Below are 288,358 nucleotides of genomic sequence, written 5' to 3' on the forward strand. Positions count from 1 at the left end.
CCAGTTTTTGTGTTAGTTTATTGAATTTTGTATTTAAAATTTTTTGTATGGATATTTCAGAGCATTCTTGTATATTTTGGAATAATGGATGCCGATTCCTTCCCCCTTCCCAAATATATAAAATCGGGCAAATATTTTTCGTGTCCGAAACTGTTGAGACGCACAGAGCCCCTTAGGTAAGGGCGGGAATGCCGTCAAACAGAATGGGCCCACCCAGGCACGGCTCGGGGTCCAAGAGAACAGGAGCCTCACAAAAATTAGATCTGGTTGAAACTTTCGATAATTAATGTCTAATAGGGCATCAGAAAAATCACTTGGCCTGAGGGCCCGGCAAAGATCTTAGCGCAGGCAGCGTTGGAGGATGTGTGGGGCCTCTTATACACTTAGATATTATGTCACCACCACCACCAAACCAGAACATGACTCCCACTCTGTCCCCAAAGGAGATATAAGCGGTTAAGAAGTCATGCTGGAAAAGCCTTTCAGCATCCAGGCCGGGTGAGCCACCACGCAGAGGTCGCAACAGCAGCAACCAACCCTCAGAGAAATCAGAAAAGCCAGCACAAAAAGCTTTAGCCCCGGAGAAGTGATGCCCTAGGCATCACAGATATTATGTCAGGGGTTCTCAAACTTTTCCCCCGCGGCACCTCTTTTCCTAATCAACGGTTATCCGCGGCTCCCCAGAGCAGTTTAACAGTCTCTTCGGAAAAACTTTGCAAGGTGCCGCGGCACACATTTCGAGAACCCCTGTATTATGTATTTGTACTTTCTGTTTTCAATGTAAGCTTCCGCAATATTCTGAAACATACTCAAATGACCAGCAACGTAACTGTGTGGTGATGTCAATTTAAATTATCGGAGAACTTGAAACGCGAATTCAACTAAATCATCAACAATCCACTCCAATCATTGATTAAAAACTGTAAAATACATACGATAGAACTATTCGATTTCAGAATACGCATTAGCATGGTTTTAAAAAATTGATAATCAAAACCATCATTGATTGATGATTAAACCCATTTTCCGCCACTTTATCGGTTTATAATAGAATTTCACAGTTTTATGTGAATATTATAAGGGGGGCGCAGGGCATCTGTTCCAGAGACATTTTGAATTCATTACCTTCAAAAACATTCTAAATTAACAGAAATTGCAAAATATAGCAGGTAAAGGTATTTTCTTTCAATATTTTAATTTATTCAAAAAAATAATTTTAATTTTTGATTGTCTTGGGCAGAGCAGTCTTTAGAGCATCATGGGCCCCAGGGCCAAGAGATTTTTCTGAGATCCCGTCTGGCAAATTCTCGAAAATTTTAACTGGTTCTCATTTTTGTGAGGCCCGCATTCTCTTGAGGCCCCCGGGCTGTGCCCAGGTGGGCCCATGCATTAAGATGGCACTGGTCTTGGGGCAGACACGGGGCCCCTATACCCCCTTCTGCATAGGTTTGTTACATTTTGCTGTAGTAAAAATCTTACCACTACTACAAAAGAACGGGTCATCGGTAAAATCAAATACTGTAGATTCGAAAAAAAACGGGACACTACATCAAAAAGGGACGCATGGTCAGACGAAATGCAAATATTATGGCCTGTACAGAGAAATGACTCACATATACTTTGAGCAACACCAATCATTTCTGACTTCCGGCGTCCCTGGCTTGGATGCCCGACCACTCCCATCAGCTTCACGTCATCTGCGACTTTGTTAACAATACCATCGATACCCTGATCGAGTTTATCGATAAAAAGTGAAAAAGTATGGGGCCAAAGACACTTCTTTGGGGAACTCCACTTTTGACACCTGTCCAATCAGAAAATTCCCCGTTCACCATAACCCATTGTGACCTATCTCTCAACCAAGATTCTATCCAATTCAACAAGTTGCCCTCAATCCCAAGTAAACCCTTGTAATTATGTTTCACAGTATAGAAAAACAATGGTGAAATATGATCCACATAACCTTATAAAAAAAACAAAAAAAAATTATTGGACGGTTTTATCGTCATATTTTTTCGATCAATTGTATTTTATAGAGTCAATTAATATATTTGAATACTACGAACATACCATAGTAATATAATAAGATTACTTACATCAAGTAAATATAACATGATTTCTTTTTTTTTTTTCTACTTTTTTTAAGAAGGTTTGAGGATGGCCGGGTGGGACAGGCGTTGCTGTGTTAGGATATAAATAGTCAAAACATTTTAATCTGAATAAGAGAAGCAGCTTATAATTAGATACACGTAAAGCTCGGTCATTGATCGATCTAGAAAATTCAATGACTTACCTCTTAATAAACGATCAAGAAGTTCTCTCTGGATTTATTGTCTATCAATTTATACCCTTGAATTACTTTGACGTATGTTTACCGTGGAATCATCTTTAAGCATAGTTTTGCTCACCAACGTGAGAAACTCACTCAGCCATGAGCAAATGAAACTTCCGCCAACATTAAAATGTTCGGGAATCTCTCTGTGAAAGACATATAATTCCCGTCTCAGAATAAAGGAATGTGATAACATTGAATTTGGCTCCATATTGAAGTGACTGGAAAATTTCTGAGACGACATCAAAAGCAGGCTTGAGGGCTGTGAGTCAGAAGTCCAACCTGCACAATACTGAGTCATGAGATAAGTATGCTACCTTCAACAACTGTTGGGTCAGTGTTCTATCCCAACCACCGATAGTCAATAGTCAATAGCTTACTAATTTTCTGACATGTTATTTATGTTCTTTGATGCAGTGTTAGCTGTGCTTTTCCAAACTTGTGACACACCCTGTTTTCTGATTATTCTCACCTCAGCGAGCGACACAATCCTACAACATTCCATGCATTTTTACACAAATGTACATTCACAAATTACATTTCTCTCTGCATTCGAAAAAAAAGAAAAGTTTGTTGTTTGTATACAGTATAAGAAGTGCCAGATTTACGTCACATCAAAGCACCTGTTCTGACACGATCTACTAATGGCTGAATATCACCTTTGTCAGCACGTAGAATACGGGTATTTAAATTTTCATATCGAACAAATTTCATCCCAGTGTGATCACACTTTTCGTTATAAATTAGACCCAGTAATCCAAAGTCATAGCCTGCTCATGAGCTTGTGTTAGCCCTTATGCTTTGAGATCTTGATAGCAGTTTTCATGATTAGATATTTTGTTTGGTTTTATACATACATACAAATATATATTTTTATACATACGTACAAACATATATTTTTATACACACGTACAAATATATATTTTTATACACACGTACAAATATATATTTTTATACACACGTACAAATATATATTTTTATACACACGTACAAATATATATTTTTATATACACTGCTGGCCACCCAAATTGCAACACCAAGAAAGGCAAGAGAAATTGCAACAATATTTATTTTGTAGATAACATGTTGACCAAGCATCAAATGATTAAATTTATAGACTTCTGTGAAGTGTGGTTCTTGCCAAAATCAGTAGACAGAATAGCCGCCATTGTTGGAGATCACCGCTGCCACACGCCTCGGCATTGATTCAAAGAGACTTTGGATGTGTTCTTGGGGTACAGCAGACCAAGCAGCTTCCACGCGTTGCCAAAGTTGATCCGGTGTGGCAGCTGGGGATGTAATCTGAGTCAATCGTTGAGCGACCATGGACCACATGTTTTCTATCGGCGAAAGATCCGGAGAGCGAGCTGGCCAGGGAAACAATTCAATCTGGCGATTGACGAAGAACCTTTGGACAATGCGTGCCACGTGTGGTCGCGCATTATCCTGTTGAAATATGGCTGTGGGCAAGCCTTGAAGGTAAGGAAGGACAACTGGCTCCAACACCTCGGAGATGTAGCGCTGGCTTTTTAAAGTACCGGCAATGCGTACTAGAGGAGTGCGAGAGTGATATCCAATACCGCCCCATACCATAATACCTGGTGCAGGACCAGTGTGGCGGTGCATAACGCAGCTGTTCAGCATCCTCTCTCCACGGTGTCTCCAGACTCGAATCCGACCATCGTGGTGTTGCAGACAGAAGCGTGACTCGTCAGTAAAGACGATTTCATTCCATTGTGCCGTCCACATCCTTCTTTCATCGCACCATTGGCGGCGGAGACGTCTGTGGTTCTGCGTCAAGGGTAGACGAAGCAATGGACGTCTTGCGGACAGACCACTCTGCTGTAAACGGCGTCGAATGGTACGCGCACACACTGGATGATGCGATACAGACTGAATGTGCTGTGCTATGGTTCGTGATGTGGCTGAGCGATCCGTCACTGCCATACGCACAATACGCCTGTCATCACGTGAAGTGGTGCACTGAGGTGGATGCGATCGAACACGTCGGTCCGTCGTACCCTCCTGCATCCAACGATCACATATCCGCATTACAGTTGTTTGGTTTCGTCCAACACGACTACCGATTTCCCTGAAAGATAATCCACAATCTCGGTAGGCCACTATCCTTCCTCTGTCGAACTCGGATACTTGATCAAAAGATGATCGCTGTTTTCTACGAGGCATAATTGATCGTTTTTTTGAGAAAACCACAAGAAAAACACAATTGCCGTACTTCAAATCGTCGAAATCTCCAAGCCTTAAATAGCGCTTTGAAGTGGCGCCACAGGCGCGCGTGATGTGCGTCTGCGCTGAAATTCTAATCATTTGCATATCTCACCTCCGCTAATGCATGTTGTAAATTTCATATTATTTGCATGCTTCCTTCAGGGTGTTGCATTTACGGTGGCCAGCAGTGTACATACATATATTACAAATATCCACTCAAGTACTCTATATAGAAACATCTCAATATAAACTTACATTCTCGATGGGTACTTGAAGTTTCATATTTGATACACAGATGACTTTGCACAACGGTTCCTCAGACTTCACGTTTTACGTCTATCACTCGTTTCATTTCCTTCTTGAAAAGAAATAAACAGCAAATATATGCAAAGAAACAAAATATTGCTCCATATTAAATAAAACCTGAACCGCGCAACAGCAAACCTGATGCGCCGTAATGCATTTTAGCTCACCCAGAATGCTAGAATTTTTGTTTTCCAAACTTTTGGAAAATTAAAGAGTAATTCGTAGACGTCAATAAAATTCCTAATTTTCACAATGCGTTGCCATTAGGGTTTCATATTTCAGGACCCTAAATTTCCAATAGCACATCTTAGTTTTGGCTTCCATTTTACATATATTGTATAAGTGTATGGATGAAGCATTCACTTCAAACAACTATTTTTTCAACTAGAAGTATTCTCAAAAGCTCCCGCGTCTAAATTAACGCTATTGTATTTATTTTCTCTTTCTCAACTTCAATATTTTCCTGAGAACTATAAATTTCTGTGAGAGCGTTTTCCCATAAATATTTTTTATTCCTTAAATGAATCATAGACTCAGGCATTTTTCTTTGCTCTCTCTCTCTCTTGCCGATCCAGGCCTGTCTCAACTTCTTTTTGTTTTAGCGAAAACCCTTTGATATCCTCTATATCGAACTGTTTTGTCTACAGTCGCAACAAATTGTTTCTCTTGACACCTAAACAAATTAGCCAATAGGCATCCCCGAATAGAAAACATCTTTAGGTGTGGTTCTTGATAACGTCACCTGTGGTGTGTCTTTCAAGTAAAAAGAGATGGGAAACTCATTAATCTCTCTTTCATTTTCTTTGTTTTGAAAATCAGCTTAAAATGTAAAATATAAAAAATATAAGCGTATATTCCGCCACAGAGGCCCTGGACAGAAGGTGGGTAAGTGGTAATGTTTTGAGTGGAAAATTACTGCTTTTTGTTTTATGTGAAAATTACTTTCACATTATTTTCATTTAAATTGTCTATTCGATTCATTATTTTGAGATAGATTAATTGCAGCGAATTTTTCAGTTATTTATTAAATGTTTATATTGTGGTACACAACGGTGTAGATGTTTTCAATGAGTATTGTTTATTTAATTTGAATATGTTCTTGACACGGCCCACGACAAAATAGTTGAAACTCGGATGCCTGAAACCTCTATGGTTTAATTATATTTAGTTAGTTCACTTCATATTATACATATAAACCATTCCTAAAATGTGCCCACAGAAATACACTACAGTAAGAACGGAGTTATTTCGAGCTCTAAAGAATTTAAAGCGTTAAAATTACAGATATTCTTTTGTTTCTTTTCACTTGACGATCAGTTTACGCAGGTTAAAACTGAGTTTTAATGGTGTATAAACAACTTATGTCGGTGCACAAGCCTAAAACATGAATCCCAAGGTTGCCACTGTAACTTTTTGGCTATATCTGTGAGCACTACAGTCTTATTTGTTTCTGTTGAAATTTAATGTTTTTCATTGAATTATTGAAAATAATTACGTCTTGTATGATAGTTTTTGACACAAACAACCCGAACTAAAACTAGATAGTTGATCAGGCGGAGAAAGAACACATTTTAGCGCGTCCGTCAAATATTAACAAAGTGGTTAAAGGTATAGTTTAGCGCCCTCCTACCCCATTAATCCGGGGCGACAGACTTGCTTGCTCCCTCTCCCCTAGTTGTGTTACTACGAACAGCAGCTGATTAAAAAAATTGAAACTTAAAATTTATTTAATAAAAAAAAAGGATCAACTGGAAACTGGATTTCAGCCTGTTCAACAAAATGATACGTTATATTTCGACTATGACCGATATTGTTATTACAAACGTGTATGCGTCCACATATGTATGTCAAGACATGTTAAAATAATAGCTTTAACTTGATCTTTACACAAAAGTTAGCAACATTTATTTGGAAAAAAATCTAGTGCGAAAAAGTTTTATAATTATTACTAGATATGTCAAACATATTTACAGTATGAAAAAAGACCTCAGAATTCAGTAACTATACGAATTTTAATTTTTCGAATTAACATATCTAGACTGTGGTTTCTTGATATATGCAAGGCAATTCACGAGAGTATAAAATAAATTCTATGAATGTAATCTGCTTTTGTCTAAAGGAAATGCTAAAAAAGCCATTTTCATTAAATCAAGACTTTCAAGTGGTCTGGTGACGATACATTCTTTCTTTAACGCTTTCTTCATGAATATTTTCTTCTTTTTTTTACTTTGAAAATCTTAGATAAAATAATTTGATAAAAGGCAATATTAATAAATCATCACAAAATATATTTCAGTAGTATAATTTAGAAAAAAAATATTTTTATGAAAAAGTGTAATTTTTATGATTGCAATATCATTTGAATACATAGAAAAAGTAAAATTAATAATTGTGAGGCACATCTAGCTTGGTTGGTTTTTGGATTTTTTACTGCTGTAGTCTTCTCAACGCACAGGATGATAACTTAATTCCCCTTGCCGCATTTTCCTGGCGAACCGTTGATCCTAGAAACATACTTCCAATTGGAAAAATTATCCAAATAAGGTGTAGAACTCAGATTCGTCATTCATGTTCCAAGGGGTTGTATAGGTACTAAAAAATAACTTTTTATACGGACACCCTGTCCTCAAAAACCAAATGAGAAAGTTATTGTCCTGTCTCGCCCGAGGCCAACAATAAAAATTTCACGTTTTTAAGTGCAATATTCACAGAGATATGAGAATTAAAAAATTAGTTTTTCTGTTCTTTCCAAACTTTCCTCCAATTTTTAAAATCAAATATCTCAGTGAATATTGCACTTTGAAACGTGGAAATTTCTTTGTTGGCCTCAGGAGAAACAGCACAACAACTTTCTAATCGGGTTTTTGAAGAGAAAGTGTCCGTATAAAAAGCTAATTTCTTTTATTTTAATAACCATACAACCTCTTGCAACATGAATGACATATATTTGAGTTCTACACGTTATTTGGATAATTTTTCCGATTGGAGGTATGCCTCTAGGATCAACGGTTCACCAATAAAATGCGGCGGGGGGAATTAAGTAATCACCCTGTATATGTGTATCATTATTATCGTGATATGGGATGAACAATCCTAATCCGGCTTCTAATGGAAACTTGCACACACATTTGACACCTCACTTATTTTATTAAATTACCAGATTTCACGGTGCAGTATTTGAAGAACCTCACGAGTCACTCACATAAAATTCAAACTTAAGTTGATAGTGGAATAGTTGTAAAAACATTTCTAGCAGTAAGTCCGAGATTACACTGTAAAAGTTCTTTTATAAAACTTGAAAAATGCAACCAATAAGATCTTCAGTTGCAATTTTTATAAAAGAGCTTTTGTAAAACTTTTATAGTGTAATCCCGGCTCTTAAGATGTAGTAAATAATGAAAGAAGACGCACATTGTCCATAGTAACCGATACTGAATAAAAGTGTGTAAAGTAACCCACAGCTAACTACAGTCGAACCTCGTTATAGTGAACCATCTGCGGACCCAATAAAAAGTTCACTATAACCCAAGGTTCACTACATTAAAATTAGTTGAAACGATATTTCTTAGCATTTGATGGTGGTTTTGTTGGTCATTGCGATAACACAGAATTTACTAATAAATTATTAATTACTCAAATAGGTATTTGATCAAATTGGGGGTCTTGTAGTGGGCCAGTGGATTCCTAGAAACGGCGGGGAGGACGAAAGAATGGGATTTGACACGGAAGTCAAGTAATGCTGTCTTTTGGAATCCTAAATGTGTAGGCGTCAAAAAACTGGAAAAAAAATCTGTGGAGGGGACATTTAATTTACTATAAGCGGACTTTAATTTTCTCAGCAGTTCACTATAAGCGTTTAAAATAACATTACTTAAATAGGTGTTCAGTTGGGACCACTGAAAAAGCACCACTTTACTCTTTTTTCCTTCATTCGAAAATAAGAGAAAACCGATTATCGGATTGAATGAAAAAAGTTCAAAAACATTCACCTTATGGTAACTAACAAGCAGAATATTCTTTTCAACTAGATAATTTGTGCGAGTCACACGCAACTCCTCCCATCAAGAAAGGGATTTACATGATCTGTACAAATTTTTATGTTCCAATATTTATTAGCCATGAGTATGAACAACCAAATCCTAAAATTCTAGATGTATTGTCTGTATTCCTTTCATTTCATTATTTTTACCCTGGCTCTTTTAATGTGCTTGCTTGCTCTTGCATTCTCTTTCTTTATATATTACTAAATTCTTAAAATAACAATTCACAACAGAGGTTTCGATCCCTTGTATTTGACACTTTCGAAACTCGAAAGAATCCAAATAGCTCTGAGCCAAAGTTCTAGTCGTCTAGAGTGCTACATTTTGAACAATATAGTGTAAAACCTATATATATAATATTTTACTGGAAAAGAAGAACCGTATAGAATAACAGAGGCTACAGAAAACAAAGAAGAGCATAGAAAATTCCAGTTAGTAGGAAAAGTACCAGCTGAAGTTGTCTGTCTGGGGAATTTTCTTTTCTATAGATATGAGCTACACATATTCCGCGTAGATCTGAACAAGTACTGTGGAAAATTTCAAAGGACCGTGAAGAGTAGAAACATGAAAGTAATGGGCAGTTGCAGACGTGCGGAGAGAAAGAAATGACATTATTTCCTCAGGAGAAATATCTTTTTTCCATGTGAGAATGTATGCAGAGGTTACGCGATCCTCACAAGTATTTTTTAACGCATAATAAATGAGTGTGTCTGTTGAAAAAGTTACATGAATACACACTGTGTGCATTCTGTTTTATCATGGCGCGTATATAGTTATCCATTCTTAATAACTTTTGCGTGGGTTTATATAGTCAAATAAAACAAACTTTGAAAGCATTCGATCTCTTCATAAAGATTGAAAAAAATCTTTTAGCACTTCATATATTATTAGAAGTAACTTGTCAGTTTTTATGTGATTTGCATTTATGAATGGAGTAAAACTCTGTGAAACTAGAATATATTCTTACTTGGAATAACTACATTCAATGTCAAGCTGACTGGGTATACTTTCGAGATCAAGCTCAGCGATCAAAAACTAGACTGGCATTTGTTTCCTCAAATGTGGTACAACCGTTTAATTAACCTGCTTTGTTGACAACAACATCCATCAAGTGCCCGAACGTACGTCGGAATTTTATCCCAATTCGTCTATTAACCTTGTCTGCTCCCCCTAGTTCAATAAAGTAAATCACTGCAGGTTATTACTTACCACTCTTGCGCTCGTTAAATTAAACATTTATCATTCTTTAATCAGATTTTAAATTTCTTTTGAAGTTTTTGATGAAAACGAGGGTCATTTTTTAATGGAATAGTTCGGTAATTATACATTGTGATCAACCTATTACATCTTTATACGCATCTCTACCATTGATAACAATCATTTTATTAGTTTTGACAACGGGAGGTTGATGTCTTAACACTCGGCTGCCGAGCAGCTTTAACTGTGGTAACTGGAAAAATGACACCAGGCATTAAATTAAAATTTACCTTAATTTCTAAGCAATTCAAGATGCTGCTGAAAGGAATGATATTGTTTCTTTTCTTTTGTTTTGAATATGTATGTATATATATACACACACATCAGAGTTCCCAAACTTTTTGTTGTACCGCCCCTTCTTCAGAAATTTTTTTGTCCTCATAACCCCCTTCCCCATCTAAGTCAACACATAGGATCTTATATTATACCCATGGCTTCTACCGCCCCCACCCCTCTGGAAAACTCAATTAACCTCCAGGGAACAATATTGTCCAATTTCGGAAACACTGGACTAACCATAAACAATTCATCCAGTCTGAACCTGTTGATTTAACTTAAGCACATCTGCTAAATTCATCTAGAACAGTGTTTCTCAACCTTTCTGAAAACAAGGACTAGTTGAATGTCGAGTGGTAAGATGCTCGTCTTCCACTACGAAGGTTACCGTCAATGTTCACGGGTTCGAATCCGGGCAAAGAACATCAGAAGCAAGTTACCTACCGAGCCTGGGTGACCACCAATATATATATATATATATAGATAGATAGATAGATGTCACCTTTATTTCCCACCCAACTTTACTGGTTAGAAATTGCCGTATGGTGATATATGACCGGAGTTGGTGTGCGGTATAATAGTTGAATGTCTGAACAGTTTAGAAAAAGTACGGAAAATTACTTCGTTAAGAGTAGAAAATTCCATCTGTGTATCCGAGGAAATAATATTCTGCCTAAAAGGTGAAGTATACAGAAAAAAAAAATTCTTCTTCTTTTTTCCAATTGAATGTGCATAGAAATGGTCATTGAAGCTTTATAGCGTGAATTCTAGTATGGATAAATTTACAAAAATGTTTTTATCTGCGACGACTGATTGCATTTCATGAAGGTATTGAAAATGTGCTCTACCAAACAAAGAAAAAAATCCCAAGAAACGAATAAATACTCCATCAGTACGCGTTGAAGCAAGTCTTGAATTTATCTATCGAGGAATTCCAACCTTTTACATGGTTTAAAAAAAATGTCCTGATTTTTTTTTAACCATTTTGTGTATCGCCATACGGTTATTTACCGGCGTATAGGATAGGTTAGAATAGATTATATATTCGTGTTTGGGATAACCAAATTCGTAATCTCGGATATGAGAACTCATGCTCATGCTTTCTTGGGAACAACTCACTTTCCTTTGGTTACAACAGATGTCGACACTATAATTACAACAATAGTTGTAATTATAGTGTTAATTATTGTTTACAACAATAGTTTTGTAACTAAAAAGCAGAACTGCTATTTCTTCTTTTTCGGCTTTGAACAAACAGATCTACGACATCCTAATTGCATTGTTGATATATTCATCTCTTATGCCTGAAAATTGTAAATCAATTTTCATGTTTTTCCAATTCATCGTTCATGAGAGAGTGAGGTGGTTTTCCGCAGCCTAATGCATCAAGGAAATAGACTTTTTCTGTTTCCTCTGGATATTATGACGAGGTGAACTCAGAAAAAAAAGTCGTCTGATCTCCTCTGGAATTGAACCTACGTCCTCTTGCAAACCTGGCAAGTGCGCTACCATATACATCAATGGAGCGACGACCTAGAGGTTTTGGGTTCGATTCACGGTGGCGACCAGATCATTTCAATTTCCGAGTTCACCTCAGGCCCTGGCCTCAGTGTCAAAGGTAGAGAAAACTGATCTAATGTATATGTGTGTATGTGTATATATGAACTGACATCATCATCATTATGCCTCCCCCCCACCTTTCAAGTCTATTACCGCCTATCAGTATATGCAGCTGTGGCTAAAATAATATCTGTCATGATTGGCGGCAATTTGCGTTCTAGTTTTTTGCGAATTTCGAAGGGGATTATGGTCAAAGCGTGTGGGCAAAAAAAAAATAAACACACACTGTTTATATGTTATGTATTTATGTACAGGGTGATTCAAAACTAAACATACAAACATTTAGGGGAGGTAGAAAACACAAAAACAAAACAGAATCACATAGGAACGTGTGACCAGAAACCCCAACCTGATCTGGAGGATAAACGAAGATGCAGAAATTACAAGCCAATAATGGGTGGAAAAACTCTTTAAAAGTTTCATTGCGTGCATAACTGTGGATGGTAGGAACTCTGAGTACTTGTTGTAAAACTTAGCGTGTACGCGTACTGTCCTCGTGTAAAGTATCGGTAAATAGAGTTTTTCCACCCATTATTGGCTTGTCATTTCTGCATCTTTGTTTATCCTCTAGCTGATCAGGTTGGGATTTCCGGTCATACATTCCTAAGTGATTCTGTTTTGTTTTTGTGTTTTCCATCTCCCCTAAAACTTTGTAAGTTCAGTTTTGAATCACCATTTATAAACATATAACTGTTTATATGTTTATAAAAAATACTGTATATGTTTCACAGTTCGACTTTTCTTCCCCTAGAAAAAAAATAATTCAGAAACCTGTAAATGAGGACAAAAAGGAGAAATATCAAAAGTATATAGAGACGCTTAAAATATGACATCAAAAGGAGGACATGTCCACATAGCTGAAGATTTCTGTTTACTAGTGGCGGTCTTAGAGCAGTGTGACCTGTGCGATTGCACAGGGCACCAAATAATAGGTGTGCCAAAACGAGTTGAAAAAATTAGATATACATTACTAGAAAAAATAATCTTTAAGCTATTTAAAAAAAATTACCGTACGAAATATACGGTGGAATCTCGTTTATATTTGACATTCAAAAGACCGAGTCTACCCCAACAGACATACAAAATATTATTATAAAATTTTTCATTGCAATGTTTGTTTGATTGCACCTTCAATTGTGTTATAAAAAATATTTCAATCATACTTGAGAGGAAAAAAATTAAATCGCATTTCAAATCACTTAAAGAAATAAAATTTAGCAGAACATCACGACAATGGACACGACAATGGGTAAAAAATTGCAACTAATTCAGAGAAAATTTTCCATTTTGAACTCTTTTTTTTTTTTTGGCAGTTGATGATTTGCAACCAGCAGCTTATTCTTTGATTTTGTTTCTCTGCTTTATATTCGTTTTCGAAGTTGACACAGGGATATTAAACTATTTCTCAAGATCAACTACTTCAACAAATTCTTGTTGAATTCTTCCAAAATTTCCAGTTCGTTTTTCTGACATTACGAACGGTGGATTTGACACAGACAGCGAGCAAAGTACAACAACGAAAAAAGTTCTTCTAGAAATGATTGAAATTACTTACAACTACTACTACTAAAACACACATGCGTCCACATTCTTCTGCGGAACTTCTAATGAATTGGTACATGCTGGAATGTGCGCGCACATGTTGTGAACCCAACGTGAAGTTTGTTTCTGTGTAACGCTTGTTATGTGCTGCCACCTGCCATCAATTTTTCTAACTACACTCATGTCCATAAATTAAGGATAATGCCAGCTCCGGCAAATAAAGGTTCAGAAACAAAACAAACGTTACTTATTCATAGGTACTTACTCATTCATTCACTTACTCATTCGGCGTTGTAACTCGGGGGCGACCTGTACTGTAACGTCTACTGACATTTCCGTTATCTTGGAATCGTTGCCAAAGCCTAGAGATGACACTTTGGGCAATTCCAAGTTCCTCGGATACTTCCATCTGAGTACGCCCACATTCCAGGCGGCCGATAATTCTACCACGTAAAAAATCATCCACATGCGTCCTCTGTGTCATAACTATTCGCTTATGGCACTGAGCGCCTTACAGAACTCTTGTGAACAATTTCACTTCTTTGCCACCATTCCTTATATACCCCCCTCTTACACTCTCGTCATTGTGACGTACTATCGGCATCATCTGGTGGCTTCCTGAAATTTTCATATTATTCTTGCATATGTGTGTACAGGTGATTCTACAGGTGAAATTTTTACTTTAGATTTCGATTTCCGTGTGATTTTGAATTATCCTTAATTTATGGACATGAGTGTATATGTGAAGTGTAATTATTCAATAATTCTTTTGTTGTGGGCCTGTTGCTCTCTGAGGGGAGACTTTTTAACCGTATATGTCTCTTATCGGCAGACCTGTACCCTCGAAATGCTGACAACTAACTTTCGTACCTTCTGAGGATAACGCTGAAAACACTGGGAGAAAAATTCTGAAAGGACATATGACCGTAAGAACAATTGAAACCAAATCTTGTTTCTTTGGGACTCGCCGCGTCCACGTATTCTCAGAAACAAGCAATGAACAAATCACGACGTAAGTGTCCACTCTAAATAGCCATCAGCCAGATCAATGACTATTTCCGTATACATCAGCAATCACCATAAAATTTATGGCTTTTGCGATGACAATACTGCATGCAAGAAAAACTGTTGCAGCAACGCGCATTTGATGGATATGAATGACGTTTTTTCAAAAGATTAGAAATTCGAGTCAAAATGAAAACGTCGAATAATTGAGGTTTTGCGTCGAATTATTTCAGCATTAAAATGTATAGGAACCAATTACGACCGAAGCCAAACGTCGCATAAATGTGAAAGTCGCATTACTAAGCGACGTATAAATGAGGTTCCACTGTACATGAAAAATGACCGAGATAGGAAAAAAAGTTGGAAGTTTGAGTACGTACGGTTTTTTAGGGAAAGAATCTACGAGGACTGCATCTGCATGTTAACAGTACGTATATACCGCTTCAGATAAAAATACACACACTTGAACTCTTTTCTTTTCGTTTACCACTCCAGGAGATATTGGACAGCTGGACAGCTCTCTTTTACATTTGTTGTTCTGTGAAAAATAAAAAGAATGGAGTAAATCTTTCTCCATCTCCCCAATATATACCAGTGTATCCCTGCGTTCCACGCAGGTCTGGCACCTCAGATTTCTGGTCCATTTCTGACCATTCCATCCCATACATAGGTTTTTAACATGGAGTTACGCTCATTGGCCAAGATCACTACTACGTCACTAAAATGTTTGGCGGAGCTAAAGAGACAAAGAGTTCAAAATTTTTTAATATATATATGTTAAAGTAAACATGATAAATATTGGTTATTATGCATAATCGCCAATCGTCTCCATAAGTTTGATAAATGTATCACTTTTATATACTGGTGATTATGCGTAATATTCACACAAGTATCGTTGGTGAATTTGATAAATACTTACATACTGTATTTATGACATATTTTTAATGGGGGAAGAGAATATTTGTGAAAGTACAGATCTACTGAATGAAGTTTAACAATTTTATTTTAAATGAGAAACTTATTTCCTAGATAAGAAACCAAGAATTCCATCTTTAAAAAAAAGCAAAACGCATTAGAAAACAATGATGCTCATTTTTTAAATTTTATTTACACTAAAGAGCAAGTAGAAAAAATTTACAAAATACATAAAATGAAAAAAAAGTAATCGATTTTAACAATTATATTATTGGAACTGTTGGGGAATTTTTCAATCTCTTTATTTGAATGCGAAGTGAGAATCCATATTTTAAGAACTTGCACACTATAATGCAGTAGTAGAATCAGGTTTAGTTGTGATCTTAGCCAAAGAACATAACCTAAAAAATCCTGTTAAAGTCCTGTGTATAGGGGATTGGATAGGACCCCCTCCCGGGGCTCGCCAGGCATTCCTAGTAATGCAACCAAACGCAGCTCGGTCACACTGGGCGCGCTCTAGAAGGGGCGTCAAATCTGAGTTCAAAGGGCGAAAAAAGAATCAGAAAAATGATTTCATTCTAGGAGGAGGGGGCAATTTCCGAGGTAAAAGGATAAAAAAAAATTGAAATGTGTTATGACATAAAATCTCGCAGTTCCTTTGAACGCACCAAAACAAAGCCGATTAAAACATACTTTTTTTGTTTCTTTTTAAATTGGAGGGAGGTTAAGAGCACCAAAAATAGGTCTCGCATGGGTGGAGATTTTGTGTCGAACACCCCCCCCCCACCTCCGCCGCCCCGAGTGCAACGTATTTGTGTGGACTGAAAAATTCAAACAAATCTCACGCACACAACTGAACACCTTTTCGACGTTTCATGTATCTACGCTTTAAATACCCACGCCCAAAGTGAAGTGGGTGCGTAAGGTCAAAGCCTCTAGATACTACCTAGGAGCCTCATAGACTATCTAGGAGGCTTTGGTGAGGTGCGACCGCGTAAGACCCCCCCCCCTTTTTTTCGTTTCAAGGTCCTCCTTTAAAGCTAACTTGGAAAAAGGGGCTAGGTAGGTGCCGCGGAACCAGAGCAGAAATGAGAACGACCGCACCCAAAAGAACGATAATGTAGAAGAATTTACATATTTGTCCCGTAAAGTACGGGACAGTAGTGACTAGCAATAAACAATGAATCGACCCCTCCATCACATCACCTTGGATCCACGCCTTGATGGGGCTCCGACCATGGGTGGAGATACGGGGGGCGTTGGGGGGCAATGCCCCCCCCCCCCAGCGTCAAAGGTGAAGTCGACTGATCTAATGTATATATGACCGTGTGTCCCCCCCCCCAGACTTCCAAGTCTATCTCCGCCTATGGCCCCGACTGCTGGTTTTGCACAGGGTCTAAGACCGGTCTCGTCTTGCTATAACCCTAGTCGTGTCAGAATTTTGGTAGTTGTAGCCTGAACCGTATAAATGTCTAGACGGGAGATATTATGTATGTTTAGCAGATGCTGCCATCTATTTTTCTAACATTTCACAGTGATAAAGCGATTTTTAAACGGAAATCCTACTCCCGTGTTTACAAAAAAACAACTTCAAAGTGGTGTTTTCCTAAAGAGTAGATTTTCGCGCCACGTGTAGTGTGAGGGTTATATTGATTAAAAAACTTGAATTTCAAGTATTTTCAACCAATCCCTCCCTCACGCTACACGCGGCACGAAAAATCTGCTCTTAGCTCTTAGGAAAAAACCGCTATAGCAAACGTAGTATTTAGAATCAGATTAGGGTTTTTGCACTCTCCTCCAGTGTTCTGGTCCAATTTTCTTGACCATTTAATTCCAATATTTGTCTCCTTGTGAATATGCTTTTGTCCGCATTTCAGTCTCGAGTAGAAATATTCGTTTGCCAGATTTTTTTCGATCTAGTTCTCATTTGATCATTTTGTGGCACCACGGTCATTTTCTGCACACGAGGGCTAATTAGACCGGGACCTACAATTTATTGCCGATTCCGAACGGCAGGCTAGTTTTTTATACTCGTCGAGGGGTTGGTGCGCTAACCCCTCGATGGAGTTCTCCTTGCGGTAGCAATTTTTCTTCCGGTCTGTGTCAGGAAAGTTTTCTGACAAGGACGAACTGGGTATCGTACTCGCGACACCTCTAAACGTCCTTTGGTACTTTAGGCGAGTATCTTATCGACCTGGCATACCGCGCCCCTTTTTCGATCTAGTCATTATGGGATTTGAAGCGATCCATATTCCCGAGATTCGGTTCTTTCAATCAAATGAACGATTTAACAACGATTAACTCCCGCCCCCACTCCTGCAAGTACACCTGTGTCTCTAACATAACATAACGTAATTTATTTGTCCCCCAGTCAATTATGATAAAACTATACAAATTAGAGTTTACAATTAAATTACATATTTTACAATATTTGAAAGAAAATGCAAAGAGAAAGAAAGAATTATATTTGAATGGACACAGTAGAACAGTTAATTTTTTTTTTAATAACAATGTGATCTTTACGTATTCCCAAGGGATCAGCATGATCCGTCCAGGGAATTTGTTAGTAGACATCCATGCCCGAACCGGGATTCGAACTCAGACCGGCACAGTGAGAAGCTAGTTCCCTAACCACTCGACTGCCAGACAGCCCCAGACATTCATAATATGATGAAGAAAGCTGGGACAGGGAAGAGAGCAGCAGCTAAAAGCTAGTAAAATGCTGACGACATCTCTGTACTTGGTGACTCACATATATGTTCTTATTTATTTTTGACCTGCAAGAAAGATAAAAAGAACGAAGCATATCGGCCCAATAGGTGTAAATATATTTATTCATTAAATTAAAAAGTGAATTATGGCAACCAAAAGGGAATATAATTTTTGCGCACGCCGATTTTTTTTCACGTTAATTCAATGACAAATTTTTAAATAATATAGAAGGGAGAGAAAAATCTAGACAAAAATAAAAATTAAAATAAATAGAATCTACACTTGATGTTAACTATCTACATAACCAAATTGAGTTATTGTTTCCATTTAAATTTACCTGTCGATTTATTTATTATTTGATATAGAAATTTGATATCAGGTTAAATTAATTTTTCATTTCATAATATTTGTTTAAATTTTATTTATTGTCTTCCCATTCATTAATTTGTTATTGTGACGTTGTTATTGCAGTACTTTACTAACTACAGTTAATGAAACAGAAGGAAAGTTGCTTTCACAATCAAAGGAGTTTCATCTGAGTTTCTGTGAAAGGTTCATAATTGGTTGTATCATTAGTTCAGAAGGACGAGTCAGTGAAAAGAATATTTTTCTACGGACCGAGTGAATCACTTCACAAGTGTTGATGTCGGGGAAGGAGTGTTGATGTGGGGGAAAGATAAAAAGGTATGGATCAAGTAGGGGTGCTGATAAGGACACACACACGAATGGAAGACTCCATGCCGATTAGAAAATCCGATATTGTCATATCAACAGTTTGGTTATGGAGAACAGGTGTTGAAAGAAACAGAATGTGAAGAGAGAAACATTTAAGGAAAAGATAGGATTTAAAGAAAATCGTTATTTTGGCGAGAGAGAGAGGGGGGGGGGATGAAGGAAAAGAAAACCTCTTATCAGTGATAACAAGTGCTTTTGTATACACAGTCGCTCTTTGGTCACTCCGATGCTCACGCACTCTCTAAATCACTCTTTAAGTCACTCACATGCATGTACACTGTTTTGGTCACTCACATTTATGCACACTGTTTTGGTCACTCACATTTATGCACACTGTTTTGGTCACTCACATTTATGCACACTGTTTTGGTCACTCACATTTATGCACACTGTTTTGGTCACTCACATTTATGCACACTGTTTTGGTCACTCACATTTATGCACACTGTTTTGGTCACTCACATTTATGCACACTGTTTTGGTCACTCACATTTATGCACACTGTTTTGGTCACTCACACGCAATGCGGGTAATACGGTTTTTCCGCATTTAACGCTGTTCTTTCCCAAATTTACATCGTTTTTCGAATTCGAATATCTCTGTGAATATTGCACTTAGAAACATTGAATTTTTTTTTTCTTTTTTTTGGCATCAGGAGAGACAACAACTTTCTAATTGGAAGTTAGAGGACAGAGAGACAAGGAAACTGTATAAAAATTTTGATTCTTTTTATGTAGTTATGCACTGTATTTTCACTCTTGAAACCAGTACAGGGTAATTAATGAAAGCCTGTTGAGCATTTTTTTTAATTGGAATCATACCTCTACGACGGACGGTTGATGAGATGCCGTGCTAGTACTTTAGAGGACACCCTGTATATATATATTAATAACTATAGTGATTGCATAATTATTAAAAATATAAAAACTAGTACACATAAAATTTATATATTAATTATTTAAAAATTTGTTCTCTTCCAACCGGAGGTTCCATCTAAATACTGGCCAAGAGGATCGGAAATAAAAAATGCTTGCGGATTGTTGCATCTTCGGGCATTTCATCCTAAAATAACTATAGTAATTGGTGTGGTAGTTATACTGAACTAATATATTATTGTTGCTGAATCAATGTATTATGTGTTTAATATACTGATTAGCTAAAAGTACCATCAAAAATTAAATTATTACAGAATGTAAATATGATAAAAATCACAAAAATGACTGCTAATTGCTACATTTTAGTAGTGATTCCCGAATAGTGTTCTGCGGCAACATGGGTTCAGGGGTGCCATGATATATGTATTTTAATTGTAAAATTATGGAAAATACAGGATCTCGTCCATTGTCCCAATTTTTAGGCTAGGAAAATTATCTTCATCCACGATTTCAATTAAAATTACGAATCCAAGTGAGCTTCTTTAAAAAAACGAGAAAAGATTTCACAGTTCGGGATCAAAACGGAAATATCAGGGTGACTGGTGACCATAATATCTATATTGTATGGGACATTTCTATATTTTTTCGTTATTCTAGCCTTTCCAACATTTTGGCGATATTGTATCTCGTTCTTTGATGCTCTATTTACCGGGTTTTTAGAATGAAATATGGACATGCGAAATGATAAAAAACTAGGGAAAACATAGGCTGGCCATATTCCTGTAGAAAAATACCAGGTAGTCAATCCTCAGTTTAAGAATGGCCCCTTTTCACGAACAACACAAAATGATTCGGTGAACGAACAAGTACTCAGGTTCCCGAATACACAAACCGGCGAAAAGCAAGCGTTGCAAATATGCAAAGCGGACGACAAAGCACACTTTAGATGTCTGGCGCTGCATGTCGATTTTTCTTTTTAATTTGACATAAAAGTTGGTTGAATAACTAAATATCATCAGCATAAAGCTCCCACGCCTAAATATGACTCCTGTTTTCCATCCCACGGATGAACAGGTCATTTTTAATTAAACTTTAAGAAGCTTTACCCCAAATAATTTTTTGAAAGATTTTTTGCAATAATATATGGTATAGAATTAACCGTTTACCGAGAGAGATTCTTGAAGGATACTTTCTTTCTTTCTTTCAAACCGAGCACAACTCAGGTCTATCACCATCTATGGGCGATTTACTACCTAGTAAGTTGTGCCGGAAGTGTACCTGTGTTTGTACCTAACAGTCTGAGTGCGTATGTGGTGTTGTGTTTGATTTTTCAGTGCTTTTTTTTTTCAAACCGAGCACAACTCAGGTCTATTGCCATAGGCAATTTACTACCTAGTGAGTTGTGCCGGAAGTGTAAGTGCGTGTACCTAACAGTCTGAGTGCATATCTAGTGTTGTGTATGATTTTTCAGTGCTGCCATCTATATATCAGAAGTGAAGTGAGTGATGTGTAGTGACTGAATATTTGTACTGTTTGTAGGACTGTTGCTCTCTGTGGCGAGACTTTTTAACGCGGAGATCGGCTCGCATTTGCGCCTCGAAGTTGGGGATTTTTCAGTGCTGCCATCTATATTTCAGAAGTGAAGCTTGTGATGTGTTATGATTGAATTACATTTGTACTGTTTGTAGGTCTGTTGCTCTCTGTGGCGAGACTTTTTAATGGGGAGATCGGCTCGCACTGGTGCCTTTAATTTGGGAACCACAAAAAATCAACTTCAGCTGACCACCACCGTGGCGACGCTGGGGTTCGAACCCGGGACCTCGAGACGTCTTGAAGGATACTGGGAGATCCCTGAAAATAGCCTTATTTTTGCTTTCTGAAATGAAACCGTCCAAACTTATGCTGCTTACCTAACTCCATCCTTTACTACCATCCAGTTCTTATATTTGTATTGTTATATGTATGTAAACAACAGCGAGCTTTATCTAGTAGTTTTTGAAATACAATTGATTGGCATCTACGCTTGCCTTTCTCGTTCCCTCCCCTGACAAAAGTTGTCAATCATCCCTCCCTGCCCTTTCACAATAATCTCTTATACATCCATACCCCCTATCTCGACCACCTCCGACCGTTTTTTCCGTTTCTTTGTAAATCCGTCTGTAGCTGTTATGGCCGGTAAAGAGTTAACTAACACTGAAAGAATCTGAAAACATTATTTTAATACCCTACATTGCACGGTTCTTATTGACAAAACTTGGCAGCAAATGTCTTGCTCATAGTGCTCATAGTGTCAAGTGGTCATTGCACGGATCTGGGTTCGAGCCCCACCGTCACCAAAGTGGTGGTCGGCTGAAGTTGGTTTTCTGTGTCTCCCAACTTCGAGGCACAAATGCGAGCTGAACTAGTTAAAAAGTCTCGCCACAGAGAGCAACAGGCCCACAAACGGTACAAATATTGAATCATTACACTTCACTTCTAAAATATAGATGGCAGCACTGAAAAAATCAGACATTAACCATATACGCACTCATACTTTTCGGTCTTACACACTTTTCGGATATACACACTTACACTACCGGCACAACTCACTAGTTAGTAAATTGCCCATGGTGATAGACCCGAGTTGTGCTTGGTTTGAAAGAAAGAAAACAAATGTCTCGCAAAACCATGAATTTGACTGGCAGAGATTTTGAGGGTGTCGTCACTAATATCATTCTGTAGATGACAGCGAACATGGCCCTGCAATAATTTTAATTTCATTTATTTTATATCTTTGGTAATTTTTGCAATGTTAGTTTAATGATTTTGATTCGTTTTAGCTTTATTGCCAGAATCTATAGTAGAAATTCACAGTAGAAATTTTCGGGCTCAAAAGAACGCATTTTACATTGAGAAAGTGTTTCGGTTTACGAACAATTCGGTTCGCGAACGGACTTCAGGAACGAATTAAGTTCGTAAACGAGGGTTGACTACATTCGGATTCCAAATACGGTAAAATACGGACATCGCTAATTATCGCCAAAAGTAATTAAAGTTGCCAGCTATCGCTAAAATCACCAATTCTGTTGAGGCCCGGGAGCCTCAACAGAATAGAGCCTCAGCAAAATAAGTTGTTGAATTTTTGGGTTCTGGGGCAGATTGGGCCTCAGAAAAATCACTTGGTCCGGGGGCCCGTGATGCTCTTAAGACGGCCCTACAATATCGGGAAATGAAGCACTACAGTAATCTGCAGTGAATTAAAATGAGTTCTACGAATAAAGCTTTTTTTTACATGATATGTAAATATATGTGAGGTAAATATTCTTATTTTTACACATAATTACCATGATATAATTTATGAGTTAGGAAGATAATTCTAATTCTTGATTTCAATGAAGAATAAAAACTCAAGTTGGCTTCGTTCACGTTCTATACGTGAAAAAAACTGAACATTTTTTTTAAACTAAACATCGCGAGGACCCGGGTGCGAACTTCACCGTGCACACAGTGGTGATCGGCTGAAGGTTTTCCGTGGTTCCCAACTTTGAGGCGTGAATGCGAACCGATCTTTATTTATTTATTGGACCAAACATCACAAAAACATACTAGACAGAAAGACAAAAAGAAAACTACAAAACAAACACTATTTGACTCAAAGAGATATAATTTTTCCATGAGTCATAAACAGTAACTGAAATGGGACAATTTTTCATTAAAAGGTCTCGCCACAGAGAGCAACAGACCTACAACGGTAGAATTATTCAATCATTACACTTCACTCATAATTTGAAAGATTGATGGCAAATGGCAGCACTATAACAAGCATTACACAAAAACAAACTTCACGTTAGGGGTCATTCAAGTATTACGTCAGTATCGAGAGGGAGGGGGGTTTCGGATTTGCTGACTTTTGATGACAAGGGGGGAGGAGGGTTTGAAGGTTGCTTACGTCATCAACTACCCCTTTTTGAAGATATGAAATATTCTAAGCTGCTGACAGTGGAGGAGGGGGGTCAGTGTTTTGCTGACTTTTGCTGATAGGGGGGGGGGTCAAAAATGGCTGAAAATCTACATACGTCATACTTGAATGGCCCCTTACGTCGCAACAAGTACACGCACATTTTCCAACCAGAGCCAAGTCTTCTTCGACCACCCAAATATATCTCTTCATTTAGAAAGAACGGCGCGCCATGATCAGGTTAGGAGGAGGAGATGGACATTATTAAAGAACAGTCGAGATGTCCAAAATCATGTAAAAATACAATAATATACCGTTTTCCTATAAAGACGTATGGTCACGTGAGAACGTTGACTCTTTCCGTAAACATGGTGAATATGGTCATCGATCTGTGTTTTCATTTTGCATCGTAACTTATCGTGATAATCGTAAGTGTTCTATTTCTCGTGAGTGAGCTCATTAAATATCCGATAATTTCGTACGATCGTCATCTTCACCGTAAAATCATAACATAGCGTGTGCGGTAAAAATGTGATGGGTTTTGTTTACAACTCACCGGGTGAATTGACGTCTCAAATTCGATATTTTTCATTTATTAGCATGTTTTGTGGAATCGAATAATTTTCACCATGTGGTACCTGTATACACTCAGCTGGATCTCTCTATTTGTTCAGATGAGCTTTTTTGTTTTAGCTATAGGTTTGTGTATTTACACCCATAAAATATTTTTTTCAGGTATCATGTACCAGTGCCAGCATATTCTATAATTTAACTTGGCACTGCCACATTTTAGAAAATATTTTATACCATTAATTCTGTAGCATCTTTGCGGAGATTTAAATGTTAAATATTATTGATGTGCATTTAAATACTAGATTGTATTTATATTTCATTAATGTAATAAGGCTTAACCTTGAAAAAATCACTAAGTTTTGTTGAGAAGAAAAAACTTACATGAAGTTTATTGCATGATAGTAATGAATCTTGTAATTTAATGGCCTCAGTGGTTGCTTTATATAGAGGCGAACAAAGCCCTGCCTTACCTCACAGATGTGATAATTTTTTTTAATTTCATTTTCCCCAATGTTAAGCCACACAAGAGATTTCTTCACTTGTGAGTGTCATAGTTGGAACTTTTGCTTTTATGATACAACATCTTTGTCACACAGCTTGAAACTTGCAGAAAAATCCAGGTGCCATAACTTTTTTATGAGCCAAGAAATACCCCGGAGAAAAACAAGTCCAAAAATGTTTCTTTTGACTTTTCCAGGACATAATGACCTTTCATGGGTAGATAAGCTGATAAAAATTCTTAAAATTTTGTGCTGTTCTCATATGCTAATTTACACATGAAACATTATAGGTGCCAATACCAATTTTTTTTATTTTAGTGGTGACCTGACGCTTTACCCAAGGCAGGTCAAGCCCTGCTTTATAGCAAAACACAAAGTTATTAGCTGAGCTCAGCTAATAACAGAAAGCTGAATGGTCTGTAGAAAGTACAGCAAGTTAAAAGTTGATAAGAAGAGTTCAAAACTTGATAGCCTACTGGTCAGTTATCAGGATGACCACCATAGATGATGAAAATATGGTCAAGCCTTATGTTTGACTGTTTTGATGGTTCAAAAAAATTTTCTCATTTCACGAGTGTGAGCTACTATCAAAATCTTCGCTCTAAATCTGATAAATTCTTTACACAAAAATGGTAATCCCAATAACTGACCAGTGCCGCAGGGGCGATGACATGAAGAAAACATTGGGGGGCTGGAAGTTGCTAGTCGTCGTGTATGTACAGGAACTCAAGTGCTTACGCAGGAGAGCGGGGTTGGGTTTTTTATATGAAACGGTTTGGACATGACAAGCGTTGAAAACTGGTGTTTAAACTATCAAATACCTAAATGAATTTGAATAATGCTTTTGAATAATGTTTCGAACGCAATAGGTATGTTACACAATAAACTTTTTTTGTATATTACATTTTATTTTGGAACAGCTTCGGTATACTACAGATAATATGTAATTTTATGGTCCATTTTATCGAAACTACTGATTACCCATGTTCAGGGCCGCAACCAGATTCTTGGTCACCCGGGGGGCAAGCACGCATTTTGACGCTCCCTTGTAATGTTGAAGGAGAGGTTTCAGAATGAAATTTGCACCCCTTCGGGTCTCGTGCCCCGGGGCACGAGACCCGCCAGCTTCCCCCTAGTTGCGGCCCTGTCCGTGTTCAATCTACTTAGCAGAATAGAGCTGTTTATTCTAAATATGTGCAATAGAGCATCAGGGTTTTTGACCAAAGAATATTAAACAGTAGTAAAAACAATCGAAAGCTCAGTATTACAATAGTCAAAACTTATTGCCAATGTTGTCAAGTAGTTTTTTTTAAACCTGATGGATATGTTAAATAACAAAACAGTTACTTTTATGTAGGTTAACATGTTTTTATATTTTGAATTGTAATTACTAAAAAAAATTACCAATTTTGATATTTTAAGTTTTCTGATCTGTCCAAAATTTCATAAATAAAATTTTTTTTGTGCAGTATCTGTTAATACACCAAACTCATTTATTCTCACCTAAAAATTTCATGGCATAGGCTGTATAAATCCAGATTTTTAAAGAGTATTTTAATCAAAGCCAGAGCTGGCAGGACTCTATACCCAAAGCATTGTTTTGCACGTTTAGATACAGCTTCAGTTGAAAAACCATTGCATTATGAATACTAGTAAATATACCGTACTATATCATAGTCAAACTTAGCCTTTCTTACTTTTGTACAGAAATGGTCACATTCCCAAAAAAAGTGTATGCATTTTTGATATGGAAAATTCGAAGTTGAATTTTCGAAATAAAATTGATCTGAAATTATAGCTAATGACTTGAAGTTTAATATTTCATAAATATTTTTCACTTTTATTTTGGAATAATATTTTATTTTTTGGGTTTTATGTATTTTGTCCACTCTTTTACGAAAACAAATATTGCTGTAAAAAAATAAATATTATTTCTGCTGTTTTTACCCCTTAAAATAATGAAATCAGCTTATTTCTTACACATAGGCTGAAAAAAAAGTAGTTAATTTTTTTGACTTTTTTTTCTGATGTTTTGATCGTTTTTCATTTTTTCGAAATAGCACATAGAAAAGTTTATTTTTTACATTTTTTTCAAAAAACTAAAAATTAATTTTTTTTATTTCTGGCAGACAATGGGTTGATAACTTAAAATTTAATTTCTTGGTTTGAAGTGCTTTTTAATTTTTTGCCTGTGAACTGCAAAAATGCTTCCCGTAACAGAGTGGACATCCCATTGTAACAGATGTTGTAACTTGTTAAACACAATCACAATTATTCTAAATACACTTTTATTTTTTCAGCAATTATTATAGACAATGTGAAAGGTATCCAAGAGACTCCTCTGTGACATCTGAAAAACATCCACGCTATGAGAAAATTCAAGAAACACGCCACCCCCCCCCCCCCCCCCCGGTTTGAATTTTGGCTCTGGCAAAATTTTTAAAATCTTTTCAAAGTGAATGTACGAGATATCTTTGTCATCAGCTCTGAACAGCTTCCTAGCATCATTCATAGTTTTGAGGCACATAACTTTGACCTCCCCATCATCTTCAATGTCATTTTGGGCTACAACAATGTATCTGCATGTAGATTTATATACACAACCAGATTCAAATTTCACGAGCATATGAACACTTGCTTTAATTAGACCAGTTGACATTTCTTCATTGCTGTTTTCTTTGAAGTTGATAGCATAGTTTTCACTATTTTCTTGAATGTCATTTTCCAGAGATTCGAACTCTGAAATCGGTTGTGGAACTTCCAGTTTTATACTTCTTTGGCAAGAGTAAGTTTTCTTTTCGTAGCATTCACAGAGATTAGCATTTCTTTCACAAAACCAAGAGGCATCTCTGTATTGCAGCAATCCATTGCCAGTTGTTACTATTTGGTGGACTGCCATAGTGCCTTTCAGCACAGGTATATCATTCGGGATAATTTTTTTTATATCTTTTAATTCTTCATTTTTGATTTCATACAATTTTACATTGGTGGCATCTTTGAGAATTGTGAAAAACTGAGTGGCATCTGATATGTCATTCCCACATGCAACCAATCTAACAACTGTCCTTTACAATACAGCACCAACACCATCAACTGTGCCTTTGCCATGGTTTGCTTCAAAAAAATTCGAAGCACACCACTTTATATTTTGCGAAATATTTTGCGACATGTTTGTCCAATAAGTAAAAATTTTTCTTTTGTTTGTACTGAGTACAAGGTCATCAAAAAAAGTGAACCACATTTATTTCATATTTTTTCATTACTTTCAAAATCGGTTCCAAATAGATGAAGGTCCATGCTCTAAATTCGGTGACACTGAGCAGAACAAAATTGGCTTCTCTCATTCCGCAACATACAGCGCACAGGTATGAAGACATACTTGATTTCTTGACTGAAATGATGACTTTGCACTTCTTCAGATAATTTGCAATTATTTTCACTGAAATCCATATGAAGAACAACTTCATGTTTTTGTATGTTTCTAATGCACATTTGGTAAGCTCTATATTGGTGTTGGACATTGAAAATGTGTTTCTTGAACAAATTTCTTTTTGAAAAACATTGATCAAGTCTGTTAGGTTCCACAAACTTTGCTCTTCTGTTATTTTTGTAACTTCTGTCATTTTGTCATTCTTTTCCACTTTTTCTTGTTTGCGCTGCCATTCTTCACACCGTACAGTGCTATTCTCATCCAGTGATTTAGAAGTTACATTCATAGATACCATCTTGTCAGGACAATTCAAAAATTTGTCATACATACAGGATTTAGACTCTGTCACACATGATATCATCAACTATGGTTTTAGGAGATGTTTGGATTAATCTTAGTTTATATGGTGCAATCAATTTATATTTCAAATTATTTATGAAAATGATGTAACAGAGTGGACATCCGATGAAGAAAAATCTGGTACTAAAGACATAATGGGGTGAAATGTGATAGGTGACCCAGAGACTCCTCTATAACCTTTGAAAAACGTCCACCCTATTAGCAAATTCTAAAAACACCTGCCCCCACCTCGTAATTCGAATTTTGGTCTGGTAAAATGGTTAAAATCTGGTCAGAGTGGACAGTGGTCTTGCTCAGCTGTATATTATACCAGGATGATTTTTCTTTTACTTCAAAATTTTTTGTTGAAATTGAGGTAATTTGATGTTAGTATAAATCTCACGTTTATGTCTCTCACATTAGTGATCCAGAGTATATCCAGTTGGACTTGGGGAGGGGGATAGAGCCAGGAAACAAAAATAATATAGGGAAATAATTGTTCTGTCCCATAAAATATACAGAATGTATTGTCATATAACAACCTTCATTCATATTAAAATGCCCCTTATGCCACATCTCCCTGGATCTGTGCCTGGCAGCGATTTTGACGATCTTTACAATTTAACTTTCGTATTTAACTGAAAAATAACATGATGAACTGAAAAATAACATAACATATAGAGAATGTGGTAAAGGGTTTAAATTGAATAGATAACTTATTAAAATTAACTTAAAACTTCAAAACCTCTTAACTAAGAAAACTTTAAATCATAGTTTCCATTCTGTTGCATTGGTTGAGTTTTTGGAAGACGTAACAAAGTGGACAAATTAGTTTAAATTATTATTTTTTTCATTATAAATTTAAATGATTTGTGTGAAAATTATTATATTTTGAAGCATATCTCCATGTGCTATCACTAGATGCTGATATAGATGAAAAAAATCTTAATTATTTATGATAATGGTCGTAACAGAGTGGACATCTGACAGAGAAAAGTCTGATACTAAAGACGTGAAATGAATATTAAGTCATTTTGCAAAAGTCAAATCCAAAATTGTTGACCAAGCATTAAAAGTAAACCTGCCAATGAGCTCAAAAGTGTTATCACATTTAATCTGGTATAAAAATATGTTTCCCAAATGACCGTAACAGAGTGGACATTTTAAAATGGGAAAAATTTTGGGACACAAACAAAAAGTGTTTTTCATAAGAAAAAAAATTTTCTCAAAATTTTGTTATCAGTTTTATTCATCTATGGCACATATATAAAATGTGATTCCAAGTTTTCTGAAAAAAAAATCCAGGTTTGCACCAAGTTTCTTTGTTTAACACTTTTTGAAGCTGGAACAGCCAGATTTTGACATTTTGCTACAAACAATGATTTAAAAAAAAATTAGATACCATCTGAAAGAAATTAAAAACACTATAACAGAGAATTAAATGAAGAACTAGAAAAAAATTAAAATTACCACCAAAGTGCTCTGAAATTTTGTAACAAAAATTACAAAGTCTTGGAAACAGTTTGTACACTTTTTTTGGGAATGACCCATATTTCTAAACACCTAGGCCTATCTGTTATAAAAAGTGTGTAGCAGATGTTTATATCTGCTGATATTTATATCTGCACATATATAAGCAGTTAAAAAAATTTTAGAAGGTCAAGAATCATCTTGAATTGAATATAAAATAATCATTGCATAATTTCTCCTTTAGCTTTTATGCTTTGCAAATTGTATATTTTGTAAAAAATAATATATATATATATACATTATATATATATTGCCTAAAATAATTCTGTAGTGAGTAGAAAATTATATTACAATCATATTTAGTATTTATTCTTTGTATAAATACTAAATACATAGTCACTTTAAACATTAAATGCAATTAATGTGTGTATTTCCAATGGGAATTTTTATATGGAAAAGAAATATTTGAGGTTTCTGACAGTTTTTGACGTGACAGTTTGAACCGTCAAAAACCTGCCAACCCTGCAACAGAGGGAAGGTGCATTACATTGTTTTTTTCAGAAATTATTGGCGGGTGCTCAGCGGGCGCCTATGAGCAGTGCCCAAATGTGCAACTAAAATTTTTGTCAATTATCATTTTTGGAACCTTGTTAAAACAAAAAAGTTGCCTGCAGCTATGCGTATTTAAGAGAATTGGCAAGAAATTGGATAAAAACTGTCACATATGCACACATGAATACATCTTGCAGGAATTTCAACATGTTGCATGAGCTTTACAGGTTAACACCTGGCATTTGAGTGCTACTTTTCTTTTAGAATCGCCTTAAACTCTAAGGATAGATCTGAGTAGATTTTTTTTTATGCCAAATGACTGCGTGTAACAAAACAAAAATGAAGGAATGAGCTTATGATTGCTTAGCAAAAGAATTGAGTTTAATACACCCTCAAAGATCAGTCTCAGTCATCAGTAATTTCAAGGAAAGAAGTACTTGATATCCTCATAATCTGGTGACCAATGATCAGGACTGTAAGTTGTTAAACATTTTTACTTGGACGCCCCAAAGCAGAATTTTTTGTGATGTTCTGCAACACGAGCCATCAGCTGACTGAAAATGTTCTGCGGTAAAAATTCGCATATAAAAAATAGCGTTTTTCTCTACACTTTTCTTAAAATTCTTCCAGATTGTTCTGCAACAGCACTGGTTGTTCTGCTATGTACGTCGCGCATTTCAGCATATTCTGCTTTGGGGCTTGGACGGATAAACTAAATTTTCCTACTTCCCCTCTCCCATATAATTCCATGGTTCTATAAGAAAATGCTTTTTGTATTCAGGGCCGGTTCTGGGCATTTTTCAAGTATGAGCAAATAAATGTTTTGATGATAAAAAATTGTCCCTTCCCTTCAGTTGGCAACCTAAAAAATTAGCCTCCTTCAGTTAACAAATTCTGTGGCAGTGTAGTTCACAGGATTCTAGATCCAGCCCTGTTTGTATTATGTTTTAAAGTAAGAATCATTTTACAGTTTCTACCTCTACCATTTGCAGCCCCTTCAAGAGCTGCTGTGGTGGCTGAGTAGTCAGAGTGACAGACTTGCATCGCAAGGATCCAGGTTCAAACCTTGCCACCACAGTGGTAGTCGGCTAAAGTTAGTTTCCTATGGTTCCCAGTTTCAAGGCGCGAAGTCGGGCCAATCTTCCCGTTAGAAAGACTCGCCACAGAGAGCAACAGACCTACAACAGTACAGATATTCAAACTTCACACAATACTATATACACACTCAGACTGTTAGGTACACACTGTTGACTGTTTATTCGCACTTCTGGCACAACTGAATCAGCAGTAAATTGCCCATGGCAATAGACCGGAGTTGTGATCTGTTTGATAGAAAGAAAGAAAACACTTTTAAAGATTGCTGTTGAACACAATAAAGTCAAAATAAAAATTAATTTTATTTTCTTCAGTAGACATTACAAAATACCAATGCCATTTTGGCTTTTAATTATTTAATTCAAGAAAATTTGCTGTGAAATTCATGAATTTTGATTATACTATTTAGCTGCTGGCTTATATTACATTGCGGACTTGATTGAAGAATATACTGTGCTTACTTGCAAGGTCATCAGGATACTCATCTTGGTGAGTTTATTATGAAAAATCTATTGATTCAATACTTTTAGCCCTCGTGTGCAGAAAATGACCATGGTATGTGACAAAAATTATAAAGGATTCAAAACTTTCTAACATGAAGTTCTTGAATTTAAGTGATTGATGTCAAAATCATCATAAAAAACTTATATTTGTATTCCAGATAAATCCATATTTCTAAGCTTATAGACCTACTGTATTAAAAATTAAAACACACAAAATAATATTTTGCATATTGTAAACTTAATTATCTGTCATTTTCATTAATGTAGAATTTATTTGGTCTACATTTAAAGAAAATATGATCACATCCTTCATACGAGAGGCAACAATAGGAGACAAACTTAATAGCATAGCACATTGTTATGCAGGAAGTGATTAGTGCACCGACCTCTTAGTAAAAGATATCGAAGGAAAACTTTTGTGTGAATCGACTATAAACTGCAGTTTTTTGCCTAATTAACCCTTAAAAGCATAAAACGACCATGATGCAATTGAAATGATCAAAAGATTGAAAATCGAAGTTTAAGTTGACTTCATAGCATCAAGAGTTAAAATCCAACCCTAATAAGATAGACTCATTTATACAAATTAAATAATATGATAATCACAGCTTGACAAATTGAACTTTACTTAACAGTTCATTGATTGAACCTATTCTAGAAATGAATTTATATCAAAGGCCTAAAAAATTTGAAAAGAAAGAAAACCCGACCATATGATATAACCTGAAGAATTTGCACTTTTTTTTTTTTAAATTTATGTACCTTTTTTTTCTTTTCAATTTTTTCAAGATAACCATTGCATTATATGGGGGATTGTTCCTTTTTGAAGAACTTCCAGCATCTATGATCATCTGTGGTATCATAAGCCAACTTCAACATCTTTTGGTGCTACGCACATTTCCATTCTTCTTCTTAACTTCCTTCCCATTTATTGGATCTGTTGGTGAGTAAATGATGAGAAATATATATAAATGACCAAAAATGACTAAAGCAATTGATTACATGAAGTAGAACTACATTTTCTTTAAGGTAAGCATCTGGCTCAAAAATATGAATGAAAACATTCATATTTCTGTATTCCAAGTTTATTCGATCTAATAGCACATTTGTAATTCAAACAAAAAATGTACAATGCAGTAGCATATGTGTTTTTGTTGTATTACGGTCAGACCTTGATGCAAACTCGTGTCTGGGGACCCTCCTATGTAATGACATCATGAGCATGGTGACTCAATATTGAGTTTGCCATATTTTCTGATTCTGCTGGCAGGGCCCTTTAAAAACCAACATTATTAGTGAGGTGACACTAAAAATGATGAATATTATACCAGGTCTGACTATACTAATTTTTTTATTTATGTAGTTGGTGCTTTTAAGCGGAAGTACCCTATATAAAACAAAGTGGTATATGTGTTATGGTAAAAGTGAATGATCCAGTAATTATGCATAACCGTCAGCTTATAGAAATTCTATGATATTTACCAAAATGAATTACATTTTGGAAATTATACAAAAATTGCTTCAAAAGTAATATATGCCGCGATGTTCATCAGGCTTACCAAATCATGGGAATTAAATATGATTATCAGTGAAAAACATTTTCTTATTCATTAAATTTACCGACTTCTTCTGAAAATTATGTAGTCACTGATGAAAGTGAGAAATTCAGTGAAATTTATTGAAATGAGTAGTGATTATGCATAATTTCATTTTTAATCACTTTTACTGTACTTTGTAAGCTTTTTATCAAAATCAAATGCAATAAATTATTTTGAGTAAAAACTCTTTTCAATCGTATAAGGTTCAAATCTGTTTTACAAAAACTAATTTGGTTACTTTATTTTTTCTCAAACTTTTACTCCCTCCCCTTAATCAGGGTTCCTACAGTCTCAGAAAATCCTTGGAAGAAAAGTTTATTTTCAAGTCTTTAAAAGTCCTTGAAAAATCATTGATTTTTTTTTTTTTTTTTCCAAGGATTGCATTTTTAAGTACTTATAAGTGCTTGGAAAAATTATTTGTGTGCATTTCTTCCATCAATTTTTGTTCCCCCCTCCCCAAAGAATGTTCCACTGGGACGAAAATGAGTAGAGCAACAATGATGAGTTACTGGCAGGGCCATCTTAAAAGCATCATGGGGGCCCCCCGGGCCTAGTAATTTTTCTGAGGCCCTATCTGGCCAATTGTCGAAAATTTCAACCAGTTCTCGTTTTTGTGAGGCCCCTCTTCTCTTGAGGCCCCCAGGCCATGCCCGGGTGGGCCCATGCGTTAAGACGGCACTGGTTACAAGACATGGTCATGCGTACTTGAGGTATTTCTGTGTTTAAGGTGTTGCCTAAAATCTGGCAGCCAAACACTGCTCTGAAGATATTGTTTCAAAATATTTTAAATTAATAAAAATTGATGAATTTAAGTTGCATATATGTAGGCCGACCATATTTACTCAATAAAAAATACAGGAAAATCGCCAATTGTCACCAAAAATGGGGGGGATGCCAAACATACACATGACAAATATGTGACATGAATTTGAAGACACGGTTATCATATAATAATATAAATAATTATATATATAATAATTGCATCATATTATTATTTATAGTGTTGGTAAAATAATTTTAATACTTAGTTTCAGTAAGAAATAATAAAAATTCAAATAGGCTTTGTTGAAAATGTGGGGAATAACGAGTCATTTCTGTGAAACTGTTGGGATGGCCAAATTTACATGAAAAACTGGAATGTCCCGGGAAAGACAGGTCATATATGGTCACCCTACATACATCTACATACTTTCTAACTTTTTTATTGCAGGCAAATTTCAATACTGTTCCAAGAATAAAATGATTTCTGTTCAATTTATTTTTTTTATAGAGAGACCGTTAGAGCTTAATATTGTCTACAAATTGAAATGACAGCTAGAATTGTTTTAAAAATTATATATCTTTAACATTATTATATATATTAACACTAGAAAGACAGATCGAGAGAGTATACCTAGAAAGACGGAATGGGGTCAAAATGAAACCCCCCTTCCCCATAGTTTTTTTTTTTGCAATTTTCGGTTATCTTAATGTTTCAAATCACGGTATATCATTTTTAATACATAAATAGAGTTATAACACAAAAAACAAAGGGTGAAACCACCGATCTGTTAATATATTTTGTTTTTATCTAGCACTCAAAGCATTCTGGGCAAATCACCTCTTGATGCACATTTGCCGCACACTGGTTTTTTTGCATTGCGTACAAGATTGAAGTGTTTTATTGAGTGTGCAGTTCCTTCTTATTTGGCATTTCTGTCGTTTTTGTCTCCATCAATAGGTGTTTTGCATATTATCACATTTTGAATTGTAGTTTTCAAGTTGAAATACTCAGCACAGAGTTACGGCAATATGTAAGTTCTCTGAGTGATTTTTTTTTCCTGCTTTGCACTTTTTTGTACAAAATCCAAGCATTTATCGCTGACGTATCCAAAATGTTAGAAAATGCATTGGCCAGCGACGACTTCCAGTCTTGGTCGTGTGTAATCGCACCATTTGATCCACGATGTCGACTTTATATTTAGTTTCGTTATTATAGGCAACCGTTTCTGGGGTCTTTTTTTCAACATGGTATCATTTCTCATGATTTTACGTATCTTATTTCTCAATGGCATTCTATTTTGCACCAACTGATGCACCATTGGAGAAATAATTTTATTTCGATTTAAATCTTCGTCATCAGAACCGCTACTTTCTTCTCCAAAGTTTGGCATAGGGTAGATCTCATGCTCTTCTGAACTTTCATCATCACTGCTTCTAGAGTTTCTCTCATCTAATTTTTGCAACTCCTGGAGTATTTCTTCTTCAGTAAATATACATTTTCTCACCATTTCTAAACTGTTTGAAATGATCACGTTCACTCAAATTTTCTACATCCCAGGACAAACAATTTATCAGATAATATGGAATCCTAAGACAAAAACCAAAAATTACACACCTGCTGACAGACACTTGCAGATAAGAATGGGAGGAAAAGAAAGGTCACACGGAAGGTCAAATGCAAAAAAGACTTCCAGAAGGATTATAACCTACTTAGAAATCAATTGTGATGATGACAGTAGTATTTACCGCATAATGTGCTAGGATATAAGGAAGGGCCACAATGACCCCCTTCCGTCTTTCTAGGTATTATCCTCTCGTATCTTTGTTGTTAAAAAAGATAACGAAAAAAACATTTGTATACAATAAGAACATGCTAATTCAGGAAAAGTCGAGAAATTTCAGGTGGTTCGGTTTATTCTTAGCAGAGATATCCAAGCTTAAATAGCGTGCAGGGTCTCCCATCCGTCTTTCTAGTGTTAAAGATATTTATATATATCCTCAATTTCAAACTCTATATTAAAAATGAGCAAATGTTGATTATAAATTTAAAAAATCCAATTTTGTACATTATTTTTTTTAAAAAATCATGATATTTTTTTTTTCCCAATCATCATATGAATGTCCTTGAATATTTTTATTTTAAAGAGTATGAGCCATGTTAATAATTTGCAATTCTGAGATGAGGTTATCAAGGGCAATCAATTGATGGTTTTTTCTTCTTGAGATGACTTTCTTTTTTGTGAGAATCTGTAATTGTTTCTATTAAGTTCAATTTCATGATATTTCAATTATTCTTAACCAGTCTTTCATTGCTTTAGAAAAATTATTTTCAAAAACTGTTTTATAACTTGATGCTTGAAATTGTTTTAAATCATTTCTTTTGTAGCAATGTGTTTCATAAATCATTACCTTGCATTAAAGTATTTTGCCTCAGAACCTTATCCATTTTCAGAGGTTTGTGCACTATTTTTTATTCAGCATTTTAAATTCAAGATCATTATTATTCATATTCAGTAATCTTGATTTCTAATGGTCATTGTTATCAAGTTCTTAGTTATTTCCATTTTTATGTAAATGCATTCCACCATTGATAGAACAAAAGTAGCACACACAAATCTTTCTATGAACACTTAAAACAGTGCAGTTTCAACACGCAATTAGATCATGTACGTATGAAAGGAAATCTTCCTTAACATTTTCAGGGGTTGTGCTTGTTGAAGACATTGACAACAATCATTGTCTTCCAAAGATTCTTAACTACATTTAAAACAAACAAGCCATTCACAAACTCAGATTTTCCCAGAAACATAGTTACCAAAAGCCTTTCACAATACAATAAAACCTTTAGCCTATTAACAGACACCCCTCCGATGCAGTCACCCCTCTTTTACGGCCAAATAATATTTTCCACTTGTATAATAAAATTATTTATATTTTAAAAATATTTCAAACCCCTGATTAACGGCAACCCCTCTTTTGTGGACAAATTTTTTGTCCCACCGGTGCCTGCAATAGAGACGTTTTACTGTATTTCAAGTTTTTCAGTCAAAATTTTATGTAAAACCTCACACAAGCTCTTTGCTTTAATTTTTGGTTTACTTTGAAAACCAGAGGGAAGGTAAACAACATATAAGGGGGAAAATACTGTTAATTTTTCCCCCCTTAACTAATTTTAATGAAATTCGGTTGCATGACTAGAATCAAGGTTATCTCTTTCAGACCAAAATAACACTAATGTAAGGGGGTTGTATTTTTTTGATATATATATATTTAAACCTCAGAAGTTCAGCTATGACTTCAACGTTTGTGGGTGTTTTATCATTGAAGTCAGGGCTGAACTACCTCACATTTAAAAAGAAATACAACGAAAAAAAGCAACCTTCCACGTTTGTTTGTATAGGCAAGCTTTCCCAGTTAAGAAAGGGTGTTTCCATAACCCTTCATTTTCTGTGGAAAGAGTTTGGGATCTTTTCAATTGCTCCTTACTCACTGTTCTATTTCATTTTCATATTTTAGAGACTTGCACCTGTCCTACATTTTCACAAAAGAAAAAAGAGTTAGCCTGACTTACGTCCCACAGCTCATATGAGATGGAAATTTAATGGAACATTTGCTGCAGTGTAATAGAATTATTCATGCGAGCGATATTCAAATGAGCTGTTTAAAAAGTTCAGTCAATTCAATCATTTGAATTAATATTCAAATGAGCTATATAAAGTTGAACCCCGATTTAATGTCACCATTTGTTTTGCAGAATTCTGGCACTATAATGAGTTTGGCATTATATCCAATCGCAAATTAATCAGTGTAATTTTTCTGTCCTATATATGGAAGATTTATTCACCAAAACTTCCTTGTGCTAAGTGCAGACCTGCCAACTCTCCGGATTTAGGCGGGAGACTGGATTTTTCATCCTTCCTTCTGCTCTCCGGATTTGTTAAAATTTCTCCGGATTTTATCAGAAAATTATATTTTACGCGAGCTTTCACGTTGTCGTGACGTCAATAATTGTCGTCATCGTTAGGAAAAACACCTATAGAGGACAGCCGTGGTCATTTCCATCGAGCAACCAGAAAAAAGTCTTGGTGACCGCATTTAAGCAACTGGCAAAAACGTGACTGTTTGCTTGGCGTTTATCAGCAATCATTTATCAGGGGTAAGCTCTTCGTTGCCGAAATTTCTGTATAATCGTTATTGTATTCCATTAACAGCCGTGCAGCAAACACAAGTTTTTTCGTCAGCAGCTTTGTATGTTGAAGTTTTTTAATTGTTTCCTCTGATTAAATGTCTTCAGAAAGAAAATATAAAACTTTAAGCTGTATAAAGCTAAATAATAAAGCTTTTAAGAGTTCATATACCCAAGATTATCAATCACTGATAGCATCCACGAAAGGAAATAATTGTTTTATGAACAGTATGTAGATGCGATTTCTCTATTCTGCATGGAAAAACTGACACATGGAATTATATTCTGCTCAGGGGCAATGCAGAACCTGCCTTGGGGGCGGATGGAACTTTTTCTTAATTGATTAAAAAAAATTTTTTTTTCAAAAATAAAAAATTTTGTCAACTTTTTTTGATCAAGTCTATAAGTGCCAGGGGGAGAATCTCTGGATTCCAAAAGTTGGCACGTCTGTAAGTGGGTTTATTACAACATAGGGACGCTATAAAAGGGTTCAACTGTAATTGATTTGCTTGTATATATCTTTTAGCTTAAATAGTATAAATTTCTTCATAGGTCCTGGCCTACTTTACATTGTGTCTCTGGATTGTGCCCCTTGCGCTTTTTGTGTCCCTTTCAGCTAATGAAAATGTATTGCCAACAGTTGCTGAAACACAACCATTGAGAACAACAGGTTTGATACAATCATCTATTGCTGTAACATTTCCAAATTTTACTTGATTTCATGATACATATTCAATGATATTGCTATTGTATGTTATAAAAAAAAATCAGATATTCAGATTAATTTTTTTTAATGGTAAAAATGTCGAAAAATAAATATAAGTCTTTTATCTAAGGTTACTTAGATTCTCCAAAAACAATTAGTGCTGTAAATGTGGATCTGAAATTTAGTCATCATTGTGAAAATCAATATAAAATTTTTCTATTGTTACACAGAATGTTTTAACTTTCTGGTAGTGTTTGATAACTGAGGTGTTTTTTTTTATTCCATACTGACAAGTTTTCCAAAAAGACTATACAGTAATACTCCTATTTACATCCTCTTGACTTGTGCATCCTGTGTTTACATCATCTTGTCCTTAAAATGATTTTTTTTTCAATTGGACCTAGCATTTTGAGGAAAGCTTGAAGGCTTTTCGCATCACACTCTTAGAGAGAAATGTTTTCGAAAAACAAGAGTCGCATATAAAAAAGGATAAAGAAAATCTTCAAATTTACCACTCATCACCTCCTGAGGAGGAAGGGAGTATTACCATTGGTATAGTTTACCTCAATGTACATCATTTTGGGAACAAATTACTAATGTAAGTTGAGGGTTTCACTTTATTATAACTTGTTAAGCTTGTTGATCTTTGAAAGCTGATTTTTCTGTTCCCAGCAAGTGATGCCAAATACTAAAGCAGTACCTTTTAGTTCATGATTTGGATAAAATCGTAGTTACTGACATGGTACTTCACATGTTAAATTTTGTATTGTTAATCAGTGGTAATCAACATGGTGCTCACCTCATCAATTTCCAGATTTAACTAGAAGGAAAATAATCATTATATTACAAGTTTAAATTCTGATTCAGTAGTATAACTTTTAAAGCTTAAAAAGAAACTTTTTTTGTTTGCATGATTACTTTAAATACACAAAACTGTTTTTACAGAAAATTTAATTGCTTATATAGTTTCTTTTTTCTAGATGCTGATGTTGTAACAAATTATTTCTCACGGCGCAGCAAGCGTTATGGTTTGTTATCATTTTTCAACTATGCCAGAGAGAGTATCCTTCCACAAAGGATGAAAAAGTCTTTCTAGTCACCTTGTCTCAATCAATGTCTTCTCATTTTTCCCTCATTAGTGATATTGCGATAGATCCATAAACGATTTTGTTATTTCAAAAGTAACATGTTAAATTTTCTGTGACTTCTGTGATACAGTGTTTTTCAAGTTTGCCAGTTTTTTTTTTTTTCAGTGGTGCTCCCTCACCTGAGCATGATAATTTATTTTTATGCCAATGTGACAGAATCTTAACTAATTTTATGGCCTACTCGGATTGATTTTTTTTTTTTCCATTTTAAAATATGTTTTTCAATGTAGAAATTTCAGGTTCTTATGCCAGAAGAGCCATGAGAGTGGTCCAGTAATAAGTTAATGTTTCTTTTGGTGAAAAAAAATCCTTGTGAAAATCAAAAGGTGTCATTGTATGAACAATATACTGAATTAGATGTTTATAGCTATATTATTTAGAGAGATAAATCCCTTTTATGCGATACTTTCATGATATTCATGAAAAATTTTCTCAAAAACTAAACATTAACTCTGTTATATTGTATGTGATCTATTAATTATGTTACCACGAACTCAAATTTTTAGTGGATCAGCCCATTCTCCCCCTTTTTTAATCCATATAGTTAAACACTTTTATGTGTTCCATGCCATGAGAAAATATGAAATTTATACTATGGAAATAATTAAATTAAAAAATAGATTGGTCAATATATTATGTATAGAAAGTTGTCTTTTAAGTTATACTAAACCATATGCACCTTGTAAATATTCCTCTTAGGCTAGGAATACACTATAAAAGTTTGACAAAAGTTCTTTTGTAAAACTTGAAAATACAACCAATAAGCATATTGGTTGCATTCGAGTGAATGTAACCAATAGGTTTATTGAGTTTTTCAAATTTTGTAAAAGATCTTTTATTAAACTTTTATAGTGTTTGGAACTTCTAATGAATTGGTACGTCTAAATGTGCTATGTATGTGTTGTGTACGTAATGTGGTGTTTGTTTCTGAGAAATGCTTGTGTATCCAAATTGTGCTACCACCAGTATTCCGAATTGGGAAGTAACTATGTGGCAGGTTATTTTGCCTGATTAATATTATGCCTGAGTTTTATGGTTTAGGCCTGATTGCTGTCTGTGGAGAGACTTTTTCCTAAATTATGCTTGTCTACATTTTTGCTTTGTTACCCAGTCATGGCTTATTACTTTGTGACTATAATAATGCCACACTAAGACAATATATATAGGTCTACACCAAATTGGAGCTGGACATTTGTGAAATATACTTGAAAAATGATTTAATGTTTTCTAAGTACATAAGCTTGCATTTCTGCAATAGAAAAGTTTATTTTATTTCTGTTGGCATCAATGAAAATATTGTATCAGGGAAATATTTTTTCAATTGTTCATATTTATAATAATCTTTTTACTTTTGTTGTAGAAAACAGCTTGATTTTTATTTTATTCATTACCGGTGACAAATGTAGTCTGTATAATGAAGATTGAATATGGATGTCACTCAGTAATTTGTGAAGAAGTTTACTTTTTGTCTATTTCTTCATTTTATGGTATGCAAGCTTACCTATGGTTGGACCATTTCATTCTTCTGGAATTTTTCTCCTATTTGTTGTATATTAATCTATAAATTATATGCTTATATATATCATGTTTCCTATTTAAAATATTAGGACAATATTTTGCTGTGGATGCCATAACCTGTCTGAATATAGTTGCTTTTTTTTACCAAATATAATTTATCATATGTTCCATCAATCTTAAGTTCCTTCAATCAACTTCCAGTTTTATGGCATAGGATTTTAATGTCATTCAAGAATATTTGTGGAATAGCATCTGTTAATTCTTGTGTGCATGAAATAACCATCTCATTATAAAAATAAATTTTTCTTATCCAAAAGTTTTCTATTTTACTTAACAAAAAGAACATACTTTTCAAAAATTTAATGAAATGATGGTTGAATAGTTCAGCTGGATTACATCCTAAAAGGTTAATTTATGTATCATTCAAAATTTTGACTTTTTACATAATTTCTCATCTTTAATTATATTTAAAAAGAAAAAAAAAACTTTGTCATTCTTGTGTTAATACTGGTATTATCTGTTATGTTTACAAGAAAATGAACTTTATCACTTGGATATACAATGAAAATTTTGATACAGTAATAGTGTGTAGACTAAGGAAAAATGTCATATTAGAGGGATTATTATCAACAAATTACCAATATGATGACCTTCATTAACATTACCGTAATCAAGCTACACCAAACTTTTGCTGCTGGCATCTCTTCCATTTTATGATTGTCAATTAATAAGAGCATTTATTTGTTCTACAAAGAAATTCATTGTGTAATAAAAATTATAAAGGATGACAATGAAATTTCTTGATGACAGTTGTGTACTGCCGTGGTACCTAAAATAAGAAATAGAAAGATACATTGCGTTGTAAATCAGAAGAAATGAAAAGAGGGGGGGGGAATAAATGTATCTCTATAAAATATAGATTTTCTATCTGTTGGGAAAATGCACCAATGTTTCTGTTTCGCCTTTGTGTAGAGGAAAATGAGATGTGTGATAAGTACGTGGTCTGATATATGATTGATGCATATACATGATGGTTTATCCATCAGCTTCTGGTCTGACTTCAAACCTTTGTAGGATATATTTGTGTGTGTGTGTTTTTTTCCCTTTAAACTGTAGATATAATTAACCCATCTAATTGTAAAAAATGACTATTGTATTTTGAAGGTAACGTGACACTAAACATGGTATTAATAATCCTTGTTTATTTAGACTCTATGTCAGCATATTTACAGTTTTATGGATTTTGAAAATGTGTGGTTGTATACTTCTTCATTGCTAGTATGATATTAATTTCACACATTTTTTAAATTGTGCTTAGTTTCAGTGTGCTCTCATGTAATGAGGTATAATATAGAATCATGTTTTTGGAACTGATATGAAATCATGAAACATGTTATTGCTAAATTTCACCATTCCTTGGTAGTCAAAATATAAAAATATTTTTTGAACTTGGAGCAAACATATGCAGCTTTTTTTTGCATTGTTTTAAAGGCTTTGCATATGTGAGTTGATTGTATTATTTGTATGTAATAAAATATAACCATAAAAGCTGAAGAAAAATTTTTATTGCTATTGATTGTATTTCAAGATCACAAGTGAACTGGCAATAGCACAAATGTCAGATTTTGAAAAATAAAAGGTCTTGGCAAACTGCTGTAATAGAGCTTTTTTTTTTTAAAAAAAACATTTTGGAACAGAACTACTTTAGTAGATCATGACCATATACAGCAGCCATGGGCAATCAGTTACAGCACCATTTCTTCTGAAAATCCATTATGAAACATGAATTGTGTGTTTATCTATACAGTTTTACTTGAGAGATTGGTTATAATCTTGTAAAAGACAACCAAACTTTCTTCAGCAGATTTTTCGTGATAACATGTCAGAGGTAAAGGGGGCTATATCCATTTTTGTCAATATCGGGATGACACTATTAATTTGCAGTATACTTTCCTTACACTAACTCCGTAATAAATAATGGAGATATTCACTTCATAAGACAAGCAAGCTCAATAGAAAGACATACTAAAAAATAAACAGCCCTCTTGTAAAATATTCTTGTGGTATGGTGTCCTCTCTCTCTTTACCTCCGGCATACAGATATAGGGAATGAAATAGAGACTCGTACATTGGTGTCGTCTTTGGTGAGAGAAAAGTCAAAATAGATTGCCAGGTACATCTGGTTGCTGACCCCTTGTATACAGATTATTGGCCATTAGATAATAGTATAAGAGTAGTCTTACAGGTAGCTTCCAATTACCTAAAAATGTTTCAGATGATGTCTTGTCATCCTGCAAGCCATTATTTAATGAAAGTTACGAGTTAATTTTTTTATACAAGCCGTGCGCCCTATAAGTCATATTCAGTAGAACATTATTTATACTATGACATGCATGACCTTTTCAACTAACAGTTTAGGAATTGATTGTTGGATAACACTAAGAGTGAACACCCTGTATGATAGTATAATTATTTCTGTATTACTTTTGAGATTTTCGCAAGAAAAATGCCATAGAAATTGATTCTTGAAAGGTCTCTGCAGGTCAAAAAAGTTTTATAACAGCAAATGAAACAATGGATATGAAGGACTTTTAAAAAAAATATGGCCATAATTTTTTTCAATGTTTAATTTGTTTATTATTAACAAGTAACAAATTGTGCACATCAGTAATAAACAAAGGTCTAACATTAACAGCAACAATCATGTGACATTGCTTGAAATAAGATATACAATATATACAAAATTATTTGGCACAATAGCATACTATTGTAAGCTTAAAGACTAGAAGTGAATACACAAAAGTATTTACAAGTAAATTGATTTTACAATTAAAAAAAAATATATTGAATTCTAACATTCTCTTTTACATGGTTTTTTCACTACAAAAGTTATGCAATTTAAAAATCAGAAGATATAACACAATACATAAATCACATGAACAGCACCTATTAGTTTCCTATATGAGAAAGCATGTATGAAAATTTGTTTGAAAGTACTACCATGCAACAACACTTCTAATTACTCCAGTACTTATGGTTTAAAGACAAAATTTAGATTGTTAATATAACAGATAATGTATTTGCAAACACTTTTTTCAAAAATGGTTTGCCACTAAATGAAAATTTTAACCGATTTGCATTACTTAATGAGCTGTGGTCAGATCTGGAATGTAATTAAATAAAAGCTCAGCTTGCAATGCTATACTGCTCCATAGTTATGCATTTAGTTCAATTCTTGCTGATATAGATGTTATTCATATTTCATAAGTAGAGCACCAGTATTGTATAGGCTATCTTCAGTAATATGCATGCAAAGTTTCAGAATCAAATCTTCATTGATTTATTTCATGATTTTTTTTCGTATAGTAAACCCCTCTTTAGTGGACACCGGTGGGACAAAAAAAAGCTGTCTAAAAAAAGGGTGACTGTGTGTCTGAGGGGTTTCACTATTATGTCTCCTGCCTTAATGTGTAGGAATTTAAATCCTTTCAGTCAAATAATGAGGTATTTTATTATGACACAAATGAGAAGTATTCAATGAAAGTAAAAATTACATGGAGCATAATTTTTTTTACAACTATATAATTGAAATAGCATAGTTTGATGAAATTGTGAACACTAACCTACTTTCTTTGGAATTAGTCATAATTTTTTTTTTAATACACTATTTCCAATGAACTTTGCTAAAATTAGAAGCACGGCCAAAAAAAATCTCTGGCAGATTTGCAAAAAAGTTGAACAGTTTCATTTTTATTGTCCAAAATTGTACATTAAATTAGGAGGAAAGAGATGTGCAAAGAAATGCCATGTTTTTCTGGGCCAGATGACTTGTTTGTAAAATCGAAAGGTTACTATATCGAAAAAAATTATGCAAGTTTCCGTGATTTGGAATTCTGTAATTAGTTCATAAAACAGACATAGCATAACATTTATAGTAAAAAAAAACTTAATAATGATCAAAGATTCATGAGTACAAGTATAATATTAATTATATATCGTACGGTAGTACCAGAAACATTCAACAATTCCATGTCATTACAATTACATGCAATTTTTAATGATAAATTTGCTAAATAATACTTGTTAGACTTCAGGGAATGAAGGATAGATGATAACCTTCTCATGAATTAATACTGTTTAACAAACTATTTTGCTCAAGCTGTATTTTTAGTAGTCCTGAATGTGAAGTTTTTATCAAGGTTATACTAAGTGCATGTTAACACAGTTTGCATATTTTTCACACAAAAATACATGATAAAACATACACATGTATCATTTGATCGCTTTTGTCACACTACGGTCATTTTCTGCACACGAGGGCTAATAAGACCAGGATCTACAATTTATTGCTGATTCCGAACAGCAGGCTTGTTTTTATGCTCGTTGAGAGGCTGGTGCGCTAACCCCTTGATGGGGGGAGTCCCTGCGGTAGCAATTTTTTCTGCGGTCATGTTGCCATTTCTGTTGTACCTTGTGTTGGGAAAGTTTCTGACAAGAATGAACCGAGTATTGAACTCACAACACCTCTAAACATCCTTTGGTACTTTAGGCGAGTATCTTATCGACCTGGGCTACCGTGCCCCCACACACATGTATATTTTTTAATTGGGTGTTATGAGAACAATAACACTTACCATTAGAAAAGAAAAATAAATTATAGCTTCTTAAATTGGAATAGCTTTCCAGTGAGATGAGATTATGAAATTTTATATTTAATTAAGTCATATGCAAAAAAAAATTTTCATTATAAACAAATGTATAACAAAATATTTACAAAAAATGAAATATAAAATCAACTTTAACAACAAATCAGCAACTAAACAATTACACAGAATACACTAATATAATAACTTAATAGAATATAACTACAGTAAGACCTTACTTATCGGACATAAATGAAACAAGCCAGCGCTGGTAAATCTGAATTTCCAGATAGTCGAATATGCATCAATTTGAATCTAGTTTCATCTGATTAATGGAATTCACTGACATTCTCTTGGTCACTCGTTCAAGAATATATGTGGAGTGATGAACTATTATAGGAAAATTTTTCTGTCTGTGAATTTTTTTTCCCGTGAACTTCCCTTTCACGAATTTGCATGAGAGTGAATTTTTGTGACACTATCATCTGTACTAATTATTTTTCAAATAAATAACCAACAGACCTAGATAATTTGTTCAGCTTTTGTTAGCTGCATCACTAAGTATCTTTGGAAACATGTTCCTGCAGCTCCAACCAATTCCTTAACACGATCACTTAAAAAATCATTATTGCTCATTTGCACTTGTGAAGCCTTCGATAACTTTATTTTCATTAGTAGGAGAGTTTCAGACTCTGGGGATAACTTCATCACTTAGGAATTATCACTGAGGAAACCAACATTGGTTAAACAAGAGGCAGATTTAATGGTTGGGTGTTTCCTGGGCCTCACAAAACTCCTACTTTACATTTTTTTTCTCATTTTGGAGGGGAAATATTTTCTTCTACGCCCGGGGCCCCGACCGACATTAATCCATCTCTGTAGAGTTTTCCAGATAAATGAGGATCTGATAATTAAATTTTTACAGTATCACTATTAACCACCAAAAAAATATTTAATAATTCAAAATTTTTTTCAATCAAATTTAATATTGGTTTAAATTTTTATGAAATAAAATTTAAAAAAATGAATAATTTATTCCCATAACTTGATAGGTCCCTTTATCAGATGATTTTCCTCACCAAAAGTAGCAATATTCAATACTGAAAATTTTTTTATTACATATTCTTGATTTAATTCTCATCTGATTTTATGAAATGTCTTATTCATTTTCGAGAAATTCTTCGAATGACATTTTTAACGAATTTTGTTACATTGAAGATGCTTGAGAATCACATCAAAAATAGATATTACACTAAAAAAAATTGAAACTTTTTCCAGCCCAATTTTTTTTATTTACAAATTAATTGTAAAGTTGATGTTTGCTCTTTGATATCCTAAATATAGGTTGCACAAAAGTTTTGACTATTTACATAACAAACTTTATTAATCTTTTCATACACTGTAGAAGCATACTTCTCACCTCTCAGGTATTTTCTAAGTGCCATAAGAAGAAACATCCACGTTTCAGGAAGTTTCATGACAAATAGAATGTTTTTATTATCACCACAAATCTTATGATTTCAGCTAAAAGCTGAAACACGCCCAAGGAAAACTTATGTATATGATGAATTTGTATGAGAACTTTCTATGGGCAGCGGGAAATCACCCTGGTAAATTTATGAAAACTTAAATATTTTTTTTACATTTTATATGAATTTTCACTTAATGAACATATCCTTATCACCATAAACAGCAGGTTGTTTAAAATATTACTGAAAAATGGCTTGTAAGAGGGTTAAACATAAATTATGATGACTAATAAGGTACATGGAGATGAGATTCACTATATTTTCAAATACATGAAATATCCAATCTTAAATGTCATCATGCATATTGTGTGAAATCCTTCTTCACTAAAAAAATTTTAATGTTAGAGATACCAGTCTTTAAAAAAAAGATTCTTCGGAAACTTTGATGAAAAATCAGGAATTATTCAAAGCCTAAAAAAAATAAAGCATAAACAAACTTAATTGCAATAAATGAACAAGCATCATTTTTTACACCACCAAATAAACAAAATACTTAAATGTGCTGAATAGTGTTTAATAGTAAGGAGTTTTCAATGAAATTTTAACCAAAAATATTTAAATATTTTCTAGTTACATCACAAGTAGAAAAAATATGACAACTAGAAACTGGCATTTTATACATATTTTTTAACACACAACAAATACTTGTATTAATATTTAAAATAAATATAAAGTGATTAGAAGGATCACTAACCTACAATTTTATGCAGTAAATTACAGCATATATCACATTCAATGTTTTATCTATTTCTTTCAGATATTCAAGATACTTTAGCTACAATATCTGCATAACTATAAGGTAGTACACATTGTCCACATCATGGAAATGAACCTTCATTCCTGCAAAGTAGATATAGGAAAAATGATAAATCAATTATAGATAACCATTTCATTTACTACTGATATAAATACAGTAGAATTTCTCTCTAATCCAGACACTTCTGCCGAGAATTTTTCAGCTCAACTGGATACTTCACCGTTTTTTTACTTCAGCTAAATTCCATTTCAGCTTTTTCTATTACATTGCCCATTTTCTGTCTTTTTTATACCATATTTTCCTGCTGTATTGTTGGTGTCCATCATGGTTTTTGGCTTCTGAGAAAGTGGAAACAATGATGGCACCTATGTCTCTCAAGAAATATTAGTTAGAAATTCAGAGAAAACTTTGGTCAGAAAATTTTTCTTTCTTCATTTCTACATGCTGTACACTTGATGCTTTAGAGCTCGTCCAGAATATTATTTTCTGTGATTATCTAAGGCTGGGATTACACTATAAAAGTTCATTTATAAAACAACCAATAAGGTGATTGATTGCATTTGCTAGAATGTCACCAATGCTCTTATTGGTTGCATTTCTCAACTTTTATAAAACTTTTACAGTGTAATGTCAGCCTAAGTGAATTTCAATCCCATTTACGTCACCACAAATGTAGTGGGTGAAGATCAAAACACAGCAAGACCATGCTGGTAACTGACTAGAATTTATTACATGATTAACATTAGATTATAATGATAACAAATGCTTAATTATGTTAGGCTACATAGTTAAGCAAAAGTAATAGTAGTAGTGATGACATTCAACTCGCGACATATATATGCTTCAGGTGCACGTGGCAGGAGCCGCGCACTCTCGTTGTTGGTATTCAAATCAGTCAGGAGTGTTACCAGATCACACCACAAACACCAATAAATTACACTTAAAAAAAACAATTTTTCGAGAAAATTTTGTTTTTTGAAAGTGAAGCCATTCACAGAATTTTATCATCCTCTAAAATGGGGAGAGAGGGAAATAAGATTAATTTGCATTCAATCTCTAGGACACACAATACAAAATACTAATCATCTTCACCAAAACTTTTGGTAAAAAAAAATACTCAAAAAACCTAAAAACTTCTTATTCAAATACATAGACATTTATAATAGTTTATTTTGTTTTAAAAATATTTGTGTGTGTGCATACTGTGACTTGCATGACATACACAAGCTGATTGAAATTAACTTCTATTTGTTTACAACACTCTGCAGCGTTAATCAATGAATCGATTGGAAACCAAAATATAGTCTATTCAAAGAATGAGGATTAAAAAATTGTGCAAAGCTAAAAAAAAAGCTTTCTATGGGAGAAGCAATAAAAACATTTTTCTGTACGCAGAATAGAAAGCATTTTTATCAAGCTTCAGGTGTTTATCAAGAACCTTAATTATTACAGTATAAAAATATAAAAACAGCATCTTGTTAAAAAAAATAAGAAAATTGCAAAACAGAGTTAAAAAATAAAATATACTGCTCAGAAAAGAGTTAAATAAAATCACTATGAGATAAACAGAAATAAGACATTATCTCCAAGATTTTCAAAAATATAATTTTAGAAAAAATAATCACGAAAAAAATTTTTTTTTTGGTCAAAAGGAACATAATCGAGTTTATAACACTTTCCATAAAACTTACGCGCCAGCTGCAGTGAAATCACCCCAAAGTTCATTGCCCGTAGCTTTTGGGACAGGATCAGTAGCCTGGCATGACTTGGCTTCTCCTGGAGAGTCTAGATCTAGTAGTAGACTATTTGCATCTGTTCCAGCTACAGCTGAACCTTTCTCTTGCATGTTTACTCCAGGTCTAGATGTACCAAATGATTTCTGTCCTGAAGTTGGTGATGTTTTTAAACCTCCTGGTGGAGGGGGCAACAAACCAGGTAGTGCTCCTGATGCTGATGGTTTAGGTCTTGGTTTAGCACTGCCAGATCTTTTCTACATTAAAAAAAATTAATTATGAATACAACTTTAATTTTTAAAAGAAAATAAAAATACATGTGGAAGGATGCAGAGGTTTAGAGGATGGCATAGAATTTTTCATCTTGGATAGTTTGAAATACATATGTACAGCAAACTCAATACAATCTCCTTGGGCAATATTGCCCATTTGCCAGTGCTTGTAAAGCTGAAGGCCATCTTTTGCAACCATTTGTAGTTCCTCTTGTGATGCTGCTTTTAACTCATCTGATGGCACAAAACTATGCCCCTGCAGAACTTTCAATCAGCAGAAACAAATGAACTACAAAATAGATACTATTAGGTACAATTATACCATTGTCTACTTTGCCATATCTCCGGCCATTCACTACAAATGAACTCCAGAAAAAAAATAGAATGTCTGGGTAATGCTCCTTGTTCATCGTTTTTGCTTTCGGGGATGAATTTACATTGTTTGCAGTAGTCCATTTGTCATAAATGACCTGAGATGTGGCAAAGTAGACAATGGGTACATCACCCCTAATGTTACATACTTTTTAGTGAATTTGTTTCTGCTGATGACACAAAGTCTACAGGGGAATTGTTATGTGTCATCAGATGAACGAAAAAGCAGCATGGCTGGAGGCATTATGGGTGGTTGCAAGACTTTAGCAGCTAAAGGAAACAAAGTTTGCTATGTAATAAAAAATAGATTGAATTAGAAAGGCAAAAATATTACCCCAATATTCATGTTGATTGTTATTGTTTGTCCTTCCTTAAAGCCCAAATCTATTTTTGGTTTTGATTTATCATGGTCCACTTCTTTATCAATTTCTTCACTTTTTTGCAGCCACCTAAAACAGACACACAAACCACATGGCGATTAATAAACACTTGTATAGTTTCTATATAATGTATGACACACACCAAAATGGGCTGGACATATTGCAAGAAGACAGGACAACAGATGGACCACAAGTTTTCTAGAGTGGTACCCCCGTGGTGTTAAACGTCCGAGAAGGCATCCCCACGCAAGATGGATTGACGAGATCAGGAAAGTGGCAGGAGTCAACTGGATGGCTAAAGCATCAGACAGAGCAGAATGGACAAAATTTAGAGGAGACCTTCATCCAGCAGTGGATTGATGATGATGATGACACACCAAAATTCTCCAAGGGGTAATATTAAGTGCACTTGAATTTGAATACTTTGCACTTGTTACATGGAACTATAGTTCGAATACTTCACACTTTAAAATGGATACTTCACACTTTAAAATGGATACTTCACACTTTAAAATGGATACTTCACACTTTAAAATGGATACTTCACACTTTAAAATGGATACTTCACACTTTAAAATGGATACTTCACACTTTAAAATGGATACTTTGAACGTCTGAATACTTCACACTTGTTACATGGAACTATTGTTTGAATACTTTTCACTTTGAAATGGATATACTTTGCACTTTGAAACGGATATACTTTGTACTTTGAAACGGATATACTTTGCACTTTGAAACGGATATACTTCACACTTTAAAACAGATACTTTGCACTTTGAAACAGATTTTTTGCACTTATATTTAAAGTGTAAAGTATTTGTTTTATAGTGGATATCATTCAAACATAAGTGCAGTTCATTCCATCCCTTTAAAATTCATCTACAATCTAATTAAGAGTAGGTAGTTATAATTATTTAATGATTAACTTAATGATTTTTATTAATAAAAATAAAAATTTGTTATTCTTGTACATTAATGTCACATTTGTAAAAGAATTTTTGAATTTACACAACAGAGATGTTTATGCAAACAATTATATCCTCATCTAATCACTAAATTTATTCATTTCTTCAAAAAGAAACCAAATATACTATTTTTAAAGTACCCACTGTTTGAAATTTCACTTTATTTCGAGCACCAGAAATTGATACACTCTTTGTATCATACAGTGCCATCTTAACACATGGGCCCACCCGGGGACCTCAAGAGAAAAGGGGCCTCACAAAAATTAGATTCAGTAAAAAATTTCAAGAATTTACCAGTTAGGGCCTCAGAAAAACCACTTGGCCTGGGGGCCCACAATGCTCTTAAGACGGCCCTGATTATAGACCTTCTGAGTAAAAATTATTCCATCATCCTTTTTTATTTAGTTAATATACAGTGAATATAAGATGAAAAAACCAAACTTACTTGAAGTGATCCTGCAAGGCAACATTTAGATCGAATGAGTCACCCCTATCACCAAAGCCTATGCCAATGAAAGCAGAATGACCTGTAATATGAGAACAAAAAATAAGAAAATGGCTATGAGTTTTCTCAAATTACTATCAGGTATTACCATAAACTTTAGACAGATGAACAGATGAAGTAATATTTATATACAGACATAATTAGATACTTGAACCTTTTATTAGTTTTCCAGTATCTCATCTAATTATCTAAGCATATAGTAAAAAATACCACGTTCACATTTTTGAAATATACTTGCCATTGTCATCTTCTATCCTCAAAACAAAATATCGGCTGGAATCCAATACAGACTCTAGAGCAATCCCAGGATACTTATCAATTGGGCTTTGAGCAAACAACTCACCTACGAATATAATAAAATATAATATAATAAATAATATCTCAAGCACTCATGTTCTAACATTGAAAGTTCTAAAAAACACACTCTTTTATAATTCTTTTACTATTTGTAAAGACCAATTATAGTCAAATAAACTAAATAGTCTTATAACTACTAATAGTCTTATAAAATAATTACAGGGTCGGGGGAAAAACTGCTTCAGTCCAAAAAAAATCAAAATTAATGTTTATCGGTTTTGTATAGCTGAGTAATGTCAATAATGTCGAATATATATTTTCATTTTGATGCTCAATCATTTGAAACACATTAGAAAAATGAAAAGAACCTGTGTTTTTATCTTCCAGCTTCAAAACACATTTATTTCCTTTGACAACCAATCTCATTCTCCCAGTCCAGTCAGGTGAATCAAGTTTCCAATCAGAAGCTCTGTAACATCAAATAAACATACTCAATGTGCATCAAGTGACAAAAACTGGAATAACATGCATAGCTTAATTTTATAAACCTTAAATCTACAAACCAACATGCATTTATGAACTAGTCCTCTGGTCCCAAACAATGTGTCAGTTTTTTGAATGTCTTTCTCATTTACAAACTTTCAATTTTAAAAATTAATTTTCAAGTCAATTTGAGTTCACAAAAACAAGTGTTGACTGCGCATAAGATATGAAAAATAATTTCAGATTGAATAAATTGTGTGCAAGTGCTGATACAGGTCGATGTGTTGGTAGGGGTGATTGTGTAGGTTCATAAGATTACCCCATATTTTAAGAGATGGACCAATTTTTCCTCCATATTTATCTAGCTCTTGGGAGGGACAATCATCCTGTCTGGATTTGCACCTGATTGCGAGTTCACTTCTTACAGGAACAAAGTCTTTCACTTCTTAATATGAAACTTAAATTATTTCATTTTTATTATGATCATACCAGTTCAACTGCAGAAAACTATATGAACTGGAGTTCATATAGTTTGAACAACTATATCCTATTGAGAGAGAAAGATTTTTTCCCCCTCAGTTTCTAAATTATTTATCATTATCTTCTTTCCAAATCACAGTTACCAGAGTCTCATTATGTGTTATGGGGTTTTTCTGCATACAAAACAAATTGTTTGCACACAAAACTCACAACAGAAACTTTGTCCCCCCCATAAAAACCTATACAATCACCACATAGTTGGTATTCTCATCTTAAATTACAAGAACTGGTTTTTTGCACACTTTATACTTTTAATAAAAAAATATTTTTTTCCAAGTAGTGCATAATTAAACACATTGTTTTAGGACTGGGGTTGGCAACAAAACTAAACTCTCATATGCTACTTTTTACTTTCATAAAGATTGACTCTAGTTAATAAGTTGAGCCAGATATTTTATGTTTCCATATGTTATTATCAACCATACTCAAAAATTACTTTGCATTTTGTGAGATTAATACAACATTTTAAGTACAACGGCTATTGTCTTTATGATTTATTTGTAATTTTATGAATTTTTATCGCAAGTATATTCACAGAAGAATTGTCAAAAAAAGTAAATTTATTTTGCCACCTTAGTTGAGAGTTTTTTCTCACAATTTTGGGTGCACAAGTAACGTAACAGGTAGCTTCCAGAGTTATTATAGGATGTCTGATTGTCGAGAACAAAATCTACCATTCTTAACAGTCAATCTCACATGAGCAGAACAAAAAAAACTCTCAACTACACTGGTTAAACAGCTCTAGAAATACAGAATATTTATAAGTACAAAAAATAAAATACCAAAGCAGAATATGCTGAAATCTGTGCTGCATGTGACAGAATAATCAGTGCTACTACAGAACAATCTGAACAAATTTTAAGAAAGGTATAGAAAACACTATTACAGGAATTTTTACCGCAGTACATTTCCAGTCAACTGAGGGCTCGTTGCAGAACAATACAAAACATTCTGCTTTAGAGCTCAAGGGACTAGAGAAACATATTGTTATAGAGTCATTATATATGGAATATATTAACACTATCAGAAGTGCATCAACATCTAAGAGTGATATAGTTATATAGGCAACTATTGCTAGCCATAGAACTTTCACTATATCTAATCTTTTGATCTCAGCAGATCAAAATTTTGTAGGACACAGGGGAAGTTTTAAGGTTTTCTTTCCCCCCCCCCTATATTTAATTTAAAAATTTCTCTTTTAATTTAGTACATACAGTCGAATCCTGTTATAATGAACTCCAAGAAACCAGAGAAATCACTTTGTAATAACAAAATTTCATAATAAAGTAATTCCTGATTTTTTACATTCTCCCTGTGTAAACTTATCTGGCAATCAGAAAAGTTTTCATTAAAACGAGATTTTCGCTATAATGGTATTCGTTAAAACGGGAATCAACTGTATTTGATTTGATGTTTTTATATTTCGTACTTCACACACACACAGTAATTACAATATTAAAAAAACTCAATTATATGGTTTTCTTTAAAAGTGATGGCTGCAAGGGTACCAAAAACTGTTGGATTTTCAAACTTCACTGATGAATGAGATTACAAGCAGCATTAACAATCAAATGGCCAAAACCCAAAGCTTCTAAGACACCATGAACTGTGTAAGTTATGGTCAAAATTTTAATCATCAGACACACACAGAAGCTTGTATGAAGTTTTTCTTTTTCTCTCTAAAACCACAGTGCTAGTAAACTACAACACGGAATATATTCTTATTCCTTGCTTGTAATGTGTTTATATATATATAATATAATTCCAATAACAAAAAAAACTTCAGTATAGGGGATTGGTTCAAATTACAGTTTTCAGCTTTCCAGTCCAAGTAATATTCTCTTTTTTAAGTCATTGGTAAATCCATAGTGACTATATAAAAGTATTCTTTTTTTTTTACTTTTTCCCAAATGGTATGTCAAATAAAAATATTTTCAAAAATCGACATCGGCAATAAATTTAAAAACTTTCGATACGAAAATTTACAATAAATTACAATATGAAAGTACCTATATCCTCGATTTGTAGTACGAGGTGGGATTTTAAAGACAAAAACTTCATGTTTTACCAGCAAAACAGTTTCATATTCATCCATGGCTACAATTTGAGCTGATAATAGTAAATTTTTCAATAATTTGGATAATGATCACAGCGGATAGACATGGAGCTAATCCCCAAGAGTCCAGACAGCTGTTGAGTATTGATTACCATAGCGAGACGTCTCTGACCGAATCCTACAGTAAATCTTTCATTTTTGTCTAAATTTATCTTCAATATATCTCATCATGTCATCAAAAAACTAAAGTTCATTATCAATTTTTTTCAACCTCGTTCTCAGCAGTCGGAGAAGAATTAATTGAAGAGGAAAAGAGAATTCGAAACAAACGAAATTTCATTAATCTAACCGTAACTGGAGTTTGAAAAAAAAAATCGTAGGCTAAGGCACGTGTGGTAGTTCCTTAGTGTTAATTCGCGTTTTTCGTAAAAATTTTGTTTTTTCTCGTTTTTTCCTTTCAACGTGTTTGGATTATCCTATACTTTTCTAGTGGTTCGGTGATTATTTATTTTGATATTTCGTAAATTATTTTTTCGATTCAAAGTGAAATCTTATAAAGTTCGGACTCAAGGTAAGGGCTCTGTTTTCCCACGTGGTTACAATGCCCTTCTCAAGAACAAGGATAATTTCATAGCTATTCTGGCTAATAGTATCAAAGTGTTCCAAACAACCATGAATTCTGCCAAGTCAGAGACCTTCGCTTCGGCTAGCACAGGTAAGGTGCCTAACCCTTTTAATGTTTGGTCGTCCTCGATTTGCGACATGGATATCATCGATCATTCCGAACCAGCGTGTCTGTTTACTCTCAGACTTTCCGGTCCGCAAGCTATTCCGAAAACAAGACCCATTGATTTGAAGAAATACATTTGTGGCCAAATTTCAAACCCCAAAAATATTCATGAAATTCGCTTCACCCGTGCCGGTAAGCTTCTGATTACCACAGGTGATCCACAAATAGCTAAGGAAATCTTGAAGATTGTCAATATATTTGATATTCCTGTCAAACCTTTCCTTCTTACAGAATCCATCTCATCTAAATTTATTCTTAATAATGTCCCTACTGATATTCCGGTTTGCGAAATCGCAGATGAGCTCCAAAGTGAAAACCTCCAGGTTATCAGTGTCCGTCGTTTCATCAAAGACAATAATCCCTTGCAGACGATATTAGTCACGACTCTTGGTAAAAGTATACCAAGTGAGGTCAAATTGTGGTTCCTAATTTTCCACCCACGCCGTTTCATAGATCACCCAAAGCAATGCCAAAAGTGTTTTAACTATTCGCACAGAAAAAAGTTTTGTAGAGCTACTAATCAAATTTGCAAAAAGTGTGGTGGCGATAACCATGACTATGACCAACGTCAAAACTCTGTTTCTTGTATAAACTGCAAAGCTTCTCACTTTGCCACTGACCGAAATTGCCCGACATTTATTTTTGAAGCGAAAGTCCTCAAATACAAAGCTGAAAACTATGTCCCCATAAACATTGCGCGAGCCAGGTGCAAATCCAATGATACGTCGTATGCTGGTCGAGCCAATATTTCAACTTCGTCGGACATTAACTCTTTGAAACAGGAGATCAGATCCTTTGTTCATGCAGAGGTAAACGCTCTTAGAGAAATCGTTCTCAAGGAGCTAAATGCTAGTCTCCAAGAATCTCTCCACAACTCAATTAAATCCTTGATACTGGTGATCGTGAGCTCAATTCAGTCATCACTCCGAAATACGTGCATGCCAGCTTCAGACGGTGCACTTGTGGACATGGAGGCCTCCGGTCCTTCTGGTATAAACGTTAATGACACACTACCATCTGAAAAAGGTCTAATCTCCGATGTTTCTAGTGAATTCGAGTGTAATGATTTCTCCATTTCGCCCGCGGAAAGAGCGAAGCAACGCCGAACAATCAAAAGACAAAAAAAGGGGTCTGAGCCCCAATCTTGAACTTGAGTGCCCCTCGCACCCGATCGTTATCAAGGAGATAGCGATGTTTTTTGTCTTTTTTGCCTTTGTTATGTGCGTATTTCCCCCCCCCCCCTTGTTTTTCTTTCTGCATTCAGTGAAAAGATTTCATTGTTATCGTGCTCAAACTTGTTTTGTTTTTTTTTTCCTCCTAAAGTCTGGGTTATTTTTATGTCTTTTCCTTATTTTTTTTTTTTTTTTTTACTATTTGCTATTTAATGAATAATGTTGACAGTAATATCAAGATTATCTCATGGAATGTTAGGGGTATTTCATCTAAATATTTAGCGATACATAATTATATGTTACATTATGATGCTTTATGCTTTCAGGAATCTTTTTTGAAGCCATCAAAAAATTTCTTCCTTCCGGGTTTTCATATCTATCGTGCTGATAGACCTGGGGGTCTATTACGCTCATGTCGTTATGCCCGCGTTGCAAACGTGTTTGGGGTTTGCGGTGCATTGTGGGATAGATTTACGTCACCATCGCTAAAGGTTGATTTTTCTCACATCGTTACTAGCGATATTCGTTATCGAGATCGCTACGTAAAACGTTAACTAACGAGAACCGGAGACCACTCGTTATGTTCGCGTTACGGAAATAAACATGGCCGCTCGCGCGTACATTTTTCGATGAAGGTGAGAGCAACGGAGACAAATTAGTTAGAATTGGAAATTATTCATTCATTATTAATTTATCAAATTGTTCATTATAATGAATAATAATTCTCTGAATTACGTTACTTAATTTAGTAACATGATTTAGAGACAGCATTATCGTTTAAAATGTTATCTGTACACATACTGATTGGAAAAAATTATTCATAGTCGTAAATCGTTATAAATTATTATACTCGGTACAAAGATAAATCTCTCTACACAACGTTTTTTTTTTTTTAATCTTGCATGGAAATGCCTTTATTCTAATCTTAAACTCATCTCAATATAAGAATATTATTTAACTGGTAAATATCTCTATCGCGATGTTTTCAAGACATTTTAAAATTCGCTCAATATTTTTTTTTACACCTCGTTCAAAATCGACGTCAATATATATTTAAACGTCTCCAGATTTTCCCCTTCTTAATTCGTTTAATAACATTGATATTTTGTAATATCAATTAAGTATTGCTACTTTCTGTGCAGTACACAGACGTGTAATGCAGTAAACACCATTATACACACACTATACTCTGCGCACTAAGTACACTATAAAAAAATCAAAGTAAATTTTATTAATCAACAAATAAATTTTTTCTAATCCTTGAGTGCATTTTCTGATCGGAGTATAAAAAAGATGTCAACAACAGTGTAAATTTAGTGGCACTTCATTCTCATGTGTGAAACAAGGAAACCAATTGTCGAATTAATGATGTAAATAAAAGGTTACTTGTTCTTGATTTTGACTTAATATCAAGACGGTAGATTAAATGTGTTAAAAACATGGTAATATATGATGATGATATTTTTGATAGTCGTTTTGCAAATTCACATAGCGTCATTGAACTTCAATAGAAAATCATTTTTTAAACGTAATAATTTAGAAAATTTCCCCGCGCCAGTATCATGTGCGTGCATAGCCTACCTTTTTCTCAAATATTTGATGAAAATAAAAAAAATCCGGATGAATTAAAAAAAATGCAGCTTAGAAAATTAGGGACAACCAACTCACACTAACGCGTACAAATAAATAAAATAATAATAACGCACGTGCTGCAGCACTCGTTGATAGTGATGATGATTATCAGCAGCGGAAAAAATTATCCGATTGGTCCATCCCTTTCGGAGCTAACGCAACTCTCGGACCAGGGAGTTTTTCGTAAAATAGATAACGACATACCGCGGGTTGCTGAGAAAAATCAAGTTTTTGACAATGGTCGCTGAGATTTGCGTTATGAGGCTCGTTGAGAATTTGCGTTAAGGGCGTGACGTCACTAACGTCCTCGTTGTATAACGACGTGAGCGTAATAGACCCCCTGACGATTTCGGGGGTGGTCTTGTACTTGCAGTTCGTTCAATCTACCCCTCCCAATTTATTTGGAAAAGAGTGGACTCATCGTTTGAACTCCTTATTGTCAAAATATTTTTTACAGATCGTCCGTTATACCTCATCAATGCTTACCGGCCCTCATCTCCTTTCTCTTTCACAGCTATTAATGAAATTTTCAATTTTATTTCCGGGGACTTTGTTCTTCTTGGTGATTTTAATGCCCATTTCTCTGCGTGGAATTCGCATTTTGATTCAACTGCTGGCCGAGCTCTTTATAACTGGTATTTATCCAAGCCTTACTCCTCCCACCTGCCCTACCTATTATGGTGCTACCACGCAATCCTATCTGGATTTGTGTTTTTCATCGCCTGAGGTTCATCGTTCACTATCTTGGTCACCGTTGTCATCATTATTTGGTAGTGATCATCTTCCTGCTATGATCTCATTCTCCTCATTGTCCAGTTCTAATATCTACTACTCATACAAAATTCGTTGGGCATCCTTACTTAAAAGATTTAAGTAGGGTTTCCGCTAACGCACCGTTTGATACTCTCTATGCTTCCATTTCTGAAACGGTTCAAAATAATTCCTTTATCACCAGGCGCCCTCGTTACCCTCGTATTTCTCTTGATAAAGATGGGCGTCTTCTCCTTAAGGAGAAAAAACTGGCCTTTCGTCGTTTTAGGTGTTCTCCTTCGCAAGACAACTGGGTCTCATACAAACGGTTGTCTGCTAAATTTCGGTGCCACCTTCGCACTCTGAGAGTGAAACTTCTTTCAGATGAGTTACTTCCTTTCTCTCCGCCTTCCAAGATTTATTCAACACTAAGACGTCATAGATACGTCGCAAACAAATCTTTTGATAACTCTCATCATATTTTTGTCATTGCCCAAAACTCTTATGCCGACGCTCTTGATCAAATTGACCTCTTCCGAGATCATCATTTCCCGTGCGGTCGTAGGGTTCCCCCTCATGTCTTTGTGGGCCCCCCTCATTCATTCGGTGAACATATGGATATGGCGTTTACAGATATAGAATTATTGCGAGCTCTTCGGACTGGTAGGTCGAGTACTCCGGGTCCAGACAGTATCCCACTACGAGTCTATAAAAGTCTTCCAAAAAAAGGTCTGGAATTTCTACATGCGTTCAACGAATTATGGTCATCAAATTATATCCCTCCTTCATTTAAGGAAGGCAGAATTGTCTTTATTCCAAAACCTGGCCGTTCACCATCGGAACCCTCTGCTTTTATACCTCTCACTTTGATTAACATTGTGAACAAAATTTTCGAACGCCTCATTCTTTTTAGATTAAATTGGATTTCATTCAAATTTAATTTGTTCTCTTCTTGCTTTTATGGGTTTCGCCCCAAAACTGGTTCAGAATCATGTTTACGAGACATTGTGTCCACTATCTGGGATGCTTTCAAGAACTCTCATGTCTTGTATCTCATTGCCTTAGACTTGAAAGCAGCGTATGATTCGGTTCGTCATGATCTTCTAATTAACAAGTTAGCACGAATGGGGTTCGATAAGAAATTTCTATCGCGGCTTTATGAATACCTCATCAACCGTCTCCATTTTATTCACTGGAGAGGCAGGAAGTCCAGTCCTACTACTGGTCTCCTTCAAGGCTCTTCTTTATCGCCTCTTCTGTTCGCTTTATTTTATTTACGATTGATTTACCTTCATACTTGCTCCCCAACATTCAACATTCATCTCTTCTTGTATGCGGACGATATTTTCCTGGCCGCAAGTTGTTCGGATGGATCCTCCGCCGAATCTTTTCTTACTCTCGCTGTATCTAAGACCATGCAATGGGCTGAAGACAGTGGTCTCACTATCTCCCTTCCCAAGTTAAAATTTTCAAGTTTTACTAGGAAACGTTCCTTTCATTTTCCTACATTTACTATTGGTGGAGTGTCTGTTCCTTTTGATCCCTTCATAAAAATTCTGGGGGTCTTTTTTGATAGATCTCTGACTTGGACAAAACAACTCAGTACTATTAAAACTAAAGGCACTTTTATTTTAAATATCTGTCGGTCCATCGCATTCCGCTCTAGAAATGTTCCTTGCAAGTATACGAAACCCATTATCTTGAATATGGTGTCTGGTCTTCTATGCTATGGTGCACATGCTTGGTTCAATTCCTCTCGTTCATCTCTTTCTAAAATTAATATTATTTATCACTCTGCTTTGCGTTCGATTTTAGGTCTACCTATATCTACTAGAATTGACAAAATGAGAATGATTTTGGCATTACCGACTCTTACTGAACTCCTTTCATCTCGATGTGGCTCTGCTTGCATTCGGTCAACGGCGTCACCCTCCCAGGGCCCTTCTAATCTGTGGGACTCAGGTTTCAGACGTTTAGCCGCCCCCCCCCCTCTGAGGACGAAAATGGAAAACTTTTCCGATACTATTGATTTCAATCTTACAAGCACTCTTCAACCTATTTTTGATTTTTACCCTCGGCATCTTCAAAACGTTTCTTTCATCACTGATGACTTGGATTTTCAGAAAAGTTTCCCCCATGGTTCCTTACAACTTTCGTTCCAGCACTATTTAGACTCCTTGGACCCATCTTCCATCATCATTGCCACGGATGCCTCTAAGAAAAACCAAGTTGTCTGCGGCGCTTTCTGTCCCTTAACTAACGTCGTCAAGACGTGGTTTATCAATTCTAGCTCTTCTGTGTTTACCGGGGAAGCTCTTGCAATCATTCTTGGCCTCCGATTTTTTATTCCTGGTTCTCGGCAACCCATTGTCATAATCTCAGACTCCAAATCTGTTATTTCTGCAGCACGAGCGTTCTCATTCCATTCTCCTACAGTCATTTTTCTTCTTTATTACCAGCTTGTTTTCACAAGCTGTCTTTCTAGTCACATTTCTATTATCTGGGTCCCTGGTCACTCTGGCATTACTTTTAATGAGATTATTGATAGTCATGTTCGCACTGCGGCTTCTTCTCAGCGTGTAACCCCTTCCAGCCTCTACCCAGAAGATCTGATCTCAATTTTTAAATCCTGATATAAAAAATATTTCACTCAATCACTTGAAAATACACTTCCTTATTTCCGTCCATTTTATGACTGTTGCAAATTGTATTCATCCTTTTTTTCGTCCGGTAAATTTGAAAATATGTTTTACAAGCTCCTCTGTAACAGGGCTCCTCTTTTTGAGTATTTACATCGCATTAATAGGGCGCATAGTCCATTGTGTAGCCATTGTAACAATTTGGAAACTGCTTCTCATTTTCTTTTTTATTGCAGTCATTATGATTCTGTGCGTAATGCTACTTTCCGCGATCTTCATTTTCCGGTCTCTTGTTGGCGAGATTTTGCGTCGACGACTCCTAATATTATTATTCCTCTCTTTGAACGTTTCGTCACTCGTAGTTCCCGTTTCGTCTAGCTGTTGGTATTCAGGTTTCATCCTATCGATACTCACTATATATATGTGTATATATTTTTCAGTATTACTATTCTTTGCTTTGTTTCATTCAATACTTTTATTGTTGTCATTATGTGTGCTATGATTCTTATGCTTTTGTTGTTGTCATCACCTGCGACAATGTATTATTCATGGTTTTTGTTGTCATTTAATTTTGACAATTATTATTTTTTTAATTAATTGTTATTGACTGTTAATGTATAATTGATAGGCTTTAATTTCTTTTTTCTAATTTCCTAGATGTTGCTTTTGCTTTTGTTATGATCCTGGCATCTCCTTTCTCAATTTGTTTTTTTCAATGATCAGGGGATGGTCATAGTAGCCGAGAGCCCTGTATAATTATTATTGTATTGTATTGTATCTAACCGTAACCAAAGCGCTTGAAGAGGTCTCTGCAAGCGCTTTGACCGTAACTGCTTTGTATTATAGTAAATATAAATAGATACACGTGAAATATTAGCCAAAAAGCCCTGTCTAATTATTACACATGAAATATGTCACAGATGTCGAAGTTACATTGCATTACGTTTCTACTCCGTTAGGAATAAATTTTTTAACTGACAATTCTCCGCAACACTGTGCAAGACCTATCGTTAAATTCGGTATATATAGTGCAGTCATTTCAGTAAAAGACCATAGGCATGGTATTACTTTGAAAATTATCAAGTGTCATTTAAATATTCACCCATGGAAAATACCTTTTAAATGCTCTTTTTATTTTGAAGCTGATAGTTTTTTTCATAGATGGCAATCCGACATTCAATGGCACGTATTGAATGCCGGAAAAGTCATTTTAAATAATCTATTTGGAATTGTACTGCTTACACAGGGCTTTATTGAAGACATGCAAAGCCTCAAATATCGCACATAAAATAAATGTATTGGAGTAATATTACTTTTCAAATACATAACTACCTTTATGGTTCAAACTATTGTAATAAAAAAAAATTTGGATTGCAAACTTCACAAGAAAAAAAAAGAAAAATTATAACAAAACACATTTTTTAACAAATTTGCGAAATTGCAGCCACGCATGCTCTGCAAGAAACATGTCATTAATTGGAGCAACTACCAGCAAATTCAAAATATAAATTTAAAATCAATAAAAATAAACACAATCATAAATTTGTGTAATAAAGTTCTTGTAAATATGTGTAGACAGAGGGTAGGAATCTCGCATTGAGTAAGGCCCTTCCAGTGTGTATTTTTTTTAAAAATGCTGTGTGGTATGAAATATTTACAAAATGACTCGACCACCAATTTGTCCCAGTGGTGGAATTGTTTTAAACTTAGGATAGGCCTATAGCCACAAGAAAAGCTGATCATTGGTCATTTTTGTCGCACCATGGTCATTTTCTGCACACAAGGGCTAATTAGACGGACCCACAGTTTATTGCAGATTTCAAATGGTAGCATTTTTATACTCACCAGAAGGTTTTTGTGCTAATCACTTCATGTGGGACTCCCTGCGGTAGCAATCTTTTTCTGTGGTCATGTTGCCGTTTCTGTTGTATCCCCACGTCAGGAAAGTTTCTGACAAGGATGAACCAGGTGTCAAACTCATGATACCTCTAAACATTGTTTGGTAGTTTAGGTGAGTATCTTATCGACCTGAGCTACTGCGCCCACACAAGAAAAACTGCTGTGCTTTTATAATGCATCAAAATCTACAAGACATTACTATACACCCTCTCCTTATGTTACCAAGTTTAGTGCACTCATTTGAATAATATATCAGCTATAAACGAGGTGTGTTTTGCTCATTTTAATTCTACAGTAATATTTAGGACTACTTATGTCCAGTAGAGCATCGATTATCCGAAACAATTGGGGACTGGGGGGTGTTTGGATAACTGCTTTTTCAGATAACCGATCATTCATGGAACAAAATTGTACCAATGTCATAGGAGAAATATGAAACAAAGAAACACTAATATTAAACACAAAACTACATACATTTTGTGTCACGTGTCTTGCAAATAATGCAGAAAATTGACTAGCCTAATTCGACAAGTTTAAAATGGCCATTGAAGTACAATTTAGGAAAAGAAGTTCAAAATTTTCTTTTGCTTCACTAAAAGCACCAGCGGCCGCTAGCAGAACTTCTACATAGCATGTAAATTTGAATGTGCTGACTGGAACACTTTCAGTCAACCGATGTTTCGGTTGATTTGTATTTGGATAATCGATGCTTTACTGCATATTTTTTTAGGCTTAGAAAAGGAAGCTGATATATGTTTACTTATTAAGATTGAAATCTTGAGTCACATCAAGAAAATCAAGCATAGCTTTTTTTCTACTTTGAGAAAAAATTATAACTACAGTGGAACCTCCAATAACAGGCACTTTTCCGATTCCCGGTCCTATGGAATAAGGCTTTATTGTATTTTACCTCCCGTCAGTGGACACTCTTCCTGGACACACTCCTGATAGCGGACAGTAAAATCATGCAAACTGATTTTTTTTGATTTGCAGTAGAAATAGTTTTGTCAAAATTTGACTTCCATCAATATATATATATATATATGTGTGTGTGCAAGCTCATAGAGAGAGAAGAACACGTTTCTTTTTTTTTTTTGAGTGACTAACAAAGATTTGAAGCTTGGGTTCAAAAAGAAGTTTCTTTGACGGCTTTTGGAGCCATAGATGGGAAGCCCATTCAAGAGTCATAAAAAGGGTGCCATCCTTTGTTAATTTGTTGGTGCATCTGACAAAAATGACCACCCAGTGTCTGGTTCTTCACTTCACTTCTGAGATAGGCTATAGATGGCAGCAATGAAAAATCATGCGCAACACTAGATACGCACTCAGACTATTAGGTACACACACTAACACTTCCGGCACAACTTACTAGGTAGTAAATTGCCTATGGCGATAGACCTGAGTTGTGCTCGGTTTGAAAAAAAAAAAAGGGTCTGGTTGTAGAAACAGTAGTTTTGCCATTCTCTGATGGTTATCTACGATTACTCATGAAAATAAGAGGTTCTACATTGCCCCTCCTCGCCTCATGGTGTTCATTTTCGCCCACCCTACTCTTGGAATGCGATCTCATACACAGTCTTTCACTTTGATTTGCAAAAGTCGTATAAACAAGGGTTCACTTATCACACCTCCCCATTAGTAGATGAAATTTTTGGTCCTAAGGGTGCCCGTTATCAGGAGGTTCGACTGTATACTGTTATAGTGGTTTTTAATATTTTGTAATTATTTGAAGATTGCTATTTTACTGACTTGTCTATAAGGTTCAAGCATTATTTGTGTAGGTCTACACTATTCACCTAACATTTAACTTTAAACCATATATCTTGAAAAATAGAGTTTTTATCGGATATTTTTATGTTTCAGATTATGGACAAAAATTCAAAGCATGATGTAATTTGCAGTGAAAATTCTGTGAAAATAAACAGTGATGCACAAGACAAGTCCATGAAAGATACTGTGAGAGTAAAACAAATAAACAATGGAAAAGACAAACGGAAAAAAAGAAATAGAAAAGCAAAGGATTCTAATCCAAATGTTAGTAAACCACTAAATTTACACATTATAATTTTCTATCATTTTATCCCACTAAAATATCAAAATATTTAAAAAATATACAGTAGAACCTTGATTATCCAGGAAGCAGATTAACCAGGGTGCAAAATTTTTTACCCCACGAAAGGTGAAGAACTAACCATGAGATAATGCAATGTTCAGCAAAGCTTAATATTATTTGGTAAGTAGAAGAAGGTGTTATTATTGAAGGAATGACCAGTTGGATTATTCAAACTAGTGTTTCACATAAACAACAGTTTTTAATAATGAAAAGAGAACGAGAACCAGAAAAAACAATTATTGTGTGTAATGGCAATGTCTATGAATATAATTATTGTTGCTTTACTTGAAATCAGGACCTTCAACTTGAAGTGACCCTTAAAAAAATTGGGAATTTACACCCCCCCCCCACAAATGATTTCAAAAGTATTTCATTTATTAGCAAATGCTGTGTAATTTAGGGGTTGAATTTATGAGAGTCTGTAGATAATAATAGTAATATTAAATAATAATAATAATGTGATCACGTATTCCCAAGAGATCTTTACGATCTGTCCAGGGAATTTGTTAGTATGTTAGTAGACATCTGTGCCCGAACTGGGATTCGAACCCAGACCTGCACAGTCAGAAGCTAGCTCCCTAACCACTGGACTGCCGTGTGACTAGAAGAAACCAGCTCCAGCTTGCACAGTAACTATGAAATTTCAAAAATAATTTTTTGTGTGTTTTAATTTTCCATAATCTGAAAGTTGCTGTTCGATATGAATAACATGACGATATATATATATACACACACTGAATATTCTCTTTGAACCAGCAAAATGCATAAATATAATATGTCCTCCTATTCTGTTACCAGTGTTGTGGTAACAGTTCACTTGAAGAAAATATGAGATATGCATTAGTATTGCCGACATGTCATGATGCTTCTGACACAGGTTAGTGATGCCCTTGGGGCTGCAACTCACACTTAGCACACCACTGGTTTGGAAAAAAATCAAAAGTTACGATTTTCCACAAATATGTTTTTGATAAATGATTTGAAATTTAAAGGGTTTTCAAATCAAATTTATTGCTATCATATAACAGTACAAAATGACTTTACTTCGCAAGCTAAACTGGTTAGGCTAATTTTTTAAAAAGAACCTAGTTAACTAACTCACAAATCTTTTTCTTATCAACTCTAGCAAGAAAATGTTCCGGTTGAAAATATGGAAAGTCATAAGAATTGTGCAGATAAGGAGACAAGCTACAAAATTCAAACTGCAGTAACATTATCTTCACATTCATCAAAATCAGAAACATCTACATGTTTCTCCGAGAATATATCAGATCAATTGGTAAGTTCTTTTATGTAAATGAATTCCAAACAGTGTTTTAAATTTTAATAATGATTGATTGTTAAATTTAGCATTGATTCAAGAGAAGGCCGTTTAGTGCATGCTTGTAACGAGAATTCTTTTCCCCCCTAACCCCTCTAGTTCAGGCCTTGTGCCGTAATGCAAATATAGGTGCTGCACACGAATTTGTGAAATTGCTTGTTTGATGAGGTACATAACTGTGTAAAAATTGCAAAGGAGTTATTTCAACCCATCTAGTCCCAAAGATGTGTAGGCGCAATATTTTTTTCCTTCACCTTAAATTTTGTTAAAACTGAGTGTTGCCAATTCATAAAAATTTTCTTTCTTCTGTACAATCAATATTTCACTGAAGAGTCGTTTCTTATTGACTAAGTAAACTCAAAACACTTATTTGTTTGCTATTTTTCTCTATCTCTGTATATAATGTCGCATAGGGTTGCCAGATTCCAAAACTGAGAAAGGAGAACGTCTGCGTGCACACTCTTAATGAAGTTATCCTGGTGCAAGCTGGGCCATTATAATAGCATCTACCCTGCTTGAAGGCAACTTGGATTTGTCTGGGAATTTTGAGGGCATTGGTCAAAATGTGTCAGAAAAAACACATGCAAACACTCATGCCCCAAAGCAGAATGTGCCAAAATCTGCGGCGTACGTCGCAGAACAATTTGGAAGAATTTTAAGAAAAAGTGCAAAAAAAAAAAAAACCACTATTACATATATGGGGATTTTTACTGCAGAAAATTTCCAGGCTGAGGGCTTGTCGCAAAACAGTGCTAAACATTCTGATTTAGGGCACTCGTGTCAATGAAGAGGTATATGTTTCTCTCAGAGTGAAATAAAAATCCCCTAAAAAAATATTTCAGAAACCTGATAAGGGGAACAAAAGGGTGAATTTTCTGAAACATAGGAGAACACTTGAAATGACACCAAAAAGGAGGATGGATGTTAACCCTAAAACCTTTCCCAAAGTTGTGTGAGTGCAATGCTGGATTTGGGGAATAAGTGGTGTTGCAGTTGCTGGAAGTTGTAACTGATCCCTTCAGCATAAGTATTTTTTGATAGCTTTTTAACACAATACAAGTTATTGAAAGTCTTGACAGAAAAATCGTTGCCATGGGCACTGTTCGGGAAAATCGTCTAATGCATTGCAACCAGCTGGAAAGTACAAAAGAGCTGGCAAGAGAAACAAAAAACACTTTTGATTTGCTTGGGACAAAAAGCAATAGATTTCAGTTCAATGTTATGACAATGCTATACTAACCATGATGTCAAAATATTGCAGTCCGGAACCCATGGGAGCAGAGAGGCAATATAATTGCAAAGACAAAAAAATTACATGGTACCTCAAATAAACATTGTTGAAGAATACAACAAAAGAATGGGAGATGTGGACTTGAATGACAATGCAGTTACCAATTATCATGTAAAAATTAGAGGAAAAAAGTGTTGGTGGGCACTTTTCATTACAGAAATTGATGGTGCGATTGTAAACTCATGGAAATTTTACAGATTAGTAAACAGTTCCAAAGTACGTCAGATTGATTTCAAGTCTGAAGTAGCTCAAACATTTATACAAAGTCATTTGTAGACGCCATAGATGACGACAAAACATCAACTTCAATTTTCCCCCAAAGTGAGAAAGGGTAGACCATTGAGAGAACAACAATTTATCTGATGCTGCGAGATTCGATGGAAGAAATCAAAATACGAAAAGGTAGTAGTCACGATAGAAGAAATTGTTGTCTCTGCAAGTCTCAGACAGTATATTACTGTGAAAAATGTAATGTTGCACTTCATATAGATTGTTTTTCCAAATTTCATGACAACTAAGCTTCCAAAATATTTCTTTTGATGATATAACCATATGTTTTGTTTCTTTTGAATCAAAATATATCAACACCTAGTGTAAATAATTTCACTTTTCCGTAATAAAAATGTAGAGGAAAATGAATGTTTTTGCTGTGGTGTTCCCAAAGTTGCGTGCATCTTTTATCTATCCAATCCTTTCAAAAATCATATTCATGTTTTCCTATGATAAAATAACTCTGATATGAAAAATAGTAGCAATTGCATTATTGCATCTATGTCCAAGGAACTAATGGGTTAATAGTCTATATATATAATTATGTTTTAATATTTTGTGTATACAGGTGAAGCTGAGATGATGGTCAGTAAAATTTCAAAAGAGCTCAATCCTATAACTTTTTATGAGCAAACAAGAAAAAAAAAAGTCCATATGTAACTTGAGGTTGACAATCATATAATTTCAGATTGTTTCATATTTTAAAACATTTCATGTTAGTACATTCAACGCTCGTTGTAATTACTGTGTGTCAGAGCATGTCTTATAGGCATTCACAATGGATCCCTTTTCTTCTGAAAAAGGTAGAATGTGTACAGACATGTGGAATTACATATACATATGTAGAGGATGCATAGCAAATGGGGGTATGGCATTTTCTGGCAAACTGTTAATCCTAGAGGTATACTTCCAATTTTAGGAAAATTTCCAAATACTGTGTAGTACTCAGATGTCATTCATGTTTCAAGGGGTTGTATGGTTATTTAAATAAAAAATCACTTTTTATACAGTCCCCCGTGTGCTTGAAAACCCCCGCTTAGAAAGTTGTTTTTTGTTGGCATCTCCTGATGCCAACAAAAAAAATTCCATGTTTTTAAGTTGAAATATTAAAATTCAAAAAACAAAAAATTTGGTGAAAAAAGCATTAAATGTGGTTAAAACGGTTTTTCCCCATTTAATGCTGTCCTCCCCCTGCAAATTTCCAATTTTTCAAATTCAAATATCTCAACTTAGAAACATGAAATTTTTTTGTTGGGATAATGAGAGACTGGGCAACAGCTTTTTAATTGGAGGGTTTGGGTACACAGGGACTGTATAAAAAGTACATTTTTATATTTTAATAACAATACAACCCCTTGAAACATAAATGACATATCTGAGTACTGCACATTATTTGGAAAATGCCATACCCCCTGTTTTTTATGCATCCTATATTTTTTTATGCTGGAAATCAGTACTTATTAAATTCATTCAAGGTGGTTGTTTCAAATAAATACAAAGGACATCCTTGGACCTTAATTGTATGTATGTCGATGCATTATATTAAAAATACGAAGATATTATCTTTTGGGTGAAAGAATAAAGATATGTAGGCAACGTGTGTGTGTATATATATATATATGCCCAAAATATGGTAAAAATGTCCACTATATATACCATAGGTGGAGATAGACATAAAAGGCTGGGGGCATGATGATGATGCTAATTCATATATATTCATATACATTAGATAAATTGGTTCCGTTATTGTCACTGGGGTGCATTGGCCCCACGCTATACATGTTCATGCCATTTTTTGTCCATTTTATGCTGTGTTTCTGTCATTTTTCCTCCCTTCTCATGTGCCTGGTCATTTTGACTTGGGGTCTTGACAAGCAAGCAACCTCCACTATATAAAGTTATTTTTTTGTCTTCTATTGAAGAAGGAACTTCATAGAGTTCCAAAACGTGTATAGCAATCATTCTCACCATATTTTGGTATAGGCTATATACTTTGTCTATAATTTCATGCACATTATGTATTCGATTTTCTTTTACCTTATACATTTGCATTGCTATTCCCTGCTATATAAAATTGATAATTTTCATTTTTTTATTCCATCTGAATATCAATTTTTTTAAAGATGCAAAATTTTATTTTCAAACTTCTAGTATAACATCTGTTTTCCGTGGAACGATGGGGATTGTTACAACAAGCCTTGAATGTAATTTTTAAAATTTAACCTTCATTATGATTTTTTACAGTAGCCTGATTGCTCTTTTTAATGTTACTTTTTCCCTGCAGGTCATTAAACTTAGGATAGAAGAAGAAATATTGTGGTGCATTCAGGATATATCAAAAAAATTACAAATCAAAAAATTGGATCAAAAAACAGGTGCTGCAATCGTATTAATTGAATTTTTATTGTTATGTTCCAGAGATTGACTCATGATCTTACTAACAGTCATTTTGTTCATGTGGGCCACAACTTAGGGGCAGCAGGTGGGTCCAGTGCTTTGGTTTAGGGTAGCACCAAAATAGATGCTTTACCTACTTTATTAAGTATCTATTTACATTCTTGCAGTTAGGCATTTTTCATTTTTCTTAGATCCCAATGTTAAAAATAAAAAGTTAATTATTGACTTAGATATCGTATTTACAATGTAATTATTATTAATTTTTTTTAACGCAAAACTTTGATATGAATATAAGGCCAAAATTGCTTCATGACTGTTTGTGGACATAAGATGAAAAAGATGTCAAGTTGATAACCAGTACCACCTCTGATACCTTCTGCTTCTTTTTCTTTACTATGAAATTTTGTGATAAAAGATTTTATGAGCTGTCACTAATTACAACATCATTTCACATCCAGGAAACATTTGTTTAGCAGTCAGTTTACCTATTAGTCCAGTTGATAAATTTTTATCTGTTAGATGCATGGGTGCCCAAATAAAGTGAAACTCGAAAAGCATAAAAACTTCCAAAAATACTACCAATTTAGAATAATTTTAATTTTTTTATTATATTCACATGCATGCACAGTTTCTTCAGTCAAAGGGGTTTAAAAATATCATTAGCTAAAACACATACATAGGATAGTAAATTTATTCCTTTTATATGTAATTCATGTTGGAATGAAAATTATACAGAGAGTTTCGATATAGATGGGCTAAACTTTAAAAGGTGACACAACGCACCAAAACAATATTTTTGACATTGCATGTCGTGGTTGAAATGAAATAAAAATGCACTGGAGAGTGCAGCAAGCGTAAATTTTACATCCCTGAAATAGGTGCATGTTGTGGCCCATAACACTTGCATAATATTGCTAACAGAATGGAAGAAAATCTATGTTATTCAGCTGATTTTTGTGTTTCTATTTATGTACTTCATGTTAAACTTTCTCACAGTTACAGCTTTTTTTTTCTCCGTATGAGTTCATACAATAATAAAAACATTTGTTGTTCAGTTTCCTCGTGCATTATTGACTTTGATTTATATCTGGTTTGATAAACTTTTACTTGTGCAAACATTTCAATTTGACGTGTTTTTTGTAACTGGAATTTCATATGTATGAGTAAGTTTAAAGTTCTGCTATGAATTACTGTACTATGAGTAACTGTAATCATTTGTTTTTTCTTCCAATTCATGTACATAGAAGCAAAGTATCAGTCTGCTGTGAAAACATTAGAAAATAAATCAGCCCCTCTTCCAAAGAAACGACAACTCATGCACTCCCTGTGTGGCAATTATAAATCAAAGATGAATGAACAGACAGAAACAGTTTTTCCAGGTATTTTTTATACAAATTTTTTATGCGTATTAACAATCTTTTTGGTTTTGTTTTGGAATTTTATTTTTTTATTGATTATTGTTTGAAACTTCAATTTTCTCATGTTCTAACTTTTTCATTCATCTGTTAAAAAATATCGAAAAATAATATATGTGTGTGTGATAGCACAGTTTGATACAAACTAGCCTACTGTGCCAAAGGATGTCCCAGGTATTGTAACCAATCACAGTCCAATCCTGTTATAGTGAAAAAAAGTCTTGTTTTAACAAACACTTTTCTAATCCCCCAGACAAATTTACATAGAAACAATGCAAAAACCTGGAATTCCTTTATAATGAAATTTTGTTATAATGAAGTGATTTTCCCAGTCTCTTGGAGTTCATTACAACAGGATTCGACTTTAGTCTTTGTCGGAATCTTACTTGATTCAGAGATGCAACAGAACACATTATAACTTCAGAAAATCCCCTCTTCTGGAGGGCTAGTACACCATCTCTCAACAAGAGAAATTAAATGTAGAACATTGCCATTGAGAATTAGCTATACACTGTAGGTTGCAGTCTAATTAGCCCTCACCCTATGCAGAAAATTAAAAGGTATACTGAAAATTATCAAATGATCATGCTATAATATCAACTGTGTATAAACTACTCACATTTAAAACAGGTTTTAGAACTGGTTTCACATTTCATTAGGATTGCAGGCAACACACAATGCTTAATATACCTGAATAATTCTTATGAGGTGGAATTCATCTGTAATATGAGGCCTTCGTGCATGAGAAGATTTCAATTTTTAATTTTTGATTTGATTTTGCTTTTGTTTTAATATTTGTACACCGTTGAGATATTTTGTTCTGCAGTTTGAGAACTTTCAATATTCATTTATAACATAGGTATAAATATATGTTTTAGTTTGAAATTAATTGGAAGTAAATATTGTGTGCTAATTTTTCAATAATTCTTATTTATAGCTATGTTTAGCAATTTATTATTGTATTTTATTTTCTCTCTATTTTTCAGGGAAAGTGATTACTTCTGGAATACCTAAAACTGGAAAATTTCTAGCATTTGCAACAAAAGAAAAGCCTTCCTCATGGATGAGCGAGTTTGATAGTGCAGAGCAATTCACTTTCAGTTTTCCAAATTCATAAAAATGTGTATCTGAATAATAATAATTTATTTTAAAAATCTTGAATTCTGTCTTTTTTTTTAGTTATTGTTTCACAGCTTTTCTCGGCTTAACCTGAGCTGAGCTTGGGCACATATTTTAACCCTTTTTGAGTGTAGCTTGGGCATAGGATAAATAAACAGATGGCAGGGCTTCACATTAGCCATGCCTGATAATTATGCTGTTTTGTTTAAAAACTTTGTCTTAAAAAATATGCATAAATAATTGCCACTCGAAAACCTGGAATGAATTGAGCCTTTAAAGGATTAAAAGTTTTCAGTTACATCAACTGTAAATTTTTAACATATAGTATCAAACAATTTTTGTTGTTCTAATCTGTTGGTGATAGACTATGTTTTGTCTGTTGCATGATGCAATAACGCAACAGTAAATAGTATTCAAATTGGCATAATCATCAGTTATCAATAAAAAAAACCCTGACAGGTTTAAATCCGACCTTACATCTTTCCACTTTTCTAACTACTACTATTTTTTATTCTGGACTCGCACAGGTCATCACTAAATATATTTTCCTTATAAATAAAATAGAATCAGAGAAGAAGTTCACAAAGTTCTTTATTGTAACAAAGTTATACTTTTGTATTTATTTTTATTTTTCATAACATTCACATGTACTTGGTCAATGTATCAAATTTTTAACTAACTAGTTATACATAACTAAGACATCTGCAAAATACATAGACAATCATCAGTATCCTCTATCCTCCAAACACTTATATTTTACACACTTTTTAATAACTTTTTTTTCTATATAACTTTTATCTTTCAAATCTAAAACATTTATCACACCATATAAATCTGTCATCACAACATTATTATGTTCGTGATTAAGGCAAAGCAACACATCTGTGGTCTTGAAAGGCCACAGTAAAAAAAATTGTACAGGCTATGTATAGTTTAAAATTTTTGAAACACAATTATTTCACATGAATTTTCTATGAAGTGTGTGAAATCTACATGAGTGTGGGCTCATGCTTATGAAGTGCATATTGAATCCAATATGTCTAATTCTTGAGGTCCTCAATGGAATGTTATGAAATCACTTATGATTTATCAGCATAACAAAGACAATGAACATTAATATGATTATGATACATGTATTTATTTCTGTATGGGTTTCTCCTTATATAGGCTGTTAACTTATGTTCTGGTTATTCCACATGCATTTCTGAAATTTATACCTCAAAGATTTTTAGCACTGTGTATCCATAGGTTTGTATGGAAAATTTTTTTTTTTCACTCAAGGGTAATCATAATCAAAGGGTAATCAACTAATTTTTATACTTTCGAAATATGCAAAAATATTGCAAGTCATTTTAGGTTCATTCAAAACAATTTCTGTCAGGAGAGAAAGAAGAAAGTTTAGGCCGTAATACATAGTCATTCAAACAAACATAAGTGCTATTTATGAAAAGTGTAAAAACCAGAGGTATAGATGCAATTGAGATATCATTAAGCATCTAAAAAATTTAATCGTAGACACCAATGCTTCAAAAGAATGACAGTCATTGTTGGAAATAATTGGCTTGTCAGATGAACATCATAATCCTTGCAAGCATCAACATGAATGATGAAGGTCTTGATTGCCATTTTAACATGATAAAAGTGCTGATTAAACTTTGCAAAATGCTAAACATTTTTTCATGTCCAGGTTTAATCACACATTTAAAAATAATATTGATTTCTGAATTTTTGAAATTTCATTGCTTTGAGCCGAGATAATTAAATAATTGAAATTAGATGCTCATACGATAAAAACAATTTTAATTATTTTTATGATGCTTTATCTGACATGATCAAAATATGATTATGTTCTGATTTAATCCTCCATTGCATTGATACCAATGACTTTGTGTTCATTGTTATTTTTTAATATAAATGAAGCCGCCTCCGAAATCTTAGGTTTGTTAAAGGGAAATATATATATATATACAGGCGCGGTAGCCCAGGTTGATAAGATGCTTGCTTAAAGTACCAAAGGATGTTTAGAGGTGTCGCGAGTTCGATACCCAGTTCGTCCTTGTCAGAAAACTTTCCTGACACAGGGGTACAACAAAAACTGCGAGGAGTCCCCCATCGAGGGGTTAGTGCACCAACCCCTCGACGAGTATAAAAAACAAGCCTGCCGTTCGGAATCAGCAATAAATTGTAGGTCCCGGTCTAATTAGCCCTCGTGTGCAGAAAATGACCGTGGTGTGACAAAAATGATCAAATGATATATATATATACTGGATAGCAGATAGTATCTCAAGTTGGTATGCATGTGGTGAAGTGTGTGATTAATTTTTAGTTGACATTTCTTCCCCTGTGACACAGAGTTGCCCTTGATGGTGTACCACACATGCCAGTGCCTCGGCTCCACTCACAAAAATTGTAATGAATGAACTTAAATGGATTGCTGCACTTCAATTATGAAAATGTTCATAAAAATCTAAATTATATAAGGAATTACCGAACATTATAATTATACAGTATATTGTATAACTTTGAGTTGGAGTACGATTGTCCTCCTCTCCACCCTCTTGCCTATGTCGGAAATATTTTATTTTTTAGTGAATCACCAATGTGTTTTATTACAGAGTTTGTATCTTAACCTTTCATATTTGACGACACATTACATGATGAAACATGCTCGTTTAGATGTGTTCTATCACCCCTTTAAGTTTGTTCCATGAATTTTGAATCACCCTGTATAGCATAATATATAGCTTTTCTGCTCATGTAGATTTTGCATAATTCTGAAAATTATATCTTGGCGTCACTTCTAAAATGACACAACCAAAAATATTCATGATTTAGTGATTAGTTAGAAACTATGAACAGTATTATATCACCCGACATAGGTGCCAGAATCTGAGGCCCCTTCCTGAATAAATCGTGAATATAAAATTAAAAATACTCATTCCTTTGTACGCCTTTGAAATCACATGATATCCATACGAATCTCATAAATATATATACTGTATGTCTTCAGCAACCTTAGTCCCTCCTCCAGGGCAGTAGCGTGCTTTTTTGGGGCCTTTGAAAAGGTTGTTTTGAAAAACGTATAGGTATCAAAAGAGTTTTCTTATATTGTTGATATTGCTATTAATACACTAAGCTGATAATTGCATTCAGAAATCTTTTATTCTATACAAAATTTTTTACTTCCAATAGGATTCTTTTTTCCATGGTGATAATAAGTGTAATAAAGATAGAATGTATTAAAAGAGAATCAAAAGAGCAAATTTCTTGAAGAGAATACTTTACAGCAGTGTTCTCTCTAAGCTACTCGCATGAAAGTGCTTCCGCGCACACGAAATCATGAAATACACCATAGGTAAAAATGGTATATCATCATTCTGCGCAAAAAAACAACAAAACAGATCCGCGGTAGTAAAATAAAAATTAGAGGGAACTTTGCTTTATACAGTTTCATCTTGATAATAACGCCCCCCCCCTTTTTTTAATACTATATTATGGTGATCTGTTTGATCAGGTCTGACTGATTATGTTATGGCGTATTTGGTGAGATGAAATTTCTCGAAGAATTGTGTGTGACTGGCTGTTGAAAAAAAATAAATTCTTTGCATTTAAGAAAAACTGTAATATATACATTCTTTTTTGGGGGGGAATGTGTGAGGTATCATAAAGAAATTCCATATAGCAGCAAATGTCTGAACATTGATACTATGTGACATCCATAGTTCTACATCAAGGGGATAGTATTATTTTAAAAAGATGTATGGGTGTCTCAAAAAGACACCAGTATTTCTCATTCAGAAGCAAAAAATCAATAGAGAAGATTAACTCAAAAGATGAGAGATCTTTGTTAACTAACACTCCACTAATGTTGATTCAATTCTCAAGTTGTGCTCCTCTTTTTTTAAACATGGGACAATTAATAAGGAGGGGGGGGTGTCTCGATTTTTATCAACATTTCACAGTGGAGTAATAGAAAAAATTGTTATGGCACTCACTTTTTTAAAATATATAAGGTATTATATAGTATTATTGATTGATTGATATTATATTATTGTTCACATTACCTATATTCTGGTGCAGTGTTTCTCAAAGTATGCGCCGCGGCAAGCTGGAGATATTCATTCGTGTGCCTATTTATGCTTTGAAGTTGTTATTTTATGACTGAAAATATCTATCAAATTATTCTGGGAAGCCGCGAGTGACAAACGTTTGAGAACCACTGCTCTAGTGTGAAGTATGAAAAGGCATACAAGAACTATTGAAACCTGGGTTATGTAAAGATCGGATCGTTTTTATAGTAAACGTTTCATCCACTACTGTGGTGGATATCATCGGTGCAGGAAACGGCATGATGTCTTCGAAAGACCACAAATTACTGGCGCTTCAGTTGGAGACGTGGGACAAGTGACATATTGGTGGTGTTATGACATGGCGGCTGTAAGTTTTTTTTTGGGGGTTTTAAGAGGCTTAATTTACAGTAGAGATTACGATTTTAAGATGTTAGTCTTATTATTGATGTTGTTCCTTTGTAATACTAGGTGCCATATCTTACCCATGTCAACTACAGTGGTAATTAACCAGATGGAGACAAGAAGTTACCGTTCCTGGCCGTTTTCTTCTCCAGAATGCCTGGTGGTACTCTTGGATATTCCTTCTATCGAAAAGCGGCACGTGCAGACATATCTCCATAAGACATCGAACCACCATCTAGGACAAAAACGTGCAGTACTCTAAATTGTCATTCACCGTGCCTAACAGATCTGTGAACCAGCCCATCTCAACGAAGAATTGAATCATCTTAACTGAGCCCTACCCTAGACAAGCTGAGCGCAGCCTATCTCCCGTACGTGAAAAATATTACCGACCTAAGTAACCCCAAGACCACTTTCATCGGCAGGAGTGATTTTTAGGCTCTCTTTAAAAGGGGATCCTGCTCTCAAGTGCCGTTTTCCTATCCGTCTCACAAGGAGCAATTATAAAAAAAAGTACAGTACTCTCTCACACTGGGAAACCATGCATTTTGGAATCCCTGGTCCGTCTACCACCTCACCAGAATTTCCTAATGGTGCAACACATGTACGTTTACCGAATATTGTAGGCCTTTTACCCAGGGTCGCAACTAGATACTCTTTCAGCCGGGCAAGCATGCATTGTACCTCTCCCGTGTAGTTTGAATAATTTTAAAAGAATTTAACGCCCTGTCTGGCCTAACGCCCCGGACATCAGATTTACCGGCACCCTTCTCTTTAAGTCGAGCAAAGGCTTTTTATTATCTTTTACTGTAATTATCTTACTCTGTGTCTGGAACCAGACGTCGTGGGAGATGGCCTCAAAAGTTATTATCAGCTCAGCTATGTATGACCATCGATGGAACTCTTTTTTTTTTTTTCGTACCGATCACATTGAGGGCAGTGCCGAAGTCGACAATATGTAAGTTATCTTTCCTTCGAGTATAGGTGGGCTATTGATCACTGTTCACTAGTTCGTCATATATAAATAGATAGATAGTGTAAGGTAATCGGTGAGAGACTAATTTCATTACTCTGTTGACACTTTAAATTCGTAAATGTGGGGAGGCGGTTGGGTAGCAATTTCGAGGGGATATTTTGTGACAGCCCTGCTTTTTTTTTTTTTTTTGAAGTGGTCAGCCAATGAATGATCTTTCTAGCTGGAATTCCTCTTTCCTCGATGTGAACCTTGAATAAGAATTAAACAAAACAAACGTATTTTTCTGCATATAATCCGCAGATGCGAATTTAGCTAGGTTCAAAGAAAAAAAAAGTCATCGTATAGTCCGCAGCGGTGTATAACCCCCATGAGAAAATGTCATCCATTGTTATTGAAATTTTAAGGAATTGTGGCGAGGGTTGGTGTTTGCCACGTTTTTGTGGAAAAAGTGATTTTCGTATTTACATCTATATTCCTCAAGAAATATTAAAAAGTTTGTTTGTTACAAATAAATTTTCAAAGTAATTATAACTAATCAAACCTCTGAGAAAAAAAACTTTTGATAACTTTGAGTAATTTAGCCAAATTCTCTAATTTGGAGTAATTATCAAAGTAATTATTACTTAGGTTTTAACAACTGGCTGTTGCGAAGATATATTTTGGAAAGAGAGAAAATTCAGCGGCCCCTGCGGGGAATCTAACCCACGTCCTTTCACTTTCCGGGTGAACGCCCTAGACCACTAGACTACAGAGGCACCGAATCTCTCAATCTTTCCTGATGATGATTCGGTGCCTCTGTAGTCTAGGGCGTTCACCCGGAAAGTGAAAGGACGTGGGTTCGATTCCCCGCAGGGGCCGCTGAATTTTCTCTCTTTCCAAAATATATCTTCGCAACAGCCAGTTGTTAAAACCTTCGTATGGTAGCGGAGAGTGACGTCATCCTTGTGTAATTATTACTTCTCTAATATAGTGAACTAGGAAGAAGGAGAAGGATAGATGCAAATTCGGGGGTTGATGGAGAAACCCCCCAAGAGTCCGATAATATGGGAAGATAAATCAGTCCAATATTTTAGGGAACAGTAGCGACTAGCAATAAACAATAAATTGCCCCCTCCAACACATCACCTTGGATCCACACCTGAGGATTGAGGAGGGTCGCCACTTGGTCCAAGACCGGCCCTGATATTGACACCAACTTGCACTCAAAGACCATGTCATCTAGTTCTAAGACATCAATATTCTCTTTTCCGAATTACATAACTACCCCCGTCTGAACCACGAAGCAATAGATACAGTACAGTACATTCTCAATAATGTACAGTGGTTCCCAACTTCAAGGCGCAAATGCGAGCCGATCTCCCCGTTAAAAAGTCTCGCCACAGAGAGCAACAGTCCTACAACGGTAAATCGTTCAACCATAACACTTCACGCATAGTTAGAAAAACTGGGGGCAGATGACAGCACTACACATAACAAGCATTACACAGAAACAAACTTTACGTCAGGTTGCACTACACGTACACGCACATTCCCGCATGTACCGATTCGTTGGGGGGGTTTCGCGGGGGGGGGGGTGCATATGTGGTGTAGCAGTGGTAGGTAGGGCCTCCAAAAAATGGCTCGGGGATCCATGATGTTCTTAAGTCAGCCACCTCGTTGGGCAATTTGCCTGTTGTGGCGTTGTATTTGTATTTGTATTTGTATCCGTGCGTTGTAATCCGGCGTTTTAGGCGGGTTTTCTTCGAGCATAGAAGAGGAAAGCGTGTCACATATTTTTGCGCAAACATGGAGTTCGTGCATACAGTTTGATCGTGTCTGACAGCGTTTCTTAACCTTTGATTAGCCCATTGCCGATTTTGGACCACATTTTCTTCTCGTGGCTCTCTGTCTTATTCGGGGCCTCACTCTCATTCAGGAAGCGAGATTTTTTCTATGTATTGAATTTAGTCAAAACCTAATTTATAATGAACAAAACTTTTATTAATAAGTTTGATCTGGACCCCTGGGCTTAGGTCTGGATCCAGATGGAGGGACAATAAGGGGTGATCGTCCCACCAAAGCTAAATTAAATGGGGAAAAATTGAAGAAACTGAACTGTGTCCAGTAATATGCAGGATGATCCAACGAAACTGCAAAATAAATCGTCCGTCAGCAGACCCGTCATCTTGCGAAGAACAAGTGGTCTCGTGGCCCCCACATCCTGCAGCAGGGCTAATAGGATGAGATCTTTGCCAGGGCCTCGGTCAGATTTTTCACGAGACCCTCTGTAGTGAATTTATGTGAAAAACACAAAAAATGATAAGAATCGTCCCAGGGCTGGAACCTTACCAGCTCCACGCTTGTAGGGGCCACGAGCACGGTTGGCCTTTATCTCATCGTGTATGCTTCTAATGGGCAGGAGAACCCTAGATCATGTCCGGATGGGCAGATGCGTTAAAGATGGTACAAGGAGCTCTGCTGGATTCCGTTTTCTCCCATATCTATTCCACTTGGAAGCTTTATTTGTTCACAACCGAATTTTTTTCACAGCTCTCTGTGGCTTCTTTAACCACGTGTTGTGGTGTGTCCTTTAACCTGATTTTCACCCGCATGGTCCCCATTGAATATCCCAGGACCGCAAGGGGACATATGACCCCCCAGGTTGAGAATCATTGGTGTATGGGGACTCTTAACAGAAGACCAATATCAAAACAATAACGAAACCAATACCTTCGAATCCTGATCTCTTATGGAAATTAGATGCCTCAGAAAACCCTATCCACCCAATGAAGAGCCGCCATGTCAAATGAACACAAATGCGTCAGTTGTCCCACGTCACAACAATGATATAAATTTCGCCCCGTTTCCAGCTACAGTAATTCATGGTCTTCCACGGAAGTCTCACGGTCTCCTATCCTGCCGTCACTTACACCGATGATATCCGCCGCAATATTGGACGAGTATTTTTTTATATAAAAATGAGCCAATCACACACGAGATATAACAACCCGGAAAGTTTCAATAGTTCTCTCTCTCTCTACGAACTCCGGCCATGAAACTACGTACCTCCACTCTTTAATCATACATCTTATTATAAGAGAGTTTAGTTGCTAATTAATAGTATTATCCTTTGTTTTTTTCCAAGGTCGAAAAGCTTCCTCTTGTCCGCCGAGAATTTAAAAATTTGTTTTTAATCAACATATACACTATAAATATGGTATTTAAATCTTAATTCTCGAAAGATATAAGAACATCAATTATTTTTAGTGATTCAGTCATAGGCAGAGATAGACTTGAAAGGAGGGGTGGCATGATGATGATGATGTCAAGTCATATATATGAATATACATCATATCAGTCGGTTCTACTATTGACGAGGGGGTGTCCCCCACCCCCACCCCCCCCCCGTATTTCGCCCATGGATTCAGTCGTTATGGGGTTTATGCAATAAATCAGTGGTTCTCAACCTTTGGAAGCCCGCGGCCCGGTTTCATTTATTTTTGTAAGTGGAAGGCCCGGTCAAACACATGATTAACGGAACATGAATGGGGAAAAAGGAAACGGCATATCAGTCGCGGCCCGGTATGAATGATGTCACCGCCCGGCTGTTGAGAAACACTGCAATAAACGAAATCGTAAAACCAGTCACTTCTCCAATATTGAAAGAGATCGGTTCTGATTTCAGATTATAAACTGTAAGCTGCTTTGAATTAACTGGTGAAAATACCGCTCCGAGTTACTAAATTATCGCTTTCTATCACATAATGTTATCCGTCTTCGGATTACACGGTAAGCGTATTTTGGTCTCGTTCTCATACGCTATAATTGAGTGTACAGATGGGTCTGATAAAGTTCTGACGTAATAACTGGTGGTATAGGAATAGGTGAATGAGGCATTTCTCTCTCTCGTGCTATCAAGCGTATTTCTTCACGGACGCAATTTACGAGTTCTTGTTTCAGACTTTCGAATTCCATTGGTGTCAAGAGACCAGAACTCACTGGGCTTGGTAAATCCTGAGGTACCATTCCTTGACCACAGTTTAGATTCTGCGCTCCGTATGGTGGTGTCCACATTTGATTGCCACGCAATGACCTTATTATATCCCTTTTGATGCTGTCAATTTGACCCGTGTTTCGTGCTGCTTCGTGTTTCCTGTCTTCTCGCAGTTCATAACTGAATATGGGAAATATAGTCACATATTTCAGATACATGCAGTGTTTTCACCATTCATGATATTAAAAATGCATTCACATAATAAAATATTGCACTGTGTTTTTATTGATTCATATGATTCATTATCATGCAGGCGAAAATGATTAATTTTGTTCGTAGGTTTAATAGATGTAAAATGTGTTCCTTTTTATGTATAAAACTACAGGAAGTTCGACAATACCAATTCGAAATACGAACTTCATTATAATAGTGGAAATCGGAAAAAGATTTCAATTTCTTTTTTTTTCTCTTTCATTAAACTTGTATTGTATGGTTTTTAAAATGCTTTACATAGCCACAACAATGCATCGTTACTTTTCTCCCAAAGTTGTTGTAGAATAAAAAAAGAAAACTTTTCTTACCGAAGACTAGATATATCTTGCTTTATTTCCAACAAGTCATCTTCATTTACTCCATCTTGTCTAAGCTGTTTTTTTGTCTGGTGAATGTATCTACTTACTAATCGTTTCATTACATCCTGTGAATAAAAAGAAATGAACAACACAGTAATTCTATATTTTTGATTTAGATGCGCAAAAATAATTCTCAGGAAGAACAAAAACATCTCTAAACGGAGTGTTGATGGTTATTTTAGGTTACTATATTTAATTCTTATTCATAATATTTCATTTGAAATTTCTCTCTTGTTGAAAGGAATATTCGTAACAAAAAAGGTTTTTTACTGTAGTACATATTTTGGGAACCATCCAATTATATTTAAGGCGCGCGAAAAAAGTCTTTCATTCATTCAGAAACATACGCGTAGCAATTTTGATGAGAGTTATAGGTTTGAATCACATATCTTTTTGAATTTCAACTTATCAATTGTCCTACAATATCCAGTGATAAACTGTACTGTCCAGGTATGCAAATAATATTATAACGAGTACGAAATATATTTTCTTGCATGCAGTCTTTATGTTTTATAATTTAAGTGTAGGAAATAAATGTGTGAATAAACTCGCAAATACTCAGCATATAAATACGTATTAATTTCAATCTTATGAATTTACGTCAAAAGGCAGTATAGAAAGGAAATTTTCACCCGGCCACATTTTTCCGTGTTTTTAGCGGCATTATAGTATCCCTGGCAGAAAGTGTTTGATCATCCACAAAAATATTAGCAAGTCTATGTTTAAAACGCAAAAAACAAAAATAATTTTTTCTTCTCCGAGGGAAAATTTTTTGTGAAAAAAATCATTCTGAATACAGAATAAATGAAAAAATCATAAATTTATTGCAGTTTGACCTTGAAAATCATGAACTGGTACACTATCCGGGAAAAAAATGTTATATCACTGTTTAAAAAAATATATTGGCTCGAAATATGTAAATGAAATAATGTTTATGCAGTTGCAGAGTAACCAGAAAATGTATAAAAAATGAATGCAACGGAGTTTTCATCGTTATAACTTTTTCCTGAAGCGCTAAGAGATGGCTCCCAAAAGATATCTTTCTGATATCTCTAAAGCTGTTAATTTCTGCGTTGGAAAACGGAGTTCTTCAAAGAAAATTTGCAGGATTGTTCAACCGTGCTTTATGTACAGTAAACTACCTTTGGAAAAAATATCAACGGAATGGCGGTGTTGAGAATTAGTCTCGGGCTTGTTCACTCCTGACCACAAGGAGAGGTGATAGAAAACTCATTGCACTTACCAAGAAAAACCATCGTGCAATAACTGAATGGAGAGAACAAAGTACAAGGTTCGTGCCTGCAACCGTACTTTAAGTAACATTCACGAGAAAATAGGTTTAGGTACTGCAAATAAAACTTTAAACCTCATTCAAATCGACAGCACACGTAGTCTCGATTGCAATGGCGTAAAAGATCACGTCAGCTGGAACATAGTTGACTGGAAGACTAACTGTTGTTGATGGACTGTACAATGTAGAGTCAAGAATCAGCTTGAAAACTGGAGATGGGGGGGGGGGTTATAAATTTGTATGGAAAAATAGAACAGAAGATAACCTCAACGATTATGGCATTCATAAGACAAAAAAACAACTGAATTTGTTTTGGCGTGCATTTAACTTTGGACATACACGACAGCCAACGGACTAGGAGGACTTTGCATCGTGAAGTGTACTATGATTTCAGACATTGGGCAGAGATACGGGGGGGGGGGGTGGAGGCGTCAAAGTTAAAGCCGACTGATCCAATGTATTTGCGTATATATATGAATTGACATCATCATCATCATGCCCCCAGACTTTCAAGTCTATCACCGCCTATGATTTCAGAAGCTCTACATGGACATTGTAGAAGAATTTTTTATTCCTCGAGTGTCCAAAAATGGTTTTTGGATGCAACTAACTTCACGTTACAAGATGACAAAGCGTCTAGCTATCGTGGCAAAAACACCACCAGTTCTCCGATATTTTTGCTAAAGATACTGTACATAGAGCACAGTTAAACAATCCTCCAACTTTTCTTTGAGGAACTTCGTATTCCAACATGGAAATTATTAGCTTTAGAGATGATCAGAAAGATATTTTTTGGACATTACCGTCCTTAAAGCATCATGGCCCTCGGGCCAAATGATTTTTCTGAGCCCTACTGGCAAATTTTCGAAAAATCCAACTAATTCTCATATTTCTGACGCCCCTCTTCTTTTGAGGTTCTCAGGCCGTGCCCAGGTGGGCCTATGCGTTAGGATGGCACTGCATTTGGGAGTCATCTCTTAGCGCTTATGAAAAAGTTATAATAATGAAAACTCTCCGTTGCAGTTATTTTTTTTCACATTGTCTGGTTACCGTGCAACTGCGTAAACATTACTTCATTTATGTATTTCAAGCCAATATATTTTTTTGAATAGTGATTGAGCACTTATTGCCACACGAAAGTTCTCATCAAACACTATTTTTCCCGGGTGTTGCCAGTTCATGAACTGGACGCCAGAGTGGCGCAGTGGTAAGATGCTTGTCTTCCACTATGAAGGTTACCGTCAAGGTCCACGGGTTAGAATTCGGCCAAAGAACATCAGAATCTAAGTTTTTTACCTACCGAGCCTGGTGTTACCACCGATAGATGGCGCCTTCATTTCCCACCCAACTCCACTGGTTGAAAATTGCCATATGGCAATATATGACCAGAGTTGGTATGCGGTAGAGTAGTTTATGAACTGATTTTCAAGGTCAAACTGCAATAAATTTTTGATTTTTCTCATTTATTCCGTATTTAGAATGAATTTTTTCACCAAAAATTTTCACTCGCAGAAAGAAAGAATTATTTTCTTTTTTTGCGTTGTAAACGTAGCATTGCTAGTGTTTTTGTGGATGATCAAACATTTTCTGCCAGGTTTAATAGAATGGTGGTTTATTATTTTCTTGCATGCTATCGGTATATTTTAAAATTAACGTAAAGTTCTATAGCCGCTGTACCTTAAGTGAGAAGAATTCAGTTAATCTTTACTAAACTTTAAAAAAGGATATCATTTCAGTGATTAAGCCTACTTAATGAAAATACAAATATATATCACCTGATAATTTACATCACTTGGTCTGAAATCAAAACCGGCGTGTGTGTATTTCATTTGCGTTTCCTGCTGCATAAAAACAAAAATAATAGGCTACTTTAAAAACTCAATTAAATGTAAAAAAAAAATACTAATTGCGAAAACATTATCAGAAAAAAATGTAGTGAGGGTTTGTCAACTTATTATGACTGTACGATGTATATGCTATCAAACTGAATCGAAGAATAATAGGTAAAAGTCTCACTTTATCTCTTAAATCTCACTTTAGTGAGACTTTTAAAAATTCGGTCACTTTAATACTACAGTAGAACCTCTCTAACCCGTACTCCTCGATACATAGGTGATTCCGAATTATGTTGATCCAATTTTATTTATCTCCAAAATTTTCATATTTAAAGCAGTAATATGTATGTTTCAGCATTTTGATTAAAAAGATCCTCGCACTTATTCTTTAAACATATTTTGTATAGGCGTTGCGTGGATCAGAAAAAACTGAATTTTTGTTTTTGTTTTTGAAGATCGTAGAATGTACGTTTTTCGTCCTCGCCGTTAGCGGATACCTCCATTGGCGGGAAAAATTTTTGAATTGCATCGACTGGACTCAATGTATCTTACTATCCATTAACGGAAACTCCTGGTCAGCGGACAAAATTTTCGGTCCCATGGGAGTCCGTTATCGAGAGATGAAAAATACCGAAGTCTATGAAAAAAGTGGATATGTTCCCTTTTGATCGAAACGATTAAATTTACATTGCAATTTATACCAAAAATATTCCCGTTTGAATAATCACGGTTGCATAATCTGACGGAGCTTATCTCAAAGATTCATAAACGGTTAAAAAGTGCATTTCGGAAAGAAGTGGAAATGTTCCCATTTAAAAAGAAGCTCCTCAATTAAATGTCCGTAAAGGAAGATTGATTTCTGCAATTGTTGCGATAATTAGTGAAAATGGAACATTTTACCGTTTCTAGAGAAGAGAACATTCCAATCTCCCCCCACCGGTAAAGTTTTTGCTTGCGATGAAGTATTTTGTGGGGTGTCAATCCATAGGTATTTTGTGAGTTGATGAAACCTAACAATATAACTATCTACTTATTTATTAGTAGCCTGTATACCAAGGCATATTTAATGTATATTTTTAAACTGTTACATCGAAATTCTATACTCGTCCTATAATCACCTCTCTAATAGTTGATTTTTTTTTCTTTTTTCATTCAAATTTATCTTCATATACCTTAATTTCACACAACTACGGTCCAAAATAACACTATTTTCTACATTAATCATCATAACTTCTGTATTCAAGCTATTCAAAAATTTTTTTTGCTGATATTGCCTGCAACAGCATTAATTTTAGACACTTTTTTATTCCTTATGTCGCTCATATATGGATTTTTTTAAATTGATGATTTTTTAATTGAATTCCCAACTATAGTCCATCAAATATTTTGTGTTATGAATTGCTTACGAACCATAGTTGAGAGAATGTACTACAACTATATCATATATCCACCTTTGTCCTCTTAGCTAGGAGAAGATGAAGAATGAGTTTTTCTAAATTCGACACATATCTGAGTACTACACGTGAAAAAAGAGAATATCAACTATTAGAGAGGTGATTATAGGACGAGTAGAATTTCAATGTAACAGTTTAAAAACATGCAGCATTATAGTTCTTCAAACTTTTGGAAATGAAAATAAATATATAAGCAGTAGCAATAAACAAGCGCATCACAATTAATGACCCTCCTACGAGAACGAGAGTAAGATACTATTGCTAGTTATGCGAAAATACATCAAAGAAGTGCAGGGTATCATATCTGATTTTAAGCTACACTATCGACTGTTGTGTTTTCCCTCCTTGTACCGAAAATCGTGAATAATCTCTTGCATAAAAGAGAATGATACCTTTTCTTTGGGAAGTCCTCCTATGTAGTTAGCATTCTGATTTTCAGGCTGTTTGGGAAAGACAGATAAGAATACAAATAACAGATATGAGAGGATTACAATTCTAAAAAAAATGAATCATCATAAAATTGTTGATGCTACAATGTGGAATCTTGGAAAAGTAGTAGAACACAGAAGCAGCTTATGCATATTCATGAATTTGTAGGCTATATCATTTTTAATACTTTCTTCTTCAGACATTGCTCGATATTTCGATGGTTTGTATAGAATTCGTCCTATATTCTTTACTTGAAGAATTTACATTCTTTTTTATAATTAGTGAATGAAGAATGATTTCGCATGCAAATTATATGCTATGTAATCTTTCAATGTGACCTTTTTATTTTGTTTTAATTTCTCATCTCTGGTCTTCGCATTTAAGATTTTTCATTCTAAAAGCTGCTATAATAACGGATCGAAGAATTTATGAATAAATCTTATTGTCGAGGAAGTAAGGCCACGTTATCGTTAATCCTGACACAAGGAATGGTACATGCGCTCACATTCAACTCATTATTCCAGAGTCAAAACCCAGAACCGGGCATAGATGTCTTTGCAGTCTTTCGGAATAGTGTTTTGACACCCTCATGTCTATTTAGTATCTTAAGATAAGTGTATGAAAATAATCGATGCGAAAAAAAACCTGCTCAAAAGTCTTTTTTTAGCAGAAAATTTCATTCAATGACCTAAAAACATGTTATATTTTTCACCACACAGAAAAAAAAATCCCGTAGTATTAACGTACTTTCTCTATACGATAGTCATTCCCACAGGAACCATCAAGGCGTTCAAAAGTTCTTTATATCCGTTTTGGGCTGTAAAATGACCCAATAGGGGATTTATTTGAACGCAAACTTTTTAAGATCAGGATACAGCTGAGTACTTTCGTATCCATTTTTGAGTTTATCCAATATATATCACATCTTTCTATACGAAAAATACTCAATAAAAATACTGATAACGAATGAATTATATTCTTGTCATTTTTCAATAAACTAATTATGAAGTCTTTGTGAAAACCTATGAATTATATTCACAGACTTCTCTCTCTCAAAGCTGAATAAATATTTATCGATTCGTAAACGTAACTTAATTCTCCGTCTACCCCCCCCCCCTCCAGCCATTAAAATCAAATTGCCTTTTCAATTGATAACAATATATTTTGTTAAATGAATCAAAAAAACTATACAGCATAAATTCTTTGTGAAGTTGATTACATTTTTCTAAAATTATAGTATAGTGGAGGTACTTAGATCCATAAACAGAAATGGCAGTATTTAGCAGGTGCCTTGTAAGGATTGAAGTGTAATCTCCGAAATCTTGCAAATTTTTCCATTATAATGATATTATAAAAAAATCATTTTTCATAGTTTGTTTCCGTACCCTTTTCCAAAGTGTAAAATTCCCCAGTTTGTTGAAAATTGAACATCAGTTCTTGTTTTTTACCGTTTCAAATCTAGAAATGATTGGAAAACCACATCGGATTCAAACCACATTTCTAAGTGATGACTAAACTTTAAAAGTGAAAAATGAATTCACTAAATCGTATAATTTGGCGATGCAATCACCCAAAATTTTTGAGGAACGTGATTGGCTGAGAGGACTTGGGATGTGTGCGCTCAGTTAGAGAGAAAGATTTGTTATACTATGTGCCACGAGATTGTATTTAAAATTTAGTATTTTAAAATTGTATTTAAAATTTAGTATTTTAAAATTGTATTTAAAATTTAGTATTTTAAAATTGTATTTAAAATTTAGTATTTTAAAATTGTATTTAAAATTTAGTATTTTAAAATTGTATTTAAAATTTAGTATTTTAAAATTGTATTTAAAATTTATTATTTTAAAATTGTATTTAAAATTTAGACGAGATACCGCAATGCAAAACGTTTCGTAATCAATGACATGACATTTGGTCACACCACTGTCATCTTTCCTTAGAACGGTTTATTAGACCGGGATTTACAGCTCAGATCTGATTCCTACCGGCTAGGCAGAAACAAACCATGTCTCCATCTGGGATTCCAATGTTGACTACACGGTCAATTAGGAAACCTATCCTATATATAAAAGTATAGAGAAGGGAGCAATAAATACATGCGCCTCACCCAACACACACAAACAAATCCTCCTAACAAGAACATAGTCCGCTGCTCTGTCTCAACGAAGAGATATAAGTAGGTGGTCAAAGACCTGGTCATTTTATCATCTTTGTCGCACCACGGTCATTTTCTGCACACGCGGGCTAAATCGAGACACCTCTAAACATCCTTGGTACTTTAGGCGAGTATCTTATCGACCTGGGCCATGCAAGGAAAACACACACAAACCGGTTGCAACCTCATCGTCACAGCTTTCCACCATACAAGATTTGGGAAGCGTGACCATATCGATTGCATCCCCGTGAACTGCCCGTTAGTCTGATGTAAGGCACCTGCAATATACAGAGCGGATTCATTTGATAATTTTTGTCGCACCACGGTCATTTTCTGCACACGAGGGCTAATTAGACCGGGACCTACAATTTATTGCCGATTCCGAACGGCAGGTTTGTTTTTTATACTCATCGAGAGGTTGGTGTGCTAACCTTTCGATGGGGGACTCCTTGCGGTAGCAATTTTTTGCTGCGGTCAAGTCGCCGTTTTTGTTGTACCCTGTGTCAGGAAAGTTTTCTGACAAGGACGAACCGGGTATCGAACTCGCGACACCTCTAAACATCCTTTGGTACTTTAAGCGAGTATCTTATCGACCTGGGCTACCGCGCCCCAGTGGATTCATCGCTTTCCACTTCAAAGTAATATGTAATCGTTAAAAAAAACACGGCATAGGGAATAGCTAGAGCTCTAGGAAACCCCAGGCTGGCTCATCTGCCGTATTTGTGCTAAGTGCGACGTCAATATTATAGCTACAGCCAATGGCTGTTCCCTACGCCGTTTTTTTATTATTACTTTAAACAGAAAACTGGTTTTACCACTCTAAGATGGAGAGAAATGATCCCGCTTAACATATTTCAGGCGACTTAGGCCGGTATTACAGTATAAAATGTTGATAAAAGTTCTATTATAAAACTTACTGTGATTGGGTTTCCTGTAGTTGTGTGTACTCAAATAAATAAATAAATAAGTAAAAGTTCTGCTATAAAACTTGAAAAATGCAACCAATAAGCGCATCGGTTACATATTCGAGCAAATATAACCAATAGGCTTAATGGGGTTTTTTTTTCAAGTTTTGTAAAATATATTTTATCAAACTTCTATAGTGTTACCCAGCTTTTCATTAAAGTTTGACAAAAGTTCTTTTATGAAACCTGAAAAAAATGCAACCAATAAGTGTATCGGTTAAATTTGATGGAATGGCTTGTTTTCAAGTTTTACGAAGAGCTTTTATAAAACTTGAAAAATGCAACCAATAATCGTATCTGTTACATTCACGAAAATGCAACCGATAGTCTTATTGGTTGTATTTTTGAAGTTTTGTGAAATATATTTTATCAAACTTTTATAGTTTAATTCTGGCCTTAGGAATATTTATTGGCTGTGGCGGTAATATTGACGTCACTCTTCACACAAGAATGGTGGATGAGCCATTCTAGTGTTTTCAGGAGCTCAAGTCTGATGTGGGTTGCTTGTCTTGTAATAAAAAAGTATCGTGATATCCAGTTTATATACAGGGTAGTAAGGAAAGTCCTCAGTGCACATTTTACTGGCAAGCCGTTGATCCAGAGGGATACTTCCAATTAGAAAAAATATGCAAATAACGTGTAGACCTCAGATACGCCATTCATAATGAATAAATTCGTACTAAATAAAATCATAAATTTTTATACGGACACCCTGTTCTGAAAAACCCAATAAGAAAGTTATTTCCCTGTCTCTTCTGACGCTAACAAAAAAATATTGTACATTTATAAGCGCAATATTTACAGAAATATTTGAATTCAAAAATTTTGGGGGAAAATTGGGAAAGAACAGCAAAATCTCTCTAACGGACATTGCTTCTTTCCCTTATTTATGTTGTTCTTTCTCAATTTTGTTCCAATTTTGAACTCAAATATCTCAATGAATATATTGCACTTGAAAACGTTTTTTTTGTTAGGGCAACAACTTTCCAATTGGATTTTTGAGGACAAGGTGTCCGTAGAAATATTTAGTTTTTGTATTTTAATAACTATACAATCCCTTGCAATATGAGTGACGTATCTTATGTCTACATGTTATTTGGATACTTTTTCTAATTGGAAGTATCACGGGCGGCTTAAGCGAGCGTGCAAGGGGTGCGGTACATCAGGACAGCAGATTGTAAGGGGCGGTAGCCCGAGATTTTGTTTAGATACATGAATTTTTAAAATTTTGAAATAAAAATTCACACGACACCACGCGTTGTCACTATTTTGAACCATACTTTGACAACGGAAATTTTCAGAAAAATTGGAGGAACAGACAGGGCCTTTGGCCGTAATACCGGAAACAAGAATGGACTGTATCACATACTGTAAGAGTGCCCGGGGCCTCAGAAAGATGGGAAGTAGTTAAATTTTTCGAGAATTTCTAAGTTGGGGCCTCAGAAAAATCATTTGGCCCGGGGGGCCCATGATGAACTTAAGACGGCCTTGAGGGTGATTAAATATTTGGGATGTAAGTATTGTCCGGTCGACAACCGACCATAAAGTAAACAAGTATGTCTACCTCAATATAGCAAGTTATTCGTTTTTTTTTCATAAAAAATTATCTACAAAATAATTAACATTATGCCCTCTTTTACTTAACCAATTGAATAAAAAAATTGTTTCCTCAATAAATTTAATTTTATATTTCGGTGGACATGGGGGTGACACCGCGCCGGGTGCCACCAGATCTTGCTACGCCCCACTTTTCCTGGCCAAAGTTTTTTTCCCTGTTGGCAGATCGAATTCGGCTGACGTTTGCGAGGAAAAAATACAGATTTCAAAAACCTTAATTATTACTACGTGGATTATTCTTTTTTTTAAAAATAATTTCAATAATTATTAATTGAAATTACTGTTACAAATTTATGGTAATTTTTTATGCAATTGATAAGAAATTGAGATATAAAATTTCTGTGATCGTTAATTTCGAATTTTTATTGTTTCAATTTGGCTTTCATTTGTTCGTTCGGCTTTAATTGCTGTAATTAGCTCTTAACTACATCTTCTGAATTCAATCGGTTATACATTTACATAAAATTATAATTTTACCGAAACAAGAAAAAATCAGATTTTTTTTTCTTTCATCAATTAGTGATACGGTGTGTAGCCGAAGTTTTTTGAATACTACCAGCAGAAATATAGATAAAAAGCATTACAAAATTATTACAGTGAAACCTTGCTACAACGATACTCGATAAAACGACAAATCCTTCTACAACGATATTTTTTCAACTCTTGTTCGGAAATGTCTATATTCTAATGTTAAACTGCTGCCCCACGACATAACGGTAATCCGTCTACAACGATATTTTTTCTTGGTCCGCAGAGTATCGTTACATTGAGGTTTCATTGTATTTTTTGAAATCATGGTGTTATTTTGTAGGTCTTTATTTCCGATATTTTTTAAAAATTCTTGATAGATTTCTCTCGGTCGTATTCATTTCCTCAAAAAATCATTTCAATCTACCAAATCAATGTTGTCGAGCATATGCAGTTCATAACAATACAAAAAATGATAAATAAATTGAAATATATATTTTTTCAAATTTTTGTAACTCTATACACGTATTCTCACGCACGTAAAACATTCTGTTGTGTGTCATGTTATACAAATACAAGACCACAACAGGCAAAATGCCCAACGAGGTGGTTGGGAAAAAGATTCCCATAGCAAATATGGATGTCATATATTTCTAAAATACAGCAACCCAATCAAAAATGCAATTATAAAAACTAGAAACAATATGTATACATGATAAAATATGATACAATGCCCATAAAAAATATTTGTGGTTGTCTTATATAAAGATGAGCTTGTAATAAATACACTAAGGGGCTCCAGAGCATGAAAGGTACTAACTAGACTTATGACAGCAATAAAATTAAAAGTGCAAATAGTAATACATTTTTTTTAGTGGGATATCATTCATGTGATATTGTATGGTTTTTGGTTTTAAAAGAAATCGGTGATAATCTTATAATACGAAAAGTCCTTTTTACTTTGTATTTTGAACATCGCTTGACCTTGGACATCTTTTGTGATCTTATCATGAAAAAGTACAGCACATTGTCCACTGAACACCTGCTGAGAGTTGAATACTTCGTCAAGTTATGAATACAGAGTTGGCTGGATCTAATGAATAGGGTACTTCTTTTTAAACAGCATCATTGTTAACCTTCAGACATTCAGATACTGGAAGTTCTTTCCACAGCCCTTTTTTTCTAGTGTGTCGAAGTCAAATTTATGCTGTCAAATTTAAATCACATGCTCTTAACCTTTTTAGACACGACTTAAAAAACATCAACATCAGCTTTGTGTTCCCCAGATCTATTTCCAATTTCAAAAATATGCTTACTGAATAAAATTCTAAATAATTAAATGTTTTGGTTTCAAAATTTCCATCGACAGTGGTAGGTGTCTTGACGGATGACTGAACGGGAATGGAACCAGTGCCCCAAAACCAAAAAGGCCCCAAATTATTATTATTATTTTTTTTTTTTGAAAGGCTTTCATTTATATTATATTATTTCTTCAATTTTGGATTTTTATCAATTTTGTAATAATTTTTTTTTATCAATTCTCGCATTATTTTGCATTAATTATGGATTTATGTGCATATTTCTATCTTTAATTTTAAATTTCGAAACTAATCTTTCTTAAAATATTTATTTTCTACACTGCTGTCCACCCAAATTGCAACACCAAGAAAGACAAAAGATATCGGAACAATATTCATTTTGTAGATAACATGTTGACCAAGCATCAAATGATTAAATTTATAGACTTCTGTGAAGTGTGGTTCCTGCCAAAATCAGTAGCCAGAGTAGCCGCCATTGTTGGAGATCACCGCTGCCACACGCCTCGGCATTGATTCAAAGAGACTTTGGATGTGTTCTTGGGGTACAGCAGACCAAGCAGCTTCCACGCGTTGCCAAAGTTGATCTGGTGTGGCAGCTGGGGATGTAATCTGGGTCAATCGTTGAGCAACCATGGACCACATGTTTTCTATCGGCGAAAGATCCGGAGAGCGAGCTGGCCAGGGAAGCAATTCAATCTGGCGATTGACGAAGAACCTTTGGACAATGCGTGCCACGTGTGGTCCCGCATTATACCCGGTATTATACCATAATACCCGGTGCAGGACCAGTGTGGCGGTGCATAACGCAGCTGTTCAGCATCCTCTCTCCACGGTGTCTCCAGACTCGAATCCGACCATCGTGGTGTTGCAGACAGAAGCGTGACTCGTCAGTAAAGACAATTTCATTCCATTGTGCCGTCCACATCCTTCTTTCATCGCACCATTGGCGGCGGAGACGTCTGTGGTTCTGCGTCAAGGGTAGACGAAGCAATGGACGTTTTGCGGACAGACCACTCTGCTGTAAACGGCGTCGAATGGTACGCGCAGACACTGGATGATGCGGTACAGACTGAATGTGCTGTGCCATGGTTCGTGATGTGGCTGAGCGATCCGTCACTGCCATACGCACAATACGCCTGTCATCACGTGAAGTGGTGCACTGAGGTGGATGCGATCGAACACGTCGGTCCGTCGTACCCTCCTGCATCCAACGATCACATATCCGCATTACAGTTGTTTGGTTTCGTCCAACACGACTACCGATTTCCCTGAAAGATAATCCACAATCTCGGTAGGCCACTATCCTTCCTCTGTCGAACTCGGATACTTGATCAAAAGATGATCGCTGTTTTCTACGAGGCATAATTGATCGTTTTTTTGAAAAAACCACAAGAAAAACACAATTGCCGTGCTTCAAATCGTCGAAATCTCCAAGCCTTAAATAGCGCTTTGAAGTGGCGCCACAGGCGCGCGTGATGTGCGTCTGCGCTGAAATTCTAATTATTTGCATATCTCACCTCCGCTAATGCATGTTGTAAATTTCATATTATTTGCATGCTTCCTTCAGGGTGTTGCATTTACGGTGGCCAGCAGTGCATTAAAAAAAGCGATTATTTTATTTAAACTGTAATTGATTTATTACAATAACCTGATAAATGTAATTACGGTACTTGAAACTAATTTATCATTACTTTAAAATTGCAATTCGTTGGAAAAAGGAAGAAAAATCGTCAGACTCTGCGAAAATATTGTCGCTGAAAAAATTATTTATACGGTATAAATCTCTTTTTTTAGAAGGAAGACGACTCAGGAGACGAGGGATTCGCCCCGTTTTTGCCTGTAGGGTTAGAGTGCCCTTGGCTAAAGCTCTTTCAGCCTTCCACCGGGGACGTCTTTAGGGGCGACACATGAGGTTTTGCACCCGGGTGGCAGGTGAACTAGAGCCTCTCCCCTGGGAAGTATGCCTCTAGGATCAACGGTTCGCCAGTAAAATGTGGCCTATGGACTTGCCTTACTACACAGTATAATGTGAGTGCTTGTAAAATGACTCAAGGGCGAGGTCTATCACGCGTGCGTATATGCTCAACTTTAAATAGTGCTATCTAGAGCCCAGAAGTTCAGGCACTAAAAATGGGCAAAAAGACACTAAAATGCTTAAAATAGGCACTAAAAAAAGGCGTTTATAATTTATGGAAGGAAGGAAGTATAATTAAAAACTAAGGTATATTATATATTATATATATTTAGGGTCGGTCCAGAACTTTGCAAATGGACTTATCCCGTTGCCAAGATCTCTTCCAGCCCAGCTTCGTGGCAGAGTCTGGAACATGTATTTAGGGTCTAAAAACTAGCTGAAAAATTGGTTGCATGTAATCCGTCTACTATTTCAATTAAAGTTTATAATAGTCTGCATTATTATTAGGGCTGGAAATCGATTAAAATTTTTAACTGGTAAATCAAAATTTGTCAATGAAATTGACAAATTTTGTCAATTAATTGAATTTTAATCACATACTTATTGTGACCATATAATATTAATATATATAGATGCTATAAAAATATAATTTATTCATTTCACTCACCTATTTGGTAGAGGTAAAAATATATAGGAATAGGTTAAGAAATTAAGGCGGTGTGCCCGATGCAAGCAATTTAATATAGGCTGAACATAATCATTGATAAAACTTGTAATTTCTTCACTTGCATCTTATCGTTTTTTTAAACGGTTATTTTAGGTTATTATTCACTGATGTCGAAACGACTTTCGATTATACTGATGATTGTATTTCTAGAAACTCCTCTCGAATGATACTTGTGAGGAGATGAACTGATGCTTGCAAGAATACAAAAAACTGCTGTTCATAGTGGAGACAATAAATTTTGGTCTTGTCTTTTCTAAAACTGCAATCACACTCAATTTGAAATTGAAGTCATCAGTTTTCGATGAATCGAATTCGGTCAAAATATTGATTCAAATATTTTTTAATTTAGTCACTTATCCAAAATGTTCTGTATTAAACATGATTTATAAGACATATCTAATCAGTTTTTCAAAAACAAATCACGTTAATTCACAAATTTTTAATAAAAATTTTAATCGAATTGATCGAGTCGATTAACCCAACTAAAATTTTTAACTGAAATTAACGAATGATCGATTAACCGACCCGATTAATCGATTAATTGTACCAGTCCTAATTATCATCCAAGTTAAATTGATACATTGATTTCAAGCCCAAAATGAAGTGCTTCAGGTCCCTCAGGATTAGGCCAATTTCAGGGCCACTATTACCAGATGCGAGAGAAAAGGGTTTGTGGGGCTCCTTAGTTGCGAATAATTCTCGTTTATTTGATGTATTATTTACAATAACCATTACCATTTCTGTAATTGAAACATAGCTACCTTGTTTATTGTTGTAAAGAAAACCTTTTTTATATTACCACATATGCCTGAGGGACTCCTTCAATCGTTGGGCCGACCGCATCTATCGCGCATTCTTTGGGTGATTCCAGTCAAATTAATTGCAAAGCGCCCAAGAGGCACCGTGGTGCGATGCTCGCCTTCCATTACCGTGAAGGTAGCCGTCAAGGTCCATGTCTAGTCAAAAATGAATCTAGTCAAAGAACAATTTTTGAATTGGAAAAAATAAGAGTCGGGCTATAAGTCAGAGTCGCTATCAGGGGCATGCGATAGGTGTGGTCACACCGGTTCCCGCGTTTTGGGGGGGGGGGCATATATGGTAAAATAGTTTCTTTCATAAATTCTGGATTGCTGCATTTTCATCTAGAAAGAACATTCTGAATTTTCACCATAGCTGGGATTGTTTTTAAAAAAAAAATAAATTCTGAATTTCCATCAATTCTGAAACTACTTCTTCCATTTATTCTAAATTTTTATCAAAATTCTGGAATTATTTCTTTCTTTTATCCTAAATTTTCATCAATTATGGAATTATTTTTTTCTATTATTCAGAATTTTCACCAATTCTTAAGTTACTTGCATTTATATTCTGAATTTTCATGATTTTTCATTCTTTAAATTTTTGATTTCCCTTTCTCACAGAAGAAAAAAATCGGTGCTAAGGGAATTCTGTTATTTTCGCACCGGCCTTGCGTCTGGTAAGGGCAGCCCTGCTATAAATAGTTCAGCAAGTATGGAAAAATAATGATTCAAATTTAATAACAAACGAGAGAACACTCAATTTGTTGTCTTGTTTTTATTTCGGTAGAGGGCGCTACAACTCGCCATTACTATAGATTCGTCGCGTGTATAGTTATTAATTCTTTAAACATTTTCGGATTAATTAAAAGTAGTTTTTGATGATCAATTATGTGTGTATGACTGACAGTAATTATGCAACTACATCATAAATTTAACATCCATGAATGTAATTAACCCATCATAAAATTACTACATTCATGAAAATTTATAAGCTCATTTCTTGTCGTGCAACTAATCCGTAATTTTCTAACAATTTTTCTTGATTATTTTGTGTCATTACTCCGGTCAACTAGAACAGAGGAAAAAATAATTAATAAAAATTTCTTTCGGCAAAAAACTAACATTTTCAATCCGTGTAAAACAGAAATATAATTACCTTCACTGTGCTTCTATCATATGTTTGACGCCTAAATATGGCTCCCAAAATAGGGCACATCTTGAAAATTAATCTTTTTGTTCCTCTTAAGAAGTAATATATTGCTTTCGGTGAAACCATGAGATTGAATGGAGGAGGAAGAGTTGAACCGTCGTCAAAATAACCCATCCATAGTTTAGAACGTGCGAATTTCCATTCCCTATCTGCATGATCCTGATGCATTAGTAAACGAAACAAACAATGACAATCCATTAAACACAAATACAAAAGAAAGTTTGAAAAGCTCAAAAAAACTTTTCAGGTTATAGATGAACGTTGAGTAAACAGAGGATCCATATGTTACTGGACATTCCTGTATTTTCCCGTTATTTTGGCTATCCGAACTTTTTTTTTCTTGACATGAATACGTCTTTTAAATCATTTGACGATACTGGGAGCATTCGCAAAAATTTGAGTGACGAAGTTCTGTAAACGCTCATATCTCAGGAAGTACCCAACGCAAGTCAAAAGCAATGTTATCGTCAGATGCCACTGCAAAGACAAATCCAATAATATCACTCCGGTTTTAATATCTCGTTTCGTCTGGGCACCAGGCTCGCTGCCCTGATTCCTAACAAATTGTTTCCGCTATATTTTGAGAAGTTCGCAATGAAATAGTCGACATTGGTATCGTTTGTTTGCTATTCCAAAGACAAAACCGATGATAATACAGGGCAGTTCCTACCACGAGATCCGAGGCACAAAAAAGTATTCACGTCAAAACTTGCAGCCATGTATATGACAGCCTACCCGATTTTTTTAATGACATTTTCCCTTTTATTTAAATGAAGTTTTAAACTTTTATTCTTAACTGAAATTAAATGTCAAGATCATTTGACAACTTATAAATTACGATAATTAGGACTATAAATACTTATTCTCACATATATTCAGTCTTGTAAAATAACACTTTTTTTCGTAAAATACATCTGAGTCCAATACGATTTACAGTAGCGCTTGATTTTCCGCCACCAGTAATTTTTCAGCAATTTCAGTGAAAACTGGTAAATTTGCTCCTCTAGCAACTTTTTTTATCGGCAATTTGTGACATCCTGTATGTAGTTAGGATTACAATTTAGAACGTACTTAGGAACGTGCATTTAGGATTCCAAGCCTAGTCATACGCATGCGTATAATAGTGAAAACCTAATGTCAAATTTTGATGTCTGAGCAAACCCTGGACATTTTACTCTTCACAATTTTTGAAACTAATATAGCAACAATATTAGCATAAAACTCATTTCATAAAATGTCCGCGTCCAATAAACTTCACTTGAAATTAAACTTTGGATAGAAAACATACTTGTATAAAAAAATCATAATAACACAATGTCTATTATAACAAGTTATAGCAAGTTTCGGTGAATCCGAATAAATTAATAATATATTTTCAGTAATGATGAAAAATTTAAAAATAATTTTTATGTTTCCCGTTGTTCTTACTATATAAAAAATGAATAAATGCCCTCCCACAAAATTTGTGTATCTATTGATATTCCAGTGAATGTACATACTAACTCAAAGGTAGCCAACATCACATGATGATGAACTGAAATTTATGTATTATATCAATTTTTTTTTCATTATCAAACAGTCGCATTTATAAATTACACTGTAGACTTCAAATGAATAACGCAACGGAAAACGGATGATCTCTGATGGCTCGAATTGTAGAAAAGACGGAAAATACATCAATCTTACCTGTAGGAGTACAGCACGCATTTTTCAGGTCTCATTTGTTTGATTTTTAATTGTTTAAAATCTTACCTTGAAATTAAATGATGAAAATCTTCAATCACTCTCATAATAAAATGAGAGATTTATCTTCTTCTTTTTAAATAATTATCAAAAAATCTTTGGGTGATAGTTTGAAGATGTAAAACATACATACCCCTTTTTTGAGGCATATTTAAGTCTGAATATGTGAGAATGAGAATGATGTCCGATAGCTGTCCTGAAAGGCTATAAGTAGGAAGATTATGATAGTCTCACTGTGGAGGTAAGAATTGTGTGTGTGCTTATATAAGTCTGATTTGAAGCTATAGCACGCTTTGAATACATGTGAATTATGATAACCAAGTTTTATATACAAATAATATTAAATGTTCACGAAATAATTATGAAAATATTATGAAATAATTATGAAATGTTTTTCGCTTTTACGGATAAACTTTTGTTATTTTTGTTCTATTTGTAAACAATTGCGTGCGTAAGTATTATAATTACAGAACAGCTTAATTTCATTGATAGCGCAATATTTGTGTGGCGGTTACTTAGCGTTTTTACTCGAATTAATTCAACTACCAATTGATAAATATCACATCAGTTAATTAACCATTTGAAAATTATTTTTATCTTTTTACCTCAATAACTTGGAACGATTTTGTCATCATTGCAATGAGCATGTTGATTAGTACAACAATGGCTGTTACGTGGTATGACATGAATAGCCCTTGCCCAACAGTTTCGATGAAAAAGTCGTCCTCAACCAAATCTGTGCTTTTCGGTGAACTTATCCCAAATAATGACCAAAAAAGAGTAGCAAATGTATTTCCAATCCTATAAATAAAGGAAAATTTCATTCAAAATATTTTGAAATAATGCAGGTACGGTTCAAAATGTAAATAAACCACAAGTATTAGGGGATTTTTTTGGTTGGCGCTTCGACATTTAAGTGATTGTGATCTGTTACGAAACCACATGTGCGAGTTTACTAGAACGATGAATAGTTTTATATCATTAGAGCAACGAGCTCTAACGGCGAGACATTTTAGGAATAAAACTAAATTGAACGTAATAATAAGTATTTGATTCCCAACCCACAACCCATATGCAACTGCATTTTAGGGTTTGCAGAAAAACTTAAAGATCGAGTAGCTTCACGTATGATATCTAAAATAATTCTAATCTCATTCCTAAAGTACCGCGAAGGAAAAAAGTTTAAGAATCTGCATCAGAAAATATGTATATGTCAAAACATCGCACTTTAGACTAAAATTGGTATTGTTATTTTGACACGTTTCAAGTGAAATTTCGTCTGTATCAACAACCGGTTTGTGTTATAAGTAAATAATATACGCCCTGTATATTGCATAGCAAACGGGGAGTATGACATTTTACATAACCGTTGATCCTAGAGGTACACTTCCACTTAGAAAATGTTTCCAAATAACGTGTAGTACTCAGATATAAGTACATTCATATTTCAAGTGGCTGTATAGTTATTAAAATAAAAAATTTACTTTTTATACTGTCCCTGTGCGCCCCAAAACCCAATTAGAAAGCTGTTGCCCTATCTTTCCTGATGCCAACAAAAACAATTCCACGTTTCTAAGTGCAGTATTCACTGAGATATTCAAGTTCGAAAAATAGTGGAAATTTGGGGAAATAACAGCGATAAATGCGGGTAAAACGGTTTTTCTGCATTTAACGCTGTTTTTCCACAACTTTCCTCCGTTTTTCGAATTTGAATATCTCAGTGAATATTGCACTTAGAAACATGAAACATTTTTTTTGGCATCAGGAGAGACAGGGCAACAGCTTTCTTGTATAGTTGGGTTTTGGGGTACACAAAGACTGTACAAAAAGTTAATTTTTTATTTTGATAACTATACAATCCCTTGAAACCTGAATGACATATTTGAGTACCACAGCTTATTTGGAAGTGTACCTCTAGAATCAAGGTACGCCAGTAAAATGCCATACCACCGTTTGATACCCACCCTGTACATAGTTCAACTGGAGAAATGACCAGAAAAGGATCAAAAAGGTACAAAAAACGAGATTCATATATCATTTATATGATTCCGTAAGGCTGCGGCATTATTTTCATACTGTTGTAATAAATCTCCATGTTTTTGACAATTATTTTTAATAGTCTTTAAAAAAAGAAATAGTTGGAATATTTTCCAAAATTGCCGTCACAAGGACACTGAATTTTTGATTTCCCCCCTTATATTTCTTGAAGTTTTGAAAACGTGTGAAGCGAATTTTTTATTCACGCAACATCCTTTTTAAATAATTTGATGAAAAAATTTGGTTGTTTCACGGACATTTGATAGAAATATAGCATTATGCACATTATGTATAAAGTAAAGCGCATGGATATATAGGCCGGCATTTTCTCTCAGCATGAAATTCATTCAATTCATGTGTGGTAGGTAAACTGAAACTAGGCCGGCAGCTGGAGATTCCATTTTTAACGTGGATTTTATAAAATATCTTTTAGACGACCTCGTTTAATCGATACTAAAGTCGATATAAAAAAAATTGAAGCTCTAAATAGCAGTTAATCTAAGTAGGTGTATTTCAAGGAATTAAATAACTTATACGAAAATATATTTAACTCCAAAAAGAGATTTTACCATGTATGAACATGCATATAATTACATATAGTTATGCAACAATATGTTCACAGAGTTACTATCAGGTAACCAAAAGAGTTTTTCCGAAAGTTAACAAAAATGTATATGCAAGCGTAGAAATTTTCATAAAATGTTTTATTCATTAAATAACACATTTTACGAAAATTTAGCTGGATAGACTTCATCAGCATGAATTCAGTTTGGTATGTATTAACAGCTCCCAGCTAGGCTGAAAGTGATGTGATGACCGTAACTATCAGTTTGTCCATATGTCGTCAAAGGAGCGTGGTTGACCAAACTGATAATCTAGTTTAATGTCATCCGATAGGACATATGAGACACATTTGCTTGACTTTCTCTACACTTCCTAAGCTGATGCAAATATGAAAGGACTGTTTTACGTTAAACTAATCACGTTAGGCATTCAAATAAGTTTTTGAATTCGTTACTTCAGAGTTAGTTACCACCGAAAAGCATAATTTTCCATTATCAGTCAATTTTTATTTAAGCAGCATTCTTACCCGTGATTAATAACCAGAAACACTGCTGAAATGATTATGGTGATATACTCAATGCATAATACATATTTTATGATCCAGAATATTTTTTTTTTAATAAAAAAAAAAGTGAGCATAAAAATTTTATTTTTTTATTTTTTTTAATTCAAACAAACAACTATGTAATGGACGAGCAGAAATAAATCTGAAGAATTAATTGAGATTACTTTATTATCCGCTATTTATAGGAGCTAAAGGGAAAAAAAAAGAAATCCTTTAGTTACGTTTCAACAATGCTTTCGCTCGGGATCTTCTTAATGAAATTCATCGAAAATCAATACTAGAGCGGTGTTACAATTTATTCGCTTCGACAACGGAAACTTAACCACGCTGTTAAAACCTTAGGATCTCGTACAATGGGCTGCTGAAGACTTCGATTTTTCTTTTTGATTGATGATGAAACTAACATGAACATACACTGATCTATACGTTCTCGATTCTCTGTGAGAGGATTTAAGAAACTACCAACACTTCCTCTCTTTTCTTGTTGCTGAGTTCCCTTGAAGTGATAAGTCGAATTCTATCAGCTCTAGATCGCCCAGTAGCCGTTATCATCCCTGTTGAAGACTTGAATTTCTCACGGTGGTGATCGATATCGAATCATCGTGAGAAGAACTACGTGATTAAAATTTCGAAGAGCCTTCAATTTTATCCGATTATATAAAACAAAATTTGATATGTGTACCAAGTTGTTATTGAGTGATATCTCATTGCTTTCTTATCAAAAACAGCATAAAATATTCAGTTTCGTTTGAATTTATTTGTCATATAACTTTGAAAATTGTTCGATTTTAGATTATATCTTTACTCGTGAAGTAATTAATTATGTAACTATTAAATTTTTCGGTAGTTAAAGTAATTTTGCACTTTCGGTCAAAAGTATAATCTGTGAATATTTGTTGATGCCCTTATACAAAGTATATTAAAAATAGAGTATGGCTTTTTACGAGGTACGGTATTTCAGAAAAAAAAAGATTGTATTTTTAAATTTTAACAGTGAGCAAAATATCTAATTTATCGACCACAACAAACCAATGAAAATATTGAGGTACATTTTATTTAAAATGAAGTTATTTTTAAGGATAAGCTTTGAAAAATCACCTCCAATATCAGCAATAATGATTTTGATTGTGGATGTTTGACCTTACGTCTTTATTGCTGAGCATGACAACCAAATATACATTAAAAAAAAAAACATTCTAATCGTACATTTTTCATGCTATTTATGGGTATAAAAATCGCAAAGAAAAAGAGTGATAAATAAAAAGAAACAGTAGAACCCCTAACCCATTAGTTATGAGTCTCTTTTAAAGTTCCCACAGCAATGACAGTAATGACAATCATTCCCCTCTCTGAAACAAAATTGAAGCACTCTTAAAAGTTGGCTTTCAACTCCACCTTCTGTGTTCGAAAATAAAGAGGTTGGTCGTTCACATTCTGCCGATATTAGAACCATAAATTTTAAAACGACAATGTCGTTTAGGACTGCCATTAATCAGTTTGAAGTCCGAAAAATAAATTTGCATCGTCGAAATAAATATACTTTTTCCAAATAACAAAAAAAAAACCAAAAAAAAACAAAACACCTGACGTTTCATTTTAATTTTTCAAATCGGAAAATGGAGATTGATTTCTAAACTGCATAAGATTAAAAGAATTTCATAGATATAAATTATAGAGATATTTAAAAAAGGACACTAATTAACAGCTTAATGATAATTCAATAAAATATACGCAATTGCGTACAATCAACTTGCCTAAGATGGATAAAACGCAGTCTAATGGTCCTTTAAATGTTTTTTTTCCATATAAATGTTTGAAATTTTAATAAATCTGTTTCAATTAAAGAATTATTTAAATACTTATTTAAAAATATATCTGACGTTGCATTTTTAAATTTTCCAAATCGGAAAAACTGAAACAAGCTCATCAAAGAAATTTCCAAGAAGTTAGTTTCTAGTCTTCGTGGTGTGGAGAATTACGTATACAAATACAAATACAAGGCCACAACAGGCAAAATACCCAACGAGGTGGCTGAAAAAGAGATGTCCATAACAAATATGTATGTCATACATTTCTCTAAAATGCAGCAACCCCCAATTAAAAGTGCAATTATAAAAACTAAAAAGTATATATACATGATAAAATGTAATACACTGCCCATAACAGAATATTTATGGTTGTCTTATCCAAGTATGGACAGATTCTCGATTTACCCGATAGGTTAAACGTATTTCTTTATAAACGTGTCAATTGTGTTAGAACCGTGGGCGGCAATCGGACCCTCACTCATAACACTTAAGCTTTTCGATTTGATCAATCTCTTTAACCAACACGCTATGATAACAGTATGATACCATAAAATCAAAGCTGGGTATTTTTTAGTTTTATAATTCCATTAAATTATGTGTATGTATATAAATAAGGTACAAATATTTTTTGCAGTTTATTAAAATTTAAATGATTGTCAGAATAGTGATTAGTTATTTTTTCATAAGTGTTTGGATATTCGAATCACGTTAACAAACACTGAGAATCAGTAAAAAAACAGAATTCTCAAGGCCAAATATATTCATCGATATGAAAAAAAGTTATCAACAAATACAGACAAACTACAAAAGTTACACTGAATATATTTGAATGCGATGTACAAAATTCGTGAAGTTAAGCTTCCAGGAACACGTTATATCTTCGTATACAAAGAGAAATCTCTCTTTATATCGCCCCAAGTAAAAAAAAAAATAATCACAGTTCTTTCCTCCTAATGTATTGAAGATTGGTTTCTGCGTAATGGTGAAGAATATCAAGTATCTTTCGAGAAAGAAATCATTTTTATTTTACTGAACTATATCGTATATCAAAGTATGCTAGTCAGCTAATTTTTCCTTGCAAGAACTGGTCGCAATTTCCATCTTGTATATTTGGGGACTCATAATCGTAGTTTTATAATTATTTTTGTAATATAAATTTTACATGTCAGTTATTCGTTTTTCAAAGAATAGGAAATGGTAAATTTTGAGTGATGGACCTACGTTGGATCAGATGTTCATCGAGTAAATTTTTAAAGTGAAGTTATTATTTCAGTTATTTACCCTATACAATGCATGATTTTTGTTTTTGAGCTGATAATTTTTTCCATACTTAATGAAGCATATAGAATGCCGAGAAAATATTTTAAAAAATCTATTTCGAATCGTTCTGCTTGTACAGGGTCTTAATTTGTCTACGCAAATAAAATAAATGTATTGAAGCAATATTACTTTCCAAATATATAACTACCTTCTTTGTGATTCAAACTATAGAAAAAAATATCGGGTCATAAACTTCAACGCAAAAAAAAATGCAAACAAAACATTTCAACCCTACATTGCATGATTTTTTTTAAACAGGTTACAGAAAATTTACATTTCCTTTTTTAATTAAAGAGTTTTAATGTCATCTATGAATGGTTTTCGAACGAAAATGAAAAATGGGAATAATGAATGTCTCAAACATGAAGTTGCCGATTGGCAACGGGAAAAGATACGTACTAAAAGTCGATGTTGCCGATTGGCAACAGTATGCACTGTAGGGTTAACTGGGTTTATTATAGTCAAGAGACAATGAAATGCAATAGCATATTAAAAATATTTATCATACTTTTTCAGCCCGATTCAACGTCAAAATAATTTAAGTACCAAAATAGTTAAGCACCAAAATAATTTTAGACACCATTAAGCACCAAAATAATTTTAGACACCATTAAGCACCAAAATAATTTTAGACACCATTAAGCACCAAAATAATTTTAGACACCATTAAGCACCAAAATAATTTTAGACACCATTAAGCACCAAAATAATGTTAGACACCAATTAGCACCAAAATAATGCACATATTAATGAAATAAACTTACGTCATAAACGCATCCGGGTTGTATTGGCAATTGAAACTATGACGTTCTCCATTAACAATTTTTGTTTCACAATATTCCGTATTAGAATCATAATACCAGTACAGCTGATTTAGACCACAAGCAAAAGACGTCAGTACGAGGAAGAATATAAAAAGAAATTTCGCTATGTCGATTATCATGCAACCCAAAGATATTTGTAATGGTCCGAGATGAGGATTTGTTTGAAATAGATATATAATGCGAGCAAAACTGAACACGTTGGCTACTGCAAAGACACCTTCCGCGATCAACGAAGGGTCGTTTCCTGGCCAAAGAGCTCTTTGTAAGACTCGCGGTCCATAGCGACCACTTTGAACTTGAATGTAGGCTACGCCTTTCAGAGAAAAAGTGGTCAAGTATAAAGACAACATGATAAAGTCCAGCCAATTCCACCATTGTCGAACATATGCTTTTAGGCCTTCTTCCCAAAGCTGCTTGCATTCTGCCCATACCATTCCTATAAATATGAATGATAGCAAAATATAAACTACAGCCTTCTTATTGTACAGGGTGATTATGAAAAACTATCCCGACGTATGGGCCCCTAACTATCATACCATTCACAGAAACTGAATGAAATTTTGGCATAAGGTATTTTGAGGTATGCGCTCAAGAATGATATGGAAAACAACAGTGTCACTCTAACAGTTACGGTTACAGTGAGAAAATTTCGAAAATATCAAATTTCAACACCAAGTTTTTTGTATTGGAATGTGATCTCCATTGTGAAAAACCCTAAATAGCGTTCGAACGGCAACTGTAGCATGAAACTCACCGGCGGTAGATGGGCTAAAAGTGAGGGCAGAGAAGCAGCATAAAATAAAGCATTTTATTGTGTTTCACAAATTTTCCACATGACCTTGTGGAGGCTGGGATCTCAGCCGAAGAAACGGTGTGATGAATGAAACGAACATTAATGCTCTGATGCACGGCAAAGTCCTTTTTACTTTTTCCTTGCCTAGCTCCGGGAATTTTCGTGCTACAGGTGCCATTCCAACGCTATTTAGTGTTTTTCAGTATGGAGATCGCATTCCAATACAAAAAACTTGGTGTTGCCATTTGATATTTTCGAAATTTTCTCACTGTAACCGTAACTGTTAGAGTGACACTGTTGTTTTCCATATCATTCTTGAGCGTATACCTCAAAATACCTTATGCTAAAATTTCATTCAGTTTCTGTGAATGGTATGATAGTTAGGGGCCCATATGTCGGGATAGTTTTTTTATAATCACCCCGTACGATAAACACATAAAGAAAATTGATGAAAAAAATATGAACCCTTGAAATTTTTACAATACAAAAAAAAAATAATATTACCACATGTTTCAATGAATTTCAAGCTTTTGAAGTTGTTCCAGTAATAATTTAAAAAAAATGTCAGTATATGCCAGTAAATGCACGTAAGTAAATTTATAGGTTATTACCCATGTGATGTCAACAGGGCCACCCTTAGGTATGGGCGACAGGTGTGGTCGCATCTGGTCGCTCCTGGCCCAACGTTTTGGGGGCCTCGCACTGAATTTTCATCAATTATGGAATTATTTCTTTCATTTGCTCTGAATTTTCATGGAGCTGGAATTATTAGTTTTATATCTTCTGGCACCGCTATCATTTTCGCACCTGACCCAACGTCTGGTAAGGGCGACCCTGGGGGTATAGGGTTAACAAAAGGAATCGCGGGGGCAAAATGCAATTTTTTCTTTTTTTCTTCAAACTAAGTTAATTGCGGAAATTGGGATCGTGAACCTTTTTGTCAATTTTAAATGCGATTCTCTTGGCAACCTAAACGTTTCGAGTCATCAATCACTTGTACGTATCCGATCCACCCCCTAACGTCCAAACCATGTCAGCGCTCCACTCGTGGGAATCGACCTTCTTGTCGGTGAGAATCCGACTCTAAAACCTTGGAATCGATTCTCTTTATACGGAAGTTCTCTTTGGACCAAACCGACTGGTAAATTTGGCTATATTGTGAAAATCGTCGAAGAACTCTGAAGGAAAAGAATCTTTTACTGCATACGCTTGTAGCTTTAAATTTCTTATATACATACTTGTAAAGATTATCGGTAGATATAAGACATTCTTTTCTGCTTTGCTTGGACACTACTCACGTTGCGTGAATAAATTTTATTGGCGAGAGAGAGGAAAATTCCATGATCGAGTTTTACATCATAAAAGTACGTATCGTAGAATATACATATGTATATGACGTGGAAACAAGTATAGTATTGTACTTTACTGAAAGCTGTGGTTCGTCTAACATTGTACTATGTCTACGTGATACGAATTTTATTTATTGGTTCTCCTATAAATTTCGTTCGCGTGAAAACGTATCAAAATTTACATTTCTATTTAAATATTATTTTGCATATCTTTCAGATGTCATAAATTTTTAAATGAATTTTTTTACTATTTAAATTTTTTTGCTGGTATTAAAATAAATCTATGTCAGTTTCATTAACTCTACTTTCAATGGAATTAAAATGAAAATTAATTCTTTTAATTTTGTCCATTTACATCATAAAAACGGAACACTGATAGAAAGAGTGATAAGTATCCACGGTTTAAAAGATATCTCAGAAATGAAATTCATGACTTTTATCTTCTAAATAATATTAGTGAAGTATAAAGTAATATAATAGTATGAATTTCAAAATAAGTCTGGTTTCACTTTTGTGTGACACACCTTGTCGAACTAAATTTATTTTTGATTTATGAGTTGGGTTTTCTGTACGCTAGGAACCGAAGTTACTCCCACTTTAGTGTTGCGTTTTTACATCAAATAATCTGTGAATAAGAACCTCAAACGTGTTTTACGAAGAATGTTATTTTTGACATTTTACTTGACTTTAAAACATGATTTTTAAAACTGTATCGTTACAAATAATAATAATAATAATAACGTGATCATCACGTATTCCCAAGAGATCATTATGATCTGTCCAGGAAATTTGTTCGTGTAGTAGGCATTCATACCCGAACCCAGACCTGCAGTCAGATGCTAGCTCCCTAACCTATGGACAGCCAGGCGCCAAATTCTTCAATCAAAATTTTAATATAATATTTTGCCCTGTATTGCAAAGGTTATGAATCAAAATCTAAAGTCCATCACATGTCTAGTTACAATGTTTATATAAGTTGTTTAATGAAATTTCAAAAAATTCACACATGCATCAACAGATTCGAGTTTAACTTATGAGCATTTCATACAATCCTTTAAATTTTCGTTCATAACCTCCATTGTCACTATCTAAATATAAAAAAAAAAACATTTCATTCGTAGCATTTTTGCAGTGTTTCGAATACTATATCAATTTTGCTTAAAATTTGACATAAAAATGACTTTTTTGATAGTTTAGAAAATGACATAGGAAGTCCAAAATTTGTCATTTTTTTCACCAATTCGAGAAACTTTCCATCAAAAAATATTATTAAAGACCACTCCAGTATCATTTTGTAGAAAAACGCTAATAAAGGTAGTCGGATACCTTAAAAAGAAACAACCTGTTGTTTTTGTTTAAAGGCAATTTTTGAATTTTATTTCAGCTCATTTACCGAACAGATTTTTTTATAAATGCTCTCTGTCTAGGTAATTAGAACAAAATACTCACCAATAACCCAAAAAAAGATTAACCACTCGACAAACGAGAGAGGTGGTCCTCTTACATTCTGACGAGATCGTTCACTGCCTTCTGTTCTCGTCGAGGCCAGCACCAAAAGAAGTAAGAAGAATCCGAAAGAGGCACTGTACACGGATATAATTAAAAAGTAAGTAAGAAAACACGAAAAAAAAACTCAATCGGAAACAGGTCTATAAAAAGATACTTTCTCGAAGTTTTTAGTTTTGATATACACTCATGTCCATAAATTAAGGATAATTCAGAATTACACGGAAATCGAAATCTAAAGTAAAAATTTAACCTGTAGAATTATCACACACATCTGCAAGAATGATGCCGATAGTGCGTCACAATGACGAGAGTGTAAGGGGGGGGGGGGTATATAAGGAATGGTGGCAAAGAAGTAAAATTGTTCACAAGAGTTCTGTAAGGCGCTCAGTGCAATAAGCGAATAGTTACGACACAGAGGACGCATGTGGATGATTTTTTACGTGGTAGAATTATCGGCCGCCTGGAATGTGGGCGTACTCAGATGGAAGTATCCGAGGAACTTGGAATTGCCCAAAGTGTCATCTCTAGGCTTTGGCAACGATTCCAAGATAACGGAAATGTCAGTAACGTTACAGTACAGGTGGCCCCCGAGTTACAATGCCGAACGAGGACCGGTATTTGGCAGTAACTGCCAAAAGAAGCAGACGGAGCACAGCATCCGACCTGTCTCGTCAGCTATCTGCAGCCACGGGTACCACAATTTCAAGGCAAACCGTGTACAGACGTTTGGGAGATATTGGTCTATATGCTCGCAGGCCTGTCAGATGTGTTCCGCTCACGGCAACTCACTGTCGGCAGCGATTAGCCTGGAGTAGAGAACATGCAATGTGGACATCGTCACAGTGGGCTTGTGTGATGTTTTCCGACGAGTTCACGTTTAGCTTACAGTCTGATTCACGTCGGACTTTCATATGGAGAACGCCAGGTACCCGTTACCACCAAGACAACATCATTGAACGACACGGTTACGGTGGTGCGGCATTGCTTGTTTGGGGTGGAATTATACTGGGTTCCAGAACAGATCTGCATGTTCAAACCGGAACCATGAAAGCCCAAATTTATCGGGACATCATTCTGGAACAACATGTACGTTTGTTTAGGGGTGCCATGGGTTTGGCGAATTTGTGTTTATGGATGACAACGCCCGTCCTTACCGAACAAACATCGTAAACGAATGCCTTGAATCTGAGGATATAACCCGTATGGAATGGCCAGCATTCTCACCTGACTTGAATCCGATAGAGCATGTGTGGGACATGCTTGGCCGACGAGTTGCAGCCCGTCAACCACCTCCTACATGTGTACCGGAACTTCGGAGAGCATTGCTTGCTGAGTGGAGTGATCTTCCCCAAGATCAGATCGATAATTTGATACTCAGCATGCCTAGGCGTTGTACGGACTGTATTTCATCGCATGGAAGACATACAATGTATTAATCATCATACCAACCATGTAATAGTAAGTTTTTGTAAAGGAGATATTTTTTACAATTGCTCCAGGGAGCAAAAATCATAGTTTTTATGAATGGTATCATACATACACCATCGTTTTTGTTCTTTATCTTTTGGTTAATAAATGGGCTTTATGAATGAGTAACGTTTGTTTTGTTTCTGAACCTTTATTTGCCGGAGCTGGCATTATCCTTAATTTATGGACATGAGTGTATATAATATATATATATATAATATATATATATAATATATATATATAATATATATATATAATATATATATATAATATATATATATATAATATATATATATAATATATATATATATATATATATATATATATATATGTATATAAACCGATTTTTGTATTATTTTCTGTGCTGATTCCAAAAATGTGATCCATTATTTTCTATCACGTAAGGTTTTTCCACAAAACGATTTTATATATTTTGAGGGTAATAACTCAAATCCAAATATTTTGGAATTTTTATTTTTAAATAAATAACCTCATATAAAAGTACATACTTCACATTTATATCCCAGCCCTGTGTTAGGCCCTAAAAAAATCACCCTAAAATCAATGAAATATCTTTGGTAATGATTTACTATATTTATTCATAACGCACAATTTCAATGTGATTTATATACTGCTTATGTATTTATTACCAAAGAAATATGATTTCACTTTATCTCAAAAACTAGAGCCAATCTGACAAAACCAATGCCAGATTCGCAGTCGCGCCACAATATCAGCCTAACATCACTGAATTATCTTTGGCAATGATATATTTGTTTAATAGCGCACACACAGTTTCAATGTGATTCTTATGCTGCTTATGTATTACCATTCAAGTTCGATTTTTACTTTATCTAAAAAAGTAGAGCCAATATGACAAAACAAATACCAGATTTCGAATCAGCACCCCCCCCCCCCACAAAATGATTCGAAAATCACTAAAATATCTTTGCCAATGATTTACTATATTTGTTTATAGAGCAGTCTTTGTGATTTGTATGCCGCTTTTATATTACTATTGAAATTTAATTTTCACTTTATCTCAAAAAACTAGACGTGATGGAATTTTTTAATTATTTTTCTAGTAATTAGCATCCAAAAAACTATAAGAAAGACTAATTATTTTTAAGAAAGCTTTTTTCATCCTAGACCTGTATAATTTAAAGAAAATCAAAAACTTACCTGTGGTAGATGAATTTCATAAAAGGTGAACGAAATATTTTCCCAAGCTTCGTTCGTGGAAATAACAAGTAATAAATTGCGATGAGAGGTATGCATGTTATTAGACTGACGCAGAGAATTATCTTTGTGAAAGCATTTCTTCTTCTCCATATTGGAAGACCTTCATACCATATTGATGTTAAAAGCTGCTGGCAATTCGGATGGGCCACAAACTGTATAATTATATGGAAATGATATAATTGAATATATATTACAAAAAAAAAATCGAGAAGACATAAATGAAAGGCCCGTTTTTTATTCACTGCAATTGAAATTTCATTGCATGGACAAAAATTAATAACAATAAATAAATATACAGTACAAGTGCCGCTTATTAAAATACCTTTTATCCTGGCGATTTTGATTTTATCAAGCAGCTGATTTTTATAACAAGCGAACAGAGCTGCCTTTAGGGGTTATGCGACAGGTGTGGTCGTACCGGTCCCTGTGGATTTGGGGAACTCGCACTTACGGCAACAATAATTTTTTTCCATAAATTCTGAATTTTCATCCATTCTGGAATTCGGTATTTTCATCCATTCTGGAATTCGGTATTTTCATCCATTCTGGAATTCCGTATTTTCATCCATTCTGGAATTCCGTATTTTCATCCATTCTGGAATTCCGTATTTTCACCCATTCTGGAATTCTGAATTTCCATCTGTTGTGGAATTCTGAATTTTCGTCAATTCAGGAATTCTGTATTTTCGTCAATTCAGGAATTCTGTATTTTCAACCATTCTGGAATTCTGAATTTTAATGGGTGCTGGATCTGTCAATTATTATCCTTAGTTTCGATGTGTGAATTTTTGGATGCCCACTCCCTTCTCCGACAGAATATGCAAAATCGGGACTGAGGCTCACCGAAATTATTATGACGTCTTTGTCCCCACAGTTATTTCCGCAGGGGGCTCCGCGTCTGGTAAGGGTGCCCCTGATAGCGAATCAACCTTAAAATTTCAAATACAGTCGAACTTCTTCATATCGAAACTGACAGAACCCAAAAAATTTCGAGATAAAAAAATTTCAAGCAGTAGAGTTTTGGCATTTAAAAAAAAAAAAAAAGAAACCTAGAAATGGCAACAATTTTGAATGATAAAAACTGAAGAATTATATTATACTAAATTTTAATAAAATTGAAACTGATGAACTCTACTTAACAGATTTTTCTAAACATGATGTCGAATTTCTGCAGCTACCGCGTTACTGGCTTTAAATTTAAGGAGCCGTTCAAGTATTACGTAAGCAAATTTTTAGGCATTTTTGACCCCCCCCCCCTTGTCAGCAAAAGTCAGCAAAACGCTGACCCCCCCCCTGTTTTCATAAAGGATGGTTGATGACGTAAGCATTATCTAAAACCCCTCCCCCCCTTGTCATCAAAAGTCAGCAAATCGGAAACACCCCCATCGATGATGACGTAATACTTGAACGGCCCCTAACATCGTGTCCAGAAAATTCACCGGCCAACAACTCGCCGAATGTAAAATTCATCGCGGTGAAAATTCTCGGACAAATAATTCACCGGCAACAGTTCGACATGAGTGAATGAACTAGTAAATGAATGATCGATTAAGCAAGTGAACGAGTGAGTGAGTGAATGAGCGAGTGTGTGAAAGAGAAGAGTGACTGAACTTAACTGGCTCACTGACTCGTGTCGAACTGTTATCGGTGAATTTTCCGTCAATCAGTTGTTAGTCGGTGAATTTTCCCAGTAGTGAATTGTTGTCGGTGAATTTTCCCAGTAGTGAATTGTTGTTGGTGAATTTTCCCAGTAGTGAATTGTTGTTGGTGAATTTTCCCAGTAGTGAATTGTTGTTGGTGAATTTTCCCAGTAGTGAATTGTTGTTGGTGAACTTTCCTTTCATTCTTTACACGAGGACAGTACGTGTACATGTTAAGTTTCACAAGTGATCAAAATTTTTACCATCCACAGTTATGCACGCAATGAAACTTTTGAAGAGTTTTTCCACCCATTATTGGCTTGTAATTTCTGCATCTTCGTTTATCCTCCAGCTGATCAGATTGGGGTTTCCGGTCATACACTCCTATGTGATTCTGTTTTGTTTTCGTGATTTCTACCTCCCCTAAAAATTTGTACGTTGAGTTTTGAATCACCCTGTATATGCATTTTAAAAAATATCTGCCTTTCTTTTTTTTTGCCGTATGTTTTCTCTTTTTTGGTATATATTTTGGAATTTTCTCCTTTTTCAAGACTTTTCAGCACGTTTTGTGTTTTTAGTGCATATTTTGGTATTTTAAAGTGCATGTGTGCATATTTTTAGAGCATATTTCGCCACTTTTTTAGTACATATAATCCGGACTCTAAACATGAATAAGAGAGGGATAGGAGTTTTCTTCAAGAGGATAAGAAAAAGTAAACCTAACTTACAACAGCAAAATAAAAATTTTTTAATGAATTAATTACTCAAACTTATAAAGTAAACCTTAAATTCCTCAATTTAGACTTATGAATAAATTTAATTAATATTTTTACTTCTGTATTTGCTACTTCTGATCGATACTAGTGAGTCTGAATGTTTTCTTTCTTGGAGAGCCTGATATGAAGAGCTGATAACTTTTTTACTGAAAACAGTCGAGGTTCACAGCTGATAAGCAACATTCTTCGTCTCTTTATGAAAACTTTAAAAGCAAATCTGGAGAATTCTGAATATCCCTCGCAAATACATATGAAAATTCTAGAGTCGTTAGGATCGTTTTCTTTGATTAAAATTCTGATAGCAATGTCGATGGTTTACCAAAAGATGTTCGTTTGTGAGATGAATTTGAGCGCTCAATATTTGTCTCATCGGAATTAACAAATCCAACGGATTTTGTCATTTTAATTATGTCCTATTTCTAATTTGCAAGCCCATTTTCAGGATTAAAATTAAACTACAGACCAAATTTTGCTGGTCGCAATTTCTAAAATTAACTTTTTAAAAATCGCGTTATAGAGAAACCACGTGAAGCGAAGGATACCTGTACATAGTCATCATGTTTCTTTTCGTTACTTTATTATTCTCAAATAAAGAATAAAGATATACGTAGATAAAGGATTTCCTTATTTTTTTAATCACATAATAGTTAGTATCTTATTCACAATGAAGTACACTTTGTTTTTACAAAACAAACTTCTAATTCTTGTAGCTTAAGATTATACGGAAGCGAAATCTTTCAACATCTTTTTGTTATGCGTAAATTGTTTTAGAAAGTGTCGGAAGTTAAACCTTTTGAGATTTTTTCCCGCTTCGCAATTCACCTTCCGCTCATGCTTTAGAAAAAGTTGGTTTGACGTTAAATGTTTCTTCACTTAGATGTTATTTTTTGATAAACTCAATTTAAATACTAATGACATAAGTTTATACAAGTATTATTAAACATAAAAAATACATATGTATTATTCAGGGTGTATAGCTAACTCTTCTCCCCACAAATTACTGGTGAACCATTGATTCTAGAGGCTAACTTCCAGTTGGAAAAGTATCCAAATAACGTGTAAACTTCAGATACGTCATTCATATTCAAAAGGGTTGTATAGTTATTAAAATAAAAAAAATTAACTTAACAGTCATCCTGTTCTCAAAAACCCAATGAAAATATTGTTTCACTTTCTCTTCTAAGGTCAACAAAAAAAGTGCAATATTCGCTGATATAATTTTGAATTAAAAAATCACTGAAAATGTGGGAAAGAACAGTATAAACTAACAGACAACGCTTCTTTACCTCATTTATGCTGTCCCTTTCTACCTTTTCAGTGATTTTTTTTAAATACAAATATCTCAGCGAATATTGCACTTAGAAGCATAGAATTTTTGTCGGCCTCAGAAGAGACAGGGCAACAACTTTCTAATTGGGTTTTTGGTAATTGATGATGATTGGGTTTCAAATACGATAAAAACATGTTGGGGTAAATTGAGAAGATATCCATACTTAGAATAAGACAACCATAAATATTTTTTATGGGCAGTGTATTACATTTTATCATGTACATATATGGTTTTTAGTTTCATAATTGCGTTTTTAACTGTGTGTTGCTGTATTTTAGAAATAATGTATGACATCCATATTTGTTATGGGCATCTTTTTCACATCCACCTCGTTGGGTATTTTGCCTTGTGTAGCCTTCTATTTGTATTTGTATTTGAAGACAGGATGCTTGCCCGTATGAAAACTTAATTTTTTATTTTAGTAACTATAAAATCCCTTGCAATATGAATGATATATCATATGTCTACATATGTTGTTTGGATACTTTTCTAATTGAAAATATGCCTCTAGGATCAAGGTTCGCCAGTAATTTACGGCGAGGGGAATTAGCTATGCAACTGCATATTTATTTTCGTAGGTAACATTACATGTAGATTATTATACCGGTAATTGAACATTAAATTTTTCTCATAATTCCGGAAAATGTCTTGCTGTTAAAATTTTGATGTCAGTTATTTTCATTTGTCACACATCACCAAAATTGACATTTTCCATCTTATTTTTGAATCATTTACTGTACACGTTGTATATCAGTGTTATGGACAAATCCGTAAAAAATTAGCATAATAATTTTCATTTTATATGTTTGTTTACAAGTATCAAGCTTTTTGTGATGAATTAACTGCATACATTGATATAAATCTTATTTGAACATTAGTTAAAACAAATTTAATGCTTTAAACTAAATGTGGCAATATACAGGGTTGTACCTATCGACCACCCAATAATTACACACGCGATTCCTTGTGAAAAACTAATAGGGAAAAGTGTTTTCAGTCTTGATCTAAGTTTCAATCTGATCCATAATTAATGAGTTATAACGCTTTAAATATTGATGACGTCACTTCAAAATCCTGCTAAATTCATCAATCGTACACCGAACGTAAAACTTGGCGTTTTTGGAAATGCTAAAAATATATTAACCCTCACACAGAAGTACAAAAAACGAAAAAGAGGTATAAAAACAAGTTTTTCCCTTTACACTTTTCAGGAAAGAGAAAAAAACTTTTTTTACAAGTCAATCAGAATATGTTCTTTGCATCTCACAAAGCCAGCTCTACAGAGGTTATAGATAAGTGTTAGTCATTTTGTTTACGGGGACACCAGCATCGATTGGACGCCAACGGCCATACCATTCTGAAAACACCGGTTCTCGTCCGATCACCGAAGTTAAGCAGCATCGGGCGCGGTAAGTACTTGGGAGGGTGGCCACCTGGGAACACCACGTGCTGTTGGCATCACTTTTAGCCCGAGTGGCCTGGTCGTAAGATACTCGTCTGCCATCGTGAAGTTTGTTGTCAGGGTCCCGGGTTCGAACCCAAGGGAGGATATAGATAAGATATTTTCCCTATCGAACTCGAGGCGACCACCGATAGACAGCGCCTTCACTTCCAACCCATCTCACTAATGGCAGTAAATTGCAATATAGCGATATGACCAGAGTTGGTGTTTGGTGAAGTAGTATCGATTGGTAAGGGACAATTCTACGTTATGGTGTCGTAGGGAATTTTTCTCTAATAGGATTGTTAATAAATGGAATAGATTACACCCTCGGAGGTAATAAATCCTAACACAATTGACATGTTTAAAAAGAAATACGATAAACATGTTGGGATAAATCGAGAAGCTATCTATACTTAGAATAAGACAACCATAAGTAATCTTTATGGGCATTGTATAATATTTTATCATGTATATATATCGTTTCTAGTTTTTGTAATTGCTTTTTTATCAATTAGGGTTGCTGTAACTTTGAAGTATATGGCATCCATCTTTGTTATGGGCAACTTTTTCTCAGCCACTTCGTTCGGCATATTTTACCTGTTGTCGCGTTGTATTTGTATTTTGTTCTCCAGAAAGTACTGCATCTATTTTATTGATTTTTTTTTTGTTATAATTTCTCATTTGATGGCATTCAGCATACAAGAATATTGTATGCTGAACTACCCTTAAAAAACACAGGGTGATCATGCGTCCTCCATTTTGTCCCGTATTTTCCGAATAGTTCCGATTTTTTCCTGTTTTTTCTCCGTCCCGAATTTTTTGAAAAAATGTACTGGTTTTTCCTATCTTTTAGTCGAAGTTTTCTTGAATTTGTTATTTAATCAAAAACGTTGATACAGGTAATTTTCAACGAACTGATTGAAAAAATGTTGTATTATCATATAAAAGGTCCGAAAATTTCATGAATTATCAGGGTTTTGCTTGGGGGGGGGGGTGAGAAAGATCACACCGATCACCCACCTCCATAGATCCGCACCTGGCTTATGGTATTACCATTGAAATTCAACTTTCACTTCTTCCCAAAAACTACAGCCGATCTGAAAAAACCGCTGTCAGATTCGGAATCAGTATTCCAAAAGCACCCAAAAATCACTGAATTATTTTTTAGCCCAAAATCTGTATTGAGTAGTGTAATCAATAGAAAAAATGCGAAACCAAAAATTATTTTGAATAGGTCAATTCTCATAACATAATAAGTTTAATTAAAAGTCTCCGATTGAATTGTTACTATTTTACAGTTTCCACACCAGTCACACATTCGTCAAGCTATAATTTTTACATCCTTCATTGAAGCCTTTTACGCGTAACAGTTTCGATGAAAGTTCAAAAAAACCCAAAGAAATATTGCCGTTTTATTGATCAACATGTAATTTGATTAAAACGGCAACGTAAAATAACGATCGCGCAGTAAACACGTACTCACTGTATGCACCTTCCCTCAAAAAATTTGACTTGATAGTGAAGGTAAACATATTGCCACATTTTGGCAAAAAAGTGTTGATTTGATTAAAAAAAATTTCAAACAGATCTCATTTGGCTAACACCTTACAAATCTGGTAATAAATTTGCCAACATAGGGGACGAAGCTAATACGTAAGTTATACGTAATAACAAGGTTATAATATCACTCTACATGGAGAGAAAAACTCCAATCGTGAAGGAAGAAGGTAAAATTTGGCTTCTAATCGGATTGAATATTTCAGTTGATTTTCAAGAAGTGATAACCCGCTGTAGGCGGAGAAATGTATTTTTGTTCGGAGTTTGGCACATAACTGACTGTTAGAAAAATGACACGTCACAAAATTTCAAAACCTTATAACTCACTTAATATTCGTCCGATCTAAAAACGGAAAACACTTTTCTATATTAGTTTCTCCATAAGGAATCACGTGTGTAATTACTGGGTGGTCGATAGTTACCACCCTGTATAAGTTTATTCAGGCTGAAAATTGATCGAAAGAGAAAATTGGGTTAATTATTTTTCAACTTTTCAACTAATTTATAGTTTTTACGTAATTGAATAACGAATTGTGGCGAAAACTTACTTGTTTTTGCTCATACTTGAGAGCCAATTTGAGTCGTGAAAGTGTTAACTTATCAGGATCGGTGTCATCCTGACCACTGGAATCTGTTTTTTTGTTGAGTACCGCAATAACTTCTTCTGTGCTTCTGCACAAGTCTAAAAGATCGCATGAATATTTCTTACATTGATTGCTTAACTCCACATAAATTTCTTTGAATTCATTCTCCCTCATGGCCAGATGTTCCAGTTCCCAAGAGAGCTGCAATGGAAACAAGTACGTCTTACACTAACGAATTAAATGATGAAAATACACACAAAATCTGACGGATGCGACGCAAATTTTTAAATTCCGACAACATCACAAATAAATGAGTACTTTCCCGTTTTTCAGACAGTCGTTTTTCTTGTCGCGTGTGAAAAATTAAGAAACGCAGGACCGAGATCGTTGTCACTTCCTTATGGTAATGAAACTTAAATGCGATTCACTTGATGTCAAATAATATTCTCGTTCTAATAATGTGTTTGGAAAACGAAAACTACGAATAAATTTCTCAATTGATTTTTTTTTCTTTCAACATCTGTAGGTGAGATGTTGGAAAGATTATTCATTCGACGAGTAGAAACTACATCAAAACTTAAGTTGATGTTCAAATCTTTTTGCGTACAAAGTACCTGTCTGACATAAGAGCTTTTTGAACCAATTTGAATGGATTCGTGGTTCTTAACATCAATTATAAACTTAAATATTTTCAAACCGAAATCCATACATTGTGCTGTGATGTCTCATAAAGTAATTTATTTTACGTCTTGTCTTGTTTCAATCATAACTTGGTGAGCTTTTCCGTGTATTTATGCTGTTAATTTCCAAATTAAAAATTAATATTTTTTGAGAAAAATTCCTTTCACACACACAGAGTGATAAATGAATTCGAAACGTTATGCATAGGATGGAACAAAAGGAAATGAATGCCGTCTTTATAGTGGTTAGCAAAACATGTTTTCGAAATAACTTTTCGGGAAATACTTTTTGCGTATTTTACACACACTGGTTTTCTAATGCACATAGTGCCAAATAAAAAATTTGACAGGATTGGTGGGATTGGAAAAATGAATAATATATATAATACCAACCTGTTGGAAAATTTTCAATTTATGAACATAAATTTAAGTGAAATCAATGTTACTTGCGATAAAGACCCATTACAATCGTATTACATTTCTGAATCGTACTTTTAGATTAATGCCTGGTCAATTACCATTATAGAAATATACAGTACTGCCTTTCACCTCTGCAGAAGTGAGCTGTGTAGGAATATTTTTGTTTGTTTAACGTAAGAGTATACATTGTGTGTCAAGCATTATTTGTTCTTTTATGGAAGGTGCTGTCACATCTATCTTTCTAACTGGATGTCTCAAATAGGCAATAAGTACGTTGCGAATGCTTTTTTGTGTATTGTAGGTATGCTGCTCGTTGTTTGAATTGTACCATGAAAACAGTTTCTGTATGAAAATAAAATTTAACCAAGTAATTAAAGAAAAATAAGTCAGTGAGAGAGAGAGAGAGAGAGAGAGACAGAGAAGCAGAAAGTGGAAGATTGTCATTCATATTTTCACTATCATTTAATATTAGAGATGCTTCATGTCCATGAACTCATAACTATTTATAATTTGTAAATTTTTTACTTTCTTTTTCGAAATACTCACAACATAAAAACCAAGTTCTATATTATATTAGCTTATAAATTATTGGTGACCTTTTTTTTACAAACTTTTACTGTCAAAATGCTTTTGTCCGTGAGGTTATCATTTCGGATGAGATGTTTTTTCAAATGATTTCTTGAAGAATATATGAGTGCATTTGTTTTATTTTGAACGCTGTATTTTTAAATCACTCGAATATGTTACATAGTTTTATTGCTGCTAGATCTCTCAGTGGGCATATACTACGATAAATACAATTTTTATACAAAATCAGCTTGAAATATATTCTTGAATAATAATAAGTTAAGTTGAAATATATCCAGATACTTTCAGATCACACACACACAGTTGAAGAAAGATTTAAATATTTCAAGTTAACTGAAAGGTTTTAAAGAAAAATATGTTCTGTGATTAGTGTTGCATAACCTTATTTATTTTTAAATGATAGCAAAAGTCTTTTCAAAAATCCAAATTAATGCCATAAACGCAATTATTTTGGGCATGCTTGATGAAATATGAGAGATGCAATAAAAGAGAAAAACGTATAGGTCGTCAAGGTCAATTTTATATCAAATTATATTGCATATATACGTAATTAACCTATTTACTTTGTTACTTGAGAGATATCGTAACTGAATTTAAACTCACCTTAAATGCCGTCAGGATAGGGTCATCACTGGTCAAAGACATCCAGGCTGGGCTAGCAAGAGCTCGGTATGTGTGAATACGTCTGAGCGAGTAGCGTAAACTATCTGCATGCATTGCCTCCTGACATTTTTGACACGAGCATGACAAAGCATGAGGCTTCTCTATTACAGCTCCTCTTGACAGAAGCAGTTGTAGGATCTCGAATTGGTTACAGTGCGCGGCAAGTATGATAGGTGAGATATCTGGTGAATAATCTGAACTCTCTTCACCGGGCTGACGTGTTTTTGCCCAGTCATTCGCGAGCATCTCGCTGGTGATGCTCGGATGATTGATGAGCATTTCCACAATCTTGTATACACCCTCTCGTATTGCATAGAGCAAAGCATCGCCGATTTTGACACTCTCTTGTTCCAATAGAAGCTCTACAATTTCAACGTTCTCATTATCGACAGCTATCTGAATGGCACTTCGCCCAAGAATGTTGGTGCAGTTCACATTAACTGGATTGGGGGACTGTAAACAACGTACCATCGTGGGTCTGTCACCTCTTTCGGCTGCTTCAAGAAACATTCTTTCTTTTGGATCCATACTATGGCCATCTTTCAAAGGTTCCAGGGGAATAGGTACGCGATATTGATTTGTAGTGCGATTCATTGTCTGTTTGCCCATCTTATCGTTTCGAGGACTCCTTGAAATCATAGGACGCATCAGCTTAAAAAAACAACGCATGAAATTCTTCTAGCTAGTTCGCTATGCCTCCTGTGTTTGCTATCTCGCCTTGAAATAGATAGCGTTTCTATGAAACGTAGACGACTCATCCAAAAATACAACTGGCGAACCTGTTCATAAAAAATAATATGCGATATAATAATCCGCGTAATTAATTAAAATATAATAACAACTTTCTAAAAAATAAGTTGTAAAATTTCTGTAGTATTTATCTATGTGTACACTCATTCATTTTTCAATATAAAAAGGTTCTGGAAATTTTTGAATGTACCAGTAAATAACGACTGAATTAATAAACAAGCTTTCTTTTTTGCAACCCTCTTGTCAGGCAATACTGTCAATATTACATACGGTATAGTCATGTTTTTAAAAGTATCCGATTCATCACATCCTCGCGTTCATTGTGCGTGCTAGAACGAGTGTTATTTTTAAGAAATTTTCTAATAAAAGGGTTTATAAACCTTAGATTATCAAGCCTAAAACAATGTCAACTGCTCAAGTTTAATAAAAGGCTTAGTGAAAATACAGTATCGTGCAAGAAAATTGCGAGCTTTCAGTTTTTTTTCCTTTCTAAATAATGCCAGTAAAGTCATAAATATTGTTGAAGTAATTTTCAAGCGAGCTTAGGGAGCAGTCAATACTAATTTGTTCAAGAAAGTGACAAAGGAGTTCAAATGCTGTCACTTTATTCTATAGATTGACGCAACTCATTAAGAAGAAGCATCACAAATGGCACAGTTGTCCTCTAAGAGGTTACACTGAATGTAAATGTATGCTTTTCTAGCCTCTTGATTACTTGAATCATTTTGTTCTTATAGTGAGTGGAACGAGATAAAAATTCTTGGAGCTAATCACTTTCTTCAAACCAAATTAAGGCCAAATGGTCGATAAAATTCTGTGTAAGAACAGGCAATCTCGGTAAGTAAAAACTCTCTGACTTGAATTTTCTTTTTTTCTGCAACATCGTTACACTGTGGAGAAATAATATATCATCATCCGTTTAAATTCAATAAAATCGCTATAACAATACCTACACGATAAAAGCGGATAATAATCATTGTTAAACCAATTTATATTAATCACATAATGTCCAAATCGTCATTCTAGTTCTTTGTTTTTTATGTATATTAATTATGAAACAAAAATAATATCCCCACTCTCTTATTTAGCTTTCACTTTTTAAGATTTACGAATTTGCATCTACCGGATTAATTGAAAAAGGTAAAATCTAATTTAAAATGATCGATAGATGATTAATATATTCAAACTTAGTGATGTCTACTAATTAATACATTTTTTATCGAACATTTCTTGGGTTAACAACGGTTTTATCGTTGCAGAAATGTTTTTTTTTTGTTGTAATCATCACAAAATGAGACGCAGAAGAAAATTGGATGATGTTCTTAATTAGTGATCTTTGAAAATCATCCAAAAGCTGAAAAAGATAATAAAAATAAAATCTAATGAATGTTCTAAATTCATTGTCAATTCTTTAAAAAGTGCTTGTAGTTTGCGACGATTTATTTTCTTTCACCAATTTATTTGAATTTTTTTCTAAACACGAGCCCGTAACGAGTACGTAGAATATATATCCATTGAATTGATTTGAATAGAAAATTGAAATATGTAGAACAAGTTGAGACGGAATATTATTCGCATAACAATGCGTTGTTTGTAAACTCTTAATTGGGAAAAAAAAAGATAAAAATTCGTTAAATACATGCGTTTTTTTTTAATCATTGTTCAGACACGAAAAAGGCAAGAAGTTATGTGCATTCGTTAAATTCCCAACTTTCACTGAAGTAAGGGAAATCTATTTACTAGATAAAATAAAAATACGCTTGTGTGTGTGATAACACAAGAAAGATGCATATTTCTGAAATAAAATATAAACACTTTTCAATCTAATCATCTTCCAACATTGAATCAGACATTTCTTATATTATCACTCGAATAAGATAATAAAACCAAATTTACTCTATTTGGTTTGAATTTCGTTTGAAATTGTCTGAAGTGTATGATTTTGAAAATCAACTTTGGTTAGTCTCAAGCATATTTGAGTTTGGGTAAACAAAAAATGTAAATCTGTTAGAATATTCTTGGTAAGCAATAAACGGAAAAGATATATAATATAAAATTCAGGGGGGGGGGGAAGAAGGAAATCCAAGATAAAATAAGATCTTAGGAAATTTCTAAATCTAAAAATAAAAATAAAAAACCAAGTATTCTGCAGGTGTCTCCATGGATAAGCCGTAAATTGAAAAGGTATGACAGCTCTCGGTTTATATATTTTCGGTAGGTCTTTTTTTTTAATATAGACATATCTTTCTTCCTTCAATGTTAGGCATTGCATACAGTAAACGTATGTGGAAGGTATTAAGTGATAAGAAAAACCGCCTGGATTTTTTTTTTTTTTTGTTATACTGAAGGCGTATTTCAGTCCGATATATGAGATTTCAAAATGTTTTTTCATCCACAGGAAGTTTTAAAATCTATTTTAATGCTTGAAAGTACTGTAGAATAAGAAGAATAGAAAAATGAAGCATTGTATATTGCCAAAAAAAAAAAAAATATTTTTTACCAAAAATGCCCTAAAGTACTTATGGAAAGCTTCTGTGATTCACGGTACGAACAACTTCTAACACTGGGTCTTGTTGTAAATCAAATTTTATACAATCTGAATCCCCCTTACGTCAAAGAAATGCTGAATTGCATTTTTTTTCTCGAGAATATTTTCAACTTAGATTGCTGTCCAACCGAAAAAAATAAGATTCATTCTAACGCGCTATTCAACTTTTCTTATTGAACAAACATTTATAATGCATCGGAATAAATAGGATAATATAGAAGTAAATGATACGAACAGAAAGTGATTGAAATCGTCCAGGATCGCGAAATTGTGAAACTTTGAGAACCCGTGAAAATTGCAATATTTTGACTCTCTCCCCATGCCCCCCCCTACATCCGTCAGCTGGGTCCCCAGGCTGGGATCTTTAGCGGGCCCCTTTAGAATTTTTCACGGGCCCATTTATAGTGTGAAAAAAACCAAAAATGTAAGAATCGTCTTGAGCCCGCGCGTTGGAGCCCTGTCATACTTCAGCCCCCATCCATGACTCTTGCCGCCAAGTACCATTTGGGAGGAGTTTCTAGTGAAGCACGCAACAGTATGAAGATCGAAAGTAGTTTCGAAATCTAGTAAGTTTCTAAGCTAAACTGATTTTCTAAAAAAGTGACAAGATCCAAGTGAAGAAATTCCAAGGTTTGAAAAATATGCTCAGCATATTAAATTGCTTCAATCGGATGGCCTGGATTTCTTAATCTATTCTTATATTTGTTTACATATAGAGAATTTAATTGAGAAAACATACATAAGTAAAATATATTTCTATAGCATCAGAGCTAATATAGCATAGTTACTAATTTTACGTTTCTTATGGATTATTAGCCTTTGAAAATGTTCAATTAAAATTCAATTAATCAGTCGTTTAATCGATTAAAAATTTTTGATTAAGTTCTTGACGTTTTTAATCGATTCCCAACCCTAGTTATATTATAAAGAATAGTTTAATAATTCTCTGTGATATTCAATAATTTGCTTCATAAACACTCTCTCTCTCTCTCTCTCTCTCAAGCTCAACTATTACATATATGACAGCAACTTTTACCACAAATTAAGGAGAAATCATGTTAAAGTTATGAGAGCGTCCTACTTCAAATTGTGGTGCGTGAATAATATTGTAAGCGACGGATATTTACATAGTCTATTGTCATAATATAATTATTAGAGTTTGTTAGAATTCAACACACTGAGTTTCAAAGAAATTATCAAAATATTTGACGCAAAAATATCTAAACTATTTTTAAAAATAATTTCAAAACTTATTGTATAATGACAATGGCAAACACTTTTGTCATCATTAAATGAAATAATGTCTTTTTTAAAAAGTACGCTAAATTATCGCGAATAATCTAAACAGACAAGGGATGTGATTACCTAGTTTTCATCATTTAATCGTTTCGTTTAACAAAACCTAAAACTCAGGCACTCGAGCGAATGTTTTAACGAAAAATAGGTAATAAAGAAGAGTGTGTGATCATCCCATCAGCTTACATTACTCACTCCGTTCATTTACATTAAATTTTCATATGATACTTCAACTGACAAAAACACTATTGTTAAAACTTAGTTAATCGAAGTGTTCTAAATTTGTAACAATAAAAAAATTGTCATATAAAATAAATGGTTTGGCTGAGTTGGTTTTTCTGAGGTTCAGAAAATTAAATAGGGCTTTTATAGAAATAGGATAAGTAATAAGGCAACGATTCTCTCCATAAATTCGGATGAAGTCCAAAACACATTAAGTAACGTAAAGAGTAATTACAGAATCCAAATGTAAAATTTCCCCTAATACTTTGGAAAATAATTGGCTGTAGAAATATTAAGATAGTATAGTTTTAAAAGAATCATCATCAACCATTTTCAAACTACTGCTGGATGTAGGTCTACTTTAAATTTTCCAATTTTTTTCTGTCTGATGTTTTTGCCATCTAGTTGACACTAGCAATCTTTCGTATCTCATCACTCCATATTGTTCGGAGACGCCTTCTCGGACGTTCTACACCACGGGGTACCAATTCACAATACTTGTGGTCCATCTGTGTCTTAAGAAATCCTACACCACTAGTTCTTCCATTATCTCTTCCTCTGTAAACACATGCCCACTGGCACAAATTCGATCTGTCTTTTCTTTTTCTTCTTGTTTCACATATGCCTAAGATGTCCCAATTTATTCTTTCCTGTTTTTCTGCCAACTCCTGTAAACGATTTTCCGATGAAAAAGATTGTCTACTTCGTATTATATACGGGGCCAAGGTCATCATCTTATGGCAGCCTGGTCCGACCCAAAGATTCTTAGTACCATCTGTCTTCATGTCTTGTTGGTCGCTGCCGTAACCAGGGACCCTTAGACTGTTGGGGAATGAGGGCCTTATTTTAGTCACAAAGCTCACGATTCTTTTTAGAGGGTGTTTTGGCCATAGTCCTCCACGCTATCCAGTGCAGGTTGGAGAAAGCCCATCCGCATCCGTTCACTATGTGCTAAGCATGGATACTTACGGGCTGCACCACGAGAAGGTGCGGATTGAATCTTAAGCCTCTCCACTCCTAGTTGATTCCTTCAAGTCCTCATAATAAGGCAATTGAGGGGTCTTCTCCTAGTTAACAAGAAGAGACTATTCAACAGCCCTTTAAAAGAATGTTATGTGTTATTTATTATAAGTGATTTTTTGAAAAATTTATAACGGCATCAGTAATATTAATAAAATAAAGAAACTTATTTATGTGCAGAAAATAATTATTGCTGATTAGTTTTGATTTCTTGCGGCGAGCCTGGCTAAAAAAAATACATACTGTAATTCGAGAAAATAAAACATATAGGCCTTCGTAGTTTTGGTAACGCAAGTCTTGAATCGTATTTTGGCTGCTGGAGTCAATCCTTTAACCCACCTGCTACCAATTAATTGGCTTAACCCATCTCGATTTCAACTCTAGGTTGATCGGGATGCTTTCATATCTATACCTAATTGACTTTTAACTGCAAGTCACGATGTAACTTATATTTAAACTTTGAATGAATGAAATTACATTTCAATGCAAAACGAATCAGATATTGGATATATCATCGTATGTTGATGATTCTCTATTCTCTGTTCATTCTGTGACTTCGGTCCTGACAAAAGTACGTGTGAGATACGCAAAATGATTGGTAGAAGAACATTTCACCTCTCCTACAATACAAAACCTCCAAAAATATAGTCCTTTGTCGTTTTCCCCTCGTATCACACACATATCTCATAATTTTTATTTATTTTTTTATTTATTCGGTATTATTTCAAACTTTTTTGGAAGACGGGAAAAATAATTTTAAAGATCGGTCAAAGCATTTTTGCTGCTATGTCTTCACGGGGAGAAGGGTGTTGATAGAATACGTTCAACTGAAAGCTACAAAATAAAATTGAGTAGTTCTGCGAACTTTGCTGCTACTTTTGTCGGACTATGTCAGAGAATTCAAATCCTTATTGGAATTATTCTTCAAAAGACTGATAATTCTCTAGTCCTTTATTGAAAACGACTCAAGCGTTTAATGATAGTTGAAAGCTGATTGGAGTAGCATGTCTTCAATTCTGTAACATTTGCAAGGATTTCTCCGTTTCGTGAAGGCAAATTAGGACAGTGTCGTAATTCAGTTCCGATATGTCTACGATCTCCATTCATATAACGTTCAATGGTACTTAAGCAGCCAAAATGGCTGCTGAAAGGCTTCGCGAGCGATTTGGGCGATGAATATTCCATGTATTAACACTCGATTCATTGTGTTTAACTTTGGATCCGAGGAGAGACGAGATATCAAATAGAGATGAGGTATCAGAGATTCAATACAAGATCTTCCAAGTTCTACTGATAACGCGTAAGCTACGAGAACTAAATACACTAGGCATATGCGAAAAACGTAGTTTCGATATCAATTTGTAATATACGTGGCGTATGATATATAAAATCTAGCAATTCGCTTTTAGTGAAGTGGATTGAATGTATCAAGAGACCAAAAACGGATAAAGTGAAAAGACCCATTTGTGTATATTTGATTCCTGAGCAATACTAATCCCCCTGATGATTTCTACCGCAGTTGGAGATGAAACGTAGGTTTTGTTTGGACTTTTAGAAACACGGCTTGACAGTTCAGAAAAATTACCGTGTAGTCATAATGGCAGTTATTTTTGCAAAGTCATGATTGCATACTTTAAAAAAAAAAAGGGTTTTTATTTGTAAAGACTATTGCCAATCAGACGGATTGATTTGGAGTTATATGTGTCCAAAGTTTTAATTGTAGTTTCTCCACTATATTTTATCTAGATATAAATGAAATACGACGGTATTTTTTAACAGCTTGCTGATGCGAAGATGAATATAGGAAAGGGCAAAAATTCCACTGCCCTTGCGGGGGAATCGAATCCTCATTTTCTCACTTGCCGGGTGAGCGCCCTAGACCACTAGACTACAAAGGCAATGAATATCTCAATCTTTCCTGAAAAGACGTGGATTCGATTCCCAGTGAGGGCAGTTTCATTTTCCCTCTTTCTTATATTCATCTTCGCATCAGCCTGCTGGTAGAAAAAACCTTCGTATGGATAGCGAAGAGTGACATCATCTTTGGATAAATGAAATACAAACTCTAAAGCCACAACCGGTAAATTGCTCAACGTGGTGGCTGAAAAAGAATATTATTAAAAAGATGCCGATAAAAAATAAGAATTTCCATAATACCTAAATACAGAGCAACCCAAAATTAATGAATGATAAGAAACAAGAAAAAACTAAAAAACTTTCAGAAACGGAAAATACTTTGCTATAAAAGAATTTGGCTTTCATCTTCTAAGTATGGGAAGATTTTCAATCACCCCCCCCCCCTGCCGTGAATATCATATTTCAATTGAAAAATGTCTATTGTTGGCAAATTTACGAAAATAGAAGGTAAGATATTCCATGTATTCCGTATTCGAAACAACTCTCTGCAACACCACAACCTAGAAATTACTGTAACCAACTGATAGTTGTATTCCCTTTTCGAAGTACTTGACTGACGGTGTATCAACAGCTTATGGTCCAGTCAATCCATCTCATAGGAAATCTTAAATGAGTCAACCATATTAATACCCATTCCGATACCTGCGTGCTTCCAATGAAAGCAAAATCAAAGAATCAAGTCTCACTACGTGTCTCAAGCCCTGTACACCAAATAGTGTCTTAATGGCTCTTCACTGCACCCCTAGACCAAGTCTATATCTCTGTGTAGGTATGGTCTACTCTAGACCAACGTTGAATTCATCATTTCAGTTTCGGAATATGAATACTATGATACAGGAATGAATCTTTAATTAGTCCGATTTAGATAAGTAAGGAGACACGTTATGATGACGGACGCTGCGGACGATAGTACCTTCGCCAATCGCCAATTCGCGCAACCCATATTTATAGGGTCAAGTAATTTTTAATTACTTTTTTCACATCAAATTTTTTTTTGAGAATTCCTGGAAGTCCATGAGAGTTTAGCATGCTCGATGAGATTGATGTCGCCTTAATTGAATTTCGGTTGCCTCGAGGGGCAGGTCGATTATCATTTCAACGTGTTTATTTCTGCATGATATAATTTATATAGATAAATATCAATTCCCTAGTATAGAGTTTTGGAGTAAAATGATGAATTAGGTGGCTTCGAAATGCCAAAATAGTTTAAGAAAATGACCAAATCTCAACGTGCAATCAGGAAACAAATCTGTGGCCACTATGTGTATTCTATATCATTATAAACGTTTTAGTAATCATATTATTTACAACAATTACCTTCGTTATGTATGTTGAAGAGGAAAGAAAAGTGGGTCACATACAAGAAGCGTTTAGTACTAAAAGTAGGTGGCTGGACCTAGGGCGAATAAGCGTGGAATATGAAGACAGTTAATAAGAATAATTGGAGAAAGCTTTAGTGTTTCAACTACTACCTAGCTACATTAGCAGTACCTAATATGCAGCAAATAGCAGTTTGTTCGATATTCCCTGCTAGCAAAATAAAAATGACAAATATATGCTGGGATATACTTCTGTCTTAAAATTGTAATTTCCTATATTTCTTTAATTGTGCTTTTGTAAAAAAATTAATATCATGTTCTTTAAAAAGTATTAAAAGTACATTTTTTTCGATGGTTATCATATGGGTAACCATTACCAGTAGAAGAGTAAGCCCTGAAACCTGAGGCGACCGTCTTCTCAATACGTCATCGTCTCCATAAGTGAATACAGGCTCTTTGAACGGGGGGGGGGGGGCAAATCAACCTCAACTTCTCCGCTTATACTAGTAATACAAAGTTTTACGCCCTTCCCCCGTATCCACCTATGATCTCCCTTCCGTGTCCAAGAAAGAGGACGTATGTACACATGCAAACACGTGTCAGCCTACACACACAATCTAAAAGAGTATTTACATTCCGGTTCTAAAGTTGTATACTTCTGAGACACTTTCTCAAGAGAAATAAATTTCCGACCCAATTTTATCGGTAGTAAATTGCTTTATGATAGCGATATGACCTAACTGGTGGGCGGTATAAAGAAAAAGAGTGAAGAATTGAGGGTACATAAGTGCAAGGTGAACATTAGTATTCCATAGCATAAAAAATTCGGGTACCACTGAATTATATCAATCACACCTATCTTCAATTCATCATCATATAGAAATAAAGTAGTAATTTCATTCATTTACTTAAAAATAAATTAAACTTATTCTCCTAACACGACAACATAATCAATCATAACGAATGACTCTTATTTAAAAAAAACAAAACAAAATCACTACTTTACAGTACAAAAATTCATTAAGCACCACAGCTATTGTTTTTTGTACATATCTGACGATTTACAAAGAGAGAAAAAAAATCGCTAACTCATCTCGCGTAACTGGTGGGATGGCTACCTCGCTATAGATGGGTTTGTTGTCGATCTTACCCTCTAGCGGCGGCTCTCCTACCTGTACTTATGGATCCTAAACGTGCTGCGGCAAAATAAATTGCTTCAAGCAAGAAAGAAAAAATTGATTTTCCTTTTTTTTTCTTATGATAAAGAGAAGAAGAAGCTTCAAACATTACGAATCCCTCGTCGTTGTCGGGGATAACGAGCTATCAACATGCTCGGAGATCAATATATATATATATATATATACACACGTACGGCACCGCTCACGACACTGTTCTTTTTCTTGGATAACCAAAAAAAAAGAAGGTATCTGGAGAGATGTCTTCCACATCCCCGGGGCGGGCGAAAACAGATAGCCACAATGACCACATACCGAAACTTGAGAGATAATACCGAGTTAATGTACCAGCTTCTCAGTTCGTGGGCGTGACTAGAAGTTTGTTTCCGAAACTTATTTGTTCTCTGACTTGCTTAATCGTCAGCGTCTGTCTTAGATATCCGAGCAAGTTAATTAAATGAACTGTAGGTATCATTTCTGAAGGCTGCAAGGTCATTGTTTTGTTTAATAGTGATCTATTGCTATTACCAAACAATGCATGTGATCCATCACTAAACAAAAAAAAAGACATGATTACACTGAACAACAATGAAATTGCGTTCGACATGAAAATATACAATTCTGAATGATTTTGACTGCTTAACATGAATATCACCTTGAAAAAGTTTTATTGGCTTTTTGAGATATTACCCTGTTAACAGTTAAAAAGTGCTTTACGAGAGTTAATGTATGGTGAAAAAGTAGCTAAGAGAACCACAAAATATCATTACCGAGGAAAATGGCCAACCTTGATGCTGCTCATCTTTTCTAATTTTGTTCTTATTTCTTAAAATTGTTGGACAATTGTAAGAGAGAGATGCACCTTATGTTCCATACAAGCTCAATGCAAAACGAAGTGTGAGTCAGACGCTGATAAATGATCTATTGTGCTGTAATACACACACACGCGCACACACATTTGCATTTCTATTTATTTGTGTTGTGTTCTTATTAATGTTGTACCTCTATTATATTTGTGTTTTTTTGTATAGTTATTTTGTTTTCTATATACTTATATTGTGTTTCAAAGTATTGTATTGCGTTATTATATGTGTATTAAGAGTGTAATTTCAGAGAAAACCGTTGCCAATCTAGCTTTTTCATGGTCAAATTCGTGTTCCGCACACCGAATTATGTACATATGAAATGACTATTTTTGTTGGTTAAATTTGGTCAAAATTTGTTGTTTGGTGTTATATATCACACATCAACATCGTTCTTTTTTTATATTCCTCATATCAAATATCGCTAATTCAACATCACGTTTTCACGATAAATGCTAATTCGATTTTGAGATAACATACATGGTGAGCTTGTGTGTGTGAATTTTATCTCTATTTTTCATATGCTGTGTGAATCTTGGTAGTTTACATGGAATTAAAATGCGAATCTTCACTTTAATTTGAATATGTTTAAAAATATTCATCTCAAGAAATTTTAATACACGCAATTAGATGAAGAGAGCTTGAAAGACTGTGATTTTCTGTAGAATTTATTCATTTTTCTCGTCACACACTAAAAAACTGTTTTCCATTTCTCGTAGAGTGCTTGTAGCGAAAAGAATTCTTGCTAAGAGATCTAGAAACGTAATTAATGAATACATTTTTTTAAGCTTTTGAATAGGATTTCTGAAGAGCACTAGATCATTTCTTCGTGAAGAAAATTTTGTGCCAAAAGTTATACTAAAGCTGTTTTATTTTATGCACCGACCAGTGGATGAGAGATGTTTCGTTGGTAAACGCAACAACACCTTTCTCTGTAAATAAGAAAGAGAGCTCTGACAAAACTAGTTTATCATTAAAGAAATATTAGAGGCAGCGAACACATAGATCATGAACATGAGACATATACGCTTTGGTCGAGACAATTAATTCGAAGACAGACGGTTGCAGGAGTAGTGTCGTAACTTGGCAAAAGTTTAAGGATGGTAATCTGGCGGTGACTAAAGTATAATGAATATCAGATGGGTTTTTCCGCGAAAAATCAAAATCAAGTCCTTTGACCAAGTTTTACTGTTCTACCCTTCTAAATTCTCCCGAATCTTCATTGAGAAAGAATTTAGATTGATCGATTTTTACATGATCGCAGTTTCATTTTATATTGAAAGACTTACAATCGATCACAGAAATTTCAGTATGAAATATTAACTATAAAACGTGTATAGGTAGATAATAAAGAACCATCCTGTACCGTCATGAAGCATATATTTAATTTAATATATTACTCATTTAAAGGCGGTTTGCCATCAAGAGCTCAGTCTCAGTATTTTTGAGATTTCAAGATCACGTTCAAGCTATTTTTGAACTGCAAGCATAGTTCTTGTAAGAATCTTTTCGTGTGTTTATTTTTTAGTAACGCCAGAAATTCGATATTTCTGTTGGAAAAATTGATTTTTTTCTCTCTCTGCTCTGGAAGGAGCAGTTGAAAATAAGACGTTCAGCTTCTACTCTTCCTTTATAGCAAAATACACTATTGTCCATCCTTTTGAAAATCCTATGCTCGACGGTACTTGTGGCTCCATGGCCTGTGAAGAGTTAGTTTGTGAGAAGTTAACAAAAATATAATCCTTGCTAATCTTTTCTTTGATGTTTTCCAACGCGTTTGTGAATCTATAAAAATCTTTTTTTTTCACACATTCCATTCTCACTAGTCTGCCCAGAATTTTTCTTAGAGTCCTGTTTTTGTGAAAATTATCCTTAATTTTATGAAGTGATGTGATTTTGTGGGAAGCAAGACAATCTAGTTAATTTTGTAGAAAAGAAATGGAATTTTTACAGTGTCATTAATTTTTTTTATGGTGTCATTAATTTGTATTCAGTGAAGATTTCATTTCGCCTATTAGATATTTTGTGAAAGGTCCCGAAAACGGACCCAAATTTCGGCTGGACAGATCTTTGACTCAGTTTAAAAAACACAAATCAGTTATAAGTACTATATATTCTAAAGTTTTTTTGTCGTTGTATCATAGGAATTTTGAAAATTGGAAGCAGAAAAATCAAAAATGATAGCAACAAATGTAACTGCAGCCATTCGATGCGAAAGCCTCTCCATTTACCATGAATTTGTTTTCGGTAAACTAAAGATGTGCATCTTATTCAGACAATTATAGTATGTATTAATGATAACATATAAAATGCAGGTGTATCTCAGAAATTGAGGAACACGTTTTGATGAGATGGTCAGGATCAAAAATCATTTCACATTTTCTCTGCAGCAAAGTATAACGTGCCTACTTCAATTCATCTGAAATAGGAATTCCGGATATTCAAAAAATTATATTCTTAGCTATAATGCACATTATGGATATTTGAATCAATTTTTTCATCGGAAATTTGTATATATTGTTATACAGTAATATTCTTGCGGTTCAAAATTGATTTGATCAGGGAAATCTTTCCGAAATACTGTATATGCCTACCATTTCGAATCATGGAAAAAGTAATATTTTTTGCAGTGCGTAAGAAAGAAATGAGCCTTTTTCTTCATCTCGACACTCGAAAAGACGCATTCGACTTTCAGTTTGACGGAATTTCGAATTTCTTTTCCGAAAATATTCTTCCTTGTCGTGATAAAATGTTCCGAAAGTGTTTCGACTTTTTGCCATTAGGTTGCAGTTTCTGAAAATCGGATTTTTTTTTTCGACTTGGAGAAAAAAACAAACGAAAAAACATAAGTTGTTTAGTTAAAAGAAAAAAAAAATGTGATCGAAGGTAAAACAACAATGCCCCATAATCTAAAGGATAAGATGTAGCTATATACACCTGAATTCGTTCAAGAGAAAAACCGAAGATAACCAACTTTTGGCATTGACGGATTGGCTTCGATTTTTTTTTTTCTTTTGATACGAAAATTATATCCCGAACTTTCGTCAAGCCATCGTGTTTCCGGATTTCTGGATGGAGTTATCAACACTGTAAAAAAGAACATCCAGAGCAAAGAAAATAGCGCTAGAGACAAGCCAGATACTAAAAAAATGAAAACTGAATTTCTCTGCCGTTATTTCTCTATGAAATGTGTACTATTCCCATAACGCGGCTTAGTATAACCGAGTTTTTTCATGTTGCAAAGGTGAAATCTTTTCTCGGTAAACTTAATGACAGTTTTTTCAACAATTGTAGTAAGGTATTATTAGGAAGAGTAAAATGATATAGTATAAGCGCTTTTTAGGAGGGGAAATACTGAACTATTCTTGCATTCTTGTCTCAAATCTGTTTGGTTCGAAGGTGAAGAGAGTATAAAGTATGATTTGTTTTTTGTTCATACTGAGAACATTACCGAATTGATACTTCAGGGATGTTTTGATGATCAGTTTTTTCTTTAACATCATTGTGATTTTGAATAACATATATTTTTTTTTTGGTAACCTCGAATTTTAAGAAAAGTTATTCGATGGTACAGATTTGTCATAATCAGTAGTTTCTATTGTAGTTTATTGAACATTTCTTCAAAAGATATGCAACATTCTTCCGCTTTTTTTTTTTTAAACAAAAAAGTAACAAGTTATTGCTGTGTATATTACGGTTGGATAAAGGTCCTTGGAAGAGGGATAACTGTCCAAGAAAGTACTTTTGAAACTTAGAATATTAAACAACGTGAGAACTTCGGTGAAATAAAGTTGAACAAAACTTGAAATAGTCTCAAAAATTTGTTTACACGGCTTCTTATTTGTAACCGGGAAATGTAAAAAAAATCACCAAGCAAACTCGAGTGTTAAGTTCGTGCTTGATATCATCGTTGAAATGAGAGGAAATTTGCCTGCGCCGATACACATCTAAAAGCAGCGGATGCCATTAACTGCATCGTCAAAACACGACTAGTGAATATTAATGATTCACCAACAAAATTAATTGAATATTTCCAAAACGTGAACCTTATTTATTGAACAAACAGTAGGTTACGTATTATAGATGATGTACTTTTCGAGCAAACTGATTAATTTCGCAACTTTCATCTACAATATGAATGTAAATGAAAAATGTAGGAGTTCCAGTAAGACTCTAGAATCGAATATCTCATGTTCACTGTTTGACATTCGTATGTGCATTTATTAAACAACAATTTATGATTTTTTTAAATGTTACTTCTGTCATGTCATTACAAATCACTTTGTGCAATTAGTTGATAGTTTTAATTAGTAATTAGTTTTCCATCATCGTGACAGATGTTACGGTAATTTTTTCTTATAATAACTCTTCTGTTGAACGCAAAGACGTTCAGTTTTATAACCCATTCGTTCTTAACATCAATTATTTTCACAGTAGTGACTTATTTTTCCCAGAATAATTTTTTTTAAATGCTAAGCTGGAGACAGTTTATCTGCTTATTTCATAATTTATCATCATGACCGGTTTGTTTTTAAAGAAATTATAAGGCTGAAAAAAAAAGCCAAAAAATATTTCACATGATATTAATAAAGTTATTTGATTTTGTTTTGTCTTCTAACTTCTTCTAGGGTTATCAAAATTTGCAGTTGAGGAAGTTGAGCCGTTTTTTTATTGTTGATAATAAATGACCTACAGAATTTGAAGTTTTTTGTTATGAACTAAGTAATAACCTGAGATAATGTGTGAAAAATGTCTTATAAATTAATTCTAAGAAACAAACCGCATTAATTGAAGAGCAAAGAAGAAAATCTCTCGCCTCGTATCAATCGAATTCGTGTGCGTACACATCACGAGTTTATTTTCCTACAAAAACATACGTTATAACCTCATTCTCATATAATTTCTCCTTGTAATACAGATTGCTATAAAAATTTTGAAAAGACGGGAAAGATAAATGAGATTTGAAGTCAATCTAATTCCATTTTCATGAATCTTGCTATATCTTCCGCATTTTCCGCACATCTTTTATCTCGTTTGATTTCTGTAAGATTTTCTCTTATTTTATTGAGGGGTTTTCCTTTGTAATATATTCGAAAAAAAAAAAAATTCTATCGAAGAAATCGTCACGCGACTCATCTTTTCTTTCAATGTCAAACATTTTAGCTCTTGCTGGAAAAAGTAATCTTAAAGAAAAAATAAAATGATGGGACAAAAGTGAATTAAAATTTCTTTTTAACCGTATTGACGACAGAAATTTAATGTTTGCTTCGAATTTCCCGAATGATAAAATAAAATTAGTGAAGAAAAGGATTTTCAAAAGTCATAAAACATTTGCCTTGGTGAAAGCTTCTTATAAGTTAACATTGAAGCCTTTCTTACTAATCTATTTTGTATTATTTTCCTTTTCCTAATACGAAAAAAAGACAATTATAAGCATTGAAATGGTATTTTTGAAGGAAGTTTTAACCATATTGAAACACGCAAGAGATGAAGCTTTCCATGCATGGAATTTTGTCATTTTTTTCACCACAATTTCGTTACATTTTTGTACTACAGTATATTTACGTGCACTAACGACTAGTACAATGACCTTCTGATACATTAACTTTCAAATATGCAGTGGTAGTTGTTGAATTCAAATATTTATCATTCGCGAAAAAATAGATAAATGAAAGAAACTACTACAGAAACATTTGCATTTTAATTTATTCAATATATTTATGTGGTTTATTCATCGATTTAAATTATTTCTTCATAAAATAGTTCTCGTTACTTGAAATAATTCTTTCATGAACGAATTTAGTAGTTTATGGAACAAACTTTCTGCCAATTAACGGAAGAAAATAACTGGAATTTAACTCTATAAAAGTTGGATGAGAATCAGTTATTATAGTAATAAGTGTGTTTTAACATAGCCAACAAAGAAACGAAATACTGGCGGAAACCATCTCTTCAGTACTTTTAGAAACGCATCGGAAATCATTGAAAACACAGATAATGACAGTAATTTTCAAGCAATTTTCATTCCACTCATTACGGTGGCTTCAAGTCACCTCCTATCTCGTCTCGTTCAATAACCGAGTCCAAGTTTTGTGATAATGGGTTGGAAGTCTAAACTTTCTGTTTTTGGGTTTCGTTATTTTTACAAAGAAAATTCTAATTTAGTAAGTATACCAGCGACAATCACACGATTTATACATATAAAAATTCCAAATATTCATTTCTCTATAAATTATGGTTTCTAGAAATACTATCATAAATTAAAAGGAACTAAATATTCATCATAATCAGGACTGAGAATTTTATGTCGTGTCATATTTTTCTATGACAAGTCATACTTTGGTTATTTTCGAGCTATTGGTCATATTTAAGGAATTTTCAAGCAAGAGATAATTTTTTTTTGTCATTTATCACGGTGATGTCCAGATTCGTCCTTTCCGATTCATCCTTGGATCAAAATAGTCCCGTTTCATCCGATCTCTTTTTCCCCCACCCATTGGATTATTGTCGATCGAGATAAAACACCCCGTGGTTTTATACTGAAAAGAAAGGTGAGTGATTGACGTATCAGCAAAATTTTTGAAACAATTCCACGGACCACTAACCAATATCAATAGCATATTTCAACGAGGGAAATACAGGAAATTGTGATCTTTAACGGGACATAATTGTAGCTAAAACTGCAATTTACGACGAATTTGCTGAAATTCCTGAAGAACAGAGAAGTAAATGTCTGCTACAAATCGCAGTAAAAAAATAATTGTAATAGATATATTTCAATAGAATTTATTCCATCATGACTTGAGTGTATATTTTACTGTACACCCAACATATTTCATTCAGAAAAATACGGGAAATTGGGAGCTTATGTATGGTAGAATACGGAATATCGACAATTTTCACCAAAAACGTGATCATAAGACGGCAAAATCACCAGTTATTGCTCACAAATTATCAGTTGCAGGGGTAATGAAGAATTTATTGGAAATCGCCATGTAATTCACGGGAAAAAAATAACAAATATGTTTTATAGATGAATATTGATATTTATACGTAATTATCATAATATATACTTTACAAGTGATGAAAACTATCTTTCTTAATTTCAGTAAAGATTGCCAATTCAAATATGCTTCATTAAAAGAAAAAAACAGAAAAGTGTATATAAAAAAGTAAGAACGCGGAAAGTGAGAACGAAAGTGACCAAAAACATAGGAATATCAATAAAAATACGGGACATTCCTGTGTAATATGGTCCCGCCACTCATGCTGTTGGTTAGTGGTCCGTGGAATTGTTTCAAAAATTTTGCTGGTATGTCACTCACCTTTCTTTTCAGTATGGAACCACGGGGTGTTTTATTGTTTTATCTTGATCGACAATAATCCAATGGGGGGGGGGGAGAGAGAAAGAAGAGATCGGATGAAACGGGACTATTTTGACCCAAGGATGAATCGGAAAAGGACGAAATGGTACCTAGCCATTGATCACCAAACGTTTTAATCTGTGAGCATCTTCTTCAGAGATATAGTATGCACTTACAATAAATTCTTGTCTTTTCTTGTTCTTTTTTTCTTTTTGATAAATCACATTCCTAATAGCAGTAGCCACTTCTTTGTTCCCTTGTTATGTTTCTGAACGGAAACTCCGAGGCCATAGTGAGGGATTCTCATCACGAGGAACCGAGATCGAATTCCACGGGTGATGCAATGGTGGTTGGCTGAAGTTGGTTTTCTGTTGTTTTCCAGCTTCAGACACAAATGTGAATCGATCTCCCTGTTAAAAATTCTCGCTATAGATCCTACAACCATATTCGCAACCCAAAACAAAAATTGGCACTGTCACCCGAAGCGAGTACTCATTTTGACGCCCCCTCCTCATAATTTTGAACGAACAAACAGCAAACTTGGTCCACCAGACACTCCGCTCTCTCAGGTCGCCCTGCCTGCAACTGTACAAATATTCAAGCCTTACGCTTCATTCACAATTCGAAATACAGTTGGCAGCACTAACTTTACACACAGCACTAGATACGCGCACACAGACGGTTAGGTATATTAGGCATATCACTCAGGTGTGGCATACACACACTCTTACGGCACAACTCAGTTACTTCTGAAAAGGGGTAAACGGTAGTAAATTGCTCAATGACGTTAAACCGGAGTTGTGCTCTGTTTAACAGAAGGATCGATGGTACCACTTGTATAGTATTTTGTTAAATATATGAAAAATTCACGCGCAAAACCAATTTAATACAAATACAAGTACATCGCCACAACAGGCAAAATGCCCAACGATGTGACTGAGACAGATGATGTGCAGCAACATTGCAATTCAGCCTGAGCAACAATCAACGAAATTGCAGAAACTAGACGTCTGTTTTATGAAAGCTTTCTTAAATGTCGTTCCATCTGGTAATATTTATTGAGTTTTTAAAAACCTTTGCAAAGTAGTTTCTTCAAATGTTTCTTAGAAGAGACTGAGCAATAGCAGTTTTTTAAACAATTGAAACTGCATCTGATAAAATTCTCACAGTGCTATTCTAGAACTTACTAAAGAACACTTATTGGTAGGCGTGTTCTTCATTTGCATTTGGTGGGGGAACTTTAATTAACAAAAGTAAATTGATAAAGTTTTTGTTTTTTACTTTAATATAAGATACTCGCGTAAGGAGCAATAACTGAAAAATAAGAGATGAAATAATGGAAGAATTATAAGGTCATGTTTTGACGTTTTTAGGTCACAAATGCTTGCATATTTTTAGGATTTTTAGGTCAAAAATCCGAGCCCGAATCATAACATAAAACATACATGCAATGAAATCATCTGTCAAACATACAATTCACTCACAGTCATTGAGTATGTATGATGAATAAAATGAAGCCGATCATACAGAAGTATCAAACTAAATATCACTAATCGCGCGTCCTGTGAAAATTCACAATTTTTATATTCGAATATGTTTGTTTTCTTCAACTAAACTTCATTCATGTTTCTTAATGTATCTTAAGAAAAGTTTTGTAAGATTTATAAAAAATTTGCCTCAGTGAACGATCGCATCACATTTAATAATAAAAAACATAGAATACAGGTGTTTATAATGAATAATGGTGTTGCAATTTTCTCTCATAAACGTATTTAAAAGTCTAGTAATAATTATAGAAGAAAATAAGAGAGAATTTCTTCATTCGAAGGAACTATTTGCTTCAAATTCAGCCATATGTCGAAGCGGTTAAAACAGTGAAAATAAACAATATACGCATAAGTCATTTTACCGAAAGAATGGTACAAACTAGAATCTAAATTATATTAATGATTAGATATAATATCTATAAAGCGTCGTTAAGATTGTCATCATCGTTAATTCGTAGTTTGATGTTGTTCTTTAGAGAAAAAGTACTAATATCATTAAGGAACTTAATAATCACCATCATAGTTTAGATCACCAATTTATTGTTATAATTGTATATACTCGTATTTTTTCAGAAAATTTTGTAACATCTTTCTGGAACATGGAAAAACGTTTTCGAATTTTTTTAAATTTTATTTGGTGGAGTAAATGTAATCGGTAATAGTCATGTAAACTGATCATTTACATCAATATCAAATTTTATTTTAAAACATTTATTTTTGTGTAAAATCAGACGAATTTGTGATTCCATTTTCATAACTTTAGTCTTTTCTTCGATCTTTTCTCAAAAAAAAGTAAGAAACCAAGAGTAGGATCAATAACAGAATGTTTCCAAAATGAGAGCCAATCTCTTTCCTCTTTACTAATAGGATTTCTTGATTCAAAATCGATGTCACCTTCGTATCAACAAGATTTTATTCAACGGAAATTGTAACCACTTTATGACTTTCGTGATAATGCACTTTAACTTCTTCCGGCTATCGCACAAAAAAAGCATAGAATTCAATTTTTTCATATAAGCAAAAAACTTATTATATCATTTAAGTCCTTTCCAAATGAGTTATTAACTTTTTCATAACTATGTTGTGGGCAAATTCTCCTTACAAACTAGATTTTAACTTTGCAAATTCCGTTGATAGATACATTTTATACGTTAATATTTTGTACTGATGTCCAATTTTTTTGTTTGTTGATATATCGGTTTCCTCTCTTTTTTAAATTCTTTTGAAACATAAATATTTATTCATCTATTGATAAGCAAATGGAGAATTTTGCCAATTTTTAAAATAGGATTCACTGATGTCCCTACGAACTTTCTCTTTTTGTCTCTTTCAGATCGATTTTCATAAATATTTCAATTTGCAAAATAACCTAATGGATTGATATAATCGTATCTGCAGTGGTCAGATATCTTTGTTGGAAAATCTCTTTCATAATTTACGTAAAAATAAATAGCCAACCATTTTAATTAACGTAAAAATAATAACCACGGGTAAAAAACCTTCTGTATAACCATGCTGTTTTTTCTCCAATTTATTTTTATTTTTTGGTGTAGTAATTATTTTCATAGTGAAGAGGTAATCACGTATTTTAATGCTCTTATTTGTTTTATAACAATAGTGATGTTTCAATATAGGTTGATAGGTTTACTTTTTTTTCCCCCCACCAGAGAAATAATAGTCCCTTATGGATTAGTTAACCACCACACGAGTTAAGTAATTGCATTCGTTAAAGTGAAAAAGAACTTTAGCGTTGTCCACACACATATAATGAAGATAAAAGGTTTAGTTTTAGGTCGGAAATGTATCGATTTTCAAAAAATATTCCTCTTTAAGGAGAAAAAATGTTAAGTGGGCTATTTTGAGTCACTGTGGGAGTTCGACCAGAATAAGCGGACCAAAAGAATTGGGAGAAACGTTCGCTTAAAAATCGACGGGTTTCTAATAATGACCGTGGGGCGATTGATGTGCGAGTAATACCCAGTGGAGGAATCAATACTTTATTCTCACGTTATTATTCTCGTAGGAAACCTTGATGAGTTAATGCTCAAAAGAGCGACAAATGATACTTGATGGTTGTTTCAAGGAAAAAAATATATAGTAGGCTCTGTGTGTTATGCGGATGGGAAAGGAATGCATATAAGAGAAGACCATTACAAAGACTTGATTCAAAACCACTCTTTCGAGAGAAAAAAAAATCTCACACCTGTCCTGTTAGACACGTCGTTATTTATTTTAAGTAGCATCTATATATCTTATTTCAATTTATACTTTTGATGATGCCATCAGTGAAATAACTTCATCGACACTAGTTTTTTTTCACCTAATTTCTGTCTCGGAAAAAAATTCATGAATTACAAAGTTTCCTACTTTTAAGAATGTCTATCCTTTATAATTTATTTTTGTTTTAATTCGAAGTCGTTTTAGTTGTCCCAAGAATCTAGTTCTCTAATTGGTTAGTTCTTTATGAGAACTTATCAGCAGAAATCATACTTTTCCAGATGTCCATTACAATTCAGTTGCGATTTCTCATGAATATCTCTTGTTTCATTCTTTTCTAATGAACCCTTAGTAACTCGAAATGTTTCTATTGTAGTTTCCTCTATTCACACATAAACTTTTTCGGGTATATGTGCTTTAACGAATACATTATTCATCTTCATTATTTGTAGTCTCTTATAGCAACCATCTTCACAAATGCATTTTTTCTCTCACGCGACTTTACACTAGACATGCTTGTGGCGTACACAATAACAAACTACTCATTCTTAGTGATAGTATTTAATCATTTTGGAACCGATAACTCCATAGAAATTATGTCTGACTGGTACTCACTCTAGTTTTTCGTACATTACTTTTTCAAATCCTTCAGCGCGTTTATTTCATTTTAAATAAATTCAGAGTCTCATATATACTTTTTATAACCAGAAATCCATTTTGATATTATTTTGTCTATTTTCGTTTTCCTCATAGGGTTATACTCCCGTGTTTTTATGGGATAATGTTCACACTTGGAGGATTTTTATGTTTCCAAAATGCTATTATACAGTGTATACTGTGTACAACTTCAACCAACCCCTTCATAAATACACTTTTAATTTAATATGTCATTTTACCCTTATTGCATTTTCATTTCCGATAACTCATTCACAAATGTTATGTGGTCAATTTGAGTCTGATTTCTCTATTTCGGATTTTTTGCTTATTGGTATAATATTGATCTGCAGTCGATGAAACGTTTCATGACACTAGGTCTATTGAAAATTGATGACTTCGGTATATAAGACCGTTTCTTTGGTTCTTAAACCTATTTTCCATACATCGGAGTTTTTTCTGGGACTATTCGAAAATTCTTTAAAAATTTCAGCTATTTCTCTGTAGAGCAATTCGATTGTAAGCACAGGCAATTTAAAAATGAAGAAAACTATCCGATGAGGTTTCGGTACACATTTAGAAAACAAATAAGCTTACGTTCCCAATATTTGTATAACCAAATTCTTACTCGAATAATAATAAAAAAAATATCCAAAAATACGTAGATACAAACCCATGAAATTTTCTCCCGAGATACATAACAATTTGAATATTTAGATTTAATAAATTGACTATTCTGCAAATTCCATAGAGGATCCACCAAGTCAAGTTCCCCCAAGCGTAAGTTAGACAATTTTGAAGGACACATTTCACCATCGTATCCTGCAAACCTGAAATGACATAATCTGTAAAAAATAGAATTAAAACCACTTTTACACCATAATTAAGCTTTATTTTCGCATCGATCTCATAAGCATTGATATTATGAATGCTTTGAAAAATATTTCCATTTATGAGCACCAGATCCACCTGAATGGTTGGAACTGATGCGGACATGGTTTCAGAAGTGAACTTTGCACCACTTTCAGTATGTAGATGGAATGGAGGAACAACTGCCACGATCCGGAAAGCTTTATATAAGCTGGAATTATCAACCGATAGTATCAGCTAATACTCTCACATGGATTTTTTGAAACAAATATCATAATTGAACTCTGAAATGTTTTTGAGAATTTTGGATAATCTTATAATGGATAATTTAGGATATTAATTCCCAAATTCAACATCAGTATTCAGATTGGTATCGTGTAGCTTTAATATAGAATATTAAGAACTCAATATTCTATGGAAAAATATTCCCCTGATTAATAATACGGAAAATCAACAAATCACAAATAAAAATAAATATTATAACTAAAACAAAAGATGTTCGTATACTTCCGAACTATATCGAATGAACGATATCATATGAACGATAATATGAAGCTATATCGAACGATAATGGTGAGTCTGTCTACTAGCACACGCATAATGCGGAAGAAAGATTTAAAAAAAAAATGTATTCACATTATAACGGTGGTTCTCATCCTGGGGCTATATGGCTCCTTTTCTGTTTTGGGATATTCTAAGGGGGGTCACAGATGAAAATCAGATGAAAGGGAAGCCCCCCGACGAGAGGTGAAGGGGCACACAGAGAGCGATGAAGAATTAAAGCTTCCAAGTGAAATATAGTGGGGAGAAAATGTGACTACTTTCAGAAAATTCAGCGGAATTGTCCGTAAAACTTGGGCCATCTTTATCTATGGGCCTATGTGGGCATGATCCGGGGCCTCAAATCCGTTGGGGATGAGATCCTCAACATGAGATCTGGTACTATGATTTTCAAATGTTAGTATGTAATTGTTTAGGTTGTTACTGGAAGTAACAACCTAAACATTTCTTGATAATTAAACATTTTCCAGTAAAAACATTATTCCAACATTAAACATTTTCCAGTAAAAACATTATTCCAACATTAAACATTTTCCAGTAAAAACATTATTCCAACATTAAACATTTTCCAGTAACAACATTAAACATTTTCCAGTAACAACATTAAACATTTTCCAGTAACAACTTAAACATTTTCCAGTAACAACTTAAACATTTTCCAGTAACAACTTAAACATTTTCCAGTAACAACTTAAACATTTGTTGTCCCGATACTTGGGATTGTTACTTCCAGTAACAACCCCAAGTATCGGACCCAAAAACATCACTTTTCTCAAGAATCCATGATGTTGAGATGGCCATGCATAACCCTCCCCCCCTCCCCAAAAGGACCGTCGGGAGGATTGATTTGTAGGTTCTTTGGATCGTCCCGTATATTTTACACACCGACCTATAGTTTCCATATATTTTGGCTCTTCGGAGGGATATCTCTATCTTCTGGATATGTGCCTGGCCCAGAGTTCCAGAGATCGAACTTATTAATTTGTTCATTTGTGTTCATTATGAATTTAATTTTGATTAAATTCAATTCGATAAGTAGAAAGGGTCTCGCTCTCTCACTCTTGGATATGGGTAGTGGGCCTTGAATAAGATAGCGAGGTCCACGAGAAAAAAATATGGTCCAAAAGAGACCATGGGATGAAAAAGGTTGAGAAACACTGCATTATTATATGCAGTAAATTATTAAGAAATAGATATTTTGGCGGAAAATAATATTCTCATGGTTTATTTTTATTTTTTGAGACCCGTGACCTAGACGTTCATTTTGAATTGAAATTCACGCACATATTCCTCAATAATTTTAGAATTTATTTGACTTATAAGAACACAAGACATAAGCGAAATACAAAGCCAAATATTTACTATCAATTCGTTATTGGTCTTCCTATGCGGAGCTATCTTTTGTCTGGCAAATCACCGAATCTGTCAAGCGCAGATGGTTCTGCCAGTAGCTAAACTATTATAGGCACACCCTTCAAACCAACAGAGCTATCTAACTATCAATAGAAGAAAACTTTCAAGATGAAAATAATTGAATAGAACTTTGAACTTTGATTAATCAAAATTCATTCTTCTGGTCTTAAAATTTGAAAGAAAATTTAAAGGTAAATGAATTTGAAGGTAAACTCTATCATACTTACTCAAACTCGTATTTCGCGTCTGATGTAGTAATTATTCTATTCAAACTCGCCGAAGTTTTGCGATGATGCGTTTATTATGAATATAGTTTTATTTTCCCATTCGACCATGTCTATAAGAATTTCTTGCGCTCACGAAGTTTTGACTAAATTGCTAATTAGTACTAATTAAAAGTAGTTGTACCTCATTTCCGTCACATCAAGAGGGGCGTGTGTCTTCTTCGGCTATTAATTAATTAAGCCCGTTGAATAGACAGTATTAGATCTGTCCGTTGCATTGCCTGCAAAATGTTTAATTCATAAGTAAGAATTTCCATCACAGCAACATCAGCAGAATGTTATTTATCCTATTACCCTCTGGACGAACACATTTCAGTATCATTCCTAAACGTTCTTGATGTTGTCGTAAATTTTCCTTTGAAGCGTTCATGAGAAGAAAGCACCATTTGTTAGGAATCAGTATTTGTGACGTCTCTTCTACATAATGTAGGAATTCACGTATCATCATTAAGAAATTTCAACTAATTTATACATCTATTTTTGTTATTATATATTAATTATTAATCTCTCTATCCAAGAGCTCATAAGATTTCATAAGTTTCTTAAAATAAATTTATAGCAAAAATTATCAAGTAAAAGCTCATTTGCTTAAAATGAGTAACATGTTTAATAAACAATGAAGGGGAGAGACAATCATGTTGTAACAAAATAAGTACAGATTGATCGAGTCAGGCAAAGAGTACAATTAGCATGTAGAAGGTACTGATATGTCAGACTATGGTACAGATATATTCTAAAAAAAGATTTAGAAAGGTAAGAGTTGAAAACATAAAAATAAGATTGTCCAGAGAGAGAGTGGAAAAATCACATTCGCATGATTCTAAATAAGAGCTGAGAACGGCTTTTCTACAGATAGCATTGTCAATAATAAATACAACAACGTTTGCTGATGTATGGTAATCTTACATGTTCCTTTTTCAACGCGATAAATCATATAAGTAATACTTCAAACTAGAAAAAATAACAGCATTCAATGTATAATCAAATGTTTTATGTTATTGGTTGATTTTTAGCCTAGATTGGAGTCGTTAATTTGAGTGCATGGTCGCTCATTTTGGTTCGAACAACCCGCGTTTCACTTACGAGTTGAACAGTAAAAATATTCTCGATGTAACTAGGATCGCCGATTTGGGAATTTTCGTTGACGAGCGTCTTAGATTTTCTGAACATTATTCCGCGGTGGTCAAAAAAAGCAGACAGAATACTCAGTCGCATTCTTCTAAAGTGATCCTTCTACTTTTTTCGGGGCTTAGTTTGTCCTGGATTGGAGTATGCAGTAAGGTTTTGGAGACTATACCTACAGAGGGACGTAGACTTCGTTGAGGGGGTGCAGAGAAAAGCTACGCGTGCTCTTGTTGGCATACAGGGCTTATGTTATGAAGAGACTTGACTTTTCGAATACGTTTATATTGGAAGACCGTAGGTGTCGGGGGATATAATCCAAGTTATGTTGTTGCAACGAATTTTTCTCTTATAGGGTTGTAAATGAATAGCTTACCGGGGTGTGTCGTGAACTCTACTAAAATTGACAACTTTACAAAAAAATACGATATTCGTATTGGGATGAATTGAGAAGATATCCATAATTAGATAAGGCAACCATAATGTTTTATGGGCACTGTATCATATTCAATCAACGTTACTAGTTTTTTTTGTGATAATTACTCTTATTTTGAGTTTCTGTATTTTAGATACATTTGACATCCATATCTTTTATGGGCATCTTTCTCATCTACCTCGTTGGGCATTTTGCTTGTTGTGGCCTTTGATTTTGTATTTGTAGTTCAACCAAGGACATCTTAGAAATGACAAACACAGTAATTGATAACATTTGACCATCAATAAGAAGTTCAAATTGACTTATGTACAAGTGAAAAATACGTTGCTGAATGATACACACAACCCCAGCAAAATAAATAAATATATATATAAACTCATTGTCACAATTCAACACTTCCAATAAATACATTAACATGCAGACAATTAGGTTTCACCAAAAAAAATTCAGTTGCCTCAATGACGATACAATGAGTTTGATGACGGTTAATGAAGCAAAACAAGAAATAAAAATGGTTTAGAATCTTTAATGGTTTGAGGGCATAATAATGCTCGCAAGAAGCAAACTCTTTTGAGAGAGAGAGAGAGATTATTTCCATATAATCTTACTTTTCCTCTTCTCCAGCTTAGACTAGTGTTTACAACGGCTATAAAAACTGGTTGATGCGAAGACATACTTTGGAAAGGGAGAAAATTCAACTGTCCCTGCGGGGAATCGAACCCACGTCCTTTCACTTTCCGGAAGAACGCGCTAGACTACAAAGGCTACGAATCGCTCAATCTTTCCTTGGAGCTCGTGTACACTGAACGGGACCGTACATGGACGGTTGGACCTGACTCGAGCCAATAGTCTGAGAGATTCGTTGCCTCTGTAGTCTAGTGCGTTCACCCGGAAAGTGAAAGGCCGTGGGTTCGATTCCCCGCAGGAAAAGTTGAATTTTCTCTCTTTCCAAAATATATCTTCGCATAAAGGTTAACCTTTAACCTTTACGCGGAGAGTAACATCATCCTCGGATAGACCAGTAATTCCCAGAGTGGGCAATATCGCCCTCTGGTAAGCGATGGAATGGTCGAAGGGGCGATAGAAGCTACGGATTTAACATAGGATCTTATGGATTCACTTGAGTTCGGGGGCGATGAGAGAAAAAATTTTCTAATGAAGGGAGCGATGGAATAAAAAATTTGGGAAACTATGGATTAGACCAAAGCGATACGGAGAAATCGTGGAGGTTTCTTTGAACTTGTATTAAAATTTATTAAATTTATCGCTCGGAGATATTCGCTAGATTGAAGCCTCAATCCAGTCCGTGTGCTTGTGAAATCCATAAACAACAACCTGTTCATTAAGTTAACGAGAATTGAAACTGTTGGTGTATCTTAAACACATACAGATAACGTGGTCATATCATTCGTGGTTGAAGATTTCTCCTTATAGGCCAGAAATTCATCACATTCAGTGATACAGAACAAAGAAAATTTTATAAATTATCTACTGTTGAAGTATGATAACCATAATTCGATTAATGTCTCTACATTCTGTTATTTTTCGTATATACAGATATCCATATAACTACTAACACCATTCTTCATTTAGCACCGACGAAATTATAGTTTTTCTTTCGTTAAAGACGGAGTAAATGATGCTAATTACTTGCGAACATGAGAGAAACTTGCCGCCATCTTTTTCTTGGTCTAAATAAAAATGCATATTCGGCATCAATTCATTTCCGGAAGTACTTGGAAATAATGAGAACAGCGACAGAAAGCTATCCTCGGGTTAACAAAATGAAAATATAAAAAAGTACAGAAGAAACGGAAGCGCTGAATCATTAAAAAAAATATAATAATTTATTGATGAAAAATCCCCTTTTTTTAACCTCATTTCAGTAATTTCCGGTACCTTTGAAACACGTTTCTTTTAAAAAAGAGAGAGAGATGTGAAATAAAATAAAAGTTTTGAAGGTTGCTTGAGTTGTTTTCTGTTGAAAAAGAATGTTTAGTCTTAACACGTGCAAGAAGAAAAATTTCAGTTTTTGAAAGACATTAAACACAGCAAGCAGAAATACGAAATTTAATTTACTTATGCTCCAAAAAAAAGTTTTCACGTAGAAATTCTAACATTCATATATAAATTAATGCTTCAACAAAAGTTCAGAACTCGTGTAAATTTTTAGTAACGTTATAAAATTGTTTTAGAAATCTATTAAACCGTTTATATCATTATTATTTACATTATTTAATTATTATTTTTTTGAAAAGTCAATAACTTAATCTTTTGTGAGCATGTATACCATTCTCATTTTGCATGTTCGCCTGTTTAAACGCTGGTATGAAAATTTCAATGAAAATGTATTTGTGAAAGAGAAGAAAATTGGACTGTGATAGTTGCATTCCTATAAAATTATGAATGGATATTTGAAATAAAACATTTTTATGCAGCCTTCAACTAATATAAAAAATGTCAACCAGTGAAAATTTTGCCTCTCCTTATTCTAAAAACAATTTACCCTATAACATTTGAATAAAGATTCATCGAGATATCTATCGATAGTTGATTTTCACTACTTTTTGTAATTATTTCAGTGTTTGTTTTGAGAATTTGTCATTTTATTGCGTAAAAAGTGGCAGAAATCCAAAGTTTCAAAGAACACTGAAATTTTCAATTTCACCGAACAAAATTTCAATACACTGAAAACAATGATAATATTTCACTCAAAATTGTCTTGAATTTAATTTTAACTTCGTCACTTATTTTCATTCCTCCAAGAGCGTCTAATAACATCGGTTTTCTTCACATTATCACCGAAAATGTCGATAAAGCTGTTGGTATTGCCACATTCCCTGTGAAGCACAAATGTGCAATATGGTAAACTTCTTTACACGGCGCAATTTATTTGAATAAATTACATTAATCAAACTGATTAATTACAGTTTTTCGCTACGAATAAATACTTTAAAGCGCGTTTTCTGATGGTACGAACAACGCAGCTTTAGAAAACATGCCAACAACAGCATAAATTTGGTTTCACATGATGACAATGTTGTGTTTCGATATAATGATAATCCCTCAACAACGATATTTTTCCTTGGTCCGCAGAATATCGTTGTATCGAGGTTTCAATGTACCAACTTTTTTTAATATTTTTGTCGGCTGATTCTGACGGAAGATTTAAAAGAGACAAGAAGGTAACAGTTATATAAACAATTTTTCTCTGTAGCACGTTATTAATCAAACTGCAAGAGTCCCTCTTTGTGTGCGTGTTTCTCGTAAACTAACTCAAACTGTCACGTACTTACAAATTAGATACAACGTCTAGAGCACATGATAGTTGACCGTCCTGTTGGATATGATATATTTTATCTTATGCTTGCATTACTCATTCTTCACATACGATCCTTTTGAAACAAAGTTGCGTTTCCGATGTTATTTTGTTCGGTGCTTGTCTGTATTTTCGAAAGGATTTCTCGAATGTACTCAACCAAGTACTTGCTGCAATGTGCTTAGTGAGAAATCGCATCGGTTCCGAGTGCAACGATTGTCACAAGTATGTGTAGTATGTGTAGGTATATACATAAAAAAAATGAAACAGACGAACACAGCTTTATTTCTTCCGATCCAAAGGTATGCAGTGGCGGAGATTGGACTTGCTCCGCAAGGAGACGAATTCAAGTGGTCCACCGAGATATGAATAATGCATGCTGGAACTATCCAGACGATCACACAAGTTCAACCTCAAACACGCGGTTGTCTCTCAGCTGCGCTATGTCCCATTTCTTTCAAAGAATATATCATACACCTGGAGAAAATCCAGTATAGATATACAGGAGTGAGAAACAAATACACAGGCCATTCGAAAAATGATCAGAACTTTTCTCTCCAGCTTTTATTCATTATATGCTCACTGAAAACTCGATTCCAAAATTTTTCTTTTGAAAATACTCTGTTCAACGAAATTTGGGATTGGAACGTAGGAGTTGAAGGGTTTTTTTCTCTTTTCTTTGCATTGAAAACTTATTCGGACGATCTCTCAATTCTTCTCAAACGCATCGAAGTTGCAATGTTATACAGTACACAACAGTTTTTATTTTTTTCATGCTATGTTATACGCATGAATTGTGAAGTTTCACGAAGAGAGTCCAAAAGGGGTGATAGTTCTAGAATTTCCTCTGAAATTAAACTAAAATATGAAAACATATTTGTAAAAAGAGAGAAATTGAGCTGTGACAGTTGCAATGATCAATAGGTATTTAAAATTGAAATTTTTATACTGCTCTCAATTAAAAAAATGTCAATTAGAGTGAAATTTATCCCTCTCTCTATTGCATCAAAAACAAAATTTACCCTATAACATTTAAATAAAGATTCATGGAGATATCTATCAATAGTTGATTTTTACCACTTTTTATAATCATTTCAGTCTTTCTTTTGAGACTTTGACATTTTATCGTTAATATAAGGGCAAAAATCCAGAGTTTCACTAATCATAGATACTTCGAAGAAGCTTTTAAATAAATTTTTTACATTATATTAAAAATAGCGGAAATTTTACTACAATAGTTACCTTTCCTTTTTTGATCCTTTGAAAACTTTCATTTTCATATTTCCCTCGATTATCATTCTACGGAAATGAAACTATTACAGATCATTTTCCCCCTCTTTTGCTGAAATTTCTTTTATATTTTGCATTAATTTTATAATTAACTGTAGAATTATTTAGTCTTTTCAGATATCCTGTGTAACAAACTAAACATTCATGAGTTTCAACTTACACAAAAATCATCGAAAATCTTTCACCACATGGTCCCAGATATTATTCAAAATTACTATTTTTATTATTATTATTAGAAACTGCAATTGTTAACCGGAATTATTATTTATCACAAAATGTTAATAAATATGTTAGAATGATTTGAGTTATTCATAAAGTTGGATGCACAAAATAAAAAAAAAACGAAGGAAATTAAATCTGATGATGAAAAAACAGAGTAAATATCGTATACAGTGAAACATATATGTAGAAATATATATAACTAATTTTATATCACCCTTCACGAAAGTATTTCAATTTTACGAAATAAAATTTCCCGTGTGTTATCACTATTTTTATTTGTTACTGGACTTCCATTCTTTCTGAAATTTATATATATATATAAAAGAATTTTTATCCATTGAGCTTTTTCAAGTTATTACTAAAACCAATGCTTCTTAGTCCAGAAAAGAAAGTCCAGTATTTTATTTTTAATCTTAACAAAGTCGTGGGAAATTCTGAAATTTTGTTATACTTGGCACATTCGGGAGAGAGAATCTTCAGATAAAATATCATAGGCGTTACTTTTTAGTTTGTCTGATGCACATGGTCAAAGCATAAAAGGGATTGTTCAGATTAGACCATCTTTCATTTCGGTTAGTCTCCAACAAGAAGGCAACTTAATAAAAGACTGGCAGTAGGAGCCCATCACGTAAAAAACATCATTTTGAGTTATCGCTTAAAGTGAGAAAGTGACAGTCGACGTTTAGAAAGGATCCTGAAAGCCAAAATTGTCATCCGAGTTTATCGGGATTTTTCTCAGCTCCATCGGACAACAAGAAAAAAAAAGTTCCAACAGATCGTAATTTAAAACTTGGCCGCAGAAATCATCCGCTGTTTCATTTTTTTTTATCACTCTTCTGAAAAGATAAAACGAGATGAAGTTTTCCAATCTTTCTACCTTTAAAAATTTGTAGGGTAATAAGACAGTCAAGTCTCCGGTTGGCTATCAAGAAAATATGTCACCGTAGCATAAGGAACTCGTTATTCTTTTCTCACCTCAAGAACAAAAAAAGTAAAAATCATACAGGGTGGTTCAGGAGTCCTGACCCCTTTTGAAAAAATATATTTAAAAAAACTATTAAAGATATAGAGACAAACAGCTTGAAGCATTCGAAAGAAGAAGTTTCAGAGATTTTTTTTTTACTTCCGACAAGATTTCTACGAACTCACCTTCAGTGACGCGAAGGATGCCAAGCCTATAATTATGGCATTTCTTGCCATGTTATTGAATGGAAGTGAGGATAGAAGTAAAATAGATGGAAATAAAACGAAATTTTGAAACCTTCTGTTTTAAATTCTTTAAGCTGTTTGTGTCTATCTCTCTTTCTTTAACAGCTTTTTTTTAATTTTTTTTTCAAAACATTTCAGGAGTTCTTTATCACCCAGAATTTTATGCAAGTACACACACACAGATATGAAAACTAAAAAAATCCACAAGTTCTCAATTAAAGTTCAGCGGCAACAACAACAAAAATGAAATCAATAAATTATGAAGAAAGAAAGAGTTTTTTTTTTTTACTTTCATGCATTTTACTTCCACCCATATTACAAAAAATGCTACATAGACTTGACATATTCCGCGTTATTGAAGGTGTGCATGTAGAAATCTTGTAGTAATTTAAAATAAATTGAAAACTTTCTCTTTCAAATGCTTTAAAGCGTTCGTATTCATTTTAAATAGCTTTTTTAATTTTTTTTCAAAAGGGTCAGAACTTCTGAACACCCCTGTATTTTGAAAACCCATAGAAAAAAAGTGGCACGGCACAATATGATTCTAACATGATGCCGAAAAATTGCGAAAATCCAACTAAAATAAAAAGCAAAAATTCTCAAAATTATTTACGTTCGCAGTACCATCGAGCAGTGTTTCTTAACTTTTTTTTGCCCATGGCCCCTTTTGGAGCATATCTTATTCTCGAACCCCCCCCCCCGTTTTATCTGGGACCCTACCCTCATCTAAGCTACTATTGAATTGAATTTAGTCAAAACTAAATTTATAATAAACAAAACTTTAGAAATCAGATTCTTATCTGGATCCCTGTGCCAGGCGAGCATTCAATGGGGAGGGCAGATCATTTCTCCCAATAGCCGAATTATATGGAGAAAATTGGTCTGTTCCGTAAAATACAGAATGATCCAGTCAACCTATACAATCAACCGTCCCTACCAACATATCACCGTGGATCCGTGCCTATCTTGGGCTACAGTTCAGCGAGCTACCTTCTTTGAGGGGGGGGGGGGGGGTTCTATGCAGGGCTGTCTCAACATCATGAAACTCGGGCAAAGTGATGTTCTGGGGTCTCATACTTAGCTGGAAGCTTACATCTTACACGGGTACGCGTGTTTGAATTCTTTCTCGTGAAATTAAATCATAGCACCAGATCCCATCACGCTGGTGTAATATGGATATGAGGAATCTGGGGTCATGACCAAATGGGGCTCATGAGTTGAGGTGGTCCAGGTTCTATAGGCTCTACTGGATACTGAAAGCAGTCACATGTTTTCCCACCATATTTTATTTACAATCTTTAACCTTTTGTTTTCACAATGTTTACTTACAATCTTTAATCCTCTACAGCCGGGTGGATTTTTATCACAACTCTCTGCGGTGCTCTTAACTACCTGTCGGGGATCCCCTTTCGTTTGATTTTCACTCGTGGCTTCCTTGGAATATCTCAGGATTGCAAAGGAGCCATGTGGCCCCAGGTTGAGAACCATCGCTCTAGGGCATATATTTTAATTGTTGTTCCGCGAAACCCTAGGGTTACGTGAGAGCTATTTTGGTGTTCCACGAAATCAAACGTTTCGCAACCCTTAAAAATTCCAGAACCCGGAGTTTTTAATTTAAAAAAACTTTCTTGTTACTGATGCTCGTAAAGCATAAGTAAAACTCGTTTAGTTTAAAATTTGCCGAAATAGTGTCATTCGAAAAAAATTCAGACCATTTTAATGACCAAACAACTGAAAAACTGATATTTGAACTATGGAAATAATGTAAGAAATACACTACAATTTTTTCCTCTTTACATCATTTTTGTTTAATGTTAAAATTTGTTGGTTTTTTTTTAAATGAATTTTTAAACCAGAAGTTGGTTACAGGTGCTGTCAATATTATTTTTCGTTATTTCTTGAAATTATTAGGGTGACCGTATGACCAAAGCCTCCTAGAGAGTAGTATCTAGGAGGCTTTCGTATGACCCGTATTTTAAGGGACATTCACGCGTATAATTCATAAAAATGATTTTTTGGGAAGTTTTTTAATTGCTAAGATGAGGTTTCTTGAACCACAGAACTTACATGAATTTTAAGGGGCATCCCGTATATTTTGAGAAACATTCAAAATTTGTTTGGATTCCCTGGAACCACCACAAGGGTTTTTTTTGGGTTCTGGGAAATCAAATGTCATGAAATCTTTAAAAAATCTCGGAGATCGGAGAGCTTGTAAATAAAAAACATTCTTGTTATACAGGGTGGCCTGTACATGCTAATGTGGCCTTTATCTCATCAATCGTCTGTCGTAGAGGTATGATTCCAATTCAAAAATGCTCAAAAGGCACTCAAAAATTTCCCTGTACCAATTTTAAGAGGGAGAATTTTGTGTGCTGCAAAATAAGAAATCTAAATTTTTAGACGGTCCCTCTGTCCTCTTAATACCATTTAGAAAGTTGTTGCCGTCCAATAAAAGAGATCCTATGTGTTTAACTGCAATATTTGCAGAAATATTCAAAAATCGGAGAAAAGTTGGGAAAGACCAGTGTAAATGAGGGAAAGGAACGTTGTCCGTTAGTTTTTGCTGTTATTTTCCACCTCTTCTCCGATTTTTTTATTGCAGTGAAAAAAAATGATTTTTTTTTATGGCTCAGCTGGAAGTTAGAGTACAAGGGGACCGTATAAAATTTAGATTTTATATTTTGTGGCAAACTGTATTCTCCCTCTTAAAACTGGTACAGGGAAAATTTTGAATGCCTTTTGAGCATTTTTTAAATTGGAATCATACCTCTACCACAGGCGGTTGATGAGATAAAGGCCGCATTAGCACTTACAGGACACCCTGTATATTAATGTGTAAGATGTTTTTGTTTTAGATTTTATTGAAATAGTGTCATGTGAACAAATTCAGGCCATTTGAATGACCAAACAACTGAGAAAAGCAGTAATTCCAGAAGTTTTTCCCATCGGTCAAAAAACTGCGCAAATTTGAAACATCGAAAGAATTCACTAAAGCCAGCCTTATTGCACTACAATTCTATGTTAGAATCTGCAATGTTTTATATATATTTTTTTTTCTTCTGAACGTTTTAACCAGAAACGGTTTCTTACTCCAAACGATAAGACAGCGTAATGTTTTTTATCTTAAAATCCTTAGGATGGCCATATGACCCGTATTTTAAAGTGACATTCCTTGTATAAGTCATAAAAACTATTTCCTTTTTTTGGGAAACATTTTTATTCGCTAGGAGTATAAGGTTTCTTAAACCGCAAAACTTACCTTAACTTTAAGGGACATCCTTTAGGACAATGGTGCTGAAACGTTTGGATAGTGCGGGACACTTCATTGATTTAAAAACGTGTCTCGCGCCCCTTGAGTGATCTGTAAATGTGCCGCAGGCCGCTCAAGTGTAATACTGTGCCGCGAGTCATTTAAAAGGTCTGGTAATGTGCCGCGGGCCTCTTCAGTGATGTAGAACTGCACCGCGGGTCATTTAAGTTATGTGTAAATGTGCTTCGGGTCACTTAAGTTATGTGTAAATGTGCTTCGGATCACTTAAGTGGTCTGTAAATGTGCTGCGGGTTACTTAAGTGATCTGGAACTGCGAAACGTGTCACGCGAATGATATGAAAATGTGCCGTAGGCCGCTTAAGTGATTGATGTGTAAATGTGCCACTAGACACGAAAGTGAGCTGAAACTGTACAGCGAGTCACTTAAATGACCTGTAAATGTGCCATGGGTCACTTAAGTGACTTGGAACTATGCAACGTGTCATTTGAGTAATCTGAAAATGTGCCGCTTCCCGATTAAGTGATCTGTAAGCATTGCACGGGACACATTAAGTGATCTGAAACTGAGTAGCTGGTCACTTGAGTTCTCTGGAACTGTGCCTTACTCAAGTGATCCGTAAATATACTATATGTATATCCGTAAATAAATTTTTATGGGCATCTTTTTTCAGTCCCGTCGTTGGGCAATTTGCGTATTGTGGCCTTTGTGCTTGTATTTGTCTCTTAAATAATCTGAGCATGTGCTACGGATATCTTTGATGATCTGCCCGCGTACCATCTATGCCAACGTTTCGGACCATAGGTTGAGAAACTCTGTCCTCTCTCTCTCATTCAGTTTCCCTAGAAATTTCTTTGGTGCAAAAAACTTATCGTTCGGAATTCGTCACATGAGGATCATACTCACTGAGGCCGCCTGCATTCTCGGTGTTACTACACTTCAATGGCAACAGACTTTCGCGAGATCTCTCGAAAAAAAGTATTTGGGAAAGATTTCAAAAACTTTCGAATAGGTTTTCCTATTTACTTACACTGAACGCGAAACACTTCGAGACATAAGTCAAGATTTACGTTCCATCGTCTGTTGGGAAAAGGAGAAGCGAACTTTACCCAGATGAAAATGGACATCCAATTTCTAAGAATACCTTCCGGTCAATCATCAGAGACTGGATAGGTCACAGGAAACGGGAGGTCAAGAGGCTTTGTCAATTTGCAGACATTCTCTGACAGAAATGATATGTGTATCCATTAAAAAAAGAAATTCGTTTTCGTTAAAAATATTTCTTCTGCTATTGAGAAGAGAGAATCCTTGATGGTATTCAATTCAGTTTCGTTAAATCTTACAGTGTCCCACAATCGAACGATGGTTTTCGAAATGGGATGGCAAGAAAACGGTGACAGATATTAACGTCATTCTTGCGGAATATAAATGTACGAGGCAGGAATTTCAGATACGCTATTCATCATGCAAGGGGATGTATAGTTATTAAAATTAAAAAAAAATTAACTTTTTATACGGACACCCTGTGCCTAAAATTCCAGTTAGAAAGTTGTTACCCTGTCACTCCTGATGCCAACAAAAAAATTTCACGTTCCCAAAAGCAATATTCACAGAGATATTTTAATTTAAAAACGGAAGAAAGTTGGGAAGAACACAGAAAAAACTAACGAACAACGTTTCTTTCTCAACTTTTCTCCAATTTTTTAATCCTAATATATCTGCGAATATTGCACTTACAAATGTGATTTTTTTTTGGCACCAGGAGAGACATGGCAACAACTTTCTAATTGGGTTTTTGGGCACAGGGTGTCAGTATATAAAGTTTTTCTTTAAATAAATATACAAACCCTTGCATGATGAATGACGTAGCAAATTGCAGTCCGGAATATGAAATTCCTGACTTCATATTCCGAAGAATGACTTTAATATCTGTCACCGTTTCTTGATATATATATATATTTCCATTTTAAAAACTGCCAATCGATTGAGGGACACAAGGCGCATAAAGGTAACTGTCATTAAAGACATTATAAGTTCAATTTCTAGTAAACAAAATAAATTGCTCTTTCGTACATGCAAAAACAAAAAAATCTATGGTGTACTATCTAATTTTTATTTTATCGATAGGGATATTTATACAGGGTGTCCTGCGAGTCAGTCCTAATTCGGCCTTAATCTTATCAACCGTTCATCGTAGAGGTATGGCTGTAATTTTAAAAATGCCTAAAATTTGTTTCATAATGAATCTGTACCAGTTTCGTAACTAAAAATACAGTATGTATTTTTTTTAAATAAAAAAATCTAAAATTTCACAGTTCCCCTCTCGTCTAACTTGCAATTAGAAAGTTGTTTTCCTTTTTCTTCTGAGCCCAACAAAAAAAAAGTTCCCAAAAAAGCAATATTCACTGAGATATTTGAATTCAAAACCGAGAAACATTGGGAAACAACAGCATAAATGAGGGCAAAGAGCGTTGTTTGTTAGTTTATACTGTTCTTTGCCAAGTTTTCTCTGTTTTGAATTCTAATATCTCAGTGAATATTGCAATTAGAAACGTGTAATTTTTTTTTGTTTGGCCTCGGGAGAAACAGTGCAACAACTTTCTGATTGGAAGTCAGATTGTAGGGAGACTGTATAAAAATTTAGATTTTTTTTTATATTTTATGACACACTGTATTTTTACTATCGAAACTGGCACAAAATGATTTCTGAACACATTTGAGCATTTTTTAAATTTTAATCATAACTCTTCGACGAACGTCTGATGAAAACCCTCTTCAACGTTATTTTTTCAAGTCTTGTTTGTCCATACTTTAATATTAAATTGCTGACTCTCGATATAACGATTATCCCCCTACAACGATGTTTTTTCTTGGTCCGCAGAGTGTCGTTATATCGAGGTTTCACTGAAAAACTTTACATAAATGGTATTAGTATAACACCATATGGATGGGTTTTTTTTCCTCACAGAAAGCCATAAATCATTCGCTTTTTTGAATAAAAATTCGATTGTTCAGTCAAACTTTTTTTTGCAAGATCGATAGCGCTACCTGTTATCTCCATTATTCTATTCACATTTTTTTTCCATGAAAGAAATATTCTTTTTCTCTCAGCAGTTCGTTCTCAATCTAAACTTTCTCAAAAGTAGTTTCCAAACCTGTCAACGAAAATTCGATCGTTGAAATCATTCAGGTTCTTCAAATTTTAAATGGTTTTCTTTTCATTCACAAGTAAAGCATAAGAATAATTAACTAGCTCAAAAACGACGGAAAGATTTAAAATATTTATAAGAAAATCCAAAAAGGGAGATTCACCAGTTATATACCTCACTATTGACTCTTGATGAAAAAATAATAATGTTCTTGACAACCGATCGTTCAAAGTTTCGCGTTCAGACAGAAAGAATACTACCCATTCTACAAGCTGTCTGGTTATTATCAATCGAAAGGGAAATAAATTGGTGTAGAAACTTTTCCGGGTGGTATGAAAATCGAAAATTTTGAAACTAAAATTCTTTAAGGGGTCCCCCTACCTTTTGACATGATGATAAACATCTCTCTAGTAGATATATCATTAAAAATACTATTTAACAATTGATTTATTTCTATTTCAAATTGGGTACACATATATTGTATATGTTATCCTATATGCGAGTACAAAGTTTCACATATCTCTATATAAAAGTATTATAATGTCTTGTGCGCATGAGATAAAATAGCATGACATTAATGTAATCGAATAAAAACTAAATTCAAAATAAAGTAAAATAATGGAAAAGATTGAGATTTTACATTGACTCAATCTTATTTAAAATTAAATTTTAAATTTTAACAATAAAAAAATAAATATTTATTATACAGTCGACATTCGTTATAACGATCCCCCCTTCGTTCCACGAAAAACGGACGTTATATTGGGAGGTTATTATATAGACAGTTTAAAAAAAAACTATAGTCTAGCTGAGCTGCTCCGGAAAATTGTATATTGTATTAACGGAATAAAATAAAAATTCTTCCATTTTGTAATAATGTTGCAATGAAAATGTATCAGGCTACAAAAAAATTATATACCCAATACAGTATGTGTAAACTACTGTAAACGTTTAAAATACTGTGTATGGCCTAAACCTAAATTTATTTTTTACTATATGGGGCTAATAATAGGTTCATTTGCCTGTATATTCTCCCGTTGAGAAATTTAAAATAATATGAAAAATCAACCACGTGGAAAGTGAGAGTGAGCCACTGTTTGGGAGAAAATATAAAAAAATAGTAAGCGAAGTTTCCAGTGATGGCGCTAGTTAACCACAGGGTTTTTTTGTGGAAGTGACAGCGCTTTAACTATAAACAACTATGTTCCACACCCTTTCTTCTTCGAGCATCAAAATCAAACACACTCAACTACGGATTTTGTTAATTTCTTTCCAAAAAACCGGGCCGAGCCGAGTCTGGTCGTTGTAATGGATTGAATAATATTTACCGATCGTTATATCGGATAAAAAATAACATGACGGAAATAGGAAAACATTTGGGACCTGTCGTTATAACGAGCATCAATTGTATAATCCAAGTATTTATGAATAGATCTCAAATCCTTTTCGTCATTTTATGAACTGTACGGTTTCCTTTAGGTTGAATCAATTTTCATTCAATTACATTGATGTCAAGCTATTTGTGTTAACAATGCTTTTTTCAATTTTCAAAAAAAAAATAAGTACTATAGATATATGTATAAAACATTCTGTGTTATCACAGGATAGCATATACAATCACAAATATATATGTTAAATTCGAAATAATTCAATGGTTAAATAATGTTTTTAATGATATTTCTACTAGAGCATAGTTTTTCACCGTGTTAAGAGGTAGGAGATCTCTTAAAGCTTTTTTTTGTTTATCGCACACAGTCTTGTTCTATAGCAAATATTTTCAGATTCGTATCTGATAATACAGAATATTGAGTGCATTACATTGGCTAATACACTGGTCATTAAACTAGACGCAGTTTTAGACAGCAAAATCTCATCCGTTCTGCTGCATTCAAAGCTTAAGTGAAGAGGACAGAGGCAAACTGCGGCGTTTAAAACGATTTAAATGCAAAGTTCGTGTCATTTCTGAATCATTTGATCTCTACCATATTTATGAATACATGACGCACTTACACCGCTCTTCTGTCTTTGTGCGAATAGCATGCATTTTAATGAGAAGCAGCACAAAGATGATTTTATTCTAAACACAGAAGCGTTTCTCAACCACGCAACCTCGAAGCTTGCGAGGTTAATACCATTAATTGCGTTCTCCGGAAATGGAGCTGGCGTCTGAAAATTTCTAGTTGTTGGTGGCAATCCGTTCAAAGTCGACCCAATTAGTTAAGATGACAGTAAAGTGCATCAAGCTTGAAGGGGGATGTTAATAGAAAGATTCAGTTATTATTTTTGTTTCCTCGTAAAACGTATTGCTTTCTTTTTCACTTTCAAAAGTAATTAGATATTGTATATAGTTTTCGATGTGTCCTTCGCTAGCTCATTTCGGAAACAAATATGTCCGTCGTTAGAATCATTTTCCCTTCACATTCGCGTTAAAAAGTACAGGGTGTTCATAAATTCGCAAATAGTTTAAAAATTCATAAAAACTGAAGAAATTGGTATATCTGAAAGCGGTTTGTGAAAAAGTTATTCTCACGAAGAGGGATTTTTTGATACAGGGAAAAAATCGGTATAAAATTTTGTCGTTAGAGAGCGTAGGAAACTAATTCAGCAGGAGTGATTGAACCCGAACCTTTCTTCAATCTCTTCTGTGTCCGGAATATTCGTAAAGCTCCATTCAGCTGGTGATTCGTGGCTGAGGCAGAACAACTTAATGCGTGTAAAAAGGTTTTTCTGCATTTTTAACGCTGTTTTTCCCATATTTCTTCCGTTTTTTCGAATTCGATTATTTCTGTAAATATCACACTTAGAAACATGGATTTTTTTTGGCATCAGGAGAGACAAAACAACATTTTTCTTATTGGAAGCTAGAGCACAGGGGGGGGACGTATAAAAATTTAGATGTTTCATTTTGCTACACACTGTATTTTCACTCTCAAAACTGGTACTGGGTAATTTTTGAACACCCGTTGAGCATTTTTTAAATTGGAATCGTATCTCTACGACGGACGGTTGATGAGATAAAGGCCGTTCCAGCACTTACAGGACACCCTGTACAGCCCTGAATTATTGTCGGCGAATTTTGCGTAAAACCTCAGAAAAGGGGTTGAATGAATAATATGCAAGAAATTTCAACAGGAATAAAGACTACTGTAGAACTCGTGCCATTTCTGGACGAATTGTTTTCGTGTATTTTTCATTTCTCCAGACGTCCATCTGTTAAATTTTTGAATGAAAAAAAGGGATAAAAAATCTTTCTCAACCATTTTATATTATCTTGGTTAGTTTCCCATTCGTGTTAGGAAAAACAAGAACCCACTCCGTAAAAGTTTCTCGACGTTTCTATAATGGATATTCTGTCATTTGTTTACGTAGCAAAAAATATGCGTCTACGTGAAAATATCCAGGTGCTACGAACTGTTATCCATTGCTTCTCGACATATTTTTTCAACTTGTTCTTTCTTTGTTATTTTGAATTCTGTTCTAAAAAGGAAAAATTTAACGAAAAAATTATGAGTTTTTATTTTTTATTTTTTTGGAATATTTCTACCAACGTATTGCTATCGTTTTAAAGTAAAAAATAGTGATTATATTTTTCTTAATATTTTGCACTCTTGAATACATAAATAAAATTTTTGGAACAAATTCCACAGCGAAAATTTCTAATTTACGTTTTAGAAGTTATTCCAAGAAATACTTCGCACTTTTTTAATTTTTTTTTTTTTTTTTTTCATTTTGGATAAATACCAAGTTTATTCCCAATATTGTGGCCGTTATTTAACCTATATTTTGACTGACATTGCATTCGCGCAACGCTTTGTTTAAAATATTTTTTCAAGTAGTTTTCATGCGAATTTTTGTATGAAATGAATATTTTTGGGAATTAAAAAGTTCATTGAGTGTCATGGTATTTTCTTTCAAATTTTTTTCACAAAGAAATTTGATTTTTTATGACTTTGCAAGAATGAAATTTTTAAAAATTTTATCTTGATTTTCAATGTGAATTTATTTTTCATGACCATGAATAGAAATAGAAATTTTAAAAATTTTAAAAAAATAGTTTTTTTTTCAAATTTTCTTATCACGAGGTAGCCTGCATACATTTTTTTTCCAAAATCATAATTATTAGTTATTTTTATTAAATCGAGTTAATTAATTTATATCAATTGAAAAGTTAATTAATTGGAAAGTTACGTTAATTACAAAATGAAAAATATACTAAGTTGATGCTCAATTTTTTGAAACTTCTCATAAATAACCAGTCATATATACTGGGTGCCCTGTAAGTCCTAATTCAACCTTTGTCTCATCAACCCTTCGTCGTAGAGGTATGGTTTTCAATTTAAAAAATGCGTTCAGGTCGCTCTGTACCAATTTGGAGGATGAAAATACGGTGTCACAAAACACAAAATAAAAATATATACATTTTTATACGGTCCCCTGTCCTCTAACTTCCAATTAGAAAGTTGTTGCAGTGTTTCTTTTGAGCCCAACAAAAAAACTCCCATGTTTTCAACTGCGATGCTCGCTGAAATATTTGAGTTCAAAAATCGGAGAAAAGTTGGGATAGAACGTCATAAACTAAAGGCCAATGCATCTTTCCTTTATTTATGCGGTTCTTTCCCACCTTTTCTCTGATTTTCAAATTTGAATGTCTCAGTGAATATAGTAATTAAAAACATAGGATTTTTTTGTTGTTTTAAGGCCACAACTTTCTAATTGCAAGTTAGAGGACGGAGGACGGTATGAAAATTTCGATTTCTTTATTTTGTGGTACACTGTGTCTTTATTCTCAAAGCTGGTACGGGAAGATTTCTGAACACAATTTTGAGCATTCCTTAAATTGAAACCATACCTCTACAACGAATGGTTGATGAGATAATGGCCGAATTGGGACTTACAGGACACTCTGTATACAAATTGTGCAATTTGGTCTGGAATTTAAAGAACGGTCAAAAATAGATATTCGAATTTCCTCTGTCTGTTTCTTTGTGCTATAATGCAGTTTAAACTTACTGTTTTCATCAAATTTTCATAATATTTCTAATACAAAGCTGCTACAGCACATCAAAAAGTATTTTCAATCACTGCAATAATAATGATTTTTCTCTCATGATTAGAGGAAGGAGGCGTGTTTGGATATAATTGTTGCTAATTCTAATTAATTATACGTCTTTATCTCACTCTACAAAATACATTTCGTTATATGATCCCAATAAAATATGAATACAATTCAAAAAGAGATTTCTTTTTCAGTTATGAATAATGGACGATATAATGAAGTAAAATGCAATCATAGTGATGCGATGCAGATTATGAATTTAAAAAAAAAATGACCGACTGAAAATATCGAATTATATTTCCAAGTCTCTCTCCCTTAAGGAAAAAGAAAAAAGTAAATTAATGCGGAACATAATAGGTTATTACGAATAACAACACTGTTGTTGATATCGCCATTTTCGTGGTATAAGAAACTACTCCGTTCCATTTACTCTCAGCTTTGCGGGGGTTAATGAAATGGAAGAAGCGAAAGATAAATGTGAATACCTCGCCAAATGTAAAACCATTAGAGTAACGGGGATCTTGTTGGAGAAAAAAAAACAAGATATGTTTTTGCTCTTCGTTTGGTTCTAGAAACAGAAACGATACATTTTTGTTATATGTATTATATATTTTTTCCTTTGAAATCTGAAATAAAGATTGAAGACAACTGAAAGAAATACGTAGAAGACGAACGGCCAACTTCAAAAGGACACTCGACGAATGATTAATCTGCATTTCAGAATGAGCCAAGGGGGATATCGAAGAAAAGAAAACAATTTAGAGAAGGATTTAGAGTTTACTCTGGAGGATTCTATGACAATAAGGGCTGCTTACCAAAGCTCAGCGTAAAAGAAAACGCCTATTGGAAAGTATGGATTAGATGGAGAGAAAGGAAAAGGCTTTAAGTTCACACACCGCCACGGATAATACAGTGCTAATGGAGTAATGAAGAACCTATCAAGTTCCTTGAATAGGTACTATAATTGATTGCTGTGACGGCTGGAGTTTGATTATTATCGCACTATTTGTGATTTCTCATTTCTTGAAGCTTCTATTATTTTTTACGAGACTCCAGACTTATCATTTTACCTTTGAGTCTCTTTCATTGAACGTATTATGAAGTAATTGGCTTTATTACGGTACAATATATCAGTTGCAATTAGTGCTTATTTCCCAAAGCGATTCCTCTTTATACTCATATTTATCGTACATAAAGTGCACACACATACAGTCAAACTCGGTTATAACGACCTCGGTTGTAACGATAGCTCTGCTTTAACGTCAATAATTGGCAGTCTGCGCTGATTAGTCCTATAATATTGTTAATGAACCTTGTTTATAACGGCAGATAAAACGCAACGACACATTTTTCGTCGCTTGTCTGTTTATTTAACGTTTTCCAAAAAATTCCTGGAATTATATACAACGTGATTACTTAATTTCCTTTGCCGCATTTTAATGGTGAACCGTTGATCCTAGAGGCATAGTTTCAATTAGCAAAAGTATCCAAATATAACATGCAGAATTAATATGCGTCAATCATGTTGCAAGGGATTGAATAGTTATTAAAGTAAAAAAATAACTTTCTATACAGACACCCTGTCCTCAAAAACCCAATTAGAAAGTTGTTGCCCTATCTTTCCTGAGGCCAACAAAAAATATTTCGAATTTCTAAGTGTAATATTCGCAAAGATATTGGAATTCAAAATCGAAGAAAAATTGTGACAAAACAGTGAAAACTAACGGACAACGCTTCTTATCCCCTATTTATGCTGTTCTTTCCTAACTTTCCTCCGAATTTCGAATTCTATAATTTCTCTGCGAATATTGCACTTAGAAACGTGTAATTTACTTTGTTGGCCTCAGGAGAGATAGGACAACAACTTTGTAATTGTTTTTTGAGGACAAAGTGTCCGTATAAAAAGCTAATATTTTTTATTTTAATACCTATCTAACCTCTCGCAACAGGAATAACGTATATCTGAGTTCTATATATACCCTTTATTTGGATAATTTTTCTAATAGGAAGTATGCCTCTAGGATCAACGGTTCACCAGTAAAATGTGGCAAGAGGAATTAAATAATCACCGTTTAAAGCTCATCTTATTGAAGGAATGTTTGTCTGTTGATCTATTGATACCTATCGTTACCTCTTTTGGAAGTAACGGAAGTAAGTTGCTTTCCATCAGTCCGGGGTTGCGAGTGATTCTATCTATACCTATCGGTGAAAAAAAAAGATCTATTACAAGATTGATTTGCTCATTGACAACATAAGAGGCATTCCCATATTTTTCGGTAATTTTACTCTTCCGACGTTTTCCGTTATAAAAGTATCCTGTTTTTCAACGAAGATTACATCTCTTCATAACCTTTACTTGGATCGGGATGAAAGTAATTTTCCGTGAAAAAAAAAGATATATATATATATATATATATATATACTTGTTTGTAGCACCGGGGTTATTTCATAAGCTTTATAAGCAATACAGTATATACCCTTATTTGGCGATTTTACCGACCATTCCCAAATTTTTTTTCGAGAACTGGCGATGTTTCGTATTTATGACCGCAATTTTTCCTTATTTTTATCGATCAAATATGATCACCCTAATAATAATGAAATAACAATTTCATGCACAGTATGTGATTGTATCCAATTGTATTTTTTTGTCAAAAAAAAGGTCTTGAAAGTATCAAAATCTCGGTTGTATAAAAACCTTGACCGGCGGTGTCTTCACCGACAACTCGGTTATAACAACAAAATTTCGCGGATTCTCCGATGTCATTAAAATCGAGTTTGACAATATATACGTACGCTGTCTCTAAATGCTCTTTTGTCACATATAAAGTTCTGTAAAGATCACCAGTAAAATGAATAAATCAAAACATCTGAATGTTGAAAAATTGCGAGGGCAATGTCCCTTAAACATATATGATATTATTTTTATTTTATCACGAAGTAAAATGGGTTATACTAAAAGAAGTATGAACTTCCTTATTTCAAGCCTAGAATGTTTCGATTTCTCCTTCAACACAGTATCATCATACCACACTTATTCAAGATCTATAAGAAAGTTAATTTTCTTGGTTATTACTTCTAGTGAAAAAAGATATAAGAGAAGAAAGAGAAGTCACATTCAATGTATTTCACGTAAAAAAACTCAAGAGGTTTCTGAAATTGGCTGTGGAAATGCAATGTAGGTGCTTTCAACGTTGAAACTACGCTGAACCATCAGGGTCACAAAAAATAAAATGAAAGTATTCAATTCAATCGGATGTACCGCATTAAGGTTTGCATAAAGCATCAATATACAAGCTACAATAAAGTTACATTTCTTTCCTTTTTTTGTGGAACAATCTAATTTGGCTTGAAGCTAAAGCCCTTTTACATTTACATTTCACATGAACTTGGCAATGTATGCTACTTTTTTACCGAATTTGAGATTTCATTGTTCAAAATGATGCCGCTCTTCGAACAAAAAATTTATAGTTTAAGTTCAATCGTAAAAATAACTGCTTTTTCGAATTGACTGAATAAAAATATTGACTAACTGAAATATTTCTTTCCCACTTGCACACTCAAGATGTCGAAAGCATAAGAAAATGCACATCTAAAATGAAACAACAAAATTAAGATTAATTAGGATTTATCACATAATTTATTTTTCCGATACCTACGAGCTCTGATTTAACATTCGATCTCAAAATTTCAACATTTTTGTAGAAGCCCAGTCTTTCCCAGAAATAATTTCAAACATTTCCGATTCGTAAGATCATAATAGATGCTTTGATAGTTATTTAGTCAAAGTTAGACTCTGAAGTTTATACGCAGGTCATACAATTATCAATACCTCACAATATGTTGCCACTGGCCATTATCGTGAATCAGCAAAGAGCAGCTAATGACAGGCGTTGATTCGCTTCCAACGAATAGTTCAGTGATTATTGGAAAATAATAACAACTTGAGTTAGTAGTAATAGTAGTGAGTACATCCTTCTAAGCAGCTTAGTTTTCTCCACCCACGTAGATGATGGCCACTAAAGATCTTCAGAGACCACTAAGACAACATGAGTGCAGCAACGAACTCAAATCTTGATAAGGTATATAAGTAACTCAATTACTGTGCTCTTCTCGGAGCAGCTAATTTCCTGAAGTACGGTGAGAGAATATTCTATTTGCATATTGATAAAATTTTCCGGATGCTTTTGGAACATAATTCTCTCTATACCAAAAGTTGGGTCCACATAACGAGCGATCGGGATTCTTGCTGTCCAGGTTTGCTCTCGTCAGAGATCACGTCTGGTGTTTTTGCTTTTGTTTACTTTTTCCCTCGCGCGCAAACCCGTGGCGACCGCAGAACCAAAGCTTTCCGCCATACACAATTAATTCGGAAGGCGTGCCCGATATAAGATGGATCCTCTCGAGCTACCGACTCGTTGCTTGATTTGTAACTCGCCACCTCGTTCACATTACGTCCGAGTTCACATCACTTGCATATAAGCCTGAGCACGTGTAGTGTGAATCCAGATTAAAGGGCCTAATTTTTACTTTCAAGTGCAGTGTGACATTTTTTTAGTTGAAAATACAAATTATTGAGAATATAGAGAGCTATACAATATATAGAGATTCATACAAAAAGTGCAAAAGACTGGATACCAAGCGGAGATGAAGATGAAATTCGAAAAGGAAATTCCTATTGTCTGTCAAGAGAAATTTAGCTAAGCTAGAAGGTCCATGAGTGGTTGAACGGTGCAAAAATAATAGTGTGGGGCCCCTTACCTCCGATTTTTTCTTCTGTGAGAGAGAAGAATCGAAAATTAAATTAAGAAAACGAAAATCATGAAAATTCAGGATACAGTATATGAAAAAAATAATTCCACACAGCACCCACGAAAATTCAAAATAAATGAAAGAAACAATTTCAAAATAAATGAAAGAAACAATTTCAAAATAAATGAAAGAAACAATTTCAAAATAAATGAAAGAAACAATTTCAAAATAAATGAAAGAAACAATTTCAAAATAAATGAAAGAAACAATTTCAAAATAAATGAAAGAAGCAATTTCAAAATAAATGAAAGAAACAATTTCAAAATAAATGAAAGAAACAATTTCAAAATAAATGAAAGAAACAATTTCAAAATAAATGAAAGAAATAGTTTCGGAAAAAATGAAAGAAAAATAGTTTCGGAAAAAATGAAAAAAAAGTTTCGGAATAAATGAAAGAAATAGATTGATATAATCAAATGAAATGTAATTAAATGAAAAGAAATAGAAAAATTCAGAATTCCAGAATTGATGTAAATTCAGAATTCCAGAATTGACATAATTTAGAATTCATTAAAAAAACAATTCCAGATACGATGGAAATTCAGAATATATGAAAGAAATAATTATCCGGAACTATTTGTTTATAGATGTAAAATGCAGAATTGATGAAAATTCAGAATTTATGAAATTATTGTTACCGCAACCCCCTCCCCCAAAACGCGGGGCCCGTTGCGTTAGCACCTGCCACACCCCCCCCCCCTTCAAAAGCGAATCTGCGTAGCGTTCATATATACTCCAAGGGAAGAATATATCAGTCTTCTATAGCTAAATGGGAAAGCACTCACCCGGACTGAGAGAGAAGGAACTTCATCTCCGCTTGGTATATTCAGTTTTCCGTACTTTGGGTTGAGAATATCTTTAAAATTATAGAGAAGATTTGTAATCATATTCGTATATACTAAGGTACACTGTAGACTCCCGATTACCCGTGGGGTTTTTTTTTTAACTTCAATATGAAGTGTGTCTATAGTTAAATTTGGCGTATTCTGAGATGCCTACAGCTTTAACTACCCATAAGAAAATCATGAAACTCTAGGAACGTACTTATGAAGGGATGGGGAAATTTTTTGAAGTCCTTTAAACACCAGAGAAATCTTCCCATAGCAATTGGTGAGGAATGAACGTGTTCACCTGTAGTGTACGTTCTCGTAAACTCAATGTCTTACTCTTTAGTGAAAAAATAAAAATGGAAATGGTTCTCTTCTCTCTCTCTTGTAGATGTTTAGATACCCCTGCCATGAAATTTGAGTAATTTCAGTCACATGTGTTTGCAAGAAATTAGTATGTGCACGACATTTTGATTGAAAACACCCTCTGATGTTGAATGCAAAAACTGATTTCTTTTTTTTTTTTGCTTCAATTTCACTCTCATCTGTTAATCGAAACGTCCTTTCAATGGGTATTCAAAGCTTTAGATAGCTCAGACCAAACCAGCTTTAACTATAGGCACACTATATTAACGAATTTCGCGTAACAAAGTCGAGGTATGTACTGTTTTTGAAACTAGCAATTCAGATATTAATAAATAATTTTCATCGCAGTTGAGTTTTTATTGTTCAACACATTTTTATGAACCAAAAATTTACGAATCATACGTTGATTTCGAACTAATCAATGCGTGGATAATTGCGAATTTACTGTATTGGGTCGATCAACCAGCTGACAGTTGGTTAAAATTAGGTTATTGAAAAAAGAGAGGGTTCTACTGTATACCCCACACCAGCTTATAAACGTATCACAAAATTCCACTTTCATTTATATGTAACCACTTCACAGTTGTATTCTTATAAACAGTTGAAAAACTTGAAAACCAAAATAACAATATTTTCTTTTTATATAGCAGATATACGATATATTGATACGCATTACAATGAGCAAAAATTACATTTCTTCACGTTTTTAAAATTTTATTTCTTTGACGCACGCATTTATTCGTAACTTTTAGATTTCGGAACGAGATGTTGTAGAAAATTGAAAGATTTTGTATAAATAATAGAACATGTTTTTGAACTCCTAAAAATATTTTTCATGACAATAAATATATAAATTCCAAAATTATACTTAGTTATTTTTTTGCAATATCAAACATGGTTTCATACACTTATAAGAAAACATAGAACGAATATACTTTTTTTTTTTTGAAAATTTAAAGTGGGATAAATAATTCTAAATTTTATTTGTATGGTATAGTGTTGAATTGTGTAAATCAGTTTTATATTTTTGTGCCTAGAATTCATGATTCAAAAGGGAATTATCTTTTTTTCTTTATCAATTGTAACTATAAGAAATTTTTATATAAAAAATTATTTACACTTTTATACTATTTTATCACCAGTAAATTTGATAGTTTAAAATGAACTTATAAACTGACAGTATTTTTCAAGTCAATCAAAAATAAATGCATAAAATGCGATTTACTTTTACGTAATATGAATATATATAATATATTACGTAATATGATATTTTAACATGAAACGCGTACATGAACATATGCTAAAAAAATTACATCACTGAACCATATCATTTAGCTCGAACGTGTCTTGGATTCTTGTGAGGCATATATTTTAGACAGCTTTGGGTTATAATTATGTCTCATATACGCCAATATTTTCTTGTCGTGAAAGATTTTCCGAAAAGCGTGTTGTGCGTCAGAAAGTGCTGGTGTGGAATTCTGTTTTAAGACTTGTTTACGGACAGGGGCTTCATAACGGTGATGTTTACGGATATTAGACTTTCCATGAAATCTTTGTAAATTTGCTCCAAAGCGTACATAACCGATCGACAGAATTAAGTTAGTAGAGTGCGAGCTTTTGAAAATCTTATGAAGGTTGTCTTCAGACAGGTTTGACGTTTGGAATGAAAAATGACTTCCTTTCACCGCAGAAACACATTTCTGCTTCTAAGAGTCGATATCGAAAATTTTAGACGTTAGGCGACCGACAGAGAAATCGGAATAAGAATTTCAGCCTAGAGCTCGATAATTCAGAACATTTCGACATCAAATCTTTGCTACAAAGTTTAGATCCTCTGAAAAATACACATCTTGGAAACTACTAGTATCCTGTTATATTTTCAGACAAGTGACTCAATATGCCGATCGGTTCATTATTATCAGGATTTGCTACAAAATTAGCAGATCTCGGTATCAAACCTCACCCTTGGGGGACAAAAAAATTGCTACATAAGCAGAGTGGCTGAGTAAATAGTAAGCCCAATTTGCTAATTATGCTGGCACGGTCCTCCAAAGACTGACATTATAGGTGCGTGACGTTGAAAGTAATCGGGATTGTCCCGAAGTCTGAGTGTAATGAACGCGCTTAGCAGAATCTAACGGAAAAATGCGGGTGAAACGGGTTTTCCGCATTTAACGTTGTTCTTTCCCAAATTTCCTCCGTTTTTCGGATTTGAATATCTCTGTTAATATCGCACTTAGAAACATGGTTTTTTTGTTGGCATCAGCAGAGACAGGGCAACAACTTTCTAATTGGAAGTTGGAGCAAAAGGAGAGGGGGGGAACTTATAAAAATTTAGATTTTTTATTTTTTACACACTGTATTTTCTCTCTCAAAACTAGTACAGGGTAATTTTTAACGCCTGTTGAGCATTTTTTAAACTGGAATCATATGTCTACGACGGACGGTTGATGAGATAACGGCCGTGCTAGCACTTACAGGACATCCTGTATATTCGACATCCATATTTCTTATGAGCATCTATTCTCAGCCACCTTTTTTGAGCATTTTGTCTGCTTTGGGCTGTATTTGTATTTCTTTCGGATGTTGTGGGAGTCTTTCCCTAACTCTGGGATCTGTGACATGCATACGTGAGTGTAATCACGGATGATTTTTTTGAGTTTTCCCTTTTAAAGCGATACTTTCTCAATATGAATGTTTAAAAAAGTTCTGAAATTCACTGTACTTCAAAGATTACTACAAATATCATAATGTGCTGGAAGGGAAGTATTCGATGTTGGCGGCAAAGCCTTTCCCATAATGCGTAAAGAAGTACTTCGAGGTTTCCTTTACGTACCAACTTCATTGAAGTTTCTTCCACCCTTTTCCAGAGGTCATAAGCTATTAAAATACACTACCTTTCACCAAGTAGTTTTCTCGTAATGAATGATGGCAGTGGGTTTCGAAAGAATTTTCCGTCCTTCCTGCTCGATATTCCTTACGCGGAATAATTTACAAACGCGTCAAATCACATACGGAGAAAGATGGAGAGCTGCAAAGAAGAGCACCGTCTCGATGTAAATGAAGATTAGAGGGCCACCTTCTTTCCAAATGAGAAGCAATTTCCCGCCGTGGAATACCCACTGAGCAGCTGATTCATTATTTTATTCTCGTGCAGAGAAGATTTCTACGTTTCGAACGTAGTTCAAAACCAAATATTCATACGAGAGAGTTACGTGAAGTATTTTTCTGTTGCTAGTAAATAACCATGCAGAATACTGAAATTTTTTAGTTTAATGTAACTCTAGAAAAGGATATTCACCCTTTTCTGCACACATATGATCATGCATGTTTGATTATGACGTATATAAATATAAATTTGAATTTGATATAAATCCAATTTTGTACTTTTTATTTTTGTCTTGATTCTTCTTGGTCGACACGTTCTTCTCTCTGACAAAGTTTTTTACTCACGAATGTATTGAGCATGTTTTCACCCTCTATGGTTCACCCCAATAAAAACGTATTGAAATTTTTTGTTGTACAAAATCGGATCGGAAGTAAATTAGTACTCTCTCTCTCTCTCTCTTTTATATTTTATCTCTCTCCCTCTCTTTCTCTGTGTGTGTTAGCATATTTTTCATCGAAACAGTGCATAAACATAGCAGTTTAATTAATTAGAGTGGATTTTTTTTAATTACCTAGAATGATTAATTAAAGGTAAAATATATACAATGAAACCTCGCTACAACGATACTCGACATAACGATAAACCCTTCTACAACGATATTTTTCAAGTCTTGTTTGGAAATGCCTATAGTCTAAATTTTAAACTTAACGTCTCTCGATATAATGATAATCCCCCGATATTTTTCTTTGTCCACCGAGTATCGTTATATCGAGATATCAGTGTTTTTTTCTTGATTTTAATTTTATCTATAATTAGATGATGTTATCTATAATTATAACCAGATAAATTTTTGCTTAGCAAAGTTAAATAGTATCTGCCTCGAATTTTATTGTCACTTCCCTTGATTTCGTGCGGTTTTATTAATCTCTGGCTACGTAAAATTTCAGCAGCTTTCAAAAAATGACACCAACTAGAAATCAACTACTTCTAAGTGAAAAGTATTGCACTTACACAAGGTGTATGGATAACAGGGTGTATGGTATTCTACTGGCGAACCTTTGATCCTAGAGGCATACTTCCAGTTAGAAAAAAAAGTATCCAAAAATAAAGTGCAGTACTCAGATATATCATTCATATTGCAAGGAATTGTGTAGTTAATAAAATAAAAGTATTAACTTTTTTATACGCACACCTTGTGCTCAGGAACCCAATCACAAAGTTGTTGCCCTGTCTCTCCTGATGCCAACAAAAAAAATTCACGTTTCTAAGGGCAATACTCACTAAGATACTTGAATCCGAAAAACGGAAGAAATTTGAAAAAAAACAGCGTTAAATGCAGGTAAAACGGATTTTCCGCATTTAGAGCTTTTTTTTCCTCAACTTTCCTCCATTTTTCAAATTCGAATATCTCAGTGAATATTGCGCTTAGAAACGTGGAACTTTTTATTGGCATCAGGAGAGACAGGGTAACAACTTCGTAATTGTGTTCTTGAGCACAAGGTGTCCGTATAAAAAGAGGTTAGCGCATTTTTATTTCAATAACTACACAACCCCTTGTAACATGAATTGCTTATCTGAGTACTACACGTTATTTGGATAATTTTTCGAATTAGAAGAATGCTTCTAGGATCAACGGTTCGTTAGTACAACACCATACGCCCTGTTACCTATGCACTCTGCATAGCCGGGGCGCGGTAACCCAGGTCGATAAGATACTCGCCTAAAGTACCAAAGGATGTTTAGAGGTGTCGCGAGTTCGATACCCAGTTCGTCCTTGTCAGAAAACTTTCCTGACACAGGGGTACAACAGAAACGGCGACATGACCGCAGAAAAAATTGCTACTGCAGGGAGTCACCAATAGAGGGGTTAGCACACCAACCTCTCGATGAGTATAAAAAAAGCCTGCCGTTCGGAATCGGCAATAAATTGTAGGTCCCGGTCTAATTAGTCCTCGTGTGCAGAAAATGACCTTAGTGCAACAAAAATGATCAAATGATCTGCATAGCCGTATTAGGTATTGAAATGACACTAAAAGATGTGCTTTCTAAAATACCAAAAAATTGAGGAAAGAAATTAGTATAATGAGGTTTTTTCTCCATCATGTAAACTGAAGAGCCCAGAAAACTGGTAACCTGCCTAATATCGTGTAGGGCCCCCGCGAGCCCGCAGAAGTGCCGTAACACGACGTGGCATGGACTCGACTAATGTCTGAAGTAGTGCTGGAGGTAATTGACACCATGAATCCTGCAGGGCTGTCCATAAATCCGTAGGAGTAAGAGGGGGTGGAGATCTCTTCTGAACAGCACGTTGCAAGGCATCCCAGATATGTTCAATAATGTTCATGTCTGGGGATTTAGGTGGCCAGCGGAAGCGTCTAAAGTCAGAAGAGTGTTCCTGAAGCCACTTTGTAGCAATTCTGGACGTGTGGGGTGTCGCATTGTTCTGCTGAAATTGTCCAAGTCCGTCGGAATGCACAATGGACATGAATGGGTGCAGGTGATCAGACAGGATGCTTACGTACCTGTCACCTGTCAGAGTCATATCTAGACGTATCAGGGGTCTCATATCACGCCAACTGCACACGCCCCATACCATCACAGAGCCTCCACCAGCTTGAGCAGTCCCCTGTTGACATGTAGGGTCCACGGATTCATGAGGTTGTCTCCATACCCGTGCACGTCCATCAGCTCGAAGCAATTGGAACCGAGACTCGTCAGACCAGGCAACGTGTTTCCAGTCCTCAACAGTCCAATGTCGGTGTTGTCGAGCCCAGGCGAGGCGTAAAGCTTTGTGTCGTGCAGACACGAGTGGGCCTTCGGCTCCGAAAGCCCATACCGATGATGTTTCGTTGAATGGTTCGCACTCTGACACTTGTTGATGGCCCAGCATTGAAATCTGCAGCAATTTGCGGAAGGGTTACACGTCTGTCACGTTTAATGATTCTCGTCAGTCGTCGTTGGTCCCGTTCTTGTATGATCTTTTTCCGGCCGCAGCGATGTCGTAGATTTAATTTTTTACCCTATTCCCGATATTCACGGTACACTCGTGAAATGGCCGTACGTGAAAATCCAAATTTCATCGCTACCTCGGAGATGCTATGTCCCATCTCTCATGCGCCGACTATAACACTACGTTCAAACTCACTTAAATCTCGATAACCTGCCATTGTAGCAGCAGTAACCGATCTAACAACCATGCCAGACACTTGTTGTGTTATATAGGCGTTGCCGACCGCAGCACCATACTCTGATTGGTTCCATATCTCTTTATTTGCTACGCATGCCTGAACCAGTTTTTTTGGCTCTTCAGTTTATTTGCCATGTATATTCAAATACAGGGTGGGCAAAAAGTCCGTAGAAACTTTAAAAATTCATAAAAACCGGAAAAATAACCGAAATAAAAAACGGTTTGTAGGGTTAGCACAGCTAGATCACGGGAATTTTTTAAGACGGGGGGGGGGGAATTAAAAACAGCCGATAGGTGGCGCTGGCACGAGCAACGTCGGTGGAAACATGCAAATGAAACGGTTAAAAAGAACTTGCGCTCCTAATCCACAATCAGTTCACCGTTGTAAACCGTGTATGTGGACCTGCTGCATTCTGCCGTTGCTATATTTGTGACTCGCCTGCAATGTGTCCCCTGTGGTGGTGGTCATGTGGAACACATACTGCTGTTATAAACGATTTGGAGGCATTGTGTTCCTTATTTGCGTATCTTTTCTTTGACTTATGTAAGTCAGCGCCATTTGTCGGCTGTTTTTAGTTATTTTTTTCTTGTCTAAAAAAAATTCCCGTGACCTAGCGATGCTAACCTTGCAAACCGTTTTTCATTTCGGTTATTTTTCCTGTTTTTATTCATTTTTAAAGTTTCTACGGATTTTTTGCCCACCCTGTATGCGCTGGACCATAGAGGGTTGAACTTTCACTTTTGAATTAAAGAGTTTCCCACTTTTTTACTAATTTTTATTTTATTTGCGTTCGATAACATGTTCCACAATAGACTATTTCTACAAACCGTTAATGATGCAAGAATGTCAGTAAGATGAGAACTACAAGTATGAATTCAACACTCCTTCCATATTTGTACTTTAAATGATGAATGTCATCTTGCCAGATGTTTCGTGATGTGCATATATAGCGGCTCTAATAATTTCAGTATCTTTACTTCACTTCTCAAATGTATTGGTAATGTTCTAGGTAACCGAGCTAATCTGAAGTGGGTTAACTCAGTTTACATAAAGTGCCGACAGTTCGAAGACGCTGCGATACTTCGAGACTTAATATGCTCGATACTGTTGTGCATAAAATATGAAACTTCAATCATTTTTAATAGCATAAACTGTTTGTAAGTGTAATAGAATAACTGCTGTATTAGGAAGCATTTGCGATTCATAATTTTTAATGCATAAAATTTTGTAAACATCGTATTTTAACAAAAAAAGTACATTTCATGAGAAAATGGGGATTTTTTTCGCATAGATATGCAAACATATTACCCACTGATCACTTCAAGTTCAAAAGCAATGAAAGAGAATAAAGAAAAAATATCAATAGTCACACACACGGCATAAAAAGAAACTTTTATGTATAGAGTAACGGAATTCCATAGAAAAAGTTGTCGCGAAATCATAACTCTTCTGAAATATGTAACTTTCTCTTTCATACTTTGAATTCTCTGTAAAGCAAAATAACAAGCACCCTCTTTGTGTGTGTGTTGGCGTTATTTCAAATACTTCAGACTAAAGTATTAAGAGGTATGGAAAGTAGAATAATAGAGAGGATGAGGATAGGTCTTTCAGTAGGTAATCCATCGATGAAATGGCTTGTAAAAACAACTGTCATTCTCTTAAAATACGCTAGAACATCACAATAACTAAGCATAAATTTTCACTACGAAGAATCGACTTTTGAAATAAAAAAATGTTCCTCTATTGTTGGAGTCAATCCAAAAATAAGACATTCAGCATTTATTTAACGTGTTTTATTGTTTCGGGCAAGGCAAGAGTAACAGAAACAACAGTATGTATCACGAAAAATACCATAGTCTTTGTAACAGTTATCACCGAGGATAAACATGCTCCGGCCATTAATTTAGTCTTTTGTAGAACCACACAGTGCTATATCCCGTCTGTGTCTGGGATCCCCAACAGTTTCGCTTTATTACAAGGGTGGCGAAGAGATAACATAGCGAAGATAAATCAAGCTGGCTCTCTTGTCGCAAATACCAAAAGAATTAATCTCCAGCATGTTATCGAACCATAAATGTGTTAATCGAGGGCAAGAATGTTTTGAGCCCACACGTGTTTGCGTTTACTCATAGAATGTGAGAACCAATCCGCAATATACTTTTCTGGATGAAAGTTTTCGTAGAAGACTAAAACATTTTCTTTACTTTCTACAGATAAATTTTCGAATTATTTTTTCTTCCTTGACCTTTTAACGGCAGAATTCAGATTTTTTTTTATTTCCCCTTCTGACCTTTTTGTTTAGAGCTCACGTGCTTAATCCATGGCCCGAGGACCAAATGTGACCCTCGGAGTCATCTAATGTGGCCTGCGACCTCAAACCTAATTTTGTAAAAATGAACTAAGTGGTAAACTACCAAATCACTAAATAGTGGCACGTGACTCATTCCCAAATCACTTAAGTCAGCGTTTCTCAACCTTTCTGAACCCAAGGACCAGCAAAATGTTTGAAACAATTTGACGGACCACTTTTTTTGTTTACGGGACATTTAATTTTTTTTAGTTGCTCCTAATGGTTTTATACATTTGTCCCGTTTTCAACGATGCTTACTTAAATTTGTAATCTTTGCTATAATCGTAAATAAATGGTTATCATAACCTTTCACATGATAGTTCGTTAGGGCTATAAATAGAAATATTCATCTTAAATTTCTTTTTTCGACCCCGTTTGAGTAATTTTCCACTGTTCCAGATCACTTAATCGGAAAAACGGGTTTTCCGCATTTAACGTTGTTCTTTCCCAAATTTCCTCCGTTTTTCGAATTTGAATATCTCTGTTAATATTGCACTTAGAAACATAGTTTTTTTGTTGTAATCAGCAGAGACAGGGCAACAACTTTCTAATTGGAAGTTGGAGCGAAAGGGGGGGGGGAACTTATGCAAATTTAGATTTTTTTATTTTTTACACATTGTATTTTCTCTCTCAAAACTAGTACAGGGTAATTTTTAACGCCTGTTGAGCATTTTTTAAACTGGAATCATATGTCTACGACGGACGGCTGATGAGATAACGGCCGTGCTAGCACTTACAGGACATCCTGTATATTCGACATCCATATTTCTTATGAGCATCTATTTTCAGCCACCTTTTTTGGGCATTTTGTCTGCTTTGGGCTTTGTATCTGTATTTGTATTTCTTTCGGATGTTGTGGGAGTCTTTCCCTAACTCTGGGATCTGTGACATGCATACGTGAGTGGAATCACGGATGATTTTTTTGAGTTTTTCCTTTTAAAGCGATACTTTCTCAATATGAATGTTTAAAAAAGTTCTGAAATTCACTGTACTTCAAAGATTACTACAAATATCATAATGTGCTGGAAGGGAAGTATTCGATGTTGGCGGCAAAGCCTTTCCCATAATGCGTAAAGAAGTACTTCGAGGTTTCCTTTACGTACCAACTTCATTGAAGTTTCTTCCACCCTTTTCCAGAGGTCATAAGCTATTAAAATACACTACCTTTCACCAAGTAGTTTAATTGGCCCACGGAAAAGTTTTAGATCATTCAAGGGCCCCGCGGCACATCACATGAGTAATCTGGGGGGCTTTTCCAGATCACTTTATTAAGTGGCCCGCTACACGTTTTCAAATCAAAGAAGTGGCCCGCACTCTCCTAAATGTTGAGCACCCTCAGTTTAAAGATATCAACCGAAAAAATCATGAAAAAAAAAATTCTGTATGTTTTCTGAACTAGCCCATGTCCATAGGAACAACACAAAAATTAAAATTAAAAAATAATTTTTTTTTAAATATTTTTCCTCAAAAATACAGAACTTAAAAAAAATTTAATTTATGACATAATGTGCTTAAATGAATAAAATTTTAGTTTTGTAAATCTTTTCGTTTTGGAATCTCTCAGACCAGAAAAAAAATCAACTTAATCAAAAATATTTTTTCTTTCTACACTGGTGTAAGAAATTAAGAGAATTTGCAGACTTGGTCGATTATCTCTAGAACTACTGTAACGATTTTAATGAAATTTGATATGTATATACATTGATACAATACAAAACAAATAACCATTCAATAATTGTAATATACACGCATGATCGTGCGTAACACTCGTTGGAGTCGGAAGGTATGAAACAGCGGTTGCGGAATCAACAAAAAAATGGGTTAATAGGGGGTATGGTCCCCTCTTACAGATATACAGGTCTCGCAGCGTGATTTCATACTTGAAATAAGGCAGTTTATCGTTTCCTGTGGCAATTGGTCCCACTCGTTCAGTAACGTTGTTTTCATTCCCTGGATGGTTCCCGGAGGGGGGTTGCGAGTTGCAATTGCCCTCCCCAGAGCGTCCCAGACATGCTCTATAGGGTTAAGGTCTGGAAATCTGACTGGCCAATAAATCCGGCGAATATCCTCACTCTGTAGAAAATCATCGAGCAGAAGAACTCTATGTGGCCACGCGTTATCGTCCATTGAAATGAACTCAGGGCCAACTGCATTCCTGAAAAGGCGAACATAGGGCTCCAAGACCTCATCCCTATACCTCACACCAGTCACATGATGCCTGCCCAGACCATTAAACGTCCTCCGCCATAATGGTCGATTTCGCGGACATTGGAGGGTAGGTAGCGGGTCAATGGTTCTCTCCATATGAATGTACGGCGAGAATCGGTGCTTAGGCTGAACCGGGACACATCAGTGAAGAGAACGGTCGCCCATTGATCCATACTCCAATCTCTATGCTCTCTGCACCATGATAAACGGATTCTCCTGTCCGTAGACGCGAGCGGGACGCAAACAGCGGGTCTTCTTGCAAACAACCCTCTCTCATGAAGTCTTTTGGAAACAGTCACCCATGATACACGGGTTCCTGTGGCTGCATACAAGTCGCGAGAGAGCTGAGAAGCTGTAGCACTCCTGTTACGCCTCGCTATAATCGACAAATGGCGATCTTCTCTGGCCGTCGTGGCTCTTGGACGACCTTGCCCGGGCTTTCTCTCGATGGATCCGGTATCCTGGAACTGTTTCCATAAGTTACACACGACGCTGGGCGTTAAATTGAACTCTCTACAAATCTGGACTTGAGATTGGCCTCCCCACAATTCGCCACTTCATTCCATCATCTAAACGTTGGTGGTTACTCATTTTTACTGTTACAATTTGAAATTAACCGATTGCTGCAAAATAACACCAAGAAATTCGCCGAGGTGTGCTAGCGAACGAAATGCGTCTTAACTTACGCGCGCTTATAAAGCCTGTTTCTCTACTGGCTCCGCCTACACACACGTGTACGCTTACGTATTTGACGTACAAGATTTGCATTTTTGTCTAGAAGCAGTGGTTTTACATTCAGTTCAGTTCTTTTCATGAAATTCGATAACATATGCAAATTCTCTTAATTTATTTCACCAGTGTAATTAATGAAACCGATGTTCCCAATTGTTGGTCGTTAAAAAAGTGAAGGGGAGATATTCGTTCGATTGACTTTGATTAAAGCTTCGTATTTATATAAAGGAGATGAAACACTAAAAAGTAAAATGTAGACAAAACTGAATAGATTTAATCTGCTTGGATTTTTATGTCCTCAATTTGTTGGCAACACTTCGAGCGCGAGCAGAAACCCCAAAAAGGTGTTTTTTCGTAAGGATTCGCAAGAACCGTTCCAGGATTCCACCAAACTTTACTTCTTTTTTATGGGTCAAAGAAAGATTTCACCTTTCAAGTCACTGCTCCATAAAACTGAAGAGTTGATCCCTCCCCTCACTTTTAAGGCACGAAATAAATTTACATTCACAGTCTGTATACGTACTCTGTAATGTGAAGGGTTCAGAATAATTTAGTTTTTTAAACAATTAATAATAGAAATATACTATATTTTTTTCAATATACAAAAACTAATAATCTTAAATCTCTTTGATCTCCATTTCATATATGCAATGTTGCCAACAGTACAAAACTATAATTTTTGAAATTCGTATAAAAAACTAAATCGTGATCTAAACAACTAGAAAATTTTTGTTAGTAATATTTCAATTATGTAAATTAGTTTGCTTTGCAACTAGATTGGTATTATTTTTTCCAAGTAATGGCCTAAAAAAAAGACGAGATCTTGTTAGAAAGTAACTATGCAACACTGCAAATATGATTAAATTTTAAAAAGTGGTTGTTGTTAAACTAACGATAATTCGAATGTCCGTCTACTAATTTAGCCTCAATATATTTATTTGGCAGTTGATGAGAAAAACTTAAAAGCGAGTATCCTGCGATGATTATGAGAAATTCCTAAATAATATTTAACAGAAGCAATATTGTTCATGTTTTTATGAAACAATATTGTTCATGTTTTTATGAAACAATATTGTTCATGTTTTTATGAAACAATATTGTTCATGTTTTTATGAAACAATATTGTTCATGTTTTTATGAAACAATATTGTTCATGTTTTTATGAAACAATATTGTTCATGTTTTTATGAAACAATATTGTTCATGTTTTTATGAAACAATATTGTTCATGTTTTTATGAAACAATATTGTTCATGTTTTTATGAAACAATTTTGTTTCGAGTGTTTTTACAATTACGCATTTCTTTTCTATTTCTCTCCTTTAGATTATTCAATGTGCACGCTTTTGGAATAAAACAGAAATTTAATCAATCATTCGTCAAAAGAGAAATGGTATAACAACATTATTTTATGGCACGAAACTCATCCATAAACGTATTTGAATTGTAAATTCATTTAACTTGAAAAAATTCAAAATTAAGAAGAACATGCTCAAATTTAAAATGGATTGCATAAATGTATCTCTTTTCACGCCCTATTCATATGCAATAGGTAAATTATTGTTAACGGAAGTGAGTAGAGTTTGAAAAAGAATTTTTTTAATTCAAGTTTTAATAAGTTGCATGTTAGATTAATTGGTTCAATACGAATGAATCAATCATTCATGAATAATGGCTTTTTGTATATAGGAGCTTACAATTATATTTTTAAACACAATTGTTCAGAATAAAATTTGCCCTACAGGCGTAAACCGCGTCTGTAGGATAGGTATATTTCGATGGACGACAAAAGTTTCCCTTGGTTCAGAAAGAAAAGCAGGAAATCTTTGAGTAACATCTGCTCATCACTCAAAAAGTTTTTTTGAGTTTTCGCTGGAAAACCATCATTTTTGCCACAGTTTGTTTGTTTTTTTTTCTTCTGCTGGCAAGAGAAACAGAACAAACAGTTTAGATATCGCAAAAGAAATATCCTTCGTTTTGTCGTCAGAGAAATGTTGAACAAAGTTTCCACGACAAAAAGTAACAGCAGTTGCTTCTGTAATGTCTATCTTGTACTGTTAAGTTTTCAATCCTGAGACACTTATTGCTTTGTGACAGTGGTATAGAATAACGACCTTATAATAAAGGTTATATTTGAATACTTCGCTATACTTTTTTCTTTTTCTATGTTATATAAGCACATCGCACTTCGTTTTACACCATTAAACTTTCATAAAGACGATCAAAGTGTTTTAGGAACTGTCGTAGCTCATTTATAAGGCATATGATTTTTTTTTCTCATTATTATTATTATTATTATTTTGGTTTCGGTTCGGAAAGTTTATTTCAATGTTTTCAAATGTGCAGGGGTGATCCGTTGGTTTCATAATATTCTTGGAAATAAAAAAAAAATCAAATGTGTCATCTGACCTGGATACTTATTGTTAGACAAAAAAAGAAGTACGAAAATCTTTGCCAGAATTCTGACCCAGTTTTTCATGCGTTGATATTTCATGCCAAAGAAAACTAAATGATCGGTAGCTTGGGTTTTCTTTTTTAACTTTTCGAAAAGAATTCACAAAAATGTAATCTAGTCTTCAGTGCACATACTTGGCATGTCACGCGTGACTTATTTTGAACATGATCATTCTTCCTTTCTTAAACTGATCTGTTTCTCTTCACAATTTCTCAACTTCTCACTAGGAAAAATAAGCTGTGTTTCATACTTCATTCGGAAATTTTTATGATTCACACTTCTAGATAAATAACAGATATGAGCATACCAGTGGGTGAACGTACCACTAAATATCAATTGAAAACTCGGAAATTTCTTTTATTTCGAATAAAGTTTACGTGATACGTATTAGCATAAATTTTAATATTTTCTCCTGCGTATAAAAAAATATATTTTCAGCGAGATATAAATTCGTTTCTCTGATGAAACATCTAAAAATGTTTCAAATAGATATGGGATCGAAGTAATGAACATGAAATATTTCATTTTTCATCTACTGGAACTTAAAGTTGTTTTCTATTTATTTATTACATATTTGGCTTTATCTACTCAGAAAAAATCACAGATTTTGATATAATTTAACCATTTAATGCTTCAATAAAAATATCGCTCTTTAGAGCAGCCAGATATCATCTATAGCGAAAGAAATAGATGCTCACCGTTGCATATGAAAAATTATCCAAACCATATTTTATGAATCTGTCAAAAGAGAAAAGTCCATTATTTTTTAAGAAATTTTCATTTAAAAAAAAAACACAGCCAAAAAGATTTAAACTATTTTTCCATCGTTCAAAAAAATTTCATATCAAGTGTTGTTATTTTTGTTCATTTATTTTTGTTTCGCCTAGTTTTCGTAATCTCACGTGCGTTTATTTTACGATCCACATAAAAGCAATTTCCTGTATTTCTGAGGTTAATTCTTCGAAACAATCACTGCTTGTTTCGAAAAATAAAAAATAAAATTTCAAAGTAAAATAGATTTTTTTTCTCTGAAGCTTTAAGGTATCTCTCTCTTTGTTATGCAGTATGTGTATGCACGTATTCATGGCGTATCTTACACTATACAAAACCACCATGAATCATAAAAGTAAAATGGGAAAGGAGAAAAATGTATCAGTTTTCTCATCTTATTAAGATGGAAAATGTAGAATGCGTGGTATATGGGGCAATGAAAAGAAATTTCCCTTCGCAAAGAAATCGACGAACAAAAATAAAATATTTACGGAATAAAACTTTCGAGGAAAGAATGTCTGTATTTCGCGGATAGAAAGGTAGATTAAAACTCAAAAATATACACCGAATGATCAATCCGCTCTTCAACAACGTATCGCTCTGTCGAGTAAGCCGATAAAACCACACGAATAGTTTAAAAGCTCGTATTTCATACAATTTACTTTGATGGGTCTTTTCATGTTTTTATTCCGCCATGAAATAGTTTAGCAACTGTAAGGTTTCGCTAAACTATAACACACATTTCGCAGCTCCTTCTAAACCATAAAGAAAGATACATACAACGGTACATGTTTGTTTTTTAGGCGAAAGGCTTTTTCCGTGCGAACATTCCAAGCTTCGTTCACTCGCATTTAAAATCAGGCTTTTGGTTATAAAACCACAAAATCATCATTAAAGGTTCAATTATTATAAAGACATCAAGGAACTCTCGCACTCGACAAGTGTGTTTCTTTTATTTTATTTCAGAAGTTTAATTCCATTATAATTGAATCTACAATTTAAAAAAAAATTCCAAAATCATTTTATAAAAAATTATGTGCGACAACACTAATTCTAAATTGGAAAATTGAATTGCCACTTTTAATCAAATTTTATCGATTTCACTTTTGGCTTTTGTTGAAGTGACTCCCTTTTAACCAGCAAACTCAATTTAATATTGCAAATTAAGTCAAGATTAATAAATTCTAATAAATTTAAAATATTTTATCCCAATAATTCTTACATTGAATGGAATGCATAATAGTATTCAACACCCTTCATTCGTAACATTCATTATATTACTGAATTTCATTTGCTAAGGCTTTGAAGTCTAATTTTTACGTCTTTGAAAAAAGTTACATCTCGATATTTTATATTATTTCAATACGGAGGAGTAAATAAACCTTTGCCTAATAATAATCAGAAGCCACCAACGAAAAAGGTGAATACACGGAAAAATACAAAATTCCTAACGCAATTCAACAAACTATGGGTACCGTTTTCAGAGAAAAAAATAGAACCGCTATCACGCTGACTGGGGATCCTAGTTGAGTTGGTTACCAAATCGAACTCCCGTTTTTTTCAGCGGAAAAAAATATGTCTGTACATGTCAAACGTTGGGGTCAGAATGAAGCTGAGAGCCTGCGTGTAAGTTTAATGCAACATTCTGATTGATTGCTTGCTTGCGAAATGAAGCTATGTGATTGGTCTATTCGAACTTTTCCTGAAATTCCCGCTCGTAATGAACCTAAGCCATGGCACTACAATCAGTGGTGTTGATTTATTTTCGTTTACTAATATATTTTTGAACTCCCGAATATATATATGCCTTCTTGAAATTTGTACGTACAGACGTATTTTTTCCACTGAGCAACCAAGTGTTAATATTTCGTAACCAACCTAAGTGGGATCCCCAGACAACTTGATAGTGGTTATATTTTTCCTCTGAAGATCACGCCCATAGTGTGATGAAGTGCATTGGGAATTTTGTATTTTTCTATGTATTTCCCCTCTCTTTTTGGTGACTTTTATTTATGATAAACATAATCTCCTGAAAACTTTATATTTAAGCTACACACCTATAAGATTAGGATTTCAACTTAAACTTTGTACGATTCAAGAACAGTTTTTTCTTCCTTACAATAAAAGAAGAAAAAATATAGTTTCATTTATTATGAAAGTCTTGGTTTTATCCCCGGTTTCTTGGTGTACCAAAGAATGTGTAAAAAATGCCGACAATGAATGCGTGACGGTTAAATGCTTCCTTGAAATTTCCTTTTTGAGCCAGACATCACACAAGGGAATATTTTTCGCAAGAAGCCTAACGCGTTTTTCTCGGCTTTTCTCTTGCATTATCTACGATTGAAAGAATTTTTTTTTCAATTGAGCTTAAGAACGATTCTCTATAAAAAAGAGAAAAGTGTGTATTATTTCTTTCTCAGACTAGAATGCGTTTTTTTATACTGCGAGAAGAGGTTCAAAGTGGTTCTTTCAGTTTAATAATCCTCAATCTGCGCCTGTACATTTGAACTCGGCTCCATTTGAAACTTTCTGGCCTTCAGTCTGGCGTTACACGTTTTAGATGTTAAGTTTCATGACGTGTTGTTTCAGTTATCGTCTATTAGGGAACGGTTTATTTTCGCGTCTCGTGATATTAAATATAATAATACTTCAGACTTTTGCGTGATTTTGAGCTTTACCAGACGATTCTGATTGAACTATGAATTCTTTTTTTTTCGAAGCGCAACTTACATTACGTGACTAGGGATCTTTTTTTCTTTTCCTTTTTTTTATTATATCTAATTCGATTATCTGAAAGAAATTAGGAATTTTTTTACCCTCTAACGAAAATTTAACGAGTTTATGAGAAATCTTTTCATTGACTTCTTTTCCATTTTTTAGTTGTTTACTTGTTCAGATCAACATTTGCAAACAACAAAGAAATAAATTAATATTGGAATACAGAAAAAGTTTTTATGGACCGTAATTCGGGGCTACTTTGCAACTAGAGGTAGGGGGGGGGGGAACTTTGCACCAATCCTGAAAAAAGATTCTAGTTGTCTAGCGGCTATTCTCTAATGAAAATTTCCAAATGGTTTTGATTTTTATCGACAAGGGGACATTATCGGTCAATTCATGTAATTGAGTTGGTGATGCATCTGCTATTTTGCATATCGTTTGCTAAACATATCTGTGCTAGTTGATTTCGCTTGGAATTTTTGTCAAGAAAAACTTGCAATATTCTGTCAAAAAACTACTTAATTAGAAAGTAAGTGTTTTTTTTTCCATTAAATTTATGTGTAGAAATTATACCTGTCTTTTGAATCATGTCTATAAAGTTATAATTTGCTGATTATTTATCATTATATGCTCTATAGTAATTTGATGGAAATGTTCTGGGCATAACGGGGGCTACTTTGCACAACCCAAACAGCCGTGTAAAGCACCCCCAAAACGTGGTTTTTTTACTTCGTTTCAGGCTTAATTTAGCTCAGTATCAATTCTATTACGTTCAAAATGAATATTGCTTGTCTCTTGTTTTTGATAAAATAATACCAAATTTCTTTCATATTAGTGGCTTTTTTTAAATGTTAAATGAAATGAGTTACACGTTTGTGAATTTTGATCATTTTCTTTCATTCAAGACCAAAAACAGCCATTTCCTTCCAGTTTTCCGTAGTACTTATATGGTAACAATAAATTTTAAGTGCCGACAGTACTCCAAAACATTTCTTGCTAATTAATAATTAATATATAAGATGGTAAGGTGGTGCAAAGTAACCCGCTTCTATGGGCTACTTTAGGCCCTTTTTTAAAAATTCATTAAAAAATTTCAAAAAATTGTGATGGCTTTTTATGGCGACATACCTGTTTTTTCTCATCTTATTAACATTATTTTCAAGAATCATTTTACATATTTTTTGTACCTAGCATGAGTTTTTCCTAATAAATTCTCAAAAACGATGCAAAGTATCCCCGTACTACCCGTAATACTCGTACTATAGGGAGAACGTGCGACACCCATTTTGAATTTTCGTTCCCTAGTTGTTGGATAAAAAAAATGAAAGTGATTCACAGAATATGTTAATAGACAAATACTATACAATTATGCATTTTTTTTGACGATAGTGGTACTGAATGTTCAAAACATCGATTTGGAGGGGGTGAAATAGACAAACATCGACATTTGACTCTTTCTAACGGTAAAATGAAAAAAAAAATTTAAAAAACTCTCCTAATGTCACACACATTGGGAATGCAAAATAAATTTTGTCTCAGACTTTAAGTTTGTGGTGAGAAAGAAATAGCTGCCTATAGAACTTGCTGAAGCACTTTTTATAACTTTGCCAGAAATTCTAGTTATAATTAGTATCTTTCTATAAGAGAAAAAAGTAAATGTGAAAGAATACGAAAGTATTCGAACTATCGCACAGGGGACTATTTAGTGATTACGATATTAGGCACGTCTCCACTAAAATAAATGTCCGCTTCAAGCAGGTTTAAGCACACTAAAAGTTCATCGAAACTTTACTTGTAAACTAAGGAACAAGAGCAATGTTTTGATCACACATTAAACCTTCTGCTAATTAATTATATTTTTAATACGCAGCTAAAGTTTATATCGAAAAATATTTCGTGATTCTAAAAAATATATAAAGTTGCATATATATCAATACAATGCATCTGCACTGAATCAGCTGCAACTCAGAGCTGCTAGTTCATGAAGGAGAAGTTGACCACTAAGTTCCACCACCTATATCACTTGAAAAACTAAGGGGTACGGTATAAGGCGCGTTTCCTTTATACAGTGTACAAGGTGCAACAAAACTGATGGTCAGAGCTGTAAGGGAAGATAGAACTCTCCAAACCAAACAACTTTCACCATGCAATGTGGAGTCGGAAAGCCGGGAGAGAGCGCTTTCTCTGGAGTGGATGAAACGTTACCTTTCGCAGAACCCGTCCTTCAGCTGCTATTCGTTGTCGACGTGACGCTTGTATTGCAACTGGTGGTAGCTCATTTAAGCATTTGTTGTGAAGTTTTCGACAACAGAGATTTTTTGTCCTTTATTATTCGTCTTTACTGTGTTTTCACTACACGGGCACCCTCTCACGGCTAGCCACTTTCTTTCTGACTCCCCATTGTATGGTAAAAGTTGTTTGTTTTGACAAGTTCTATCACCTCCTTACAGCTCTGACCATCAATTATGTAACAACCTGTATAATGCTAAATTTACGATTCTTAAAACATAAAAATCTTGTATTTTATGTTTATTAGATCGAAAAAAATTGCATTTTACTGTATTGCGTCACCCCATCGAAAGACAGCCTTGCAACAATCCAAGAATAGGTAAATCCTAATGGTTCATCTCTCAGGCAAAACCCGCTAAATTACTCCATATCGATAGAACTACTTTGACTTGGTGTATAGGTTACGGTAAATGTGATACATCCGGTGTGATCAGCCATAATCACCAGTTATTAAGCATAATCTTCAATCGTCGCGGTAAGTTTGATAAATTTTTCTACATTTATCACTTTTACCGGTGATTATGCATAGACTAATTCCCGAAGGAATTTGATAAGTATAATAAATATGGAAGAAATCATGTAGAAAATATCCCTTAAACTCAACCACTTATCAGTATGTCCAGTACATGATGGGTGAACTACACATATTTTGCCCTGAAAATTAAATTAAATTAAAAAAGTATTATAATTATAAAAAAAAATGTATAAATTATTATCAGTCTTCCATCATATCAGTATATGTTCGCTTACTTCATATTCATCAACATCACTCATTGAATTCATCATTCTAGACAGAAATTTGAGCAAAATGTCTTGTAAATTTAAGTGTAATTCATTGATAATTTATCATATTTACCAATAGCGACTGGGGATTGTACATAATCACCTGTAAATGTGATAAATTTGCAAAATTTATCAAACTTACCAAAATGGTTGCCGATTATGCATATTGACCGGTTATTACGAATAACCACCGGATTTATCACAATATAGCATCGCAATTAGGGACTTTGATAGATGATACATTTACTCATAATTTCGTCATAAATGCTACTTTTTGTTCAAAAAACTGATGCAGTGTTTTGTGTATAAATGAATGAGTTAAGCCTGAAACACACTACACTGATCTGACGTGATTTCACGTAATGTCAGAGACATTGTGAATTCTGATTAGTTTAAATTCTGTGATGTGGGAATTGCGCGTATCAGAATTCCCAACGTCTCTGACATTATATGATAATCACGTCACGTCAGTGTAGTGTGTTTCAGCCTTTAAGAGACGTCTCATGTTATATCATCTTATCAGAGTATACTGTATACTGCAATATCATCAAATGCAATATTTCAATCATTACATCCAGGTATCAAAAATATTGACCAGCAAAATGCTCAAAGCTTGCTTTACTCAGATATTCTCATTATTATATTAGGTATGTATACTTGTAAATCAATCGAAATCAACGAATAAACAAAAAGACTCGACATTTGTCCTTGATTAAAACTGGTTTTTTTTTATGCTATTGAATGATATTGAAAGTATGTAATGATGTTTTTTTATATTTATGCTAATTACGTAATTTCCCGTAACAAAAATTTGGCTTATATATCTTTCAAAATTCAAAGCGGTCAAGTCTTTCAGCTGTTCAATAATTATTTTAATATGTATCTGACTTCAAGGGGCTCTAATTAACTCTTATGAACATTTTTGATCCAGTTGAGAAAACAAATTTTTACTTTAGAATAATATCAATTTTCAAAAAATATTATAAAAATTGCAAAGAAAACTTGAACAGTAAGTTGAACGCACAACTTTATTTCATTTCTGTATAACAGTGTTTTTTCTTAAGCTCTTGAATAAAAATTGTGAATGCTGCTTGTATGAAGTTGCCGCTTGCAAAAATAGCCACGGCCTTTCTGCAAAAAAAGTTTTCTTCCGTTGGTTATTTTTCTCAGCGTGGAAATTACGCGTTGTTTCTCTTCAATGAATATTACTGTGAATTACAAAACATTTTCATTTTTTATTTGTATTTCAAATTAACACGAAAATTTAAGCTGTTTCACAATCGCCAAATTTAGTGTGATTGAAATTCAATTGTACTCAGATAACACTGGTCTATACAAGGTTTTTCTAACATGGAAAAATTTAGCTGCTCTTAATTATTTTTTTTTGATGCTGATTCCAGATCTGACTTTAAAAAATGGCCATCACGTCTAGTTTATTTTAAAATATGGTATTTTTGATATTAAATATCTTTCAAAATTTACATATTTAGGCTATACGTATGAAATGATACTAGATAATTACAGTACGTTTCTATTTTTTGCCATCTAAAACTTGGAGATTAGTAACACTGATTTTATCTCATGGATATAAAATATATAATATATATAGCAACTGGATTCTCTGTTTTTTTAATTGAAAGAGAAACACAGGCTTTATGTTTATGTACAACCCTTTAGTCGAACAATAGAGCTAAGTCAATGTCGCAGATGCATTAATGTTTCAAATGAGTTTTGCTATATGTTTTGTTGCCCCACCCCCCACACTAAATTGAAGCTGATGAGAAGCATACGCAGGAAGGGAGGCGGCTATGGGGACTTGGGGCCCCTCCCAAGACGATCAAAAATTTAAAATATTTTTGTAAAAAATAAAATATCGAAAGACTAATAAAATACCTTCATTATCTATTTGATCAATTTATATTTACTTGAATATTTTTTGAAGGTTAATAAGTAAAAATTCCTATGAAAGGAAATCCTTGTGGACCTTCCCCCCCCCAAACTTTCTGTGACCCCCTTTTAAGTGGATCTTGTGTACGCCCCTGAGGTGGATGGAAAACATTATCAAGGCTATGGACAAATTTGGCAAAGATTTCTCACACCTGAAAGAAAAATTCTCCGAAATTAAATAAGACGAAACTAAAAGAAGTATTTGTAGGTCCTCAAATAAGGAAACTATTGAGTGTACAGAAAAAGTGTACGTGATGGAGATTTTTTACATTTATATTTGAACTCAGCATCCCAAAATTAGTCGAAAAAAACTTATTTCATTTGTGTTATTAAAAAAATTAGAAATTGTTGACCAGTGTAATTTTAGCAGCCTTGAATAAATCAAATTTTCACAAAAGTTTTTTGCTCAAACATTTATTATATGCGTCATCCGAATCACAAAGGTATATTCATCATTTTCTATTTTCAGCATATTACTGAAGCTCCACGTTAGGGTTTTCATAATCTAGATGCGTGATGTTCTATACCGAAAATAAATAAAATATCAGCTGAAGAAATGTTTTGCATTTGTCAGAAGTTCCGGATTCTGCACCATTAAAAGAAATGGAAAATCAGTATGCATGTCAAGAAACGTCTACATCGTACTCGATGTTTTTCCTATTTCTGTTTTATTTATTTCTATGTATGATGCGAAGAAATTTACGAATATATAATCAGACGAAAGAAAGGAAAATGAAATTTAAATATTGATGTGTACTGCAGCAGATTTAAAGAAAAGTGTGAAATAATTTCATTCTCATTCAAAGGACAACAAACGTAGTGTAAACGTTTAGCCCCATTTCTTTCCCTCAATTTTACCCCCACATCGACGTACCTGTAAAATTTTTTTTTTGTTTCTCTATTTCTAGTTTTCAGAAACATGTTTGAAGTTATGTAAATTATTCTGCAGTGGTGTCATTATGCGCTTTTTTTTACGAGTGTGTTGTTCTCGGACGGATCGAAAAGTTATGTCCCTTTCATATTTCTTTTCTTTCGAAACCATCGTTTCTATATTATACAGTGTATCCATGCACGTCACCATTTTAAATGAGAGACATAAATCAAAATTCGCAAATTGAAATGCAAGCACAAAGACTTTAAAACCGTCAAGATTTTAGTTGTCATTAAAGTTATTTTTTAACTAAATCCAAATATATATATAGATATATATATATATATTAATTTAAGTAGAAAAAGTAACATTACCAACCCGCGACAGGTACAAAAAATTAACTTTCAGAACATGGGCAAAAAAAAAAAGTTTTTTTACAAAGAACTAATGCATGCCATATGCAGAAACAACTTTTTAATTCGACTAATTACTTCGCTAATTGCCTTTCCACGTACTCTCGCAAACATCAAAACTGATGTAGCACAAACTGAAATTATTTCTTTGCCTACGATTCTAAAATGTACTCGTTTAACATACATATTAGTAACATACAACATTAATTCCATTTGGAGAGACTTTTTTTCTAATTATACTTGTATAAAAAACTTTATTTAACGGAATGAAAATTCTAAATTTGCATCAACCATCTTATGTCATGCATTTTAAAATATCAACCGTAGTATATTTCAGAGTGTCCTGTAAGTCCTAATTCTGTCTTTATCTTAACAACCGTTCGTCGTCGAGGTATGGGTTCTAATGTAAAAATGCTGAAAATGTGTTCAAAGATTAGTTTTGACAGTGAAAATATAGTGCCATAAAATAAAAAAATTAACTTTTTATACGGACACCCTGTCCTCAGAAACCCAATTAAAACGTTGTTGCCCTGTCTTTTCTGAGGCCAATAAAAAACATTCAGTTTCTAAATGCAATATTCTCTGAGATATTTGAATCCGAAAAGTGGAGAAAAGTTTGGATGGAACAGAATAAAATGAGCTTGTCAGTTAGTTTATGCTGTTCTTTCCCAACCTTTCTCTGATTTTGAATTCAAATATCTCAGCGAATATTAGGGCAACAACTTTCTAATTGAAAGTTACAGGAGAAAGGGACCATTTTTAAATTTCGATTTTTTTTTATTTTATGACACACACACTAGATTTTCACTATCGAAACTGATACAGAGTGATTCTTGAACGCATTTTGAGCATTTTTTAAACTAGAACCTTACCTCTAACGGTCGAATTCACCGACAGAGTTTAAACTACAACCTCAAATGAAAGGATTGAAGATTGACATGCATTTGTTAAATTCAGGATTTTAACCAATCCGTGTCGATATCTAATTCTTTAACCTGCGATCGTAGTTTAAACTGTGTCTGTCGGTGAATACGGTCGTAAGACGAACGGCTGATGAGATAAAAGCCGGATTATGACTTACAGGAAACCCTGTATATGTTTAAATTGCAATCGTTCTTGAATCTGCAAAAACCTTATAACCTTATTTTTTTTATATATAAATTGAATTTAAAAATTACTCACCTGAACATTAAAAAGAAAAATCTGTTAAAAAAATTACTGTCACCTCTCAAAGCCTAAGTGATAACTTACCAGAGCCATTTTGAGGGCTAGATTCAAATTCCCTTTAAATGACCATCAAGTGGAAAAGTAGTTCAAAATAGGCTTTCTTTTGCATGAAATAACTATAGGGTTCTAAAAATTATTAAAGGAGTGAACAAGATGCAAAATAATATACGAACTGAATTGTGACGTTTATATATTTACTAGCTGTATCCGAACTATACAGCTATAAAAATTAACTTTCAGAACATGGGCAAAAAAAAAAGTTTTTCTGATTTGGAAATCAGAAAATTGTTCTACAATGATTTCCCCCATATAACATTTGGACCTTCCTTGGGCGTTAAAAATACTGTATATAATACTCACCAAATTTCATATTTATAGTTTCTGCTGTGTGGAGTCAGCGATGATTGTGTCATATAATCTTTGAAAGTCCCCTCCAGTTGTGTGTGTGTGTGTGCGTGCGTGTGTGTGTGTGTGTGACATTTGAACTCTTTTATAACCCCTTAGGGGTCGAATTTTGAAAAATCCTTTCTCAGTGAGTCTTTATTTCATGAAATGAAACTACTGACCGAATTTCATATTCATAACTTCAGCGGTTTCTGCTCGGTTATGATGAATCAGTGAATCAGTCAGGACATGCCATTATATATAGATAGATAGACAAAAGCGAGAGAGAGAGATTTGCTAGTTTTACGTCATAATCCTCAGCAAAAGAATTTGAATGATATCTGATATCATGATGATATTTGAATGATGACTTTATTCCACATTCGACGATCTTATAAATAATACTATTTCATCATACACTCGATCAGTGTAATGTCTTAATGATGGTTTTTACTCTAGACTGAATTCTCAAAACCATTACTTAACCCAGAACAAGAAACGCGAGAAGATTAATTAAGAAACTCGGGAAATATAGCTCCTTCAAATACAACCTTAAATTAATGAAGTTCTTCGAGCCTACCTAACTACAGAATATTGCTTCTTCAACATTACCCAAGCTTTTTTAAAAACAATATAAGAAAAATCTATTTCATTAAAGGATGTGAACTGCCAAATATTTTTCGGAAACAAAACTCAACTAGCTATATTACATGCAGGATTTTCGCGAAACAGCTGCTTATGCGGCAATTTTTCTTTCTAATATTTCGGATCATTATCACGGTTTTGAATATCATTTTCTCTTGCACTAAAATTTTAATAAGCTTTCGAAAAATGAATTTAAGCGCAGTTTTCAACGAAAAATCACAGATTAAGTCTACGAAATCGGTGAAGCCCTTCATTATACACGTGTATATTATAATCAGTCGTTAAAAATCTAACTAGCGAAATTCGAGCCTGTCTTTACGTCCTTCCGTCTCATAAACGTCTTATAATTTCTTAAATTGTGTTCGCATCTGCGGTTTTACGTACTATCCTTTCATAGTGGATGGTACGTTGCACTCCGATGGTAGTAAATCCATGATTGTATCCATACGTTACATTACTGCTTATAAAATTCCCAATTTTTCTCTTCCACAAGTTATCATTTTGTCCTTGAAAATAACAAGTGCATATGACCTGATGATTTCAAATATACGGAATACGAATATGATCTTTAGTCCAGATAAAGTTTTCTAAAATATGCCCAAGACATTTTTTTCACACACACACAAATCAAGATTATTTTCCAAATAATATACATATAAAAAAACCATATAATTTACTATCTATATATTACTGTAAAAGCCCAAAGACTGCAAAACCTATATTTTACCATGGTGAATTGGTAGAAGCCCGAAACATGCTTGTTAACTTTTTCATTTTGGACTTTTATAAAGTCGAAGCCCTTTTTTAAGGAATCAATTAACCATCATTATAACTTTTGAGTTCTTGACGCTTAATAATTACCTAATTAAACACCATAAACTTTTGAAGCTAATTAATTTTTTTATTTGATAAAATTATAAAATTGATATAATAATTAGATCAATTTTGTATCTTTTTATTAATTAAATTAATTAATTAATTGAAGCTCATACTGTTCGGAGAAATCAATTAATTTCTCCGAACAGTAAATCAGCGTTATTAATGAATCAATTGACCATCGTGAATTTATCAGATCCTGACGCTTAATATATAACAATACTTATAATCATTTATGGTTAATCAATTAATTTTAGTTATTTTATCATTATAATTAATTAATAAATAACTGATGAATTAATTAACCACCGTGTACTTGTTACTTGCTAACGCTAATAAATTAAGTACGGGTCATGATACGCTTGCTGTGTGGGTTAATTATAATTATTAATTAATTATCATTATTAATTAATCGCACTTATTTAATAATTATAATTATTAATTATATACCTTTAAACATTAAATAAGAAAAACTGATAGATTAACAAGCGTTTGGAACAAATAATTTCTTGATGGTGAATTGATACATTAAAAACTGCCGACTGGCAGTCGAGTGGTTAGGAAACGAGCCTCTCATTGTGCAGGTCTGGGTTCGAATCCCGGTTCGGGCATGGATATCTACTAACACTAACAAATTCCCTGGACGGATCATGCTGATCCCTTGGCAATACGTGAGGATCACGTTATTTAAAAAAAAAAAGAAAAACATGCTTTTACTGTTCGCAGTAAATTAATTGATAATTGCTGGATTCGAGGATAATGTCACTCTCCACTATACATACAAAGGTTTTTAACAGCTGGCTGATGCGAAGATATATTTTGGAAAGAGAGAAAATTCAACTTTTCCTGCGGGGAATCGAACCCACGTCCTTTCACTTTCCGGATGAGCGCCCTAGACTACAGAGGCAACGAATATCGCAATCTTTCCTTGTAGCTCGTGTGCACTGAACGGGACCGTACATGGACGGTCGGACCTGACTCGAGCCAATAGTCTGAGATATTCGTTGCCTCTTTAGTCTAGGGCGTTGGTTCGATTCCCCGCAAGGGCAGTTGAATTTTCTCTCTTTCCAATATATATCTTCGCATAAGCCAGCTGTTAAAAACCTTTGAATTGCTTGATTACCGTCAAGAAGTAATGGGTTCATGGTAGTAATTAATTTGTTTATTATTAATTAATTATGAATATTAAATAATTACAATTATTAATTAATTAATAAGCGGCAGGAACTAATAAGTTAATGATGGTCAATTGGTTGATTAAAAACGGGCTTTGACTTCGTAAAAGTCTGAAATAAAACGTTAACAAACGCATATTTCGGGCTTTTATCAATTCGTCTTGGTAAAACCTAGGTTTTAACAGTCTTCGAGGTTTTACCGTAACATACACTGGTGAAATAAATTAAGAGAATTTGCCTATTTTATCGAATTTCATGAAAAGAACTGAACTGAATGTAAAACCACTGCTTCTAGACAAAAATGCAAATCTTATACGTCAAATACGTAAGCGTACACGAGTGTGTAGGCGGAGCCATTAGAGAAACAGGTTTTATAAGCGCGCGTAAGTTAAGACGCATTTCGTTCGCTAGCACACCTCGGCGGATTTCTTGGTGTTATTTTGCAGCAATCGGTTAATTTCAAATTGTAACAGTAAAAATGAGTAACCACCAACGTTTAGATGATGGAATGAAGTGGCGAATTGTGGGGAGGCCAATCTTAAGTCCAGATTTGTAGAGTGTTCAATTTAACGCCCAGCGTCGTGTGTAACTTATGGAAACAGTTCCAGGATAGCGGATCCATCGAGAGAAAGCCTGGGCAAGGTCGTCCAAGGGCCCCGACCGCCAGAGAAGATCGCCATTTGTTAATTATAGCGAGGCGTAACAGGAGTGCTACAGCTTGTCAGCTCTCTCGGGACTTGTATGCAGCCACAGGAACCCGTGTATCAAGGGTGACTGTTTCCAAAAGACTTCATGAGACAGGGTTGTTTGCAAGAAGACCTGCTGTTTGCGTTCCGCTCACTTCTACGGACAGGAGAATCCGTTTATCATGGTGCAGAAAGCATAGAGATTGGAGTATGGATCAATGGGCGACCGTTCTCTTCACTGATGAGTCCCGGTTCAGCCTAAGCACCGATTCTCGCCGTACGTTCATATGGAGAGAACCAGGGACCCGCTACCTACGCTCCAATGTCCGCGAAATCGACCATTATGGCGGAGGAGGTTTAATGGTCTGGGCAGGCATCATGTTGGATGGCCGCACACCTCTCCATGTCTTTGAAAGAGGCACTGTGACTGGTGTGAGGTGTTGGAGCCCTATGTTCGCCTTTTCAGGGGTGCAGTTGGCCCTGAGCTCATTTTAATGGACGATAACGCGAGGCCACATAGAGCTCTTCTGCTCGACGATTTTCTAGTGAGTGAGGATATTCGCCGGATGGATTGGCCAGCCAGATCTCCACACCTTAACCCTATAGAGCATGTCTAGGACGCTCTGGGGAGGGCAATTGCAACTCGCAACCCCCCTCCGGGAACCATCCAGGGAATGAAAACAGCGTTGCTGAACGAGTGGGACCAATTGCCACAGGAAATGATAAACTGCCTTATTTCAAGTATGAAATCACGCTGCGAGACCTGTATATCTGTAAGAGGGGACCATACCCCCTATTAACCCATTTTTTTGTTTATTCTGCAACCGCTGTTTCATACCTTCCGACTCCGACGAGTGTTACACACGATCATGCGTGTGTATTACAATTATTGAATGGTTATTTGTTTTGTATTGTATCAATGTATGTACATATCAAATTTCATTAAAATCGGTACAGTAGTTCTAGAGATAATCGACCAAGTCTGCAAATTCTCTTAATTTCTTACACCAGTGTATATACTATCAATATCAGTAAAGTATATTTTTTTCCATATAAATACAAATTAAATAGCTTCGAACTTATTTATGGTTTTCGAACTTTATTTTTATTTTAATTTCAACAATCTGCTATCCAAAATGAACGCTATCACGTAAGAATATATTTAATTTTACGTGAAAAATATAATTTCTACGTGATTACGTTTTTGTATTAAGATATATTTTAATTTAACCAGTGCAGCATTTTCAACCCGAAATCTACTTCATAATTAATGTAATACATTATTAAACTAGTGATTTATAGAATCACTAGAATTGCCTTACTCAATGTACGAAACTTGGTGTCTTCTGATTATGAAGTTTTCATTTATTAAAATTTTAACAGTCACTGTCATGAAGGTGCATAAGAGCGTCATAATTTTTGTTATACCACTATTAATGAAACAGCGTACTGTATTTTATGCGAGTAAGAAAAAATGAGCGCGCTTTTTATTCATTAGAATTGCCTTCTCATATCCAAATTACATGTCAGTTATAAATACTATGTGTATCTAAATTTGTTAGTTCCGTAAATTGAAAACAACTTGCTCCATGTTAAATGGTAGTTTTAATAGCATTAGTCTCTTTTTAATATTTTAATCTATCAAAACTAATACAGAAATATAATCTTCCATTTTTGCGTTTAAATTTTGCATATCAATCCTTGGTAATCATTTATTGAATCAGAATATTACAATTTTACTTGCAACTGTGATAAAGTTTAATGTTTCTTGTTTAGATGTATAAAAAAATGCCAGACAGTTACTTCCTTTTATTTACAAAGCAGTATCAGTTATAGCAACAAAGAAAAATATGTTTATCACGATGCAGTGATTCACAAATTCGTGTCCCCTCTAAGAATATGTATCATAAAATTGAAGCTACGTGAAGCACTTTTGAAAGCTAATTTAAAAAGAGAAAGTATGAAATCTCTTGCATATTTACATCATAATCGAATGTGTACAACTCCCTGTGGTCTCAAAGAACAAAGAAATATTATGGTAATTGATCATCACTCGAAGAAATTAATCTGATGTGTAATAGAAAATATTCTTATATATACAGCATAACTAACCTTTTGGCTCATCTAGATCAAATTCGTTCTTCTTTATTTTTAAAGTGAATTGAAGATTCAAAATTTATTGCATAATGCCAATTTCCACACACCTGTAGTCTCTTTGTCTTACTTATGAATAATTGAAGGGAAATTTAATATCATATCACATTTTGACGGGAATACGTCTTTTAAATGATCTGATGATACTGGGTGCATTCGCAAAAAAATTCTGAACGAAATAATTAAAAAAAAAAAACGCTCTCATCTAAATAAGTATTCGGTTTATATTGCTTTTGATGTCTGCGGGTAAATCTTGTTAACACAAATCGATGCCGTTCCGGTTTTAAAACTTTTTGCGATCTGGGCACCAGACTCGTGGCCCGCTTTCATAACGACATTGTTTTACGCTATATCTCGAGAGGTTCACAACGCAAATAGAAGTCGATAGTGTCTGCTTATAGCATTTTTAAGGCAAATGCAATCATGTCACTTTGGTTTCAATATCTCTTCCAATCTAGAGACCGGGCTTACATCCCGCCTTCGTAACGAAATTTTCTTACGCCACATCTCAAAAAGTTCACAACGCAAATAAAAGTCAAAAGTGTCGTCTGATAGGCATCTCTGAGACAAATTCAGTGACAAATTCACCAGGCTCACGTCCCACTTTCGTACCGAAACTGTTTTACGGTATATCTCCGGATGTTCTCAACGCAAAAAAATGACATTGGTATTGTCTGTTAGCTATTTGAAAGCAATCTGATGATATCTATTTCATTATTAGTACTTACCACGCGATTTAAGGCACAAAGAACGTATTCACGTTAAAACCGCCGTGTCTATGACACAGCCTACCCCAACTTTTTTTAATTGAAGGTATGCACGACGTGAAATGATTTGTAACGTTCAAAAAAAAGTGAAACATTTCATAAAAATTAATGGCATGAAATTTCTGATATTTTATTTCTTTATCTGAAGAGGCTCTAAAATTTAGCATTGTGTTGGGGGAAAAACTTCCTCAAACATTCAGGTAACTGTAAACATGTCTTCAGTGCACGCTGCTCTTTACTGCCACAGAAACATCTTGCGCATTATTGTATTGCAGCTTACAAATTTATGCATGTTTTTTAGGACCTAAATTAAGAGTGTTCAACCATTTTTTTTATGAGAGCGGAACACTCAAGGGATTTTTTAACGGTCGTGGGAGAATTCTTTGAGTGATTCAGTAACTGCTTGTGGACCACAATGCAATTAAGTTGCACAGAATTTCCAACTGAATATCATATTAAAATTTTCAAACAACAGTTAAGATTTTCATTTGCCGTGGAACCAACCTCTGTTTGCACTTTTGACTTTTAGAGAATCTGTGAATGTGGATCTGTTGTGAATCACAGTTGAGGTATTAGTGTAATTTTCATCAATTAATATTCTCATTGGGATGGCTTCGCGTGCCACGGGATGACCGTTTATGATCACGTTGGGAAATTTTGTTTTTAGAAAAAATTTGTTGTTATTTACGTATTGAAGTAAATATGGTTTTATTATGTATATATATATCACATACATATAGCATTAAGTAGCATAATGTTTCATAAATCATTTGAAGAATTTATGAAATTGGGAATATTTATATATACACACACATACACACGCAACTTTCATTCTTTTTCTGCGATATTGGATTCAGGGCAACAATAGAAAAAGATGAACAATTATGTGAGCATTATATCTTTATAAATGATACCCTTGAACTGGACGCAATTTTTTTTCTTGAATTATTCCAGTAAAAATCATAAATGAATCATGTGTCTGGCATTTTTCCACCAACTCAGTTCATATCTATACATAACAGAAGCTTTCTGCATCTGCAGATGCACATGGCGTGTTTTCATCCTCATATGTAGAAGCAGTTTCCCTACCTAATTTTATCAAATATGCAAAATCGATACGTTTTGTATAAACATTGATAGATTTTAGGACATTTGTCTTCAATCTTAACGGAATTTAAGAACAAATGCATCTGTCTTTTGAAAACAAATAATGAAAGCAAATGATTTCATCATGAAAGATATGTTCGACGCATCTCATTTCAGCCACAATACAACTACTTTCTTGGATTTAAAAAAAAACTTTAAAACATTTTTGCCGGAAAATTTTCAATTTCATAGATTGGTATTCAATAGTTATTACTTTCTGAAAATGTAAATCTTTTGTGTTTTATCATCAAGTATCTCTTTTTCATACAGTCATTTATTAACCGTTCTTTATTAGAAGTTTGTACTTGATTTTAACATTCATCACATCACTGCTTCACCTAACATTCACCCAATAGAGGATCTTTGGTTGAGAGATTTGTTTCGTTAAAATCAGCATAAATGTTTAAACATTAGATGCGGTTTGAAATAGCCGAGACTAAAACAGAACTGTCTTCTTTGGAATAGATAATAAAAAGCATTTATATGCTCTGTTTTCGACAATGTGGATACGATTTTCGTTTTCACTTACACTCAAATACTTTGAGTTAGTGCACACTTTCCGGAAATATTCAGGAATAAAAATATAAGACGAAGAATTAAAAATGAATCGAGCTTACTGAAACAGGTAAGAAACGGAAACATTTTCCATAATGATACTGCCGAGTATTATAAGTTCATCAACGTTATAAGTTTATGGAAAAATGGGTATGCATAAACGACCTCACTAAAGAATGCTTTCAATAATGAACCGTATTACAATTCATGTAAGTTAAAATTTTAATTACTTCATTTTATGATTTATAGAAGTGATGCCATTTTGAAATGAAGTGAAATTTTTGGAAATAATTTGGAATATGCCTTTAATGTTCATCGTAATTAAGTTTCAGCAACACTTTCAATCACTAAAACAGATTCGTGACCTTAGATTCGGCTGCATCCCTTTTCATGTCTCAAAATTGATTGCATAGAATTACGCAACCTAGAAGTTGCGTGAGAATTTGCAATTACTGGCAAAGGATGAGCGTTGATATGTTTGACAGCCGAAATAAGCGAAAGACCACGGAGTTTGGCACTTTGTGGTTGATGCTTGGACTTGGAGTAAAAGAAAAAAACCAAAACGCATTTTTTCGAACCAGACAATATGTTAAGTCCAGTTGTATTCATCGAAAAAAATTTATAGCATTTACTTTATATATCACAAAATGACTGCCAAACTCTACAACTTTCCATATATAACTTCCATAGGGTAAAATACTTTCAATCTCATACTTGTGAAATGAGTGCGGGACGAAAATCTGTGATCGCAGCTTAGATATTCTAGTCGTTTTATTAATTGTAAGAACAAAGCAAAAAAAACATTCGCTATATAAAATGTATTAGAAATAAAAGAAATAATTATTATACTTAAAATTATTTGCATTGATGAAGCAGTTACTGTAAAAAAACTACGATGAAACATACACACGCAATGCCAGTTTTTGAATTCCCCTTTAATACATAGCTTGATCAGTTAGTTATGTTAAAAAACAACAATGATTTAAATTTCTGTATCAAACCATTATCATCAAACCATACCATCAAACTCATCTGCACTTTTGATCTAAATTTCATCTATTTCATGAATGTGCTTTAAAAAAAGTATTAATAAAATACGTACATGCAATATTTGTTTTGAATGGACCCTTGTTTTACAGCACTTCTATAACTAACGTTAGTTGGAATGTGACTTCACGTTATTTTAATTTTCGAATTATCCGAAAAAATTTTAATTTATTTTTTTGGAAATTTTCTTTGCTCATAAAAGGAATTTTTCGTAGACAAAGAGTACTGTAACGGAAATTAAGTCAACTATGTAACATGAAGTATTGAAACAGTTTGTGTAAGGGAAAAATAGGTTGAATTTTAAAAATACAGTACATTGAAAAAGTTTTCAAAAGTCTTTATTAATTTGGAAAAGTGCCTAATAATTTGAAACCAAGCACATTGTACATCAAGGAGTTGCATTTTATTATGCTATGGTAATTTTTTAGCAGCGACTCTTTTCGGTTAGATGGGACGCTATTCTTTCAAAGATAGCCTGTCGGGTTTATATGAAATAACTTACGTGTCATTTGAATTTAGGCTTACTATGATCTACTTTACCACATAAAGATGATGCAGAATATTTCTTCAAAATCGGAATACAAGTCTTGGAATAGTATGTATTGTTTATTGATAGCAACTTCTTCAGTTTTGCCAAACTCAATAGTTCTATATGAGCTTGTATTGACTGTTCTGGGGCAGAGAAGGAAGATTGCATCTGTGCCTTTCGCGAATGGACTGACACCGCCACCACTACCATCATGAACTATTAAAACAAACTATGAAATTTTTATTTTTTATCGTCACAAATGCTCGTTAAATCTTGTTTTCAATCAATTTTAATTAGTTTTTCTTCATTTTGAACTCCATATTCTATATTACCAACTATTTTATAGTACCCTAATGACAAAAACTTTTTAAGATACCTATTGTCAACATACACCTACACATAGATTCCATTTGAAGAGACTTTTTTCTTTAACTGAATGAAAATTCTAACTTTGTTTTCTCAGACATGATATTTATTTTAAGTCGACCCTCTGTATTCGTGGATTTCGTATTCGTGGTCTCTTTCCCAGTTTTCTGGAAAACACTGCTGCAGTGCTAATTTTCGCATCGTAACAAAATATTAATTAAGATCTATATACACTGGTGAAATAAATTAAGAGAATTTACATATTTTATCGAATTTCATGAAAAGAACTGAACTGAATGTAAAACCACTGCTTCTACACAAAAATGCAAATCTTGTACGTCAAATACGTAAGCGTACACGTGTGTGTAGGCGGAGCCAGTAGAGAAACAGGCTTTATAAGCGCGTGTAAGTTAAGACGCATTTCGTTCGCTAGCACACCTCGGCGGATTTCTTGGTGTTATTTTGCAGCAATCGGTTAATTTCAAATTGTAACAGTAAAAATGAGTAACCACCAACGTTTAGATGATGGAATGAAGTGGCGAATTGTGGGGAGGCCAATCTCAAGTCCAGATTTGTAGAGAGTTCAATTTAACGCCCAGCGTCGTGTGTAACTTATGGAAACAGTTCCAGGATAGCGGATCCATCGAGAGAAAGCCTGGGCAAGGTCGTCCAAGAGCCACGACGGCCAGAGAAGATCGCCATTTGTCGATTATAGCGAGGCGTAACAGGAGTGCTACAGCTTGTCAGCTCTCTCGTGACTTGTATGCAGCCACAGGAACTCGTGTATCAAGGGTGACTGTTTCCACAAGACTTCATGAGAGAGGGTTGTTTGCAAGAAGACCTGCTGTTTGCGTCCCGCTCACTTCTACGGACAGGAGAATCCGTTTATCATGGTGCAGAAAGCATAGAGATTGGAATATGGATCAATGGGCGACCGTTCTCTTCACAAATGAGTCCCGGTTCAGCCTAAGCACCGATTCTCGCCGTACGTTCATATGGAGAGAACCAGGAACCCGCTACCTACCCTCCAATGTCCGCGAAATCGACCATTATGGCGGAGGAGGTTTAATGGTCTGGGCAGGCATCATGTTGGATGGTCGCACACCTCTCCATGTCTTTGAAAGAGGCACTGTGACTGGTGTGAGGTGTTGGAGCCCTATGTTCGCCTTTTCAGGGGTGCAGTTGGCCCTGAGTTCATTTTAATGGACGATAACGCGAGGCCACATAGAGCTCTTCTGCTCGACGATTTTCTACAGAGTGAGGATATTCGCCGGATGTATTGGCCAGCCAGATCTCCAGACCTTAACCTTATAGAGCATGTCTGGGACGCTCTGGGGAGGGCAATTGCAACTCGCAACCCCCCTCAATAAAAATTCAATAAAATCGGTACAGTAGTTCTAGAGATAATCGACCAAGTCTGCAAATTCTCATATATATATATATATATATATATATATATATATATATAATGTGGAGTTATCTTTATATAGATAACCATAAAAATTTGCATAATATCCGATCAAGCAACTAAGTACTAGATGTTGAGGTAGTATATATATATATATATATAGCGATTGAAGATATATATATATATATACTACCTCAACATCTAGTACTTAGTTGCTTGATCGGATGTTATGCAAATTTTTATGGTTATCTATATAAAGATAACTTGATGATTGTGCAGGCGATTGAAGAAGATGCAAATGCAGTAAATGTCTTAAAGTCACGGATAAATTTTGCTTATGCCATCAGTGTCACTGATAGAGCTGTGGAAGCTATTAAGATGGGAACAGTCATCTCGTGTTGGAAGAACTTTTGGTCAAATGTGTGCCTGAAGAGACATTCTTTTCTACGGGGTTAGCCGAAGCGATTATGAAAGACATTGTCATGTTAGCAAAGCAAATGAATGGAGAAGGGTTAAATGATGTGGATTAATTACCAGCAATTCAGAAATCGACAGAGGAGGGATAAATCGAACTGACAGCTGCTGAAGCCGAAGCGATACTCCATGAAGATAATCAAGATTAAGAAGTAGAAGACAAGTTCTCGTTATGAGCAACATAGCACAAGGTTTTCGTAAGTATAAATCGGCAATGGATTGTTTCCATGACATAGACCCATTTATGGTACGTTTTTCATGTGTAGAAAACTTGGTAGAGGAAGCCTTGTTACCATACTCTATCAAGTTAACTGAAATAACGAAGAAACGGCTTACAGACCTTATAATAGTCTTCCAGAAAACACCGCCGAGAATCACTAGACGCTCCCTACATCTGCCGCACTAAGCAGATATAAACGAGGTGTCTAAAAGACAAATGTTCTTGGTTTGTATTATTCGCGGTCACCTCCGGAACGTAACCCCTACGAATACCGAGGGAGGACTGTGATCGTCATTTGCATTTGTCAGTGCAAAGACAAGTATTGGAGTTTTTTTTTTCAATGCATTTTTTCATGTTCCTATCATCTTTAAATTGGAATAATCAAAAAAATAAAATTGGTAATCCATAACCCTCGTACTGTCTATAAAAAAACATTTCTATTAAATCCAATCTTCTATTACCATTTCTTAACTTCACTATACTATACGGCTATACTAAAAAGTAACTGCTCCAGTAAAATGTAAAACAAATAATATTTGTTTCATGCAATCTAACACTTTTTTATAGATAAGAAAATTCAGATTAAGAACTGCGGATAATCTAAAGCTAAAGTGTGACCAGCCACATTGTGTACGATAATAATTGCTTGAAGAAGGTGAGGTTGTTATATAGGTCAGAAGAAAAAAAAATTCTTGTGAATGACGTGAAAATTCGGATTTCTTAGAAACATTTTAGCTAAAATGTATTCCAGAAATCTATGATTATTGCACTGTCACTACTGCCTACGCAAGCAGACGCTCTCGAGTATCTTTACTTCAGTGAACACATGCTGTCTTGTTGGCATCCGCTTCGTTCGCGAACCCCTGCTAACTTCCAGGGTTTCTAAATTCGTCTGCACATGTTATTTCAGAATACAAACAAATATCAGCATCAAAACAATCAAATCTGATATCGCAATAGAATAGAAACATGGCATTCCTTTAAAAATAAATGTTTCTCGTGGAGCGAATGCAATAACGCTATGTAGTATCCAAAAGAATCCCAAGAACTGCTTCAAGTCGTAACAAAAACAAAAAAATTCCAGCTCATTTTTATCTTGCTCGGCTCGTAAGAATTTAATACATTGCAATTCAAAAATTGAAAGGTATTAGAAAAGTGGCGTATACTTTTGTGTTATTATATCCACTCGAAACTCACCTTTGAAGAAAAATCATTGGTCCATTAACTAGCAAGGTCTGTTTCACATTTTTACTTTCACATAAATACGTCTATCCGTTCATCATTTTTCATGCATGGGATAATTTTTTTGGAAGTAAAATTGGAATACGTGAAATTTCTTTCTATCAATGATATGAAATTGCGAAGCAACATGGCGACGTTTCAGTGTACTTTTCCAATGAAAAAAAAAGTTCCTAGACTAGAAGCTATTCTACCGTGAAGTATGTATAACGCTCTCTCATACAGTAGCATTAGATCCGTAAACTCGTGAATGAATTATATAGATAGAAATTTTCTCGAAAAGTACTTTTTTCTTCCCCCCCCCCCACTTTTTCATTCGGTTTCATTTTTAGAAAGCGTAGCCCGAGTATGATGATGGACTAACATTACCGCATAAAGTACACGAATGTTCCATTCAACACTCATCGCTGCAGAGATGGTTATTACGGTTGCATGCAACGCTGATTTTCAAAACACACCCAAGTCAAATAAATATATATGGTCTATATTTTTGTTCGTCTAAATGGATAATTTCGGATGATTTTCGGCATTTGCAATGAATTTTTAAAGCTTTGAAAGTTACATTTACTTCATTTGATGCTATCAATCTGCGGTTATATATCTTACTGCGCTTACAGTTTCTCTGATTAAACTTTGCATATTCATGGACAACATACATATGGATGTTTTGTTGCCAAAAATGAAGGTTTATGTTTTTTATTTAAATATCGAAATTTTTATAGAAGTTTGCTGGTGTGTTTGAATATTGTGAAGTTGATGTGATCATTATTGATCATTTTTGTCACACCGCGGTCATTTTCTGCACACGAGAGCTAATTCGACCGGTACCTAAGATTTATTGCCGATTCCGAACGGCAGCCTTTTTTGCTATCACCGAAAGGTTCGTGAGCTAACCCAGCACCTTCTAGATATAGAAGGCCTCCGCAGTCTGCTTGTGACGTCAGTAAGTAGTCCATTTTTCCTCAGAATATTCAAGGAAAAAAAATTTCCTGCTTGTGCCAGCATCATCGTTGGGAAGAAAAGAAATGATCTGGTCAGAATTGACGATTTCTATGCCCCACATCCAATCACTATGCGGTATTTGTGAGCCAATCAGGAAGATTCTACACCAAAATAAGAAGAAATGAAATAGGATGCTGTGTTTGAAAATGTGGAAAATTGCTAGGTAGTCCGAATGACGTTTATGGCAAGCAGTGCAGAGGCCTTCTAACGCTAATAGGTGCTGGCTAACCCTTCGATATGTGGGACTACCTGCGAGAGAAATATTTTTCTATGGTCATTTCACGTAAGAAGAGATCACGGCAACTGGATAATTTCCATGGCAAAGTCCTGGCGTTCATTTATGTGGTCATTTCACCGTTTCTGTTGCACCGCTGTGTCAGGAAATATTTCTGACAAGGACGAACCGGGTATCGAACTCGCGACACATCTAAACATCCTTCGGCACTTTAGGCGAGTATCTTATCGACCTGGGCTACCGCGCCCCTGACGTTGATGTGAATAACTTACATTGGATTCTTATGATCGAATGTAAAAGTATAGTTCATGTAAAAAACTTTGTTGGATACCAAAAATGTATTTAACGGATTTAAAATGTTTTTATACGAATTTCTATCGGAAATTTTTTTTTCTTATAGTAATCGCAAAAATTGCATGATTTTTCGCTCGGCCCGCAATACATCAAATCAATAGACTTTCTGGATATTATGCCGATTCGAACTTGGGGGAAAAGTCGAACCGAGAACTTGCCGAGTAGACTGCTTTACTCAGCAAGTCACGCTAATACGTATTGTTTAAGGAGGAAAACGATCTCGTCTTCATGGTATAATGGTCAGTGCGCTTGCCTGCTCCGCATGAGTTTCCGTGTTCGATTCTCGGTGTAGACAATGGAATTTTTTTCCTAAGTTCACCTCGACATAATATCCAGAAAGTCTGTTGATTTGATGATTCGTAAAAATTGTTTGAAGTCGTCTTTCATGAAAAGCAAGTTTTAAAATTTTTAAATTTCTACGTGCATAAAACATTCGCACGTGGATAATCAAAATAAGAGCAATAAGACTCTTTAAAAGAATTTTCAAGAAAGCAGAAACATTCAAGTTGTCCATAACCGAGAGACATATGATAACCCTTCCAATAATTATAAATTTGTAAAAATTGGATGAGATTGAAAGAAAAACTAGTTTCGAAAATAGATTGCTACTTTCATTAATGAAAACTCAGGTCATTTGTTGTGAATCATATTTCATACAGTTTTGAGTCTTCTTCGCAAAGAAATATTTCAAACTGTCAAGTTGTGTTCATGACAGAAACTGATATCATCAAATTACCGAAAACCTCAAGACCGGAAATTTTTACGCTTGGATACTGTACAACATATTTATTTCCACAACTCGATTAAAACCAAAAGATAGCAAACAGAAAAATCAATATTCACTCAAGCTTCAATGTCCTTTTATATTAGACATTCATGGATGGCATATTGATAAATCAGCGTGATTATATCCTATCGGTTGAACTTTTCGTTACGAAACAAGAAACAACTTTCGTGCGTTAGCTGTGTTTAACGCAAAATATTGCCGTGACAATATTTTGGGCTAGTCAACAATTTGTCTTGGAAAAACTATTCCAGACTTCTACTTACATTCGAGTTTGGAAAAATTGAAGTTGCTATTAATCACCAATGAAGTACAGTAAAACTTGATTAGTTTGAATTTTGGATAATTCGAACTTTTACAAACTCCCCTGGAGTTTTCTATCTAATTTAATGTTAAAATTAAGAATGCAAATTTTGCTTTCCTCTAATAAGAGTTTGAAAAGTCTGTTTTTTCTCTATTTTCTTTTTTTTCTTTTTTTTTTTTTTGATAATTTAATGCCCATTTCAACATTTTTATGCTGGAGTGCACCGAGACTGTGTACCACTTAATACCGATTATGCTTTTCAACCTATAAATCAAGGCGTAACATTGAATGATAAGCATAATTGGAGAAACAGTTTCATAACGGATGATCAGAAAATTTGTTTCAGTGAATTAAATAGATATAATATAACCATTATTTTATGATTGTTGAATCCGGCTTTGAACATGAGCAAAAAATTCTTCAGTGATGCTGATTCCAGAACAGTGGAATAATGTAGCAGCTAAGACCAATTATATATTATAATTATAAATTATCAAAATTTGGGAAACAGTTTCATAATACTGATGATAAAATTTCAATAATTGATAGTTTTATCCTATGTGAATGTTGATTTCCATGATCAAGTTGCAATTTGTAGTAATTTTACATATCTAGGATAGATTAATCGGATAATTCGAATTTTTGATAACTGAAACTTTTTTCCCAGTGACTTTGGACTTCAAATTAACCAAGTTCGCCTGTATATACCTAGAGTTCTCCATAAAGTGTATAAGAAAGGAGTAAAGTTTTTTTTTTCCCCCTGCGATTGATTCTAAAATCAAAGTAAAATACGAAAAAAAATCACGAAATGATTACATAAACGAAGAAAGTCTATAGCTTTGATAGTCTCATTCCCGTAATATATTAATGTAGTTTATTTATGGCGATAGATATTTAATACAATCTCCAATCCAAAAAATGTCAATTGGTAAAATTTGTGCCTCACTTTAGTAATTACCTTTTACAACAAAAACCTCTCTTTTATAACCAAACGTATTTACCCTTTTAAATTTTTGTTGAAAATTCATCGAGATATCAAAAAAATAATAATAAATAAATGAAAAATCTCTTAATTTTTGCAAGAGTAAGTAATACGGGGATATTCACAAAAAGTTTCCAAAGACTGTTTATTCACCCTATATCGGTGGATTTTCTGAAAATGTTACGGGGTAATTTTTTTGGCTATTATGGAGAGGCAGAAGCTTTATTAATTGAAATTTTTAGATGAAAGCCGTTTTTAAATTTTAATAATTATAATTTCCCTAATTATCATTTTACGGTGGTGTAACTATAACAGCTAAGAAAATTTTCCTGTTAATTATTTCTCATATTTTAGTTTAACTTTTGAATCAACAGTAGGATTTTCACTCCTTTCGGATACTCCTCATGATATACTGTACATCCCGCGTATACATTACCTATCACAAGCAAAGTTAGCGGTTAGAAATAGCCAACTTGCGAAAGATTTCAGCATATTCAATCACTCTTTTGTAAATTGTCTACATTATTTTTCCAGTATGTTAGGATTTATGGAATAAGAATCAAAGTGACACGTAAAATATAAAATAGCATATTATCCAACCATCCCTTCATCTATCATTATCTATGTGCATCTCCGATCCGAAACAAAAATAAGTTGCGAATGAAAAATTATCAGAAAGAACGTTACTGTTCAATTTTGTTGCTTAGGGTTATGGATAGTTCGATCTAAATTTTCCCCACGACACTGTACAGGTGGGATCCTATGATTTATAAATGCCCTCGAATTATATTAATGAAACAGCTGGAAATAGGGCTCCCCTTTTTTATAAGATTTACAATATATTCTTTTTATATAATTTATCGTAGTATTTTTAAACCCACCATATATATACCACATTCCTTTCAATTCTTATATATATCTAAAATGTTTGCTGAAATTTTGCCTTTGACTGGTGATAAATTGAATATTAACGAGCGAAATGTTCAACTTCATCGAGGAAAATGAATAGCCAGTTTGTTCAAAAGCCGCTTGCGTTTTTCTTGCATGAAGAAAATCTTCATCACATTTTTATGATGATTAAGTTTTTATCCATCAAATATAAAATGATGTCTTCAGTTCATTTGTCTTATCTATTAAGTGTTTTCTATATTTTCTTTATTAATTTGTTTAGTAAATGAAAAAAAAATGTTTATGTATCGAGGAATTTGAATATGAGTTGTGAAAGCTAAGTAATAACCTTTTAAACGGCACAGCAGAAATCCCTGCACCCCCTATAAAATAATATGCAGGGTGGTTCAAACTCAACGTACAAACTTTGAGGGGAGGTAGAAAACACAAAAAACAAAACAGAATCACATAGTAGGAATGTATGACCGGAAACCCCAACCTGATCAGCGGAGGATAAACGAAGATGCACAAATGACAAGCCAATAATGGGTGAAGAACTCTTTATTTAGCGGTACTTTGCACGAGTACAGTACGTGTACACGTTAAGCTTCACAACAAGTGCTTAAAGCTCTTACCATCTATAGTTATGCCCGATTTCACAACGGTGACGCATTGATTGTCGAACCCTATCAAAAATACCCGACTATTGACGGAGATTTTTGTGACGTGAATGGTAAGAACTTTCAGCACTTGTTATGAAACTTAACGTGTACACCTAAAGCCTTCTCATAAAGTGCTGCTAAATAAAGAAATTTTGCACCCATTATTGGCTTATCATTTCTGCATCTTTGTTTATCCTCCAGCTGATCAGGTTGGGGTATCCGGTCATACATTCCTATGTGATTGTGTTTTATTTTTTGTGTTTTCTATCTCCCCTCAAAGTTTGTACGTTGAGTTTTGAATTACCCCGTATATCATTTTTAATCAGGTAAGCTTTCTTCCGATTTTTAGTAGGTGCAAAGTAAGGAGTATAGGGAAATAAGGGGTATAGGGAATGACTGGGCTTGTCAACGCTAAAATAAGAGGTCTTTAAGAAGGCGAGATATCTCGTAAATGCCACATAAAGGATTAACGAAAACCATAGAAAGAACTTATATATGATATTTAAATAGAAACTTATAAAATAACTAACTAAAAATAACTTATATATTATACTTAAAATGATATTTTTTAAACGAAGTGAAACGTCAAATAAATCTTCATCCCAAGGCATTCAGATTATTATTCTGAAACTACTGTGATTATAGCACTAAAATTTCTTTGCGATACATTTATACAGGGTGAAAACTTTAGTCCACCACTTCAGCTCAGATGAACCGTTCATTATAAAAACATACTTTCAATTTGAAAAGTATTCAACAACAACAATAACATAATATTTTAGGTATATCTTCTATTTCAATAAAAGCCGTCTATGCACCGAGATACGAAATTTAATTGTTTTATACTTTGTTCTCAAACTTCCAATCAAGAAATTGTTTTGCCCTGTTTTTCCTGAGCTCAAAAGCACGTGTTTGAATATTTTTTCCAATCAAAAGTACGTTCCCATAACCAACGGTTTACGAGTTATTTGAGCTGAAACGCATTCAAGTTTTCACCCTGTATATGCAGTATATATTTATTATGTATACAGTATATCTATCTACAATGCTGTCATTGCATAGGACCTCTCAGTTGCTACATGTTCAAATAAATCAAATTGAAAGTCTCTGTAGAAAAAGTTCGATTGAAGGGAAATGAATATCATTATAAGGAAATGGTAGAAAGTTTCTCTAGAAGAAAATACTGATCTTTTTCGAGGGTTTTGTAGATTCGTTACTTGATTAAACAATTTTCCAAGAATAAGAAGATTAGTTTCTATAAAAAAAATATATATATATATGTTTGAAGATTGAATTTTTGTTGTAAAAAAAGAAATTATTGAATTTTACAGTACCCTACTAAAATATTCGCTGCGTAACAAGTGAAGAAACCAGCACAAAACGTATAAAGATAATGAAAGTTCGTCTTTGTCGGCAAAGAATTTTACAAAATTTAATTGAAAATTCAATGTGAAAAGCAAAGCACTAAACTTCTACAGATACTGTTATTGATACCTGAAGTAATAAATTGTTGGAAAGCTGCATATCGGAAAGGGTTTACAGTTTATGATGCACTGATCGTTAATTGGATCAGTGTAAAGCGCTCCTCTTCAGTTTCGACCGTAGTGAAAAGCTAAGCCATTAAGCCTTCCACATGTCATTTTTGAATTCGAGTTCTTGTGCTTGCGCAAAACTGTTGTTATGGAACATTAAAGCTACTAGCGATTTCGATATGAGCCAAATAAAAATTAATGAAAAATCCTAACTTATAGTGTCGAAGTATGCCATGTGTCTGTCAAAGTGTGATAATTTTTTTTTTTCAAGTTTTAGTACCAATTTCGTTTGAATTAACGTTCACACTGTCATCATCTACAATAATTTCAGAAATTCTTGTGTCACATACTCTAAGAAGCTCATAATCTATGTAAGAAATCTATTCATGAATTATATATTAAGACTGGGTACTACTCCCTGTATAAATTTATTTAAATAATTCATTTGGGTTTATAAAGTAATAAAAATTACATTTCATCAATATTTTCATTGCTTGCATTATTAAACTGATAACGTAAGACCAAAAAGCAAGTATGTTATTTCCTCTATAAAATTATAAAATGGGGTCATATATACACAATATCGCTCAGTAGCATAGTAAACCAATGTGCACACTTTATTTTCATAGAAACGCACGAATATTACCAAAGAATGCCCAGTGAATCGTCCTCCCTTTTTCCTTTCTGTGCATTTTAAGCGTTGGTAACGGATCCTAAAATAGTTTTTTCAAATGTTACTACGATGTCCAAAAATAACAGCAATACAGTGAAACCTCGCTACAACGATACTCAATATATCGCCAAGTTCCTTTACAATGATATTTTTTCAATATAATTATACATATTGTGTCTGATGTTAAACACCTCTCGATACAATGACATCCTCTACTACAGTAAATCCCTCGCTTTTATATTGGGTATTTTGGTTATTTTGACATCCGTATTTTTTATAGGCAAAATTTTTTCAGCCACCTCTTTGGGCAATTTGCCGCTGTGGGCCTTGTATTTGTATTTGTATAATATTTTCTAAAAGATTTCGAAACAGCTACAACGATCGTTTTTATATTTCATTCAAAAACTCGTCTTGAATTTAATTTTAACTTCGTCACTTGTTTCTTTCTACCAAGAGCGTTTAATAACATCCGGGTTTTGGACCACGTGATCACCGAAAATGCGATGATGCTGTTGGTATTGTCACTTTCTCTGTAAGACACAAAAGTGCAATATGATAAACTTCTTCACAGGGGTAAAGCATTTGAATGAATTTCATTAATCAACTAATTAATTACAGCTTAACTAATTCCTTTAACAACGAATTTGTACTTTAAAGCGGGGAGGTCATAGATTAGGGAAGTGCCGGTTGATGCCACGTCCTTCTGTAAAATGTGTTTTAAGAACATTCTTAACACCCACTGCAATGTGTGGAGGAGCTCCGTCTTGCATAAAGATTGTGTCTGCAAGGCAGTGACGTGCTTGCAGAGCCGGAACAATTTCGTTCTGTAATAGCAATGCATATCGCTTCCCGGTGATCGAACATGTCACTGGACCCGTAGAACGAACATAACTTCTCGTAGTAGAAGTAGGGACCGAGAATAAATTATGCAGTAAATAATCCACATCATACTTTCACTTTTGGTGAATGCAACGGAACCTCTAAGATAGCGTGAAGATTTTCTGGTTCCCAAATTCGGCAGTTGTGAGTATTGACTGCACCATCCAAGTGAAAATGCGCTTCGTCTGTCCAGAGGATATTCCAAGGCCATTCTGAATCAACCTCAACGTGAGCTAGAAACTGCAGTGAGAACCGGAGTCGAGCGTCATAATCATGTGAAAGCAACCGCTGCACAAGTGAAAGTTTGTACGGATACTATCGGAGGATATTCTGCATGATCTTATGGACAGTTGAACGCCTGCGCTACACGCCTGACACTGCCACGAGAATTTGAAGCTCTGTCGTCTTAAACCTGAAGCGAAACCTCCTGTACTGCGTCTATAGAAACGGGTGTTCTTCCTCTTCCAGGACGAACAGCCAACGATCCTGTGGTTCCAAATTTCATTATCATGCTCTCATCATCATGTTTTTAACATTCATTGGACCTTTTCGAATCCTCTTCCAAGTCCGATATTTCCGTAGAGCAGTTACTGCGGAATTGCTGTTTTGGTAAAACAATTTGACCAAGAAAGTGCAATCTCGTTAACTTATAGTCATTGTAAGCAGCAAAAACACATTGAGAAACAAGATCTCCGAGAATGTTTCTAGTTATAACAGCTGCTGCGTGACATCACATAAATTTGCATGTTTACTACAGGTATTCAATGTGAAGCGTCCTCTGGTGGTGACATGTGCAACTAATCCCCCCCCCTGAAACAAATTCCCATCACTTCATGAAGTCCTCCACAAAATTTTAAACTTTCCTGATGATTGGTTTCTCCCCTAGGCTACTTTAAAATAGGGTCTTTTAATTATGGACGCCCTGTATATAAGCATCGTTGGTAAACATGATAAATCGTACTAAATTCATCAAATTTGGCTGTAATTATGCACAATTGCCATTTCGTATTGGTAAATATTTTGAATCGGTCCCATTGCCGTGTTAAGATTTATTATTTAGATAATCCTACTTTCCGAAGCCGGAGTCAAAGTCTGAACCGGATATCATGAACTCTGATTTAACGAATTTTTCCGAACATTCCCGAAATAACTCCTATAATTAATTCCTATTTGACGAATTCTAAAATTGGACCTGGATATAATGAATTCTTATTCAACAAATTCATTGATTTAACGAATTTTTAAAGTTTTTGTGCTTGTGCAATCAGACCCCAATATAACAAACTTCTATTTAACGAATTCTACAATCTGACCCCGATATAACTTATTCCTATTTAACAAATTTTACTATTGTACCCCGATAATGCGTATTATTTTATCAAATTATCACTACGTATAATTTTTTAGCATTTATCAAATTTACCAACGACGCTTTGATAGTATGCGTAATCACTGGTAAAAGTGATCCATTTGTCAAACTTACCGTGGCGATTGGTGATTATGAATAACCGGTTACTATGCTTGTAAGCGATTTATCTCATTCACCGTCACATATTCATTCGGTGCTCATCACAGGTTTCATAACGAATTATTGGCGAGTACCGAGGTACCACTCTGTATTTGTCGATGGAAAATAGAACTAGAACTGCACAAATTTATTCAACTGTAATTGATTAATTAATTAATAATAGAATTGGTGATATAAATACTTATCCGAAAGCGCAAATGGAAGAAATAAGTTATAGGAAAAAGCTTATAGGTTTTGTAAAAACTTGGCAATATCAATAACAAGCAATAAATATATTTTTCGAAAACCATATTGTATTCTTTACTGCTGTTATTGTAGCTTAGTACCAAATATATTTTGTTCACACTTTTCATACTATTATCAATTTTAAAGCACTAAAAATATAGCAAAAAAAAAAGGATTGTTACTTATGTAAAGCTTTAATCCTTCTTATTTTCGCACTGCATATGCTGTTAGAGTATTTTTGTCAACACGTAACGGTTATCTACTTACAATGTATTCAAAAAATTCCGTTCTATTGTTAGATACTATGAAAGAGATACAGTGAAACGTCGATACGCTCGTATAACAATATTCTATGGACCAAGAAAAAATATCGTTGTAGAGGGATTATCGTTATATCGAGAGGCAACATTATCCTTACATGTGATCAAATTTATGCTCTTGTCATCTTTACTACATCGCCATTGTTAATATCACCAAAAAATGCGCTTTTATGAGTTTATCCGCCGCAGAAAATTGTAATTGATTAGGTTATTAATAAAATTATTTTTCGATGCATTGCCTTTGTGTAAATAAGTTTACCGTATTGCACTTTTGTGTTTTACACAAAAAGTAGCAATACCAATAACTTCTTTTTGCTTTCGGTGATCCTTTAATGCAAAATATCGATGCTATCAGACGAGTTCAGAAGAACGAAAACAAGTGACGAAGTTAAAATTACATTCAAAACAATTTTGAGCAAAATATAAAACTATCGTTTTATAGCGGTTACGAAAATCTTCTAAAAAATATCGTTGTAGAGGGATTTATCGTAGTAAAGGATATCGTTGTATGGGGAGGATTTCAACTATAGACTAAAAGCAATTCCAAACAATATTTTAAAAAATCGTTGTATTCGAATATCACTGTAGTGAGGTTTCACTGTATAAGTAAATTATATAATTCACGGTACAAATACATCCCGAAAAATTAAATGGAAATTTATATAACGCGGTATGACATAAATTGCATTTTTCATATTAGTATTACGGATAGAATACATCACTTATGTACATGTATGGAGCTTTTCAAAACATCTATTGAAAAACAAAAATTATTTGGGTCATTCTATCGAATGTATAAGATGGTTGAATTTGAAACTATATATAAGAATCCCTATAGCTCTCTCAAAACTATTCCTATTAACTTTTCTACACAACGTACCGATTAATAAAAGTTATTGCCTTTGATATAGACAGCATATTCGTTTGCCTCAGCTTTGGTCTATTTACTGCGGTGTATTTGACATGTGTGGTTGTGTGCGTTATATATATATCTCTCGGCGCAAATACCCCAACTCCAAAATATTTTCCTTGGAAAAAAAGAGAATGGAAGCTAACTTCATTAATATCACGGGCCAGTGATTTTCAGCAAAAGCCAATTACGAATGTCATTCGTGCTGCAATAACATGTTTGAGAAGTAAAAGATATTATTAACACCATGTTATATATACCTCCAATAGATACAAATAAAACGTTTACTCGAGAAAAAGATAAATTGTATCAAGGAATTCTATCATTTTTTTCGCTTAATTTGAGATTCGGATTCATAATTTAATTATTTTCAATCAACACATAGCAAACAAAAATGAATTTAGAAAAACAATGAATGAAGTTCATGGAGAGATTTGCAAATATTAAAAAACAGCTACAAACTCTGTCCTTAACATTTCTGACATTTTTTCAAAAAAATTATAGCAGTAATATTTCGGGTCAGATTTATTGTTAGACAGTCCATCAACCTTATATATATATATATAATCATAATGTATTTTAATTTTCATTAAGAATTATGCCACGCTAATGTCCGTTGAATTCATAAACAGTGTTTCATTGGTTTAAAATTGAAGTAATTAGAGACTTATACCTCAATAATAAATAATGTGTGATTAAAATAATCTGAGTCACTACTTTTCTAAACAAACCTCTATATCTTATATTTCTGAAATATAACATAAATATATTCGAGCATACAGAAATGCACACCGGTGTTGTATCTACAATTTCAAGGAAAAACATAATTCTCTCCGATGTTATTTCGATAGTCAAGTTATCTCTCAACAAGTTTTACCAAGAGAATTTAACAATAATTTAAGTGCGTTTTCATATTGTCTATTTATTCACAATAAAACAAAAACAATGTATCATAATGGTTATCTCAATGTTTAAGTTATTTTATAAAATTTCTGAAACTAAATGACAATATCTACAAATGCAACACAACATTAAATGCAAACTTTTAAATGCAGGAAACATTAAAAAAATTATTCAATATCGTGACGAAAAAGTAGAAAACGATGTAAAAAGTCATAAAATTCTGGAAAGAAAATTATAAATTTCCCTTACTTTAAATAAACTAGAAATGAACTAGAAATGAATAAATCATAACTTACCCATTTCTTCAGATAGAAAATATTTTCTTGTGTATCAAGCGATGCAAAAAGTTCGACATTTTTTTTAAAAACTATGTTATTATTATTAATTTAGTTTTTGCCCAGTATTTTGAAAGAAGTCAAAAAAGGCGCGAAGTTGTAAAGAACTGCACTTTTTTGTGTTTTCGCCTGTTTTAGACCGCCGCATCCTTAAGGGAAAAAAATAAGTACCGCATCCACGCACGGAAAGAAAGGATCTGGGATGCGGGGAGCAACTGTTCTCATTGGTTCGGAAGAGGAGGATGGTTGGGAAACGAACCAACATCCGTCGATCTCCGTTTTAACCAAGGTATCGAACGGATATCCGCAAACAGGGGGCGCTCAATGCCCCCTTGTACTTAAATGCTTCCGGATCGAGAAAATGAACAAAAAATTTAACAATATTAGGGGAAAAAGTTATAAAAAAACAAATCTCGGAAATATTTCTCCATTATTATCATTTAAAAAAAAAAAAACTCGTTCATCAAACTTTCGTGAGGCGCGAGAAAAAAAGTTTGAAGGTATCTCCTACCTTTTAACATAGTGAAAAACTATGCTCTAGTTCGAAATATCATTATAAATATTATTCTCCCATTGGTTTATTTCAAATTTTTGACACATACAGGAAGTCCGGGTAATATGGAATACCATTTTAATTTCCCCGATTACTCCGATTTAGAACATAATAGAAACCTGTATTTTTTTTTAAAATTTGGAATATTTTTTGTCTTTGCATTGACAAATGGATCGTATTTAAAGATGAATATCATGTCTGAGAATAAAAGGCACTTTAAAATATCGTTTTTAGTGGGTAATATGGAATACTGGGTTCAAAATGAAGGAAACTAATTCAAATTGATTTAAAAAAAGATTTAATGAGTCAATTTTACAATGAAAAATAAAATTTTATCATTTGTTTTTTGAGTTGATGATGTGGTGGTTTCTCACGGTCTATTTACAAGAGTTACAAATGCAATCTTCCTTCTCTGCCCTAAAAATGTCAAGGTGGGCCCATGGAGAACAGGATACACATTATTCCCAAAGACCTTTCTTCTTCTGTCTTCCATCTTGAAAAGATATTAAATCCCAACTCATGATATTTATTGTGTTCCTATCACCCGACGCACCATTTGTGAAAAAATTGTGTTCCATCTGAACGAAAAAATCGCTAATCAAAAAAAATTATTACAACACAATAAAATACAAAACTTGTGGTGTACATTTGTGGTTAATTACAAATTATTGGATACATTTCCAATAATTAATAAACATCTTTGTAAATTTCCCTGAGGAAATTTCAAAATGTAGAAAAACAAATATTTTCTCATATATCAACCGTGATGATGGTGACAACCCAGCGACACTCATTCTACAGCAGGAGTAGCCAACCCACGCCACGCCAAGCAATTTTTTGGTATCAGGAGTGGCACGTGAACGCTTTTCAAAATTAAAGAAATAATATTTCATTTTTCAATCAAAAGGAAATCTTCTCGAACTTTTAAACAATGCTTTCTTACGACTGATCGTCTTTTGTAGGCTCCAAACCTATATTTAGTATGGTAGGTACTCTTAAAATAATAATTATGTGAAGATGATGTCACACTCTCCGTTATTACTACGAATATTTCGATATTTCGACCGCTGTCTGATGCGAAGATAAATCTAGGAAATAAAATTCAATTGCCCTTGCGGGGAATCGAACTCATGTAATCTCGCTTGCCGAATGAACGCCCTAAACTACAATGGAAACGAATCCTGTTGCCTTAGAGCTCGTGTGCGATGAACGGAGTTGCACATAGGCAGCCAGACTTAACTCGGGCCAAAGCTCACATTGTTGACACCAATACAGCAGATTGTATCATCTTCCGATACGTCGCCATCCTGGTGACTTATAAATTATAATATGAGAGTATGGTTATTTTAAACACAAAAATTCTCATACATTTCATCACGTAGAACTTTTTTGTTGCTTCAAAATAATTTTAAATTCCTTGCAGACTTGCTGAAGCACTATATTTCCATTCAAGGGTTATTTAGAGACCATAATTCTCGATTTCACCGAAAATTAGTAATATTTTTGATGAGAATTGGCGATGTCCCATGTATATGATTCCACAATTTCCCGTATTTTTCTCCATAAAATGGTCACGAATCATAGTGAAATAACTTCATTTTTGTATTTGATTTTATCTGAGTATATTTTTCATATTTAAAATGTTTTGGAAAATGTTAACCTCGACTGAAAAGATAACTCTTTATAACGAAAAAAATTTAAAAAATCTTCGATGTCGTTATAACCGAGTTTGACTATATTCCTGAAAAGCACTTATTATTTGAAATTAAAATTCATTAAGAGTCAAAATAATTGTTCGCGTTCTTCGAATAATTTCATTTTTTTTATTGTTGTGTACTTCGTGTTGTGTAATACCGGAAAATGAACCAAGTCTAAACTCTAACTATAAAGAGTTTAAATACAATAAACGCCAAAAGTACTATAAGCAATCATTTGAGTTTTGTCCTTATAAATATGAATCATCAATTTTTTCGTACCGTCATCATTTTGTGTAGCGCATGTTAGCTAAAAAATACTGTTCAAATGAAACTGGATCCGAACAACTCTGCTCAAACATTCCTCAGTCGGAATTCAAATGAGGTTTTGATTCTAAACTAGTGTATCAGGCTATTTGATTGCTGTAAATTAGAATGTGAAACGGTGGGATAATTAAATAAGCAAGGGGCATTCAAATAAGCATTGAACAATCTGCGTTTTCATTAAAATATGAGCAGGCAACATAATTTTAAATTTTCATGAATTTTTTATTGAAGAAAATGCTATTAAACTTGAAATTGGAAAAAAATCTCAAGGTTTTGGTTTTTTAAGAAAATACCTCGCATGGGTTCAGATGCAAATTAAGTGACTTCTAGAACCTCCGTAGTGTCACGGAAATCATAATAAATGACAAAAAAAGCTTTGTCCCGTCACTGACAATTTTGTTTTCTTTTTACAGAAAGAAAGGCCTGTGGTGTATTAACCACATGAACAACGAGATCACCCGACTTCGTTGCAGTAATATTTCTTATGTTCGGTCGGTATCAGGCAAAATAATCAATCAGGATGATTGATTATTTTGTAACGGTTTACAACGGTTATTAGTAACGGTTTACAGCTAATTCTAAATGGTTCGACAAAAAAATTCAGGCTCCATGACTGGTTTTGTCCCTTTCAATTTAAACATTAATATGAGGGAGAATTTCTCTATTTACGTATATCGAGAAACATTTTGATTCATTTACTTGAATGGTGATTTTTCACCTCCGATAAGTGTAAGATACTGTCGATGGTGTGTATGAAATTCAGGCATTCCAGAACTTCCGATGTGTTCATAGAATCCTTTATTCAATTTAATCGATCTTCATTTTAATTTGTCGCGTTATTCCACGTTCCGTAAAAGCCCGCTTTTACGAACACTGGCAAGACAAAAAAATTGGTCCGTAAAAAGAGTAGTGATCGTAAAAAAGGGCCCTCAAAGCAGCACAGCAGAAATCACTAAACCCCCTTTGAAATGTCATATCATTTTAAATGAAATAGGCTTTCTTGTAATTTCCAGCGAGTGCAAACTAAGAGGTATAACATTCCATTCAGAAAAAAAATCAACTTCACAAAATATCTGGACTTGTCAATGCTAAAATATAAGGCTTTCAAGGAGGCAAGATACGGCGTCAATGCGCCGCTTATACAGTATAAACGGTTAAATACAACTTGGTTATTATTTGACTTTAAAAGTGGGGTGAACTCATTCCAAGTTTACCATTAAGAGGGGTTTCACTGTAATTGATTTAAAATGATTTAATATGATTTAAAATATTCAATTTTTTTTTTTTTTTTTGCTTTACAGTCCTAACAAAAATTGTAAAATATAAATTAGGTATATTCTGTCCGTAATAAAATTTTCCATAAAGAGGAAGAATATTTAGTACTGGGTTTTATTCAATTTATCTCGTGATACGCGGTTATTATACGCGACAAAGTTTCCACTCAATCCTTCAATACCAATCTTTACCATTGGCAGCTCAATGGTTGCATTCAACTTTTGATACTCAAAATCCCACGTTTAAAATTCTAGGGATTTCTATCTAAAATGAATTATTAATGAACTACCTCATACAATCCGCAACAACAAAATAAAACGTCACTTTTATCGGTATTACCGAAAGTTTTGTCTTCGTTTTAGTTTCAGACAATATAGATAAAATAATAACGAAATATTCAAACCCGTATACACGTTAAGTACTGTGTGGAACAGGAGCATTTGAAGAGCACTCTTAAAGAATCGTTCGAGCAATATAAAGAATGTACTTTTGTGATATAAAATTCCCTCGCCACAAGTTATATCACGCGTGCGTGCACAGATCTACATGGACATGAAAAATACTTTGTTTCAAGCCTTTCTCCATCTCTTCAAACGTGGATATATGTAGACTCCAACGTGAAATTATTAAGTAGTTACGGTGTACACAGTATATTTTCAACTACACGTATATTTTCAATACAATTTTTTTTTACTTTTTTGTTTCATTTTATTCATTTCATTTATTGCAAATAATCAAGATGAGGGATAAAAAAATCAGCCAAGGGGCCAGTAGATCCATACTGATTGGCACAATGCAAAATTAGTAACAAGTATTACTAAACACAATTATCCGAGGATGATGTCACTCTCCGCTATCCATACGGAGGTTTTAACAGCTGGCTGATGCAAAGATATATTTAGGAAAGAGAAAATTCAACTGCCTTGTTTGAAATCGAATCCACGTCCTTTCAGTGCGATCCCGTTCAGTGCACACGAGCTCCAATGAAAGATTGCGATATCCGTTGCTTTTCTAGTCTAGTGGTCTAGGTCGTTTACCCGGGAAGTGAAAGGACGTGAGTTCGATTCCCCGTAAGGCCAGTCTAATTTTTTTTCTCTTTCCTAAATATATCTTCGCATCAGCCAGCTGTTAAAAACCTTCGTATAAACACGATTACATACGTCTGTTATTCTGTAATTCATCATAATAACAGAAAAAATTGTGTAGAAATTTTCTGACAGAAAAAAAAGTGAATCTATATATATATAGTGGTTAATATAGAACAAAATAAAATGTTTATGATTCTTTCTCATATACAAAATGTTGCCTTGAAGTGGAAATAAACTCAGAGGGGTGTTGGGCATGAAGAGGAACAAAAATTGCAAAAATACTTATGAAGGGTGTGGCGTCGAGTGGGACAAAAAGGCCAATAAAATAAGTAGAAAAACATTTATTTGACAGCGTGATTACAATCCAGCCTGTGGTGGAATCACGTGTGCAATAACTGAGCGGTCGATAGTATCCACCCTGTATGTTGTTTAATCAGTCTGAGAATCGAAAACTGTTAAAAAGCAAAGCAAATCGACGTTTAAAAATAATTAGAATAGACTTATAGAAGTGAAGTTGACGCGTAGAGGAATAACTCTACGTCTCCTCTACTCTAAGAAGATTAGAAAAGCTGTTTTGAAGAGGTTGAAAAGTCATTTGTTATGAGTCTTACTTGCTTTTTTTGGAATTTTATTATTGGGGTAAGATTTGAAATGAAGTCACCACCCCAGACAGCTAAACCATATAATAGTAGGGAATGAAATAATGAGTAGTACAATACATTAACACGAAGGACTGATCTACAGGGTTATTCCATAATTTCCCTTGTCACATTTTACTGGCGAACCGTTTATTCTAGAGGCATACCTCCAATTAGAAAATGTATCCAAATAACGTGTAGAACTCAGAAACACCATTCATGTTGCAAAGAATTGTATAGTTATCAAAATATAAAAATTAACTTTTCATACGAACACCCTTTCTCCAAAAAATCCAAAGTTGTTGCCCTGTCTCTTCTGAAGCCAACAAAAAAGTTTTTCATGTTTCTAACTGCAATATCCACCGTAATATTTGAATTCAAAATCGGAAAAGAGTTGGGAAATACACCATAATCTAACGGACAACGCTTTTTTCCCTAGATTACGGTATTATTTCCTAACTGTTCTCCAATTTCTTAATTCATATATTTCAGTGAATATTGCACTTGGAAACGTGTAATTTTTTTTATTGGCCTTAAAAGAGACAGAGCAACAACCCTTGCAACATCAATGACGTATCTGAGTTCCACACGTTATTTGGATATCTTTTCTAATTGGAAGTATGCCTCTAGGGTCAACGATTCACCAGTAAAATACGGCAAGGGGAATTTTATATATATATATGGAATCACCCTGTGTATATATGGTTTAAAGTAATATAGTTTGTGTAAATTACATACAAAACATTTATGCCTTACTTTAAAGGAATTCAAAATTTTACATTTTTCACAGGATTTGATTTATAAGTTTTATTATTTTAGTTTGATGGATTATAATGGTTATATTTCGTTTTTCGTTGTAACGAAAACATCAGAAACTTATAGAAAACTGCTGTACGGTACAAATGCAACTCGCTCGTCTTACTGAATGTTGTAGTTGCAGTAGTTTACTCTGTATCTTTGACTTGGGTTTGGTTTGAAAGTGGACTCTAAGTCACTTGGGAATTCTTGTTTTCTTTTAGTTCAAGATCCGGATTGTTCGGGGAAAAAACTCATTCAGGCAGATATTCGATACAATGCTCTTACATCGCCATTCTGCGTGACTTACTTAACTGAAAGTACAAATTACTAAAAGACAAAAAGAAAGTGCGTATAGAAAACATTCGGTAAATAAACGAAAAAGAAACCTTAGCCGAATAAAAAAATGCCTTTTGATTTTTTATTCTTATCCGATTGTAACTATTTATCCCGCTATTCCTGTATTTAATTTTAAATAATCTGTTTGTTTTTCAGTCCTGAAAAAGATATAGAAAATATAAAACTCAGTGTTTTATCCGTTATTAAATTTTTCCCCTATTTGTAAATTTCACTAAATTGAAAACGCCAACGATGTATTCATAAAGTACATATCACTGAATTAATCAAGTGTAACCATATCCATTTCCAAGCGCGTATTCACGCATGGACGTCTGTATCCTCAATAATCTTCACAATGGACATTGCACTTTCCAGGTGGCCAGTTATTCACTGACAACTCCTCGAAGAAACTGGTCGATTTTCCGTTTGGCTCGGCTAAATTTTTTTCTTTCTATTTATTTTCCCTCTTTTTTTATCGAAATATTTCCAATAGACAAAAGTTGGTAAAATATTGAGCGCGCTTTTTATTTTGTTTTTCATGGCTCATAATAGTGGTATGGAATAAAATAAAAATTTAAGATAAAAAAATTAACCATTTTTTACAAAATTTATTCCTATTCAAATAAAATTATTTTTTCTACATATCTACCCAGATCTTAATTCAGATCAGTTCAATAAATATATAATTGCTAAAAATAAGGAAATGAATTTCTTGTAAATCTCGTTTATTTATGTTTCTGATTGGGCTTCGGAAACAAAGTATTGTACACACACGTGGTGCTGATTTTTGATTAAAGATACACATTGAGAAATGGAAGGATGTCTAAGTGTTCCAATTCGTCACAATTTGATTTTTTTGAAGCTTTTAAAATATGTAACAAGTTATCGATAGAAATTATTTGACTCCATTGATTTAAATACTCCATTCCTATCTGGTGCAATAATCCATTAGGAAGAGATGTTCTAATACTCTCTTTAAATAATATTTTCTAGAAATAGATCTAAAACTCCTTATTTTTCACATCTTAATTCTCGGATTATGTGAAAAATAATCCGAGATTCGAGGAACTTTTCTGATTTCATGTAATTTGTCTAAAAACAGAAAGAGCGCGTAAGTATGTGTGAATCGAGGTATCTAAAGTAAGATATTGATAACCTCACTAACGCAAGGTATTCAGTGTAGTTGAGCTCAACTACATGCATTTGAAATAGAACATAAATTTTCCCAACGCCCATAACATACAGGAAACTGAGATGCGTAAATGAAGCCTTCGATAACAAATGAGAATCGGAAACGCTTTCGCTTCCCGTCAAACACGCATATGCTCAGGTACGTACCGTACGTAGCACGAGAGAGAATGTTTAAATCCTCCCATGGTTTTAATTCGGTAGTATTTTCAAACAACGGCGAATTTCGGAAAATGATTGCACCAAAGAATACGCCTCCTTGTTTTCGTAGTTACCATCGTCTATCCTGAAGAGAGAAGACATCCATTCAAATAGAATCCCCTAAAATAACGTTCTTCTTTTTCAACGTTAACAATATAATATATTTAGCAGCTACTTTTTAGTAGTTTGGATAGACTATTGTTGCGCATGTGGTCAAGAAAGAGTAACTTTTTGAAAGCCCTATATGGTTCGGGATTTTATGAGGGCATAAAAACGTATTGAAAAAAATATATAAGAAACGGATGTAAATTAATGTTTTTAATATAAAAAAATGTATCAATACAGCAAATTATGTTAGAGTGGATTTTTTAATTACTCTTGCATTGACTAATTCAGAGTAAAATGTACCGTTTGCCTTGTTATCTATAAATAGATAAAATCTTGCTTGCCAAAGTTGAATAGTTTCTGCCATGAATTTTATTGTCACTTATATCAATTTTGTGTGATTTTATAAATCTCTGAACACGTAAAATTTCAACTGCTCTCAAAAAAATGACACCAGCAAGGAATCGACTCTTTCTTGATTAAAAAAGTTACATTTGAAAGCCGTATTCTGTACTGAAATGACACTAAAAGATGCATTTTTTAAAATACCAAAAAAAGGTCAGAAAATAAATTGGTATATAGTGGGGGTTTTTTTCATCATGTATTTGCCATGTAAATGTATATTCAAATATATACGGGACCACATGAGGGTAACCTTCTTATAAGTCATTTGAATGTTTTCTGACCAGAAAAAAGAAAAGAAAACATTCAGGAGGAGGTATAATTAGTTGTAAGGGAGACTTATACCTAGGCACATTATTTTTCAAACATTTTTTTCTCTGTGAAATTTCACTAAATTCATTTTCAGTATCTGTATACTCTATGAAACATCATATAAATTTTAAATTACCTTTCTTTTTTACTGTAATCATGAAATATGGATTTTTGAAAACGCAAAATGTTACAAGGTAAAACAAGGGGGGTCTTGTACCTTGAAACGGGGTGAAATTACAAAGACAAAAAATACAAATATTACTAGAAAAATAATGCAATAATTATTTTTTAATATAAATCATATATTGGAATGAAAAATTTCAAGATAATGACACAAATATGATTATTATTAATATATACAGGGTGATTAGGCAACAAGGCACATAGCATTTTACTGGCGAACAGTTGATCCTAGAGGCATACTTCCAATTCGAAAAAGATAACGTGTAGTACTCGGATATGTCGTTGATGTTGCAAGGGGTTATATAGTTATCAAAATAAACAATTAACTTTTTATATGAACATTCTGTGTCCAAAAACCTAGTGAGAAAGTTGTTGCCCTGTCTCTCCTGATGCCAACAAAAAAATTCTGCATTTCTGAGTGCAATATTCGCGGAGTTACTCAAATTCGAAAAATGGAGGAAAATTGAAAAAAAAGCACTAGCATATATTTGGTATACAGTAAAACCTCCTCTAACGGCCATTTCCGAACAACTGTAATCTCCAAATAACGGCATTAATAACGGCATAATCTCCAAATAACACATTTTATTGGAACCGAACGCGTCCCATAGACTTGGCATTACAAGTAACCTCCAAACAACGGCCACTTTAACCATGGAGTCGGGAAAGAAATACGTACATCACTATGAGAAAAATAATTTTCAAAAAAACTGATTTTCAAGGGAGTTTTTTCCTTTCCCCGAACTCTATGGGGGGAAAAAATTTTGTATGCTTTCTTTTCCGTGGTACAAACGCTAGATGGGTATATTGGAGTCAGTGGAGAAGGAAAAGCGGCCGCCAAGTGCTCTATAGTTGCATTTAAAGATCACCTTAATGATCTGAAAATGTGCTGCAGTCCAACTTCATTGAAGTGGGAATGTGCCGCGGGTCACGTAAGTGATCTGGAACAGCGCCCAAGTCACCTAAATGATTGAAGTGATCTGAGAATGTGCCGCTTAGTCAATTCTTACAGAATTAGGTTTGAGATCTCGGACCCCATTAGATGACCCCAAAGGCCACCTTTGCCCGCGCGTGAGGACTTTAGTATGTATGGTCTAGCTCTAGCTGATCTTAGGGTGGGAACAAAGTATTTGGGGTTGCTAAAACACACCATCTTTGTTCATATCAGTTTTTCTTGCTAAGTCGTTTCTGTTGTGTTCTACCTTCACTGCAAGCCTAAATTTTAGGATGCCAAATCAGCACGGTACATAGGTTAATCAATTATTATAATATTATCAATATAATCACATATTATTTATATATTAGAATACAATCAATTATATAATTATCGTAATAAATAACTGAATGGATATTATCATTTTACATGTTATATAGATCGCAAATTTTAGTTTTTTTTTTCAGAAATAAAAAACTCCCCCAATAACGGCCACCTCCGAATAGCGGCCACATTTTCACGGTCCCGTTAGTGGCCGTTGATGAGAGGTTGTACTGTACTGGCAACAGCATTAGCATATATTTTGGCATACATTTGGATATTATGGAATAGTCGGGTAATGTAAAATACCGGGTTTTCTCCGTTCTCAGGTATGGCCGCCAAATAAGAGTGATAAAGCTCAACATGTCTACGTTATAGGTGTGTACATTATATGTATATAGGTGAAATTCATAAATATTCTACATTATACTTGTAGAGAGGAAAATGGAATGTTTTTACATCTGGATGCTAAGTGACTACAGTAGAGATGCAACATCAGTGATATCAAAATTTGCTGTATTTTGATTACTGATGAACAATAAAATATTTTCTCGTCTCTCTTCCTAAGGAAATCTACTAGGTAAAACTTTTTGTTGGACGCATCCCACATTGTAAACTCTGTTTTTTCCAACAAATTTGATCAATAAATAACCAAAGGCGGATGGAAGAGAGAAAATGGAGGTAGTTGAAGATTTTGTAGGAGAAAAGTATGGAACTAAAATTTAAAATATAAATTGTATGTAATAGCAAAAGAATAGATAAAAATTGGTGTAAGTTAAGTATTCCACTGCAAACTAGGAAAATTTAAAGTTTTATTCCGTTCCAAATTACACGATCTTTTATGTTTCAAGGTACACGCGATGCTCTACCATTTGTGAAAAATATTAATAACTTTATTCAGAGTGCTTGGTATGGTTGAGCTCTTTGATCACTTAGTATGGTTCAACAGGTGATTGCATAGGTTACAATTACCAAATATATAGTTAACTAAACTTGCAATCTTGAGAATAAACACGGCAAAAACATGCGCACAATTTTGTTGCAAAAACGTGCCTACTTACGAAATCTTTGTCAAAGTCACAAAGAGCTGAAACAAAAATTAGTTGCGGGGCTACATTAATTGTGCATTTTTAATCTCTTGCACTCTAAAAGCATCAGCTAGAATGCAATGATATTAAAAGTATTTCAAGTGCTTCAGGTTTACTATGGTCAAGGTGCAACAGTTTCCCCTACCTATACATTAAATAATGCTATTTAAAAAAAAAAATATATATATATATATATATATATATTTTTTTTTTTTTTTTTTTTTTTTTTTCTTTTTAAATATAAGTACGCACATGCAAAATATGATTCTAAAATACTAATGGATTGCATGTGTTTTTGGTAATTAAAAATTTTGAAGGCATACCTTAGGTTTATTAAAAAATATTTTTGTTATTTTTAGAGCATATTTTGCCACTTTTTTTAGTGCACGTAATCCAGTCTCTACTTATAAGTATAGACAACACGCATTTTTTTTTTCTACATAAAATATAAACAGGAGAAAAATATTCTCATTAATGTTTTTGACGTGGGAAACGATATTCTTACTCGAGACAATCGAGGTTTCCTATAAATGTGCCTATTCATTGAAACGCAATATCAAATTTCTTTTTACGAGCCAAAACAAATGACGGTCATTGAGACTGATTCTAAAGAAAGATTTATCAAAGGGTAGAGTTTTGTTACGTACTTTTTAATAGAAAAAATGAGAAACTTCTAAAAGACTTTTTATCGAGTGATCATTGATATTTCACATTTATCGGAAAAAAAGCTGAACTCGGCAAACAGCAGATCAATTAATCTCCTAGCATATTAATTGCTTTTTAAAAGGTAAATAATTGCTGTAACTTATCATGTTAAAAAAAAAAAAAATTTGAAGAAAGAAAGAATTTATCGCTGTGTGTGAGGTCATAATTCTTTTCAGGTGTTTCAAGGAAATCTTTCAATCATAAATCACTTACCTCATTACATGAATCTGATTGGGATAATTAATAATTTGAAATTTGCCTTTTACGATTAAAAACCTCTTCGAAAGCTCTTTTTTTCGTGTTTGCCCATCTATAGACACACAATGATATTCTTAGTTAGGGAAAGGAAAGTATCATTTTTTTTTAAAATCTTTTTATTCGAAATATTACAAAAATCGTAATTTTATTTCAAATTTAAAAACCAATTTTAAGTGGTTTTTCCAATATGTCATCATGTTTTGGTAATCCCAGATGATATAAATGGATTTAACCACCTTCTCAAAGGTTTCACCATGAGTTTGGTATATACAGTCGAACACGGTTATAACGACACTTCAGCTATAACGTCAAAAATCGGAGTTCTCGACCGATTCCCATAGATCAGATTTTTCAACCTGTGATCCGCAGAACCCCGGAATTCTGGAATGCTTTGTAAGGCATATATATCTCATGGTCCTCGGAGTAATATGTGGCCCACGACACCAAGCCTAATAGGGAAAAATGAACTAAGCGGCAAATTTACAGAACACTTAAGGCAGCCGTGGCATATATTCAGATGACTTGAGTGACCCACGGCACAGTTCCAGAGCACATTTGAGCGGCCCGTGGCATAGTTCCATATCACTTGAGTAACCTGCAGCATATTTACAAATTATTAACACACCCACGAGATAGTTTCAGAGAGCACTTCAGCGGTCCGTGGCATATTTGCAGAGATCACTCAAGTGTCCCATGGCACATTTACACATCATTGAATGATCTATGACGCACTTTCAGAGCACTTCAGCAGCCCGTGGTGCAGTTACACATCACTCAAGTGGCCCGTGGCACATTGACAGATCACTTAAATGGCCCGCGAAACTTTTCCAAACAAATGAAATGGTCTGCACTCTCCTAAAGGTTGAGCACCCTTGTTGTAAGGGATCCACGAGATCATTTTCATTTAATAGCATTTCACGAACGACACATTTTTTGCGGTGAAATTGTAATTTATTCAATTTTTTATGACATGCAATTATAAAAAATAATACATTTTAGATTTTTTAGATTTTATGGAAGGGGGACCTTCTGACACTACAGGGATCCGTGGAGCTTTGATCGGCACTTTGGGGTGGCTTCACGCGACTTTTTTGGGTGTTGCAAAGTAGCCACAGTTTTGCTCAGAATATTACCATCAAATTACTGTAGAGCAGTGTTTCTCAACCTTTCTGGAACCTAAGGACCAGTAAAATGGCTGAAACAATTCGACGGACCACTTGTGTCCCGTATTAGGACATTTCTGTATTTTTAGTGGTTCTAAATTTCTTTTGTACCTTTTTCCCGTTTTGTCATTGATGTGTATTTAAATTTATAAATGTTCACTAAAATCGTTAATAAACAGCGTTTTTATAACTTATGATATAATTTTGGGTATTAATATAAATATCAGTCTCACATTGTCAAGTTAAACTGTTTTTCCTCGATTTTTCAGTAATTTTAACTGCAATTGGGAATTTTTTCTGACTTATGGCAACCTCTTTAAAGACAAATGGCGACGTCCTGTATTTTACAGTACGGGTCATTTGAATGTTTTTTTTCCGTCAAATTTTTGTCACTGCGATTTCTAACAACCTTTTATTTATGGTGAACCTTTTATTTCTCCACCCTTCATCCCTTTTTGCAGTAATTAACAAATTTGTCATAAATTGCATTTTCGGGCAGAAAATTAGTGATATCCCGTATTTAGGATCGCAATTTCCCGCATTTTCCTTTTGATGAGGTATCTCATTGATGCACCCCTGTCCCACCCGTAAGGGTATTCAGGTTTCCTGCAGATGCCTCCATCCTACTCAGTACAGATCTGGCAGGGCGAGACGTAATCCTTTATGAGGTATAATGAATTAAGTATGAAGATACAATTTTTACTTGTGAATTCATTCGGATATTACTATGATATCATTTACAACAAGTGATTTATTTTCCATTCAGCTAGAATTGAATTATCAAGACATATCTAGCACAGATATGTTCAGCAAACGATATGCAAAATAGTGGATGCATCACCAACTCAAATACATGAGTTGACCGATACTGTCTCCTGTCGGAGAAGATCAAAACGTTTGTAAATGTTCATTAGAATAGCCGCAAGGCAACGATGAATCTTTTTTCAGGGTTGGTGCTAAGTTACCCCTATAAGCAGTGCTGTCTTAACGCATAGGGCCATCCGGGCACGCCCCAAGAGAAGGGCCTCACAAAAATGAGATGTAATTGAAATTTTCGAGGAGTATACACGTAAATTTTCCCAGTAGAGCCTCAGAAAAATCACTTGGCGCGGGGGCCCATGCTGTTCTTAAGACGGCCTTGCCTATAGGTGCAAAGTATCCCCGGATTACGGTACCTAAAAGGTCTTGAAAACGTCAACCTTGTTTGTAACGACACCTCGATTATAATGAAAAAATTTCGAGGAAAATTGATGTCGCTATAACCGAGTGTGACTGTGAATGTCTGAGTATGCAATATTGATCAAGTCGATATTCAATGCAAACGCGGTTTTTGTAGGAAATAAAATTCATCACGTGTTTTTTTTTTTTCGTTTTCGTACAAGATTGAATTTTCTCGATTTCACCAAAAAAAAAAAAAAGAAGAGAGATACGAAAGAAGATGCTTTCACCTTTTCTTTCGTCGTTTGTAGTGTAGATAAGCTATTTCGGTTCCATTGTAGGAAAGAAAATCGTTTTAGTTCACTGAACTTTGTCTGATGTTTTGACTTGTAATCGGAGATTGGCAACTTTTCCTTTTCCTCTTTTTTTATAAATGAAGTAAACATCCGGTTGTATGGAGGTCAAGTTTTGGGACGTGCAATTTTTACTTTAGAATAACTTCTTTTCCTACTTTTTTTTACGTATTGAAAAAAAAAACATGAAGACTTTTCCATTTTCTTATAAATAGTCATTTTCTGTCTTAGCAACTGTCTGTTGTCTGTCTGCCTTGTGATATTCATGAAACAGAAATACATGTTGCTTTTTCAAAGATTTGCCTATTTGAATTTTTAGTTTTATTCTAAGACACAGAATATGTTTGAACTTTTAGTTTCGAATGATGTTTTTAAGGTCCTTCAGTTATGTTTCTCTGTAAAAAAAGAGTTCATATCAAAATAGGCTATGCAGATCAAATTTCGGTTTTGCGATACAGGGTGATTCATAAAGAATCATCCGATGTCAAAATTATACAGGGTGATTCCATGATTCCCCTTATCACATTTTCCTGGCGAACCGTTGATCTAAGAGTCATACTTCTGTAGTGCTCCCCGCATGATGGCGCTGGGGTGTCTCGCCAAGCTATGTAATTATGCAAATTACTGTGAAAATTATCATTTCATTTGTCCTGGCGGCAACGCCACAAAAATCGCGAGTAAAAGCCGTCTAGCTCTGGGTATTTTATGTTTACGTTATGCCAGTCACCGATGCACATGTCTTTGTCGTCCCCGCGCACATGCTGTATTTTTCTCTCTCAGTATCTGTTTCTATGATGTAAATATATTATGTGCTGTAAATAAATAATTGTATATAAACGAAACAGGCTAAAGAATACACCAAAGAGTGGCGAAACCGGACTTGAAACAAAAGAAACCGCCATGGCCGAGGTGAGTGCCGTAGTTATAGCGCCATTCAACGCGTATGATGTTTCGTTATGGTTCATAATGTGTGAAAGCACTTTCGAGTTGACCGTTCCGAAACCGATAACAGTCAAAAACAAAATACAACTACATCGTTGCAAATCTACGTCCTGATAACGCATTTCTGGTACGAGACATTCTCATGAACCCGCCAACTTTGGAGCCATACGAAAAACTAAAGCGCGAACTAGTCACACGTTGCAGTGAATCCTCGTCTACACAACTTAGAAAACTTCTAGCGTGTGAGCCATTAGGAGATTGGAAACCGTCTGACATTCTCCGGGAATTAGAACGAAGAGCGAAATCTCACAGTGTTTCGGACGAACTATTGACAGAACTCTTCCTGCAACAACTGCCCAAATCCAATCGATCTATACTCGCTGGCGTCAGTCCGTTGATAAAACGCAGAGCTAGCCGACAAGATCCAAGAAGAAAGCCCACCTCATATAGACGCCGTGAAAAAAAGTCAATAATCGGAAATGATTGCACAACTACAAGAAGAGGTTGCCCAACTACGCCGCGAACTGAAAACAGTTTTGCGTGTACGTTCAGAAGTGCACTCACTCAAACTTTTCAACGGTGACGCAACGATCAAAGCCTGCACAGAAAATCTTCGCAGAACACCAAACCATGCTGTGAACATATCATCGAGACAACGGGTAGGCCAATTTTTGCTAAAGCTCGCCTTCTCTCTCCAGAAAAGTTATCTTGCGCCAAAAAACAATTTCTGGACATGCAAAAACAAGGATTATGTCGGCCATCTAATAGTGTACGAGCAAGTCCAATTCATATGGACAAGAAACCTAACGGTGCTTGACGTATCTGCGGTGACTACCATCAGCTAAATAATCTCACTACACCCGACAGATATCCCATCCCTCATATCCATGACCTAACCCACATGCTTCATGGGACTGCACAACCTAGATTCGATGTTGTGTGCCTTGCCAAAAGTCAAAGGTGCACAAACATACTGTTTCCGCTTCAGGGAAAATAGAAATGCCAGACGCTCGTTTCAAGCACGTCCACATCGATATCATTGGTCCACTTCCGTCATTCCAAGATTACATACATTGCCTCACCTGCATCGATCGATTCAGCCGTTGGATTGAGGTCTTACCTATGAAGGACATGACAGCAGCCACTGTTGCTTTAACATTCTATTCTGGTTGGATCAGTCGTTTCGGAACCCATGAGAAAATAACAACAGACCAAGGTCGACAGTCCGAAAGCTTCATCTTTCACGAACTCACCAAACTCCTAGGCATTCAGCACATCAGGACGACACCTTACCATCCGCAAGCTAACGGGATGATAAAAAGAGTTCATCGACGACTGAAAGCAGCTCTGATAGCTAAGTCAAATATGAACTAGGTGAATACACTTCCAACAGTCCTGTTAGGCAACGATCCTGCTACAAAGAAGACGTCAAAACCACACCAGCACAACTTCTAGAGCTCCGATTGCCTGGAGATCTGATCACCAACAGTAGCAACAACATACTGTGTCCCACAGAATTCGTCTACATTCTAAGGTACCAGATGCAGCAGCTACAACCAACTCCAGCAACGACGCACGGTGAAAAGAGACTCTACGTACATTCGGAACTGAACAACACCACCCACGTCTTCCTGCGGTCAGACACAGTTGTAAATAAATAATTGTATGTAAACGAAACAGCCTAAAAAATACACCAAACTTTCCATTTAGAATTTTTTTTTTAATAACAAGTAGAACTTAAATACGTCATTCATGTTGCAAGATGTTGTATAGTTATCAAAATATTAAAATTAACATCCTGTACAGACGAAAACCTAATTAGAAAGTTGTTGCCATGTCTCACTTGAGGCCAAAAAAGCCACATTTCTCAGTGAAATATTTGCTGAGATATTTGAATTAAAAAATTGGGGAGCAGTTGGGAAAGAACGGCCTAAACAAGGGAAAGAAGCAATGTCCGTTAATTTATGCTGATCTTTCCCAACTTCTCTTCTGTTTTTGAATTCAAATATCTCAACAAATGTTGCACTTAGAAACGTGGATTTTATTTTGATGGCCTCAGGTGAGAGAGGGCAAGAACTTTCTAATTGGATTTTTGAGGGCAGGGTGTTTGTATAAAAAATTAATTTTTATAGTTTGATAACTATACAATATTCTTTGCAACACGAATGACGTATCTAGTTCTACACGCTATTTGGATACTTTTTTCTAGTTTGAAGTATGCCTCTAGAGCAGCGGTTCTCAACCGGTGCATGATATAAAAAAAAAGCTGAACTCTAAATTTAGCATATTTGAGCAAAATCACGGAACAAATCTGCAGTGAATTGAAATACATTTGATAAAAAATATAGTATTTGTTTAGTACTGTAATTATAAAATGTGCAAATTATCGATATCTACAATTAAAGTGAAGATAAGAATTTAAGTAAGCATCTTTGATATAAGAATTTAAGTAAGCCTCTTTGGAAAGAAAAAAACGTGTCATTTTCATTTAAATAAAATTTGATAGATAACAGAATGGAACTGAATGGGGCGATTAAAAAAGGGTTTAAAATCACTATCACGTATTCACATAATTGTAATTCGATTATCTTTATAACAATCAGATCTACAGTATTCTCTAAACGGGAGGGGTATTAGAAAATATGTTTGGTATTAAAAGACACTCAAATATTAGAAATCGTTCAAAGCCTCTTCTATTCCTAATATTATTTCATTTTTCTTTTATGTTAATCTTGATTGAATCGTGCTCAATGTTTTCTTATGGATTGTTTCTATAGAATGTATATAATAGTGCATAGCTAATTTGTGTAAATTAGCGTGTGTTTAATCTTATTTTCGTTGGTATATATATTTCATTTTTTTCTCTTAATTAATCCTGATTGTATCGTGCTCAATGTCTTCCGATGGATTGTTTGCACGTAGAATGTATATAATTATTTCATTTGTTGAATAAATAGAAGATGCTCTCCGACACGACCTAGCCTCCTAAGAGGTGAAGAGAGGAAGTTGTCTTGCACAACAGCTCTGGGTGTGAGCGATCATCAATCAATCAATCCTATCCCTAATATCTGGCTATATAATAGCATGAGGTTCTACTGCACTTAATGAGAATAATAATAATTAATTAATTACTATACAGGGTAATTTTTGAAACATATGACAACCATATTTTTATGGGCATCTTTTTATCAGCCACCTCGTTGGGCATTTTGCCTGTTGTGGCGTTGTATTTGTATTTGTATTTGTATTTGTAATTAAGAAAGAATCATCTGATTTGAAAACGATATATCTTTTTAATTAATGACACAGAATCATAAGTAATATATGAATATAAAAGGAAAATGTCTGAGTTTTTTTTTACAAATATTCAGTATTTGACTTCCTTAAGTCACACATATACCAAGGCAATATGAAAAACCTTGCAAAACACGTTCTAGTGGAAGTAAGATGCAAAAAATTGTCTGCCTTCATAGCCTCTTGCATATAAAAGCATAATTTCAGTCATTTTAGCTCTCCACTAAGCTTCCGAACTTGCAAGTAATGAAATGGCTTGTAACACATTTTTTTTTTCCTTAATACATGCCAAAAAGTAGGCTCAGGTACACCCTGAACGGTGATTACCGGCTGCCATCATGCAAATGAAACACACTGTTAACTATACGCCACATATTACTTCTTCACCAAAAGAGCTTCATAAGCGAACACCAAAGTCCTGAATTCTTCAATAATGTAAAAGTAAGACACTTTCTTTTTATATTTATACAGGATGCATTGGTAACACGGCGTGCGGCATTTTACTGGCGAACTGTTTACTCTAGAGCAGCGATTCTCAACCTTTTTTGGCTCGCGGAGCCCTTTTTAGTAAAAAAATTCTATGGCGGAGCCCCGTAGGCCCATTTCTTAATTATTCATCAAAGTTATTGATTTGTTTTTACTATTTAAAAAAAACATTTATAATCATTTTTTTTAATTTTACTGTTTTTTTTATTTTCCTCGAGAGGCCGTGGAGCCCCTGGAGAGGGCACAAGGAGCCCCAAGGGCTCAGCGGTTCAGTTCCATTCTGTTATCTATCAAATTTTATTTAAATGAAAATGACACGTTTTTTTCTTTCCAAAGAGGCTTACTTAAATTCTTATATCAAAGATGCTTACTTAAATTCTTATCTTCACTTTAATTGTAGATATCGATAATTTGCACATTTTATAATTGCAATACTAAACAAATACTATATTTTTTATCAAATGTATTTCAATTCACTGCAGATTTGTTCCGTGATTTTGCTCAAATATGCTAAATTTAGAGTTCAGCTTTTTTTTTTATCTCATGCGCGATTACCAAATTTTTTTACAACGATTTGCATATTTTGTAATTTTCGGCAAGGCAACGAAGCAGTGCCTCTTATTTACTCTCGTTCTTATCGTATTTGTCACTGTACTCGTAATATGGTCACAATACTTATGCCGATAGATATAGGTTTAGCACCGTCCAGGAAGAATTCAGTTTTAGTTTTCTTGACTTGAGTACATCAGGCTTTAGCTAGGATCTCAACCTTTGATACGGTGAACTCTATCTAATTTATTTCAAGTATCGTGTATCACTAAATAACTTCTGAAGTTTTTAAATCTTGATGTGGCACACAAAGTACTAAGTTACATGATGAGAATTTGTGCACGCTATTTTCAAAATCTTAACGTCATACCTCAAATATGGAGTTATATTTTTGAATCTCACTATCAATTTCCAAATGTATCAACAATCCTGGGAAAGAACATGGATAACAAGTTCTTTTTCCTACCAAACCTGAGGTGACCACCGATAGATGGCACCTTCATTTCTGACCCAACTTGATCGGTAGTAAATTGCTTTATGGTGATATGAGCAGAGTTGATGTGTGATGAAGTAGTAATAGATGTATCAACAGATAAAAATGAAAAATCGATACAACAAACATTTAGAAATTTAAAAATCAATCATAAAAATAAGAATTACCGTATCTAGACCATCTTAATTGTTTTTTTTTCTTTCAACACATTTATGTGTCACACTTCTGTATGAAATTTATTTTTAAAATTTTGGGACTATCTAAAATCATCCTAAATAGAATGTCATAATCATCCTAAATAGCATGACATAATCATCTTAAATAGAATGTCATAATCATGCTAAATAGCATGACATAATCATCCTAAATAGAATGTCATAATCATCCTAAATAGCATGGCATAATCATCACAAAACGATCATCCTTTGTTTACACGAGTTTACGAATATTTACAAGCTCTAAAGGCCCTTTGTCCATAAAAATATATCAGCGCTTCCTAGCTTCCTTCATATATTCCCTGCATCCGAGAATCCATGTGATTTAATATTATTGGTAAAAAACAGTCATTAGAAAAACGCCAAGAAAATTGCTAAAATATACACCAAATGTACTTCATGTCTCCTTTATCGAATAAAAACCGAATAGTATTTATAAAAGCACAGAACCCATCATATACTTACAAGCAAAAGCATACATGAACTTAGATAAAATGAAATATTAGAGAGTTTCAAGTTGGAATAGAATCCAGAGAATATAGAACAAAACAAAATCCATACGCATTTGGGAATTTTAAACCTTTATATATATATATACCACTGGAGTGTTCTTTAAGTACTTTTAAAGATGTTGCAGAGCAGATAGAGACGTGTGAGAGCACAGGAATAAAAACTTTCTCTGTACTTCTCTAGAAAATAATAAATAATTCAGAACACCGAAGAAAATCGAAGACAAATATCTTGAAATATTTCAGAGTCAAACTCGATATTTTAGTGTTTTCGACACATACACTTGGCTACAATCAAATATTCTATTTTTATGCCCTATATGTAGACAGCGTTCTCTTTTTTTTAGCATTTCTATATTTACGTGTATAATATCAATAAACAAAGTCTTTTTTAATGGAGGCTACGGGGATTTACGTCACAAAGGGGCCTTTCGCGTTGTTGCTACATGAACCTTAATTGTTTTCGTGAGTCAAGCACCATGACAAAATCTACTCAGTTCTCGGATAAGGAAGTATTGAGGATATGGGTAAATCTGTTTCTCAGATTTGTATTGAATTAAATCGATCTGAACGGGGCATCTATAGAGTGCTAGCACGGGTCGAACATTATAAACCAAAATCAAGACTTGGAAGGCCCCGAGTGATCAGTTCACGTGACGACCGAAAAATGCGAAGACTTGCTTCACAACGAAATCACTCTTCTATTGAAATAAAACATAGAACACAGTATTGAATATTTCGAGAGAAACTGTTCGCAGACGAATTCACGAAGTCGGCTATTTGCAAGAGAGCAAAATGATTCATGCACCTTGCCATACATCACCATAAACAAGCGCGATTGGACCGGATTCGAAACCGTATATCGTATTCAGATGAATGGCTGCACCACCATATTCTTCAGTGATGAAAAGAAGTGGAATTGTATATAGATAGCCCAGACGGTTATTCTTATTATTGGCATGATCTAAGAAGGAGTCGAAGAACTTTATTCAGTAGGCAGCAAGGTAGAATACAAATACAAGGCCATAATAGACAAAATGCCCAACGAGATGGTTGAAATACAAGTACATTTCAATAACAAATACAAGGCAATACAAATATAATAACCGACTAATAACTAGATGTATTCGAGAGAAAAATCCTGGTTGTAAGTACGATGACTATAGGTCCCGTTTTGTATAATGGAACGTATTAAAACGGAACAACTTCGTTTTCCTTTTCCCCCCACCTAAGTTTGGCAATGTTAAATCTGCATATTATTTTTCAATTATGCATGTGTTCTAGAACAAGATTTTTTTCCCCTTTAAAGCTGAAATCTTTGTATTTTTATTCAAAAATTGTGAGGAATTAGAACTGAACTGCCTCTAATGTCTATCATGAATTGGGATATTTTTTATAGTTATAAATAAAACGTTTATAGATTTCCTTCTTCCAGCAGAAGAACTGTGAATGTGGTGAAAGGAAAGTGACCATGTGAACTGAAGAAAGGGACTTTTTTGTTACCTTACACATGCCTTCACTATGGGAAAGCCATTGCGAAAACAGCGTTTCTCATTCTCATTGGCGAGCGGCTTAGGTTTTCTGAACATTGTTCAGCGGTGGTCAAATAAGCGAATAGAATGCTTGGTCTCATTTTTAAAAAGGTCTCTTCGCGTTCTCCTAAAGTCATTCTTCCGCTTTTTCGAGGCTTAGTTCGTCCTAGACTGGAGTATGCTGTAAGGTTTTGGACACCATACCTACAGAGGGATATAGACTTGGTTGAAGGGGTGCAGAGAAGAGCTACGCGTGTCCTTATTGGCACACGGGGCTTGCGTTATGAAGAGAGACTTCATTTTTTGAATATGTTTACATTGGATGAACGCAGATGTCGAGGAGATATGATCGAAGTGTTCAAAATTTTCAATGGGATGGATAGGATGGACCATGAACTTTTAGTACACCGCCAATCGACTGCTTTTACAAGGGGACACCAGTATCGATTGGTGAGGGACAATGCAAGGCTATGGTGGCGCAGGGAATTTTTCTCTAATAGGGTTGTCAATGAATGGAATAGCTTACCCCCGGAGGTAGTAAATTGTAACACAATTGACACGTTTAAAAAGAAATACGATAAACATGTTGGGGTAATTCGAGAAGCTATCCATTCTTAGAATAAGACAACCATAAGTATTCTTTATGGGCATTGTATAATATTTTATCATGTGTATATATTGTTTACAATTTTTGTTAATGCATTTTTAATTGGGTTGCTATATTTTTGAAATATATGACATCCATATTTTTATGGGCATCTTTTTCTCAGCCGCCTCGTTGGGCATTTTGCCTGTTGTGGCGTTGTATTTGTATTTGTATTTTGTGGCATGCATTTTTATTGTTTTCGCTATAATGTAGCAAATATTCAAGATTTATGTTTCGTTTTTGTTATTTACTATTCATTTGTCGCCGAAATCCTGCACAAAATGGGTAAACCTCACAATTTACATCAAATAACTAAAATCTAAAAACTAGTGTGTTGTGCCTAAACTTTTGTGCGGCACTGCATTTGTACCTATAGACTCACATAATTATGTCATTAATTAATTTGTGTAACAAAAAAACGCGAATAGGATACATGATGAATATACGAGGGCGTATTTCAAATTGGATTAATTATTCTTTTCTAGTGAATAATTCAAATTGTTATTTCAAATATTTTTATAACGAAGATATGATAACGATGATAACGATCGTAGCACCATGGTATGCCATTAGTAGCACACGTGCCGCAAGTTGGCCACCCTTGCTTTACATTGTTACTCTGTCCTCACAAATTTCCGGTCATAAATTTGCATTCCATCAGCAAAAAATTACCACGGATTGGCAAAATATAACAATGAATAATTTCTTTTCATATGTGATACATGAGTTTATGCTGTTTAAACTAGGTTTTCTTCAATTCAGTGCAAAAAAAAAACTCGACTGTTTTATCTTTAATTTATGAACAATATACTCGAATATTAAAAACATTTGCAACTTTGCTACCGATATTTTCATAATTTTCGTAACAGATGCCTGTCTCGTATTATTCAATCCACGTTATTTCTTCTGAGTAATCATTGTTGAAACAAACACTACTTACTTACTAATACCGTAGGACATTAATTGAAAAGTTCTGTTGAGTTAAATTAACGAGAATACTCTTTAAAGACGGAAAGTAATTGAAAATCGAATTCAAACAAAAGCTCCGTAGTTTTAATCAACCCGCTCTCAAATAATCGAGCAAAAAAGCTGATAAATTCAATTGATTAAGTTTTTTTTTTCAAGTTCTTTCGTTCTAATGAAGAAACGTTTAAATAATTAGAAAACTCAAATAAATCGTTGAAAACAATGCTATTAGTCATAATCAATCATTTTAATTACGTATTGACTTTTAAAGAAACGATGGAGCGATAACTTTCCTATAGTCTAATTACCTACGTCTTTTTTGGGGGAAGGTATTCAATTTTAAAATAAACTTAATGATTTTCTATATGTTATTGTACAATGAGATTAAAATGTGTGGAGGAAGGGAACATATATATATACACATACGTAAATTTCAAAAAATCAAATATTAGCATGATAATAACAGCAGGCATTAAACGTTACTGGTAATAGGTACTGCAACGTTACCTGTTAATTGATCCATGAAATATTTGTCAATTTGCTCTTATTCAATCAGATAAGCCTAATCAAACTTTATTCAAATTTGACTTTATTTAACTCTACTCAAAACGTATTTAGTAAGTTTCTTTTTTGAAATTTTTAAAATACACTTTTTATAGTTGCAATTAATGTATTTGTAATAAGTCGATTAACAATGTATTGTTCATACTTGTTAGATATTTGCTTAATAGCTCCGTATATAAAATACTGGCTTAAACTATATAAAATGAACGAATTGGGTGACCTAAGAATCCTATTCTGTCATCCCTAACGTGTCCAAACTACTGCTGAAAGCCCGCCTGTCGTGAAGCTAACTGAATAATCCGTTTCATTATCTGTCAAAAGGCTTACACGATCAATGATGGATTAGAAATGAAGCTTTAATCTGCGGAAGACAGTTGTTACAATCCACATGACACGAAGGGATATGATATATCGTCTATTACAGAGCTTTATCCGCTTTTATTGATGATAAATAAGCTCTACAGTGCCGTATCGAGTTATGATATAGGAAGATTTCCGCCAACCACACGTACACCCACTTTATATTATCTGCGGAATTCAATATCGTAATTGTTTTAACTGTTCCCTAAATGATATATATATTCCTGAAATTCAATATCTGTATTGATTACTTCGCGAGAGATAAAGCTCGAACTTCGGGGGAAAAAGTTACCGTAATTTCCTGAAAATAAGCCAAGGTTTACACGATTGTAAAAGTCAATTTTCGATTGCAGCGGCTTTCACAATTTCCCAAATTCCCATGATTTTCGAGACCCCAAAAGATTTAAACAACGTGCATTCTCTTACTGATTAAATAGCTTTGAACGTAGTCGTAAGGGCCCCCCCCCCTTAAATTCTTGCTTTGCCCATGGTGCCTTATTTTAAAGTCGGACCCTAAATACAAATATGAATAAATAAAGCAGATTGGTGAAAATATAGGTGGAAATAGTGCGAATTCTTTTTAGAACCCGGTGAAGCCCCTATAAGGAGAGAGGCTGACGGGACTGTAACCCGGGCCTCAAGATTGAGCTCATTTAATAATTTTTGCTCTATAAATTTACTCAGAAATCAATTTAACGAGAGGGTCTCATTCCCGAATGTGTACATATCGGAACCCTGGTTAAGACGGAGGCCACAAATAGTGAATTTGGTCAAAAGAGGGCCATGGGCAAAAAATGATTAAAAGACACTGAGGTTATATATGTATATATATATTATATTATATATTATCTTATATTATACTCATATCTTCCCTATCCTATCCTCCTCTAGACAATTCCGATGCCCCGTCCACACTGGGAGCAACATCACCGACTTAGTGAAACGATGTTTTTATACAACAGATGCTTTAATTGCACAGTAATATTGCTATTAGTGAATCTCTTCAGCACCTTGGAAACTATGAGATAGGATTTGATTCGAATTCCTTTTCTAGTTAAGTAACAAAGTAATTTCATGTAATTCATCAAAGTAAAATCATACACAAGGACACAAATTTGAGGTCCATCAAACACACTTGCTTTGATCTTCTCCAGAAACAAAGCAGGAAAAGAAGAAACTAAACATTGGAAACATTCACTGCCTTGACAAAAAAAAAACTGCTTCATCAATCCAAGCTTGAGGTGAAGTGGAGAAAAAACGATTTTATATCTCTCAGCTGATAATTTGATCACTCACAATGTTTGGCATGCGTGCTTCCAAAGTTTTACTGACAGATCACTCATTCTGGGTCCAGTATTTGTCTCCAGCTCGGCTGCCCCACATGCAAAGAAAGCATGGAAAATTTATGAATCCTTTCTGTTGGTCAAAAGTAAGATGGTAACCATTTTTAGGTCCATACAAATGATCCAATTATATACAACTAATCTGCAACAACTGAGCTAGTGTAAGTCGTTAGTCGATAGCCCAGGATCTTTGGCCATGTATCAGTATACAGGGTGTGTGTGAATTCCTTAGACATTCTTTATCTTCGAACCGTTGGTTATAGAAGCATACTTTCAATTGCAAAAAGTATCCAAATAACACGTCCATCTCAGATATGTCATTTATTTTACTAGGAGATATACTGTATACAGTATGTATCGAAATACAAAATTTATAATTTTTTATACGGCCCCCTGTCCTCTTCTAACTAGAAAGGCGTTGTCCTGTCTGTTCTAATCAAAACAGAAAATTTTTTCACGCTTCTAAGTGCAATATTTACTGGCATGTTCGAATTCAAGAAACGAAGGAAATTTGGGGGAAAAACCGCGTTAAATGCGGGTAAAGCGGTTTTTCCGCATTTAACGCGGTTTTTCCCCCAAATTCCCTCCGTTTTTAGAATATCTCAGTGAATATTGCACATGAAACGTGGAATTTTTTTTTGTTGGGATCAGAAGAGATAGGGAAACATCTTTTTAATTGGAAGTTAGAGGACAGGGGGACCATATAAAAATTTAAATTTCGTATCGCGATGCATATACGGCCCCTAATGAAGTAAATCACATATCTGAGATGGGCATGTTATTTGGATACTTTTTCCAATTGAAAGTATACTTCTCTAACCAAAAAGATAAAGGGTAAACATATTTAAGGATTAACTTCACACCTTGTATAATATCAAACTGCACAAAAGCTAGAGTTTGCAGAATTAAATTGATTTCAGATTTGAAATCAATAAGAAAATAACTTAGATCAGTTGAAAAATCTCATTCAACAGAAAACAAAAAATAAAATGTTCCCCAGTGATATAAGACACTGAATTAATTACATTTGAAGATCATCAACACACGGCTAGTCACTTCTAAATCATGAAATATTTCAACATAACTCTCTCATAGCTTGGAAATAAAATGAAAGTGAATTCTCTTATGGCAATAGACTGGGTTCAAGCGTCTAGTATAGAGGCTTTACAGTGGTCTGTATTTGCCCTTATATAGGAGCTTGTGTGCGCTAGTATTGCGATTACAATACGGTGAATAATGATTAAGAACACAGTTCCGCAAAGAGTTCACAGCAACTTGATGGGGGGAAAAGGGGCCAAAAACAGTCAAGGCTTATTGCGACCATGCGTTATTGCGACCGTTCTATTACAACGACCATTACAAATATGTCCCAAAAGTTTTCCTATTTACCCCATGTTATTTTTCATCCAATTTAACAACCCACAAAGACCATTCAATCCCATACAACATCCGAATTCAGCTGTCTCGACTATTTTTTGCAAAGAAATAAACAAAATTTTCGTTTGCTGAAATGGTGTTAAAACCTTGACATTTGATATTGGAGAATTCGGTACATAAGCGCATGCGTGCAATTAATTTCAGTAAGACCTCGATCATCCATGCTCGGATTAACTACTACTAACCTTACATGTACCTCGTACCAGTGGCGTCGGAGCCGGGGGTGCTGTGGGTGCTCGAGCACCCACGGAAGTTTGTAGAACGGCTCCGAGCACCCACAGAATTGATTCAAAAATCGAAATTTCCTACATGAATCTCAAGACGGACACCCACAGGTTCGAAACACTTCCGACGCCCCTGCCTCGTACATATTCCTCTGCGGAACCTCTAACGAATTGGTACATGTTGGAATGTACGTGTAGCGAAACCTGACGTGAAGTTTTTTTCTGTGTAATGCTTGTTATGTGTAGTGTGCTGCCATCTGCCACCAGTTTTTTTTCTAACTATGAGTGAAGTTTAACGATTCAATAATTGTATCGTTGTAGGCCTGTTGCTGTCTGTGGCAAGACTTTTCAATGGGGACATCGGTTCGCATTTGCACCTTGAAGTTGGGAACCACAGTGCTCGGATTAACCGGAAAATGAATCAACCGAGCCACGAAAATTTCATGTTTAGCTCTTCCTTATCTTGTATTTTTGGGTTTTTTTTCATTGGTTATGTAAGATTTTGTGAAAGTTTGTGATGAAAACAAACATTTCGTATTCTGGATTTCTTCATTCTTTTACAGAACCACCCCACCCCACCCCCTATTCTCAGAGCTGAACTCCCACGTGAACGCGTTGAAACGGCAACCCCCATATGCCCATATGCACACATAAGAACCGACATTATCCTGCAGCGATCCGGGCTGTGATTCAAAAAAGGACCCGTTATTATTGAAGGCATGCACAAAAATTTTAGTACACAAATTGAATTCGGGGGGGGGGGGAACCCTCTAAAATTTCTTGGAGCTCCCTGAACTCGAATATTTACATTACCCCCGGCACTTGAATATTTACAGCCAATTACAGGGAATGCCGGGAAGTTAGTCGGAATTGCATTGGTTTATTTTTTCTTTTGCAACTGAAAGATAAGGCAATAGTGTGTAACTTCGGATGCCGTCACGTGACCGTATGGCTCATAGGTTGTTCCAACGTTATTTGTTGTTTGCGTCATTGTTGTAGTACATTTTATAACTGTACAAAATGGCTGTACAGGCTTACAGGAAAAGGACAACCGTGTTTTCCGGTGTTATCCGTGATCACCTTATCCAACGTTAACACGGATAATTGAAGTTCTACTGTGTGTTTCTGCCATCAATGAAACCCAGTACATTAGTAGGGTGGCTATTTGTCAATATAAGTTTAATTTTTTATCAGATTTTTTTTTCCGTACGGATAATATGAATATATAGGCTTACAGTGGATAGTCATTTTAAACAGATATAACACATAAATACTTTTTTCCAATTTTGTTATCTTAAATCATTTTTTTTTTTACTCCCGGTGGTTTAACCATGTTTTTCGATTATCCGTGTTCACCTTATCAACCATTATCCCGGATAATCGAGGTTCTACTGTATTACAATTTCATTATCATTTTCCAACCTTATGCAGTCTTCATTGTGACTGTTTTCATAAAAACAAAATGAATACCGAATATAATTATTTAATTTCGTCAAATATGAAATTCTTTCAAGAAGTAAATTTTTTTTAACTTTTGATCTGCCAATTAACATGCTTTTCCATAGAACGATAAGGGTCGTTATAACGAAAGTCCACTATAATTAGCTACAATCGAGCCGAAGCCTCAAAAATGAAAACCAGAATAAAAGGGTTTGATCGAGACAGCTTATAACAATGTCAGAAATAACGCAGTAGTGGTTATTACGAATTTTTTACAGTCCCTGTGTGAAATACTATTGCTATACAAAAACACCCCTTAACAGACCGCTCCTAATACGTGAATATCTCGGAATTGGCAAAGTTTATTCTAAGCGCGAGGGGAAAAAATTCTGATTATACCGTAAATTCAATTCTTAGAATAAAAAAGTTTTACTTCTATTAGATAATAAAGTTTAACCTTTCAGTTGATAATTTTTTGCTTTAACTCTTTAATTTGCAAGCATTGAAATATCCAGAGGAGAAAAATTTTGAGGGGATTTTGAAAAATTTTGACATAAATGAGGTACCCTGAATGCAATTTGGGGCGACACGACATAAAAAATATTGTCAATATTTCAAAAAATATGCGATTTTGCACTTTAGGGAACACGCTGTATTTATGTGATTTACATTAAATTTAATAGTATAAAAATACTATTTATTGTTTTGCTAACTTGCAAATGAATGAAGAAATGAAGAATGCACTGCAATATGTCTCCTCCATGCATGGTATTTCCTTCAAAATGCAAGGGTCGAAAATCGCTCTTGCTTGGCTTGTCAGAAAACAGAAGTCGTGTGTATATTTGACCCATCCTGTTGGTAATTATACAGGATGATCACTTAATTATCTTCCCGTATTTTACTGGCGAAACTTTGATCCTAGAGGCATACTTCCAATTAGAAAAATTATCCAAACAACGTGTAGTTATTAAGATAAAAAAAATTAACTTTTTATACTGACACCTTGTCCCCAAAAACCCAAATAAAAAGTTGTTACCCTGTCTCTACTGAGGTCAACAAAAAAATTCCACGTTTCTTAGTACAATATTCGCAGAGATATTTAAATTAAAAATCGGAGGGCAGTTGGGAAAGAAGCGTTGTCTGTTCGTTTATATTGTTCTTTACCAAATTTCTTCACAGTTTTGAATTCAAATATCTCTGCGAATATTGCACTTAGAAACGGAATTTTTTTTTTTTTTTTTTTTTTTGCCTCAGGAAAGACAGAGCAACAACTTTTTTTTATTTTGCTTTTTGAGGACAGGATGCCCGTATAAAAAGTTAACTTTTTTATTTTGATAACTATACAACCCCTTACAACATGAACGACGTATCTGAGTTCTACACGTTATTTGAAAAAAAAATTCTAATTGGAAATATCCCTCTAATATCAACGGTTCACCAATAAAATTCCGCAAGGAGAGAATTAAGTAATCCTCCTGTAGAAACTTCATGAACACCTCACGAGTAAAAATCGAATGTTTAGGAGTTTCTTAGAAGCATTAATGCCGAAACGAGCTCAAAATATAAAATGCGTTGACTCGAGAAATATAAGGGAACCATGTTGCGTGAGAACATTGCCAACTAAAGGGTAAAAACAGTTGTGATTTTATTAAATTCCATTTCTCTTCGTATATTAGATATAATAGATATTGTATATATATATATATATATATATATATAACGAATTTTTCTCACAATCGCTTGAATTCAAATGTATTGTTTGAACGATGATTTATCAATTTAAAAAAATTTAGAGAATACTATTCATCCTAATAAATACATGCGATGAGATTGTCATTTTATTTGAAATTATTTTTATGATTGTTGAAAAGAAAATGAATTTCCTTCTATTCAGCAGCATTGATACCCTATCGAAGAACAAGAAATGGTTCTTGGAAATAAAGTTATTTCATTGAGACAGAAAAAACGATTAAATAGAAGATCGTCGTAGTCGAGACATTTTTCCTCATTTAGGCTGAATCCGAAATAATCCGAGATCTTTTATTTCGATTCAGCGTGATAAATATTCCACCGTGGTTGACTTCGTTGGAAAATGTTGGAGTTTGAATGTTGCTCGTGGAAAGACAAAAAAAACCCAACTCACTGGCTCAAAAATATAGTCAGTTAATAGTGATTGATCGAGTTGTGTAGTCGAAGAGCTTCAGATGCTGAAGTCTCAAGACAATCGTCCTGTTTCTCTCCGCACAAAACTCCATAAGTTAGAAGCAGGTATTTTTGTCTTTAAATAAAATATAAAGAAAAACTCTAAGGTCTAAAATAAACTCTTAAGGTGGTGGAAAAAAGTTTACGGACAACCGAAAAATCGTCATTTCTCAAAAACTTTTGGCTGTAAATATATGAACATTTTAAAGCGATAATTACAAGTGGAACTAAACATTTTCCAGTGAAAATAATTTTGATGAGTGCTCCACTGCTCTAGAAAAAAATTATTGTTTAAATTATAGTAAAGGTCAAAACCTGGAAAAAAGTATAATGACATCAACGGGTTTTTTTTTTTCTGACGTCGGGGAAAGAAATTAGCATTTTTCTCATGTTATCGTAATAGTCGAGACTGTTTTGAACAGTCATGCGCTGTGGAATCTAATTTTTTTTCTGAAAGTGTGAAGATGACCAGAGACAACATATTTATTGGACATTGAAAATGCAAAATACTTGATCTCAGAGAAACTGCGATGCCTAGTCGTGAAATTTTGAGAAGAATTAAAAGATTGAAGACTGTTGGTTAAAGTTTCATAAATGCCACCGAGAATTATGGACTGAAAGCTTGCGCTAGAAGGCTTATTTCTCTTACCGTTTGTCAAAAAAAGACGATTATTCACAATTTTTACATAGAAAAGAAATCTCTCTGTGTAATTCAGAAGAAATACAAGTATACAAATACAAACACAAAGACTGCAACAGGCAAAATGCCCAACAAGGCGGCTGAAAAAAGATATTCATAACAATATGAATGTCAAATATAACCAAAATACAGCAACCGAATATAAAAGCATATACGTATCACTAAAGAAAATACTGATAATTAATACTATATAATACACTGCCCATAAAAACATTATGGTTGGCTTAATTGGAAGTATGGATAGCTTCTCGATTTATCACACTATCTTTATCGTACTTCTTTTTGAGCGTGTCAACTATGTTAGAATTCGTGACCCCCGGAGGTAAGCTATTTCATTTATTAACAATCCTATTAAAAAAAACTGCCCGCGACAATACAACCTGGAAGTGTCCATTACCAAACGAATCCGGTGTCCCCTTGTCAAAGCAGCTGATTGACGGTGTATTAATGACACATGGTCCATCTTATCCATTCCTATGAAAATTTTTAACACTTCGATCATATCCCCCTCGACACCTGTGCTCCTCTAATGTAAATATATTCAAGAAATCACGGCTTTCTTCATACAGCTTGCTTTGCACACCTCGAACTATGCCTAATGTGATTTAAAAAAAATTAAATTTTCTGGTATTCTAAACCCGAATGGTCATAGTGACGGACTCGCATCGCGAGGACCCGAGTTCGAACAACACCATTGCTGCAGTGGTAATCGGCCGAAGTTGTTTCTCTGTGGTTACGAACTTCGAAGCGCGAATGCAAAAAAAGCTGATCTCCCCGTTAAAAAATCTCGCCACAGAGAGCAACGGGCCTACAACGAGATACAATTATTCAATCATTATACACAAACTTAATCATTACACTTCACTCGAAGTTAGAAAAATTGACGACAGATGGCAGCACTAAATATAACAAGCATTATACTGAAATAAACTTTACGATAGGTTCACTAGACATACATGCACAGCTTCCATCATGGCCCATGTCTCTTTTGACCACCTGCTAAAATCTATTCATTGAGACAGTGCTGCGGGCCACGATCTAGTTAGAAGGAGGAGGTGGTATGCAAAAGCCAAGTACAACCTCCCCTATAAAACAGCACAGAGAATAGCGATGTGAATTAGCCACACAGCATGTATCTTTCGGTACCAAGTGGGATGAGAATGTTTTCTCTGATGAGAAAGCAATTTAGATGGACTCAACGGTTTTAAATATTACTGACCTATGCAGACAGAGCCATATTTTGGAAATATACTCATATCCGTACCGTTTGAGCAGAATCTCTATTTCCTGATTCACCTCTCATAACATTTTGACAGTTTTTGTTCCAACAGTACAATGCTCCTGCACATGTTTCAAAATCTAAAAGGTGCTGGTTTGAAGCCAGTTTAGGTGAAACCTCTCGAGTGACCATTGAGAAGTCCTTTTCTTAATTCTGTAGAGCACTTGTGTTGCATTTTGACTCGTGAAGAATATAGAAATAATACGCCAAAGTACGAAAATAAACATGATCTTATTACAGTAATCAAACAAGCGTGGAAGACGGTTACACAACTAGTTATTTACGGTTCATCTCTATTAATCGCATCCCGAATGATAAAGATTATAAAGAAAAAAAGTATCTTTTTTGATTTAAAAAAAATTTTTGCTTATAGATTTCAATTATGTCTTTATAATTTTTTCCATGTTTTGGCCTTCACTCTAATTCAGGCAATTTTTTCTGGAGTAGTGCAGCACTCATCAAAATTATTTTCAGTGAAAAATGTGAAGTTCCACTTATTAATTAAACAGTCATTATCACTCTAAAATTTTCATTTATTTACATCCACAAGTTTTCGAGGAATGGCAATTTTTCGGTTGTTCTTAAACTTTTTTCACCACCTTTTAGAACCATCTAGATTAGAAGTACACAACCTTTTCAGTCCGCGGGCCACATATCGTCGTTCAAGCAAAAGTCACTAAAATAAAACGAAGACTATTCTTAGGAAAGAAAATGTTTGTCCTCTGTAGCTTAATGGTAGGGCACGCGCCCCGGAATTGCGAGGTTAGTGCTTGGATTTCCCACACAGGAATGTGATTTTTCTTTCCAATAGAATGAAGCTTCTATAGGCGGCTACCTCTATTCCCCGACCAACTTCCCTTCACGGCCAGAGTTTTTCTCGGAACGGACAATAGGCTCCATAGACCGCCCCTACTTGAACTTCACGTCAGGTTTCACTACACGTACACGCACATTCCCGCATGTACCGATTCGTTGGGGGGGGCGCATGTGTGGTGTAGTAGTAGTAGGTAGGTTATGGCTCGGGGATCCATGATGTTCTTAAGTCAGCCACCTCGTTGGGCAATTTGCCTGTTGTGGCGTTGTATTTGTATTGTATTCCGCGTCCACCTATGTTGCGGTCAGGTTGACCGCTGCCACTTCCTTCTAGATAAGAGTTGAAAAAAAAGTTGTGGGATATTTTTTCTTCCCAATGCATTCATAGCTGATAGGTTTCTTTGTACAACCTTATAATCTTTATGCTGATGTATAAGGATATCTTTTTGGATCAACGGAATTTTCTTGTTTGTGTGTGACACTATCAAGTTGTAAAGATTTTTAAATAAGATGACAAAGAGACTAATGCTATTTGAAACTGAGCTCCAGGGGTGGCAGGGTAAAACAGTCAAATAACCTATAACTTTTACAGAATGGGGTGAAGGATGTGTGAAAATTCTGGCTTTGCGAATATTTTCTTCACTTTTTATCAGCAAAGATACAGTAAAACAATAATGAGGGAGTAAAAGAAATGTGAGAAAAGAACATGTACTACTTGCTATATAAGGAAAGGACAAATCCGTGATAATACAGATTAAGGAATTGACCGGACAATTTGTTATTTCAATTGCTGCATAAAGTACGGTTAAACCTCGATATATATAACGATGCCGGATCGTTGTAGAGGGATTATTGTTATATCGAGAGCAAAATTCTCATCACGTACCATCAAATTTATGCTGCTGTTGTCAACTTTTCTAAATCGACGTTCTTAGTATTACCAATAGCCCTTTCGCGTATTTATTCGCTGCAAAATATTTTAATTGATTAGCTGATAAAAGAAATTCAGTTAAATGCATTGCCCCTGTAAAGGAATTTACCGTTATATCGAGTATCGTTGTAGCGAGGTTTCGCTGTATGTGTATCTGTTTTTTGGGCATTGTAAATAAATTAAGCAATTTTAAGCAAAGCAAATAAATTTTTGTAACATTGAGAACCGTTATTTCGACCCCTCGAAATGTGTTTTTCCTGTCATACAACCTCCATTCGGCGGTTACCTCCTCAGACGGCCACTTTTTTGCGGAACGCCGAGTGGCCGTCTTGGAGGTGTTTCACCGTATCTTCGTAATAGTCACTAAATCTATAAAAGCTTTTGCCGAACTACTACAGTTGCTTCGAATTTCATATTAATTATTTCATGATATGAACAGTTATGAACCACGAACCAGTTACCTAAACATCAGTAAACTTACTGTAGAAGTTAGAAATATGTGTAAAACAATTTTCACCATTTTCATAACGACTCAAAAGTTTAAATTGACAAAATCTCAAAATTATACTTTGTGACTTCTGCTTAAACGATGTACGATATTTCTTGCCGCTCGCGGGCCAGAAACTTCTGTACGTAGGGTAATCATATGACCGGTATTTTACGGGACAATTCCCGTAAAAATTTGGCCCTCCAAATTTTTCTATATATATATATATATATATATATATATATAATGCCCCGTTTATTCCCTTATTTTCAACGAGACTTAGTTGAATTTTTGAAATCAAAAAATTTAATTTATTTTCATGTCTTATATAAATTATCGTATGATAATTATGACTCTATCATAGTAATTAATTATAGTCATATAAATATATTCATCTCACATATTTTGTGAAACATATACGTTGTTTGGTGAATTTAATTTTGACTTGCAGTACCCATCATTTCCCGTGATTGGTGATTTTTCAGCTGTTTTAGCGACAATTGGCAACTTTACTTGACTTTGACAATTTTTTCGGCCAAAATAGCAACTTTAATTGCCTTTGATAATTTCTTGTCATTACTTGGTAACTTTACTTGCTTTTGACAATTTTTTTGGCTGTAATTGGCAACTTTACTTGCCTCTGACAATTTTTTGTCTGTAACTTGCAACTTCACTTGCCTTTGATAATTTTTTGGCTGTAACTTGCAACTTCACTTGCCTTTGATAATTTTTTGGCTGTAACTTGCAACTTCACTTGCCTTTGATAATTTTTTGGCTGTAACTTGCAACTTCACTTGCCTTTGATAATTTTTTGTCAGTAGTTGGCAACTTTACTTGCTTTTGACAATTTTTTGGCTACAATTGGCGCTATCCTGTATGAATCCCGTATTTTTATGAAGGAAATATTGGGTCAGCCTATGTATATCTATCGTGTTTTATGTATTGATACTTTTCTACCGGAAGACCTTTCGGGGGCCAGATGGAACCCCTTGGCGGGCCACGTTTGACCAGCGGACTGGAGGTTGTGTACCCCTGATCTAGATAAAAAAAAGGATATTTTTATACGTACTTGATAAAAGGAAAGTTTTGTCGATCGATACAACAGGTAGTTCACCCCTAACTAACGGCTAGTGAGACCTAACTAAATCAATGAACGCCGTCTCGGATCTGTGGTTCAATTCTCGCATCTGCTGTTTGTTCGCTGTCACTCGCTCTACGTATGAATTATCGAGTTTTATACAGTCAACCAGATTTACGAACTTAATTCGTTACTGAAGTCCGTTCGTAAGCCGAATTGTTCGTAAACCGAAACAATTTTTCCCGTAAGAATCAATGTAAAATGAATTAATCTGTTCCTGGCACCTCGAAGTTTTCTAGAGTGAATTTTTGCAGCAGCTCCTGTACATAACGTGAAACTAATGAAAATCATTTAAATAATAAGTTACTGAAAAAAATAACCACAGTATGAAAGGGACGAAATAAAAACGATGCTATGGCTATTGTCTGGTTTTATTAATATCATCTACAATCCCAGTACAAAGCCCTCAAAATCTCTGCCCGCAACACAATCTGGCCAAAATATCCTCCAGGCCAAATTCATAGTTAGGTAAAAATATTTTCTGCTAAATTTTCTCAATGATAGCAAGAACAATGCGCAATTTGCAATGTATAATATTAAAATAATGTTTTAAGAAGTCATTGAGAGTGCTAGTTTTATGCCAAAAATTGTTGTAAAACATTTTTGAAAAAGTTCCCTGATGTAGAGCTTCTTGATGTTTGAAATGACCTGCTGATCCATGGATCACAGAATGGATAATAGGAGTCGTATTTGGGAGTGTGAAAATTGCTCAGAAGAAATCATATTCCTCAATTGAATTAACTTTTCTCTGAAATAAAATAAATAGCACATATCCTTGAAATCCAGTCCTTTTTGTGTGTTCGTAAATAAAGACTGGTTCGTAAACCGAATCATATTTCTTTGTTCGTGAACCGAATTGTTCGCAACACGAGGGTTGAGTATATATGATATATTTAAAGAATTATTACTTTTCTCTGAAATTCATTCATAGGATTTTAAAGAATGATGTGAAAAATATATCTCCCAATCCTTATGAAACTATTGTCTTCCGTATAATTACAATACTATCGTTTTCTCTTGAATTTTGCGGCACGAATCTTGAGCCAATCAACATCTCAATAGTAGTCCTGAGATTCTGAGATGAAGGTTGTCTCACCTGCAGGATTAATAAAATTAGTTTTTCACACTGTTTTGTTTGAGGTACAGTGAAACCTCGATATAACAATACTCTGCGGACCAAGGAAAAATATCATTGTGGAGAGGTCATTGCTGCAACGAGAGGTGGAAATATGAATTCCATCAAAATGAATGTCATCAGTCGCTACCAAATTTATGCTGCTGTTGTCATCTCTTTCGAACTTCGTTGTTGGTACCATTATAAAGCTACCACTATTATTCGCAACAAAAAGTTATAATTGATTAATCGATTAATAAAATTCAGTTCGAAGGTTTTTAACAGTTGGCTGATGCGAAGATTTAGGAAAGAGAGAAAGTTTCTTCGCATCTCAAGCTTGCTCTTTAAAACCTTCGTATGGATAGCGGAGAGTGACAGAATCCTCGGATAAGTCGCCATCTGGTAGCATTGTCAGCAATTGTAAGCTTAGGCCTGAATTAGGTCCGACCATCCATGTATGGCCCCATTCAGCTCACACGAGCTCTAAGGAAAGATTGCGATTTTCGTTGCATTTGTAGTCTAGTGGTCTAAGGCGCTCACCAGGCAAGTGCGTGGACGTGGGTCCGATCATCCGCAACGGCAGTTGAATTCTTTCTCTCTCCTAAATATATCTTCGCAGCTAGCTGTTAAAAAACCTTCATATGGGTAGCGACATCCTCCTCAGAAAATTCAGTTAGTTGTTCCACACTGTGAAGTGGTTTGCTACACAGGAAGTACATTCACGGCAACTTCATATATCTTTATGTAAATCGAAGAATCAAATTAATCAAGTCAAAGTACAACGGGCACGGATAATAATCGTAGAAAGCATGGACTCTACTAATTTAGGGCTTGAAATTTAAACAAAATATCTTTGTTGAAAAAATTAGACATTCTTTCCCAAGTTAAGGTCTTCTGTTTACTTTTCCCTGCCCAGGGCCCCTCCACAAAGTCAAAAGTGTTCGAGATAACTTTGTAGTTGCATCATGAACTACTGATGACGAATTCAAACAATAAAATTAAATTTGATGTATATGTAAAATTAATGTGCAATAGAGAGTTTCTATTATGAAGAAAAGCTACTTATTCAAACAGTTGCTCTGTTATCTATAAATTAAAAATTACTAGTATAAATCATGGTGTACATTACTTTTCACCACAATAATTTCAGTAATAAGAGATAAAAAAGATAAAAAATTGCTATTATTTTTTCTTTCGCAATCTATAAATTTTATTAATGTTATTTTGATTCATACTTTAATAAATGTCATATTACTTTAAATTTATACGATTTTCATAACATTGCACATTAAATCTGACGACTTAGGCGGAGTAAGTCGTCACTCCGCTTAAGCCGTCATGATTTTTCGATAACTTGAGGTGACGACTTATCGAGATTTTACTTAATTTTTTAAGTTATTTAAAGAAAATCATTTGTAATTATGGGTTTTAATTAATTTTTTTTATAAAAAATTGAATAACTAATACACTGATTTGTAGAAATAAAATTTGTTCTATTTTTCAACAAAGGTTCAACTCCAAAACACAGGTTAATGTATCCGGGAGGGAAGGGGAGGATGTATCTCTCGTGGATTGCTAACGGTGTAATGGTTGCAGTCAATCAATAAATATAATCAAACTTCTATACTATAACATTCTCATTAATTAGAAGAACTATAGCAACGTAAACTATTCTACAACATCGTTAGAAATAATGTAATTTTATAAAAAAAAATTTTTTAGAAAAACCTACTGAACTCAGAAAAATCTAGTCTTTTTTCTTTTCCGAGTAATTTCAATATTTGTAGAACAATTCTTCAAACAATTTGAGAGCTAGGAGGTACTTTTTATTTTTCAAAAAACATTTCATTTAACTATTTTTTGAACAAAGAGATTTGCCGTTGCCAAAAGGCTTCATGTTCTGCACGTACAGCATCCTTTCAGTAGTAACCCTTTAAGAACGTCCTCGGCTTGGCGCAGTGGTAAAATGCTCGTCTGCACTAAGAAGATTGCCGTCATGATCCATGGGTTCGAATCCAGCCAAAAGGACATCAGAAAAGTTCTTTACCTACCGAGCCTGGGGCGACCACCGTCAGATAGCGCCTTCATTTCCCACCCAACTCCTTTAGTTGGAAATTACCACATGGCGATATATGACTGGAGTTGTGTGCGGTAAAGTAATTAACCCTTTAAACGGCACAGCAGCAATCAATAAACCCCCTTTTCAAAATACCGTATGTTTTTAATGAAGTAGGCATTCTTCCGACTTCTAGCAGGTGCAAAGTAAGGGTTGTAGGGAAAAGTGTTCCATTGAGAGAAATATATCGACTTTACAAAATATCTAGGCTTGTTAATGCTAAAATAAGAGGCTTTCAAGGAGACTAGATATCTCGTCAATGCCGCTTAAATGGTAAATAAATGAATTCAAGTGACATTTTTATATTTCAGATTTCCACTGCCCGACTAATTACTGCAATTTTTTCAGCATCACAAAATGTCTGGGCTTATCAATGGTAAAATAAGAGGCAAGGAATGGACGAGATATCTCGTCAATGCTACCTAAAGGGTTTAAATATACTGTGGGATATATTCATCAATTTAAATAACTCATCTATTAATGCGGTTAATTTTATTCAAAAGTTATTGATTGCACCTTTTAAAATGCATGCTTCTAGTGATAAAAATTTCTTAGGCATGTCCAATTCAGCACAGAAATGTAAATCTGGTTCAACTTTATTCTTCTTCCCGGGAAATGAGATCAGATGCCTAGGAAATTGTAGGTTGCATTTCAAGTGCGAGATCTCGGAAAAACGAGATCCCGAGAGAGAAACCCTATTGCGACCGATGGTGCGAAATACCGATACCTAGGAAAGAACAAACATTTGGTAAGGAATTTAAAAATATATCCAAGCTGATTTTGAATAAAAAATAAATAATATCGTTGTAGTGGTTTTGAAATATATCGTTATAGAGTGGTTTATTGTAGTAAAGGATATTGTTGTATTGAGAGAAGTTTACCATTACACCAGTGGTTCTCAAGCTTTTGTCATATGCGGCTCCCTTGGTCAATTCATGATTCATCTGCAGCTCCCCATAATAATTTAGTAGATATTTTCACTTATAAAAGAACCACTTGAAGCATGAACAAGCACACAAATCAATATCTCCAGTTCATCGCGACGCCTCTGACAAAAGTTAGTGGCACACTTTGAGAAACACTATATTAGACTGTAGGCAATTCCAAACAAGATTTAAAAAAATATCGTCGTAGAGGGATTTATCGTTATATCGAGTATCATTGTAGCGAGATATCACTGTATTATTATTTTTTCTTTCTGTATGTTTAGTTTATCACCCCAAACTAAATTTTTTTTTATCTCCTTACCTCCCAAAAATATTCGTTTATTATTTTATGCAATGAAAACATATTCACAAGCTTTTACGACCAAAATTGACCGAGTCATTAAAACACTGAATTTTATTTATTTCAACCATATTTCTTGTCGAAAAGTGCATCAGTTCAAGTAAAAATTCACATCTAATAACTTTTTTTTCTTGATTTCATGGGACCACATGACATAAGGTATCGTAAGGGTGCTCCTGATGAATAAATTATAAATTGGTAAAAATTATTTATCTCTGAAATAATCATGTACGACCGCTATTTTTCATGAAAAAATAGCCAATAACTCAATTAAGCTATAACTTGGTCAGTTTTGGTCATAAAAGAATGTTTTTTTTAGTGTCAGTGCATGAAGAAAGTTTTACTAAAAATGATTTACAGGGCCCAGCAATCGTGTAAAAATTAAATTTCGTGACTTTTTAAGAATTTTTTTTATTTAAACGTCTTTTATATAGGATGTGTTATGAGGTAACGGTGAAACGACTTTTATCTTTAGTAACTGGAAATAACTCAAAGACTAATAGTTAGGAATTGGCTATTGAATAACGATAAAAGTGGGCACCATTTATATTCATGTCGTTTTAAAATTAAAAAAAAAATGCAATTGTTGAACTTCTATCTGAAATACTTTTACAAGTATGCATCTATCGCTCTAGAGGTTCAAAGTAATTACGCAAAAAAACATCGAGAAAATTTTATTTGGCACCGCTATTGGATGCAAGCCATCATGTGATAAATGATCGTAACTTTTACTTCGCGCCCACTTTGAAACTTTATTCACTATTAAACGTGGTAAGAAACTTGAAACTTTAGCTTATATAGATAAAAATATGTTCGCAATGATATACATCGTGAAAGTATATGGCTACATTCCAAAAAAAAATGCCGGAATGGATATAAATTTATGCGCGAGAATAATGACTAACGAATTGATACATGTTTCGACAAAATTTATAATGTACTTTGTCTTTTACTTAACATGCTTTTCTAATAAAGAAGTATGTTGCTACATGAAGTTTATTATTAAAAAGATCTTTTTATTTTCTTCTTTTTTTAAAATTTAAAAAATTCATGTATGAAAATAATTTTTCTTTTAACCAGGAAACGTTCATACCCGAGTATGGCTCGGGAGGTTTCAAAATTTTGCGTTGGTGCTGGAGTTAAACTAATGCAAAAACTTTTGTAAACCTGAAATGAAGTTTTTTTTGTGTTTCACTAGATTTTTTTTAGAGACATGGATGAACATGAAAAACAAAAAATAAATCAAAATTATTTTGAGCCGTTTCCTCTCAGAAAGGAAAAAAAAAGATTCTTGAGGGACTAAACACTACAATTAAACATTTTACAAGAAATACTTCCTAAATGATCAATACTAAATTTCGAATAAAAGCACACGAACCTTTGAAATAAATAAAACCATAATATTGTTTCGTCAAACATAATCCACTGTAGATTAAAAAAACTACAATTATGAAGAGTTCCATACCGTAAACAGGAGTAACTTTAGGACACCTATTGCACAATTTTGAATATGGTATCCGTACTGTAATTGTTAACAACGTGATTTTTGGGGGAAAATATTGCTTTTTTTTTTAAAGTTTATATATATATATATACCTGAAATAAATAATAATAATGAGGCAAAAGTGTTAACCTACTTTTTCTTGAAATACAGGTAATGGGAAGTTGTAAAAGATTGAAAAACTTATTTATATACAACGTTTTATTGAAACACAAAAATAGGTTAAAACTGTGCAAATATTAATTAATTAAGATTAAATTAAACCTATTTCAAATGTCGGCTAGAAACAAATCACCTTTGAGTTTTTAGGGTATAGGAATTTTTTTCATCGAATTCGTAACAGGGTACCCAAGTTTGTCCTCTTCGTTTGGCCAATTTCTTTCTGCATACAATTAGCTTCAAATTCTGAGTCAAAAATATTACATATTTATTTTTCCAGGATAGAATCTTCCACCGTATTTTGCATTTCTAAACTTATCAAAATTTGGATAGCTATGTCCTAATGTTATCCCGTCAAATGTAATATGTTTCATTTTTTTACGTAAAAACTACCCAATTAACATACAGAAATAATTCAAATTGTAAACTAATATTTATAAAATTATGAATTGAATAATCACTTGTTTATTTTCACTTGACGTATGATTTTGACTAATCAAAGTTTTAAGAGTTTTCTCAAAGTTATGATGATCACTAAACAGAAGAAACAAGGCTCCAACAATCAGAAGCACCGCTCAGTTTATATTTAATCACCTCAGCACATTCTACTTATTGGTTTGTGAACAATTGTAGATCAATCATTTGATCATTTTTGTCACACCATGGTCATTTTCTACACCACACGAGGGCTAATTAGATTGGGACCTATAATTTATACCCGATTCCAAACGGCAACGTTCAACATTTTGACTTATTTTAAACTCACTGAGGGATTGGTGCGCTGTCCCTTAGGTGTGAAAATTTCTGCGGTAGCAATATATTTCTGTGGTCGTATTAGCACCGTTTCTGTTGCATCCCTGTGTCAGGAACGTTTCTGACAAACGTGTCGGGTATCGAACTCGCAACATCTCTAAACCATCCTTTGGTACTTTAGGCGAGTATCTTATCGACCAGGGTTACCGCGCGCGTGCTCTTCTAAATCAAAAATGTGACGATAGCATGAAAATTCAGCCCGCCAAATAATTTCAAATACGAAAATAATGCTTCCGCACCCCGCCTGTTTTAGAGTGCCCAGTTTACAGTAGTAGTTTTCAACTGCATATGGATTATATTGGAGGGAGGGTTTTATTTCTCAAGTTTTGGATGTAGACAATTTTGAATATAAATATTTAACTCATATACAGTAGAAGTCAAGATGTTGTAAGAGAGGATTTCGAATATCAAGAGATCTTACGATAGAGGGAAATATTGTCGTTATGACGGACTTATCGTTATTTGAAATAAATGTCTTCAACATAAATTCATTGCCAGTGATAAAGCAAATCTCTCAGCAAGATTCTCATTATAAAGCAGTGCCTAATTTCAGTATGGGCGAGTGTGTTTCCCTAGGACCTAGAGGTGAAAATTAAGAAAATTTTCTACTGGCCAGTGGCAACTAGACCTGCTGAATGCAGTGGCCATTCACGCACGCAAGCAAAAAAAAATCGGTAATTTCAACGTTGCCTGAACGTCACACAGACATTACTTTCATACTAAACACATCAAATAATGTACAAATAAAGAATAATCATCTATTTTTTTATTTATTTTATGATCTACCATTTGTCTTCAGTAAGTACATACAGATTAACTGAAATATAGTGACACAGTCTACTTCGAATAGAATGCGGTAACCACATCTGAACGCTTTCTTCGGAAATAAAATCTTCTAATGATATTAGGACGGGGTAGCCCAGGTCGATAAGATACTCGCCTAAAGTACCAAAGGATGTTTACGGGTGTTGCAAGTTCGATACCCGGTTCGTCCTAGGCAGAAACTTTCCTGACGCAGGGGTAACAGAAACGGCAACATGACCACAGAAAAAGATTGCTACATCAGGAAGTCCAACGACGAAGGCTTGGCGAACGAACCTTTCGGTGAGTATGAAAAAAAAGCTGCCGTTCGGAATCGGCAAGAAATTGTAGTTTCCTTTCTAATTAGCCCTCGTGAGCAAAAAAATGACCGTGATGCGACAAAAATGGTATTATACTATTTTTTTATGAAAACCCGGTTTTTTTTACTGATCCTTTTTCATCGAGCTTGAACTACCGTTGATGATTTTTATTCTGCTCTGTCCTTTTTCTACCTCGGCATTGCATGGTGGAATCGTCAAGAGAATTCTCAATATCACTCTCATCGTCTCAAACTTGGTGAACGTGAGTGATTCCAAAGATATTGATGATTTAAAATTCGTATACATTATGTTTCTGAGAATTTTCTACTCGGAATGTGTTCTTTCTTCAGGAAGACTAAATAATTGGCACATTTCTTTCAGTTCAATGTCTTCATAATGTTTCAACACTTCGCCGGACTAAGGAAAAATGATGGTATTTAATGTTTGTTCCATACTAACACATGTTGATTTTCCAGGGCCATCTTCTCCAAACAAAATCTTTTCCTGTTTTTTTCCACTGTCACATGTAATACCATGTAATGGTCCCATCACATTTGATTTTTTTTTTCCACACTGTAGAAAATTGATGGCGACTAGAGCAAGAAATCTCAGTCTCCACGCGACCGTTAATTTTCACCTATACTAGGACCAGAAGCGGCTTAAGCGAGAGTTCAAGGGGTGCGATTCACCAGGGCGACAGGTTGTAAGGGACGGCAACTTCGGCTTTAGTTAGACCAGCGATTCTCAACCTTTTTTGACTCGCGGAGCCCTTTTTAGTAAAAAAAATTATATGGCGGAGCCCCGTAGGCCCATTTCTGAATTATTGATCAAAGTTACTGATTTATTTTTACAATTTGAAAATATTTATAATTATTATTTTTTTAATTTTACCGTTTTTTTCATTTTCCTCAAGCGGCCGCGGAGCCCCTGGAGAGTGCACAAGGAGCCCCAGATGAGAACCGCTGAGTTAGACATTAAGTTTTTTTTTAATTTGTAGTAGTAAAAATTCACATGACATCACACTATTGAGCCATACCTTGACGAGGAAGATGTTGAGAGACAAGGCCTGGGACCGTAACACCAGAAACAAGAACACCAAAACAAGGCAAGTGTGCATTTTGGAACCCTCAACCAGTAATTTTTCTGAAACAGTCAAGTGAAGGCAAATTAAAAATTTGTCTTCCCACTGGTCTGGTCCGTGGAGCACCAGAAACGCCTTCGAAATAAAAGTAGCCGCCTCGTTATACTACACTTCCTTTTAATAGGATAAGTGTCGGTAATTATTGCTCATTAGTAAGAGCTGTAATGCGGATCAAGTTTTCTGGAATAATTAAAAACAGTAAAATAATCCAAACTGAATAATCGGGATAATTTCTTTAGAGAAGAGGAATTATGGTCGCGTACATTTCGCTCGGAACAATGGTGTGCGGCTTTGTACCGACAGATTTATATATAAAACAGGTTCGTCATAGGTTCTCCTAGGCTGAAGCCCTGACAGCCTTCCGCCAGGATCGTCTTTCGGGGCGGCACATGAGAATTAATACCATTACCATGAACCGTTATGTGAAGCGCCGGAGAATTCGCACCCCGGCGGCGGGTAAGCTTGAGCCGCCCCAGACTAGGACCCCAAAATTCAAATTGCATATATCCACTGTGGAAACGCCTAACTTTTTGTCTCCTTCTCCTGACACAAGATAAAGTTAATGTCAACTTTCGCTTTTCTTTTTCTTGTGTATTTCTTATTATTATGTCTCTCTGGGGAGAAATGTGTGTGAGTGTATGTTGACAACGCTCAATGTGAGAGCGTGTTAATTTTTCCCTGCGTTCATTGACGCATTATTGAATCACCCTTCTTACAGAATTAAATGTCGAGTTTAAAAACAGTGTTTGTTTGAATTCATGGTAGTGACCATGAGCGTGGTCCGTCGTCGCATGAGCACCAGTGAAACTATGGATTGATAGTTTACTAATCAATTAATTTGGATACTTTAGATACTCAACTTTTGTACAAGACATTACAAGAAACTAAGTAAAATTTCACCAATTTCATATTTCGATTCGCATGATGGCGAATTTAACTGTTAAGTCAACGTAAGGGCAACGTCAAAACTCAAATCACAAGACTTGATAAATTCTTGTCGGATAATGAAAGTGCCATGAGGCAGTAATTAAATGCAGGAAAGAAACATTAAACGCGACAAAAAACAATTTTGAAGATTTGAAATATTATGAAGTGTTAAAAGATGAGTTATGTAGAGCTCTGAGAAATTGAAGAAAAATTAGAGAACCTTGAAATCCGTTTGAATTTGTTGAGTTTCGTCCATGGGCGGAGATACGGGGGTACGTGGAGGGGGGCCCCAGCGTTAAAAGTGGAGTCGACTGATCTAATGTATATACGTATATGTGAATTGGCATCATCATCATCGTGCACCCCCCCCCCAGACTTCCAAGTCTATCCCCGCCTATGGTTTCGTTCCAAGTAAAATCGAAACTTATGCCTCTAAGCAAAATGTAAAGCTACCAGAAATTCCCCTGCCGCCATTTAGTGGTAAATATGAAGGGTGGACTCTGTTCAAAATCAGTTTGCGACAACCCAGCATAACTACCCAGGATTCTGATCTGGCGAAATCGGTGCAATCGATACACAGTAAGAGAGAGACAAATGATTTCAAGAGAATTTCTAAATTTTAACATAAGTAAATTTATTAATACTTTTAACAATTAAGTAGGTTACAATTAACAGAATTATCATAAAATTATTTCTCAAATTCATACTAATCCCCATGCAAGTCCGTTGACTCGTCAATATAGTCCGGCGACTGAAGTTTGACGATCTTGAATTACTCGACCAGTGACGTCATTGACCTTGACGGGAGCGAGCGAAGGTCACGAGCCGAGACTCCATGTGGCGGTGAGAACTGTATGTTCTACAGCTAGAGCCAAGGTGACGACCAGGCGGTCGGAAGAGACGATCGACGCCAAGCCAAAAGACGGACCAGCGATGACAGGAACCGGAACGACGGCAGTGACAACGGATGACTAGAGAGGAGGCATGATAAGGGACGCCGGTGGAGCTCCGGAACCAGCCGGTGATTTGCCGAGCACCAATGAGACGATTCACCAAAAGGCGACCACCTTCACCTTAAGTGATGTATACTGAGTTGAAAGCGAGATTGAATGCGAGAGAGCGAAGTGACTCCGGGTATTTATACCTAAAAAGGAAGTGCGGAACGATCCAACTCCTGGGACCGACCATCTCAAAAAAATACACATCAGAGCACGACCAATAGGAAAATACAACATCCAATTTGCATAAAGAAATGACAATAGATTTTTTTATAGGAACTTTCACAAAATAAAAATGGCAACAACAATTTAAAATGGCGATGTGATCAGGATCGCACATTTTTCCGGACTATGTGAGCAATGAAAATATCACAGACTAATTTAATCAACCGTGCACGGTTATAAAAGATAAGAAAACATAACAAATTCTATTAAAAATTATAGAGGCAGGTTTGACAAATTCCCCAAAGGTTCCCGACTATTGTTACAAGTTCAATTCCCTGATCGCCAAAAATAATAACCTTTCCGATACACAAAAACTGTATTATTTACAAGCTGCCTTGAAAGGTGAAGTTAAACAGGTTCAAAGCATTGAGGACACCTTCGATTCGTTATTCTCTACACTAGAGAAACGGTTCGAAAAAAAAAGTTGTTATTGATACGCATATCAATGCATTAATTTCAATCGCTAACATCACCCAAGAGTCGGCTAACGATTTGAGAGTCTTGCCAGACAACGTTCTAAAGCACCTGAGAGTATTAAACATTGCAAATCTTAAAACAGATGCTCTGAGTGAAGTAATATTATCCAACTTAGTTTTCAGAAAATTGGACAGAGAAACAAGAAAACAATTCGAAATGACTCTAGAATCTACAGAAATTCCTAGTTGGGACAGTTTGATTTCGTTTTTGGAAAGCAGATGTAAATTTTTGGAAGGTTTCACGCGAACCATGCCCGTCCGGGAACCCCACAATTTACCTATAAATAAATCGAAGACGTTTGCTGTAAAATCCTTTAACTACGGGAAATCATGTCCTGTATGAAAAATAGAACATTCCATCTATAATTGTTCTGAGTTTTATAAGCTAAGCATTAATGAGAGGCAAAATATAGTGAAAAGGAAACACATTTGTTCACTTGTCTAAATAATTCCCATACAGTAATTGAATGCATGGCTAAGGGCTGCAACATCTGTGGTTGCAAACATCACATGCTCCTTCACAAGTTAAAAAAAATGACTTCTTAGAAGACAAAACAAAAAAAGAAGGAAGATCGCCCCGCAAACAGCAAACGTACTCCCGCTTGCTGATAAGCAATCCGTTGGCTATCGACCCTAATAATAAACAGCACCCCTCGACAAGTGACAAATAACTACGTTCTTGCTGGCTACTGCCAAAATCTTCTAGAGCAGCTCTAGAAGGTGTTGCTACTGCAATGGTATACGTGAGGGATTCACGAAGTTGTTTACAACCATGCAGAGCGCTGTTGGATAGTGCATCGCAGTCAAGCTTTGTAACTACTGAATGCACAAAGAGACTTGGGCTGAAAAAAAAAAACCTTTCGTCGCTGTGTCTGGGTTGAGCGGCTTACCAGTATACATAAACCAGAAACTGCATGTGGTAATTTCATCTTCAGATGACAAGTTTAGGCGCTCATTGTAGTTGCTAACAGTTCCGAAAGTAATGGGTTCAAGTCCTTCCAGATACATCAACAAATCTGAAGTTCCCTCCCAGAGAATTTACGGCTAGCAGATCCTGACTTTAATGTTCCGAATAACATTGACATTTTATTGGGTGCCGAAATATTCTTTGAGATTTTACGCGAACATCGGATTACCACATCTAAAATATCGTTGCAAGAAACTGTTTGTTTGATCATTTGATCATTTTTGTCGCACCACGGTCATTTTCTGCACACGAGGGATAATTAGACCGGGACCTACAATTTATTGCCGATTCCGAACGGCAGGCTTGTTTTGTATACTCGTCGAGAGGTTGGTGCGCTAACCCCTCGATGGGGGACTCCCTGCGGTAGCAATTTTTTGCTGCGGTCAAGTCGCCGTATTTTTGTTGTACCCCTGTGTCAGGAAAGTTTTCTGACAAAGACGAACCGGGTATCGAAACTGTTTGTGGTTGGATAGTTTGCGGTGCTGTGTAAAACCAAACCGAAAGTAATGTGCGATATTGTCACTTATCGAATGAATTACAACATTTAGATAACACCTTGATATGATTCTGAGACTTGGAATCCGTAAACGAAAACAAGCTTATTGAAAGTACTGAGGCATTTCTTTGTGAAAAGCATTTTAGTGAAACTCATTCCAGAAATGGGTCAAGTATATATGTAGTGCAACTACCTCTTAAATCAGATCAAACACAATTGGGAGATTCTTTGGCCATGGATAGTAGAAGATCGAACACAATGTGTAAACGACTAAACAAGGATGGATATATGAAAAAGCTTTACATGTCCTTCATGAAGGAATATGATTGGATTTGGGATATGGATTTGGGACAATGGAAGAACTCACCTCTGTTGCAGTTGATCACAACACTTACTATATGCCACATCATGGCGTTCACCGACCTGATAGTGCGAGTACAAAGCTTCGCGTTGTCTTTGATGCTTCCGCCGTCTCTTCTTCAGTGGTGTCTCTTAACCATTTTCTCATGAATGGTGGAACTATTCAACAATATTTATTTTCAATTATGATGAGATTTCGTCAACATAGATATGCTTTCCCCGCCAACATTGTAAAAATGTATCGGCAATTTCTGGTTGAATCCAGCCATTGTGATTTGCAGAGAATCTTGTGGAAAGAAAATCTGAACGATCTTGTTAAGATGTTCAGATTACTGACTGTCTCCTACGGTACATTTTGTGCTCCGTATTTAGCTACACGTGTGCTGAAACAGCTTGCGCTAGACCAGTGTTTCCCAAAGTGGGCAATATCGCCCCCTGGTGGGCGATGGAATGATCCAAGGGGGCGATAGAACCTATTTATTCAACATAGGATCCTATGGGCTTACTTAAGTTGGCGGGCGATGAAAGAAAAAAATTTCTGAAGAAGGGGCGAGATGAAACAAAAAGTTTGGGAGACCATGCGCTAGACACACAATCTCGTTTTCCTTATGCGTCCAAGATTGCACTCTCGGACTTTTATGTGTATAATCTCTTGTCTGGTGCACATGAGCTTCAGCGTCAATTGATACAGATGCTCCAAACTTGTGGAATAACACATCACAAGTGGTGTTCTAATTCGACATTGCTAAACGCAGTCAACCATGACGAGAATGGATACAGTTTTGATGGCAAGGACAATGCCACTGTGAAAACGTTGGGCTTGGCTTGAAATCCCCAAAGGCAGTGTTTCTCAACCACCGGGCCGCGGCCCAGTACCGGACCCTCACATCATTCATACCGAGCCGCGAGTTATTACCCGTTTCCTTTTTCCTCATTCATTTTCTGTTGGTCGTGTGTTTGACTGGGCTTTCAACTCTCAAAAATGAATGAAACCGGGCCCTGGGCTCGCAAAGGTTGAGAACCACTGCCCAAAGGGACTATTATACTTTCAAGGTGAGCTCAAACCTATCTTCTGATTACGCCAAACGCACCGTTCTCTCGGATACAGCAAGACTGTTTGACCCTTTGGATTTGCTAGGGCCTATCATATTTAAAGCCAAAATATTCATGCAGCATTTGTGGCTGTTGAAATTTGACTGGAATAATACGCTTCCAAAAAAGGAAGCAACCGAATAGTGCAAGTTTATTACTGCCTTGCATGTTGTTAATGATGTATGTACGCATTGATCGTTATTGCTTATCTGATGAAGGTCGATCAATTGAAATACATGGATTCGCCGATGCTTCTTCTGAGACTTATGGTGCATCAGTTTACGTGAAATGTCTTTCTGAAAATGTATACAGCGTAAAGCTTTTGTGTGGTAAGTCAAGAGTGGCTCCACTCAAGGTGGCTACTATACCTCGTTTAGAATTGAGTGCAACAGTGTTGCTGTCCAAGTTGATCTGTAAGGTCGTAGAATCTCCAAGATTAGACCCTAAGAAAATTATTTTGTGGTCAGATTCAAGAATTGTTCTAGCATGGATCAACACCTCGCCTCATTTGTTGAAAACTTTTGCAGCCAATAGAGTGGCAGTTATTCAGGAAATAACTAGTGGGTATAAGTGGTGTCATGTTAGATCCGAAGACAATCCAGCCGATCTGGTGTCACGTGGCTTGTCTCCTGACAAATTATTTCACAATGAATTTTCGTGGAGTGGTTCTGATTATTTGAGATCAGAACTTAGTTTTGATTGTGATCCAGTTCCGGGATGGTTCTCGGAGGGGGATAGCGAGATGCAATTGACCTCCCAAGAGCGTCCCAGACATGTTCTATAGGGTTTAGGTCAGGAGATCTCTCTGGCCAATTCATACGCCGAATATCCTCACTTTCCAGATAATCGTTGACCAGGTGAGCCCGATGTGGACGAGCGTTGTCGTCCATGAACAGGAACCGAGGGCCAACCGCGCCCCTGAAAAGTCAAACATAGGGCTCTAAGATCTCCTCTCTATACTTCCTACCAGTCACGGACCCTCTGCCAAACACATGGAGGGGTGTGCGCCCGTCCAACATTATGCCTGCCCAAACCATGACACCTCCACCACCATAATGATCCATTTCCCTGATGTGGGAATGATGGTATCGGGTACCAGGCTCTCTCCAGATGAGTGTACGTCGAGAATCGGTGTCCGGGCTGAATTTCGACTCATCTGTGAAGAGGACGGTGTTCCACTGAAGTCTGGTCGAAGGCTGATGTTGTCTGCACCATGCTAAACGCGCTCTCTTGTGTGCTGCAGTTAGCCGGACGCAAATAGCGGATCTTCTGGCACAAAGCCCTCTCTCATGAAGCCTTCGGGCAACAGTAAACCGTGAAACTCGAGTTCCAGTGGCGGCATGCAGCTCACGTGAGAACTGTGATGCTGTAGCAGTCCTGTGGCGCCGCGCTGAAAATGCCAAATAATGATCCTCATTGGTCGTCGTGGCTCTTCGACGACCTTGTCCAGGTCTTCTCAATATGGATCCAATGTCCTGAAACTGTTTCTACAAATTGCAGATGACACTGGGCGTAACATCGAACTCTGTAGCCACCTGCACTTGTGATTTCGCTGCCTCCAATCTACATACGATTCTCCATCTCATTCAGTCATCCATACGTTTGTGGCTACTCATTTTATCTGATAGCTTATAAAATTTACAAAACTCTTGCGAGAAACACAGCGAATGTCGCCGAGGAGTACGAGCACACGAATCGTGGAAAACGCCTCGTGCCCTTGTCATCCTCCGTAGTCACAGCTCCACTCACGCGCACGTGTACGCTAACGTATTCGACACTGAATATTTGCATACTTCTTCGGTGGCATTATTAGTACCTTTGATTCAGTACTTTTTATGAAAATAGACACAATGTGCAAATTCTCTTAATTTTGCACACGAGTGTATTTAGGTTAGTGGCAAACACATCCATAAAGCGGAGTGAATAAAGTAACCTTAAGCATGATTTTCGCAATTAATCCAATTACGTGTAAATTTAAACTTTATTATAATTTTAAAATGGTTTCTGAAGCTAATTATTTTCCATTTAAAGTATAGAAGTTGAATGTTATTGGTTGTTTATATAGTGGATAATGGATTTCGTAAATGAGTTTAAATATTTATCTCATTTTTTTAAATCACTGTTTAAGTTATTGTAGTTTCTGGGGGCGAGATAATGAAACTGCTTTTGGAAAATGGTTTTCTTGGGTTTGTGAATGTGATAGGAAATTCACCGTCTGCTTTCCGGGTTTAATCCAGTTTTGATTTCAAACCAATAGGGGTTTTTCTCTGTATAAACATTAATATTTTAAACATGTGTAATTTGCTGAAATTGAAGTGAAAATCATTTTGAAAACGAGCTCTATTTGAATGGAACATTGTACAAATTTTGTTTATTATATTAATTAACTTAATTTCCTATAATTATACTATATTAGTTACTACATTATCGCCTGTTAGATAATGTATAAATATTATACATAGTAGTTTCATTGTGCAAAGAAAGTTTATGGGTGTCCTTATTTGAGGATTCTAAAATACAGTGAAACGCCCGTATAACGATGCTTAAGAGAGATCGGAGAAACGTATCGTAAGGACGGTGTCATTAACAGAGCCGCAAGTCAGGACGGAATACGTATCTTGCGCATCATGGTGTAGAGTGAATAACGTGGTAACCAAACTCATGGTCACCATTACAAAACGCAGCGCCTAATGAAAAAATATTTTCGGGTTCCTTTTGTACAAAAAAAAAACATTTTAGTAGATTTGTTTTATATTATTTTGAATATTCATAACACTTTCATGGTTGTGGCATAGCCAACCTTGCTCTATTATACAAAATTATTTTTTCAATTACAGTGGTATTTTGTATTATAGCGAGTACCCGGTGCACTCCCCCATATTTCTACACACCCTTCCCCCACTTCTTCCCAATATTTTTAATAACTTTACTTCTTCATCAAAAGCTCTTCATGAACGACCAACACACTAGCGTTATTAATTGTTCATAATCTAAAAAATGTAGACATTTCTCCCATACATTCACATATTATTACTCATCTCATTCTGTATTTTTAATTTTTAAAAATATATAAAAATATTTTAAAATCGTTTGATTCTTTCTGACTCCCACGTATTAACTTGATCTATTAATCATTGTACATTTGGTAAAATTGCATTATATGATACATGTATGTTAATATATTAGTAACTATTCAGCTGAGTTGAGGCATTTTTTAGTTTTGACATATTTTTACTTACACGTTGCGAAAAATAAAAATAAATTTATTATTCCACGTTTTCAATTTGGAGAATATCTCGCGACCTCCTAAATTCATTAACACGACCACCCCCCCCCCCCAGGGAGTCACGACCCACGCTTTAGGAACCACTGCTCTAACTGAATAGGAAAAGAATTATAACAGTTAGTTAAAAGAGATTAACCATTTTTTCATATTAAAAAAAGTTGTGGAAACTTATGAGACTTGAACACGTAAAAAGTGGTGAAAATTAAGAATTTCAGTAACCTAGCTCGGCGAGTTTGTATTTAATTTTCGTGAGGTTTAAAAAATAATCTCAAAAAGCAGTTTCGACATCGTAGTTGCGAATCATGATGGTGATATGTCCACCTCCCCCCCCCCTTTTTTGCCGTGGAGGAAACCTACAGATACTGGTGAAGAGACTAATTCCTTAGTCACATAAGTATTATGGAAGAGTAGATGACTTTGCCTAATAATACTCAAAAAATCGTCAACGAATAAGGCAAATACCAGGAAATAATGAAAAATTCCTAATGCATTTCGACACGCTATAAGTGTCGTCTTCAGAGGATAAGAGTATCACGCTGACCGAGTTTCCCACTTGGATTGAGTACCAAATCTTCAATATCGGTTGCTCAGCGGAACAAAAAAACAATGTCTGTTCAAATCAAACGTCGTGGCAAGAATGAAGCGAAGCGCTTGCGTGTAAGTCTTTTATAATTGCGAGATACTATATGTGATACATAAGTAAGAATATATGTGTTTGAGTTCTGATGATAAGTATTGGTTGGCATGTGACAGAGAAGGGAAGATATAAAAAGGTTTCGAATTAGTTCCAATTACTATAACAATCATATCTATTGCTTCGTACTCGAAGGTTTGTGTCAACCATTTGGTTCATTTTTAAAGTCAATATGTGATGTATTGGGTTCGGGTGATGTTTCTTTAACCTTAAGGGACTAAAACTGGCACGAGGACTAAACAGTACATTGATGAATGCGGTGAATACCTTTATTCGGTGGTCAAGCTCTCTTCGCCAGATTTTCTAGGAATGAACACACACACACTCACACACAGGCTCCACAAACATACACAAATCCATCCATAGTCGACGGTCAGCAGATTAAAATCTTTTTGGCGCTAAAGATATTAAAAAGTTTCAAACTTCGATTTAACGATAAAGTTGTACAGTTGTACAAAACCTTATTCAAATACACGTACATGACATCTGTTCCCCGATTTAAAGATAGATTCAAATTAGTTTCTTCGATTTAACGATAGAATTCATTAATCTTGCTTCTTAAAGGAGGTTCTTAGAAGTTGGCTTTAAAGGCAAATTTCGCTTTCATTTTCTTTCTTTCCGAAATGTTATTGCAGGTCTTATTAACAAAAAACTCCCAGCAATAAAAAGGTAATCTTCACGAACTCAGTAAATGGAAGTCGGACCAGCAGTGTTAAGAAACGAAAATTACGGAGAAATTCAATAAAAAAAATAAATAAATAAAACGAAAGGTACATTCAAAACAATAAGATGCTTTTAAATTACAAATCCCTTCGTCCATTCCTACACTCGTTGAATGCCTTTTTTCTAATGAGGATAATGATCCCTGACTCCCGAGATCCCATGAGGAAGCAATGATTGTGTGTTAGGTTTTTTTTCCGAAAAAGGGTATGATGTCACGCAAAACAAGAAATCCTGCACAAACTCCATCCATTGATTTACAACCCCCACTGATTCTAACCGGTCTTACATAGTGAAATACTGAAATTACGGGTGTCCCTCGATTTACCCGATTGATTAGTTCCGCAAAATAATCGCTTTAAATTTAACATGGGCAAGATAGAGATAGAAAGAGTTTCTTTCTATCTCTATCAAAACAAACTCAGATCAACAAACAAACAGATCTGAAAACAAACTGAACTCCCAGCAGTAAATTATTTCTTTTTTTATTAATTATCCAAAACTATATAATTGGTCTCGAAAACTTACTCTTGAGGAATGAATTTAATTCAAAATTTTACTTCCGACTGTCCTCATTCAGAATGAGAAATGGTCTGGATCTAGTTAGATCTTTGCTGTCCTGACGAAACTTGAATGATGATAGGCTAATAACTTTTTTTTAAGGAAACAGTCAATATTCAGCTGATAGACAGCATTCTTCGTTTCCTTTATAAATGTTGTTCAAGCCAGGGAATTTTGAATATCCCTCGCATATATAACAATTCTAGTTGCATTAAGGGCATTTTCTGCGATTAAAATTTTGATTGCATTATCAATGTTACCAAAGGATGTTCATTACTGATCTCTGGTGAGCTGGAGTTAAACGTTTCATCTACATTTTCCTCATCTACATCCTCAAATCCAAGAGATTTTGTCATTCTGCAGGGGTGGGAAGTGACTAAGTCCATTTCGGAGCAGCAAAATTCAGAATTTGGAGCAGTTTTGGAGCAGCAAATTCGGGATTTGGAGCAGCAAAATATGAGATTCGGAGCAGATATTTATAAATTGGAACAGTGAAATTAACAAGAATATTTTCGTTAACCCTCAACCCTTTTCAAAATAAAACTGCACTGTCTTTTGTTATCAAACATCTTTTCGTCAGCTTGATTTTTGTGTTTTAGGCTTTTGACACCTTGTTTGAAAGAGCGGCTATCATAAAATTTTTTGCACCCGTGTATTTAAGATGATTTTTGCTTACTGTGGGCACTATTTGCTGCCTTGAACAGCAGCACTTCAAATGAGCAAGGTTGCAAAATATGAGAATTTCGGAACAATCAACTCGATGTTTGGCGATTCAGCACTCATTATCTGGCAAGATTGGCGATCTGACACTCGCTATTTGGCGAGATTGACGATTTAACGCTCGTTATTTGGCGAGATTGACGATTTAACGCTCGTTATTCGGCAGCATTAGCGATTTAACGCTCGTTACTCGGCAAAATTAGCGATTTAACGCTCGTTATTCGGCAAAGTTTCTAAACTAACATTCGTAATTCGGCGGACCTGCGCTTTTTACTCCCGGAATGAAAATTTTTTTCACGAAACATCGGGATTTAACACAATGACAATCGACTACAGTAATTTCTGCTGCTTCCAGTGACGACTTTTTTTTTTAAACGGAAACACTGGAATTTGCACTTTAAAGCTGAAAGCCATTGCAAGCCATCTTCAGTTCCACGATCACGGACAATATCGGGGTTTCGCGATGGAAAGCCCGATCAGGGGCCGATAGTTTAAGTATAGTGGAATAAAACACGCTCTTCTCTCTCGTAAAGAAACGTTTCGTGGCTAGCAGGAACAAAATTTTTTTGGCGTCCTTTCCGAAATTCCGGGCATACTGAAGCAAAATTCGCTATTTGGCGCAGAAAAATGCGAAAATACGCTATTGGAGCAGGATGGCGCAAGATATTAGTTTTGGCGCAATTGGCGCAGAGTTCCCACCCCTGCATTCTGGCATGCCTTTGAGTGAGTTCATTTTCAGATTTAAATTCACACTGCTGGCCAACTTAACAGGTTGGGTTTTTTTAAATAAGCTTTTCAAAATCACGTTATAGTGAAATCGCATAAAGAGAGCGATATTGGAAAGCAAATCCCTTCGTACCGTGAGAGACTGTACTGTATTCGAATCAGTTTCAATCATCCGTATAAATTCCAATCTTACAGCAAATTGAAAATTAAATAAAAATGATCCTGCACGAATTTGT

At 34.6% G+C, this 288,358-nt stretch overlaps 4 protein-coding genes and 1 non-coding gene across 11 annotated transcripts; 3 read left to right on the plus strand and 2 right to left on the minus strand.

Annotated features, from left to right (window-relative positions):
• Positions 1–24,270: 24,270 nt before the first annotated feature.
• Positions 24,271–43,815, plus strand: LOC149085502 (protein TEX261). Its single transcript, XM_089233550.1, has 6 exons — positions 24,271–24,480; positions 32,150–32,229; positions 33,033–33,186; positions 36,990–37,057; positions 39,342–39,459; positions 40,476–43,815. The coding sequence occupies exons 1-6, from the start codon at positions 24,411–24,413 to the stop codon at positions 40,589–40,591; spliced, it is 606 nt and encodes a 201-aa protein (XP_089089676.1). The 5' UTR covers positions 24,271–24,410; the 3' UTR covers positions 40,592–43,815.
• Positions 43,816–45,304: 1,489 nt separating this feature from the next.
• Positions 45,305–56,854, minus strand: LOC149085503 (adaptin ear-binding coat-associated protein 1-like). 2 transcript variants are annotated; one of them, XM_089233548.1, is made up of 8 exons: positions 56,650–56,854; positions 53,986–54,086; positions 53,559–53,663; positions 53,261–53,342; positions 51,802–51,916; positions 50,782–51,080; positions 49,028–49,173; positions 45,305–48,744 (listed from the first exon to the last, which is right to left on the minus strand). In XM_089233548.1, the coding sequence occupies exons 1-7, from the start codon at positions 56,733–56,735 to the stop codon at positions 49,152–49,154; spliced, it is 810 nt and encodes a 269-aa protein (XP_089089674.1). In that variant the 5' UTR covers positions 56,736–56,854; the 3' UTR covers positions 45,305–48,744; positions 49,028–49,151. The 2 variants fall into 2 exon arrangements, with proteins under 2 accessions (XP_089089674.1, XP_089089675.1); XM_089233549.1 differs by having other exon boundaries at positions 46,737–48,744; positions 56,709–56,851.
• Positions 56,855–57,072: 218 nt separating this feature from the next.
• Positions 57,073–75,541, plus strand: LOC149085504 (uncharacterized). 6 transcript variants are annotated; one of them, XM_089233557.1, is made up of 6 exons: positions 57,073–57,411; positions 67,442–67,612; positions 68,818–68,970; positions 72,858–72,948; positions 74,215–74,349; positions 75,372–75,541. In XM_089233557.1, the coding sequence occupies exons 2-6, from the start codon at positions 67,445–67,447 to the stop codon at positions 75,500–75,502; spliced, it is 678 nt and encodes a 225-aa protein (XP_089089683.1). In that variant the 5' UTR covers positions 57,073–57,411; positions 67,442–67,444; the 3' UTR covers positions 75,503–75,541. The 6 variants fall into 6 exon arrangements, with proteins under 6 accessions (XP_089089683.1, XP_089089680.1, XP_089089677.1 ...); XM_089233554.1 differs by lacking the exon at positions 57,073–57,411 and adding an exon at positions 64,463–64,740; XM_089233551.1 differs by lacking the exon at positions 57,073–57,411 and adding an exon at positions 64,512–64,698.
• Positions 75,542–84,343: 8,802 nt separating this feature from the next.
• LOC149085505 (transient-receptor-potential-like protein) lies at positions 84,344–229,206 on the minus strand. Its single transcript, XM_089233558.1, has 12 exons — positions 228,954–229,206; positions 126,589–127,427; positions 124,262–124,498; positions 116,907–117,118; positions 114,198–114,331; positions 110,547–111,042; positions 104,094–104,289; positions 101,692–101,904; positions 90,530–90,577; positions 88,624–88,689; positions 85,507–85,622; positions 84,344–85,105 (listed from the first exon to the last, which is right to left on the minus strand). Exons 2-12 carry the CDS (start codon positions 127,315–127,317, stop codon positions 84,751–84,753), a joined length of 2,802 nt encoding a protein of 933 aa, XP_089089684.1. The 5' UTR covers positions 127,318–127,427; positions 228,954–229,206; the 3' UTR covers positions 84,344–84,750.
• Positions 122,052–122,170, plus strand: LOC149085506 (5S ribosomal RNA). The gene has a single exon (XR_016192894.1). It is a non-coding gene; the product is annotated as a 5S ribosomal RNA (ribosomal RNA).
• Positions 229,207–288,358: the final 59,152 nt, after the last annotated feature.

Source organism: Pholcus phalangioides, unplaced genomic scaffold (assembly GCF_987345545.1).
Source record: "Pholcus phalangioides strain wild (caught in Gottingen) unplaced genomic scaffold, Ppha-v1.0 ptg000007l_1, whole genome shotgun sequence".
NCBI classification, from domain to species: Eukaryota; Metazoa; Arthropoda; class Arachnida; order Araneae; family Pholcidae; genus Pholcus; species Pholcus phalangioides.

Excerpts from the sequence above, each read along its gene's own strand:
- LOC149085502 (XM_089233550.1), top strand. The coding sequence starts at position 24,411 with ATGTGGTACCTGTATACACTCAGCTGGATCTCTCTATTTGTTCAGATG. Across the intron at positions 33,187-36,989 it reads CCCATTTATTGGATCTGTTG|CAATGTGTTTCATAAATCAT; the intron begins GTGAGTAAATGA and ends TTTCTTTTGTAG. Across the intron at positions 37,058-39,341 it reads AACCTTATCCATTTTCAGAG|GTCCTGGCCTACTTTACATT; the intron begins GTTTGTGCACTA and ends ATTTCTTCATAG.
- LOC149085503 (XM_089233548.1), bottom strand. The coding sequence starts at position 56,735 with ATGGATGAATATGAAACTGTTTTGCTGGTAAAACATGAAGTTTTTGTC. Across the intron at positions 53,664-53,985 it reads GCTGGAAGATAAAAACACAG|GTGAGTTGTTTGCTCAAAGC; the intron begins GTTCTTTTCATT and ends TTATATTCGTAG. Across the intron at positions 51,917-53,260 it reads GCCTTGCAGGATCACTTCAA|GTGGCTGCAAAAAAGTGAAG; the intron begins GTAAGTTTGGTT and ends TGTCTGTTTTAG.
- LOC149085504 (XM_089233554.1), top strand. Across the intron at positions 68,971-72,857 it reads AGAATATATCAGATCAATTG|GTCATTAAACTTAGGATAGA; the intron begins GTAAGTTCTTTT and ends TTTTCCCTGCAG. Across the intron at positions 72,949-74,214 it reads AAAATTGGATCAAAAAACAG|AAGCAAAGTATCAGTCTGCT; the intron begins GTGCTGCAATCG and ends TCATGTACATAG.
- LOC149085505 (XM_089233558.1), bottom strand. The coding sequence starts at position 127,317 with ATGCGTTGTTTTTTTAAGCTGATGCGTCCTATGATTTCAAGGAGTCCT. Across the intron at positions 124,499-126,588 it reads CTATCCTGACGGCATTTAAG|CTCTCTTGGGAACTGGAACA; the intron begins GTGAGTTTAAAT and ends TTTCCATTGCAG. Across the intron at positions 114,332-116,906 it reads ATGAAATTCATCTACCACAG|TGCCTCTTTCGGATTCTTCT; the intron begins GTAAGTTTTTGA and ends ATCCGTGTACAG.